Here is a 278024-nt window from a genome sequence, read left to right as displayed (position 1 = left end):
TAATCATGTGTTGTAATTTGGTTATAATCGGAAAAACTCTAATAAATATTATTTTTAAAAAAATTAAAAAATGAAATTGTGCCTGCCACCTTGTGTCGCAGTCGTCCTCGAACTGGACGACCCCGGCCAAAAGGGTTGGAGGGTGAGCATCCTGCTCGCCTTACACGGGGAGAGGCTGACAGGGACACCTGCAGACGCAGTGCTGCTCCTCCTGGTGCTGACAAGAAGGCAGAGGCTGGAGCTGGGTCAGCTGCTGAATTTCAGTTTAGAGGTGGACTTGGGCGTGGACATGTTCAACCACCTCAGTAGAAATCTGTTGCTGTTTGGTTGCATCTTGTGTATAATAAATAGGTGAAAAATGAAAGAAGAAGAAAAACAAACTATACCATTCAGTATTCCATTATTACATCTGTCCAAACTTACTTGCACTGTTGAATTTATCTTAAAGCTGCCAACGTTTTCGAGTATACACAATTTGCCCCCATATATTCAATAAACATTTTCCAATCTTCTTTGTGTTCTTCTTGTTCTCTTATCCTCTATCTTAAGTCTGCAAGCTGCACATATTCCATCAGTTTAAGTTGCCATTCTTCTTTGGTTGGGACTCGTTTTGGGGCTAACAAAACATGAGCTACAGTAGCAGCGTACATAAATAACCTTTTTTGACACCTGGGAATTTCCATCTGAATTATCCCCCCCCCAAAAAAGGACTGTGGGGTTTTTTTTGGGGGGGGAGTACTTTTGAACATTTTTTTTTCAATTCATTATAAATTATTTCCCAAAACTCTTTTACCCTTTTACAAGTCCACCACATATGAAAGAATGTGCCCTCAACCTTATTGCATCTCCAGCACTTATCTTATACATCTTGGCAAGTCTGCTCAGAGTTAAATACCATCTGTAAATCATTTTCAGGTAGTTCTCCTTCAAGGAATAACATGCTGTAAACCTCAGATCGCTCTTCCAAAGTTTTTCCCTGAGATTCAAATCTATATTATGTCCTATATCTATCGCCCATTGTGTCATATAAGCTTTGACAAGCTCGTCTTTTGTTTCCCCATTTATGTTGTTCTTATGGATCAGATCACCACTTTTTGGTCATATATGAAACCAGTGAGAGATTTTACTTTCTTGGGCTCCATGATCACTGCAGATGGTGACAGCAGTCACGAAATTAAAAGACGCCTGCTTCTTGGGAGAAAAGCAATGCCAAACCTAGACAGCATCTTAAAAAGCAGAGACATCACCATGCCGACAAAGGTCCGTATAGTTAAAGCTATGGTTTTCCCAGTAGTAATGCATGGAAGTGAGAGCTGGACCATAAAGAAGGCTGATCACCGAAGAATTGATGCTTTTGAATTATGGTGCTGGAGGAGACTCTTGAGAGTCCCATGGACTGCAAAAAGATCAAACATATCCATCCTTAAAGAAATCAGCCCTGAAGGGCAGATCCTGAAGTTGAGGCTCCAGTACTTTGGCCACCTCATGAAAAGAGAAGACTCCCTGGAAAAGACCCTTATGTTGGGAAAGATGGAGGGCACAAGGAGAAGGGGACGACAGAGGATGAGATGGTTGGACAGTGTTCTCAAAGCGACTAGCATGAGTTTGGCCAAACTGTGGGAGGCAGTGGAGGATAGGGGTGCCTGGCGTGCTCTGGTCCATGGGGTCACGAAGAGTCGGACATGACTGAATGACTGAACAACAACAACATGAAACCAGACGGATGCAAGAATGTAAGAGGAGCCTACTGGAGCAGGCCAATGACCCACCTAGTTCAACATCCTGCTCTCACAGTGGCCAAACAGTGGAGGAATAATCATTTTAAAAATAAAATTGGAGGACCAAGTGTCTGCTTTCATGCCATCTGAAAGTTTTCTGAAGTGCCAACCTTAAAACACTTGCAACATAGCATATTTTTTTCATGGAAAAATATTACAGTGGAAATTGTGAAAAACTGCCACACATGCAAAAATAACCACTGACTTAGTCAGCAATGGCAATTTTTTTTGACAGTGTGCTGACATCCATCCAAGGTGGAGGGCTGGGGGGGACATCTGTTCACACAAAACGATCTAAGATCCCGCTATTTATGAGTTATATGCCTTTCCAAAGTATCTAAGTATATGGAGAGTGGATTTGAAAGAAACAATTGGAGGGAGTTAGTGCTTTTCTGAACTTTGTGTGTGACACTGGAGCCAATCGCAGGGAAAGGAGGTGTCGTCACTGAGAAGACTCTTGTCAGTGGCTGACACAAGGCACCCCTTTCATGAAGATTGGCTCCTGGGGATGTCTGTTGTTAGGGGTAAACAACACACAGGGAATGGAGAGCAAGTTAGGATGATGTTCAGCACAGAGGAGAGGAAGAACAGGGTGCAGTTAATGAAGAAGAGAATTTGGGGGGACCAATGAAGGTGGGAGAAGTGGAGGAGAGAGGGGTTTGGGGCAGGCAGAGATGAGGGACAGTGAACAAGAAGGTAGGAAAGGGGAGAACATTGAAGGTTGGGCTCATTCAGTAGAAAAGAGAAGAATGTCACATGCTGGTGAAGTATGAGGAGCAATACTGGGGAGATTAAGGATTGAAACTAGACAACTGGTTATATTTTATAGATAAGTTGAGAGCCTGGCACACACAGTTACTTTGAGTTCGAAGTCATGAGCAGCTGCCTGCCATCTACTGTAGTACTCCTTTTCTTCCGGGAATGTAGAAGGAATGCGAAGGCCAGGAACATACAAATCATCCAGTCCATTATTCTCAGTCCAGTATATCTGAAGGAGTGTTTCCACCCCCATCGTTCTGCCCGGACACTGAGGTCCAGTGCTGAGGGCCTTCTGGCGGTTCCCTCACTGCGAAAAGCCAAGTTACAGGGAACCAGGCAGAGGGCCTTCTCAGTAGTGGCACCCGCCCTGTGGAACACCCTCCCACCAGATGTCAAAGAGAAAACCAACTACCAGACTTTTAGGAGACATCTGAAAGCAGTCCTGTTTAGGGAAGCTTTTAATGTTTTATAGATTATTGTATTTTAACATTCTGTTGGAAGCCGCCCAGAGTGGCTGGGGAAACCCAGCCAGATGGGTGGGGTATAAATAATAAAATAATAATAATAATAATAATAATAATAATAATAATAATAATATTCACTTGTGTATGGTGAACCAGCTTTGTCAGAATGGTCAGGGAGCCAGGCAATGGAAGGAAAGACAAGGGTGAACACCCTGAAAAACCCAGGTGAGCAACTTAGAGGCAAGACTCAGAGCTGATGGAGATGCTGCGGTGCATCGTGTCTGCTGCTGTCCAAGAGTCTGAACAACTAAAGGGATGTGAGCAGTTGGGTTTTGCCTGGTAGCCTTATGCTTAGCTTAAGTTCAGGGTAATGTGCTGTTTCATGCCTTGATGGTCTTTACAGAAGCCAGTTTTGGGAACTGGGCTTCCTGCAGGCTAACTTTGCCAGGAATCCCGCAAGAATGAATTGAACACACTGGTGGGACCAACACAGTGCAGCTGGAGTGCTTAGCTTTGCCTTCTTAGTGTTAATGTTTCCTTATGACGGTATATCTGTTACTAGACTAAGCTACTTAGGCTGCATTTAGGCTTACTGTGCAATGCGTTGTTTAATAATAATGTCCTGCATATTATGTGTTCTGTAGACTAGCTGTGGAAGTTGTTTTCCTTCATTCTTGTGCATGAACAAAATGTGTGGTCTCCAAACCACAGCTGGCCTTTGGCAATGCAGGAGAGGAACCTGGTGCCGAAAGTAAGGTAAAAAAAAAAAAGAGCATTGGAGGAAGAAGCAGTGGAAGAATCTGCTCCTTCACTGCATCTTTGAATGTTTTCTCTTCTGAAGATCCAATACAGAACTTCTATACAGTGGTACCTTGGTTTACAACCATAATCCGTTCAGGAGGTCCATTTGTAAACCAAAACAGGTGGTAACCCAAGGTGCTCCTTTGCCAATGGGGCCTCCAAAAAAAATTTGTTCGTAATCCAAAAAAAGGTTGAAAACCAGGACATGCACTTCCGGGTTTGACATGTTTGTAATCCAAAACGTATGCAAACCAAGGTACCACTGTACTTTTGTAAAAAGCAGCCCCTTCAGAGATTACACGATTTGCAGTAGAAGCCTATTCAGCTCTACTCAAAGGAATACAATTGAAAGGAGTTTGGAATAGGGGTTAAGTTACACTAGCAGAATTTGCCCTCGTGATGCTGCGGTCTAAACCACAGAACCTAGGGCTTGCTGATCAGAAGGTCGGAGGTTCAAATCCCCGTGATGGGGTGAGCTCCCGTTGTTCAGTCCCAGCTCCTGCCCACCTAGCAATTCGAAAGCACGTCAAAATGCAAGTAGATAAATAGGTACCACTCCGGTGGGAAGGTAAACAGCATTTCCATGCAGTGCTCTGGTTCGCCAGAAGCGGCTTAGTCATGGTGGCCACATGACCCAGAAGCTGTCTGCGGACAAACGCTGGCTCCCTCAGCCTATAGAGCGAGATGAGCGCACAACTCCAGAGTCGTCCGTGACTGGACCTAATGGTCAGGGGTACCTTTACCTTTTATATTATGCAGCTTTCTGATATTTTGGCTTGCTCAACCTGATAACATTGCAGCTGAGGTGAGGGAAGAGTGTTTGAGGTTTCCCCCCTCTCAGTTACTTATTCCTTGAGGCTGCAAAATGCTACAGTTGTTAAAGCTTAAACAACTCTTTTCAGTTGGCAAATACACCCTGCCACACACATATAAAACTTGTGTGCATTTATAAGCCTCAAATTCAATAACACTCTATTTTATTTGTCTAAAGTTGCCTTTGCTGAAGCCAACTGAGTTTCCTCCTTTGACTCGTGTGACACCAGAATCGAATGCCACCCTTTCCTTCTCAGTTTCCTCAATATATTCTGCCGCAGCGCATTGTTCCTTTTCTTAAACAATATGTTGAGCTGGTGTATAAAATTATACAGCATGAAATTCTGTGGCATGACTGCCATGCAATCGCCTTTTGGGGGCGGGGGGGAGTATATATTCCTTTCAATACAAGGGAAAACTGCCAGCTCAGATCTTTCCTGTGATCTCCTAGAAAACTTGAGAGAAACTTTGTAAAATGAGACCTTCAATGTGGAAACTTGAAGTGTAACCATTCATGCAGAAAAGCCATTAGCTGTGATTTCACCTCATTCCAGCCAGATCTCTGCAGCTTATCGTTCACAATGGGCCAAAAACACAGGAGTGTAAAAAGAATTGGGGGAGAGGGGTCCCGCTGATTTTACGAAATGATTGCATTGTAACAATTGGAATTTTAGAGTCACGGGATTATTGGGCAGTAAAAAATTATTTGGAGGGCTGTAGCCTTCCAAAGTTGAATAGACTTTGTTAAAAAGAAGTAAAAAAAGGTAAAGGACCCCTGGATGGTTAAGTCCAGTCAAAGGCGACTATGGGCTTGTGATGCTCATCTTCCTTTCAGGCTGAGGGAGCCGGTGTTTGTCCGCAGATAGCTTTCTGGGTTATGTGGCCAGCGCAACTAAACCGCTTCTGGCACAATGGGACACCATGACAGAAACCAGAGCACACGGAACCACTGTTTACCTTCCCACCATAGCGGTACCTATTTATCTACTTGCACTGGTGTGCTTTCAACCTGCTAGGTTGGCAGGACCTGGGACAGAGCAAAGGGAGCTCACCCCATCATGGGGATTCGAACCTCCGACCTTCTGATCGGCAAGCCCAAGAGGCTCAGTGGTTTAGACCACAACGCCACCCGCGTCCATATTTACAGAGTAAATCTCTGCAAGAAGGCCAAATGCATCCCACCATAAGCACCACTTCTAAAACATGCTTTGATCTCTTCAAGACTCCAATGTAAGAAATTTCTGCCTTGAGCAAAATTTCTTCTATTTTTCCATCAGCGATGCTCCGGCTGTGTCATAGTGAGGCTTTTGAAGCACAGAAAGCCTCCCAAGGACTGTTTACTCTCATATGGTTGTGCCCTTGGAGATGGATAATTTTATGAGATCCTGGATTCTGGATTCCCTCACCTGCTGAGGTTAGGTGGATGATGACTATGGGACAGGGCTTCTCTGTGATGGCAACCCAATTTCAGACACATTCCCTGTTCTGTACACCTGCCACTCATGGCAATGTCTTCTTTATGTCTGGTGAAAACATTTATTTTCACCCAAACACTTGATGATGACGATGATGATTAGTTAATTTTATCTATGAATCACTCTAATCTCAAAGTGGTTTCAATAAAAACAGAACAGAACATTAAAAAAAAACTTCCCTAAACAGGGCTGCCTTCAGATGTCTTCTAAAGGTTGTATAGTTACTTATCTCCTTGGCTGAGGGGTTGCATAATTCCAAACCTTGCAACATTTCCCTGATGAAAATAGGGACATCCTAAGAGAAAGCAGAACATTCTGGGATCAAATCAGAAACTGGGACGGCTTATGTAAATCCAGGGCTGTCCCTGGGATATAGGGACACTTGGAGGGTCTGGTAGGCTAATATACCTAAAGGAGCGTCTCCACCCCCATCATTCAGACACTGAGGTCCAGCTCCGAGCGCCTTCTCGTGGTTCCCTCACTGTGAGAAGTGAGGTTACAGGGAACCAGACAGAGGCCTTCTCGGTAGTGGCACCCGCCCTGTGGAATGCACTACCACTAGATGTCACAGAAATAAACAACTATCTGACTTTTAGAAGACTTCTAAAGGCAGCCCTGTTTAGGTAAGTTTTTAATATTTGATGTTTTATTGTGCTTTTAATATTCTGTTGGGAGCTGCCCAGAGTGGATGGAGAAACCCAGCCAGATGGGTGGGGTATAAATAAATTATTATTATTATTATTATTATTATTATTATTATTATTATTATTATGAAGAAAGTGACTGCCCAAAATGAGCTTCATTGCCAAACCCAGGTTCTCCTTTGCCTAAAAGTGTAGATTAAATTTCTTGCAAATTGAGGTGTTATCAATTGTGGTTTTAAGTTTTGCTGATTTCTCTGGTACATATGCATAAGCAACTAAGACCAGCTTTAATTGTTGGTAACTGGTAAATCACCAGCCTTTAGTATTTGATAAATAACCATTATTGTGACCACTTTCTTAGCTGCATGTCTCAATAAGCACCTGTGCGTAAGAGTTTTCGTGTTAATAAATCCTGATTGTCACAGCAGCCCATGAATAGAAGCCCACTTCATTTGTTCTAATCCTGGGAAGTGATGAGGCCCTGCAGCCACCAACAGGCATGTCCACAAAAGGACGATTGATTCAATTACATCAGGCAATTTAACACTTCACACAAATTACTTTACTATTACCAAGTGAAGACCAGAGGCATAATGTAAACAACATATGTTCACGGATTATGATCATTCTGGCTGTAAAAACAATGCTACACCCCATTAAATGTTATTTTAAATCTTAGCTAAATGAACTTTAAAGAAACTGGAATGAATTATCAAATAGATTGTTCCTTTGAACAACAAAACCTTTCCCTTTACAGGCTATGTTGGAACTAGGTTGTGAATTTATCTAATTATACACATTTCTGCAAAACAATGTTCTCAAATAAAGTGCATTTTAAAATGTTATTTTCACTGTATTCATTGCTCAGCCAGAGAAACTGCATGGCAAAATGATGAGAACTGCAAAATTCAAAGGATGGCAGTTTTTCGGTTCACATCTAGTAACTGAAAGTGCAAAATGGGTAGGTTTGCCTTCAAGTATGAACTTGAACAATTTTCTCCCATTGCTACCTTAGTTGTCAACAGTTGCAGGAAGAAGCTTAGATGGTCCAAAACTCAGAATGAGTTTAAGTTTGCAAGAGATGAATGAATGAATGAATGAATGAATGAATGAATGAAGGTTTCTTTGGCTATGCTTGAAGCAAGAGGGAGAACAAGCAAATAGTAGGTCCTCTGCACAGAGAATATTTCAATTGGGGAGAAATGCAACCGGGGGACAGGGAAAACTGCTCAACACCTACTTTGGACTCAGCTACAATTGGCAAAGCAGTGCCCAGCCTGACGATAACAGAATAAATGATGCAAGGAGGGAGCTGAGGTGGTAAGGGAACACCTTGCTACTTTAAATGAATTCATATCTCCAGGACCTGATGAGCTGCACCCAGAGGATGTAAAGGAGCTTGCAGATGTAATCTCAGAGCCTCTGCCTATAATCTTTGAGAATTCTTGGAGAACAAGTGAGGTCTCTGTGGACTGGAGGCACAATCCTATTATTCTATCGCAATAAAGCTCTCTGTGTGTGTTTGTGTGTGTGTCTCTGTGTGTGTGTGTGTGTGTGAGAGAGAGAGAGAGAGAGAGAGATTTTATGACCAACACCTCATTTGAATGTAATTCAAACTTTTCCTTGGCAAAAACAAGATCTCTCGGGGTGGGGGGGAGTTTCTCCAAAAAGGCACATTTTTCAAATAAACATATATTTTGATACAAAGATTTCTCCCTCAGTGGACTAAAATTCAGTTGTTTCTGATAACATTGCTTTGGTGTTCCTTTACATTTTAGCCACAAATTGTTCAGTAAACACAGGCTTCAAGCAGCCATTTCCTCAGGTAGCTGATCCAGCTTCTACCATACTGTGGGTCTTGCGGATTCCAACTATGCGGGCCATGTTGAATTGCAACCTTTTGCATTAGCAGTCATAAATGAATCAGTTCCTGTTGCAAGATTTCTCCTACGTTTCAACGAGTAAAAAGCTGAGGTGGCTGCATTGAAAATTTCCTGGCACGTGTTGATTTACTAGAATACCTTAATGTAATTGTTTTCAGATATATATGTGGTATTTAACACATCCACATTTACATTTTTTTAAAAAAATGTTTAATCTGTGGAAAGTCTTTAGCACCCTCTAATGGTAAAACCTGTTATCCAAGACCGTACACAAAACCAAATAATCAAGAGAACTTCACTGTGTTCCGTCACATTTGTGGCCAAATACACAAACTAATTGACTTTCAAATGATTGTGTGTACAGAATTTGCAGACAGGGTGCAATTTATAAAATGCCTAAATGTGAGATTCAGTTGTTCAAAAGCTAGTACCATTGAAACAAAGGAGGTTTGTGGATAGTTTCAAATAAATCATCAATAGATCTGGGGCAATGGACTGAAAGAGAGAGGTGGCCATGAGTCTCCTCCTCTTTCTGAACAAAATCCCAGAAAGTAAGCTCCCTCTCTTTTTCAGAGTTTTTTTTAACATGGTCTGAACTCTCTTTCCTCCCCATTGTTTTTTGTAGAAGTCCATCTTGTGTGTGTATAGCTGAGATGCAGTAAATAAAGTTGTGCAGACTGCAAAATGAACACACACAAAGAAACACTTCATATATCAAAAGGATACCTGCCACGGGTGACGCTTGGGTCACCAACTGTCATCAGACAAACTAAGCACACGAACTGCCAAAGACAATGCCAGCTTGAAAATCTTTTAAAATACACAGCTGTTGCCCTTTGCTGTGCTAGCCAGGGTGCTGCACGGCATTATTACCAGACAGACAAAGACATTTCTAGCCTAGCATATCTCTGTGTGATATTATGAACTGGACACGTGCCCATTTACAGGCAGGTGATAAGAGGCACACAGCGAATGTTTTGTGCTAAGTTTACTGAAGCCGTGGCAAACAGAATGCTCGGCTGTCTCAATTGCTCGACTACAGAGAATTTGCCAGCCATCTAAATTACTTCTGAAAGACTGGGCACATTTAGGAAGATAATCGAAAAGAGTGGCCGGGTAACAGCTATCACCCCGTAACAAGAGATCAGGGCCATTTATGATCAGTCCAGCATCTATTAAACTTCTTTATATCCTTTTCCTTTTCCTTTTGCTCAGTAGCCATTCAAACTCGAGTTACAAGAAAGCACAGCAATAAGTGCTAACATTTCTATTTTAATTAACTGAAAATCTTAACATCTCTCTCTCTCTCTCTTTCTCTCTCTCTCTGCAGTAGCCCCTCCATCTTGAACATTTGTTGGCATACATCTATCTCGAGAGAGAATGGTATAATGCAAACCTACCTTCCAGAACATTTTAAACATTACACTGGGGAACATTTTTTTTTCCTGTTGCATGAGATTTTTCAACTGTTCTTATATGTTCTTTCAATGCTGATTTCATATCTGAAGTTGGTTTTGTTCTGTAAGCTCTAGTTTGTTTGTTTTTGCAATTCATGTTTTTCACTTTCCACCATAATCTTCGTTTTTCACAGTGCAAGAATTCAATATTTTATTAAACACATAGCCAAAGTAGAGCAATATGAGTATAAATGTAAGTGACTTATATAGCATTGCACATGACATGTACAGCATTGAAAATGACATGTATATCTATGACCAATTGGAGGTATGCAAAAAAATGTACAGTGGTGCCCCGCTAGACGAATGCCTCGCTAGACGAAAGGCATTCGCTAGCGGAAGGCTGCCCCACAAGACGAAAAAGTCAATGGGCTTGCCTCGCAAGACGAAATTTCTTTTTATCCCCCCCCCCCGGCGCGAAAACTGCTATTCTGCCTTGGTGCTTCGCAAGACGGAAAATTCGCTATACGAAGACACTCGCAGAACGAATTATATTCGTCTTGCGAGGCACCACTGTACCAGTATTCCTTGGGATACACAGTATCTGCAAGCTGTTGTTATTCAGGTAAGAATTTGTGCTTGTAGCTCTTGCGATTGTGGACTTGCACAGGGGATTCTCATTTGATGGTCCAATAGCAGTCTGACATCATAGTTTTGTCCCATCACCCTTGATAACGCTCTTCCATAGTCTTCAGGTCTTGATAGAAGTGCACTCCCTGTTCATTACTGACCGCCCCAAGGTTTTCAGGGAACTGATCTAGGTGACTGTTCAGGAAATGGAGTTTCATTTGTTGAGACATCAGTGTTACATTAGGAAGAAAAGGGGGAAAGAGGTGGAGGGGACCATGGTGAATGGGGGTGGAGTCAGGTGGCAATGTTTCTATTTTACTTAATGTATGTGTGGGGTTTTGTGTCCGCGTCTACTCTCAGCAGCCAGAAACATCATAACCAGACACTGGAGAGACCTGTCAGGAGTAAGCATGGGCCAATGGTGCCAAATAGTATGAGAAACAGCCTTAGTAGAAAAATTAACCCATAAACTTACATGGGTTCAAATAGAAGAAGACACCTTCACCCCGTTATGGCTCCCTTTTATCACATGCACAGCCCAACAAGACAATGACAAGAATCCACCAACAGCATACGAATCAATATGGCGAACCTGATCCAAAACACCCACCCACCCCCTACTAGAAACTGTATTTGAAATGGATGTCTCTGTCAATATTGACAGTTTAAGATGAGGCTAGCAGCATGACACAACAAAGGAGGGAGGAATGTTTCAGGGTCCATAAATGAGCTGCTGGTGTCCCTATGGTGTACAAACTACTCACAGAGGATATAGATGAGCATTATGAGAGGGAGGAGTAACCTGGTATGGTAATGGGCATATCTAACACAAAGGAGATTTAATTCCAAGGTAAAGAACTCAGTTTTGAGGAAGCGTTCAACCCTCTGTATATAATCCTGGATTCATGGATTAACCACATTGACTCGGGAGTGGAGAATGAAAACGGTATGTCCTGCTACAAGTAATTTCATTTATGCCTAGCCACTCAGTGGCACATTTTTTTAGTTGATACAAATTTCTCCCACTGAAGATCATCTAGGGTATGCCAAATTAGGTGCAATATAGCGCATGAGAAAGCCCGCTAGAATTCCAGCAATTAAAAGTAAATGTAACTTCACATTGATTATAATCCTTCCCCGAGATCACCCAAATTGCATACAGTTTCTTTCTAAATTAGTCTTAATTAGCATCCAATCCAAATTTAATAAGGGGAGTTATTTCATGTATATAATTGTTCATAGGCAAAACATTGTGCAATAATCATCATTAGGATGGAACACATTTGTGTTGCTCGGGATTATTTTGCAGTCTCCAGTGTGGAACTGATTGTCAGAAAGTCAGAAACTGCATGTCACTCGAAGAAAAATGAGGGTGGGAGGGAGGGTGCCTGCAGATTTCTTGAAGGAGAGTTTGACCTCCAAACAACACAACTTTCACAACCACAGCCTCTGCCCAGTCACCTTCCTGTCCCTTTTGCCCGACCTTTCCTTGTTCACTTTCCTCTTTTCAACAGGAGAGGTGAATGTTGACACTCAAGGCAGTGCCCCCAGGCTGGCTTTGAAGCTGCAGTTTCAGGGATAGCATGTGAGAATTCAGCTCCTGCACCACCCCATCACCTCACAGTCAAAGACATAATTTTACAAAATAATAACCAGCCAGATCACCGAGTAAGCCTTCTGTGTGTCTGGCATTCAGCCTGACCAGTCTTTGTTGCAAAGCCAGATCCTTCTTGGGGTGCTTCTGGATGGGGGTGGTGGTGCTTAATTTGTGAATGAGCTATTATACTGCAAGCAGGTCACTGTAAACAGGTTTGTTCAGTTGTGTGCTTACTGGGTTTCCCCCCCAGAAAGGGTTGATCTAGCTTAAATTGGAGCATTTTGATGCCAATAACGTCCTGTAGCTGCCACAAAAAGCTCAGGTGTGTGAGGAGCACTGTTCCATCATAAACACCTGTCTGGAAGCATCCCTGCACTTTTGTTCTTTGATCTAAGTAACTGAGGAGATAGGACTTACTAGAGTTTCATGCCAAGCATCACTTTGCTTCTTGGGTTCTCTGCTGTGCAGTTGGATCCCGGGAGCACATCTTTCAGAAGATTGTAATTATGATTCTGAGAAGATTGGATAAGACCCATTGCACTGCAAACAGAACAACTGGAATACCAGGAATAATTCTGTTCCATTTCCATCTTTGACAGATGCCATGTAATCTTAGTTCAGGCATTACATGGTGCCATTTTCGAAGCAGCAGATCGCCATCTTCCACAATGTTCTTAAGCAATTCATTTCAGTTTTCCAGCAGCCTAACCTAGCCCGACCTAGCTGCTTTGTGAAATACTATGTAAAATAGGATGTTACAAGAGGAGTGCCATTGTTTCAGCCCTTCAGTATTTATGCGTTGCTTCCCTGTATAAGAAACAAAATAAAAATAAAAAAATTCCTTCCAGTAGCACCTGAGAGACCAACTAAGTTTGTTCTTGGTATGAGCTTTCGTGTGCATGCACATTTCCTTGTAGATGAACAGTTTCCTTTGCTTTGTCATCCTTCAAACATATTTTATAGAATGTTTTTACTGCTGCTTTGAAGTTGGCAAATCTCCCAGAGAGATACACAACTGGGCGTTATCGGGAAATAAAAATGAAGTAAACCAAGCACCCACCTCTGTTCAGCTTTATAGCCCACAAAACGCCTTACGTTTGACAAGCAGAAATGTGCAGGCCACGAAAGTAATAACAATGGATCTTCTCTAGCAAAGTTTAGAATTCTGCTATGCTAATGTAAAGCCTTAAAGAAATCAGCCTTGAGTGCTCACTGGGAGGACAGATCCTGAAGTTGAGGCTCCAGTACTTTGGCCACCTCATGAGAAGAGAAGACTCCCTAGAAAAGCCCCTGATGTTGGGAAAGATGGAGGGCACAAGGAGAAGGGGATGACAGAGGATGAGGTGGTTGGACAGTGTTCTCAAAGCGAATAGCATGAGTTTGCCCAAACTGCGGGAGGTAGTGAAAGACAGGCGTGCTTGGCGTGCTCTGGTCCATGGGGTCACGAAGAGTCAGACATGACTGAACAACAACAATGTTAAGCCAACAATTATATCTTGGCTTAACAATATGAATGAACAGGGAAGGTGGCTGATGCCGTCATGGCGGACGAAGAAGAGGACCCTCCTTTTGAAGAAGATACTGAGGAGGCTGGAGGAGGCCCAGATGGTGGACAGGGGGGAAGGAAGAGGCTGTTCTCCAAGGAATTAAGATGTATGATGTATGGGTTTGGAGATGACCAGAATCCTTACACAAAGTCAGTGAATATTCTTGAAGACTTAGTTATAGAATTCATCACAGAAATGACCCACAAAGCAATGTCAATTGGATGGCAAAGTCGAGTACAGGTTGAAGATATTGTCTTCCTGATCCGTAAAGACCCACAGAAGTTTGCTCGTGTGAAAGACTTGTTAACAATGAATGAAGAACCGAAACGGGCCAGAAAGGCATTTGATGAAGCAACTGTTGATCTTAAGGCCTCATGTGATGCAAATGGGTGGTATGTGCAGAATGCTGAGGGAGAATGGGCCATAACAGGTGCTAACATGTTTGGATATTGCCTCTACTAGAAGACAAACCAACACTTTGCTTTGCCAAGTGTAAGAATTGTTTTGTAAATGTTAATTCACAGGGGGTAACTTTGTTAACTGGAACAATTGTTTTTTTAGGATTGTTGTTTTGCTTAATTATTGTATAGATAAACATTGTATAACTGATTCAACTTATGAATTGCTTCCCATAAATGTTATTTCATAGTAAAACAAAAAACAAAAAGAATGAGCTTCATGGTCCTACACATGGCTGCTTTGATCCTCCCTTCATGCAAGCTAGGAAGCACATTGGGAAGTCTTTGACAAAACAAAATATAAAATCAAAAAATCCTTCCAGTAGCACCTTAGAGACCAACTAAGTTTGTTCTTGGTATGAGCTTTCACTGCATGCACACGAAAGCTCATACCAAGAACAAACTTAGTTGATCTCTAAGGTGCTACTGGAAGGATTTTTTGATTTTATATTTTGTTTTGACTATGGCAGACCAACACGGCTACCTACCAGTAACTGGGAAGTCTTGGGTTAGACATAGGTATTTATTTCTGGTGTTTATTATGATTATGATTATATATTTGTCCTGCCTTTAAGGATATAGAAACCCATCTAAGGCTGCTCGCAAAGAAATTCAAAGCCCTTTAATAAAAATCACAAGGGGGAAAATGCTAAAACATTACAAATCACTCACATGAAACATTGTACTAAGCTTTCACCTAGGTGAGAATCATCTCTCAGTCTTTTTGAGCATTGGCTCTGCAGCCTTCAAGCAGGCAGACTTGCCTTATTATCGCTCCATAGCATCCCACTGCCAGAGAATTACCTCCTTCAATTGACCAGTTGCCTCCTCCAAGTGGAAGAAACCTGGGCAATGCTGAATGTCACATCCATTGCCAGGTGTGTCCTGTTGAAAATAGAAAAGGGCTTTCCCCTTGGCCTGCCTTTATATCCACTCAGTTGCCAAGGGCTTTTGTGACATCACAAGAAACCCACAGCCAATGGCAACAGCTGGGGAGGCATCATCTTCATCACTTTGAGCCTCACAATGGTGGGTGCACCTATCAGTGATTGTGTGCTTGATTATTCGGAACACTGGTGGTGCTAAACCACTGAGCCTCTTGGGCTTCCCAATCAGAAGATTGGAAGTTCAAACCCCTGCGATGGAGTGAGCTCCTTTTGCTCTGTCCCAGCTCCTACCAACCTAGCAGTTCAAAAGCACACTAGGGCAACTAGATAAATAGGTACTGCTGCAGCGGGAAGGTAAATGATGTTTCTGTGCGCTCTAGTTTCCGTCACAGTGTCCTGTTGCATCAAAAGTGGTTTAGTCATGCTGGCCACATGACCCGGAAATCTGTCTGTGGACAAATGGCGGCTCCCTTGGCATGAAAGCGAGATGAGCACCGCAACCCCATAGTCACCTTTGACTTGACTTAACTGTCCAGGGGTCCTTTACCTTTTACCTACTTCCCAGTAGTCATTGGACATCCTCATCTACTTTGACATCTATCAGCTTCCAGCCCATTTCCTGACTTTCTTTGGGTCTTTGAGGATTGCAAGAGAATCTATAAAGGTTCTTCAGTTCACTGGCTGCAAGGGTCACAGCCATGAGGTGTAGCCCTTCTTAGGCCCAGTAACAATGTGAGCCATGCCAAAAGTCTTGCAGGGAATAAGCAGTGGGCAGCCTGTTGCCATCAGAGACAGCTTCTGCACAACAACAATAGCTTGGGGAACAATCCATCAAAGGTGGGTCTAGGGGAGCACGGCCAGTTTGGTCACACCGGGTATAGAGGCACCAAAACTTCCAGCAGAAGGCGAGAGGTGGGTGGGTGCCAGATTTTGGCATCACACAGAGCACCACTGAAATCTGAGATGTCAAGATCTGCTACTGGATCCATGTCCCCTTCTCAACATAAACTAAAGTATCTTCATAGATCTAAGGCGGAACCACGCAGGATGGGATGCTCTTCATGGGCTCTCTCACTACAAAGCCACTAAACCAGGGGTAGGCAACCTAAGGCCCATGGGCCGGATGCGGCCCAATCGCCTTCTCAATCCGGCCCGCGGACAGTCCAGGAATCAGCGTGTTTTTACATGAGTAGAAAGTGTGCTTTTATTTAAAATGCATCTCTGGATTATTTGTGGGGCATAGGAATTGGTTCATCTACCCCCCCCAAAAAAAAAAATAGTCCAGCCCACCACATGGTCTGAGGGACGGTGGACCAGCCCATAGCTGGAAAAGGTTGCTGACCCCTGCCCTAAACCATGGGTAGGCAAACTAAGGCCCGGGGGCCGGATCTGGCCCAATCGCTTTCTAAATCCGGCCCACCGACAGTCCAGGAATCAGCGTGTTTTTACATGAGTAGAATGTGTGCTTTTATTTAAAATGCATCTCTGGGTTATCTGTGGGGCATAGGAATTAGTTCATTATTTTTCCCCCAAAATATAGTCTGGCCCCCCACAAGGTCTGAGGGACAGTGGACTGGCCCCCTGCTGAAAATGTTTGCTGACCCCTGCCCTAGACTATAGGTTAATGACTTTTGAACAATTAAGCCAACTTTAAACTTTGGATATTAAGCCAACTTTAAACATTGGCTTTGTATCCCAGCTTCTTCAGAAGCCTTTCAACCATAGTTTTCTGGTTTGGACATAATGAGAAACTATAGTCAACTGAATATTTCCTGGCATGTTCATTTTCTCCCACAAGGAGTGGGATGTAGTGGCTGCATGCAGAGCCAAGAAGCTCTTTCCTATTTTGGCTTATTAAACTGAGATTATCATAGTCCCAATGTAGCCAATGTGCTGAAACTATACATTGCTGCAGTGTGTGCTTGAATTAATTGCATTATTGAATGCAATGAATCTATTTGGATAGGCAAAAAGAAAGTATTGTTCCTAGGATATTATGGCATTGCTGCTTAATGCATATTAGAATAATTTCCATCTCTACCAGCAGCAAACCAAATGCAAGACTATTGTTTGCACTGGTTTTTCCCAATTTTCTCTCCCAACAGCATCTCCCATCCTATATCTTCCCCTTGAGGGTCCTTTTCTGACCTTGAGCTTGTGCTTCTGCACCATCTTCACTGCCCTGGATACAACACAGTCGATAAATTACTCAGCTATTGCATTATAATAGGGAAGAAACAGCACGACTTCATTTGGAGTTTGATTCCGCCTGCATTGAAGATGTGAAACATTTTGAAAGCATGGCAGAGAAAATTACTTGAACTCAATTGGAGATGCCACCCGCTGGTACCATGATAAAGGATGGCAGGCTGAGAGGAAACAGAAAGCCAGCGGCTTCGCTCCTCAAAGCACACTGCACCTGGAAGGGTGTTGATGGTGACAACTACATTCCCAACACTGGCTTGGTGCCAGAATGAGGCACGCTTAAAGAATATTGAAATCTAGCTCTAGCTGGACTCAGGCAATTGCGCAAAAACATGAAGGGTTAAACCAGAGGTGGGGACAGAGGTGTACACGAAAGCCACAGTCCAACATTATTATTATTATTATTATTATTATTATTATTATTATTATTATTATTATTCCCACCTTTTTTCCGGACAGAAACTCACCATCTCCTTCCCTCCTTGAATGCTCATGCCACCTACCAGCATCTATACCAGTAAAGTTCAGTTTTGATCCTAGGTGCAGGCAATTTGGGGTGGCAAGATGGTGAGGGTTTGTCCTTCTTGGGCATGGGGACAAACAAACCCTCACCATCTTGCCACCCCAAAATGGCAACCCCACTGGTGGCAGGCCGTCCCCGCAGCAGCCTGGTATAATGAGCACTCACACTTTATATGTGGGTGCCCTTTGCAGGATCGCGCGCAGGGCTACAGTTCCCAGGGAACTTACTAGAAATAGGGGGCTGGCTGACATCTCAGTGCTATTATTCAGAGGTTCACACCCAGCCTCAGTAATCAAGTTTCTTGCTGGGAGGTGGGGCGAGCCCCAGTTTAAATAGGGGGTGGAGCCGACAACAGCCAGGCAGTCGGCTTTGGAGATTCACCCTCCCTACCCTCCCTTAGTTTAATGTTTCCTTCTTTGCAGGTTAACTTTTCCTTCCTGTTTAGCGGGTGCTGCTATGGTCTTTGACTGGTTGCTGTTGAAGGACCGGGGAGAAATTTCCCTGCATTGGCAGGTTTTGTCTTCCCCGTAGCAGGTCGTTACAACTTTGGTGGTTATGGCCTTGGGTGGAATCCTTTAGTCTTTTCTTCCCTATATGGGGGGGGGGGCTGAAGTGGTGATTCACCCCCCCCCATGGCGGCAATGACCAGTTGAGACCAGCTCCTTATATGTGGATGGTGCTGTTTTGACGGCATCAGGATTCTGGAAAACAGGTTTGCTGTCAGTATATAGGATGTTGATTAGAGCTGAAATATTTATTAACGTGTTTTCTAAATACATTGCTGTCGTTAGGTGTGTGTGGGTGTTTGCGTACCGTGAGCTGCTTTGACTACATTTGTGTCTGGGAAAGTGCTACACACAAATTAAAATTTAATCTAAAACAATATAATTCAGCCTTCCCCCAATGGACACTTCCAGTCAACCCCGGTCAGCATTACTAGTGGTTGGGGATTGTGAGAGTTCTGGTGGAAAATATCTGAAGGGCATCCGTTTGGGGAAGGCTAACATTGCTGGAGTAGAGAAGAGGCATTTCTAATATGGAGGGACATCTGCCTTCAGTGAATCTGACTAGAATCTGAAACAAAAGGCATTCACAATGTTGTTCCTCCAGACCTGTATTTGGAGTCTGGGGGCTGAACCAACAGCAGTACTTGCAACTCTGGCAATCATGGATTTGTTCACATCTATTTGTCCTGTGCTGTCAGCAGCTCCTGGCTGGTTGCCCAGGAAAGTATAAAGACAAGGAGAAGTTTCTTACAGTCCTTTTTCATTTCAAACTTTACAGAGAGAGGCTATAGAACCCAGCCTCTTGGAAAATGGTGTTGTCCCGAGTGAATCTCCACCCCACTCCCGTCTCTCCCACTTCCTCGTTCGTCATTCTCATTGTCTCCTCTACGGGTGCTGCTACATGCCCTCTGTCTTTGAGCTCTTTGCTCTCCTACTTTTAAGGCTCGATGGGTTCTGGGAGATGGAGGGTCTGGAATGCTTTCCAGTGACAACGTGTCAGCCGGGTGTTGTTCTGGCTCTCCCATGATTTTCCAACTTTTTCCCTCATCTGCCTCTGAGCTGTGACCTCCCACATACCCCTGTTGTAAATCTATACTGTCTTCCTCCATTGCCCCTCTGCCCAGTCCCTGACATATACCTAGAAATCACAGGTCTGGGTGGTTTTCTGCTTGTCCTGCGACTTTCCCCAGGAAAATCCACTCTTTGGTGCTGAATTGAAGCAAACACCAATCCACAGAAGACCCAATTGATGTCTGCTAAAGAGCGGGATTTCCAGGGGGTGGGGAAGCGGTGGGACAAGTGGAAGTCAGGATGAGCCCCTTGTCATGGCTGAGGAAGGGTCTCTCACCACCTCATTTAAGAATGTGGTGATACTTGGCCTAGAAGGTCTAAGGCCATCATCTTGACATTCTAAAAGAGGTTAGCTTATTCACAAAGTCACTGGCACATTCATTTTGGAGAAAACTGTGACAGGCACATCCATAACTCATTCCTGTTCCTGCGGAGAGCTCGAGAGGAAAGCAATGATAAAAACAAAGCTGAAATTGAAAGCAAAGGGGGCAAATATTGCACTCGTCATTGTGTCAAATGTTGCGGTTTGGTCAAATTCAAGTGTTTTGCTCTGGCAGGATATCATATTGGATGTGCTCCCATTACAGAAGAAAATGAAACTACTGACAGTCTGTTTGCTTTCATAGCTTTGGTATTTGTTGTTGTGAAATGATTGCTCTGTGTATCATCCTGAGAAGTTTCGACCCAGCAACTGTTCTCCGCAGCATGATCTCAGGAGGAGCTAATGGATAGATACACAAAAGTTTCCTAAAACTAATCTTCATTTCGAGGCAGCTTTCCAAAAGGTGGCCTTTCTTGTAGGTAGCAAGAGAATGGTGGGATGGAGAAAACGTTTGGGTTTTGGCACGAAGGACTGAAAATATCTCCATCCACAGATAGGGGAATCGTCCCTCTGCCCATGTCAGCTTCCACAGTAAGGATTGTGGTAAACTGGTATCTTACCAAGAAATGGGTGACAGATGGCATAGCTTCTCCATCCCATTCCATTCCTGGCTGGAGCCTGGTAAAGGTTACATGAGCTTCAGCTGGCTACTTGCACAATACACTTCTGGAAAGTGGCTGTGAGCCCAGTCCAGTGACATGGGTAGTTTTATATATACCTTTAAAAGACGCCTGCTTGCAGATGAATGCATCAGCTCACAGTGAACTCCCAGATGATGCAAAATTCAGCCTCTTAAATCAGAAATTAAAAAAAAAGAAAGGGCCACTTGGCTTTGCTTCTTTGTGATTATTACTTTTGCCGGCCAACCCTCCCACCACAACCACCACCCATTAAAAATACGTGCAGGTGCTCTTCTATTCTGTTGCCATCACAGAGTAAAAGACACAATAGACTACCAATATTTTCAAGATGCAACAAAGCTCGTAAAACACTGGTGGTCCTGTATAAAGAATGTAATCAAGAGCAAAGCCACAGGGCAAGAGTTCTATCCGAAAAGCACCCATAGTGACATCCACAAATCTCATGGCACAGATCGCTACAGACGTGCCTTATGTTGTCCTCGTAGGTTGTGGCAGAAGAAGCAGTGGTGTGACCACAGCAGATGAACAAGAGGACCACGCTCCAGGGAACCTATTGGCTGCATTCGCTGCCATGAGTGTGTTAGTCAATATTCTAGAGTTCAGATTAAGAAGATGGCTGCTGCCCTTATTTACTAAGCCAGTGGGACACAGATTAGGGACCAGATTCAACTAGCCCATTCTGCTAGCAGGAGGCAGTGGAAGGACCCCAGTTAGGGCAGAAGGGTCTCCTCCTGCTCTCCTCCTCTGGAGGAGATCTTCTCTCCAATGAGAGCTTTTAGAATAAAGTCTGGTATGCATTTGAACACCACCACATTGGCTGTTCTGACCATGTTTACTTCTGGGTGCCAGGCAGCATGGCTTCCAAAGTAGGGGTACATCTCAACTTAGAAGAAAGCTGCAGGGCCGTGTATATGCTCTCCCAGGTTCTTTCTTCAGGATGTAAGAGTGTGTACACACTGCATTCTTAAAGTGTGTTGAAGACGTTTCTCCCTGTGTGTTCCACAGCTCACTGGGCTTTGCTTCATTTCTGTTTGGGTACACACCAGGGGACATTTACAGGCTGGGAGTGTCTTTTGTTCGTTGTTGTTGTGTTGTTCAGTCGTTCAGTCGTGTCCGACTCTTTGTGACCCCATGGACCAGAGCACGCCAGGCATGCCTGTTCTCCACTGCCTCCCGCAGTTTGGTCAGACTCATGTTAGTAGCTTCGAGAACACTGTCCAACTATCTCATCCTCTGTCATCCCCTTCTCCTTGTGCCCTCCATCTTTCACAACATCAGGGTCTTTTCCAGGGAGTCTTCTCTTCTCATGAGGTGGCCAAAGTACTGGAGCCTCAACTTCAGGATCTGTCCTTCTAGTGAGCACTCAGAGCCGATTTCCTTGAGAATGGAGTGTCTTTACCCAAAGCAAAGATGCTCACAGCTTGGCTAGAGATAAATTAGGAGCTGCTTAAGTGTTCCAACAACACATAAAATGGTAGTATCTTATGACAAAGCACAGGACACGTTTCCATTTTGGATAACGGTTGTGTGAATGCAGATTTATAACCCAGCACTGGAAACACAGTGAGTTCACAGTAAATGGGAGTGAGAAAACTGCCACAGTAAGGAAGGCCTCCAGACACAGGGGAAGTGAATTTGAAACAGTTTTCAGCACTTTAAACGCCGGTGGTGTTTGAAAAGGCTACACTTGAATCCGCCTCAGCGATGCACTTTTACTCTTCTTGAAAATGTCTTATCAATACCTTGACAAAAGATCTTTCTGTACAAGAGGCCTCTCGGATACTCTTTTCACTGCAAAAAGGGAAGGTCACAAAACCAGATCTCTAAGGAAGGGTGACATTCTTGTATGACAGGCTTACCTTTAAAAGTATGAGACAGACCGGAACATAATTCATTCTGAACTTCGGCACCTGACTAACTGTGCAGGCAAACTAAGCAACTATTGGGGGGGGGGGCAGAATCCCAGAAGCATCTGCTTAGCCTGCCTATGAAAATGCTTACCAGTTGGAGAGAAGTTGTTGCTTGCAAATACGGAGGTGGTGCAGGTAAGGGAAAAGGTGTAGCGCTCATCCCGGAAAGCTGCATGTGGACAAACGCCGGCTCCCTTGGTCTGAAAGCGAGATGAGCGCTGCAACCCCATAGTCGCCTTTGACTGGACTTAACCTCTACCTTTTTTACCTATATCCTAAAGACACCGCAGGGACGCAGGTGGTACTGTGGTCTAAACCAGTGTTTTTCAACCTTTTTTGGGCAAAGGCACACTTGTTTCATGAAAAAAATCACGAGGCACACCACCATTAGAAAATGTTAAAAAAATTAACTCTGTGCCTATATTGACTATATATAAAGTAATTCTCTTGAATTTTTCAATTTTTCCCACGGCACACCAGGCAACATCTCGCGGCACACTAGTGTGCCACGGAACAGTGGTTGAAAAACACTGGTCTAAACCACTGAGCCTAGGGTTTGCCGATCAGAAGGTCAGCGGTTCGAATCCCCATGACGGGGTGAGCTCCCGTTGTTCGGTCCCAGCTCCTGCCAACCTAGCAGTTCGAAAGCACGTCAGAGTGCAAGTAGATAAGTAGGTACCACTATGGCGGGAAGGTAAACGGTGTTTCCGTGTGCTGCTCTGGTTCCGCCAGAAGCAGCTTATGCTGGCCACATGACCCGGAAAAACTGTCTGCGGACAAACGCCGGCTCCTTCGGCCTGGAAAGTGAGATGAGCACCACAACCCCAGAGTCGTTCGAGACTGGACGTAACTGTCAAGGGTCCTCTACCGCTACCTTTTTAAAGACACCGCAGGCTCTGCTTACCTTTGCTCCAAGGAAACCAGACTCTAGGTAAGCTCTGGAACCCCTGGCGCTCAGAGATTGGGGTGCATGCAACCGTATAAACAGAACATAAGAATATGCAACAGATGGAGACATTGCCCTTCCAATATAACCATTCTGCAGATCTTAAGTCACAAGTTCTCAGCTTTATTTTCTTCCTCTTTTCTGCTTTCTGCTTAGTAAGCAAAGTTTTTATTGTTTTTAAATTAACACAAGCCTTGGCACCAGCTTCCTCTGCCCTGCCTCTCTCCCTCAACTGGCCTCTTGAGCTCAATATCAAAGGCGAGGAAGAAATAAGTGATTTAGAAATGCCACACCGAAAGCCAACCCTTTTAATCTTTGCAATAAATATTCTGTCCAATATCAAGCCCTTCATAAACGTTCAAGGATTTAATGGACCTTTATCTCTTTGCCCCCACCCCCCTCCACCCCTGCCAGCCTTTTGTATGTCGGTAGAGAGTGGGTGTTCTTTATAGTTTCATAAAAGTTGGGAAATATATTTGTTTTCAAATCAACACGGATGTAAATCTGGAGCGAACTGGATTTTATTGGTGGAATGAAAATGGCTTCCAGCTTGCACTCATCTGACAAACTTTTTAATCTGAAATCTCAGCGTCAAAATTGAAAAATAGGCAGAGACAGTATGTGGGGCCTTCCATACATCCTTCTTATTGTACATTCATGATTATTTGGGCTCATGTTGCTCCTGTGGCAGTCCCACATAAGCCAAATTTCAACAGTGTATGGGGTTTTGGAGTAGTCACACTGCTTCATTTCCAGTTAGTGGAAATCCTTTTTTATATGTGTGTGGAGAGGGGGGTATTTTATGCTGTACATGACAGATAGATAGATGATTGATTGATTGATTGATTGAGATATAGAGATAATATAAACAGAACAATTTTTCCCCTTTTCTGATCTTTTCTCCTCAAGCAATATTCCATTTTAAAAATGATTATTCCCCCCTCCCGCCCGCGTACAGAATTAGATAATTTGCAGCTTCTGAATGCGAAACTCAAAAGAGCATGTCACTGAACTCTACAGATGCCACGCGAGTAAACACGGCACATCTCCGTAAGAAATTGGAACTGAGAGTTCATTATTCAAATGCAAATATGCCGAAGTGCTATTTAATATTTCAGAGTCCCATTAAGAATGGAAAGGGCACCAACTGGAAGGCAGGAAGATATTTCAATTACTCTGATGGAACCAGGGACCATCGTGCCTCCTTGTTTTAAAAAACGCATACCCCACTTTTCAAACAAGTTCCAAAGCTGCACACTTAAAATACGTATGTTTCGAGAATCAAAATGCAGAGTCAGCAAAACAGAAAACTCAGCTCAGCCGTCAAAGGCTTTTAAAAAAGGAGAATCCCCCCTGCCTCCAAACAGCCTCTTCCTCACAGTGGCCAACCAAAAAGCAAAGGAAAGCCGACATGCTGGACATGATGAGCCAATATGCTTCTTGTCTTAATATTCCCCCATAACTACACTAAAATCCTGAATATCTTGTGGGTTTTTTTTCCCCAGTGGAGCCACAATCACTTCTCCAAAACGAATGAGTAGGTCTCCAAGGGTATGAGAAACAGACAAATTCACAGGAATCCTCAAAACCAACTAAAATGGTATAAAAACCTATTTATAAGTTTTTTTTAAATTTTATTTTATTTATGATTTTCAGTTTTATACATTTCAATATTTTTACAATCATTTTAACATTTCAAAACTCACCTTCCTTCCCCCTCCTTCTTTGTTGTTGTTCAGTCGTTCAGTCGTGTCCGACTCTTCGTGACCCCATGGACCAGAGCACGCCAGGCACGCCTATCCTTCACTGCCTCCCGCAGTTTGGCCAAACTCATGTTAGTAGCTTCGAGAACACTGTCCAACCATCTCATCCTCTGTCGTCCCCTTCTCCTTGTGCCCTCCATCTTTCCCAACATCAGGGTCTTTTCTAGGGAGTCTTCTCTTCTCATGAGGTGGCCAAAGTACTGGAGCCTCAACTTCAGGATCTGTCCTTCTACCCCTCCTTCTACGGTTCCTTAAATTTATTTTTAATATATTCTGCATATCCAAATTAACTTAATTGGCTCATTTATTCATCTGCTTTAAATATATACTCTTCTAAAACTGCAAGTTATTACAATAATCCTGCCAATGTTCTTATCTGTTTACAGTTTATCTGTAAATACTCAATAAACCATTTCCATTCTTTTGTAAAAAAATGTCATCTTGATTTTTTATTCATCCAATAAGTTTCGCCATTTCTGCATATTCCGTAAGTTTTTGTATCCATTCTTCTTTCGCTGGTACTTCTTCTGCTTTCCATTTTTGGTCAAGTCACAATCTTGACACTGTAGTCGCATACATGAATAAATTTCTATACATTTTGGGTAGTTCTGTCCCTGTAAGTCCCAAAAGGGAGGCTTCTGGCGAGTCTTTTTTTAAAACAAACGTTTATAAGTAGACAAAACAAACTTGCATGTAAAATGTAGTCTGGGTGCTCCCTTGTGCCCTTAATAATAATAATAATAATAATAATAATAATAATAATAATAATATTTGTATCCCGCCCATCTGGCTGAGTTTCCCCAGCCACTCTGAGCGGTTCCCAAACAAATGTTAAAACAATACAGCATTAAATATTAAAAACTTCCCTAACCAGGGCTGCCTTCAGCTGTCTCTTAAAGATAGGATAGCTGCTTATTTCCTTGACATCTGATGGAAGGGTGTTCCACAGGGTGGGCGCCACTACCGAGAAGGCCCTCTGCCTGGTTCCCTGTAACCTCACCTCTCGCAATGCGGGAACTGCCAGAAGGCGCTCGGCTCTGGATCTCAGTGTCCGGGCTGAACGATGGAGGTGGAGACGCTCCTTCAGGTATACAGGACCGAGGCCATTTAGGGCTTTAAAGGTTAGGAATATGATATGCCACCATTGTAGCCTCGTGGGAAGAGGAGGAGGACTGTGGGAGAATGAAGAGGAGGAGGAGCCTAAGTGCAACCCAGGCTGGATCTACACATGGGAGGAAACACTATAAATATGTCATAAATTAAATCATTATAACAAAAGGAGGGAGAACTACCGGTATGTAAAAATTGCATAGACAAAGTTTTTGCTCTACAGCACCATCTGGTGTCTCAGGTTTGTAACGCAGTTAAAGCGATATAATGAACTGTGTGTAGCTGAGTCCCCAGAGTGGCTCATCTGCCAAGTCTTATCTGGAGTTTGAGTTCTTTCTAGTGTGATTTTTGCACCCCATCCTGAGCATGCACCCCAGCGGGGAATCCCTGCAACAGGGTGAGCTCCTGTTGCTCTGTCCCAGTTTCTGCCAACCTAGCAGTTCAAAATCATACCAGTGCAAGTAGATAAATAGGTACTGCTGTGGCGGGAAGGTAAATGGCGTTTCCATGCGCTCTGGTTTCCGTCACAGAGTTCTGTTGTGCCGGAAGCGGTTCCGTCCTGCTGGCCACATGAGCCGGGAAGCTGTCTGTGGACAAACACCGGCTCCCTTGGCCTGAAAGCAAGATAAGTGCGGCAACCCCATAGTGCACTTTGACTGCACTTAACCACCCAGGGGACCTTTACCCTTACCTTCACCCTTCATCTGCTTGCTGCAGTCTGAGATGAACTCTCCAGATAATGTTTTCACCAACATCTGCCAGCTTCTCTTAGGTCCATCAATGAGACGTCCGCCAGCTTCCAACCACGGATACCAGCAGCCTTCAAGCAAGCAAACTTGCCTTATTATCGCTCCCTAGCATCCCATTGCCAGAGGATTGCCTCCTTCCATTCACCAGTTTGCCTCCTCCAAGTGGAAGAAAGCTGGGCAGTGCTGAATGTCACATCCATTGCCAGGTGTGTCCTGCTGGAAACAGAAAAGGGCTTTCCCCTTGGCCTGCCTTCATATCCACTCAGTTGCCAAGTGCTTTTGTGACATCACAAGAAACCCACAGCCAATGGCAACAGCTGGGGAGGCATCATCTTCATTGCTTTCAGCCTCACAATGGCGGGTGAACCTATCAGTGATTGTGTGCTTGTTTATTCGGGGCGCACGTGGTGCTGTGGTCTAAACCACTGAGCCTCTTGGGCTTGCCAATCAGAAGGTCAGCAGTTCGAATCCGCACAACAAGGTGAGCTCCCGTTGGTTTGTCCCAGCCCCTGCCAACCTAGCAGTTCGAAAGCACACCAGGGCAACTACTGTAGTTAAAGAGGTAAGGTAAATGGCATTTCCGTGTGCTCTGGTTTCCATCACGTTGCACCAAAAGCGGTTTAGTCATGCTGGCCACGTGACCCGGAAAGCTGTCTGTGGACAAACACCGGCTCCCTCGGCCTGAAAGTGAGATCGCCTTTGACTGGACTTAACTGTCCAGGGGTCCTTTACCTTTACCTTTTTTACTGTTGTGTAACTATTACAGAAATTTCTCCAAATATCTCAAATTATATTACTATCATCATCATCATCATTATTACATACTCTCAAGCATTTTCCTGATAAAAATAGGGATGTTCTATTCTAAAATAATACGGTAATTTTACTATTTATACCCCACCCATCTGACTGGGTTGCCCCAGTCACTCTGGGCAGCTTCCAAATAATAATAATAATCAATAATAAATATTTTTAAACCTACCCTATACAGGGCTGCCTTCAGATAGCTCAGGGGGTCAGATTATGCCATAATCTCCAACATTTCTCCGACGAAAATAGGGACATCCTACCATACCTTTTCAACATTGCTCCAATGAAAATAGGAATGTAGGAATGTCCCAAGGAAAAGCAGGACATTCTGGGATCAAATCAGAAACTGGGACGGCTTCTGTAAATCCAGGACTGTCCCTGGAAAATAGGGGCACTCAGAGGGTCTGTTATTATTAGATATCCGTTTCATGCCTCATGATGCACTACAGCTCAGCCTAAAGTGGGTCACCCCTGACAGTTAAGTCCAATCGCAGACAACTCTGAGGTTGCAGTGCTCATCTCGCTTTACAGGCCGAGGGAGCCGGCGTTTGTCCGCAGTTTTTCCAGGTCATGTGGCCAGCATGACTAAGCCGCTTCTGGCGAAACCAGAGCAGTGCATGGAAATGCCATTTACCTTCCTGCCGGAGTGGTACCTATTTATCTACTTTAGCTTTTTGGTGTGCTTTCGAACTGCTAGGTGGGCAGGAGCTGGAACCGAGCAACGGGAGCTTACCCTGTTGCAGGGATTCGAACCGCTGACCTTCTGATCAGCAAGCCTAAGAGGCTCAGTGGTTTAGACCACAGCATCAGCCGCGTCCTTATGACAGATCTAAAGTGGTGCAAAATGCTGGTCCGTAATAGGTTTACCCAGCTAAACAATTATGATAGCAAGACAAATCTGCACGATCCAACCCCAGGGGTTCTATCAGCATAGCTGTCAAGTTTCGGATTTGAAAATAAGGGATCAGCAGTCTCACCTATCCCAGGGACAGTCACATGTCAGTGGTGGGCGGAGCCAGAAGCAAAAGTGGGCGGAGCAGCAATGTAAACTCCAAGCGGGCTCGGGCTTGGAGCGGAGCAAAGAGGAGGGCAGCCAGCAAAGAGGAGGGCAGCCATGTGCTCTACACGATGGAGCCCCATTGTCTTCTTGTCTGATCCCATCAAAACAGGACAGGAAGCAGCAGCTGCTCAAAGGCAGCCAGGCTCCGCCCGCCAGCTAACCCTATTGGCCGGCTGAGGGGCTCGGCGGCAACGGATAGGAGCTGATGCAGGGGGAGGAATACACCCCCCTGTAAGCACGGGAAACGGCTCCCACTTGCTTTGAGGGCTGAGGCTTTTCTCTCCAAGTAGGCGAGGTCTTCCCACCCAGTCCCTGGCCAGCAGGGGAGGAGCTGCTTCCATTAAAAATGGGAAATTTAAGGGAAATAAAAAATAAGGGAGAGCAGCGGGAAACTGCTTGAAATAAGGGAGAATCCCGGGGAAAACGGGATACTGGACATCACTGTCTATCAGCTCCTTCCAAGAGGTTAAAATATAACTTGGTCTACACTCTCAGTTCAAAACCCCATGGCTTATAGGCATTCCAGGGTTGATTTATCCCGAAGCTGTATCCATGGACCTCAAAATAAAGAATTAAATGCTTCCCCATTGCCCTAGTCTGTTGCCTGGTCCAAAGCTTGCAATCCCTGCTGTGACATCTGAGCAGCTGAATCAACAGCAGTCGGCTGCAATACTTGCATCCCTATTTGAAAAGCTTAAATTGGAGGTAGCCTTGTTAAGTGCAGCAGAAGCAGATAACTGCCTCATATAAGGGCCAAAGGTTATGGTGACATCAAAGCGACTTAGCTAATGGCATTAAGAAACAGGGAAAGGAAGAGGATGGAAGCTGAGATAGCTGTACTTAATTGCCTTTATTTTCCCCTGGCCAAATCTGTGAATTTTTATGGTTTAGCTTGGTATGATGAAGACAGGCAGGCACAGAAGTATAATGCGTATTTGGAGAAGCAAAGCCTTTTGAACCCAGGACAGAAGAAGAGACACAAAGAATGCCCTATGATTGCTTTGCAAATGATTTTTTTAATAATAATAATAATAATAATAATAATAATAATATGTGCTGTTCTCCACTCGTAACCTTTCTATGTATTTTGACAAAATTCAACATTTTGAATTGATTGTGATATATTAAATACATGGTGAAAAACAATTTGAATGTATGGCAGAAGACAACAGGAATCCACTAAAAATGACTTTTAATGCGTAACGTGTTTAGAGAACTAAAAGTGCGCAAACCGCTTTACAGGCATCTATTTTATGTATTTACCGGTATTTCAAGAATTTATAAACTACCCCCTATTCAAACACATTGTGATGAAAATACAAAACACACACGCACACACACACAAATGTGAGCTGTAATCCTTCCAACAATTCTGTAAAATAAATCCATATTATTATCTCTATGTTAGAGCTGTGGCTGGGGGAGGAACTTGCCTAGGTTCCCCCTAATGAGTTTGTGAAAGAGCAGGATTTGAACCAGGGTCTTCTCAATGCATTGCTCAGGCTGCAATGCTATACAGTACTGACTTACCTGAGAGTAAGCCCCATTAAACTCAGTGGCACGTGCTTCTGAGTAGGGACATCCAATTGCGCTGTCAGTCATTTAGCCACTATGCTGCACCAACTTTCTAGTCTTTCGAAACAGGATCTGTTTTCCTTTTAGTTAAGATAGCTGAGAATTCACCAGCTACCGGCAAATACTTAAAAAAAAAAAAAAAAACAATACTCCCAGATGCACAGAAATCCAATATCTTTCCCCACCTTTTAAAATAAACACACACACATATCCTTCATAAGTTATGATGTGTTGCATCCGTGGTAAAAGCTGTATAACAATGCCAGCTAGTGGCCAGTTGACTGCAAGACACAGTCATTCAGAGGAAGCTGTTTCAAAAGCTTTTCCTGCAGCAGTTAGAAATAATCCCATTCTTAAACTTCTATGCAAAGCAGCCATTTCAGATGCACATGCTAATATTTAGATACATTTATTGCACTTGAGTTTAGTTTTTCATTTCAAGTACGCTAGTATATTGCAAACCATAAAAGTCACCTAACTGGCAGAAAGTAGGAAATTTTATTACCCTTGGATCAGCATTAGCCCCATTCTTCAATGGTAAATATAGTCTGGAATGTCAGGATTACTACTGCTAGTTCTTCTACTGGGGGGGGGGGCAGGAATATTGCATGCCATCGTTTTAATGACCTCAGCAAAGACATTATACATGTTTTGCATGCAGAAGGTCCTTGGCATCTTCAGCTAAAGCAGAATTGGGGGACCTGTGGCCCTGCAGAGGTTGTTAGCCAACTATTCCCATTCATACCTGACCATTGGTCATGCTGGCTGGGAGTGGGACTGATACAAGTTAGGGTTTGCTGGGCCCAGCCAGGGACAACCCAAGACGTTTTGGAACCTGAGGCGAAGCTCAAAACGGCACTCCCCGCCTCCGGGGAAGAAGGGTTGAGTGAAGATCTACATCAGGAGCAAGCGGGCTGTTAGAAGTGGGCCTTGAGACCCTCAAAATAAAATCTGAACAAAATTGGTGAAGCAGCAAAGGGTTTGTTGATTACAGAACGTTCTTGCAAGAGCGGGTGTCCAAAATTTTGTTGTCGTTTAGTCGTGTCCAACTCTTCGTGACCCCATGGACCAGAGCACACCAGGCACTCATGTCTTCCACTGCCTCCCGCAGTTTGGTCAGACTCATGTTGGTAGCTTCGAGAACACTGTCCAACCATCTTGTCCTCTGTCGTCCCCTTCTCCTTGTGCCCTCCATCTTTCCCAACATCAGGGTCTTTTCCAGGGAGTCTTTTCTTCTCATGAGGTGGCCAAAGTATTGGAGTCTCAGCTTCAGGATCTGTCCTTCCAGTGAGCACTCAGGCCTGATTTCCTTAAGAATGGATAGGTTTGATCTTCTTGCAGTCCATGGGCAGGGCCGCCGTGTCCATTTAGGCGAACTAGGCAATTACCTAGGGTGCCAAAATGGAGGGGGCACTGGCCAGGCTTGGGCGGGGCGGGCTAGCAGCAGCTTCTCCGCTGTGGCGGAGAGGCGCTGTTTGCCCCCTAAACCACCCCCCGGCTCCCGCTAAAGCAGGCTTTGGCAGGGGGTGGGGCGGGGCGGGCGAGCAGCAGCTTCTCCACTACAGCAGAGAAACTGCTGCTTGCCTCTCCACCACCCCCACCTCCCACTAAAGCAGGCTTTGGTGTGTGGGGGTGGGGTGCCAGAAGGTGGTCTCGCCTAGGGCACAATAAGCCCTAGCACCGGTCCTGTCCATGGGACTCTCAAGAGTCTCCTCCAGCACCATAATTCAAAAGCATCAATTCTTTGGCGATCAGCCTTCTTTATGGTTCAGCTCTCACTTCCATACATTACTACTGGGGAAACCATAGCTTTAACTATATGGACCTTTGTCGGCAAGGTGATGTCTCTGCTTTTTAAGATGCTGTCTAGGTTGGTCATTGCTTTTCTCCCAAGAAGCAGGCATCTTCTAATTTCATGACTGCTGTCACCATCTACATTGATCATGGAACCCAAGAAAGTAAAATCTCTCACTGCCTCCATTTCTTCCCCTTCTATTTGCCAGGAGGTGATGGCACACCCAAAATTGACAAAGCACAAGTTTATTTCCTCAACCCGGCCACATGGTTCCTCCCTCTTTCCTCCATTGGCTCAGAAGTTTACAGCCTATCCTGAATGCTTTATTATCTTATTCGTTATTTAATCAATGTTCCTTTGAATTTAGATACTGATGCAGGCGACAGAGTCACATCCTGTCCACTAGTTGTCCCAGTTACAGGTGTAAGCGAGTTCTATACCTGCTGAAACCTACGAATAAACCATATTCCTAACCACAAGCTGTTCTAACTATGAGTGTAAGCAAGTCTGGGCTATCTGAGGTTGTCTAGCAGTTGCAGCATGGGGGAAATAAAGATCTACATCAGAATCTGCTGATCCTGTGGGTCTTGCTGTCTGAGGCCAATGAAAAAGACCCTGGAGAACGGACAATATTGAGGCTGAATACCTTTTTAAAGCACATTGCTTTCTTCAAAGAATACCCCCCTCACACAGAGAGACAGCTACAATTCCCATCATAAACTACAGTTCCCGGGATTTGGGCAAGGAGACGCATGTTTTAAATATGCTTTACATTTGAGGTAGCTATTAATGATAAATTAAGATGGGGAATATGCAGAAATGATTTTGAGGAGATGTGGAAGGTGTTTGTAGAATTTGTACTGTTAAAACAGAAAGGCGTCAAACCATCGCAAGGGGTGTTGGCATTTTGGGAGGTTGGATAGTTACAATGGAATGGTCTCGGGGGGTGGGGTGCACATGTTTATTCTTATTCATTATTATTTCTTTGTCAAAATAAAAAATAAAATAAAATTATATTTTTTAAAAAACGTTATAAATGTGTGGTGTGCAAGCAGCCCGGGTGTGAACATTCTTCATGAATTCAGGACAAGTTATGAAAAGCAACTCTATTTACGCTGAGGTCTACCAGAATCCTACCTGATCAGATCGGGCATGTGGAGAGACTGACCTCAGAAGTAAAATTACAGAAGGGGAAGGACGGAACAGGTTGCATTCACCTAGTGTTCTGGCTTAGTTTTATCAGCACAGTAATTTCTTCTTGGGCCACAGAATGTGCTCGCCCTCTCCTCCCCCTGCATTTTGCTTAAATCTGTTTGGAGGATTCCCTCAACCCTCTGGAACAAATCTGGGGATGGCGCCGGCAGGTTTGGCAGGGAGAGGAGGCAGGAAATTGCCTTGCACTTAGTGCTACTCCCTACACCAGTACAAAAAGTTAGCTGAATCATGCCCAGTAAATTTTTACCTCAGAAAGTGGCTGAGGAGAAGTTTCTTCTAACTGTGGGTGCCAAAATAAAATCAAAAGTAGACATACACATAAACTCTCTTATTGTTTACTACCACCCTCATTATTATAGCGCAGTTGGTTCAAATAGCGTTGTATATATTTGGCAGTATCCCAGTTGGAAAGCATTTGGCCCCCACAAGAATTACAGAGACCCTGATTTATTGATTCTTTAGCTTAAAAAGCCAGAAGCAATGTGATTAGGATTTCGGACCGGCATGCAAGGCTTAAGTTTTGTACCTAGTTCCTTCGAGCAGAATTACACCAAGTTAATAAGTGCGGGTGGCGCTGTGGTCTAAACCACAGAGCCTAGGGCTTGCCGATCAGTAGGCTGGCGGTTCAAATCCCCACGACGGGGTGGACTTCCGGCGAGGTCGCCATCACAGGCGGTCGCTGGGTTGCCTCGGCAGCGAGGCGACCCAGTCCAGCCCGGGGGTTGGAGCCCCGCCACCGCTACGCGGGGCTCCGGTGAGGCGCGGGAAGAGCGTCCCGCGCCTCGGGCTCCCCGGCGGGCCCGCTAGGCTACGCACCCTTCCCTCGTTCCCCCTGTAAAGGGGGAGTGGGGGTGAAGGGAGCGCGGAGCCAGGCCATTAGGGGAAATGCCCCAACCGGGCGGAAAAGCGGCGAGTACTGGCCGTGACGAGCGACGACGTTCTCCCTGAGAGATGAAAGGAAAAGAAGCCCGGAGGTCGTGAGTACTTAATTGGATTAACTGCTGAGCTTAAAGACTTAACGATCCGGGAGGCTTTAGATAAAGGAAGTCTGCCTGTCTCTCTTCGGTGGCAAGAAAATAACGGACTGTGATACTGTTGCTACTGGATGGCTACATTGTTAAGATTTTTCTATGAGTGAGACTTTATAGATCTCCCTTTGGGGAGGAAGAGGATGGAGAATATTCCTTTTGAAAGTTTTGGTCTTTGCGCCCCGGTTTCAGAGAAAATGGCTGCGAAAACTCTGAACCGAAGTGGAAAATTACAGCTATAAGACGGATAACATTGAAATAGAAACTGAAATTTGATACCTATGCCCGTCCTCACCATGTTGGGCTTTGTTTTTGAAATTGTTTTGAACTCTGGACTAACTGATGAAGAAAGGATTATTATATTGAAACTGGAACTGCTTAATCAGAAATTGAAGGTTTTGAGTGGGGATATGAAGAAAAATCTACTTCCCACAGAGGAGACCTTTCAGATATTCGATACTATGGAAGAAAGTCTTGGCAAAGAGCTGAAGGAGATGGTTGAAAAATTGAGAGAGACGGCATGGCGATTCCCGGAAAAAGAAACGTCCTTCGGTGGTGGCAGCCCGGGGACGGCGAGGAATGTTATATCCAGCCCCCGAGGTGAGAGCTCGGGAGCGAAGGGCAAGAAATTAAGATATTTACAAATAGAAGAAGAATGCAGCATTGAATGGGAGAAGCCGAAAGAAGGTGAACAGTGTATCCTGATGCTCGATGCAAGGACTGTTGGGGACTGTATCTGGTTCTGTGGACGTACAAGAAAAGAGGACAATTTGAGGAGTGGTTCCGGTGAAAGATGGAGAAGGACATTGGACAGAGGGGGGATAGGGTGAAGTGTGTCAAGTACAGAATATTAATGTTTTGTTATGGTAATCTGAAATCGGAGGGTTAAGGCATTAAGTTTTATTTTAATTTTTTAACAAGAAAAGGGATATTTTGAAATTTTTGTTATTAGCAGCAGTTTAAGGGAAAGAAGAATAGTTTAGATTTGATATAAGAATAATTTGTTAAGATATAAAGTTATGTTATTAAATATTATGGATTAAGATGATTTTTTTTCATTCAAGATGATTGTTTAGATTTGAATTTCTTTTTGAAACGAATTCAATTTTTTGAGAGATGAAGTTATTAAAATAGAATTTGGTTTGGGAACCGAAGGAGAGAAGGCAGGGGATGTCAAATGTAAAGATTCGAAACAAGAATTTATTTTCTGTATGTGTGTAAAAAGAAGAAGAATCGTGGTTATGTCTGTTTTTGTTTTGTATAAATGTGGGTGGGTGATGGTATTATTTGTTATGGAAAATACCAATAAATTCTTTATATAAAAAAACAAATCCCCACGACGGGGTGAGCTCCCATTGCTCGGTCACAGCTCCTGCCTACCTAGCAGTTTGAAAGCACACCAGTGCAAGTAGATAAATAGGTACCGCTCTGGCGGGAAGGTAAATGGCATTTCCATGTGCTGCTCTGGTTCACCAGAAGCGGCTTAGTCATGCTGGCCACATGACCCGGAAACTGTACACCGGCTTCCTCGGCCAGTAAAGCGAGATGAGCACTGCAACCCTAGAGTAGTCCGCGACTGGACCTAACGGTCGGGGGTCCCTTTACCTTTACCTTAATAAATGAATATTTTTTATGAGGCCCATCAATCCATTTTTTCTTGACAGCATTTTTGGGTTTATTTGCCAGATTTCCACCCTCCTCTGTGGAATACAGGAAAACATGAGGCCGTACATAACTGAAATATTCAGAAGGACAATGCATGTTAGATTGATGCAGATTATGGCCTACACTAAACCCACAGCAGCCGTAAAGGGAGACCTGGATAAAGTCGAACAGATACAGAACAGAGCCAAGCAGGACTCGTCCAAAATAGCACAAGCTATTGTCACCCTTATTGATCATCAACTACGGCCCTAGCGGATAACATCCTTTGCTTCTGTCAAACGCCAATCACAATACACTATATTATGTGTTATGGTTCTCAGCTTTACCTGCCAGAATGGTTTGGTCCACATCCATATATAAAGGCATGTTTTTGCAGGCACAGTAGTCATGGCCATATCTTGTATCAATGGAAACAATGTACCATGGGACCCATCAACAGACAGGTCTCAAATGAGACATCTTCTGAAGTCTGATGTGCATTATGAAGCCCCAGATTTCAGCCAATTGTGAGCTACCATCTCATCTTACATTCCTCGCACAAACCCAGGAATTCTTGCAGGCCGCACATGCAAAACCTGGCTCTCAGCCGGAAGATTACAGCAGAAATAATTAAGGGCCTTTAGATCCAAGCAATTAGACAAAGCACAACATGGAACACATTCCGGCCTTTGGTTATATATGGCTACCCATTCGTCATCATTTAAGAAAAGGCATTGTGAGTGCAAGCCAAGATAGCGCAACACAAAATTAATCTTCATGAAATTCAAGGAGGCAAGCTGGAGAAATAAGAATTCAACGATGTAGGTCAAGCTATCAGCGCACCATGAATTGCAATCAACACACATTTGAAGTTTAGCTTTTTCTTTGTAATTTCCCCTTCCCGCTCCTTACACCTACTTTCTATGGGGCTTTTTCATAGCAAAACAAGTCTTGGGGGAATTGGCCTGCAGTGTTGAAACATAAGCCATTGTTATGCAGATAAACAGATCTGCTGCCTTAAGTGTGTTGTGTTTCTTCAAAGAAAAAAGGAATCCTCAGATGCTAATGCTCACAGCTCATGTTTTAACTTAATACTTGAAGGTCAGCGCCTGAGGCAAAGTCAGACTTAACAACATGTTAGGTATTGTAGATTGATGTACGACTTCACTTCGGATTTTCTCCTATGACTACTTCTCCGTAATAACAGAAATGTTACAATCCTTTACAGAGACACTGACAACCTAACACACCCCGGAGATTTCGCTGTGAGCATTTCAAGGAAGAGAATGCAACAGTCTGGATTTTCGGATATTTTAACCCCTAAAGCAAGCTTCCTTCAAAGCTGCACCTAGTATGGGAGCCGGTTCTGCAACTCATTAAGGCTGCAGTCTTCTTCAAACCCCAACCACTTGAGCCTTTGGCAGCACAAAAGCTTGAAAAATAAAAGGGCCCTGCAACCTTGTACACTCGGTTTTTTTGACTTCGTATCTCCACCCAGAATGTAACTGCAGGGTACTGCTTCACATTTTAACATGCATGTCTTAGAAATATTAGCTGGTTTTGATAAGAAGCGTCACAGAGGAAATACTTCTTGCAACAGGAAACCACCATTGACGTACCTAGGAATCCATTTATTGAATTGCTAAATGCTAAACATGCAGCTGTTTACTGAAATCTTCACAAAAAGTATTTCACACACACACACACACACACACACACGTACACCAGGTAACAACCCTAATTTAAATTGCTCAGAGACACTTGATAGGCACTTAGTGATCAAAGTAGGAAAACTAAAAGGGGGTCATTTTAGGAGCAACCCTTTATCAACAAATCATCTGCCAGGTTAAAATAGAATTAACCAGTTCTGCTTTCTTGAGAGAAAATTTATCCATCAAAGCAGAAGGAACATGGTGCATCATGTCAACGCTTTATGAGAAAAATATGTGAGATCGGATTGATTTTATCTTAAGAAAGTTCACAGAATGAAAGTTTCTTGTGTCCTGCTTCCAGCAGACACCAGTCATATCCCCAAACACTTCACTGGAGCGTTGGGAGGGGGCGTCTGCACAATGTAGGAGGGGGGCAAGGAAAATCGTCCCAAATCAAGCTACATGGAAAAATAACCAGAGCCCAATCACCACTATATACCCAAACCAGTATGTAGTTAAAATATTGGAGTTAAAAATATTGTTTGGCATTAACTTAAAAGCAGTAGAATTCAGTTACAGGTAGGTAGCCGTGTTGGTCTGCAATAGTCAAAACAAAATAAACTAAAAAATTCCTTCCAATAGCACCTTAGAGACCAACTAAGTTTGTTCTTGGTATGAGCTTTCATGTGCATGCACACTTCTTCAGATACAATTCAGTAGAATTGTAGGCAATTGAAAATAAGCCTTTAATGCAGATATTGATACTTGTTGTCAGTTTGGTGTCACTATCTGATTTGTCTATTGTTCTGGAAAACTCAATAAACACATCGTTAAGAAAAAGAAAGTAAAATTATTTCTAAAGCTGTTTGAACTTTTAATCATAGGAGCAAAATGGATCCATAGGAAAATGCATCATACTAAATCTACTCTGCATTAAATAAAGGTAAAAAGGTAAAGGACCCCTGGACGGTTAAGTCCAGTCAAAGGGGACTATGGGGTGAGACGCTCATCTCTACTTTCAGGCCGAGGGAGCCGGCATTTGTCCACAGGCAGCTTTCCGAGTCATGTGGCCAGCAGGACTAAACCGCTTCTGGCACAACAGAATACCATGACGGAATCCAGAGAGTATGGAAATGCCATTTACCTTTCTGCCACAGTGGTACCTATTTATCTACTTGCACTGGCAAGCTTTCAAACTGCTAGGTTGGCAGGAACTGGAACAGAGCAATGGGAGCTCACCCCGTTGCGGAGATTCGAAACGCTGACCTTCCGATCAGCTAGCCCAAGAGGCTCAGTGGTTTAGACCACAGCGCCACCCACATCCCATTTACCTCTATATTAGTTCCCAACTGAAGCACTTAGCAATCTCCATTTCTCTCAGCATAAAGCATCTCCTGTTTTTGGAGTGTGGCTCCAGGATAGCCTTCCAGCTTCTTTCTTCAGATTTCAACTGTCTTCCTTCAGCAAACCCATTATAAGCTTTTGTTTTTTGCTTGGCACAGAAGCTGGGATGTGCTCTGCAGCAGATGAAGATGATGAGCTTGTTTTTTGAGGAAAATCTCTTTAGCTCATCTCTAAATACCTTGTGGCACCAGGTGAAGATTTTTGTTTTTCAAGGCTTTTAAACTCTTAGTTGCCTGTAGAATTGTTGTAACTGTTGTTTTTATTCCATTCATTGTTGTATTTACTTCTTATGTGGTTTGATTTTTGGAAATTTATTTTGAATTGAAAGACTGGATATAAGCTCAGAGTAAAGCAGAGCCACAATGACAATCATACAGCTTCTTTGGATTAATCATACTGGTAAAGGTAAAGGAGCCCTGGACAGTTAAATCCAGTCAAAGGGGACTATGGGGTGTGGTGCTCATCTCTGCTTTCAGGCCGAAGGAGCCGGTGTTTGTCCACAGACAGCTTTCCGGGTCACGTGGCCAGCATGACTAAACCGCTTCTGGCACAACGGAACACTGTGACAAGTGCCAGAGCGCATGGAAACACTGTTTACCTTCCCGTCTTAGTGGTACCCATTCATCTACTTGTACTGGTGTGCTTTCGAACTGCTAGGTTGGCAGGAGCTGGGACAGAGCAATAACTCACCCGGCTTCGCAGATTCGAACCACTGACCCAAGAAGCTCAGTGGTTTAGACCACAGCACCACCCATGTCCCTAATCATCCTGGTAGATTGTTTTATTGAATGCTATCCCTCCAGCCTCAAAGCACCTTGCTGTAGCTTATATAGAGTATGCCCTTTTCCAAAAGGCACTGATATTCAGCTACGCAAAGCTTAGAGCAAGGTACCCTATATGCAGTTTTCCTCTGGCAACTGTAGACTGTCTTGTGTGTGTGCTGTACCAAGGAAACACAGTATCTGGGTCTAAGGCATCAGCAGTGAAAATGATGGGACAAAGGCATTTCTGGCTTCATACATATTCAGAGCCGTCTCATCCATAGAAGCCGGTGGCGCGGTGCGCCAGGGCGCTGGGCGCCCCCGCGAGCCCGCCGGCATACCGGGCTCCTCCTCCCCAACCCGCCCCCGCCCCCACGGGCAGGCGGGCACTCGCGCGCCGGCGGGCGGGCTGTAAGCCGCCCGCCCTCACCTCCCAGAGCCCCAGCTGGAGCGCTGGAGCGGCGCGGGGCTTTGCGCGACCTTCCAGCACTCCAGCTGGGGCTCTGGGAGGCGAGGGCGGCCGGCTCGCGCTCGCCTCCCAGAGCCCCAGCTGGAGTGCTGGAAGGTCGCGCAAAGTATTCCCATCACCCGAATCCCTCAGAAACACAGATTTGGGATCCTGTTCCATCTACGCTGTGTTTATACGTCCCAAGCGTAAACCGATTCTCCGTGAAAACGGATCTCTCCGTTTTCGCCTCCCCCACTCCATTTGGCTTCAATTCTACAAGGCGGTCCTATCCTGCCACCCTATAGATCCATCTAGGAAGAAGCAAAACCTGACACCGTGATGGTTCCTGTGGTTGATTAAAGCTTTAAATCAAAGCTTCGCGGTTGATGGCTAATATCAGGCTTAGCACAGGATAGTTAGTCCCTAGGAAAACTCAAGGAATATGCAGAGCAAGTATCAACGGGCTAACTATATCGACTTGCAAATAAAGTCGTAGATCAGCCTGCAGAATCCTATACGAAGCCCTCTCTCAGCTGACAACCGCCCTAAACTGTTGCTGATTTTCAATTTGCTTTCAGTCACATTTCGCATTGTTTTGAAAACTCTTTCTTTCTCTTCCTCTTCTTTCCCCCGCTTGCCAAATCCTGGTGGGGGGGGGAGGCGGGGGGTGAGGGGCGTGGCGCTGGAGCGGCGCGGGGCTCTGCGCGCCCTTCCAGCGCTTCCGGGATGGGAGGCGAGGGCGGCCGGCTCGCGCTCCCGCGTGCAGCCGGCCGCCCGCCCGATGCAGCGCGAGCTGCCCAGCAGCGCCGCGCCGTCCAGCTGCGCGCGGAGCGCGAGCTGCGCGGGAGCGCGAGCCGGCCGCCCTCGCCTCCCATCCCGGAAGCGCTGGAAGGGCGCGCAGAGCCCCGCGCCGCTCCAGCGCCACGCCCCTCACCCCCCGCTCGCCCACCCCCCTCCCAAGGGGCGGCAAGCGCGGGAGGGAGGCGGCGGAGAGGCGGCATGGCGGGGGCGCCGGAGGGATAGCCGCGCCAGGGCGGCAGATCCCCTTAAGACGGCTCTGTACATATTGAGAGTTGCCAACTGAGCTTTAGACATGGAGAAGCATCAGCACTGGGATGCAAATCACCAAATGAACTCTGAGCTAGTTTAGCCACAAGATAATCAAAGCGAGAGGAAGAATGCTTGTGAAATGCGGCAACATAGTAACTTGTATTCCCTACTTCTTCAGTTTGCACTTAGGGCCAGGGAAACAGTGAGCAGTTCCAGGCACTGGGGTACTACTACTTCTTATACCTCACTTATGCTGAGAGACCTACACAATATTGTTTTCATCTTGGGAAAGCTCACTGACAGCTCTGAGATCCTGTTTACCTGATACTAGTTATTCTGAACAAAAGTGTGAAGGGAAGGGAACAATTGTTACTAGCAAAGCAGTTGTGAAATTTGTACGTGTGCAATGAGTAAGGAGTGCAAGGATTTACATTTCTGAGGTTTGGCAAAAGAAGAAGATGATGAAGAGTTTGGATTTGATATCCTGCTTTATCACTACCCGAAGGAGTCTCAGAGCGGTTAACATTCTCCTTTCCCTTCCTTCCCCACAACAAACACTCTCTGAGTGAGTGGGGCTGAGAGACTTCAAAGAAGTGTGACTAGCCCAAGGTCACCCAGCAGATGCATGTGGAGGAGCGGGGACGTGAACCCAGTTCCCCAGATTACAAGTCTACCGCTCTTAACCACTATACCACACTGGTGTATGTTATCAATGCCATCATTTAGATTACTGGATATGCAGCCAGGGTAGGGGTGTAGGGAGAAAAGAAGTTCAGAGTTAAGATGATAATAAATTAGTATTATTTATTACTTACACCTGCCCATCTGGCTGGGTTTCCCCAGACTGATATGCAGTAACACATTAGCCAAGAATGTGCTACAAATAATTCAAACTCAGCTTCGGTATTGGAAGAAAATATATATGGAATAAAAATAAAACCACGCTTGTAGTATGTATATAGCATAGGTTGCAAATTTATTATGCATTAGGAAGCTTTTTAACTTAAAAACCAAACTGCATAGTACAAAAGGTTTGTTATCTTTGCTTAAGGCGGAACAAGTTTCAAAATATATATATATATATATTTATTTTGTTCAGTCATTACACAATCCTTTATAAAAGCTGTATATCCATCACCATCATTACATTTATAAATACAAGATTTACACAGTACCTTATCTGGAAAAAGTAAAACTTCTTACAAATATCTACATATATTCAATACATATAAAACATTCTTAAAGAGTACTTGGTTAGTTTTTGTGTGTGTAATGGTCCATTTCCACTGCCGCAAAATACATAGAAATCTGTGCAATTTAATAAAATGTCTCTAAAAATTATAGCATGATACTCTGTAGAAACTAAACCATCTTTAGGGCCTCTTTTGGAGAGGCATTTCATAATTATAACCCATTAAATTCTTCCGAAGTTTGATATGAAGGCTAAATAAGAGTTGGTAACAAATGCACACTAAGTAGCAGTTAAGGCAGGAGTGAAATTAACAGGAGAGGGAGTGCTTCATACGGCAGATAAAAAGTGATAGATGATGCAGTAAATACACACAAGTATTGCCTCAGCATCCAGTTAATTTGCCTCTATGTCAAAACTGGCCACACTGGTAGTGCCACCTAGTTCAGTGAGCATTATTAACCATCAATGAAAGTACATGTGCCCTTTTAAGGTTTCCAAAGGAGCTCCTGGCATACGGGTTAAGAGTCCTTGGGAATGAGGGTTGAAGACTTCCAAAAGAAACCAAAACCCAAATCTATATTCAACGGCTGAAATTCTCTTGCAACACTTCTAAGTAGTTACACAATATTCAATTTACCAGACAGCCTATTAATTAGAAATGTAGGAACATAATGGCGAAGGGTTTTTGTTATCTTTAACCATAAGTAGAAGTAATTGGCAGGGGCTGTGGTCTGCTCACAGTGAATCTGTGTACTCAGTAAGTTCCATTTTGTTCGAAGATTTTCCAAGATACCGTGTGTATTCCATATTCTGCCCAGTGCGGGGCTTGATAGCATTTCCAAATCAGATACAGAAAAATAACTGCGTTGAATTCTTATTTTTTTAAAAAAAGGAAAAGAAAAAAAAGTGTTTAAATCCGTCCCGACGGGACATCTATGGGCACCAACACAGCGTACCTTAGGTGAGTGAAATGTGCAAAGCTTCTGACAAATCAAAAGCTCACTCCAGTTAAGTCCTGCTCTGGATTCAGAGCTCAGTGCATGGGTTTTGCTTGCTTGCAGACTACATGAACATTAGGAAAATCTAGCTCTCACACGCTGCTGTCCTGCAGCAATGGCTCAACGTCCTCGTCGCTGCCTCGGTCGGGGTTGTTGCTCTGTATGCTGCTGATGCTGTTGGTGTGCTTTCTGGTACTGCTGGCTTTACTGTGCTCGGGGATGAATAAGGCAACCAGAAAAGCTAGGAGGACTGCACATGCTCCAAACAGGAATGGCGGGCCGGGAATAATCAAACTCTGCAGAGAGAAAGAAAGGAGCCACCATGAACAGGCTTATGGAAAATAACTCAGGCTGTGCAAAGCGGGGTCCAAGCATTCCTATTTGCCTACAGATATTAAGTTTTTAGTCAGATTGCTGAACTGATTTACCAATGAAGCTGAAGTAGGAGATCAGAGTAACGTAAGGCTCATGGCTGCAGACGATGCGGAGGAAATCCAAGCTCAAGGACACAAGGGTGCTCTGGTTGGGTAAGGAACAAAGCTTGGGTGACACCTGCTTACACCTTAGTAAGGCTAGGAGACCGGCGATTTTGGCTGGCCTCGGCATCTACTCAAATATTTGTGTCATCCACTGCCCCGCATTCTTCCTGACTCAGAAGAGGGCCAAGATCTCTTCTCTGTTGTCATGTGGAGTGGCGGCAGCACTTGCAAGTGGGGTTTCAAATACCATCCAAAGTTAATCAGAAAACAACCCACGTTTGTGTCTCACCTTGGCTTGCAGGAGGCCTGAGAAGAGCCTGCTCAAGGAAGCAGCTGAAACATGCAAGATTGCCTGTCCAGAACCTGCAAGGGAGAAGCTGGTCCACAATTGAGAATGGCTGTCTGAACCACGGGATTAAACTCAAGCATGCCTGCCTGCCCAATTGCTCAACTTGGCTGGACTTACTTTTGAGTAGACATGTCCACTACTGCAGTGTAAAAGGATTACACCTGTATCAGTCCTGATGAAGAATATGAAACTCAGGAACTTGTAAAATGTTTCACTCGAGAGCCTTTGTTGCAGGCTTCAGCAGTGCATACAGCACAAAACCCAAATTATAAAAAATACAGGACTATCAACAGAGGTGCTGAATCGGCCATAACCTTGTTGAAATTCTGACAACCCTGTTACAAAGCACCCCAAGCACACAAGCAAAGAGCAAACTACATAAATATACCGTATTTTTCGCTCCATAGGGCACACCGGACCATAGGGCGCACCTCGTTTTTAGAGGAGGAAACAAGAAATGTGACTGGCTGATTAGATTATCTGTCTGGAAACAGTAGAAACTGCTCCCTTTCCTTAAGATTTTTCAGAAATGTGAGTTGAACCCCATAAAAATGGGGCTTTTCCTCTTTGCTTTTCCCCCTTTGCAAAAGGAGCTTTGCTTTTCCCCCTTTGCAAAAAAAAAGCTGCAAAACTTTTAGATGATCCTCAAAAAACCCCAGGGCTTTTCCCTTTGCAAAAAAGCTGCAAAACATTTAGCTGATCCTCAAAAAAGCCAGGGCTTTACCCTTTGCAAAAAAGCTGCAAAACTTTTAGCTGATCCTCAAAAAAGCCAGGGCTTTACCCTTTGCAAAAAAAGCTGCAAAACCGTTAGCTGATCCTAAAAAAAAACCCAGGGCTTTACCCTTTGCAAAAAAGCTGCAAAACTTTTAGCTGATCCTCAAAAAAGCCAGGGCTTTTAGAGGAGGAAAACCGGAAAAATATTCTTTTCCTTGTTTCCTCCTCTAAAAATGAGGTGCGCCCTATGGTCCAGTGCGTCCTATGGAGCGAAAAATACGATAGTGCCATTCACCACTCTAAGAGATACCTTTGACAAAAAACTCAGCCACCCTTGCTGTTACTTCCATGTACATAAGGAAGTTCTAATGCCTACAGGCATTTTTTTCAAAAAGCAAGGCAACCTTCACAATAATTTCAGGAGTGACTGAACAAAATAGAGCAACGCCAGAGCAACTTTTTGCAGGGTGGAGGAAGAAGTTCCATCGCATGAACAGATGTTGTTCTGCTGTGTGCAATTCATGGGGGATAATCATTTAACTGGCTCCAGTAGTTTGTTCTTCAAGGTGCTGTGTATTTTAAGCAGAGGTTCTCATTTACAGTTGTAAAAACCAAGCGTTTACAACCAGAATGGATTGTATGTTCAACTGGCATTATTTTAAAGAGATTTCAAAACCTAGGTTTTTAAATAGAAGAGGTTGTAACAGAATTGTTCTGTTAAGTGATGGAAGAGGAAAAATTCATGATGTGTAACTTGCCACAGCTGTACAACACTGCAAGGAAATCATATCCAACTACTGGCAGAACCATCTAGTGATATTCCAAGTTGTAGATTTACTCCACTTTTCACCCTCAAAGCAGCCATGAAGCCTAGAAATGGCTATCTTGTATATAGCTGGATGCCAGAAGATTTCATTATGTGAAATGTTATGTAGACTTTTACTCGGTACCTAAAATACAGCAAGAAAAGCATATGTAACATGAGGTTCACCTATGGGGAGGGCAGGTTGCTTTGCTTACTTGTTATGTACTGTATATTCTGGCGTATAAGACTACTTTTTAATCCAGGAAAATCTTCTCAAAAGTCGGGGGTCGTCTTAAACGCCGGGTGGAGAATCTGCCGTCGAGTATATCTCAAACTCTATATTTTAACTGGGAAAGTTGGGGGTCGTCTTATACGCCCAGTCATCTTATACGCCAGAAAATACGGTATGTGTTTCTGTGTGGATGTATCAATGTTATGATGTTATTTAAAAATTAAAAAGTTACAATTTACAATAATTTACCTCATCGCTTGGATCCTGCATTGCTTTTTTATCAGGATCTGGGACAGGCTCCAACTCAGTAAGCTCCACATGGAACAGAAAGAATATGAAGCCAAAGAGAGCAGGACCAAGACCATTGCAAAGACCTCTGATTCCAGTTATTATCCCCTGGACAACACCTGTAAAAGAGCAAGAGAACAGGAGAAATAATTTCCATGAGCTTGACTCCCGTTCTAAAATGATGCAAAAACTGGAAAGCTTGCTGTTTAATTACTGTGACTTTCAGGCTATCATGCAGTTAACAGGCTGGCCTTATTTCAAACTGATCAGTTTCAATAAAACAGTTTGAGGGTAAGCTGAACTTCAAAATAATAGCACAAAATAGAACTTTCCTTGTTCCAAAATGACTGAATTAGTCTACTTGTTTCAATGAAGGAAGAGGAAAGTTCTGATCCAGGGGTTCTCGAATTTTCTGGCCCCCAGGGCCCACTTAAGGTAACTGAAAACTACTGAAGCCCACCAGTGACAAAATGGCAATGCAAGAGATGAATGAACTGCAAAATGGCGGTCGATGGAAGCGGAGTTTGGCATAATCAGCTGGCTGGCATCACTTTCTATTGCCCACATTTAATCTTTGGAAAACATAAAATTCTTTGCCACAGCATTTTCCTTGTGGCAATGTCCTCCATACCTCGAGCTAAAGTTTTCCTCAGGCTAAATTCAGACACTTGCTTGGTCAGTCTTGTCACTTAGCTGCCTCGTTTTAGGCAGAATTTGCTGGTGCAGAGGCTTCCCCCTTCCCATCTCTACATGCTGCTCAAAAGTATTCACACCCATCTCCTGTCATTCCTTCTCCCAGTCTCCTTTAACATTCAACTTGTAGCTTTCCCACCCACAGTTGCTGCCCAAGACCTCACCATTTCTTGAATCCCTCCTCTCTGGGTCCTTTCACAATCACTTCTTCCTACTATAACTGCTTTTGTTTCTTATCCCTTTCATTTCTACTCCCGCTTTATTTCTGAATAATTATAGTATTTATCTTTTATCTATATCTTATTTCCTTCAACACCTCCTCCAGCCATCGCTGCTCAAGACAGAGTTTCCTTCCATCCCCCTTCCCTAAGCCTCTCTGTCTCCTGACCGCCTTTACTTAGCGTGAAATGAGTTGCTGGAGTCAGCACTGGTCCGACCAAAAGGCTGTGCCATGGCTAGCAGATGGGGCAGGCAAGTGTGGAGACACTGAGCAAACTGTACCACAGAGGCCCACCAAAAAGTGGCCTAAGGCTCTCTGGTGGGTCCTGATCCACTGTTTCAGAAACACTAACCTGTCACATGTTCAAATCACCACTAGAGGGTGTTAACATCAACTTCCTAACAGCTAAAAATACTTCAAAGGATTCTTAATTGAAAAAAAGATGAAGAACTTTGGGATTTCCTCGGCTGTAAGTCAAATTACTTTTAAAGGGTCATGTTTTCTCATGCTAATGCCAACAAATTTAGCCCCATTCTGGGCAAATCAGTAAAAACTGTAGATATCCCGCAGGAAAGGGAACCAAATCTGTATGTCCTGTTCAGATAATCTCTCACAAAGAGCCTGAAACTGGGCCAGGAAAGAGGCTGGGATAACCAACTGCAAGATTGTCACATTCCTGCTGGCCCTGTGAGACCAAACTTGCAAAGAGTATATTTTAATTAGTCACCACTAATACTGAACGGTTCCGGAAACAAGTCTGAGCTATGGTCAAAGTACTTTTGGAAGAGAAAAATAATCAACCACAATCAACCTTCCATGGAAATTGTACTGAAGACTGTGTACGATTATACTTATTATTATTGCTTGTCCTTCAGCGGCAGGTCCTCAGAACAGATTATAAAATTATTAACAGTTAAAATGAATTAGTGTTACAGGAATTAAGCCGGTCCTGTAAACATGTGTCTCAGGTGTAAAAAACCAGGGGATAATTGTGTGTCATGTGGCCAGCAGGACTAAACCGCTTCTGGCATAAAAAAGAATCACCGTTTGTGAAGAACAGTAATATCATCACTTACTTTGCCTAGAGTACTGTGAACATTCAAAAGCAAATTGTTTTCTGAAGCACAGGTAAATGTTTGCATGCTGGTGTTGAAAAGAAAATAGCTCTATGGAAGATGCTTCACAGAACATGGTTTCCTAGAACATAAGAGCGTGGGGCTGATAATGCCAAGGTCGCAGGTTGATCCCCTTATGGGACCACTGCATATTTCTGCATTCCAGGTGGTTGGACTAGATCAGGGGTAGGCAACCTAAGGCCCAGAGGCCGGATGTGGCCCAATCGCCTTCTCAATCTGGCCTGAAGACAGTCCGGGAATCAGCGTGTTTTTACATGAGCAGAATGTGTCCTTTTATTTAAAATGCATCTCTGGGTTATTTGTGGGGCCTGCGTGGTGTTTTTACATGAGCAGAATGTGTGATTTTATTTAAAATGCATCTCTGGGTTATCTGTGGGGCATAGGAATTCGTTCTTTTCCCCCCTTCAAAATATAGTCCAGCCCCCCACAAGGTCTGAGGGACGGTGGACTAGCCCACGGCTGGAAAAGTTTGCTGACCCCTGGACTAGATGAGTCCCTTCCAACTCTACAATTCTATGAAAAACAAAGTCACTGTACTCACCTTGTTGGTCTGAGTCTGCATTTCGTGACACAAGAGCGCTGATTGCCGGGAACGTAATACTTGACATGGATGCTACGGCCCCAGCTGCCCACATCATCCTGAGAGCAAGACACAAAGCAAAGCCGTTACATCATTTGTATAAACAAAAACTAGCTTTCCGGCTACTGGGGTACCTTGTTGGAAGCATTAGAATGGTAGTCAGACTACAGAGTACAGTTGCCCTTGAGGGTTTGCAACATTCCAGGGGAAGTTTATTATCCCACTAGCTGTCATTTTTAGCAGCACTGAAAGGGATCAGGACCATCAGTTAGCATGTTTCCCCACACCACTAGCAGCTGCTAGTGGAGCCCATAATACTCAGAAGGCGGTTCTCATTTCACACAATAACTGTGGCTAAGTACCGTATTTTTCCGTGTATAAGACTAGGGGTTTTTTTGCCAAAAAATTAGGTTTGAAATTCAGGTTCGTCTTATACACAGGTAGTGGTGAGGGGTGTTTTCTTAATTTGGAGTCCCCCAACATGGGGGCATCTTCTACACGGAAAAATGCGGTAAATAATTGCTATAGCCGGTGAGTATAACATATTCTACAGGAATGCCAATGCCCATGGTAACATAACATGTATAAAGAACCTCATCATGTCCAAGCAAGAGCTTTTAGGTAAAAATACAGCATAGCAAGGCAAAACTGGACAGTAGTTGTACATTATCTGAAGTTAAAACACTCACAAAGAAGTGTGGCAACAAAGTGAACTTGCAAGTTAGGTGGAAATCAGTATAATGGCTAAAGGTTAGGTGGAAATCAGTATAATGAGTACCAAGAGACTGTGATCTACTCACAGAGTTAAAAACTGGCAGTGATCTGCCCCCTTTTGGTGGGTTTGGGTCAAAGTTGTTGAGTTTTTACAGGGAGGTAAAATGTTGAGCTTTTGGGGGGGAGCTACATTTGTTCAGCTTCTTTGGGGGAAGCCAATGATCCACCAGTGATCTACTGGTAGGTCACGGTCTACCTGTTGGACATGCCTGGGCTAAAGGAACAGAAATATTTATCCATTAGTCCAGGGGTCTGCAACCTTTAAGACCAAAAGAGCCACTTGGACCCGTTTCCGAAGGAAAAAAAAAAACTGGGAGCCGCAAAACCATTGCGACATTTAAAACAAATATAACACCGCATTTTATTTTTAAAAATCCAATTTAAATTTTAAAAAATCCGATTTAAATAAAAAAAATCATTCATTTTTATCCACCCTGGGGACCACTACCAGGTCACAGCCTGATCCAAGGTGGGTTGCAACAGCATACAAATATTGGATTTGTTGTTTTTTTATTAAAAAAAATGAGTCCTCAACTGCACACTTGTGTTAAATGTTTGTCCCATGTCTTATTGAAGACTGCTGGCTTTTACAATAATCTTAGTGTCTTTTACCCTTAATATTCCAGACCAGAGGCTATGTTCACCTCTTCCAACCTCCTCTCTTGCTAAATAAAGCACAGAATTGCACCAGAGAAGCCTGTGATGTTTGTGCTGACTTGCATACAGGTGGCTGTAGTAGTTCGTAGTGTTCAAACCTTTTTAGGGGAGTTCCCTGCCCCCTTAATGACAATGGCGATAGATTTTGCACATGAACACAGATCCAAGTTAGGACTCCTCTCTTCCACACCAACAGGTGCTTTGTCAAGGCTCCCCTAACACACACTCAGGACAGAGGAAAAACTGCAAAACGTCCCGGCCTTGCTCCGGGGCGGAGGGAGACGCGCGCCCGCGAGAGCGCGGTCTGAGGCTGCGAGCGGAACCAGGAGCGAAGGAGGCAACAGCAGGGAAACAGGCGCCGCTTCCTCGACCATTTTTAAAAAGAGGGCTTCCCCCCTCGCCCGCCACCCGTCGCCCCTGGCCCAGCCCGCAGCTGCCTACCTCGTTGTCGCCTTGACGCAGCAGCCAGCAGCCTTCCGAGAGGAACTGCGGCCAGCCCTCCCCCGCAGTCCCACGACCCAGCCGAGGAGTCCTGGCCTCCAGTGCCCGTGCAGGAACGCGTCTGAAGGCCCCCTTCCTGCCCCCATCCCGTCCCGCCTCCTGGATGCCGCGGGGTCCCACATACCCGCCGACCCCGGAGCTCCCCTGTCCGCCCCAAGGCCGCCTCCCACGTTAGGAAGACTCCTGGAGCTGGGCAGGGTTGGTCCCGCCAGGCATGCTCGGGGGGCGGCCTCTCCCATGGGCGCCTGCTTCGGAGGCGGAAGCGGGGTCTTCAAAGTTCCCCCTCCCGCTCGCCCAGCTCCATCTCTTCCCGAAGGAGCGTGCGCGCCTCAGGCGCGCTCCCCACCAGAGCCCTCGGCTGAGCTGCACCACCTCTACTGCGTCCCCACTGCCTCCAAGCCCCGCTGCCCCGCTGTTCAAGGCCAGGTGATCCTGGGTACGCCCCTGAGCAGCGCCCTCAGCCTCCGGAGGGTGGGCCGCCGGCCAGCTGGAGGGCGGTCGCTGCCAGCTGGAGAAGTGGGCGGGCGTATCCGCCCCGGAGCCCCGGAGCCGCGTAAAAGAGCCGCATGCGGCTCCGGAGCCGCAGGTTGCTGACCCCCGCATTAGTCTTAACACAATGCTTTTCAGTGTGTGGCTTGGGACCCCCACTAATTGCAGCCAGACCAAAAGAGGGCCACAAGAGCTCTACCACCATACAAATATAGGGGATGGTATCCAATGAAGTAGATCTGTTAGTATCACACCCTGCGTGTCCACTAAATCTGTTCTGGGTTTTTCTCCAACCTTCCAGAGCAGATCTGGGGAGGGAGTGGAAGGAATCTAGGGAGAGGACAGGAAAGGAAGGGGAAGTTCCAACTGCACAGCCAGAAGTTATTGAGCTAATGGAATTACTTACAGGATACTGCCCTACGAAAAGATTTAAGAAGTAGGTTGACAAATGCACATGGAGACTAAGGATTTTCAGATCTGAAAAGGCTGAGGAATACTAGTCTAGAAAGTTCAGATTAGCACTGGGGGGGGGGGAGGCTCAAGATTTTTTTTTATTAATCAAAATATTTCTACATTGCCATTACCGATCCCACTGCCAGCCCAAACAGGCACCCAAGGTGACTTGCGGCAATTTGAAAGATAAAAGTACACCCAAGAGTAAAAGAATTACAGTACAAAGAGCATTGAAGCAAGCAGGCAGAGACATGGCTATTCTGCAATTACTACACTTACCAAGGTTGGGAACCAAATCCATACCAAGCCAGCTGGAACATCTGAAAGCCAAGGCCAAGGAGCACGGTATTTTTGTTTCCTATAGACCTCATTAGGATACTGAGAAAAACAGTCTACAAAAAAGATATTAAATAATTTAGGGAAAAGCTTTAAAATTGGTGAGTTCTCTGTATATTTATAATAAAAAACATTTAATCACCAATACATATATTTTTAAAAAAGATCTGATCTGTGTTGTTAGAAGCACAATGCTTCAAATCAATCACTTACAGTGGTGTTGTATGAATATCTACTCAACAAAATTAAGGGCTTTAATTCCACCCAATGAAACCACAGCCGAGGCAAAATTTGAACTAGGGATTTCCTACTCAGAAATGCATGCTCTTAACTGTCACCATAGCTCAGGGGTGCCCTGAAGGCCAATCGTGACTCAGAGGTCAGCAAACATTTTCAGCCGGGGGCCGTTCCACTGTCCTTCAGACCTTTTGGGGGCCGGACTATATTTTGGGTGGGTGGGGGGGAAATGAACAAATTCCTATGCCCCACAAATAACACAAAGATGCATTTTAAATAAAAGGACACATTCTACTCATGTAAAAACACCTGATTCCTGGACCGTCCACGGGCTGGGCTGAGATGGCGATTGGGCCGGATGCGGCCCCCGGGCCTTAGTTTGCCTACCCATGAGCTAAGGGATCCAATTTGGGCTGTGGATCCATTTTCCCCGCAACGTAAGCTGACTGGCAGGAAGACAGGGTTAAATCCAGCACTGGCTGCTTATCCTGCTCTCAGTAAAGGATTGGCTCCCACAGCCAAGATAGTAAGATTTTATATTCTCTCATTAGCCGATGAGTGGGGGTTACAACCTGCACAGTTCTTTGCAATAGACCGCAGAGGTTGTCTGAAAGCAGATGATGGGGTGGAGGGATGGCTGGAAAAACCCTTTGCCTTTAAAATCACTCGCTTGTTGTGACTGCTGGGACTTCAAAGCACATCACCTGACGTCATAGTGATTATCAAGGGATTGACAGGTGGCTGGCCCTGAGCTCCTATCAAATTTGGCCCAATGGGAAGATAAGTATCCAGGGCCCACTGGCAGCAAAATGTTCCCCGCCCCTTCCCTAGCGCTTCCTCCAATAGTTAATCGGAAAAATGATTTCATCAGTATTCATGTGCCTCCTTCCTTTCTGGCACTACCAACCACTGAAATTTCACACCCCCCCCCCATCCAGTTTTAATGGCCGCATTTTCTTCAGTTCTGGACTGCTAATCCCTAACTATGCAGGGTATTTAGGGAAGGGCACGCTCTTAAGGTAGCCTCACATCAAACAGATGTCAAATCGCGTGCACGGCTCTCGGCCCTAAATGAATCTTACTACCCAAGGCAGACATTTGATAATACAAGGTCTGCTTAGCAACTCTCATGAAAAGGAGAAGGAGAGGACTTCTGAGTAGCAGAACTCCAGCTTAAAAATGTTCTCCAGGAAACCAGTCCCCGCACCAGGCCAAACACCATTTTATTATCCCAGGATTGTTAGCACTTGTAAACTTTTTAATATGGACCCTAGGCGTGCCTGGCGTGCTCTGGTCCATGGGGTCACGAAGAGTCGGACACGACTGAACGACTGAACAACAACAACAAAAAAGTGTATCAATGTTGTTCAGGCCTGGAGTAAAAATGTTCTCCCTGTCTGCATCAAACTTTAAACAAACACACCATTCTATCGTAGCTAGAAGTTCTTGCACGTTGAAAAGGTGCTGGAAATGTAACAACCTCAACAGAAACCTGGCAGGAACAGCTTTATGCATAAAGATCCTTCTTTTCTTTTCTTTTTTTAAAGGAAGATAGCATTAGGCAGCAAATCATACAGCTCATCTACGTTGATTGTATATTACATATTAAAAAGTTACAGGCTTGGTTGAATGTTCAAGAACTGTAAAAGGGTAACATGCATACATTCATAATGTATCTGGTGGTAAAATTAGCATAAATCTGATGGTAAACATCTTTATCAGATGTTTCATGGACCAAGTTTTGTTCCTCCCAAAGAACGTCAAGACTGTTTTTAATCAGTCTGTGGTCTGCAAGAAGGCCACAAGAATTCAGTCACAATTTGCGCACCTCTATTTCAGCCTTCCCACAAAATACATTATGTACACTTATCACCCTGATCGTTAATATTTGCCTTTTATTATGAGCTGCCACCTAAGATGCTTACCTGCGCAACTATAGACAGAATTCCTATCACAGCTATGAATGCTGCAATGCTGGCATACTCGAATTTTATCACCTGCAGGTAACACAAAAACAGTAAGTGAAGAACAATTACATTTATAGGCAGCTTACAAAACTAAAGCAACCCAGAACAGTGTATTTTCATAAGGACAAATTTGGAAGACTGGAAGGTAAAGTGATTTCAGAGGTGGAAATAGGAGTCGGAGTGGGGAAAGGAAGACGGCAGCCAAGATTAGGTAAAAATATTCTATCAACATCCAGTCACATATAGGTCATGACATTAAGGTCATATTTAGTATAAGACTATAAATTGAACTAACTTATGGGAAATAAAAAGAACCACCAACCTATGTATTATGCTTCCATATTTAAGTCATGCATTTTCCTTCGTACTCACTGAACTACACTTTGGGGTGTGCTTGCAATGTCAGGAATGCCCAGGTGTATACAAGATCACAGCCTTACAGCAAACATGCAGGAAAATACACTGTCATGGGCCAATTCTAATTTGACAAAAGGCAATCTAACTTTTCCATTGGTGTACTTTCTATTTTCTACCCAGTTACATGAGCTAATCCCCTGTATCTTGAACAAGCTACTGGATATGTCTATCAGCAGTTGCTGCTTAGGTCTACTTTTTAACCTGCAATCAAACATTTATGTCTACATATGCAACCTAAGATGCTATGTGTATCTCCCATCCTCTTGGTATCCCTTTATCATTTTCTGGTCCTTAATTTTATTATACTAATAAAGTATGCCCCCACGGCTCTGCTAGTTTGGAGCAAACGTATCAACATGAAGTTAAATGCATTGTTGTCACATATGCAATTCTCTGCATTTGGATCAATATTCATGCATATTAAGCTATTTTCTTCTATCCAAAAGAGGGTTTTTATTTATTTTTATTCAAACAACTTATATACTGCTTAATTGAAATCTTCTCTTAGTGATGTTCAAGGAAGGTGTGAGTGTTCTGTTCATTTGCTTCGCCTACCAGGAACAGAAAGCCTTGGGCCTTTATTTTTGCCTAACGATAATATTGGAGATTGTTTTATTTTACAAATGCATAAACATGCCAATTCAGAGCAGGTTCCATGTGTTTTCAAATAGCTTGGGGGGAAACCAAATGGTTTGGATCCTAACTCTTTGTCAACAGAAGAGCCATGCTCATGGAAGGGATCCTTTCATAAGAAAAATAAAAAAGTTGGGATCCATCCTATATAAGTTTCAGAACAAAACCCATACAATATGGGATATGTCAATAATGCCTATGACCACATCCCGAAAACCCCTTGTTATCTCAAGTCCCAGCTTGAAACTTTGTAGCAGTTCCACATACGGAATCAGAAATTACAATTATTAGTCATGCAATCTGGATTCTTGCCACTGTGCTATTTAATCAGCTTTGCATTTTTACCAATGAATGGCATTTTGAATAAACTCTTCTAGATTACGCTATTGAATTTCATTCAACTGCTGTAACTGTATGGCACAACTGGTTTATAGTTTTATGAATTTGCTTTCATTGTATTTTTAGTGATTTTACTACTGTGTGAACTTCTTTGCTGTTTTCTTCAGGAAAAAAAAGTGTTACATATTTTTAATAAATGCAATGGCTATGTACTATGTACATCTTTGATACTTTCAAGGCTTCATTTGTTCCCTGCATGCATTCTTAATTTATCTATCAAGAACAACTTGTCCAATACTCAAAAAATACCTTAAATTACTTACTTGTCTCAAATACAGGAAAAAGCTAGAATATTGGCCAGCCTCAGGCAGGTAAGAAAGAAAGACAGTGATGCAAGTCAGCAAAATTGTAGTATCTTTTCCAACTCTTCTCAAAGACTGTCAAAAAAAGTAAAGCAAGTCAAAATGAAACATCTGAAAAGGATTATTACATTTTGAGCAGGTCATTTTGTTTTCACTAATGAGTGCATTTGTCAGAATATATTCCATCTGTGGTTTGCTTCAAAAAAACCTGTGAACAGATTTTGTTCCAAGACCATTGTTTCTCCTGTTTTTGAGTTTCCATGATAATTTCCTAATGCTGAATTTAGATGGAACTCTGTCCGAATTCATAAAATTCTTTTGTTGACTAAAATTGGAACGATAATGAGATTCTGATTTGGTCAATGAATGAAAACACTTTGCTCAGTCATGGCCAAATTTGGCCCTCCAAATGTTTTGGGACTACAACTCTCATCATCCCTAGCTAACAGGACCAGTGGTCAGGGAAGATGGGAATCTTAGTCTCAAAACAGCTGGAGGGCCAAGTTTGGCCATGCCTGAAAGACGCATGGGGCCATGAAGCATCTTCAACTCACCAAAAGTATTATAATTATAGTAGTTGAATGGGACTTTGGAGATCCTATGCTTAAATAGCCCTAGTAAGCGAGGTCCCACCGCTTCCTGAGGCAGTCTCATCTGCTACTGAACAGATCTTACCATTAGGAAGTATCTCCTAATGTTTAGTTGCAACTTCCTTCTCTGCATTTTCTACTGCCTGGGGCTAGTCTTGGCACCTGGTGCAACAGAGAAAATGTCAACCATAGCTTCTCCTGATGAGGCCTAACTAGAACATAATGGAACAGAACTATTACCTCCTATATCAGGACACTATGCTTCTGTTTCTGGAGACTGCATTAGATTTAGCACCAATATCACACTGCTGACTAATAAAGGAGAATGAACAAAAAAAAAACCAGTAACTTACTGCAAATGGGTCTGCTTGTTCCCATGATATAAGGGCTCCCCATGAAGGTGGCCTCATTTTTTCAGGTAGAGATTCTGGTACAGCGAGTAGAATGAAACATATATCTACAACAGCCACCACTGTAGCAATTAATACAACCAAGTTATCTCCATATAAAGTAGACAGGTGTGCTCCAATGGCAGGACTAGTTACCAAACTGGCTGCGAATGTTGCAGATACCTAAAAAGAAGACATTGGGTTTTACTGCTTAGTTATGACCTCATGTGCAAGTTAACATTCCTCACCAGCTGAAACCTGAACTATCTCCCAAATCCCGATTCCTGCAACAGACTACCAGAAGAGTGGTATTCAGTGTAGCAGTTTTGTTAGCGCAAAAGGTTTCTGTTTGCTCAATGGAACATTCCTCTTGCTCTGCTCCGGCATGGCTTCCCAAATCTTCTCCAGAGGGCTGGAGGAACACCCAGAAGAGATTTATGGGGAAGGAGAGGGGGGGATGTTCCACTGTGCAGCCAAAGTCTTTGTGCTAAGAGAACTACATTTTGTGTACTGCCCATAGCCTTTTCTGTCACCATGCATTTTTGACAGAACTATCCACCTACTAAGGTGAGCTGCTGAAATTATGACATTAACAATAGCTACACTGAAGACTCTTGAGCAGTGTTTCCCAAACTTGGCTCTCCATCTGTTTTTCGGACTACAATTCCCATCATTCCTGACCATTGGTCCTCTTAGCATGGGATGATGGGAGTTGTAGTCCCAAAACAGCTGGAGATCCAAGTTTGGGAAACCCTGATCTTGAGGATAGGCATGAAGCTTTGCCAGGCTTGATGCTCTACAGAAGCATTAAGAAGGACCATCCCAAACATTTCTTTCCATGGGATACATGAGTGCAGCACAGCTAAACTGAGCTGGAAAACCAACATTTGGGTGTGTGCGTGTACATATCTATTAGATTCCACCTTTAAGACCTATTGGCAATTGGAGGAAGACAAAAATTGTATCCCAGAAGCCTAAAGGCATTAAAACTTTTCAATTATTCTACTTACACATTGGGGGTGCAATTTTCAAGCTGCTTTATAACTACCGGTATGCTCATTTTGATTTTAAACTGTTGGGGGTAGTTGCAAAGAGTATTTTCCACTCTAACCTCAGCTCTTTGGCTTTCTCTGAAAAGCCAGGGGACTGAGTAGAAAGGCGGGGGACCAGTTTTAAAAATACATAATAAATCTAGCAGCCCTAAGCAACTAGACTGCAACATCTCAGAGCATTTATAGAACAATTTATCCCCCTTCTGTCTCTTGGTAGTATCACTATTTCCTATTCGCATGTGTGTTTAAGATTGTTAAGCCACTGACAAATGCTTGTATTTTATTCTTTATACTGTGCTCAGTAGAGTTTTATGCCCTTAATAATAATGATGGTAATAACTTAGGTGTCAAATCTGATCCATCTTTTTCAGATTCAATCCTCTACCCTAGAGTTGGCACTTTTCATTCTTTTATATTTTTGAAATTCTCACTATGGCTTCATCATTCTTAAATTGGATTATTGCAATGCTCATCTTTATGGCCTTTTCAGCTGTTTTAAGGTATCTTCTATTCATAATTCTGCCACCTGCCTCATTTGCTCTGCACACAGCTTCAATCACATCTTCCACTTTTCTGTTTTATATTGGATTAGTCTTTCATTTCACATTTCACTTCTTGCCTTTAAACGTCTCTACTCTTGTACTTAGCTCTATATTTTTTCCCTAGTCTCTTTCCCTCACTCCCTTTATGCCTTTAACGTAAATTTTGTCAGGACTAGAATTTATCCTTGCTCCTCAACACCATCCCTTTCGCCCAGCTATATGATGCTGCTAGGAACTATTATTTCCTACAGTGGTTTAATTGAACATAGCTATTCAGGGATGTAAATGCATTTTCTGGGCCCAATATGCTACATGAAGTTTGGACACCCTTCACCATACCTAGTCAGCACATGGGTTGAAGATAACTCGGGGACCCAATTTTATTGCATATTGAGTTTCAGGATGATCATATACTTAATAAATTAGTTTAAAATCTCTGTGTGTTTTCATTATACGGATCAGCTTTCCCATAACTGGTATGCTCCAAGTGTTTTAGACAACATACGAGCCCGTCAGTACAGCCAATGCTCAGAGATGGTGGGAGTTTAAGCATATGACCTTGAAATCCTACAAGTCTACCAATATGTTATATTAGCATCACTGAGTTCAATAGGATATATTCCCACCTAGATAAGTGTGCACAGGCTTCCAACCTGATCAAACCATTTCCATTTTATCTAATTTTTATGCTAAAGAGGCTACACAATATTGCACTAGTTTTAAAAGGAAGACTTAAATAAGCAAGGCTAGGATTAAATTAATTTTATCTTGTGGTTCATCCTTGTACTTTATTCTTCCCACCCCACTTTCCTGCCATCCTTCCTTCCATTATCTAACCCATTTCCCTTCCTTTCCCTTCCCCTTCCCCTTCCCCTCCCCACACACTGACACACACCCTCTCTATCCGATCCATGGGCAGCAGTGTTCGGATCCAAAAGAAGCAGGTACACACATTTGCACAGTGCAGCAAATGTGCTATCACTAAGGTCATGAAATCCCTCCTCCCTTTTATCTATCTCCTGTATGCACACACTGTCATGTTCATCCGCATGCCTAACTCCAGGTCTTCTACATCAATATCTGCCACTTGGTGGCCATGTTTTAAATCTAGAGGAAAGCTGGCAATGAGATCAAGTTGCATTTGAACTACAGTACAACTATTTTCTATTTTCTTGAACTGTTGAGACAGTAGCTTTTTAGCACTAGTGGAGGTTGGGGGTCAAAGAGGTGTACATTTAGCCCAAGGTTTCCCAAACTTGGGTCTCCAGCTTTTGTTGGACTACAACTCCCATAATCTCTCACTAGCAGGACCAGCTGTCAGGGATGATGGGAATCGTAGTCCAAAAACAGGTGGAGACCCAAGCTTGGGAAACCCTGGTTTAGCCAGTGTGACCCAACTTTATCTGCTAAACGCAGAGACTCAGATAGTTAATGACTGGGAGGATGCTGGCACCCGAGGCTAAACGAATGGCTTGGTAAACCAAGAAACATCAAACAACAATCCTGAGAATGTACCTTAACAGTACACATCCTTATTTTAAAAGAAATCAAGAACTATTTTTATGCCACAAAACATGTCTGTTCAACAACAGCAAAACTGTCAGTCAAAGCTTACACAGAATATTATTCTAAACTTATTAATTTAGTTACTATTTTTATTTGAAACCATCACTAAATGGTTCCAGGGTGGGTTTCAAACACACCACAATTAGGCTCAGTGTATAAATTAAATTCACATAAGAAAACCACAGGTCTAAAAGTCACAAAAAGAAATTGTCTAACAGATGCCTTCCTCCTTCATCACCACTTCAGCTCAACACTTCAAAAATGTTTTTAGCAAGGTGTAAGATATGTAAGCACTCTATTTTTCAGGGGTTGCCATGGTACTTCTGTACTAATGAAGCAGCAGAGGAAATGACTTCATAGAAGACAGCATCCAAAGAACGTTACAGTATCTTGGCAATTCAAGGTTGCATCTAACACAGAGGTCCCCAAACTAAGGCCCGGGGGCCGGATGCAGCCCAATCGCCTTCTAAATCAGGCCCGCTGACAGTCCAGGAATCAGCATGTTTTTACATGAGTAGAATGTGTCCTTTTATTTAAAATGCATCTCTAGGTTATTTGTGGGGCATAGGAATTCATTCATTTTTTTTCTTTCCAAAATATAGTCCGGCCACCCACAAGGTCTGAGGGACAGTGGACCGGCCCCCTGCTGAAAAAGTTTGCTGGCCCCTGATCTAACACAATCACAAGGGGACTTCCTCTCTGTCTCCTTACAACCCCACCACAATTTTTTCTAGGTGTTCAACCAGCACACAACAAGAGAGGATGCACATGATGAGAAGACATCTTGCTGCTCAAGTGGAAGTCTTGTACTTTTGGGATGGCTTCACTGGATGCAAAGAAGATTGTTCACATGAAACTGTCATCTCATAGTAACTCACCTATCATTAATCAGTACATACTGCTAGGGGGAAGCTGGGCACTGGTAATACCTGCGTTGCTCTTACGAAAAACTATGGAAATTCACCTACTATTCCTTTTTTTTTTAATTCAGAGAGACACACATTCTAAAAATCACGCTTTCACTCAGTGAGTGCAAAAAGGAATATAAGCACAAGCGCTGAATTACAAGGAATAGCCCAGCTTTAACCCTTGGTAGCCCCTGCTAGTATAGCCTATCAGGGAAGGAAACACCAAGTCACCTGTTGGGCTGAAACTGGAGATTCTCAGTAGAGGGAATTATGACTTAAGTCAATTGGCATTGATATTCCACTATTGGTTGAGATTTTAACAAAATGTTCAGATGCGCCTTTATCATTACTCAAAGCCATTCCTGCATTGCGGGGGGTCGGGCAAGAGATATTCAGGATCCCTCCCAAGTCTACAATTCTGTGATTCTATGATTCTGGGATTAGATGCTTATTAGGGGTCAGTTGCTGCCTATCCCAGGTAGGCAGGAAAAGAAGAAGCCTCCCTTTGTTAGTGAAAACCTACACTGAAAACGTTATTGGAGGCACAACCTAAGAAAGAGATGACTGCCCATACTGCCTTTACATCCAGGAAGAAAGCAGAATACTGAAAGGTACTTTCAAAGAAATGTTAACTAGCATATGTCAGATTAACAAACTGTGTGAATGTCATCCTTCCTTCCTAAGCTGCCATGCTGAGCAACACTCAGCAATTAGTAATGAACCAGACTCCTGCTATGCCTTACCAAGAGAATCAGAGCTCAAACAATCCATTAAGTAACCTGGTCCAGCTACGTCTTTTGATACAGGATACCTACAATTAACACAGGTGACTGCTCAACCTTCTACCTGTGCAGGATACGGTTTCTCGGCTGAGTGTCTAGGAATAAAGAAATCTAAGACTCTGTTCTCCCCCCTCCAACACATCATCTTTTCTTGACTTTGTCACCGCTACAAGATAAGCCTATCTTCTCAACCCCCAAAATAAGCAGATATGCCTTATTCAAACATAGTGAGTGTAGTATCTTTAAAATGAGAGACTACCAATAAATACGATTGTCGAAGCATCAGAAATATTTTCAGAAATCGTCTTACCAGTCCGTATGCAGTGCTCCTTTCATGCTCTTGTGTTATGTCAGCTACATAAGCAAATATCACAGAGAATGTAACAGCAAAAATCCCAGAAACCGAAATCATAGCAAAATACCACCTGCAAAGGAGAAAGGTGTAATGTAACTATGCAAGGATTATTTGATAGTTGTAAAACTGTATAAGTATCATCACTCTACAACCTTTATTTAAGCATTCCATTTTGAAGAACCCAATTAAAAGAACAGACTTGACACACTTGGACCCTGCAGCAGTAATTGAACCCTAACTTGCGATAATTGACTAGAGAAAAGTGATTTATCTCTTCTAGTTTCCTTCATACACCAAAAACACCTACTGTCATTTGTACCACTTACCATGGACTTATCTTCATTAACGGAATTGGGACACAAGTGAAGAAAACTGTAACAAGGAGGAAAGACTTTCTTCCCCAGACATCAGACAAAGCACCGATCAGTGGAGCACTCAGGAAGGATAAAAACCCCTAAGAATGAAACAGAAGTGCTTTTAGTGCATTTTTGGTCCTCCTTTTATCTTTAATCTACAATTTATTCTAAGGAACACAGTAATAAGCAAATTAGCTATACATGCTGGGATGTGCCTTCTTATACAGCACAATTTAAAAGAGCCAAAGAGAACAATCAGGAACATAGGTAGAATTTTTTTAAAAAATATATAAAGCATATACAGTACAGGGTAGGCATGCCAACTATATTGCACTAAAGACTTGTGCAATCTCACCAACAGTTAGATAAGACTGTTTCCAAGGCAAAGGTGAAGATGCTAAGCGAGTGCTGGTGAACTGTTTAGTGGACAGATGTACTGATCCTCAGCAGAATGAGAAATGCAATTTCTCCCAACTAGAAATGGCATTTTAGAGCTTCATAAAGGTCACAATAGCCACAGATTGCTACATGCATAAAACAAAATTCACTTTATACAAAGGACAAAAAGGCTGCCAAAAATGAGGATAAATTGTAACTGGAGATGGGAGACCCCCCCCCTTCTGATTTGCAAATAATCAATTAAAAACTCATGGGTGCCAACCACAAGGTCCAAATTTAAAAGTATGTGCAGGGATTAGATTTTCATAGCCCCAATGCAGCCAAGAATATACTGTAAAATTGCTTAATATATTAGTTCTACTATATCACAACACCTAAATTTAACACTAATAATGGGTCAACTCCAAATCTACTTTTATCCCTTAATATTTTCCAAATTTCTTCTCAAACCACCCTATCAAAAATGACAGCTATAGCTGCTGGGCTGCATTTTTTGTTTGAAGACGAAGAGTGAACCATTTCCCTTTAGTGCAAAACGGATGAATGTCAATATGAAAAATACATTCAGCACAGAACAACAACCTAAATTATCCTGGGAGACAAAGCAGCTATTCATCTGCTTACATTCTGGAGCACAAAGTAGCATGAGAGAAATTGTCAGACTTCTAAAGCATAAAGTCTGCCAAATCCATTCCACATTGCTGCAATTCCAGATTATTGTTAATTGTCTGGCAGGAAATCCACACAAGTCTTAGTTAAGTAGCATACCAGTCTCAAAGTTTCACTAAGTCAACCTTCCCCAACCTTCCAGATGTTTTAGACTCCCGATTCCCAATTGTTTCTGCTCTCTAACCACTTTCCTTACAGTGTCTGAACTCTGAACCATTTTGCAAAGTTTGAATTTTCTCTATTCAAAATACCCCTCACAAGAAATGCTTTTTCCATAGGCAAAAAATATTGAACTAGGTAATTATGCTGCTAAATGACTAAACAACAACAACAATTACGCTGTCAACAATTAACATATACCCACAATATTTACAAATTGGCACTTCCAGTAGGTAACTTTCATCCATGCTGAAATTTTTACAATTTCAGCAGCCACCATTCTACATAACTTCATCGTAATTTAATTTGTATTTCATCTTTCCATAGTTAAAACTGTGCTCAAGGCAGCTCACAGCATGAAAAGATTTACCTAATTACAAACATAACAAAAGTAGTCATAAAGAATAAATAAAACACATCAAAAAGTACACAACCAAAATTGAACAATTCCAACAATTCCCATATAAACCACTGTAAGATCTAAAAATAAATATACAAAAAAATAATGTCAACAGCAGCAACAAAAAACCCCGATACCCCCTAAAAAAATCTCAGCCCAAGAGTCTGCTATGCTAAATGTGACAATTTGCCAAAAGAAAGTGCACATGTCTTCTGCAAACTGCTTTCACTGGTATTATCCCTTTAATATATTTAGAACAATATTTGAAATACACAAAAGATAAGGTAAGTCGTTCAGTTTTTAATGCATTCTATTCTCCCAAAGGACATCATTGCAGAGATTTTTATGTTACATTGTTGAAGCAAATGTCTCAAGACTGAAGGCTATGATTTTATCCGTAATAGCATGAGGTTGCAGGGTGCACCAGAAATTTGCACATGCAAACAGAAGTAGAGAAACGTTTTTTAAATGAACTATTGCTAGGAAGGTAGCCAAATGTTAGACTAGAAATGAACTGCAAACACAAGCTAATGGAAATATAAAACTGTGCTTAACAGATACCAGCCAGACTGAAGCTGACTTATGATGGTTTCATATCTCTGATGAATTAGGCATGTTTTCCACAAAGGGGTGAGGTTAGTGGAGGACAGCCTTATTTATATGTTTGTTTGTTTGTTTGTTTGTTTGTTTGTTTCAGGTGCACTGTAGATAACACTGCTTCCCCAAAGAATTTGAGCATGGATTACTAAATAAATTTTACAGGTTTTATCAATATCTGGACACAAGTCAGTTGGAAAGCTGGAATCACTCAAGTCAAAGTCATTACTATTACCAGCAGGATTAAAGATAGCATTTACAAACACAAGTGTGCTGATCCCAAAAAAAGCCTCACTACCAAGGTGGACAAATTCCATCTCTTCAGACAGATCTGAGTAATCAAGGAATCAACAAGAAAAGTGGGTTTCAAATAACATCTCCTCCAGACAGGGAAGGTTACCACAGTGCTAACCTTCTTACCTTGTCATGACACTCATTACTATACAAAGCTTCTTTTCCTGTCCTCAGGTGTATTTCTGAAGATCAAGCTATGGTACCAATCGTCAGTTTTTTAACTATAGTCAGAAAACCCTATAATAAAACTTCTTTTTACAGCACACATTGATATAAGCTTACATTCAGAGTAGCCTTCCCACAAATGAAATGGCTCTTTCCATTCAGAGGGGGCCATGACCAGTATTCAAAATTCACCAGGTGCCAGACGCATTTTGCACCTGGCTATTGGTCACTTGCGACCAACTGAAGATGCCCAGGAGCCAGGATAGTGCCTGATGTCTCCACCATCTGGAGGAGCATGCCTGGGATCCTGGGATCTTGACTGTTTTCATGTCCTAGCAACACAATTTTATCAGTTTTATTTTCACAATCAGAGTGAATTTCAGGAACCAAAAAGTCATATTGAAAAATGTGACTTTCGAGCCGTCTGCCCCCCAAAGGGCAACTAGACATTCCATTTTGGTGACTGTAACCCTGGTTTAAGGAGTCACTGGGCATCAAGCTTATACAGTATATCTGAGTTTCTAACACAGACCATGACCCAGCAGAAGAGGGAGGGCAGCAATTTTTGCAGATTCTCCCTGCAGACCTCACCTCCCACTGTCTTCTGACCCTCTAGAGAAGGGCTTCAGAATGTTCAGAAACCAGGCAAAGTCAATCACCTTCCACAAGCAGGAGTGTTCCATGAAAATAAGTCCACTCAGGGGATCTCTGGAATCAGCAGCTATTTATATGGTATTATCAGATTTAGAATTTGACATGAGTCCCAGATTTCACATTTTTTGCCCTTGCATGAAAGGTTTATTCATTGCGGTTCTTAAGTTACAGATATTTGTGACACCTTAAGTGCCCACTCAGATACAATAAGTCAAAATATGCAGCGTTCTTAATCAATGGAGGAGGGTCACATTGTATTATCTTCTTAGTGCCATAAACAGCAATAGAGAAAATTATCCCCTAAACTTAGATGAAACAATAATATACCTTATCACGCTAGACGAGATTTCATATGCACTGCTGCTGCACTGACATCCCCCAAATTCTGTCCCTTTAGTGTAATATTAATTATTCCATCTCATAACATGTTGAAAAGTCTTAATCAAAGTCTCAATGTTCAATTATGACTTTGGATGCCTGCTTCATACCCCATGTAATTACCAGTTTGAACTGAACTGGTTCCAACATATCGCAAATTTGACATTGGTCAGTTGTCCAAGACTGAATGTGTTCTTACACCTCCTTTTGTTTCCACATCATTGCAATTATATAAATGTCTACTCAGAAGGCAGCCCAAATTAAGATTAATTTGACTTAATGTCAACTAAACTGCAGCCTCATGGTGGTAATCCAATGTGTTAGTTCGGTTAGCACAACGACTTCTGGCTGTACAATGGAAATTCCTCTTCCTGTGAACCCCATGTTCTGGGGGATCCCCAGCCCTCCAAAGCATATACTGGAAGAAAAGGAGAGGGGCGGGAGTTCTATTATGTAGCCGGAAGTGTTTGTGCTAGTGGAACTACATTGCTGGACACTACTCAACAAGCAGCTAAACATTTTTGTGACTTTTAAAATTCAAAACATGAGCATTTCATTCTCACAGCTGCATCAATGGTGTTTGTCTCATACAAATGATAAGTTCCGCAATGCCAATGTATCAGAAACATTATGCTATTATTAGGTTCAAGAATGGTTATGATTAACCGGCTTTTTTTAATTACCTTAACTCCTTGAATGAGGCCATTCATTAAAAATGTATGTTGAGGAAATGTTTCACGTAAGACCTAAAGAGAAGAAATTGTTATTCAAAGTAACCTTCCATTAAAGAAGATATATTAAACTACTTTAAAACATAAAAACTTAGCCATTACTGACCCATCTAGAATGCCATGACTTCCGTTTCAGAACTCATCACAGTCAAATATATTTCATTCTTCCCCATCTTATCCAAAGCCACACGGCAGCATAGTTTTAACAGCTGCCAAACCTGGCTTTCAGTATTTTTAACAGAACTGTCACTTCCCCAGTCAAGAAGCACACAATAAATACAGATTTATTCTCCCCACATTCCCCTTTCTCTAGAAACAGAACTGTAATGATACCATGATGAACACAATGTTAACAAGCAGCTGGCTCTCACTAAAAAAATTAAGAATAAGTTTATCAACAGAACCTAGAAGCTGTTTATGTGTTTTTAAAAAGCTGAGATGTGTCTGTATGTTCAAGCTTTAACACACTACCCCAGTTATACTTCCAACTATTTAAAGCTACTAAAAAAAATTGGGGAGGGGGCCCGGCAGTATTCATATTATGTACGCCGGCTCCCTTGGCCAGTAAAGCGAGATGAGCGCCGCAACCCCAGAATCGTCCACGACTGGACCTAATGGTCAGGGGTCCCCTAAAGCAATGGCAAAAAGTATGTACTGTTGCCTTAAAAAAAAAGTTCTATTCAATGCCACGTTTAGTTTGCAATGTTCCACATGCATACCTGAGAGTAAGTACCACTGAACTCAATGAGGTCTAACTCTGAGTAGGAATTCTATTCATTTCTTCATTATATGTATATGACTGTACTATAGCAAATGTTTATTAAGCTTAGGAAGTTGCAAGTCGCCTTCTGTTGTACCAGAAGTTGCACATAACCAACCATATGGCGATGCTAAATTCAAGACTGGACCAAGTTAGACTGGACCAGCAAAGATGTCTTCCAATTTAGAAGTTCTACCAATAGCAAAAATTCAAGAAGTATGAAAATCAGGATTTATAGATGGTGAAGGTGCAGGGGTGTGTGTTTATCTATATCTATATATATGCATGAGCTCTAGGGAAGGGTAGGGAACCCCTGGCCTGCAGGCCAATGTGATCAGTGGGAGGAAGGGAGGCGGGGCACAATAATAATGATAACTTTAATAATAATAATAATAATAATAATAATAATAATAATAATAATAATAATAATAATAATAATTGAATTTATATATTGCCCTATACCCCGAAGTCTCAGGGTCCCACCTGCTTACAGGAGGAGAAGAACAAAGCACCATTTCAAACAGCCTCCCCTCCCCATAAATAGTGGGATGTTGCTTCAGATGGCATTTTGCAACTTTTAGACAGTCCCTGTGTTCCTAGCAGAAGCAAAGAGGCAGCCCTAAAATCACTTGGTGTGGTTCCTTTTTTCATGCGTGGTGCACCTGCAATACACTGCAAAAGAAAGAGGGGTGGATTTTTGACAACTTCTCCTCCATCAAGGGCCGGGAATTTAAGCCCAGAGGCCTTTGCAAGTCCCCCCACTTTTGTATGATCTGATTTCAGAGGCTCTGCTCACCTGACGAATTTGGTACGTGAGACAGATCCTGATAAGGATCTGGTGCGTGAAGCCAAAAAGGTTCCCTACCCCTGCTCCAGATTAATTAAACAAAAACAGAAGATAGTGTACACTTCTGAAATATGCCTGCTAGATTCATATTTAAACCACGAGGAATGTGATTCATTTTTTCCACCAAGAGAGGTACAATTGGTGTATGAGATTAAAATGGTTGTGCCCAGTGAAGTAGAAAGGTGCAACACTGTACTAGGGATTTGGCATGGCAAGGGAACCTGCCAATCTTTCAGCATTTGACCCGATTGCCATCAGCAAATTTAGCAAAATGTGCATTGTGCTCTATTTAAAAGTCAATGTTTTATTGATTTTCACAGCAAATAGCTAATTTAATCCCCTGAAAAGTGGAAGCCTGAAAAGGGTGGGTCAAACAGAGCACCGAGCAACACTTTTCAAGCCATATTGTAGTTCAAGCTCATTGATGAATTTTAGTCTGCTACTTTTGAGTGGGGAGGCAACTCAAAACGTTCCCTAGATTCTTGCCAATCATATCAATTTACTACTGATTTGCTTTATTTATGCAACATGTTTCTGCACTCAAGGTGGATCATAATTTAAAATGATGGCTTACAAATTAATCAATAAAAGGCAAAAGACAGGAAAGAGAAACTAAGCAGATTCAGATACCAGCTCTTACATAATGAGTAAGTCATGGGTAGGCAAACAGCTTCTAGGCTTTTGCAGATTAGAATATACATACTGTTGTACCTCGTTTTGCAGCTGGGATCCGTTCCGGAGCCCCGGCCACTAGCCGAAAAGGACGCAGGGCAAAGTGCTGCGTCTGTGCGCACATGCGGAACGGTTTGCGCTTCTGCACATGTGGGAGCGGCAAACCTGGAAGTAAGCCATTCCAGTACTTCTGGGTTTGCCGCGGACGTTTGCTGGAATAGACGCAAACAAGGCGGACGTTCGCAGAGGTATTACTGTACAAATAAGAAGTATCTCCATTGCTCTAAATAAGTTCAGCAATTCAAAACGTAACACTGAACAAGTAATTGTTAGTAATTGACTAACAGACATTACAGTGACTAACAGACAGACACTACCAACTGCAGACTCACAGAATGACATACATTAATGACAGATATAGTCGTGGCACTGGGCTGTTTACCAAAGCAAGTGGGCTTGGCTAACCTTGCACCTGCGACCAGCTCATCCATGGGGTGATTTACACTCATGATGGAAATTAAACCTTTCTGGTGTCCAGTCCACAGATGTTGATGAACTACAACTCCCAGCAGCCCCAGCCAGCACAGTCAACGGCCAGAGATGGTGGAAGTTCCTAGTTCACCAATATCTGCAGGGTCACACATTAGCCACCTTTAGCCTATGCCAACTTAATGGAGAGGGTCTGCTGGTGTAATCAGAGCTGAAGGAGGCAGTTATGGAAGAAGATGAGCAGAGTAACAGCAGGACTCTAACCTCCAAGTATAGTACCAGAAATTAGAAATAAAAACTATTGTTGTGTAGACCATTATTATTATAGGCAAACACATATAATTCTGAAGGTACTTATTAATACTACACAGATCTGAGCAAAAACACCCAGGTTAGGAAACTTACTGTGAGCATGGGAGTCGTAAGCAGTCCCCAAGCAAAGAATTCCAGGAAGATGACAATAACTGCATGGTACACACTTGGTCGACCAATACCTTGCTGTTAAAGGGGAAAAAATGTAATATTAATACAGCACAACTCTTAGAAACTTGCTTCTGATAACATTTTAACTGGTATAAGGCGTTCTATTTTAATTTAAACATACGGCCAGTGGGGGTTTTGTCAAATCAATTGGAGTTAAGAGCTCGCATTAAACTAGAATACTGCTGTGGGGTACATGCCAATTAATGAAGCAGTAGTACATCAATTCTATGTTTCTCTTGAAATTATTTCTAATTAAGTCTATCCTGCGAGTTCAAGGCAGGTTAACAGTTTTTAAACATAGGTTAGACAAATCCTTAAAGATATAAAAGCTTACTTACTAAACTAGGGTATTAAAATCCAACTGAAATAAAAGCTGTGTACTGTCTGAAAATGGCCCGAATGACAAATCCACAGAGAAAGAGGAAGAATGTGAAAAGAAAGGGTTTCCTTTTTGCAGAGGGTTTGCTCCCACACATAACGAGACCTTGTCTGTGTAAACTGGGAGATTATTTTAAAATATTCAGGCTGTAATACAGTACTTGACACACTTACTAGAGTTCCACTGAATTGTTTCCTTCATCCCAGAGTATGCAGTTTAATCAAGTGAGTTATTAATTTAACTGGGAGCTAGAGTGCTGAAGCAGGTATAAGTGGTAAACAAGGAGCATGGAGACTCAGGCTTAAATCCCCATCTGCCATTAACATCACCAGGTGACCCCAGAGTCCCTTGACCTACCCAACCTCACAGTGTATTGCAATAATATAATGGAGAGGCTGGGCGGGGGGGAAGGGGGAGAGAGAGAGCCTGTCTGAAATCTTTTTAGAAAAGGTGGACTATATATGTAACAAATAACAGAAAATAAATTAATGGATACTTGTACATTTACTATGTACAACTCTACTCTTCGAAATAGCACCAACTAAAGTTTCCCCCCCTAACCACCTATGAAACAGGAATATAGATTTGCCCATGAACTTCAACTGTTTTCACAATGTTTCCCTTCATTCGTGACGTTTCCTGTTACTCAACAATATTAAATGGAATTGTTTTAATAATCTCCTGTGAGAACACAGAATGCTGGAGTCAGCAAAAATGACAAAATGCTATGCTGTGGACTTACTAACCACCTATATGGTTTCTTTTTACAAAATTAAATGGTTCAGCTTATATAACTCATTTTTGGTATGTGTGCCAATGGCGGACATTTTTATGTGCAATTATTCAATCAATTCAATTAACTAAGCTTTCAGTTTATTTAAGCTGGTACTGAAACACCAGAGTGGTGACAGGAAAAGAAATTGCTGCCAATTATAAAGGAAAACAAATTCCTTTCTACTAACACTTCCTTGTCCCTTTTACTCTCCCTTCCCCCATACATTTTGCTCAAATCCCCCCTCCTAATACTGAATGGTGAAAAATAAATGCACCCAAGACTAGAACATCCCTTTTTAAAATAAAATAAAAATACTACACTATCTCTAAATAGTCAGACAAAAGAAGTTCGTGCCAAAAGTTAGTAGTGATGACAAATCCCTTTCCTCTCTAAAATCAGGTCTTATGAGGAATGGTTGAAGGATCTGGGAACGTTTAGCCTGGAAAAGAAGAGATATGATAGCCATCTTCAAATATCTTAAGGGCTGCCACATGTAAGAGGGAACACGCTTGTTTTCTCCTGCTCTACAGGGTAGGAACTGAACCAATGGCTTCACTTTACAAGAAAGGAAATTCTGACTAAACATCTAGAAAAACTTTCTGACAGTAAGAGCTGTTCAGCAGTGGAACGGACTCCCACAAGAGGTGGTGGACTCTCCTTCCTTGGAGGTTTCAAAGCGGATGTTGGATGGCCATCAGTCCTGGATGCTTTAGCTGAGATTCCTGCAATGCAGGGGTTGGACTAGCTGACCCCTGGGTCCCTTCCAACTCTAAGATTCTATGAATTCTATATAGAAAGTGGGTGGGAGAGAAGAAAAGGGGCCCAATTTCAGCTGGCTGACATTTGTCTTGCTGGTTTCTTTTCAATTAACCTGTCACACTCCCTATGTCACTTAAAAATAGTCACTAGAGACTGTTAGCTAAGACAGTGTTTTTCAACCTTTTTTGGGCAAAGGCACACTTGTTTCATGAAAAAAATCACGAGGCACACCACCATTAGAAAATGTTAAAAAAATTAACTCTGTGCCTATATTGACTATATATAAAGTAATTTTTCAATTTTTCCCACGGCACACCAGGCAACATCTCGCGGCACACTAGTGTGCCGCGGAACAGTGGTTGAAAAACACTGAGCTAAGAAATAGGAACTCTATAGTTAGATTTCACATGGACATTCATTGGGGAAATGACAGGATGAGATTTTGCACTTTGTGCTTCCGATGGATATAAGATGCAAATAGAAGGTTTTGATCAAATGTCAGACATTTTTTATACCAGTGGGGACAGACTGCTCTTGAATACTTATTAGTGTAAACAAGAAAAACTTTTTTTTTTTACCAGTTTGCTTGAAACATAGAAGTTGCATGTTTCCTCACCTACTACAGTGGTATCTCTGGATGCAAACAGGATCCGTTCCGGAGCCCCGTTCGCATCCTGAGCAGCCCGCATCTGCGTATGCTCGCCACACGATTTGGAGCTTCTGTGCATGATGTCATTTGACGCAACTGCGCATGCGCGAACTGCCGAACCTGGAAGTAACCCGTTCCTTCTGGGTTCGGTGGGTTCGTAACCCGTGATGAACGCAACACACAGCGTTCGTAACACGAGGTACGACTGTAGTTTATTTTCCCATGCATTACATTTTCAATTCCACTCTCTCTACTGATTGCCTTTTTTATTACATTGAAAAGCAGCATCAAAATATTTAAGAAAAACCACTCTGGACCTTATTTTCAATGTTAATAAACACTCTGGAGCTCAATCCTTTGATGTCCCAAGCTCGTAGCTCATTTGTGCTTATGGATAACATTTTCTCACCAGAATTTGGGTGAATGAAATAATGTTGTAACAACAGATTGCTGGATACTTTGTAACAGAAAATTTTGCCTGCCCCTTAATTATGCTAGCCGGTGCTCAAGAGGGCCATTGGTCCACAAACTCCTGCCCCAAAACTCCTATCAAAGAACGCAAGGGAAGCATTCCCCTAGGATTTTAAAAAAATATTACCTAGAGGTTTTCACACCCTGAATTTGAGATCAGAAAATTTGACTGCCACTGTCTAAAATACATAAAACAAGTTTTGCACAGCTGTTTTACTAGAAAAATCACAAACAAAAGTTTTTACAAGCTGCTGTAATTTATATACTTGGGAGCCCTGTGCACCTAAACTACTGTACTTTGGAAGTACCGTAACCATTGCAGCCAAGGAACAATTCATTCTACATGAGCAGGTTCCAAGACTCAAACAGGGAACCTGTAACAACTTTAAAGGGCTGTGATGTACCCTGTACTACTTATTTCACTCCAATAAACCATGTACAAAGTACAACCACTCTAACGGAAATATTAAACCAGTTATACTGATTTGGCTGCTGTCACAAACCTTACTTGAACATGGTGACTGATGGGAAATATTTATGTATTGCCATACAGCAGGCACGTCCAACAGGTAAATCGTGATCTACCGGTAGATCACAGGATGTCTGTGGTAGATCACTGGTTCCCCCAAAGAAGCTCAACAAGTTTGGCTCCTCTAAGAAAGTTTTTAACTCTGTGAGTAGATCGCAGTCTCTCGGGAGTTGGCCACCCCTGCCGTACAGGATGTGGTAGAATATGGTGTGTTTACAGCTAGAGGCAGCCCCATCCCACAGATGATCACCATGACTGGGTTAGCTTGCTGTCACTTAGGCAAGTCTGGTCCTAGATTGCCTGTAATCGACAGCCTGTACAGCAAGTGCAGACTTTTGAGTATCTTGTGTTTGTCTGTACAGTAGTCCACTTCATGAGTTTGGTGCAAAATTTATTCCTATTATACAATGTAAGTCTGCATGCACAGATCTGATCAAAGCCACCTGCATGCATACTATGTGGTGAAAGGGCACCAATTGCTACAAGTTTTCCCATAAATAAGGAAGATTAACCAATGCTAATCCTATACAATGGTACCTCTGATTATGAACGGAATCCGTTCCGGAGGTCCATTCGTAACTGGAAACCGCTCATAACATGAGGCGCCCTTAGTGAAAGCTTTCTCCCACTGCGCGTGCATTATTTCTGCTCACATCCCGGGGCAAAGTTCACAACTGGGAGTGGCTACTTCCGGGTTACCGGAGCTCGTAACCTGCAGCGTGTGCAACCAGAGGCGTTCGCAATTACTATTAGTTTAAGCAGCTGAATCAATAGTTCTGTGGGTTACTGAATGGCTTTTATTGCAACATATTGCTCTTTCTGAACTTACGTTAAGCTTCATAATAATACATTTATTATCTTTTTTTTTTTTAAAGACACCTAGAGGCTTATGTAACAAATTACTAATAAATTGCAAAAACCAAATAATAAACTGAATACATCATCATAATCACCAGTGCCTGCTATGAGATATGCACAGCACTAGAATGACATGCCAGATCTTTGTGCCAAGTCTTGCAGTATACCCAAACACAAACATCATGTCACACTGCGTGTAAGCAGTTATGCACACACTCTTTTTGTGCACTCTACATTACCCAAGTGATACTTGAATTAGCTGCAGTAGGCACTTCATTCAATGTTTACTAGCAATGTGTGCAGGGAGACAGCTTAACTCCTAAATTTCAAATGGATTTTTGCATGCCCACTCCTAGATAACATCAATGTATTACCTTCAGAAGATATGAACAGCATCTAGCATATAACTGAGAACACAAAATATGTAAGGTGCCATTACTTAAATAAAAAATTACAGATTGGACAAACTGTGAAAGACTAGCATAATTTGCAAGCTGTAGCAGTGGATTGTCCATGGCCTGAGATTTAAGGGAGTAATCCAGCTCACTCCGTGCATAAGTTTTAAGCAGCAAATAGTACAATGAATCACATAAGAGTTGCAAAATCTGAAAAAGGCCTTTTCTCACGTCTGCGTGAAAAACTTCGGTAGGTACCCAACCCCTATAGAGTAAACACAAGAACTCACTTAGCCTGTATCAAGGGTGAGGCCTGGAGAGCCCAAGACAAGTACACATTGAAAGAAAGAAAGAAAGAAAGAAAGAAAGAAAAACACTCTGCAGAGATCAACAATATTTTAGAGCCTTGTGGTATGAATTTTCAAGGGGAAATGATATATAATGAAATGAAAAAGATGTTTAAAATAACATTTGGGGGGGGGGGAAACCAGAAGCTTTTATTTTGGGAAATATAGGGACAGAACTACCTAAACTATATAGAAATTTATTCATATATGCAACTACCAGTGGCAAGAATTTTACTCGCCCCCAAAATGGAAAGGTCCCAGCAAAGCAAGAATGGATACAAAAACTTATTCAATATGCAAAAATAGCGAAACTTACTCGATGAATAATAAATCAAGATGACTATTATTTTTTACAAATGAATGGAAATGATTTATTCAATATTTACAGATAAACTGTAAAGAGATAAGAACATTGGCAGGATTATTGTAATACCTGCAGTTTCATAAGAGTATATATTTAAAGTAGAGAAATAAATGAGCAAATTAAGTTAATTTGGATATGAAGAAGATACTAAAAATAAATTTAAGAAACTGCAGAAAAAGGGGGAAGGAAGCCAATTTTTGAAATATTAGTATGATTGTTAAATTGGTGAAATGTATAAACCTGAAAAGTTTTTGGGTTTTTCTGCGTGCACTTCATCCCTCGCACCCAAGCTGGGGAAACCTATGCCCTTTTTAAATGTGACTCTTTTGGGGGGTTATTTTTATTTTATATATTGCAATCTTTTCTGTGAACTGCCCCGAGACCTCCGGGTATAGGGCAGCATATAAATTCAATAAATAAAAACAATAAATCAATTTCAAATAAGTTCAGTCAAAGTGAGCCTTAACAAAGAACATGGGTGCGACAGGGAGGTTGAAGGAAGAAAATGAGTGAAAAAGAGAGTGGGGATGAAAGGGGAGTGACCCTACCCCAACATCTACAGTGGTACCTCTGGATGTGAACGGGATCCGTTCTGGAGCCCTGTTCGCATCCTGAGCAGAACACCACCCACAGCACCGCTTCTGCGCATGCGCAAACCGCCGAACCCGGAAGTAACCCGTTCCGGTACTTCCGGGTTTGGCACGTTTGTAACCCGCGCCGTTCGCAACCCGCAGCGATCGTATCTAGAGGTATGACTGTAATGTCTTTTGAGTTACGAGAAATGTGGCTCTTTTGGGGGTGAGGTGTGTTATTGGGTTATTGTTTTTATTTTTATTTTATATTTTGTAATCTTTTCTATGAACCGCCCCGAGACCTCCGGGTATAGGGTGGCATATAAATTCAATCAATCAATCAAATAATAATAATGAAAATGAGTGAAGAAAGGAGTGGGGATGAAAGGGGGCCTACCCCCAACATCTAATGTCTTTTGAACTACAAGAAATGTGGCACTTTGGGGGGCAAGGGGGTGTTATTGGGTTACTGTTTTTATTTTGAGTTTATACATTGCAATCTTTTGTGTGAACCGCCCTGAGACCTCCGGGTATAGGGCGGTATATAAATTCAACCAATCAATCAATTAATCAATCAATCAATCAATCAATTGAAACAACTCTCCCCGTTTCCCTAATAATAATAATAATAATAATAATAATAACTCCGCCGTGTTTCCCTGGCCTGACCTTCACCACGGAGCCCAACCAGGACCCACAGAACGGGGAGGCACAAAAAAATAAATAAATGAGGACGAGCGAGGAGGACGGAGGCGGCCATCCGACCTCCACCCCGCGGGCTACGAAGGAAGATGCCTCGAGCCTCTCCCGGCGCTTAACGGACCCGCAGCGCGCCCGCTTCCCGGGGCCGGGACCCCCGAGGCGTCCTCCGCCGCTTCGAGGGAGGGCGAAGAGGCGCGAAGTGGCAGAAAAGGGGCCCTTTTCCCCGGGACACTCACCGCGGCGGCGCCTCCGCCCGGCTTGAGGCCGACTCTCCTCACCAGCATGATTCGGCTCCCCCACTGCTTCCCTCCGCCGGCTCCTGCCGCCGCCGCCGCTTCTCCGTCCACCACGGCCGCCACAGTCAAGGCCACCACCTCCGCTTCCCGGGCCGGAGGAGGAGGAGGAGGCGGCGGCGGCTCCGGCTCGGGGCTCATTCCGCTCCCATCTTGCCGCCCCGGAGGAGGAGGCGGCGGCGGCGAGGCAGGGGCACCGGGAGGCCTCCCGCCGGCTCCCTCATCTGCTGCCACCGTCGCGAGGGGCCAGGCAGAGGGAGGGACGGAAGCCGGGAGGGAGGAAGGAAGGCGCGCCGGGGAAAAGCTTGGAGCCGCTGCCGCTGCCGCCGCTTTCCCTCTTCGCTCCGCCTCGCTTCTCCCCTCACAGAAAACCTCCCGGCCCGCACGTGACACAGCCTCCCTCCCCTTCCCAGGGACCTCCCACCGGAAATCGCGTCACACAAGGAGGGCGGGGCACACGGAAGCCGTCGCTGAGGGGTGGGCGTGGCATCTGCGCTACATTTCCTTCGCGCGGCCCCCCTGGCGCAGTTCCCGCCGCCGTTCGAGCGTCCGTGGTCACGTGACTCGGAGCGGGCGTTCGGGCCGTTGCTATGGTTTCCTTCCTCCGGAGGGGATGCTGGTGGCGGGGGGATAGAAGGCCTTAAAATGCCAGGGCGTTGCTTCGGATCATTTTTATCCATTTTTAAAATCCATTTTTATCCGGGGATTTTTTTAAATCCAAGATAGGCCTTCCATTTCTTGCACCCTTTTTCTTTCAATAGGCCTAAGAACTCAGTGCTGGAGTTAATAATTTGTTAAAACTGCTGGTTGTAATACTGTATTCCAATCTTCGCTAGCGGTATTGGGGGGGGGGGGAGAACACCGATATTAAGTTAGGCATTGGATTTGAAAAGGATCCCAGAGTTGGAAAGAAGATAAAAGTCCCGACCAGAGAAGAATGGCAGATGAAGTTGAGGGATTATGCTGAAATGGCTAAAATGACTGGAAGAATCATAAATTGGGAAGATTTTAATAAGTAATGGGGGGGAATTACCATGGTTTTTAAGATAAATTATCAACGCAGCTAAAATCCTTAGTAGGATTCGAATAACACGTTTAGTCTAATGGTCAATTTTGGACATAAGGGAGATGTAAAAGATTTGGAGTATCATAAAATGAGGAGGAAATGAGGAGGACCTACAAAGGGGGAGGAGGGAAGTCCAAGAGATTCTTTGGAATCATGGTTTTTATGTTGGATATATTAGTTGTAAAACTTTAATCTGAAAAAACCAAATAAATTTATAAATAAAAATGAAAAGGATCAACTGCCTTCCCGGAAACATCGAATCTGGAGTCCAGGGATGTTCTGAAACCCAAGCCTCTGTCAAAGCAGAAAGCAGGAGGAGAAGATGAACAGAATGGCATTGTGTAGTTAACACGCAAAAGGTTTCCATGTGACTGTCATCTTCCAAAGTCAACAAAGGTCAAGAAGTAGAGCAACAAGGTTCTCGTGGAGAAATGGACCCATTGGGTCTGTGCCATGACTGAAAATGTGAATTCTGGGTCTGAATGGTCACATTTTGAAAACCTAGTAACTTGACTGAGGGTGCGATGCATAACACATGCATGTCCTGCTATCTGCCCTCATATTAAAATTCGGTTATCCAAATGAGAATTATTCCCAAACCTTGCTATACACACCACAGATTCAGACACCCTCCTAGCATCTTACCTGCTTGGGTGCTGCTACTCAGCGGCAGCCAATTTTCGGCAGAAACCATGGAAGAAGGGAGCAAGATCAGACAAATCAGGGAGCAGGAGACCATGATGGCACAAATCAGTTCACCTATCCTTTTGCTGGTTGGCTGCAGCCATTTGAGGAAGAGACTATGGAGGGAGATTGGACAAATTGCAGATTATAAATGTTCTCACAGGAATCAATAGAAATGTTGAACTTGTCATAAGAATGTTTGCCTAAGCAACAATCTCCAAAGAGGAACTGCAAGGTAAATTAAAAGACATTTGTACTACCTGGTTTCAGGTAGCTCAGGCTAGTTCTTTTGCACTTCGTTTGGAGTGCAGGGAAGAGGAGCCTATGCACACTTACCTTGTTTAAATCAGTATGCTTCAGGCCAGCACATAATCTGAAAGGTGCTGCATCCCTAATATACAGCAGTCTTAGATCATGAAGCAGGGGGTGCCAGAGGCCTTTGAATTGCATGGGAATCAGATTTAGGCCACCTAATAGAATATAACAAATGGGAGGGTATCTGGACCACTCCCCTCCCCCCAAAAAACCCATCTCTGCTGCCTTATAGGAGGCATTACTCAAGATCATGCTCCGATCGTACTGAACTCTGGCAAAAATTTATCTCTCCCTCTCCCCTTTATGTAGGAAGGGCTATGGAAGGCTTAGTTTAATTACAGGTAGGTAGCCACGTTGGTCTGCCATAGTCGAAACAAAATAATAAATAATAAAAATTCTTTCCAGTAGCACCTTAGAGACCAACTAAGTTTGTTCTTGGTTTGAGCTTTCATGTGCATGCACACTTCTTCAGATACTGAAGATACCTGGAAGGAATTTTTTTTATTTTGTTTTAGTTTAATTAGTCATGTTTGGTGGGAATGCCCCCATGTTAAAAACTTTTGGAATAGAGCCTTCTCCATTATATCCACAATTACAAGCTAACCCCTTTCTCCAGTTTTTAGCCCTACTATCTTTGGTTAGAGTCTTGGGCTCCACCCTGCACCACAGAGAACTGGTAGGCTTCATACTGACCGCAGCACGATTAGCAATAGCTCAGCAATAGAAGAACCAGACTGAAATACCCCTAAACATATGGGGAAATAAGATCTGGGATACAGCAATGTCTTAGTGTTTCACCAGACACAGGAGGGCAAATAAAGCCATAAAAATTAGAGACACCTTCCAAGAAACATGGACCCCTTTCTTTAACTACTTTAATGACCCAAATCAAGACCTTGCTATACCAACCGCTCAATATTTCATTGAAGAGTTTACATTAAGTATTATGTTTGAATATTGAATGTGCAAGTGTGTGTCTAGAGACAATGGATAAAACAAAGACAATTAGATGTACTGCTGGTTAAGTATTCTGTGGTATTAGTATTTGTTTACAAACCAATAAAAAATTGGTTAGTTTTTTTTTTTAATGGCTCTTTGTAAAGAGGGTGCAAGAGGCCTGATAGAATAAGTAGCCGAAGTACAGTAGTTAAATGGGTCACTTTGAGATACACAAGAAGAGGAGTGGGTCTTTAGGAAGCAAGCATGGTTGATGCAGTAACTACAGTTTTGGGAGGTGTAGCCGGCTTGGCAGCAGCAACAATTGCTGTCCCGGCAGCACTGGGAGCAATGGGTTTCACTGCAGCTGGAATTGCACCTGGCTCTCTGGCGGCTGGCTGCAAAAATGATATCAGCAGCAGCCATCGCCAATGGTGAAGGAGTAGCAGCTAAGAGCGCTGTTGCCGTGCTTCAGTCAGTCGGTGCTGTTGGGCTGTCCGTTGCTACCAAAGCTCCAGTGACAGCTGGTGGAGCAGTGCTGACTGCCGCCTTACGTTAAGAAGAAGACACACATGCACAGAGCCCATAGCCACTTGGAAGAGCAGTACTTGGAAAATTATGCTTTGCCGTCAACGGCATAACTCACTTGACTTACCTTAAGCAAAATGTGATTTTAATCAATGCTACGTTATTCCTACTGGCCAAAATGTGCAAAAACAAATAAAGGTTAGAGAATTCAACAACAACTAATAATAATATAATGGTCACTTGGATGGAGATTATGTCCCAACTCACATGCACAGGGCTTCACTTTTCACAATTCAATGTGTGATGGAAAAAATAATTGCAGTAGTCAGGAGAGCAGCCCATTTTTCCAATCTAGAGCTAATCAAACTAGCTGAAGAGTGATGTTAACACCACCTGTCTCCACAAAAAGAAAACCACATCCTGGCCCGCCAGGAAATGCATTGCTTCAGTAAGAGAGAAGTACATTGTTCGTACTTAGATCTAATCAGACTAGCTGGAAAGTGAATATGACCACCTGTCTCCACAAAAGAACATCCCATCTTCTTGACCACACAACTCAAATTTGGTCACCTCTTTCATCACTCCCTTGATCCAATCAATTCTGGATTTTCCTTTGCGGCTTTTGTCCAGAAGGGTATAAAAACTGGACTCCTAGACCCATTTCCTGTTCTGATTCCCCAGATCCGCACTATATATTTAAAGCTTGTTCCATGCACATTTAAACCACATGACTTCCCTCAAAGAATCCTGGGAATTGGGAGTTCCTACCTCGCAGGGGTATCATTTCCAGCACCTTTAGCAAAGTACTGTTGCTACTGTGGCTTTTATGGCAGCCTGCCATGCAGAGATGTAACAGGTGGTTCCTGTCCTGGAGATAAAATGACGTGAGTTTTGTACATTGTGTGGCCGGAATATACAGTATGGGAAGGCTCTGTTTAAGTTGCCATGGCTCCAGGTAACCCGGAAATAATGCGGAATCAGAAAGGCAACTGTGAGGTGTGTGTTTCTTCTTTCTGTGTACCACAGTGTCATAGCAACTGATATCAAGCAAGGCAGAGAGCTAGATAAAGCTGTGAATAAAGCAGACTAGAAATTAATATCTGGCGGCATACATAGAACTTGCAGATACCTATTTCCGGTGCTCCTGATAAAAGATTAAGGAACCACAGGTGAGTGGAATATGGGGAGAAGAAAGGAAGTCAGTTCTTATTCATGCTTTGTAATGACTTGAACTTTTTTTTCCTCCCAAGCAACAGCCAATTAGCAGAACTGCTAGGCTCTTTACAGACTGAAATCCATAGGGACTTCTGCAAATGCAACTGTGTTACCCAGATTCCCTTTCTTATTGCAGACCTTCCATGCAACCTGCGTATTCATCCTGATTTGCTTGCACAAAGTTAACATGTATATTAGACTATATACAGACGTTCTTTACTGAGTCTTCATTCTGATTTGCTTGCAATAGGACATTAAACATCCTTCCTGCATCCTTCCCGAGTTGCTTTCAGAGTGTTTAAACTCTTCCTGTTAGTCATTTGTCCACCCCACAGTTTTCAATGCATTTCCCACTCACTTTCCAAACTACAATAAGTCAGATTGTGGGATGTTTTTAAAGTGGATTTGTTGCACTAGATTGACAGAGTTCTTTAATCCACTTTAAGTACGCAAACTTAAAATTCCAGTTTATGCATGAATTCCACAAAATAGTGGCAGGCTGGAGGCACCCCTAAAAAGTGGGGTGTGCTTTTTAACCTACTATACTCTCAAGACAATTCATACCTCTTTTTCTGAATACGGTTTTTTTCAGTAGTTCCAAGATGGCATTAGCAAGTGGACACTGGATTACAAAAGAAGTGATTGGGGATGCTCCAAGTCCGAGGTATGGGATAATGGTAAAACTGGTATCATAATGAAATAGTTGCAATTTTTGTGTAAAGAACATCAGTTATTATTTGCATTTATTGTGTTGAATTGGCTTGTGATACTGCTTAATATTAAATAGTAATAGGATAAATTCCAGATGAGATACACACAATAAATTCTGAGCATTTATTGTGAATATAACAATCTGATATGTGCATAGTTAAATTAAGGAGGCTGTTAATGGTCCATAGCAAAACTTTTGAGATAGTAAACCGTGATGTCTAGATTTTCTTGGTCAGTTTTACCATTTTCTTCTTTTGTTTTTAATCACATCAAATATTTGCCGAACATTGTTTTAAAAAGCACACCATGAAAGGCAGCAGCTGTCATGCATAATATGTAGGTTGTGTGTGTTCTGCAACACCTTTGAAATGGTAAAACACATGGGCATAACCAGGATTGGGGGGGGAGGGGGCAGGACCGACATAGTTAAGTATTTCTATTGTTTCACTTGGTCTGGAGGGCAGTATTGTGACACAATATTATTTTGAACAGGAGGCAATTTCAGTATTTATAGAGTGCCCTCACCATTAAGGTTTACAAATAACAGACAAAAAATAACAGACAAAAATAACAGACAAAAAAAAAATAACAGACAAAAAAAGCCACACAGTATGCCAACATCTTCATGGCAGATTTAGAACAACGTTTCCTAAACTCCTACCCACTCAAACCTCTCTTGTACCTGCGTTACATTGATGATATTTTTATTATCTGGACACATGGTCAACAGACCCTGGACACCTTCCACAAGACATTCAATGACTTTCACCCCACCATCAACCTAACCATGAACCAATCTATGCAAGAAATACACTTTTTGGACACTACTATAAAAATACAGGATGGACACATAGACACCACCTTATACCGTAAACCAACTGACCGACAAACATATCTACATGCTTCTAGCTACCATCCCAAACATACCAAACAATCCATTGTATATAGCCAGGCCCTACGTTACAGCCGCATCTGTTCCAACTCTACAGACAGAGACTCTCACCTAAGAGATCTACAGCAAACCTTTTTAGAACTAAAATATCCACCTGATGAAGTTAAACAACAGATCGACAGAGCCAGACTGATACCCAGAGAGAACTTGCTGCAAGACAGACCCAAAAAAGAAAATAACAGAACACCACTAGTCATCACATACAGCTCCCAAGTTAAAACAGTACAACGCATCATCAGAGATCTACAACCTCTCCTAGACAATGACAGTTCTCTTTCTCAAGCTCTGGGAGGAAGACCCTTCATCGCATACAAACAGCCACCCAATCTCAAACAGCTCCTCACCCACAATAATACAAAAACAGGACTCAACATGGACACTGGTACCAGAGCCTGCAATAAACCCAGATGCCAACTTTGCTGCCACATAAACCCGGATAACACCATTACTGGTCCCAACAACATCAAACACACCATCTCAGGACTATTTAATTGCTCATCTTCCAACATTGTGTATGCAATCAAATGCCAACAGTGCCCTTCAGCTCTCTATATTGGACAAACAGGCCAAACCCTACGCCAAAGGATAAATGGACATAAATCTGATATCAGGAATCACAAGACAGAGAAACCAGTAGGAGAACACTTCAATCTCCCAGGACATTCTATAAAAGATCTCAAAGTAGCTGTCTTAATACAAAGGAATTTCAGAAATAGACTGGAAAGAGAAGTGGCTGAATTGCAACTAATCACCAATCTTAAAACCATGAACAAAGACATTGGATTCTTATCTCATTATACATAACAAAGCCATCTTTAGCCATCTCACCCCTTGCCTTTCCCTGCAAGACTAATTGCAGCCGTTTAGAGTCGTCAACTGGTTTTCCACACTTATCAGCCTATCACCCATTCCCACCACCCTTCTGAGTAATACCCCTCCCCACTCCCCCACTATATTTAAGGATCTGGTGACTTCTGTTTCAGTGTATCTGAAGAAGTGTGCATGCACACGAAAGCTCATACCAGGAACAAACTCAGTTGGTCTCTAAGGTGCTACTAGAAAGAATTTTCGATTTTGTTTAGACAAAAAAGAGTAACATTGGGTTGGATCCACACTTAGCCATACTTTGAGTAGGCCAATTAAAATCAATGAGACATCTAGGGATGATGGGAGGTGAAGCTCATTTGCTGAAACGTTACGGTGCACATAAATTGAGAAATGCTGTTTCATATATACAAATCCCAAAAGATAAACCATCACAAACATGGGATTAATAGGAAGACGAGAAAAAAAAAATGGCATTGGTCGTCTTTGTCAAAAGAAAACTGGTAAATCTAAATTGGATAAATAAGTCTTTGACTACAGGCTTGCACCCAAGGGAGGTCAGTTTAGTCTGACTTCACCTCCATTGTTTCTCAAGACAAATGGGTGTCACCACCAGCAGGTGTGGGAGAGATGACAGATGAAATTAATAAAAGGGACTTCAGCATTAAACCCTACTGGTGTTTCTCCCATACTTCTGTTGTTTGTAACTCGAGGTACCACTCTCTCTCTCTGTGTGTGTGTGTGTGTGTGTGTGTGTGTGCGCGCGCACACACACACACACACACACTACATATATGGCAAAGCGGTGGCGCTGTGTCTCAACCACAGAACCTAGGGCTTGCTGATTAGAAGGTCAGTGGTTCGAATCCCCACGACGGGGTGAGCTCCCGCTGTTTGGTCCCAGCTCCTACCAACCTAGCAGTTCGAAAGCACATCAAAGTGCAAGTAGATAAATAGGTACCACTCCGGCGAGAAGGTAAACGGTGTTTCCGTGCACTGCTCTGGTTCGCCAGAAGCGGCTTAGTCATGCTGGCCACATGACCCGGAAGCTATCTGAGGACAAATGCCGCAGATTCATCCGTGACTGGACCTAACGGTGATTGCAGCTCAGAAGCAGTCATCATCCCTGTTGCAATAATGACATCAAAGTGCAAAACTACAGATAATCCCTCTACATATTTCACAGAACCAGTTTCTTTTCCCACCCTTTTCTTTTTTTCTAACAGATTTTGTGGATAAGCTTAGTTTGTCCCAGGCTGCGTCGGCTTCAGGTCATGAGAAACTGCTAACTTGCTCTCTCATATTATACCCTGAGTAAAGAGCTGTATGAATAGTAGTAGTAGTAGTAGTAATAATAATAATAATAATAATAATAATAATAATAATAATAATAATTTATTATTTGTACCCCGCCCATCTGGCTGGGTCTCCCCAGCCACTCTGGGCGGCTTCCACCAAACATTAAAATACATTTAAAATATCACAGTTTAAAAACTTCCCTAAACAGGGCTGCCTTCAGGTATTTTCTGAATGTCAGGTAGTTGTTTATTCCCTTGACCTGTGATGGGAGGGTGTTCCACATGGCGGGCGCCACTACCAAGAAGGCCCTCTGCCTGGTTCCCTGTAGTTTTGCTTCTCGCAGTGAGGTAGTTTTGCTTCTCCCACAGTAAGGCTGGCCTCTCTTCTGACTGAGGGGGGAAAGATTCACTGTTATTGCTGCATCCAAATTCATTTACCATTGTTTCATGTTGCTCTTCAGACACGGACATGCATTGGCAATCGCGGGCAATATAGCATTTGTATTTGGAGGCTGTTCCTTTAATGATACGTCTGTAAGTACCACAAGTTGATGTTTGCTGTCCTTTGTTAATTTCATTACCTTTTGACATTTTGCTGTTGTTGGGAGTATAATAAATGGCACGCCTCATGTACTCTTGCTGTTTGCTTTAAATCTTCTCTATTTCCCACTGTACACAAGTGCTTACTGAAGAATCACTGCATTCCAGTCATTGTCTACTAATGTGCATTGTGGAGACATGCCTGCCGATTCTCTCCGGGTAACTGTTTAGCTGTTATTTCTACTGGTAGTCACTTGAGATAGCTTAAACCTGAATGTAATTTTAAAAGCGTTCCTTATCTACATGACAGTATTGATGCCCTGTAAATAAAGATATCAACTTCAATCTCTCGTTCTCTTTCTCTCCTAGGATGATCAGCCAGCATATTTCAATGACTTCTACATGTTGACAAGTGAGATACTATTAATCTTTTCTAGCAGGCAGCTTTTTCGTGGGTTTATTCCTCCCTTTGGAGTGGCACATATTTCACTATAATAGACCAGTCATTTGTAATGCAAAAAAAGGCTTATCACTATAAAATTGTGGAAGTGTACTGCAAACAATGATATTAGAATGGATTAAGGTTCCCCCTCCCAGGCTAGTTTGAACAGCTGTACAACAACAAAGTTATCTTTCCCACTGGTATGAATGCACTTACTGCGGTCCATTTTTATTTTTTATTTTTTGGTCAATAAGGCATAGGCAGAACTGTTAGGTGCAAGTGTGATCACTCACTCGCAGGTTTTGTGATTTTCATAAAAACACCTTTTTATTGATTGAGCCACATATGTAGGCCTACTCTACATATTCACATTATTTCCTATAGAAATAGTCATTCTGCTGGCCTTACATCTCATCTCCAAGTTTAGCTTTCAGCAATTCAGTCTGGATTTCTGCTTAAAAGACAGTTAAGAAGCAACATAAGAAATGCATTAGACATCTTGAATATTTGAATCATCACAACGAAAAGCAAGCTGCTCTGATTTTTTTGGATGCAGAAAAGGCCTTTGACAACCTGAACTGGGTTTTTGTTTTGTTTTGTTTGAAGTTTTGCAAGAAATGAACTTTGGAAATAATGTTATCAAACGGGTGAAATCTATACATCACAGACAGCACAGATAGTGGTTAGTGGAGACTTAATCCTGTGATATACAGAAGAGGACATGGCAAGGATCTCCTGTTACTTTTCAGCCTGGTCTTAGAAGTATTGCTTAGAGGTATTAGACAAGATGAGAGAATTATGGGAATAAAGATTTAAAAAGAGACGTATAAACTTGAGAGCAATTGCTGACGTTTTGATGTTAACTTTAGAAAACCTGCAACAGGGAGTAGTTCTAATGTATAAGATCCAAGTTTAAAGGTAAAGGTACTCCTGTCCGTTCAGTCCAGTTGCGGACGAATCTAGGGTTGTGGTGCTCTATAGGCCGAGGGAGCTGGCGTTTGTCCACAGACAGCTTCCGTGTCATGTGACCAGCATGACTAAGCCGCTTCTGGCGAACCAATGTAGCGCACAAAAATGACAGTACCTATTTATCTACTTGCACTTTGACAGTGTTTTCAAACTGCTAGGTTGGCAGGAGCTGGGACCAAACAATGGGATCTCACCCCATCACGGGTTCTGTGGTTTAGACCAGCCTTTCTCAACCTTGGGTCCCCAGATGTTGTTGGACTACAACTCCCATCATCCCTGACCACTAGTCTTGCTAGCTAGGGTTCATGGGAGTTGCAGGCCAAAAACATCTGGGGACCCAAGGTTGAGAACCACTGGTTTAGACCACAGCACCACCTGCGTCCCAAGATTCAAGTTTTGGTTTAAGCAATTCAAAGCACTGCCATCAGATGCAGTGCAGCTACCTGGGGCAACCTGTCCCATTTTACGACCTGAGGCAAAATGGGAATGGTCTCCTCTTGTTGTCATCTCTGCCACTGCCACCTCAACACCCTCAAAATAATGGTAGGAATAACAAATTGCCTGCACATTAAAATAGATGCTTGTAGAATCACAGAATTGTAGAGGCTGGATTTGGAATCTTGCCCACAGCCATCCCTGGGCGAACTCGAACCACCAACCTTCTGGTTAACATTTGTAGCTTTAGCCACTACAGTGGTACCTCGGATTACAAATGCTTCGGGTTACAAACAATTCAGGTTACAGACTCCGCTAAGCCGGAAGTAGTACCTCGGGTTAAGAACTTTACCTCAGGATGAGAACAGAAATCGCACGCTGGCAGCGTGGCGGAGGCCCCATTAGCTAAAGTGGTACCTCAGGTTAAGAACAGTTTCAGGTTAAGAATGGACCTCCAGAATGAATTAAGTTCTTAACCAGAGGTACCACTGTATGTTATGAAACCAAAACACTGTATGGATGTATAGATATATGTTTGTGTAGGTGTGTAAACGTACCGATCATCTGAAATTCATTCATTTTCAGTTACTTCCACTGATTTGACATGGGAAAAGATACCACATGATGGGCAAATTCCTTGTCCAAGAGAAGGTCATTCACTTTGGTAAGCAAACAATTCAGCAAAATAAACGCTGGTTATTTCTATTACTTTTATGTCGATCGCTGAAATGACAAGAAGGTGGGCCTATTCTCTGACCTATGCGCACGTATGTGGATGGAAATATATTGGAATTAGGAGCCTGCTGTCCATGTAAACGTGCATCTGATTGAAACACAAATACTTACAGTGATTAATCACTTTGCACAGCCATAAGAAAACTCAACCACCACCAAGCATATATTATTATTAATTTGTGAGCATCTGAGAATTGTCAAATCTGAGAGAAAACCAATGACAAAAATCCAGAGCTTTGTGTTTAGCAGTTATGAGGATGAAAATGCTCAATCAGTGTTAGCCATGCACTTCATGTAACAGACAAAGCTGTATATCTAGCATGCACAGAGTCAAGCAGTACAATAAAATCTGTAAACATGGTGCTCATATTTTTGTTTTAATTTTATAACAAAAGAAAGCCTATGGCTACGTTTTTGGTAGTGAGAAATGTATTTAGAGAGCACATTTACCGGCGTGGTGCTAGTCTTCTCTGGTCGGATTTTTGCTGTTTGCTTTACTCCTCACTTGGTTTCCCGATTTCCATTTTCTAGTAGCCCTAGAGGTGCTATTTCTTTCACCTGTATCCTGTTTCAGATAAGCTTGGCAGTGATTGCTTTAATCCTCTCAGTCCCTTTGCTGTGCTTCCCTAGTGGATGCCTTTGGGGTATTGTTAAATGCACTCCAGCTATGTCCTCACTGTGGCATTAATACAGATGTGTTTCCATGTTTGGGTTTGTGCTCTCACAAGCAGTTTCAATGCCAATGCCTCCAGAAACTATGCAGATGTTTTCCATCCACACGGGTGGGCAGTGCTTGGTGGAATGTATTAACACGGTTTATTGTTTTCTGCTATCCTCAGTTAGTACCTTCCTACCTTCCATGAGTTCTGGAAGCCTGAAAAAACCTCGAGGGCATTTGCAGGTAATTGGTTTGCCTGTGCCTGCCTGCCCTTTTTTTTTTAATTGCACAACGGCAAACTTATCCCAAAGCAAATTTTCAAAAATGCCTTTTTTAAAAACCCCTGAGTCGTTGTTCTCTGATTTGCACAAAATTGCAGGTTAAGAAAAAAATTTAAAAAGTGTTTTGAAGGCTGTGTTGCACCCCATCACAGCAAGGAATACGCAGGCCCCGATAAATCACAACTCTACAATTCTATGACTCCCTCTCATGAGAGGCAACTGGTACACCATCTGAATCGGAGTCCTCCTAAAGCCAACACTGGGACAACTTTCTCTAAATAACAATGAAGCTTTTCCCCTCTCTCAAATGTCTACTACGGATAGATGCCAACACAATTTATATTTTTAAAAAGTCTTTTATGGGGTGGCCTGGAAAAGATTTCACCAGTGCTTTTTTCTGGGGGTACGCAGGGGTATGCATACCCCTAAACATTTTGTGAATCTAAGTTTGGCCTCATTGAGGGGCAGTCTTTCAATACAAGTAGGAAAATGAGAGTACCACTAAACATTTTTTTAGAAGAAGAAAAAAACACTGCATTTCACTTTTAGAATAGTGTGCAAATATTTTCCCTTGGGTTTTTTTTTAAGCTTCTCTTTTGAGGGTTTTTTTTTAAATGTTCACAAATAAAATGCATATCTCTGCCAACTTTCGCATGGCACTAGCAAAAATGTGCCAAAGGTCTCCAAACATTTGTGAGCCAACAGCTGTCAAAGCTACTTGGGGCATTTCACTCCTCCTCCCACAAATATGTCAGCTAGCTTGAAAAAACTGTGGATTTTTCTTTCAAGAAATGTATGGGTTTGTATTTCTAACTAGATAGTTTATTTGAATATATATATATATATATATATATATATATATATATATATATATATCACACTATGTCCAATATGCACAAAAGGACTTCTTAGAGGGAGCTCCTTTTGGATCACACATCTGCGTGTGTGTTTATGAGTGTGTGTGTGTGTGTGTGTGTGGGAGAGAGAGAGAAAGAGAGTTTTGTGGGTGGGTGTCGTTTCCTTGTTTACTACCAATCTTACTGTACGCTTGTGAAACGTGGACCACTTATAAACGCCATCTCCAACTCCTCGAAAGATTCCATCAACGGTGTCTCCGAAAAAATTTACACATCACTTGGGAAGACAGGCGAACTAATGTCAGTGTACTGGAAGAAATAAAGATCACCAGTGTCTTCAACATCAACTTCGTTGAACTGGTCATGTTGGGATGCCTGATTATCATCTTCCAAAGCAGCTACTCTATTCCCAAGTTAAGAATGGTAAGCGTAATACCCATGGACAACAAAAGAGGTTTAAAGTCACTCTCAAGGCAAAAAAAAGTTATATAAGCACTGACAACTGGGAATCACTGGCCTGCAAGCGCTCCAATTGGATAATAGCCTGTACCAAAGACACCATGGACTTGGAAGAAGCAAAAACTCAGGACAAAAGGGAGAAACATGCTGAGAGAAAAGCACAGTTGGCAAATCCTCACCATGATCAACTCCCACCTGGAAACCTATGTCCCCACTGTGGAAGGACATGTGGATCCAGAATTGGCCTCCACAGTCACTTGCGGATTCACTGTTAAGACCGTGTTCATGGAAGACAGTCTTACTTGGCTATGACTGGTCGCCAAAGAAGAAGCATGTATGCTTTGGGGTTTGTGTCTATGTACCTCTGGCATGGAGCCCTCGACAACATTCCCTTGAGAAAATGTCCAAATGGTTTTGTGCAGTGCCACACTGTTTAATGTGCAATTGAAATCCTTTCCCTATCCCGCTGTAATAAATGGATCCTCTGCTATTTCAACCTAAATTCTTGTGGGTGTGAGTCCTTGGACTCTGAACTGTTTAGGTGCATTCTCAGGGCGGTACATGACCGACCTCCCACAAAAGCTTACTCTACCTCACAAGCATGTTTAAGGGTCTTAGAGACACGTGAACACCCCCCTCTCCATACCACCAATACTTTTTTTCAGCCCAGCTGTCACTGAAATCCCTCATCCAAGTTAGCATTCACAAAGCATGCCAGTTTGTCCACCAGCAGCCCAGCCACTTCATTAGTTAGGTAAAGGTAAAGGGGCCCCTGACCATTAGGTCCAGTCATGTCCAACTCTGGGGTTGTGGTGCTCATCTCGCGTTACTGGCCGAGGGAGCCGGTGTACAGCTTCCGAGTCATGTGGCCAGCATGACTAAGCCGCTTCTGGCGAACCAGAGCAGCGCACGGAAACGCCATTTACCTTCCCGCCAGAGTGGTACCTATTTATCTACTTGCACTTTGACGTGCTTTCGAACTGCTAGGTGGGCAGGAGCTGGGACCAAGCAATGGGAGCTCACCCCATCGCGGGGATTCAAACCGCCAACCTTCTGATCAGCAAGCCCTAGGCTCTGTGGTTTAACCCACAGTGCCACCCGCGTCCCACTTCATTAGTTAGGTAGTGCTATATTCTGCCACTTACATCTTTCCTCGCTGGAATTGCTCACCTTTTGGTTTCCTGTAACTTTTCCACAGAGCAATCTGTTTACAAATGTATACACTGAATCAGCCCATTGCCAAACGTGAAACAAGCAGTTTTACAGCTATAGGTTATGAGCCGGCCAAAAGTAAAATCTGCCCAGAATGTAGATTATAGATACAACTGTACTGCCAAAGGATAAAAGAACTTGGTAATGTCCACTGTGACCATAAGTGTATATTTTCTATACAAAATTCTAGCCATGGGGGAGATGGTTTATGGCCGACTGTAAAATTTCTCAACTTTGCTTTACAGTGTAGTAAAAGGCAAGATATATTTATTTGGAGGTTGTTCAAGCATGAATGCTGAGCGTTGCCTTCCAGGAGTCTACACCTTTGATCTTGGTGAGTAAAAACATGGAATTAGATTGCCAGGGATTTATAGTTCATTTAGTTAATGGCAAGTCAAAGAGCCTTTTGCTCTTGTTGAATAAAAAGCATTTATTAATTTATTATTGTTTGGGGGCGACAGTGGCAGCTTGCATCTACGAATTTTGATGATCCCACCCTTCCCCCCAAACTTCTCTTTCTGATGTACCGTAACTTGGTCGTGATGGTGGGATCGGGGAGGAACAAACCAGCTTTGCTGAAAAGCTAATCATTTTAAAACCGCAAGCTTTGAAAGATATAAACAGAAACCCAACTGGGTATCCCGACTTGTTCCTAACTTATTATTTCCCTCCGGTAAGTTTATTTATTATTTCTATTCATGGCAAACCGGAGCTCATTTTGCACAAATATATCTCAGAGTGGTCGAACAAATGAAAGATGAATGCCATTCAATTAGGTCTATTGCCATGGAGCTCTGAGGCTGCCTTTCCCATGGCACCTAGAGAACGGAAAGGAATGTAGCTCATTTCAAGCTCCTTTTAAGATATATCTTCCCTTTGCTCAGTGAAGGTGATTTGGCTCTTGGGTTAGGTTCCCTGCTGAGAATGTTCCAAATCAAAGGCTCCCTCATTACTGAATACCAATTCATAATGTACCATATATTAAAACCCACTTTAGACTGATTAGTTCCAGAAGGGGAAATACTGTAACACGCTGGGTGTTTAGCCAGGGGAGTTTAGCCTGGAGCTACAACCCAACCCCAATTTTGGCTGGGAATTTTTAAAGAAATTGCAATGAAAACAAACGCTGACTCCTTTCTGGAAAGCAAAAATGTACGTTTCCCCAGATCTGCTGCACAAGATTACATGAATGGATGGTTCGGGGTGCAGTTTCGGCACTCCTGGACAGCAGCAGCTCATGCAGTTTTTCACTGGAGAGTCTTACAAATTTCACTTCCACTGAGTGTCTCTGCGTGGGAGAACAAAACTGGCACCTTTACAATAGAGTAGGGTGGTGCAACATGCGGCCCTCAATGCCTTTTGGGGTGGCCCACGCCAACATTTGAGGGGCCCCCTTCCTGCAGCCCTCACAATCTTGGTGAGCGAGGTACAGTACTGAGCTTTGGGAAGGAGACATGAGGATTCTGGCAGGGTCCTAGAGTCCTCCCCAAAACCTAGTTCCGTTTGGAAAGGAGGTAGGAGGTCTCTGGGACCCTGCCAGAGCTTCGTGCCTCTTTCCCAAAGCCCGGTACCTCGCTTAGCTGGCTTTGGGAAGGCAGTATGAGGACTGGGGGGCATGCCAAATTCTGACCTCGCTCCCCACTCCTACAATGTCCTCCACGTGGGGCTACCTTTGAAGGTGACCTGGAAATTACAACTAAAGAATGAGGCAGCTAGACTGGTGACTGGGAGTGGCCGCTGAAACCATATAACACTGGTCCTGAAGTGACGAACCATGCATTGGCATTCTGTCCAAAAAAGACCATTTTTGTAGGTGTAGTAGAAACATGAGCAAACACACAATTTTTTGTTTGTTTGTTTTTGACTTCCAATATATATATATATATACTTTTCAAACTTATACATTTCACTATTTTTACAATCTTTTTGACATTTCAAAACTTTACCTCCTTCCCCCTCTTTCTGCAGTTCCTTCAATGTACCTTCTGCATATCCAAATGAACTTAATTTGCTCATTTATTCCTCTTCTTTATATATACACTCTTAAAAAACTGCAGGTTATTACAATAATCCTGCCAATGTTTTTATCTGTTTATAATTTATCTGTAAATATTCAGTAAACCATTTCTATTCTTTTGTTTAAAAAAATTGTTACCTTGATCTCTTATTCTTCTGGTAAGTTTTGCCATTTCTGCACATTCCATAAGTTTTTGTATCCATTCTTCCTTTGCTGGGACATCTACTTCTTTCCATTTGTGGACGAGTAACATTCTTGCCACTGTAGTAGCATACATGAATAAGTTTCTATGCATTTTAGGTAGTTCTGTCCCTAAATTCCCAATAGAAAAGCTTCTGGGTTTGTTTGTTTTTTACAAACATTATTTTAAACATCCTTTTTATTTCATTATATATCATTTCCTAGTAAGCTTTACCTTGACTACAAGACCACCACATACTACAACACACACCTTTTGGCATCTGATTGCACATCTGAGTATATGTTTTATGGTACTGAAAGCCAATACCCAAGTTGTGAGCTATTTCACTGAAATATGCATGCGAGATGTAGTGGAATAGATGTCGTAATTTCATTGCAAAACAGATAATAATTTCTCAGATGTTTTAGCACAATACAGAAGCAGAAAAAACTATTTTTAAAAAAAAAAAACACACACACACAAAGAGACAGTTGTTGTTGTTTTAAAAGAACCAGTTTAGATAAAATAGCCATTTAAAAACCTAAAGCCTTCCTGAAAAGGCAAGGTTTGCGCTAACTTTTGAAAGGGGCCACACAGCTAGCCTCTCTTAGTCAGGTTTCTGTATTTTGTGTAACAAGCAGAATGAGAAAGTGAATTCCTCCCTCCCCCAGCCCACTCAAGGATAAGAGACTAATTTACTGTTATTTCCTTATCTTAAGGTTCCTTAAAGTGGCAGAAAGTTGCAGCCACTGGCATCGCACCTCAGACTCTCAATCACAGTTCAGCTGCAGTTGGAGAAAACATCTATGTATATGGGGGTACACTATGCGGAAAAGCTGTTGATGACCTGCATGTCTTCAACATGGGTGAGTAGAACTAAATCTCCTTTAAGAATTTTGGTTTCGTATGCGGTCAATCAATCCACAATTATGCAATAGTGCAGACTATAGCCGTAAGCGCGAATAGAACTTACTTGTTTCTAGGGTTCTTTCTTGCTCTTCAGCATAAAGCTCTAGGTCAGGTTAAAATAATATAAAGATGTATTTCTAAAAATCAGTTAAGATAATTTACATCAAAAATAGGGAAGGTCCTAAAAATTTAAGTATCTCTGGTGTCAAAGGTCGGGGTTAAGAGGTGTATTGTCAGTATAATATAGAGAAGTTCTCCTTGATTTCTATTTGTTGTTATTTGCTACATAGCTTATCATCTTTGATAGGAGTGGCTGAGCCTCATTATTTGTTCCTACTTTTTATATTTCTGTATTTTCGCTTCCAGGCTTTTAAAAGGTTGGTTTTAGTTTTGTACTGTTTATGTAGTGAACCATGAGAGCAGGCGTGGGGAACCCGTGATCCTCCGGGTATTGCTAGATTTAAGGAGTAGCAGTACTCCTAACAGCAGTACAGTGGTATCTTGGTTCTCAAACTTAATCTTTTTCCGGAAGTCCGTTCCAAAACCAAAGCATTCCAAAACCAAGGCTCGCTTTCCCATAGAAAGTAATGCAAAATGGATTAATCCATTCCAGACTTTTGAAAACAACCCCTAAAAAATCAATTTAACATGAATTTTACTATCTAACAATACCATTGATCCATAAAGTTTCTGTGCACTCTGGCTTACGTCACAGTGGTCTGATGCACCAGAAGCAGTTTAGTCCTGCTGGCTATATGAGCTGGAAAGCTGTCTGTGGACAAACGCCATCTCCCTCGGCCTGAAAACGAGATGAGCGCCGCAACCCCATAGTCGCTTTTGACTTTTTACCTTTTACTCTGCAGTAAGAATATACTGACACTCCAAGGATCCTCTGGGGGTGAGAGGGGGCAGAATAACATAGAGAAAGGTGCTACTGGAAGGAATTTTTTATTTTATTTTATAGAGAAAGGAATTCATGATAGCACTATGACAGCCATCACATCAGTACAAGCATTTCAGCTCAGCAGGTGGAACAATCTCCTCTTCTCCTGCATGTTGTTTTGATGGTTCTCCCACCCACCCCTGAGCCAATTTTAGGGTGGAGGTGGGGGGGGGGAGAGGGTGATGAAAGCTTTGTTGCAGAAGTCATTGTGTGGGCTTCCACTAGTGGTGGTCATTAGTTGCATTCAGTCTTGAGTGTACATTACATTGCTGAACTTTAAAGCCCTAAACGACCTCGTCCCGGTATACCTGAAGGAGCATCTCCACCCCCATCGTTCAGCTTGGACACTGAGGTCCAGCTCTGAGGGCCTTCTGGTGGTTCCCTCACTGAAAGGTTACAGGGAACCAGGCAGAGGGCCTTCTTGGTAGTGGCACCCGCCCTGTGGAATGCCCTCCCACCAGATGTCAAGGAAATAAACAACTATCTGACTTTTAGAAGACATCTGAAGGCAGCCCTGTATAGGGACGTTTTTAATGTTTGATATTTGATTATGCTTTTTAATATCCTGATGGAACCCACTCAGAGTGGCTGGGGCAACCCAGTCAGATGGGTAGGGCATAAGTAATAAATTGTAGTTAGACTACAACTCCCATCATTCCTAGCCATTGGCCATGCTAATGGGAATCGGAACTACGCCTGAAGGATACCACTTTCCCCACCCTGTCCCAGAGAAGACACTCTTTTCAGGGTGTTTTTTTAATTATCATTTATTTGGTTTTTCAAATTAAAATTTTAGAGGGAGATATTCAACATAAATCATAAAACAAGATTCCAAGAAATCTCCTGGACTTCCCTCCTCCCCTTTGTGGGTCCTATTATTAATCATTTCCTCCATCTTTTATGATGATCCAAATCTTTTACATCTCCATCACCCTTAAACTACAAGTGATATTCCAATCCTACTAGCGATTTTAACTGTTTACAGTGGTCTAAGATAAGTCATAAATTTCCCCCGTTCCTTATTAAAATTTTGGTCTTCCCCATTTATGATTCTCCCGGTCATTTTAGCCATTTCAGCATGGCCCATCAACTTGATCTGCCATTTTTCTCTGGTAGGAACTTTATCTTCTTTCCACCTCTGGGACAGTAACATCCGTGCATCCGTGGTCGTATTCTGCTCCCTTGGGATTTCAGGACCTAGAGAAAGCACTCTTTTTGAGGACACACATCTTTTTATGCCAGTAACTGTGGATTAAAAAGTACATAGACTCGCCTTCACTCATATGGTTCCCTGTTTTGATAGAAAAATAATAATAATATTAAATTGCAGAGGTAGCCAGGTGTGTTTGAGTTCCAATTTCCATTAGCCGCAGTCAGCAAGGCCAATGGCCAGGAATGATGCGATTTGGAGTCCAGAATACCTGAGGGGCACTATTTTTGCCTCCCACACATTGTTATATGGAATGCAATTCTGTCACTTTTGTTACATTTTTTGTCATAACACCCTGAGGTACCCTTTGCTATTGTGACAGTTTATGTTATCTTTCAGTGTCCCAAAGCTGGACCCCAGTCAAAACCTCTGGTTCTGCCCCTGGTGCCAGGTTAGTTGCTGGTTTTTTAAAATATATTTTTAATTTTTAGGTTAGTTACTTGTTAACACTAGAGTTGAACCGGAATAAGAAAAGCACAAGTAAAAGATAGTTTAGTCATGTTCCCCGCCAGAGAAACTGCTGATGAAGGTGGAATAATATTTGAAGTGTAAGGACCATTTCTCAGAGCCGAGCTAGACCCCTCCACTGTTTGTGTGACCTTGCCATTCATATACACCAGGGGTCTCCAAACTAAGGCCCAGATGCGGCCCAATCGCCTTCTAAATCCGGCCCGCAGATGGTCCGGGAATCAGCGTGTTTTTACATGAGTAGAATGTGTCCTTTTTAAAAAAATGCATCTTTGGGTTATTTGTGGGGCATGCCTGGTGTTTTTACATGAGTAGAATGTGTGCTTTTATTGCATCTCTTGGTTATTTGTGGGGCATAGGAATTCGCTCTAATTTTTTTCAAAATATAGTCCGGCCAACCTAGCAGTTCAAAAGCACCCCAAAAAGTGCAAGTACAGTGGTACCTTGGGTTGTGGACACGTTCCGTTCCTGGGTGCCGTTTGCACCCCGAAAAGTCCGCAACCCGAGCGGCATAATCGCTCGTGCCACGTTCGTAACCCACGTTGTTCGCAACCCCAGTGAACGCAACATGAGGTATGACTGTAGATAAATAGCTACCGCTCCGGCGGGAAGGTGAACGGCATTTCCGTGCGCTGCTCTGGTTCTCCAGAAGCGGTTTAGTCATGCTGGCCACATGACCCGGAAGCTGTACGCCGACTCCCTCAGCCAATAAAGCGAGATAAACACTGCAACCCCAGAGTCGTCTGCGACTGGACCTAATGGTCAGGGGTCCCTTTACCTTTAATAGTGTATTATTTCCTTTGATTCCTGGCCATCTATGCATCTATACGGGGTCCTTCTGAGGATAAAATGGGAAGGGGAAGAAACCAAATATGCCACTTTGAGGCCCTTGGAGGAAAGTTGGGTTTAAAATGTAATAATAAGTAAATAATAAACTTTGAGACCTCCGGGTATAGGGTGGTATATACCGTAAATTCAATCAATCAATAAATAAGAATGAAATGAAATGAAATGAAATGGCACATTTTGCTCCTCAAGTGCAGGGCCAAGAATAATTGCTGCTCACCTCAGATGCTTGCTTAACTATATTAAAGGAGTCTTGTTCCCAATATGTGTCTCCCCCCCCCTTCACTGGATCCATTCTCTCTTCCACTAGTACCACCATAACTGGAAGAGCTAAGATCGGCTTATGAAAATGTTGACATTATCCTTTGCTCACTCAGAGCGCAGCGAGGAGCGCTTTGTTCATTAATAGCGCTCTGGAGAATGCCCAGGAACCTGAACGTGACAAATTGCCGCCAACCTAAAATCATTAGGCAACACAATGCACTAGCGCAAAACACAAGCATGACAAATTAGTGGCGGTTTTTCCGCAGCCTGCACGAATTCTGATATGCATGCCAGGCAGGCAAAAGGAACTTGCAGGCGCATAGCAGTCTGAGGAGCTGCCGTCTGTCACTGAGAAACACTAGAAGTGCAGGAGTCTCCATTTCTCCGGCCATCTTTATGTGCGCTGTTTTGTAAAGAAGCAGATTTTTTTAAATGCATCAATAGCTCCTTATGCATGAAAAGCACCAGGTGCAGATCTGATCTGGCAAGGCTGTGGTCCTATACCCAATTTCCTGGAAGTAAGCCGCATTGAACTTCACAGGGCTGACTTCTGAGTAGATAAGACCAGCATCTTTGGGAAACCTTTTTCAGACCCCCGGCTTCTTCCACTCTGGGCAACATTGAGGGGGCCAAATTCCTGTGGTGGGTGGGAACAGAAAGAAAAGTAGGAGGAGCAAATAATGTAGATATTACCTTTGTGCAGCAGGTGAGCTTCTACACGCACAAAGAACCACAGAAGTACTGTTTGGGGGGGACAGGGGGCAGGTGGGTATGGAGGACTCCGTGGTCCTGAATGGGGTAACTGTGCCTCTGAAGGACCAGGTGCACAGCCTGGGAGTCATTTTGTTTTTGTTTTTTTTTATAAAGATTTTATTATTTTCTATTAAAACAAAGAGAAACATAGCATAAACATAAACATAAACACCATAAAAACACAATACATAAACACAATAAAAACAATAACAATATAAACAAACATAAAGAAAAACATATACTAACCTTAACCACCACTTATCTTTGTAATTTTCTTGTTACAGTCTTCTCTATTCAGGGGACTTCCCCTGTTCCCTCCACTGTCTTCAAAATCGTATATATGTTATAGGTAGCTTTATATCTTATTCCATTAACATTTACCATATTTCTTGATGCACTTAGCTTTACTTAATCAAATATAAATCATAACTTAAACATAAAAATCTTAAAATCATTCATACAAAAAATTTCTTCTAAACAGTTTTAACTAACATAACCCTGCTAAAGCCAATCTTCTGCTTAATTCTGCTCAAATATTCAATTTTACAGATATAACTAAATAGTCTTTAACTTTTTTCCAATCCTGCGACACCTTCTCCTCCCTCTGGTCTCGGATTCTAGCGGTCAGTTCTGCGAGTTCCATATAGTCCATTAACTTCATCTGCCATTCTTCCACTGTTGGAATCTCTTCACCTTTCCAGGTTCTTGCCAATAAAATTCTAGCCGCTGTTGTGGCATACATAAAAAATACTCTGTCCTGACTGGGTATCTCTTCATTGGTCATGCTCAAGAGAAATGCCTCTGGTTTCTTACCAAAGGTAGTTTTCATTACCTTTTTAAGCTCATTATAAATCTTGTCCCAGAAAGCATTTACCCCTGGACATGACCACCACATATGAAAAAAGGTACCTTTCGCAACTTTACATTTCCAACACACATCTGACATTTTAGAATTCATCTTAGCTATCTTGACTGGTGTCAGATACCATCTGTATATCATTTTCATTATGTTTTCTCTTAAACTGTTACAAGCAGTAAAATTGATACCTTTCTGCCACAATCTCTCCCAGTCATCCATCATGATGTTATGTCCCACATCCTTCGCCCAATCTATCATTGTCGATTTAACTAGTTCATCTTTCGTATGCCACTCTAGCAACAAATTATACATCTTGGAAAGGTTTTTAGAGTTCGATTCGATCAGTTCTGTTTCCAGTTTTGATTTTTCCACTTGAAAACCAATTTTTTTGTCTAATTTAAATGTTTCATGTACCTGGTGATATTGCAGCCAGTCGGGGACTTGACTTTTGACTTGATCATAGCTTTTCAGCTTAAATGAGTCCCCTTCCTGCTGCAATATGTCCATATATCGTAACCAACTTGCAGACATATTCGGTCTCTTGTAGGCCTTGGCCTCCACTGGTGAAATCCATCTAGGAGTCTTTCTCTCCAATAAGTCTTTATATCTTATCCAAACCTGATACAGGGATTTTCTAACTATGTGGTTCTTAAAAGTTCTGTGGATTTTAACTTTGTCATACCAAAGGTATGCATGCCAACCAAACATATTATCATGTCCTTCCAAGTCCAACACATCTACGTTCTCTAATTTAAACCAATCCTTCAACCAGCAAAAGGCCGCTGCTTCAAAATAAAGTCTTAAATCCGGCAGGGCAAAGCCTCCTCTCTCTTTAGAGTCTGTCAAAATCTTAAACTTGATTCTAGGCTTTTTACCCTGCCATATAAACTTCGATAGGTCCCTTTGCCATCTCTTAAAACAATCCAATTTATCCAAAATTGGTATGGCTTGGAATAAAAACAGCATCCTTGGTAGGACATTCATTTTAACCGCTGCTATTCTTCCCATTAACGACAGTTTTAATCTCGTCCATATCTCCAAATCTTTCTTTATCTCTGTCCACAGTTTTTCATAATTATCCTTGTACAGGTTCAAATTTTTTGCTGTGAGATTGATACCTAGATATTTTACAGTTTTAACAAAGTTAAGACCAGTGCCATCTTGTAGTCTTTGTATCTGTTCTGCACTCATATTTTTACTTAAAACTTTGGTTTTCTGTTTATTTAATTTGAAGCCAGCTACACGTCCAAATTGTTCAATTAATTCCAGGGCTTTGGGGACACTGCTTTCCGGTTCCTGTAGGGATAGCATCAAATCATCTGCAAAGGCGCGTAGTTTATATTCTTTCTCTCCCACCCTAATTCCTTTTATCTGTTTGTTTTTTCGTAGCATATTTAGGAGGACTTCCAGGACCGTAATGAATAATAAGGGGGAGATAGGGCACCCTTGTCTTGTTCCTTTCTCAACTTCAATTTCCTCCGATATCACACTGTTTACTATTACTTTTGCTCTTTGTTCTGTATAAATGGCCTTAATGCCATTTAAAAATCTTTTGGAGAAAGCCTGGGAGTCATTTTGGACTCACAGCTGCCCATGGAGGCACAGGTTAATTCTGTGTCCAGGGCAGCAGTCTACCAGCTCCATCTGGTATGCAGGCTGAGACCCTACCTGCCCGCAGACTGTCTCGCCAGAGTGGTGCATGCTCTAGCTATCTCCCGCTTGGACTCTTGCAACGCGCTCTACATGGGGCTACCTTTGAAGGTGACCCGGAAACTACAACTAATCCAGAATGCAGCAGCTACACTGGTGACTTGGAGTGGCCGCCGAGACCATATAACACCGGTCCTGAAAGACCTACATTGACTCCCAGTACGTTTCCGGGCAGAATTCAAAGTGTTGGTGCTGACCTTTAAAGCTCTAAATGGCCTTGGCCCAGGATACCTGAAGGAGCGTCTCCACCCCCATCGTTCAGCCCGGACACTAAGGTCCAGCTCTGAGGGCCTTCTGGTGGTTCCCTTCCTGTGAGAAGCGAAGTTACAGGGCCTTCTCAGTAGTGGCGCCTGCCCTGTGGAATGCCCTCCCACTAGACATCAAAGAAATAAACAACTATCTGAATTTTAGAAGACATCTAAAGGCAGACCTGTTTAGGGAAACTTTTAATATTTGATGAATTATTGTATTTTAATATTTTGCTGGAAGCAGCCCAGAGTGGCTGGGGAAACCCAGCCAGATGGTCGGGGTATACCGGTAAATGAATCATCAACATCATCATCTCTGTCCTGCAGCCAGACAAGCAAAAGGCATTATCAGAGTTGAGGGACGCATTCCAGCCAGCCAAAACACGCAAGGAGGGTGCAAAGCATTGAGGATGTGGTATAGAGTTTGGGGGCCAGATAGAGTGACTTGGAGGGCCACATTTAAACCCACCCCCCGGCCTGAGATTCCCTGGCCCTGGTGTACGGCATTGGTGTAAGACCTTTGAATGAAATTCCAGTTAAACAAGAGTTCAAGCTAACCAGCATAGTGTTACTTTGTCTATCAGCGAGTGACAAAAGTCTCATCACTGTCATGATTCATGAAAAAACAAAATTATAATTATAAATTTTATAAAATTCCTTCCAGTAGCACCTTAGAGACCAACTAAGTTTGTTCTTGGTATGAGCTTTCATGTGCATGCACACTTCTTCAGATTCGTGAAGTTGGGCTATCGATACAAATGCCGATGCGTCAGATTTCAGACACTGTGACTCATGCTAGATATTGATACGACTGCTACCAGAATGCTTCATAGCAGAAATCTTTGGGCTGCGTTTGTAAATAAATGACAACTAGTAGCTTTGGATGAAATTCTGTGTTGGCATAAGCTTGCGCAAACACATTATTATGCCTTGCCTTTGCCAAGATTGATTTTGTATTTTTTTCCTGTTACTAAACTACTGTAATAAACATAATAAGTTTAAGGAATTGACAAATGTAGCTCCCAGCATAAAAATAATGGGTATTGTTCCAGTTGTATAATCACATTCCTTATGAGCTAGGCAACGAAACAATTATTGTGATGGAACAAATTATTCAGTATATTTGTATTTACTACAAGGAAAGCAATAATTTGATCACGGGAGGAAGTGTTGCCTTTTGCTCAGACAAGATTCCTTGCCTCCCCTCACACACATACATTTTTACCAATTCCCTGTTCCTACTTCAACTCACCCCACATCCCATCCCATCCCAACTGTTTTTGTTTTTATTAGGAATTTTGTGGTTTTATATCTTGATTTTATTCTGTGAACAATAATAACCTTATTACACATCAGCTCACTTGCGTTAGGAGACTTGGTGCTCATTCTTCAAAATGCAATTGTTATTTATTTACAGTAAGGGAACTTGTATACACATTCAGGTCTTTGATTGTGATGGCCTGGGAGTCAGACTCTGATGCTGAACCTGAGGGATCCCAGCCTGCACAGGATTCCCCGCCTCCAGAACCAGCTGAGCCGGGGCCAGGGCTTGAGCCTGAGGGATCCCCACCTGTGCTGGATCCCCAGGTGCAGGCATCAGCAGAGTCTGCTCTGGCTCCTGATGGGAGGGAGGACCCATTGCCTGCAGGTGCTCCACTCCCAGCCTCTTCAGAGGAAGCTGAGGCAGCCCCTGGATCCAGTAACCCACCAGCCTCTCCTGAGCTACAGAGGCTCAGGGCAGAGAGGCGAAGGGAGTTAAGTGCCTACAAGAGGAGTGCTCGCCTCCTGGCCTGGAGGAGAGGCGAGTCTCCGGAGAATCGGGGCCACCCTAAGCATAGGGCCAGATAAAAGCCAGCCAGACCCAGCCCAAGTTGCATGAGCAACTTAGTTGCAAGCGTGTGCTCAACCTGCAACCTTGTGCCTGAACCTGCCTTGGACCTCGACCTGCTCCCTGCCTTGCTCCCCGCCAGACTGACCTCCTTCGGACCCCTAGACCTAGGACTGGACTTGGACCTCGCTTCACGGACAAACCCTTGGGGCCAGCACAGTGATATTTGAAAATGTGGCATTAACAATGCAATCCTATACAGGTCTGCTCATACGTAAGTCCCACTAAGTCCCATGAGGGCAACTTTCAGATTTGTCTGTATAGGATTGCATTCAAAATAGGCTTTCTGCAGAACATTAATGTCTCCTTACGTGTGGCAATGGAACCAGGAAGCAAGCAAGATCTACAACCTCTCCGAGACAATGACAGTTGTCTTTCTCAAGCTCTGGGAGGAAGACCCTTCATCGCCTACAGGCAGCCACCCAATCTCAAACAGCTCCTCACCTACAATAATACAACAACAGGACTCAACATGGACACTGGTACCAGAGCCTGCAATAAACCCAGATGCCAACTTTGCTGCCACATAAACCCGGACAACACCATTACTGGCCCCAACAACATCAAACATACCTATCTCAGGACTTTTTAATTGCTCATCTTCCAACATTGTGTATGCCATCAAATGCCAACAGTGCCCTTCAGCTCTCTATATTGGACAAATAGGCCAAACCCTACGCCAAAGGATAAATGGACATAAATCTGATATCAGGAATCACAAGATAGAGAAACCAGTAGGAGAACACTTCAATCTCCCAGGACATTCTATAGAAGATCTCAAAGTAGCTGTCTTAATACAAAGGAATTTCAGAAATAGACTGGAAAGAGAAGTGGCTGTTAATTGCAACTAATCACCAAACTTAAAACCATGGAGAAACCTGGTCGGAACAAAGACATTGGATTCTTATCTCATTATACATGACAAAGCTATCTTTAGCCATCTCACCCCTTGCCTTTCCCTGTAAGACCCTGTAAATATTGCAGTAGTCATCAACAGGTTTTCCACACCTATCAGCTGATCACCCATTCCCACCACCCTTCTGAGTAATACCCCTCCCCACTCTCTCACTATATTTAAGGGTCTGGTGACTTCCGTTTCAGTGTATCTGAAGAAGTGTGCATGCACACGAAAGCTCATACCAAGAACAAACTTAGTTGGTCTCTAAGGTGCTACTGGAAGGAAATTTTTGTTTTGTTTTGTTTTGACTATGGCAGACCAACACGGCTACCTACCTGTAACAGGAAGCAAGATGTTACTGGCACCTCAAATAGCTATTTGACAGGTGTATCATATAATAAGTTTCATTGTTCCCATTGCTGTTCATGGCACTATTCAGTGGTGGGGATTGGCATAGCAGGTGGGCACAGTCATGGATTGTTGGCGCTGCATTTAATGTGAATTAGTGGGGCTCAGAGGCCAACTACAGCAGAGCTGGCTAACCTGGGGCATTTCAGATGTTGTTGTTGTTTAGTCGTGTCCGACTCTTCATGACCCCATGAACCAGAGTATGCCAGGCACTTCTGTCTTCCACTGCCTCCCGTAGTTTCATCAAATTCATGTTAGTGGCTTTGAGAACACTGTCCAACCATCTTGTCCTCTGTCATCCCCTTCTCCTTGTGCCCTCAATCTTTCCCAGCATCAGGGTCTTTTCCAGGGAGTCTTCTCTTCTCATGAGGTGGTATTGGAGCCTCAGCTTCAGGATCTGTCCTTCCAGTGAGCACTCAGGGCTGATTTCCTTCAGAATGGATAGGTTTGATCTTCTTGCAGTCCATGGGACTCTCAAGAGTCTCCTCCAGCACCATAATTCAAAAGCATCAATTCTTCGGTGATCAGCCTTTTTTATGGTCCAGCTCTCACTTCCATACATCACTACTGGGAAAACCATAGCTTTAACTATACGGACCTTTGTCGGCAAGGAGATGTCTCTGCTTTTTAAAATGCTGTCTAGGTTTGTCAGATGTTATTGGACTACAAATCCCTGAGCATTGGCCGTGTTGGCTGAGCTTCAGAGGTGGTGGTGCTGGGACAGGAGAGAGAAGGTTGAGCTGTGAAACACAAACAGGGAATGAGACAGGGAAGTTGCAGCAAGGGAGAGGAGAAAGAGGCAGAAGGTATTTGGGAGGAAAGGACTGAGCATATACAGTGGTACCTTGCTTCTCAAACGCCTTGGTACTCAAACAACTTGGAACCCAAACACTGCAAACCCAGAAGTAAATGTTCTGGTTTGTGAACTTCTTTCGGAAGTTGAACATGCTCCATTTTGAATGTTACGCTTCCGATTTGAGTGCCACACTTCTGTTTTGAGTGCCACACTTCTGTTTTGAGTGTTATGCTGAGGTCTGTCTGTTTTTGCTATTTATTTTGTGTTTTTGTGGCTCTTTTTGTTTTGTTTTTGTGACTGTGTGGAGCCCAGTTCAGCTACTGATTGATTGATTGATTGATTGATTGATTGTGTGACTGCAGTACATTGTTTATTACTTTCATCTTATGGATCACTGGTCTCATTAGATAGTAAAATTCATGTTAAATTGCTGTTTTAGGGGTTGCTTTTGAAAGTCTGGAACGGATCAATCCATTTTGTGTTACTATCTATGGGAAAGTGCGCCATGGTTTTGGAACGCTTTGGTTTTGGAACGGACTTCCGGAACGGATAAAGTTTGAGAACCAAGGTGCCACTGTATTTGGGGGGAAAGGACTGAGCATACCTGTATAGTGAATAGACTGGGAAGGGGACAGTTCAGGAACATGATGTGTTGCCAAAACGCAGGGAATGCATCACTGGAAAAGAGGACAGAAGAAGGCACCGATTTGCAGAAAATCCTGCGTCGGTTTTGATGCATAGATGCAGATTTAGAAATCATTCCGATTTAGTGAAGGGGGAAGATGGCCAGTAAGAAACAGAAGAGGAGACATGGCTGAGGGTAAGCCAGTGTGACGCATGGCTACCTTAGTAAGGAAACAAGGGCCTACTGACAATCCACATAAACTCCTGGTCTCGGGCTTCTCACTCAACTCCTTAGCAGGTACTTGATATACCGTAGTTGCTGTGCACTTGAAAACCCTTAGAGTTAATTCAGAGGGTCTGGATGGCAGAGAGCAGAAGGGATCAGCAAATGGTAGGAAAGAGAGCACTTGACCTCTGCAGACCTGCCGCCGGAGGAGATGACAGTGGTGAGCTTTGATAGCAGTTATTTCATGAAAAGCACACTTGCTGCTGCGTAGACGCAACTCTCAGGGCTTCCTAGAGAGAAGGTCTAGAGGAGTGGCTAAGTGACTAAGCCTCTGATTGCCGCTCAGGAAGAACGGCGGGAGAGCACTGTTGCGCTCATATTCTGCTGCCCAGCTTGTAGCTTTTGACTCCAGCTTCTAGCTCACATAACTCAACTCTCAACGCTGACCTTGTGTCTTTCTAACCGACAGGTAGTTGGGGAAGGGAAGCCTACCCATTTGACGTATGGCACAGAGCCACTCCCTTTGTTCCCTTAATGACCCATTTTTAGTGAGCTATTACCAGGCTAGTCTGGCTATTCCAGCAATTCAATCCATGCCTGATCCAGGAATGGGGGGGGGGATTAAGCATACAGCCCACCCCCCACCCCCCAAAGAAAATGCTCATGACAGTATGTATCACTTCTTCTTTCAAAGGGGAAGAACCTTCACATTGCTTGAGCTTATGTTTGTTTCCTAATGTTTGCTTATTAGGGCTCCTCCAGACATCTTCCTTATTGTGCAATGATATTATTTGTGCTCTTGACTGCATCAGGGCAGTTATACATGATCCCAGGGCCGGATTTAGGTTTGATGAGGCCCTAAGCTACTGAAGGTAACAGGGCCCTTTATATGTCCAACTGTCCTTTGTCAACAACGAATTGTCATTGTTTTTTGTGTTGAATAGATGCTATATGGCAATTTATGGACCTGATAGATATCTAAAGCCATTTGCACATGTTGCCGTGCAACCAGTCCATGCAGAATGTAGGCACCCTATATATAGAAATGAGCAAACCAGTGATATTTTAGGGAGCAGGCTAGCAGGTGGGGCACATTACTTACATCATAGAAGCCTACACAACACAAAACACTGTTGCTGTATGTAGGTTTTATTTTATTTGGGTTTTTTTATCTTATATTTTGGAAATGTACATCATTTTTTTCCCTTTAAATTTTTGGGGAGCCCCCAAGAGAGTGGGGCCCTAAGATATATAGCTAGTTTAGCTTATACGTAAATCTGTCGCTGCGCGATCCCGGTTTCAATACCGTTCACACCTGCAAAGGTTTTCAGGGCTCATATACTGCTTCAGTTCCAGTCAGTGCAATCCTTGTCACTTCGTGCTGAAATCCTATAACTTTTCATACAAACGAATGTTCCGGTTTGTCTTCTGTCCCACTTTTGTCATGCTGTGGTAAAAGGGTGCCTCCCCAGGTGGCAATGATGTGGCAGTATTAGGGATGCATCACGGAACAACTAATAAAGATCCAGCGTACATCTGCCACTAATGCACTGTAATGGCAGCAATGGCATCTTGCAGAATACACCTGCCCCCCCCCAAAAAAAGAGAACAGTCGGGGGTGTGTGTGTAACCTTATATACTTTTGATTTCCATTGCATTTCTATTTCTGTCTGAGTGAGCTGCGAGGCACACTGTTAAATACAAATGATGTTTTAACTTTTCAGATCAGGCCATGCTTTTGCAACGATCGGAGAAATCATCTATATGTTTGGAGGCTGTTCCGGCGAAGATGAATATTGCACTGATCTGTTTGCGCTGGACACAGGTGTCTTTCATTATTACAGATCGTTTCCCTCACTGTATGAATAACTGGGGTGTTGGGGGGGGGGGTTACAAATAGATGAAAGGCAATGCAACAGCACTTTTGTTTGTACCTCAGTACAAACTTCTGAGAAAATCAGAGCCAGACTTCAGATGCATCCTCACTCATGAAAATCAGCTTTGATGAACACACTATAAACTGGGGGGGGGGGGGAGGCACAATTTATGGAGATTTAAGTAAAAGCATTCATTCTTTCTCATTATTCAGTAAGAAGTTTGCCTGCTCCCAGATTCCACTTTTATGCAAAGACACTTGGATAACTGATAAGCACTGGGGCATTTGACACTTAATTGTATCAAAATTGGATTTTACAATTAATACAATTAAAACTGTATTAAAAATTTAGTGCATCCTGGCCAAATTAATTACACTTCTGTAAAAAGTTAGTTATGGCTAGCCTGTCCTGTTGATTATACTGGGAACTAAGTATGTTTAACTTGGTTTAGATCCATTAAGAATTCAAGAGTTCTGGTACCATGTTGCCAGGAAAGATTCCAAAAACTAGTCCTTTTTTCAGTTTGCCTAAAAATAGCTCTGAAATCTCCAGGCTGACGGTTGCTTCCCAAGTCCTCAGTCTCTGATCAATTACTTCAAAAGTTGTGGGCGTAAAATTAGATAATGCAACTTAAGAGGGCAACGAGAGATGCAATGAGACTGAGGGTACATTCTATCATATGTGGTGAACCTGTAAAAGGGTAAAAGAGTATTGGAAATAAGTCATAATGAATAGAAATAAATGTTGAAAAGTGCTCCCCCCCCAAAAAAAAACCAAAAACCAAAAAAGAGTCCTTTTTGTTGGGGATAATTCAGACAGAAATTCCCAGGTGGCAAAAAATGTTATTTCTGTATGCCACTACTGCAGCCCGTGTTTTGTTAGTCCAAAAAATGGAAAATGAGCGAGGTCCCTAAGTTGATGGAATATGTGAAGCTTGCAGATTTAACATATAGAACAAGAAGAACGTACATGTAAAGAAGATTGGGAAATGTTTATTGAATATATGGAGGAAAATTGTGTATATTTGAAAACGTGGGCAGCGTTAAGAAAGATTCAACAGTGTAAATAAGTTTCGATGGATGTAACAATGGAATACTGAATGGCTTAGTTTATATAAAAAATGCAGGAATTTATGTTATGCAGCATGAACCATGGAAAGAGTAGAAGGGAAGTCACTGATATTTTAAGGTTGTTCAAATGAATATTCTAAAATGTAAAACAGAAAATTTAATAAAAATTAAACAACAAAAAAGTGCTGTTAGGAATGCTTAGAATTCCCTAAACTATTTACAGGTAGGTAGCCGTGTTGGTCTGCCATAGTCAAAACAAAATTAAAAAATAAAAAAATTCCTTCCAGTAGCACCTTAGAGACCAACTACCAGTAAGAATTGATGCCGAAGAATTGATGCTTTTGAATTATGGTGCTGGAGGAGACTCTTGAGAGTCCCATGGACTGCAAGAAGATAAAACCTATCCATTCTGAAGGAAATCAGCCCTGAGTGCTCACTGGAAGGACAGATCCTGAAGTTGAGGCTCCAGTACTTTGGCCACCTCATGAGAAGAGAAGACTCCCTGGAAAAGACCCTGATGTTGGGAAAGATGGAGGGCACAAGGAGAAGGGGGCGACAGAGGATGAGATGGTTGGACAGCAACAACAACAACAACCTGTAAGTTTGTTCTTGGTATGAGCTTTTGTGTGCATGCATTCAGGTATCTGAAGAAGTGTGCATACACACGAAAGCTCATACCAAGAACAACCTTAGTTGGTCTCTAAGGTGCTACTGGAAGGATTTTTTTATTTTTTATTTTTTTATTTTTTATTTTGTTTTGACTAAACTATTTAGTTATTGGGCTGCCCAATAAGTTCCAGTTTGGGACGATGAGAGGTTAGCTCTGTTTTTATAAGAATAAATGGATGAAAATATCAAAGGCCATGAACTACATTCCCTGATGGAGAAAACCCCAGGATGCAATGCAGGTTGCATTTGCTCGTTTTCTTCTCTCCTCTTCCCAAGTATTGTTAACGTGGCAGAAGTGCGACGTCAAGGGAGAAAAGCCAATCGGAAGGACGCAGCACACTTTTACAGCGCACCATGATAAGGTAAAACCCTGTCAGTTTCAATCTTCTGTTTCAAATGATGCTGCTTTCAATTTCATTGAATTTGAAAGAAGAGTGGGGAATCCTCCCAGTGGGAACCCCCCCTTTAAAAAGGGGGGGGTTGCCTGTTTTGTTTGGGGTTGTGTACAGGTGTTTTGTCTGGATTTATTTTGGGGGGGGGGGTTGTGAGCAATGCAGCCAGTTTTTGCTCTGTGAAATGGCTGTGTGTGGTGATCCCAACAATTTTCCTGGTAGACCCCTGGCCTATAGCGCTGAAGATAAAGGAAAGGTAGCTGTGATGAATGATAAGAAAAATTTTAAAATCCGTAGCAGCGCTTCTACTTTATTATAGGAGTGTAGAGGGCAGAAAATACCGCTGTTCTGAAGACAGTTTCAAACATGGAGCTTTGGGAACGATGGGGAGAGTTGAAAGCTGCAACGTTAAGGAATGAAATTCTGAATTCTCCCCTTCTTCCGTATGGTTCAGATAAAAAAGCAGCAGAGTGCTGTTCCCTTTCCCTTACCTCTTAATAATAATTTTATTATTTAGACCCCGCCCATCTGGCTGGGTTTCCCCACTCTGGGTGGCTTACAGCACATAAAAAAATGTACATAGCTGTCATATACAGGTGACTGGGATTATTGATCTCTGTTATATAGATATGCAGTGGTACCTCAGGTTACAAACACTTCGGGTTACAGACTCCGCTAACCCGGAAGTAGTACCTCGGGTTAAGAACTTTACCTCAGGATGAGAACAGAAATCGCACCGCGTCAGCTGCAGGCCCCATTAGCTAAAGTGGTACCTCAGGTTAAGAACGGTTTCAGGTTAAGAACGGACCTCCGGAACAAATTAAGTTTGTAACCAGAGGTACCACTGTAAATATAAATACAGGGCTCATCCACACTTCTGCATGTGCTGTGCCTAGAACGCACAAGTCCTGGCTGTTTCGTGCTTGACCCATGCTTTCTAAGCATGGGTCCAAGAAGTTTTCCCCTTGCCCCACTCCTTTCTAAAGAAAAACCTGCTCTTTAGTGATATATCAGAACAAATGGTAATCTAGGGTAAACCCAAATTCCTGTTAGTTCCGATTGAGCACTAAAGAGCAGTTGTTCTTGTTGTTTTCTTCCATCCCCCATCCTTCCTCATTGCGCTTCGAATTTCACCGGTGCTTAGTTATGTGGAATATCGCCATGTCTATGCGGAAAAGTCTCCCAATTGGTTTGCCAGGCCACACCTGTCATTGGGAGTCCTCTGAAATGCAAGGCAAGACAAGTTGGCCGCAGTCCAATCAATCCCAGAGTGTTTTAGCAGATTGTTAATTAGCAGAAGCCGGCCATTTCCAAGGCAACCAGCAGTAATGGTCCGCATGTGTCCCCAGAGGTTTCGTTGAGGTGTGTAGGGCAAGACAAAGGATTACAGCAGACTTCCAGACATCAACAATGAGAAGGGATCAAGTGATCCTCCAGGCCTACTTTGTAGGATGGAAGTTGTTCATAGCAATCTGCCTTTTCTAATGGTAACTCAGATTAGCAGAGAGCTGCTTCTCTGCCCCCAGCAAAAGTGGGCAAATAATGTTTTTGGGAATTATAGGGACAGAGCTACCTAAATTGTATAGAAATTTATTTATGTATGCAGCGAGAATGCTACTTGTCCAAAAGTGGAAAGAATCAGAAGTCCTAGCAAAGGAAGAATAAAAACAAAATTTTAAGGAATATGCAAAAATGGCAAAATTTGCCAGAAGAATAAGAAATCAAGATAACAAACTTTTTATAAAAGAATGGAAGTGGTTTATTGAATATTTACAGATAAATTGCAAACCGATAAAAGCATTGGCAGGATTATTGTAATAACCTGCAGTTTCATAAGAGTATATATTTAAAGTAGATAATTAAATGAGCAAATTTAATGAATTTGGATATGCAGAAGATTTTTTTATTTAAAAATGTATATTAAGTAACCGCAGAAAGAGGGAGAAGGAAGTCAAATTTTGAAATGTTAAATTGATTGTGAAACTAATGAAATGTATAAACTTGAAAAGTATAAATCAAAACTTTTTTTTAAAAAAGTGGACAAATAATGTTACCAATAAAGTTCAGCATAGGTATTAATGCCAAGCCTCTGCAAGACATTTGGCAGGAACAGTTTACTGTTATTAAAAAATTGACTTTCTGACTATTCATTCAAAGGCGGCCTTTAATGAGACGTGTAAAAAAAACCAACTCCAGTAACTATATTTTTGTGTGGACGTTGCCGTAGAGAAGGACAAAGCAAAGATAACGCTGAGTTATTTCTTACTTTTGCTACAGTTTCTTTTGTTTTTCCTTTCAGGACATTTATTTGTTTGGAGGAACTTCCAAGTCTGAAGATGGGAGTCAAATACCAAGGAATGATATTATGAAATTAAGTTTAGGTGAGATGGGGGAGCAGTGGAGGAACGGGTGGATTAGATAAAGTTGTCCATCGATGCCTGTTTGAAAGTTACTGATTTTGAGGTGCATTTTTGCTATTCGATTTGAAAACTGCCTTTATCTCTACGCTTCAAAACACACCGAGTTCTTTCCATTTCGGCTGATCCATTTGTCTGTTGGTTATCCCTTATAATATTTTTTTCTTCTTCTTTGAATCTGCGCTTCTTTGTTCCCACTTCTGAAAAAGTAGTTCCTCCAGCTAAATTTGCTGTGCATTTATAACTTCTGGGTAGTTTCTGATTATTGTTCTTAATTTATCATGTCTCGGGGGAAGATGGGAGAACAATTCAAGAGTCTTGTGGCACCTTAAAGACTAACATATTTCTTGTGACAGAAGTTTTCTGGACAGAAAGTGCTTAGCAACCGAAATGGTCAAAGGCCTGGAAACGATGCCTTATGAGGAACAGCTTAGGGAGCTGGGTATGTTTAGCCTGGAGAAGAGAAGGTTAAGGGGTGATATGATAGCCATGTTCAAATATATAAAAGGATGTCATATAGAGGAGGGTGAAAGGTTGTTTTCTGCTGCTCCAGAGAAGCGGACACGGGGCAATGGATTCAAACTACAAGAAAGAAGATTCCACCTAAACATTAGGAAGAACTTCCTGACAGTGAGAGCTGTTCGGCAGTGGAATTTGCTACCAAGGAGTGTGGTGGAGTCTCCTTCTTTGGAGGTCTTTAAGCAGAGGCTTGACAGCCATCTGTCAGGAATGCTTTGATGGTGTTTCCTGCTTGGCAGGGGGTTGGACTGGATGGCCCTTGTGGTCTCTTCCAACTCTATGATTCTATGATTCTAAGTGCTTACATGTTACTGCTGAAAATTCTCTCTCTCTCTCTCTCTCTCTCTCTCTCTCTCTCTCTCTTTGTGAGAGAGGGATAGACCTGGTTCACATAATCAGATAATTGGTATCTGAAGAAGCTCATACCAAGAACAAACTTAGTTGGTCTCTAAGGTGCTACTGGAAGGAATTTTTTATTTTATTTTGTTTTCACATAATCAGAGTCAGCCTTAGTATTATGCAGAATGAGGCAGCCACCTGTGACAGCTGTATCTAGAAGTTATTTAATCCACCATTGTTCCACTTTTTTTACTGCCAGAGAGCACTTACGGGAGTTACTGCCTTTGGCACCACAATAACTTGGGAAAACAAAAAGATCGACACAAGAACAACAGAGAAAACAGTTGTTTCTCTCAAAAAGTGCCAGATTTATTTATTGGTACCAGATGCGTTTCGGAAACAATTCTTCCCTTCTTCAGGGACTGACCTAAGAACTATGATGCATATGCTTTACAGGTTGTGTCGTTAACCTGCCACTTTAAAAATGACTGGCGAACAAAGAACGCAAATTCTCAAACATATCTTTTTTAGGATAATTATTTCATCCACGTTTGAACTCCGAACATCCGTTTCACACATCGGAATGAAAACAATTTTTTTGCCGTCAAAACCGCATACTGCAGCAAAAAGGCTCCAAGGAGTCTAAACCACAAGGACCTCTCAAGTTTAAAAGGAAAAAGACTTCTTCACTTAGGAACTCCTCCTGTCAACACTAGAATGTACTCCCAAACCTTCCTTGTATTTGCATGAACAAGACACAAGGGTAAACAGAAGGGGAGCGAATTACTGGCTGGTCAGCCTGGACAGCTCAGTTGGTTAGAGCGTGGCGCTATTAATGCCAAGGTTGCAGGTTTGATTCCAGTATGGGGCAGCTGCATAGTCCTGGATTTTTAGGGGGTTGGACTAGATCAGGCACATCCAACTCTCTAGAGCAGGGATCAGCTACCTTTTTCAGCCGTGAGCCACTCCACCGTCCCTCAGACCATTTGGTGGGCTGGACTATATTTTGAAGGGGGGGGGATGAACAAATTCCTATGCCCCACAAATAACCCAGAGATGCATTTTAAATAAAAGCACACATTCTACTCATGTAAAATCACGCTGATTCCTGGACTGTCCGCAGGCCGGATTGAGAAGGCGATTGGGCCGCATCCGGCCCACGGGCCTTAGGTTGCCTACCCCTGCTCTAGAGACTACAATCTACTCCCAGTATAATGGCAGTGATCTGTCCATTGTCATTGCCCATAGTTGTTGAGCTTTTTTTTTAAAGGAAGGATTGGCCAGAGTTGTTGAGCTTCTTTTAGGAAGCTCGCCCAACAGTCCACTGGCCTCCCTCCTCCCCCTACTCTGTCGCAGACGCAGGGAATAAAACCTTTCACAACAGAGCTGGCAGCGGCAATGGGACATAGCGCCCAGGGCGGGACGTGTCGCAATCGCTCAAGAGTAACTGGGCGATCACTTCTTTAACTACCGCGATCGACCGGGAGCACCATGGGGATCAGACGCGATCTACCTGTCGATCGCGGTTGGGCGGTTGGACATTGCTGATCTTCAGGGTCTCTTTCAACTCTACAGTTCTATGATTCTTGGTCTCACATACTCCTTCCTGGTGGATGGGCTTGGCTAGCTGGCTTCCAAAGCTGGTAGAGCCGTGCATCCTACTTTCAGGACCTTGGAGGCAAGATGGGATAGAAATGTAATAACTAGCTAAATAAATGCGAAAGACAATATAAAGTCTTGGAAGGGAATGTTGGTCTGGGTTTCTCTCCTAAGAATCAATCACAATTAGGAGGTCCCACCTCCCAATAAAGTGTTGTTGTTTTTTAACTCAGAAGACCTTGTGATCTATCCATAAAGTCATAAGTGATTAAGCCAGGCATCCCTAACCTTTGGCCCTCCAGATGTTTTGGCCTACAACTCCCATGATCCCTAGCTAACAGGACCAGTGGTCAGGGATGATGGGAATTGTAGTCCAAAACATCTGGAGGACGGAAGGTTGGGGATGCCTGGATTAAGCAGTTTCTACTTCTCCTGTCTGGGCTCTGTATCATATATGTACACAACTTTCGCCAAATAAACCTGGGAACTGTAGTTTGTTAAGGGTGCTGGGAATTACAGCTCTGTGAAGGATAAGTTAGAGCTTCCAGCATTCTTGGGGTGATCTCTTGTGCTTTCAGTGTGTATCGTGTCTCTCCGGGCAAGCCAAGTTTTAGACATTTTCAACAAAATAAAAGCTTTCCTAGGGTTTTAACTGATTTTATATCTATTATTGAGGTGTGTTTTTTTTACTGTGGCTATGATAATTGCTTTTGTTTCTGATGTTTTCGATCTGTTTTATATTTGTTTTATGGTTCTCTTTTGTAGACTATCTTGAAAATCTAGATTAATAATTTTTTTTTAAATCTAAGTGTATCGTGAGTATGCAGCCCTATTCTAAATGATCAGTGACTTAGATCAAGGGGTCAAAATAATGTACTATGTGATTCTTGTTCACAGCACTCATAAAGCATTTTGAGAGAACTGACAAATGCAAGCTAGTTTAAATAATAATAATAATAATAATAATAATAATAATAGTTTATATAGCTGTCAGGTTTATTATAGTATAGTTGGCTTTCCCCCTTCTATTCCTGAATCTAGCCTATTTAGATTGAAGTTGTGGCTGGCTTTAGTAATTTTGAATTCAGTAACTGCACTCTGTTAAAAAAAAGAGGCAATAATCTCTCTCCTAGGATCTTTCTTTTTCTTTTCCCACTACCCAAGTGCAAATGGAGGATTAACTCATTTTTGTTACAGATCCCTTGTAGCTTTTCTTACTCCTTTTTTCCCCCCCTCTGGCATGTCTTACAACAATTACACAAAGCTCAGGCATTCAGAGGTTTCTCAGTACTGTATTTTTAGTACTGAGAGCACCTCCGGCATAATCCACGGGAAAGAATCATTGTTAGGATTATTGTCAGCGAGTTTGCTTTCATTATTATTATTATTATTTTCCTTTTGTGTCGTTCAGCACGGATGAAATGGAAGATGCCACTCTACGTGGGAATCCCCCCTGCTTGCAGACGGAACCATGTGGCGTTTATTCTTCATAGCCATGTAAGTGAAAATCATTTTGAAGCCAGGAGCCTGCTATTCTTCGAATCCTACTGCATTTCAGCCTCTCTCAGTGGACGGATTCATAGAGCTTTTCCGTGTTTCGAAAGAATGCTGAATACAAGAGAGCGTCTAATAATATGCTGAGCTTTGAAATGGAGACAGGTAACGGGGGCTACTGGATCACTTTCAGAAAGTGAGACTGGGGGTATCATATGAGTTGAGTGATTAAGGCTGCAACCCAAATCCCACCTACCTGGGAGTAAGCCCCATTGAATTCAATACCCCGTCATCTTTTCAAAGAATCAGCCATGGGGGATGGGAGCGATCAAGATCAGGACCATGGAGGGTGGGAATGAGGGAAGGTGACATGTGCCCAGGGCCGGATTTAGGTTTGATGAGGCCCCAAGCTACTGAAGGTAATGGGGCCTTTTATATGTCCAGCTTGTCGCTGTTTTTTGTGTTGAATATATACTATGTGGTAATTTATGGATTTAATAGGTATCTAAAGCATCTATGAATTATGGTGCTGGAGGAGACTCTTGAGAGTCCCATGGACTGCAAAAAGATCAAACCTATCCATTCTTAAAGAAATCAGCCCTGAGTGCTCACTAGAAGGACAGATCCTGAAGTTGAGGCTCCAGTACTTTGGCCACCTCATGAGAAGAGAAGACTCCCTAGAAAAGACCCTGATGTTGGGAAAGATGGAGGGCACAAGGAGAAGGGGACGACAGAGGATGAGATGGTTGGACAGTGTTCTCGAAGCTACTAACATGAGTTTGGCCAAACTGCGAGAGGCAGTGAAGGATAGGTGTGCCTGGCGTGCTCTGGGCCATGGGGTCACAAAGAGTCGGACACGACTGAATGACTGAACAACAACAACAACAACAACAAAGCATCTACATGCAGAATGTAGGGACCCTATATATAGAAATGAGCAAACCAGTGATATTTTAGGGATTGGGTTAGCAGGCGGGGCCCATAACTTACATCATAGGAGCCTATACAACACAAAACACCGTTGCTGTATGTAGGTTTTATTTTATTTGTGTTTTATCTTATATTTTGGAAATGTACATCCAGGTTTCTTTTTCTTTAAATTTTTTTGGGGCCCCCAAGAGAGTGGGGCCCTAAGCTATAGCTTGTTTAGCTTATACGTAAATCCGGCACTGCATGTGCCCTGGGCGGCAGGTTAGGAGGGCACAAACGGGTGCAACGTGGAAGAAAGAATAGAAAAGAAATTAATGGGACAGAATTCCTAATTCACCCTAACCTCCCCCTGTATTGCAGTCCCGATCTGACTTCCACCCCCATTTTGTTTAAAACAAAATGATACTTGGAATTCCAATAATGCCATCCATAGATAGCAATTATTGAACGTTAGCTATATTTTTATATGTGTTCTGATCATTTGGGAGTATTTAGCCAGGTGCTTTCACTGTTTGCCGTTTCCTGTCATCTGTTTGCTTTGGGAGAGTCACTGGCAAGGTCTGTTGGTTACTGGGATGGCAGAGGGAATTCCTAATATCGAGAACTGAATATTGGGAGTGTGAGGGATGCCTGGATCCTGGCCTGAGCACTGCAGTCAAAGCCAGATCCATTAAAAAGGCACCCGTGGCCGAGAGAGGAAGATATACAGTGGAACGGAGGAGAGGGCAAAGAGCACCCTAACAACAGCACAGGACTCTGGGAGCGACTACTGGATTTCCTCTTCACAACAGCACCAGTGATGGCTCTCTCTCTCCGCGCTCCCTCCCTGAATGGGTGCCACCATTCTCCAGCAGACACCATGCCGGCCCTCAGACCCCTCATCAAGCCTAAGATCGTCAAGAAGAGGACGAAGAAGTTCATCCGCCATCAATCTGACTGCTATGTCAAAATTAAGTCTAACTGGTGGAAGCCCAGCTGTATTGACAACAGAGTTCTCAGAAGGTTCAAGGGCCAAATACTGATGCCCAACGTTGGGTACGGTAGCAGTAAGAAGGTAAAGCACATGTTGCCTTCAGCTTTCAGAAAGTTCCTTGTCCACGTCAAAGAGCTGGAAGTGCCGATGAGGGGCAACAAGTCCTGTTGTGCAGAGATTGCAAAAGGCCATTGATAGATGTATGTTCCATGAATCTGCCAAATCAGTTTTTAAGGCATCTAAGTTGATAAAACAGAATAAGGTATTTGCAGAATTACAAACAGGGTTATTGATGGAACAGGTCAAAGTTTCCACACTGCAGCCATTCCCAGGGGTACAGAAGTGGCTGTGAAAGATACGGGGATCCTGCTCGACAAGAAAGTTACCTTCAGGAGAAGCAATTAAAATTGCTTCTCTCTCATGAAATCCTCCAATCTGCTTCCATTTCCTGCTTTAGATTCGTTTTCAGGAGATTTACCTGGTAGTTTCTATCTTTGCTGCCCACTGTTATGATGTCTCAGGAAATGGGGGAAGAGTTTTTGAACTGCTGGGGTGAACTTCTGCCCATTTCCAAATTAAGCCATCGTTTTCTCATTCCGAGGGCCCCGACTTTCCTTCTGGCAAGCGTCAAGCGGAAGTTTGCAACTTAGAAAAGGCATTTCCTGTTTGAAAGGATAATCGGACTGCTGTGACATGCATTTGTGCATAATATGTTGTTTGGGCTTGAGGGGCCCAAAAACCCAACACATCCTATGCCCTTTTAAAATGTTGCTCTTTTGGGGGGAGGTGTTATTGGGTGGTTTTTTTTTATTTTGATTATATATATTGTGGTTTTTAAGTTGATCTTTTCTGTGAACTGCCCTGAGACCTCCGGGTATAGGGCGGTATATAAATTCTAATAATAGTAATAATACAGTGGTACCTCGACTTACGAGCTCCTCGACGTACGACGTTTTCGACTTCCGAATGAGTTCTGGAAGGAAAACAATGGCCGCTGCTTCCAAATTTTTCAACTTACGAAGGGAAAGTGGCGGCGCGATACCTCGACTTACGAGTTTTTTAATGTGGTTTTTGCGACTTACGGAATTTTTTTCCCTTCGGAGATAGCGCCTTTCAACCTATGAGGGCACGTTCGGAACGCATTATTGTAAGTCGAGGTACCACTGTAACAACAACAACAACAACAACAACAACAACAACAATAACTTTTACACCAGCCTTCTCTAACCTGATTCCTTTCCCCAGGTATTTTAGCCTAAAAGCGCAGAAGCCCCAAACCAAGATGGCCAATGGGCAGGGATGATGGTTATTGTTTGTAACCCCAAATTTATGAAGGGTATTGGGTTGGGGAAGACTTATCTTACCCTATAATATTTCTGAAAGGTTTAAGAGTTGCTGCTGCTGTTTTTGTTCTTCATAAAGCAATAAACAGGCAAAGCCCTTCCCCATTAGATAATGCCGGGATTTGGAGGGAAAGAAAATAACTTACAGGGCCCAAGCAAGGATAGCAAAATTTATAAGCTCCATGAGTTTCCCAGTGCTTGTTAGTCATACCTAACAGGCCCGGTTTGGGAGGAAAGACTGTTAATTGGTGATATGTCAACCCTCTTCGGCTCTTGGATGAAACACACTATGCAAGTCTAGGGCAAATGACAGCAAAATTTGACCATTGTCTGCTCTAATTTCAGAGTGCAGATTTCAGAGTGGGAGTTTGCTTACAGTTTATACCTGAGGCCAGTGGAGATCCCTGGCATCCTGACCTTGTGGGATAAAACCTCCACAATGACAATTTCCAAAGAGACAATTGTGAAATTAAGAAATTGTGTGTGTGTGTGTGCGCCCTAGACCAAAAGCTTCCATAAATGTGATTTGTGTTCCCATTCTTTGAATGCATGTTAAGCTAATATGTTACTGCGCATTCTTATTTCTGTGTATTCACAGCTTTATATCCTTGGCGGCACAAATGAAAAAGAATTAAATGATCTCATGGGAATGAAACTGATAAATCCTTCTGACAGACAGCCTAGTAAGTTCCGTTAAGTATTTGATGACACGCCATTAAATTTGAACCCGTTCCCATCACTCAATTCCGCACCACCCTCATCATTGTGAAGAGGCAACTAGAAAGTTCTAGGTTTCCAAAATCATTTATTCTTCACAGAACCAACCAGTTATTTAACACACACCTCTAACGTTAGTTTTGTGTGCTGGATATTCACATAAAGTGTTGCTGTCCAGCTTTTTTGTTTTTTTAAAAAAAATCAAACTCAAAGTGCATAACTTTCTCGCTCGCCTGATTTCATTGCTGAAAATGCTCCATTAGTTTGTCTCATGAATCAGTATAACAGAATGAGTTAAGCCTCATAAAACTGATTTCACCAAAGGTAAATTTCTATACACTACAAATCTTAGTTAACCATATTTGGAGGAATAATGTGATTTGGTTGCAGCTGCAGTGGAAGGCTGTAGCTCAGTGGAAAAGCATCTGCTTTGCATGCAGGAGGAACCAGATTCAGTCCCTGACATCCCCAAGTTGCGTTAGCGGAGGCTGCTGTGCGAAGCCATGGAAACCCGCCACATTCCTGCATTGCAGGGGGTTGGACTGGATGGCCCTTGGGGTCCCTTCCAGCTCTACAATGGTATGATTATATGATCTAGCCAGAGTAGACAGTGCGGAGCTAAATGGGGCTGGTGATCTGACTCCGTAAAAGGCAGCAGCTTCTCAATTTCTTGTGTAATTATGGTTACATTTCAATCTGGATTGCCTATTAGATATGGAATCCACCTTCCTCCAAATTTGTACTGAAAAAGACTGAACTATGGCAGTAACTGAGCAAATGTTTGAGGGAGACCTTCTGGGGCACCCCTCTTCTACTCTGGTTTTGCTGGGCTGGTTATTATTTCTTTTTGCTGCCGTTTCAATGCTATTGCTTGTTTTTTATGGTTTTGTGTCAATTTGCAAGTGGAAAGGACATCTCTGTGCGGCAAAACTTCCCTTTCTCTCCCCCCACATGCCCCCTATCTGTGGTCTGGAGAGTGGGGGGACCTTATACAGCAATTCCTCAGGCTGCTTTCTGAAAAGCACTTGTTTGTTTGTTACATTTATATACCACCTCTCTTCCCCCACCCCCGATCTCAAGGCGTTGTGCATGCTTCTCCTCTTCCCCATTTCATCCTCACGACAGCCCTGTGAGGCAGGTTAGGCTAAGAGATGGTGACTGGTGCAAGGTCGCCCAGTGAGATTCATGGCTGAGTGGGGATTCGAACCCTGGTCTCCCAGGTCCTAGTCCAATGCTCTAACCATTACACCACACTTCTCTCTTATGACCTTATGCAGAATGGTCGAAATGTTGCTATAAGTGTTTGTTCCCTTCTTGAAGAGGTTTTAATTGCTGTGATTAAACAGTATTTAATGGTTGTTTGTGTTTTCTAGCTGTGGTTTGAGTGCTTCATTGTTTATTGTTATCATTAGGTTTATTACCCACTAGGGCTGGTCAGAGCAATACGAAGTACAATGTTAAAACCATGTAAATCAATTACTGTTCTTGTCAAACTGTCTCTTTTCATTGTAACATTATTGGGCAATAGCCAATTAAGTTATACTCAAGAGTAGATCCACTGAAATCAATAGACTTCGGTTTCTTTGCCCATTTTAATGTTATTTTAGCTTCTAATTTCTGAGAGACTACAATCGTGTTTCTCTGTTAGAAGAGTGGGCTTGGATATCACTCATTGTTTTAATTTATTTGTTAGCCACATTGAGCTCATTAAGGAAAGACAATATGTAAATGCTTTAAATCAATCGATGATCCAAAAATATAAAAGGGTTTTAAACACAGAAGGAGAACAAATTACAGTTCACTGGACAACCTGCCACTTCTCCTTGACTGATAAATGATCACAGAATTATCACAGAAAGGGGATTGATAAGATTATTGCTGACTTAACAATGGCTGAAAAGTACTTTGAACATTAAAACTGCTGTAGAAATGATTGATATTTGAAATCCATTTCAAAAGTTCTTCCAAGTAGTCAACTACATTTTGTACATCAAAGGCTCGAGAGGTCTGTATATGCTACCAATTTTATTTTGCTGTGAGCATTGGAACATTATTTAAAAACAAGAAACAAATCCTCCTAGATCTCTCCCTGTAAATTATGACAAATAAAAACTGTGAACACCATAATGTTAGCATTGCGGATACTGTATAATGGAAGTACTATACATTGACTTGACCCTTGCCATTGTGCAGAAGCAATGATAATTTGTGGCTTTATTGAAAGCTATTGAACACTCATATGTTCCTGAAGAATAAATGTGACTATTCCACCCCATAGAACAGAGTAAGAAATTAGTGCCTGGGTTACTGCATATCAGCTGTTGGTGCTGTTGCAACCAAAGCTGTGGGGGCATATGCAGTTCTCTGTTCAGGGATGTGGGTGGCGCTGTGGTCTAAACCACTGAGCCTCTTGGGCTTGCTGATCAGAAGGTCAGCGGTTCAAATCCCCATGACGGAGTGAGCTCCCGTTGCTCTGTCCCAGCTCCTGCCTCCCTAGCAGTTCAAAAGCACATCAGGGCAAGTAGATAAATAGGTACCGCTGCGGCAGGAAGGTAAATGTCATTTCCGTGCGCTCTGGCTTACGTCACAGTGTTCCATTACACCAGTAGCTACTGTTAGGTCCGTCTTGAGACATCCGCCAGCTTCCAACCACAGATACAAGCAGCCTTCAAGCAAACAAGCTTGCCTTATTATCGCTCCATAGCACCCCACTGTCAGAGGATTGCCTCCTTCCATTCACCACTTTGCCTCCTCCAAGTGGAAGAAAGCTGGGCAGTGCTGAATGTCACATCCATTGCCAGGTGTGTCCTGCTGGAAACAGAAAAGGACTTTCCCCTTAGCCTGCCTTCATATCCACTCAGTTGCCAAGTGCTTTTGTGACATCACAAGAAACCCACAGCCAATGGCAACAGCTGGGGAGGCATCATCTTCATTGCCTTGAGCCTCACAACGGCGGGTGGACCTATCAGTGATTGTGTGCTTGTTTATTCAGGAAGCAGGTGGCACTGTGGTCTAAACCACTGAGCCTCTTGGGCTTCCCAATCAGAAGGTCAGCAGTTCGAATCCCCTCGATGGGGTGAGATCCCGTTGCTCTGTCCCAGCTCCTGCCACTCTAGCAGTTCAAAAGTATGCCAGTACAAGTAGATAAATAGGTACTGCTGCGGTGGGAAGGTAAACGGTGTTTCCGTGTGCTCTGGTTTCCATCATGGTGTCCCGTTGCGCCAGAAGCCGTTTAGTCCTGCTGGCCTCGTGACGGGTTGAAGCAAACACAAGATCAAGTTTCATCAGGAAATACAGCAGTGAATTCAGCAATAGAAAAATTACAAGCTGATATAAAAGCTGACATTAAAAATTCTACGCAGACCCTAGAAAAATCCATTGGACAAATTGAGGAGAACGTAAGGAAGAACAGAGAAGAGATTAATAGGATTGGGCAAGAGGTGACCACCTTGAAAAAGGACTCAGAGGAAATTAAAGTGGTCAAGGAAAAAATAAAAAAGGTGGAGGAAAAATTGGACAATTTAGATTTGGAACAGATAGAGAGTATTGGATCACGACAGAGGTCTGTTGAAGAGTCTCTCGCGTTTCTGCAACTACATCAAAGAGAGGGCAACATCCGCCTAAGAAATCTTCCAGAACTGGAAGGGGAAGACCTAAAAGACTACATAGTGAAGTTATTCTCAGGATTTTGGGAGATAGAAGAAATCAACGTCTCAGCGCGCATAGTGAAGGCCTTCAGATTTGGCCCAAGAGGCTCCAGAGGAAAGAAAAGCAGCAAAACAGTCAGTGACTGTTTGATTGTGCTACACGATCGACACGACAGAGACTATTTTCTGGACTTGCATTATAGAAACAACCTGGTGGTTGAGCAGAATAAAGTAATTTTTTATAAGGATATCCCCAGATTTTTCCTTGACAAAAGAGTTCCCTACAACGATTTGGCAACTGAGCTTAGAAAAAGGAAAATCCCCTTCAGTTGGGAATTTCCAGAAGGCCTGGCATTTACGTTTGAAGGAAAAAAGATAAGAATAAGGTCCCTGGCGGAGAAGCAGAAGTTTTTGGACAAGCACCTGGAACAATTTAAAGGCACACCACTTGACCCAGCACAATTCTACAGGTTTCCAGAGGTATTCCCACCACCGCCGGGACCACCACCAAGCCTACCCAGTCCAGGCAAGGATCCAGAGGAAGACAAGAAAGGAGAAGCAACTGGAGGAGAAGACTAGAGAAAGGAAAATGGCGCTCAAGTTAATGACATGGAATGTCCGGGGATTGAATCAGAGACCAAAGAGACGCAGAGTGTTCTACAGCATAGAAAAGAAGAATTTGGATATAATATGCTTACAGGAAACCCACATAGCCCGACGTCACAGAAGATTACTACAGAACAAAAAACTAGGCCAAGAGTTTATATCATCGGATAAGGCCAAGAAGAGAGGAGTAGTGATATACGCAAAGGAGAAATATAGCCCAAGACAGCTTTTTAAAGATGAAGAAGGGAGATACATCGCAATTGAAATTAACATACAAGGCGAAAAATTCTTGATTCTGGGACTCTATGCACCAAATGATGGAAAGTCAATTTTTTATAAGAAAATACATGATTTGCTGTTGGATTATTTGGATTACAAATTAGTTTGCCTTGGAGATTTTAATGGTGCAGTTTCCACATTAATGGACAGATCTCAAAGAACTAAATTAACGAACGATGGGAAACTCCCAAAGACTTTTTTTGAAATGGTGGATAATCTGAATTTGGTGGACTCTTGGAGATTAAAAAATCCCACAGATACAGAGGCAACATATTTCAGCGAACCTCAGCAGTCATGGTCGAGGATAGATTATATTTGGATTTCGAATGAATTGGCTCCAAAAATACAAAAGGCAGAAATTGGCCCCAAAACTCTTTCAGACCATAATCCTGTACAGTTAAATTTAAAAATGATTTCCAAGGACTCTTTTAGATGGAGAATGGATGACGCTTTGATGAGAGACACCAAGCTAGTGGAAAGAGCGGCGAAAAAGATGAAAGAATATTTTCAGATAAATTGGAGCTCCGAAGTGGAGAAAAGAATTGCTTGGGATGCAAGTAAAGCTGTAATGAGAGGATTTCTCATTAGTGAAAAAGCAAAAAAGAAGAGACAACAAAATGCAGAGATGGAGAGATTGTTGAAATCAATCAAAGAAAAGGAAAAAGAATTAAGAGGACATCCTAGATGTGTTAAAATCCAAAAAGAAATTAAATACTTGCAATCCCAATATGCTAATATAATGAATCAGGACATCGAATGGAAAGTGAAAATGATGAAGCAAAGAACATTTGAATCGGCTAATAAATGTGGAAAATTACTAGCTTGGCAATTGAAGAAAAGACAAAAGGTAAATGTCATCAATACCTTGGTAGTAAACGGAAAAAACGTGGAGAAACCTGAGGAAATCAGATGGTGTTTTCAAAGATTTTACAAGCAACTGTACAAGGAGGAGAAGATAGATGAAGCAGAAATTGACCGATTTCTGGAAAAGAATGGATTGCAAAAGGTCCCAGAGGAAAAACTAGTTACTCTCAACCACCCAATAACGACACAGGAGATAGAAGATGCAATAAACAACATGCAATTGGGGAAGGCTCCAGGACCGGACGGACTAACAGCAAAATATTATAAGACATTGAAAGACTGGCTATCGCAGCCACTAAGAGAAGTATGCAACAAGATACTAGAAGGAGATAGGGCACCAGAGACGTGGAAGGAAGCCTTTATCACACTGATTCCAAAACCAGATACTGATAAGACTCAAATGAAAAATTATCGCCCAATATCCCTTTTGAATGTGGATTATAAAATTTTTGCAAATATATTGGCTACAAGGCTGAAAAGAGTGTTGAAAGACTATATACATAGAGACCAAGCAGGTTTCTTGCCAGGAAGACAAATTAGTAATAATACGAGAATTATTGTGGACATTTTAGAAAAACTGGAGAGAAACATAAATACAGATGCGGCACTATTGTTTGTTGACGCAGAGAAAGCATTTGATAAAGTCTCTTGGACATTTATGAAAAAGAATTTGGAAAGGATGGGAGTTGGTCAAAAATTTTTGAATGGCATTAATGCCATCTACACAGAGCAAAGAGCTAAAGTAATAGTAAACAGTGTGATATCGGAGGAGTTTGAAGTTGAAAAGGGAACAAGACAAGGGTGCCCTATCTCCCCTTTACTTTTTATTACGGTCCTGGAAGTCCTCCTAAATATGATACGAAAGGACAAACAGATAAAAGGAATTCGTGTGGGAGAGAAGGAATACAAACTACGCGCCTTCGCAGACGATCTGATGTTATCCCTGCAAGAACCGGAAAGCAGTGTCCCCAGAGCTTTGGGAATAATCGAACAATTTGGACTTGTAGCTGGTTTCAAATTAAACAAGCAGAAAACCAAAGTTTTAGGAAAAAATATGAGTGCAGAACAAATTCAAAGAATACAGGAAGGCACTGGCCTCAATTTTGTTAAAACAGTAAAATATCTAGGTATCAATCTCACAACCAAGAATTTGAACCTGTATAAGGATAATTACGAAAAACTGTGGATGGAAATAAAGAAAGACATGGAAATATGGACAAGATTGAAACTGTCGTTAATGGGAAGAATTGCCGTGATAAAAATGAATGTCCTACCAAGGATGCTGTTTTTATTCCAAGCCATACCAATTTTGGACAAACTGGATTGCTTTAAGAAATGGCAAAAGGACTTATCAAAGTTCATATGGCAGGGCAAAAAGCCAAGAATTAAGTTTAAGATCTTAACAGACTCTAAAGAGAGAGGAGGCTTTGCCCTGCCGGACTTAAGACTTTACTTCGAAGCAGCGGCCTTTTGCTGGTTAAAGGACTGGTTTAAACTAGAGAATGTTGATGTATTGGACTTGGAAGGGTATGATAATATGTTTGGTTGGCATGCATACCTTTGGTATGACAAGGCTAAGATCCACAGAACTTTTAAGTCTCATATAGTTAGAAAATCCCTATACCAGGTTTGGTCTAGATATAAAGACTTGTTAGAGAGAAAGACCCCTAGATGGATCTCTCCAGTGGAGGCCAAGGCCTACAAGAGACCGAACATGTCTGCAAACTGGTTAAGATATATGGACATATTGCAGCAGGAAGGGGACTCTTTTAAGCTAAAAAGCTACGATCAAGTGAAAAGTCAGGTCCCCGACTGGCTGCATTATCATCAGGTATATGAAACTTTTAAAATGGACAAAAAAGTTGGTTTTCAAGTAGAAAAATCAAAACTGGAAACAGAACTGATAGAATCGAACTTTAAAAACCTTTCCAAAATGTATAATCTTTTGCTAGAGTGGCATACGAAAGATGAATTGGTTAAATCGTCAATGATAAATTGGGCGAAAGATATAGGACACAATATTATGATGGATGACTGGGAGGGATTGTGGCAAAAAGGTATTAAATTTACTGCTTGTCATAGTTTAAGAGAAAACATAATGAAAATGGTTTATAGATGGTATTTGACACCAGTTAAGATAGCCAGGATGAATACCAAAATGTCAGATGTATGTTGGAAATGTAAACATGCGAAAGGTACCTTTTTTCATATGTGGTGGTTGTGCCCAGCGGTAAATGCTTTCTGGGATAAGATTTATAACGAACTCAAGAAGGTAATGAAGGTTACCTTTTGTAAGAAACCAGAGGCATTTCTCCTGAGCATAACCAATGAAGAGATACCCAGTCAGGATAGAGTGTTTTTTATGTATGCCACAACAGCAGCTAGAATCTTATTGGCAAGAACATGGAAAGGCGAAGAGATACCAACGGTGGAAGAATGGCAGATGAAGATGATGGAATATATGGAACTCGCAGAACTGACCGCCAGAATCCGGGACCAGAGGGAGGAGAAGGTGTCAAGGGATTGGAAGAAATTTAAGGATTATTTAGTTAAAACAGTAAAATTGAATATTTGAGCAGAATTAAATAGAATAGCGGCTTTAGTAGATATATGTTAGATAAAATTGTTAGTAAGATATTTTTGTGTGAAAAATTTAATTGTTAGGAATTGTGTTAAGATTTGGTGTTTAAGTTAAGATATGATTAAGCAAAGTAAAGTGTATTAAAAATTGAGTTAATGTGAATAGAACAAGATACAAAGCTACCTTGAAGATATATATGATTTTGAAGACAGTGGAGGGAATGGGGGAAGTCTCTCAAAATAGAGAAGATAGCAACAAGAAAAGTAAGAGGATAAATGTTAGTTTAAAGGTTTGTATATGTTTCTTTTTATTGTGATTGTTTGATTATGTTTTTGTGTTGTGTTTACGTATTGTATTTTGTATTTTTATATTGTGAATGTTGTTGTTTATGTTATGTTTTCCCTTTGTCTTAATAGAAAATAATAAAATCTTATAAAAAAAAAAAAAGGAAAGCTGTCTGTGGACAAACTCCGGCTCCCTCAGCCTTAAAGCGAGATGAGTGCCACAACCCCATAGTTGCCTTTGCCTGGACTTAACCATCCAAGGGTCCTTTGCTTTTTATCTTTGCACCTCCCATTTCACCGCTTTGGGTAAAATGGGAAGTACCACATGGCCACCACCATGTTGGCTGCTCACCCAATCCCACCAACATCCGCATCGGTTTTGAGCTCCACAAAATCTCACATGATTTCAGCATGATCTCGCCCCACATCAGCACGAATGCTGCCAACAGGGCAGGCAAGGAGCTGGCTTTGGCACTGCCTGAGGCAGAGTGGACCTAATACCTGGGCCGGCTCCGTCTCTGTTACATTTAGCAGAACATCACAGCATTCTGCATTTTTCCTCCCACACTCCACATCATTGGCAGCCGCATGGGATGGAGAGGTAAATGTGAAATTTCAGGTATCATGGAATGTATTACGTTCTGTTCAGTTGTTACAAAGAGGGGGGTAGAATTTAAATTTTTTGACAGCTGGATGTTCGGCAGCGCATCGATTATTAGTGCTTAGATGCCACTCTCTCACACTAAATTGTGTCGGCAAATAAATAAAAAATGACTATACTTTTAGACTTATTTATCTATTGTATTATGTACTGCCTTTCTTCCAAGGCACCCAAGGTGGCTATAGTATTGTAAAAATAAATAGGTAAAGGCACCCCTGACCATTAGGTCCAGTCGCGGACGACTCTGGGGTTCATCTCACATTACTGGCCGAGGGAGCCGGCGTACAGCTTCCAGGTCATGTGGCCAGCATGCCTAAGCCGCTTCTGGCGAACCAGAGCAGCGCACGGAAACGTCGTTTACCTTCCCGCCAGAGCGGTACCTATTTATCTACTTGCACTTTTGACATGCTTTCGAACTGCTAGGTGGGCAGGAGCTGGGACCGAGCAACGGGAGTGCACCCCAGCGTGGGGATTCGAAACACCAACCTTCTGATCAGCAAGCCCTAGGCTCTGTGGTTTAACCCACAGCGCCACCCGCGTCCCTCGTAAAAATAAATATTGAAAGATATAAAGTGCTGCTGATGTGAACATACCCTCAATATTTTGGAGGAAGAAAGCCATAACATTTATGCAAGCCTCATTTGTCACCTCCAGAAGCTACCAAGCAAGCCTTGTATATGCATAATTGTAATTACGTTTGCCTTGGACAAAACAGACTTCATGGGTTTTTTTCTTAATGCTCAAATGGTAACCTGTTGATTTCTTTTGAATTGAAACCTAGTGCCGAGCCAATGGATATTTCTGTCTCTTTTCAGTTATGAAGGAGATTCTTTCAGAAATGGGAATCCAGGGAATAAGCAGCAGGTATTATGTCTGTCCTCCTTCTTTTCCTCTTGTACATTCTCAGAGGGAAAGGGGCCGGAAACACCAATTATTCTTGTAATAATGGTAATTTGTATGTAAGGAAATAGTAAGGAAAACCTCTCCCCTATATCTATATCTTTATCTATATATCTATATCTAGATAGATAGATAGATAGATAGATAGATAGATAGAGATACGGTTTTTCAAATTAAAGTTTTATAATCACATATCCAACATGCAACATAAAAACAAGATTCCAAGGAATCTCCTGGATTTCCCTCCTCCCCTTTGTGGGTCCTATTGTTAGTCATTTCCTCCTGCATCTTTTTTGATGATCCACATCTTTTACCTCTCCATTGTGTCCAAAATTCACCAATTATTCCAATCCTACTAACAATTTTAACTGTTTACAATGGTTTTTAAGATAAATTATAAATTCCCCCCATTCCTTACCAACATTTTGGTCTTCCTGATTTCTGATCCTTCCAGGCATTCTTGCCCTTTCGTCATAATCCAACAACTTAATTTGCCATTCTTTCCCCCCCCCCCCGTATATATCAACACAATGAGTTTGGGATTGTTCCCGCAGCTTTTAGGCTGCAACCTATATCCACTTCCTTGTGATTGAGCCCCATTGAACTCAGTGGGACTTAACTTGGAGCAGACATGTATTGAGTTGTCTTGTTAGGCCACATGCTTATACACCAGAGGTTGGGACTCCCAACTTTTAATGGCCCCAGCAAACAAGGCCACTGGTCAGGGATGATCGGAGTTGTGGCTCAGTAGCATCAGCTGGGTTTACTTCTGCCCAGGCATGTATAAGATTGTGTTTTCCCTGCCATTTTCCCAAATATATTTCTGCAGCCATTCCTTTAGTCACCATATATGCCATTTTCCACTTTTAAAAAGCACTACGGGGCAGCGCACTGTATAAATCTAAAACATGGGTAGGCAAACTAAGGCCCGGGGGCCGAATCCGGCCCAATCGCCTTCTAAATTCGGCCCACGGATGGTCTGGGAATCAGTGTGTTTTTACATGAGTAGAATGTGTCCTTTTGTTTAAAATGCATCTCTGGGTTATTTGTGGGGCATAGGAATTCGTTCTTTTTCCAAAATCTGGTCCGGGCCCCCCCACAAGGTCTGAGGGACAGTGAACCGTTCCCCTCCTGAAAAAAGTTTGCTTATCCCTGATCTAAAACAAGCAAACAAAAAGCGGAATGAAAGAAAAACCAACTGTTATGTACTGAGCTTGGATCCTAGAACAATAGGCAGGTAGGATCCTAGAAGGTAGCAACCTGATTGCTCTGCAGGAACAGCCCAATCAGGCTCCAGGAGGCGTGTTGAATCAGCCAATCACGTGGGACCCATTTTGTAAAGAATGTATATATAGCAAGATGGGGTTTTTTTGGGGGGGGGACACACTCACTCATTCACTGTTTACCATGAGCTGAAATAAAGAACATGAAATTAACGCTCAACTCCAAGTATATTTCACCAACCATGAGAAAAACTATTCCATTATGATCATGTGAAATTAGTATAATCCTAAAATAAATCTTTTTCATAATTAAAAAAAAACACCTCATGTTTGGATGTGCAGGTTTACTCCCACCAAAACCCCCAAAGTGAAATATGAATTGACAGAATCTCCTTTGCTAACTGGATCCGTTTCTCCACCGCCTCCTGTTCTGGTAAGTGCCTTATTTCCATTTTGCCCGATCAAGAAATCTTTACAATTTCTCAGTGCTGAGTGTGAGAGGCTCCTTTGCCTTGCGGCTGAGTGCCTGTGGATTCGCAGGATATCTTTCGCAGAGTGACATTACACCTTAGGTGTGCTTCACGTATCTGAGGGGATCCGTGTATGTATCTGCCAACTCACCCACCTCCCAACGAGGAACGAGATCTTTTGCTGAAAAGGCAACAGGCCAGAGCCGCCTTTCCTATACAGCTTAGTTGTGCGACGCACCAGCCTCTCGGGGCGCCCCAATGAGTGGGGGAGCTGCACAGCTTTGCCGACGGCTTCCCCTTTCCCTCCTGCATGCCCACCAGGTGTGCCCCGTCAACCATATGGCTGGTGGGCATGCAGCTTCCTTCCTAAGCCTCCGCGGGGATTGCTCTCTCGCAGCAGCATGGAGAATTGTGCACCCCCCCCATGGCTGGCAGTGTGCATCTTCGGCCCCCCCCCCAATATCTGTGGTAATTTGGGGGCACTGATTGGATATTTGCACCCCAGCACCGCATCTGCTAAAGACGGCCCTGCAACAGGCGCTGCTCTAAGTGTGCCTTAAGTGAGGTGTGACCCAAGAACATGCACATTGCACACAGACCAGGTTTTGGAAAAGGAAAACTTCATTTATTGAAACTGAAGAATAAAAGGAGCATTACCACCCCCCATCATTCAGCCCGGACAGCTCCAAGGACCTTCTGGCAGTTCCCTCACTGCGAGAAGGAAGGTTGCAGGGAACCAGGCAGAGGGCCTTCTCGGTGGTGGTGCCTGCCCTGTGGAACGCCCTCCCACCAGATGTCAAGGAGATAAACAACTATCTGACTTTTAGAAGACATCTGTTTAAGGAAGCTTTTAATGTTTGGTGTTTTACAATGTTTTTATAGTTACAGGTGGGTAGCCGTGTTGGTCTGCCATAGTCAAAATAAAATAAAAAATTCCTTCCAGTAGCACCTTAGAGACCAACTAAGTTTGTTCTTGGTATGAGCTTTCGTGTGCATGCACACTTCTTCAGATACACTGAAACAGAAGTCACCAGATCCTTAAATATAGTGAGGGAGTGGGGAGGGGTATTTACTCAGAAGGGTGGTGGGAATGGGTGATCAGCTGATAGGTGTGGAAAACCTGTTGACGACTCTTAACAGCTGCAATTAGTCTTGCAGGGAAAGGCAAGGGGTGAGATGGCTAAGGATAGCTTTGTCATGTATAATGAGATAAGAATCCAATGTCTTTGTTCAGACCAGGTTTCTCCATGGTTTTAAGTTTCGTGATTAGTTGTAATTCAGCCACTTCTCTTTCCAGTCTATTTCTGAAATTTCTTTGTATTAAGACAGCTACTTTGAGATCTTTTATAGAATGTCCTGGGAGATTGAAGTGTTCTCCTACTGGTTTCTCTGTCTTGTGATGCCTGATATCAGATTTATGTCCATTTATCCTTTGGCGTAGCTTTTGGCCTGTTTGTCCAATATAGACAATATGGTTTTTATAGCCACCCAGAGTGTTTTTATAGCCGCCCAGAGTGGCTGGGGCAGCCCAGCCAGATGCGCAGGGTATAAATAATAAAATTAAAATTAATGTTGTTGTTATTAAAAGCATATAAAGAACAGTGCGGTTTTAGGACTAATTTAAGTGTGGCAACACGGGCATCTAATTGCAATTATAGGTGCATTTGATTATAGTCCTGACACGTTGATAACTCTTAAGCGAAACAATTTAAGATATTCCATGCTAGGAGAAGGAAAATGGGGAGGGTTGGAACTATGGCGGAAGTTCATACAAATTTGCAGAAATAGGCAGAGATTGCCAAGTTATGCTTTTTTCCGGCTCCAACTGAGCCGCTACTTGTCAGCAGAGGGATAGAAATGTGGGGGGGACGGGGACGGATGGACCTCTTAATCAGAATCAGGAATGGGGTGCCTTAGGCTTGCAAGGCCTCTCGCTCTCGCTCTCCGTTCCAAACCTGAGGCATCCAACCTTCTCTGCAAAGCTTCATGGCCTAAAATGAAATGAAAGCTGTCTTTGCGAGGGCAGAGCAAAAGTGACACGGCGGAGCTAAAAATGGCCAATAAACGTTAAAAAAACAAAACCTGCCTAAATGCACTTTTCCCTCTCATAGTTGTATTATATGAGGGGGAGGCTGTTAGTGAGATCCAAATGAAAGGTGACCCATAGTGAGAATGTTTCCTTACTCTCCTCAGAAAATGGTAAGGGGGCATTAAAGGTAAAGGTAAAGGGACCCCTGACCGTTAGGTCCAGTCGTGTCCGACTCTGGGGTTGCGGTGCTCATCTCATTCTACTGGGACCAACCAAGATGTTACAAAAACGTAGCAAGCTTTCAAGTTCTCTAGAACTCTCCACCAATCAGGATGTTACAGAGGGTCGTGTGTGAGGGGAAAACAACGCATTTTTCAAAAGCTAGGTTAGTGCTGTAGCCAAGAGATCGACTTGTAGACTTAATTCGATTTTCAAAATTGAAAAATTGAATTATCTTTTTCTCCTGTGAGCTCTCCACGTTAACACGGTGTGCATGATGCAGCTGAAAGCCCATATCTAACTCAGGGTGGATCTACACACAGGAGGAAAACGCTATAAATAAGTCAGAAATTACAGTAAATCTTTATGACGAAAGGGGGAAAAACGCTATGTAAAATTGCAAAGATTTTTTTTTACTCTGCAGCGCCATCTGGTGTTTCATGTTTATAACACATTCAAAGCGCTGTTTTTTGACTAATGTAGCTGAGTCCGAAATATTATATTATTCTGAACTGTCCTGCAGTCGATTTTAGAGTGGTGTTTGCAAATTTTAAACAAACGGATCCAAGGGCACAGTTGATTTCATGCACACATATTAGGTGTGCTGAGATATTCCTTGAAATGCTGTGTGAAGGCCCGCTGCTAAATTCTGCAGGCTGCTGTTGTGTAGGCATGGAGGCCCATGCGCTGGTGCAACAGGAACCGTTTTGCCCACATGCCTGCCCCAGAGGACCAAACAGCAGGCTTTAAAATTTAAGAAATATAAATAAATGAACTATTTTTCTTTTGCCATTTTTGTTGTGTAAGGGAGCCTTTAAAAACCCTTCAGGTCTCTTTTTTGTACTTCTTCCAGTACTGCAAGAGAAAGTACCGGTATTTGCCTCTCTACGATCTACATATATTGTCTCCTGCAGATGTGAATTGAAAAGCATTGCTCAGATGCTATTTCAAAATAAACTATTTGCTGGAGGGACCCATTTAAACGATCCTTGAATCATTTGCTTATATACATTTCCCGGATTGCCCCATTATCACCATTGCTTAGCAGATTAATTACTCCGTACTTAATTTGCTTAGCAATTAAACCACCAATTAAATATTTGTCTACATAACATACTCCTTGGCAAATGAATTAATTAGTAGTGAACGTTGAGAAATGACTTGTTAAGCAGGAGGGCATTGTGTTTAAAAGAATAGGTTTGGTTACATTGTGCTACGACTTATTAATAATAGCTTTATTAATTAAATGAATGCCGAGGATTTGCCCTAATCCCTTTAGGTGCTGGGACATAAGATAGGATAATCATATGTAAAATCAGAGGAAGATCTCCTAATACGTTGCAGAGGGGGTTCGACAGTAGGATGAATGAGAGAACAAGATCATAGACCACTTTAATTCTGGATCAATATTGTAACAACAGTATTCATCTCTCCCTTTTCACTGCCACCAAGGAGGAAATAATTGTGCCAGAAAGGGGACTCCGCTTCATAGTAGAGAAGTTATTTTTAAGAAAAGAGGAGGCCGGTGTGTGTGTGTTAATCCTTATTTATAGTAGCTCATATTAACTAATACTTAATGGCTTTCCACTCAGACACCTCAGCTGCAGGATTTACATTCTGCGCGTAACCAGGCAATGGACATGATTACAAAGGCCTTTACTTTGCTGGACTCCGAGTTTCAAAAGCTCAGCACGTAGGTATTGTTTGGCATCAATGGAAAATGTTGTTTCTTCTTCTTCTTCTTCTTCTTCTGGATCCTTCACTCTCTTTCTTATTTTTTCATTCGTTTTTGTCTTTAACAATTATCACCACAAATAAATCATAATCATATACACATAGGATTCTCTGAATCCCCAGACTTCCCTCCACGGTTTCCAGCGTTATTGTTTTCCTTTTTATAAAAGTATGTTTATTAATGTACGTGAATTTTAACATACATTGTATAGTCTCCGTCAAGTATTAAATTTCCCGTACAATTTCACCAGCCATTAGTGGGCCAGCTGTTGTTGACGACCCGGCTGATGGCAACGAGGTATCTCCTGCATATGGAACCAGGGCAAGCTCAGGACCCAGACTTGGCTCAGCTGATGTCCGAGACAGAGGATCCGGTGCAGGCTGAGACTCCCCCGGTTCCGAGTCTGAGCCCGAGTCCTAGGCCATCACAATGTTTGACAAAAAGTTATAGAAGAGGGATGCAGGTGGCGCTGTGGTCTAAACCACAGAGCCTAGGGCTTGCCAATCAGAAGGTTGGTGGTTCGAATCCCCAGCTCCTGCCCACCTAGCAGTTCGAAAGCATGTCAAAGTGCAAGTAGATAAATAGGTATCGCTCCGGCGGGAAGGTAAACGCCGTTTTCGTGCACTGCTGTGGTTTGCCAGAAGCGGCTTAGTCATGCTGGCCACATGACCCGGAAGCTGTACGCCAGCTCCATCACCCAGTAAAGCGATGATGAGCGCCGCAACCCCAGAGCCATCCCGTTACCTTTTAAATTATAAAGGTAAAGGTAAAGGGACCCCTGACCATTTGGTCCAGTCGCGGACGACTCTGGGGTTGCAGCGCTCATCTCGCTTTATTGGCCGAGGGAGCCGGCGTACAGCTTCTGGGTCATGTGGCCAGCATGACTAAGCCGCTTCTGGCGAACCAGAGCAGTGCAGGGAAACGTTTTTAAGTTATAGAAAGTTTATTGCTGTGAAAATGCTGGATGATGGTTCTCATTACTTTAAGGCATAGGAAAACCTCACTGCAATTTAATTTGGATTTCTCCAATCTGTGGGGAATGTGGTAAGGTGGGGGAGGGGGAGAATCCAATATAACATCGCATTTTACCCAACCTTGTGTGGGTGTCATTTTACTGGGTGCCATCTGTCACCACTCTGCACCCTGTGTACGTTGGTGAGCTGCTCGTTGGTGGGACCGGGCACGACATACATGTATTCCCCTGTCCCAGTTTTTAACCCACTGTTTGGTATATCAGAAAGCTTGTATCTTAAATATTTTACAAAGTGGTAGTCCTTGGCATAGGTCAACAAAAACTTGAGGACATGCCCACAGTGGATCTCAGGTTTCCAGATCTCGGGGAGGGTGGGGAAGTACCAATTGAGGAGAGGGGACAACACAGTGTGAATATATCACATCAGTACATCCCACTGGTGTGGACAGGAAACACTGAGAACTCATGTGTTATAAGAAAGAAAGAAAAACCCTGCTCCTTTTCCCTTATAGGGTATCCAAGAGCCTGAGATTCAGCTCAGTACATAACAGACTCCTTAAGTGGGTTCCCTATCGGTAGGAGAAAATAACAGCCCAACCAAAGAATATTGAGAAGCAAAGCAGCTAGTAAGCCTGATCTTATATAGACCTTTGAAATTGCTCAAGACCACCTCCCAAAACATCATACTGTACATACATCACAGAAAGAGGCGGTCTACAGCGGAAATACATCACAGGAGGCTGTCTACAGCAGAACTCCTGTTTGCCAGGATATCTGTTAATGGTCACTGATTGCTTTACCTGGGCAGCCTGGCCACTCTTTTGTGATGGTAAATACTTTTAATTCCTGAATCCAGGTCACAGGCTCACCCTATTCATACACAAATATGCCCTTAAGACAGGTAAGCGAAAGACAATGGAGAGCTTTCCCATTTCCTTCCTCCTTGCAGGGAAATAGTTGAGGTCAATTTGGGAGAGTCAGAATGGTTTGGGAGAGTCAAAATGGGTTCAGGATTACACTCCGGTACTATTTCAGACACGTGGTTTATATACTTAACGTATGTGTTTGCCTTGTACATTATTTTACATTTGGGACCTTAGAATGCTTATAACACAGGTTTTGTCCAAACCTGAGTTCAAAAGCGCACATAATAAAATTTGCACTCTAGTGTGTACACAGCTTAGGAGGCCTATCCTGGAAGGATTACACACTCCTCTTTCCTCTGAATCTAGCATGCTCCCACTGCTGGTTTGTGAAGCTGTAAACTCAGACTTTAGCCACAATCCACATCTGTTCCTGTAGTTTCTTGAAAGATACTGCATTTTGATATGTCCCCTGAAAAACCTGCAGATTAGATCCAATTTGAAAGTGCAAATGGGGTGGGGTGCACATTTTTATTATTAATTTATTATGACTTTGTTAAAATAAACTGGAGTGGGGGGTGGGGAGAAAATGTAAGCCACATGAAGACATCCATACCCCCTTTGTGCCTCCTCGTGTGGACAAACCGTGGTTGACTTGGAAACACATCAAGCTATGCTGATGTGCACAATGACATACAAATGGGATTTGAAACACAGCAGGGGTGCTGGTGGAAATAGCTCCCTGGTTTCCAGCCCAAAGTCTCCTCTGAGCAAACAGGCAGGCTTGTCAAAGGAAATGCAGAAAGCGCAGGGCCACTTTCCAGCTCTCCGAAACGCCAAGCCGGCGTGCCACCCGGGAAGCCGCAGTTGGGGGAAGGATAAAAATATCCCTGGAGGGAAACCACGGCAAACTGAAAAGTTGCATGAAAACAACAAGGAGAGAAAAAAGTCAGCTCCCGGCCAAATTCACCAGCTACGTTCTGGTTGGTTCCCTCCGGTTACATCCCTGAATAACTTTCCCCCTCATTAAAAATTAGTCCTCTCTCGATTAAGGTCTTATACCAAGATTCTAGGTCAGGGGTCCCCAAACTAAGGCCCGGGGGCCGGATGGAGCACAATCGCCTTCTAAATGCGGCCCGCGGACGGTCCGGGAATCAGCGTGTTTTTACATGAGTACGATGTAACCGGAGGTGCATCTCTGGGTTATTTGTGGGGCCTGCCTGGTGTTTTTACATGAGTAGAATGTGTGCTTTAATTTAAAATGCATCTCTGGGTTATTTGTGGGGCATAGGAATTGGTTCATTTCCCCCCCCCAAAATATAGTCCGTCCCCCCACAAGGTCTGAGGGACAGTGGACCGGCCCCCTGCTGAAAAAGTTTGTTGACCCCTGTTCTAGGTCTTCTTCATTCCCCTTCCTTTAATTCTATCCCTGAGTCCTATCCCTGAGTCCTATCAAAACTACATCATACTTCCAGCCCAAGCCAGAGAAAAAGAGCATTGCAAGCATTTGTCTCTCTCTGAAAGAGATACTTTACTCCCTGACACACTTTTCTCAGCCTAAGTGCCCAGACCAAAAGCTTCTGTCTCTAAATGGGGGACGGGGGGAGTTGTCTAAGGGAAATACAATATTTCTTTTTAACAAACGTGGTGCCAACCTCACCAAAATAATTCACAGATGAATGAAGCTCTGCTTTCTACTCTTCCGTGCCCTGAAATTAAATCTTCTGGACCTCTATTAGCTTAACTTTTAACTATGAATTACTTAAAAGTGATCTATGAATCTCTACCCTTGAGTCTAACATAAAAGCACACATTTGAGTAATTACCAGTCAACAGGCAAAATGATCACTCACCTGCCTTGACCTTGACGTGTCCAGTTCATATTTTTAAATCCCTGCCCTTTCATCCTATCTTCTATAGTAATTGGGGTGCTTTTCTAGGAACTACTGCTTCCCAGTTTAACCAAACAGAAACATAGGTAATTCTTAACCCTGAGCAGGAAACTTGCACAGAGATTGTTATAAATAAAAACCTGCTCCTTTTCCCTTATGGGGTATCCAAGAGCCCGTATAGAGTCCTTAAGTGCAGGGCCGTCTCATCCATTTTGGCTGGTGGCGCGGTGCACCAGGACGCCGGGCCCCCAGGGGTGCCCCCACGAGCCCGCTGGCATACCGGGCGCCCCCTCCTCAACCCGACCCCACAGGCAGGTGGGCGGGCGGGCGCTCTCGCGCCGGCGGCACAGCCCCTTCTTTGAGCACAGCGAGCGGGGGGGAGCCGCGCGGCCCCACCGGCAGCTTCCTCCCGCCCCCATGGACGGCCGGGTGCTTGCGCCGCCCACACTCTCCACCGGACGCCCCGGACGCATGGGGGCGCCGGAAGGATCGAGCCCACCGGCATACCGGCCGCCCCCCTCCCCAACCCGCCCCTAAGGGCGGGCTGGCAGCCGGGCGCTCGTGCGCCAGCGGTGCAGCCGCTGCTGCCCATGCTGGTCCCGGGCGGGCTGCGAACGGCCGCCCTCGCCTCCCATCCCGGAAGTAGTGGAACGGCGCGCAGAGCCCCGCACCGCTCCAGCACCACGTCCCTCATCCCCTGCTCGCCCACCCCCCCTCCCGAGGGGCGGCAAGCGCGAGAGGGAGGCGGCGGAGAGGCGGTACGCCGGGGGCGCCGGAGGGATCGCTGCGCCACAGCGGCCGATCTCCTTAAGACGGCCCTGCTTAAGTGGTTTCCCTATCAATAGCAAAAAATAACAGAGGCCAAACAGAGAATACTGAAAAGCAAAGCAGCTAGTAAGCCTGGTCTTTATTAACTGCTGCAACACATTCAGGAGGGAGGAGGAATCCCGAAAAATGGTGCGCAAGCCCTTATATAGACTTTTGAAATTGCCCACCCTGTAGACTTCCGGCGAGGTCGCCATCACGGGCGGTCGTGGGTTGCCTCGGCAGCGAGGCGACCCAGTCCAGCCCGGGGGTTGGAGCCCCGCTACCGCTAAGCGGGGCTCCGGTGAGGCGTGGGAAGAGCGTCCTGCGCCTCGGGCTCCCCGGCGGGCCCGCTAGGCTCCGTACCCTTCCCTCGTTCCCCCTGTAAAGGGGGAGTGGGGGTGAAGGGAGCACGGAGCTGGGCCATTAGGGGATATGCCCCAACCGGGCGGAAAAGCGGCGAGTACTGGCCATGACGAGCGACGACGTTCTCCCTGCAGAAGATGAGGAAACGAAGCCCGGTGGTCGTGAGTACTTGATTGGATTAATTTGTGGACTTAACGACTTAACGATCCGGGAGGTTTTAGGGAAAGGAAGTCTGCCTCCCTCCCTTCGGCGGCAAGAAAATAACAGTCTATGATACTGTTGCTACCAAGATGGTTACAATGTTTGGATTTTTTTTACAAGTGAGACTATATAGATCTCCCTTTGGGGAGGAAGAGGATGGAGAATATCCCTTTTGAAAGTTATGGTCTTTGCGCCCTGGTTTCAGGGAAAATGGCTGCGAAAAGTCTGAGCCGAAGTGGAAAACTACTGGTATAAGATGGAAAACATGGAAATAGAAACTGAAATTTGACACCTATGCCCGTTCTTACCATGTTGGGCTTTGTTTTTGAACTTGTTTTGAACTCTGGACTAACTGATGAACAAAGGATTATTATTTTGAAACTGGAACTGCTTAATCAGAAATTGAAGGTTTTGAGTGGGGATATGAAGAAAAATTTACTTCCCACAGAGGAGACCTTCCAGGTATTCGACACTATGGAAGAGAGCCTTGGCAAAGAGCTGAAGGGGATGATTGAAGAACTGAGAGAGATGGCTTGGCGACTCCCGGAAAAAGAAACGTCCTTCGGCGGTGGCAGCCCTGGGACGGTGAAGAATGTTATATCCAGCCCCCGAGGTGAGAGCTCGGGAGCGAAGGGCAAGAAATTAAGATATCTACAAATAGAAGAATGCAGCATTGAATGGGAGAAGCCGAAAGAAGATGAACAGCGTACCCTGATGTTCGATGCAAGGACTGTTGGGGACTGTGTCTGGCTCTGTGGACGCACAAGAAAAGAGGACAATTTGAGGAGTGGTTCCGGTGTAAGATGGAGAAGGACAATGGATAGAGGGGGGATAGGGTGAAGTGTATTAAGTGCAGAATATAAATGGTTTGTTATGGTAATCTGAAATCGGAGGGTTAAGACATTAAGTTTTATTTTATTTTCTAACAAGAAAAGGGATATTTTGAATTTTTTTGTTATTAGCAGCAGTTTAAGGGATAGAAGAAGTTAGCTTAGATTTGATATAAGAATAATTTGTTAAGATATAAAGTTATGTTATTAACTATTATGGATTAAGATGATTGTTTAGATTTGAATTTTCTTTAAATGAATTCAATTTCTTAGAGAGATGAAGTTATTAAAGTAGAATCTGGATTTGGAACCGAAGGAGAGAAGGCAGGGGAAGTCAACTGTAAAGATTCGAAACTAGAAATTTTTTTTTATGTGTGTAAACAAGAAGAAGAATCGTGGTTATGTTTGTTTTTGTTTTGTATAAATGTGGGTGGGTGATGGTATTCTTTGTTATGAAAAACACCAATAAATTCTTTATAAAAAAAAAGAAATTGCCCACCCTGTAACCCAAGACCCACCTCAAAAAAAACACCCCAAAAATCATACATATATCACAGAAGGAGGTGGTCTTCAGCAGAAATCCTGCCTGCCAGGACACCCGATAATGGTCTCTGATTACATTACCTGGGCGGCCTGGTCATTCTTTTGAGATGGTTAATACTTTAGTTCCTGAGTCCAGGTCACAGGCTCACCCTATTCCTACACAAATACACCCTTAAGACAGGATTTGTAAGCGAAAAGTCAATGGGGAGCCTTCCCCCAGTTGCCTTCCTTACTGCAGAGGAATACTTGAAGTCATTGGGAGAGATATAATGGCTTCAGGATTGCTCTCCCATACTATTTCGGACATGCGGTTTTTATACTTATGTATGTGTTTGCCTTGTACATTTTTGAACATTTAATTTATTTGAGACCTTAGAATTCTTATAGCAAGATGAAATCCCCCCCTGTTTTTAATTAAAATAGGGGGTAACCAGGATTCACTTCCCTAGGGTTCCCTCAAGAGCTATCAACCATCAAAGGAAGATGTAGAGACTAATGCTGTTTTTATCTCAACGTCTATATGGTAGGAAGAATGATCCCTGTATTCAAGGATGCTCTCCTGCTCCTCCAGTCTTAATGATCATTGTGGCTTCTTGAATCCAAACATTTAAACTTTTTATTTTCTCCTATGATCGTCTTTTCAGTGCAAAAGCTGAACTGGTCCAGGAAACGCTGACTTTTCAACGTGAAAAAGAGCAGTTCAACAAACATTTTAAAAATCAACAGAAGGTAAGTTTCTGCTCCTCCATGAAATACTGGGCCTAGTACTCCTACATCTTCTTAGGTAGCTTTCACATGTGACAATTGTTTGGTACTCTGATGAGTAAATGGTTAATAATAATAATAATAATTTATTATTTGTACCCCGCATTTTTCGTGTGCATTTCATCTGAAGAAGTGTGCATGCACACGAAAGCTCATACCAAGAACAAACTTAGTTGGTCTCTAAGGTGCTACTGGAAGGATTTTTTTATTTTTTATTTTTTATATTGTTTTATACTTTTTGGTCCTGTTCTGCTACTTCTGCTTTCACTCCTGGCTGTGCGATGAAAATAGCTTGTGGAGCTGTGCCAGCTCTTCCGCTCCTTTCACTGTTACGTTGGATCTCATCCTATAACTTTAAATGTGTGACTGAAAAACACTTAAAACCTTTACGAGCGTGGATTTTATTTTATTTGCAATATATATATAGGAGCTCCAAGAGATGCTGGAGAAACACAAAGCTCAAAATGAAGCATGGCTCCAAGCCAGAGCAGAAGAGAATGACAAAGAAAGAAAAGAGCTCTACAAACTGAGGGTAAATATTACAAGTTAGGGCTTTCCCTAATGCCCTGTCCCTAAGTCTTGCTTTCCATGCTATTCGTGGAACATTTATTTAGAACTGCACACTGCTGTTGCAAGAACTGTACTTTCAGCATTGAGGGGCTCCACCTTTAGTTCTGCCAGCCATAAAACTTGTTAGTTAATCTGTTTCATACCTTATATTTAAGGCAATCTTATACCACAGTTATAAGGAGACACGGGTGGCGCCGTGGGTTAAACCACAGAGCCTAGGGCTTGCCAATCAGAAGGTCGGTGGTTCGAATCCCTGTGACAGGGTTTGCTCCCGTTGCTCGGTCCCTGCTCCTGCCAACCTAGCAGTCCAAAAGCATGTCAAAGTGCAAGTAGATAAATAGGTACCACTCTGGCAGGAAGGTAAACAGCATTTCTGTGTGCTGCTCTGGTTTGTCAGAAGCGGCTTTGTCATGTTGGCCACATGACCCGGAAGTTGTACGCCGCCTCCCTCGGCCAGTAAAGTGAAATGAGCGCCGCAACCCCAGAGTCGTCCGCAACTGGACCTAACGGTCAGGGGTCCCTTTACCTTTATACCACTTTAACATGCATGGCTTCCCCCCAAATAATCTTGGGAACTGTAGTTTGTCAAGGGTGATGGGAGTTGTCAGGAGAAACCTTATCTCCCCCCCCCCAGAGCTACGGTTCCCAGTGTAGTTTAACAGTCACAGGGAACTGCGGGAATTGCAACTCGGGGAGGAGAATAGGGTTCACCTAGCAACTCTCAGAACCCTTTAATGAACTAGGATTCTTTAGAGGAAGCCACAACTGGTACAGTGGTACCTTGGTTCTCAAACTTAATCCATTCTGGAAGTCCATTCCAAAACCAAAGCGTTCCAAAACCAAGGTGCACTTTCCCATGGAAAGTAATGCAAAATGGATTAATCCGTTCCAGACTTTTTAAAACAACCCCTAAAACAGCAATTTAACATGAATTTTACTATCTAACGAGACCATTGATCCATAAAATGAAAGCAATAATCAATGTACTGTACTATAAAAATAAATAAGACAGTATTGTAGTTGATAAAAATTAAAATTATTTTTTTTTCTTACCTGCAATGTTTGGATGGGGTTTTTTATCCATTTCCACAATCACACCATCAATCAATCAATCAATCAATCAATCAGTAGCTGAACTGTGTTCCACACAGCCACAAAAACAGATTAACTGAAAAAGCCTCAGAAACAAAAACACAAAATAAACAGCAAAAACAAAAGCGCCAAACTTAATTCATTCCGGAATTCAATTTGACTTCTGAAATGTTTGAAAACCAAGTCGCAGCTTCTGATTGGTGCAGGCGCCCGGAAACAATAGCCGACAGCTGCATCGGACATTCGGCTTCTGAAAAACGTTCGAAAACCGGAATGCTTACTTCCAGGTTTTTGGCGTTTGGGGACCAAGGCGTTTGAGGACCAAGGTATAATATTACCTTAAATGCATGGTGTGGATTTTGTTGTTTCTGTCTAGCAGTGCCTATGGGATGGGCCATTTCCAACCTGTTTTTTCTCTAGTTTAAACTCATCAGCTCACTTCCAGAGTTTATTTCGGTATACCCAAAGGACGTATTGGGAAACCAAATCTACAGAATATGTTCCCTGACCAAATAGATGGAATCATGCCACATATGCTCCCTTTGGGACATAGAAAATCAGCCCCTTCCACTGAAGACCTGCCGAAGACCCAGCATCCTTTTCTGTTGCCCAGAATGCGTGTGCAGAGGTGGGGCATGGAGGATCAACAGAATCCACCCTGTGTTGGGTTTCTATTCCTCTCACTGTGCAGATATTGTGTAGGATTGGTTTATCACATGTCTGTGTTATGCATTCCAGCACTGTTTGTTGGAATCACAGGAGCGGATGTTTACTGTACTCTGTTTCCATTTGTTGTAGGGGCGTTTTTCGGACTTCTCTCCAGAGAGAGGAGACATGTTTTCTATTGTTCCGCCTTATACTTAATAAAGTAGCTTAGTGAATACAACCTCAGCCTAGCTCAGTCTGCGTTTATCTCTGCTGGACTCTGAATATGTGCTCGGTGTCTCCAAGACATGAGTCGTTATAAATCATTGGGGAAAGCTGTTGGAATTCCCTAGAGCTGCAAGCTGAATGCTAATGGGAGAGACGGGCTGGAAATGTTCCTGTTGTATGCCTGGGGGTTGTCCTAGCCCCCAGCCAACCCGACACCCTGCCAGGGCAGCTCTCGCCACCAACGCCGCCAGCTGTGCACTCCTGGGGTACAGATGACTCCCGGAACTCACATGTCAGCTCAGCCGTGGCCACTGGAGCCAAGCATGGCTGCCTTGCAACCTTGCCCGCCCATGCAGGGACAAGTCCGGACACCCAGTGCAGCCCTTGATGGGCAAATACCCCATCCCAACACTGGGCAGCCGCCCATTCAGCAAGGGGGCAAGGGACGTGGTAGTAAGGCCAGGCTCCGGGGCCAAGAGACCCCCCACACCAAGCCCCAGTGTTGGAACACATACTGAACTTTACAATAATGTCAATAGTCCCATCCATTAATTTTTGCTGTCCCTGTGGCTCTCTTGCCCAAGGAAGATGCCATTAATCATGAATTGCTTTTCTGAATTATATAGGGGGATTGGTTGCCAAAGCAGTGGTTTGCGAATTTGTTGTTTAGTCGTTTAGTCATGTCCGACTCTTCGTGACCCCATGGACCAGAGCACGCCAGGCACTCCTGTCTTCCACTGCCTCCCGCAGTTTGGTCAGACTCATGTTGGTAGCCTCGAGAACACTGTCCAACCATCTCGTCCTCTGTCGTCCCCTTCTCCTTGTGCCCTCCATCTTTCCCAGCATCAGGGTCTTTTCTAGGGAGTCTTCTTATGAGGTGGCCAAAGTATTGGAGCCTCAGTTTCAAGATCTGTCTTTAAAATTCAGGGGAGATGAAAGAAAGGACTTTTTCACCCAGAGCATAGATAAACTATGGAACTCACTCTCATCGGAGATAGTGATGGCCTGCCCACCTAATTTGGTTTAAAAGAGGAAGGGACAAATTCAGGGAGTAGAGGCCTATTGAAAGCTACTAGACATTATGGCTCCATAGCTGGAGGAAATTATTTCATTTCATTTCATTTTCGTTTCACTTTTAATTTGTATACTGCCTTTCTATATTACTATACACAGGGTGGTTTACAAGCTGAAGAAACAACAATGGTTGCACACCTCATAGCAACCTGATCCAATACAAAAATGCCATAATAAAAACATAACTTTAAAATAAACAACTTATGCCAAATAAAGTCACATCCAATAATCCATTAGAATATTGTTGTTGTTGTTATTCAGTCGTTCAGTCGTGTCCGACTCTTCGTGACCCCATGGACCAGAGCACGCCAGGCACCCCTATCCTCCACTGCCTCCCACAGTTTGGCCAAACCCATTCCAGTCACCTCGAGAACACTGTCCAACCATCTCATCCTCTACCATCCCCTTCTCCTTGTGCCTTCCATCTTTCCCAACATCAGGGTCTTTTCCAGGGAGTCTTCTCTTCTCATGAGGTGACCAAAGTACTGGAGCCTCAACTTCAGGATCTGCCCTTCCAGGGAGCACTCTAGAATATAATAGTACATAATAAAATTAGATATCAGCAAATAATAATTAAACAGAAATTCACTCTTAACAATTAGGTAAATTAATTTCTAAACTATAATCAATAAAAATAACAGCAAGTCACAATAACACAATACCAGCTGAGAAGCAAAGACACACAACTTATAGATTTATTTTTAAAAAATATCCCTGAACTGCTCTTCTTTCTTCCCAGCTGCTTCTGCTGTTCCTAAATACCAGTTGCTCAGGTCCTGCTCACTGGTTTCCCACTGTGAGAACAGGATTCTGGACTAGATGGGCCATTGGCCTGATCCAACAGGCTCTTGTTACGTTCTTATGCTATCTGGGTGTTTTCTCATGCTACTAAATTTCCAGTCTTTCTTGGCCACACTGCAATTTGGGGAGAGCAGCAATAATTTTCCGATGCAAGTTTGGCCTTATATGGAGTTAGCTCACTTGCCATGTGCCTGGTGAAAGGACCAAAAGTTATGTTTTTTCACAAAGACAGTACATATTCCAAGATTAAAGGGATCAGCAGCAAGCTCTCTTTGACTGCAAAAGCAGAAATAGTACAGTTTAACGGATGGGCCTTGTTTTCCTTTGCCTTTACACAAGGAAGTGACCCAAACAGAAATGCAGTGATGACTCACATATTGCTCGTTCTGACTCACAGCATTAAATACATTCGGAGAGTGCAATTTGCTATAGCCTGCAGTTCCTTGGTGTGTGAGTGTGTGCAGAGACTTTTCTACAGTCAGTGTTTCAGGGATACCATGTTGGTGGGGCCATAAACATCGTTTGTTCCCATTCAGACCTATATTCATCACTGATTTTAGAGAATTCCTGTGCTGAGGGTTCGGTTTTAAAAACAAAACCATACCTCTTGCTCTGTCTACTGTTTATATTGTTTAAACAAAACAGTAAATGAAACAAGTGGTTTATTTATTTTTTGCTTTGTGCGTGTGAAATATCATACCCTCCAACATTTCTCCAACGAAAATAGGGACGTCCCATTCCACAATGATAATTTTACTATTTATACCCCACAAACCTTACTGGGTTGCCCCAGCCACTGTGCGCAGCTTCCAACATATATACTGTAAAAACATAGTAAAACATTGAACATTTTTTTAAAAACTTCCCTATATTGGACTGCCTTCAGGCGGCTCAGGGACTGGATAACGCCATATCCTCCCAACATTTTTCCAATGAAAATAGGGACATCTTAAGGAAAGGGGGGATCAAATCAGAAACTGGGATGGCTTCTCTAAATCAAGGACGTCCCTGGAAAATAGGGGCACTATCTAAAAAGAAACAGATAAAGCTACCAAGTACGTTTTTCTCTCTTGTAGAAACATTAAATTTAGAAGACGCATGGAGGATCCAACACCCGCTGAAAAAGGAATTTACATACTTTTCCTATCCAAATAACACAGCGGGTAGAATTGACGCCATTTGGACATCTAAAGAGTTAACACCTAAAATTTACAAGACAGATATTTATCCTAAAACAATATCGGACCATAGCGCGGTTATGGTATGGTTAAAAGGAGAAAGAAAAAAAATAACAAGATGGAGGCTCAACGAAACCCTTCTTAGAGATGAAAAAATTGTAGAGAAGGCTAAGGCAACCTTAAAAGAGTATTTTGAGTTGAATTCAAAAGATGAAATGGATCCTAATACAGTATGGGATGCTGGAAAAGCAGTGATAAGGGGGTTTTTTATCCAGCAAAATGCCTACCAAAAGAAAAAGAAGGAGAAAAAAGTTCAAGGCCTAATTGAAGAACTTAGGAAAAAAGAAAAAGAACTATACCAAAAGCCAGATGATGAAGAAATAAAAAGAGACATCAAAATACTACAGTCGCAATACTCGATGGTGATTAGTGAAGAAGTAGAGTGGAAATTGAAATATATGAGGCAGAAAAATTTCGAGCATGCTAATAAGCCAGGAAAACTTCTGGCATGGCAATTAAAGAAAAGGGAAGGAGAAAAAATAATTAATAAGATAAAGTCAGGTGACCAAATTATAACAGACCCTAAGGAAATCCAAAGAAATTTTGTCGATTTTTATAAACAACTGTACAGAGAAGGAGAGGAAAAAGCAGAAGATATAAGAGATTATCTTAATCAAACCAGCATACCAAAGATATCAGATGAACAAAGAGATCTATTAAATGGACCGATCACGTCATGTGAAATTCAGAACGCAATTAAAAACGCAAAGAGCGGGAAATCGCCAGGCCCGGATGGCCTCACGGCTTGTTACTATAAAAAACTAGAGGACATAGTGGCGACTCCCCTTATACATATTATGAACAACATTCTGAAGGGAGGCAACATCCCCGAGACCTGGAAGGAAAGTTATATATCCTTAATTCCAAAGCAGGGTACGGATCTCCTAAATGTAGCAAATTTTAGGCCAATATCGCTCCTCAATAATGATTATAAGCTATTTGCTTATATTTTGGCGGAAAGAACTAAAAAGGTGCTTCAAAAAGTCATCCATAAAGATCAGGCAGGATTTCTCCCTGGAAGGCAAATCCAAAATAATATGAGAATTATAATAAACTTATTAGAATATTTGGACACCAGAATAGATAAACCAGCTGCATTTATGGCAGTGGATGCTGAAAAAGCATTTGATAACGTATCATGGAAGTTTATGATTCATACAATCCAGCAATTGGCAATGGGGGAAAAATACAGTAACGGAATAAACGCTATCTATCAGAAGCAAAAAGCCAAAATTATTATAAATGGAGATATCTCTCAGGAGTGTGAAATTAATAAAGGGACAAGACAGGGGTGTCCGTTATCCCCTTTGATTTTTATTTTGACTATGGAAGTATTAAATAACCAACTAAGGAAAGATAGCAACATAAAAGGTATCCGGCTAGGGGAGAACTGCTATAAACTGAAGGCCTTTGCGGACGATTTAATGATAATGACAGAAGATCCAACGAAAAGCCTTGTAAAGGCATTAGAAGTCATCCAGGAATTTGGTAAAGTCTCTGGTTTAAGATTGAATTATAACAAAACTAAATTATTAGTTAAAAATATATCAGTAAAAGATAAAGAGAAGATTGAGGAGGTGACGAGATTAAAAACTTATGCAAAAATTAAATACCTGGGCATATGGATATCGGATAAAAATATAAATCTCTTTGATGACAATTATAAGAGATGCTGGGAAGAGATTAAAAAAGATCTCTTACTCTGGAACAAGTTAAAACTTTCACTTCTTGGACGAATAGCGACAATTAAATCAAATATATTACCAAAATTGCTTTTCTTATACCAAACTATTCCAATAATAGGGAAAACCTCATGTATAGAAGAATGGAGGAAGGAGATAATGAAATTCATTTGGGCGGGTAAGAGACCAAGAATTAAATATAAAATACTTATAGACAAAAAAGAAAGGGGCGGATTTGGCCTCCCCGATCTTAAAATATATTACGAAGCCGTCTGCTTAGTTTGGCTGAAGGAGTGGCTCTTACTTAGTGATAACAAATTACTGGACCTAGAAGGATTTGACTTAAGATACGGTTGGCATGCCTACCTACAGTATGGTAAATATACAGTGCATAAAGGTTTTACTAACCACATAATCAGGAACGCGCTATATAGAACATGGGAAAAATACAAAAGAATATTAGAGCCAAAAATTCCAATGTGGATATCTCCCATAGAGGCTAAAGCGATAAAGAGAGGAAATATGAGATCCAACTGGCCTACCTATAACACCTTATTGGTAGACGAAAATGGAGAACTCAAGTTAAGAAAGTACGAAGAAATAAAAGACCAATTGGGGGGGTGGTTGGATTACCACCAACTGCATGGAGTATTCCAACAGGATAAAAAGATAGGGTTCTCCAAGGTAATAACAAGACTGGAGGCTGAGATAATAAACAACAATAAAAAAGTAATCTCAAAAGCTTATCAATTATTATTGGAATGGGAGGTTATGGAGGAGACAGTGAAGCCATCTATGGTGAGATGGGCACAAGACATCGGGCGGCCAATAATGATGGAGGAATGGGAACATCTGTGGAGGGTCACCATGAATTTTACAAACTCAAGTAGGATAAAAGAAAATATGATGAAAGCGCAACATAGATGGTACCTTACTCCTTCAAGACTGGCGAAAATCTACAAAGGTTCTAGTAGTGTGTGTTGGAGATGTGGGGGTGACAATGGAGATTTATATCATATGTGGTGGGTCTGCCAAAAAATTAAAAAGTTTTGGGGTTCGATATATGAAGAGATAAAAAAAATGCTCGGAATTACTTTTCCAAAAAAACCTGAATCCTTCCTACTGAGTATTGTGAATACTGGAATTCCTGTGAAACTGAGAGAGGTGTTTCTCTATGCTACGGCGGCCGCAAGAATCCAAATCGCTAAAAAATGGAAAGAGCAAGAACCACCTTTAGTGAGTGAATGGCAAAGCGAGTTACAAGAACTCGCCGAAATGGCTCAGCTGACCAATAACCTGAGAGGGGGATCTAGGCAAAAGTTCCAAGAAAAATGGGGTACTTACATTAAGTATGTACAAAAATATACTAGAGGACAAATAGCTATGCTAGCCTTTCAATAGTCTTGGAAGATAAATAGAGGAAATCAACAGAATAACAAGGTACCGGTAGATATTATAGCGAAATGATGATGAAATGAGGACATGCAGACCTGTCGACTTACGCTTATAAGTAAGACCTGATTATATGTTTGGGTGGACAGGAAGTCAATGGGGGTGGTGGTGGGGTTTTCTTTTTTCCCTTTATTTTTTTCCTCTTTCTTTTGTATATAAGTTTTTTGTTTTGTTTTGTTTTGTTTTGTTTTTTTTGTTCTGTTTTTTCCTTCGGATTTGTGCGCAGATACAAATCTAAAGAGTAAGGAGAATTTGAATAAATAACTTAATAAGATGTTAACAAAACACGACAACAGCCTTATGTTTAAAATCTTTATTTTTATTTGCATCTGGAATGATGTATCTTATTTGTATTTTGAATATTTACTGTATATATTTGTAAAATATTGTATAAGTAATTAATAAATGATTTTTATTATTAAAAAAAAAAAAAAAAAAAAAAGGAAAATAGGGGCACTTGGAGGTTCTGAAATATGCTTTTCAGATCGTTTTTGTGGTTCCCTTTAAACCAAGCACATAATTCTGCTCTTCAGAAAGATATGGGCCTATTACTAAAGCAGTGTTACTTTTTATGTCGTTTTAAATCTTTCTTAAAATCCATACGTATCTTGAAATGTTTAAGAGAACTCTTTGCTCACTTTTTTGGAAATAAGTTATCCTGAAGTCATACAGGTCGGGGTGCGCAGCTACCAATCTAAGTCGGAATCATTCCTTTTTCTGTGTTGAGAGCACATCCAAGTATGTTCCAGGCATCTTCAGAAACGGTTAAAACAGAACTGTGCTATAATTCTCCCTCCAGGACTGTGATAACTATGGCATAATTAGATCAATTTCAGCACTTTTTCTTTTTGGCAACACTGAGCCATAGCCTAACAACAGTCCTCTCCACAGTCCTTTTTAAATCTTTTCCTAGTGCAGTTGGAGTTTTTGAGAAAGTACCATAAGAACCAGTCCCAAAATGACCGCTGTGGGGACATGACATAGAAGAAAATGGCTGCCAAAAGAGCAGAAGGAGAGATGGGGCCACAAAATGGTGTGGGCATGCGCCCAATCAGTGGGGGAAAGGCTGTCGGAACCGTGGGGTGGAAAGCCAGCTGGCTTGGCCCCAGCCGGAGCGTCTCCCTTCTCAGCCTTGCCGCTGCGGAGATCCATCAGTCATCCTCTTCCAATGTGCATCCACGACTCATGCAAGAGCACACATTACTCAGCAGAGTAAACACACAACAGATCAGGCTCGAGGCATGGATACTATACTAAACTACGCATTTATTATACATAAATCAGGACAAAGGAATACATGGCCTCTCTCCTTGTCATTCTTCTCGGAAAGAGAGAAAAACAAAAGCAATACAGAGCGGATGTTCCGCTCACGGGACTCCAGCAATCTGTGCTGGAATGTAAACAGATGTGACATGTAACAATCCCACATATCTGCAACAAAAGGTGGAATGGAATCTACCAACAAATGCACCTACATCAGCCAGTGCTGCACTTAACTCTCAGAGAGAATCTCTTCAGACTGATGCTTTGCAGAGGTCCATTTTTCCATGTCTCTGCCTTTTTGACATTTCCATGTAGAACCCTCAAACAAAACTATAGCCTCAAGGTTGGAAGAACGTAAGAAGCCATGCATTCTAACCTTCGCCTCCCAAGAAGGATCCTCCCCACACTTTAACGTTTCTGGGCACAATTCAGAGTGTTGGTGCTGGCCTTTAAAGCCCTAAACGGCCTCGACCCAATATACCTGAAGGAGCGTCTCCACCCCCATCGTTCAGCCCGGACACGGAGGTCCAGCTCCGAGGGCCTTCTGGTGCTTCCCTCACTGCGAGAAGTGAGGTTACAGGGAACCAGGCAGAGGGCCTTCCCGGTAGCGGCGCCCGCCCCGTGGAACGTCCTCCCACCAGATGTCAAGAAAATAAACAATTATCTGACTTTTCGAAGATTTCTGAAGGCAGCCCTGTTTAGGGAAGCTTTTAACATTTGATGAATTCTTGTATTTTAATATTTTGCTGGAAGCCGCCCAGAGTGACTAGGGAAACCCAGCCAGATGGGTGGGGTATAAATAATAAATTATTATTATTACTAGTGGGTATTATGCCCGTTAAATTAACGGGCGCTAGGACACTACGTCACGCTCGGCTGCACGATCTCGAGCTGCGGGCGGGGCTGCGAGAAGCGAGCGGCGCTGTTGCTGGGGAGGGGGAAGCGACGTCAACGCTCTCAGCTTGGTCTCTTCCGCGCGTGCGCCCAGCCTTGCAGACACACCCCCTCGCTCTTGTCCCCGCCCCCGCCCCTTCCCGCTCTCACATCCGGGCATTCCCTGGCTGGCTTGCCGCCGCCTCGCTTACTGACAGCCAGCCGGCCCCGCCCTTCCTCCCTCCCTCCCTCCCTCCCACCCACCTTCTCCTCGCGCCGACCTTTCCCGAAGTGTCTCTGCGTTCCAAGTCCCAACGGCTGTCCGTGGGGCACATGCGCAATAGAGCAATCCCACAGACACAGGGACTGGACGCAGAGACACTTGCACTTTATTATTGTAGATTATTATTATTATTATTATTATTATTATTATTATCTCATGTAACCCATGCTGCGGTACACCGGCACTGCAAACAAGGTGCACCTCTTCAAGATTGTCTGGATTCAGGGTGCCTCTCTGCACATCACATGTCTTTGTGATGTTGAATTGAATCACAGTTGGTACCTCTGATGGCAGACTCCCAGCTTGGTCTACACATCTACTCAGAGGCTCCGTTGAATTCAGTTGGGCATATTCCTGTACGTGGGTATCGGATTGCAGCTTAAAACAACTGCTTCATTGAAAGCCCACTTGAACCTGAGCTGAAAATGTTAGTTAGGTAAAGCTTATAAGCCAGTTGGCCTATCTAAGGTCTCTGTGAGTTTGGGTTTTTTAATAATAATTTTTATTGGTTTTCAGTTACAGTAATCCAATAATAGCCTCATTATAACAATGGCAAGTTATAATACAATTACTAATAACAATCCTTCAGGTGCCAAATTATACAATTTAGGTGGCCTCCTGCATGCTAGAATTGATGGTTTGATGATTTACTTTATTTCTGCATTCCAAAATCTTATTAATTTCAACTACACTCCCTTATACAACAGCTGCAATACTAATGATTTCCATTTGTATTGACGCATTAAATGATTTATAAATCTACAGGTGAAGCATTCAAGCTATATCCTTGTTCTTCCTGTGTGTGGTGATTATTCTGTCCGTGATGTTTCTTCCTGTCCTTGTAAAATATTATGTCAACTGTTTCCCAGTTGTTGCTGTTCTCCATCATGCCTTGGGCGGAGCTAATATCCCACTGTTGTTTCAGAAGTTCTCCATTGCTCCGTCCCGTGCCCATTGTTTTGCAACCTTAGCAGCAGCTGCAAAAATCATACTGTCCGACTCCCAATAAATATCCTGTTTTCACCATTTTTCTCTAAGCCTGGGAAGGAGAGTGATCTGTCGAGCTTCAAATACAGTCGTGCCTTGGATCCCGAACGCCTCGGTACTCAGACGTTTTGGCTCCCGAATGCCGCAACCCCAGAAGTGAGTGTTCCGGTTTGCGAACATTCTTTGGAACCCAAACGTCCGACGGGGCTTCCGCAGCTTCCGATTGGCTGCAGGAGCTTCCTGCAGCCAATCAGAAGCTGCGCTTTGGTTTCTGAAGGTTTTGGAAGATGAGCAGACTTCCAGAACGGATTCCGTTCGACTTCCAAGGTACGACTGTAACTCAGCAATGAATAAACTCTCTATGAGTTGGCCCATTGAGAAACCAACAGAGCCTCATTTGGTCCACTCTGGAGTTGGATTTTGCCGCCAAGTATTTAAATTCTTTTTGGATTCTTTCAACTCAACTTAATCCTCCATAGCATGTGTATCTGAAGAAGTGTGCATGCACACAAAAGCTCATACCAAGAACAAACTTAGTTGGTCTCTAAGGTGCTACTGGAAGGAATTATTTATTTATTTTTATTTTTTGTTTTGACTATGGCAAACCAACACGGCTACCTACCTGTAACTCCGTAGCATGAATTGGGAATCTGTGATTTCCCCAGATGTCACGGGACTACAGGTCCCAGCATCCCTGGACATTGGCCCACTCCCCCCTCTGGCATGTACTGCAATGTACCAATGCAACCTGAAGCACAGCAGGATGGCGGGTTGACCTCACTGTGTTCTAAGCAGCTAATGTGTTCATGGCCTGAGACAGAGGGTTGTCTCCAACCGCGCTGTTCTGCTTGTATAGCAGGCTTCCTGTTGCCCGACATAACTTCTCTTCCCTGCTGCCACCCATGCACCTCTCAAAATCAGCGCCAGGAGACCTAGAGCAGATTTGGATGATGGGGAGGGGAGAGTAACAGGAAGTCTTGCTGCACAATCAAGTTAACCACAACCCAGAGACTTGTTGATTATTATTTTTTTTGCAAGAAACATGGATAGGTTGTAAAACACACGCTCAAATTATAGCATTGCAGAGCAGGAGATGTCCTATCTTGCAGTTCATTCCTTTGGCTCAAAAAAAATAATCTAAAACCTGGTTTTCTTGTTTTGTCGCAGGAAGAGATTCTCAATGATCAGGAAAGATTGAGAGATGAAGAGCAAAGCGTTTATCAGCGCAATCAGCAGCTCCTTTCTATAATGCAGCAGTTCAAAGGAATGTGAAGCGTTTACTGAATAAAGCCTGGTCACATGCTCTAGATCATAGCAGCTACACAGCGCCACTTGAACAACCGAGCTCTTATGTAACAAAGATCCCGTTACCATACAAACTGAAGTTTGATCTCGATAACTTCCCACCCAGCCCCAGGACGATGGTTCAATTAAATTCCCACCCACTTTGGGAAATATTCTGAGTTTTTGATTCAGTATTTTATATGTATATATATATATATCTCAGGTGCTTTGTATGTGCTGACATGGCATTTTTAAATGGACAGAAGGAATAGAATGCTATATTCGTAACTTAGGAAATTTGTTCTTGTTAAGAAAGATTAATGGATTTGCAAAGCTAGGAAACGGAGAAAGTTAATGATCAGAAAGCAGCTTTGATTCCCTCTCCCTTTCTTCAGACTTTGGAATGGGATACTCTAGGAGACCACGAATTCTGCTCCAATCCTTTACCTGGTAGAAGTTACTATCTGAAATGACAGTACTGAGGGCTACTGAGAACATATGACTTTAAGAGGAAAGGACTGGTGGAGGACGGGCGAAATGTAAATTCATTTTTTCCTCCTTGTCAAAAATTTGGGCATGTTAGATCTGTGCACATTAACTCTTAACTTTTTGTGTCATAGCTACAGTGTTCTGTGAGTTTCCAATAAGAGATTTGTGTGTGTGTGTGTGTGTGTGTGAATGCATCTTGATTTGGGAGGATTGGTAGAACAATCATGCTGGAATCAGAGATAGGCCGCTACTATGCCGGTGGAAGAGTCTGAAAAACATACCGTACCATTGATGTAATTATTTGAAAATCACTTTCCTGCAGGTGGTTTGAGGATCAGAAAGCACCTTGTGCCATACAGTGAGAGAAAGAAAATGAGAGTTTTTATCTGAATAAAGTTTGTGCTCATAATATTCATTTATTTAGTGCCTTAAAACATCACATTAATCATCAACTTAAGCATGGCAACACAGAAATAAGTTCAGTAAAACTTTCCCTGGGAAGTTAAGCAGTCTTAATACACAAAGCGCTTTACAATTGCTGGTCCATGGGGTCACGAAGAATTGCTGGTCCATGGGGTCACGAAGAGTCGGACACGACTGAACAACTGAACAACAACAAAGCAATACAACTGGAGTCTGCAGTGCCTTGCATGTAGCCACTGTGTGGTTTTCAACCTTTCTGAGTCAACAGCTCCCTTGACCAACTGCATTCTTTCTGCGGCACCCCTGAGGGACTCAGGAGCCCAGTTATGTCACCCCTTGTCTGCAGAGCGGGCAGCCTCCCTTTTTCAGACACCCTCCCTTGTGAAATGTTCCCTCCTCTCCTCTCCCCTCTCCTTGGGAGTCCTCTGAGCAGCTGCTGCTGCCGCCCCTGCCCCAAAGAGAAGGTGCCTCCTCACACTGCCCCACAGGGGCCTGGGAAGCACCCCATGGCCAACCCCAGAGGCACCATACGCCTGGGGAGCTTGTAGCCAGGGCTGTTGCAACAAACTTCGGGAGGCAGAGACGTGAGAGGACGTAAGAGGAGGGAGGGAAGGAAAGAGGGACAGAGGCCAGGCTTTTCCACAGCACCCCTGACCACCATTCAAGGCACCCCAGGGTGCCACTGCACACTGGTTGGAAACCACTGCCTTAAGGACTTGTCTTCCTGCCAGCAAAGCCTCTGAAGACACCACTGCTCCACCATTCCTTGTCCCATTTCCCATAAGGTGGGAAATATAATAATAATATATAATAGTTATATTCAAAAGTATAGGGAACGTCCTCTTTAAGCTCTGTGTGCTCTTCAAGGCTCAGATCAGCACCAAGCTGAAAGAGAAACTGGGAAGAACAATGTTCTTTCTCGCTTGCTTTTTCAGTTCTGTGTTCTTCTCTAGGCTCATATCAGCAGCTGAACAGAAAGCAAGGTGGCCAATGTTGTAGAAGGGTGAAAATTGTAGGAAGGAGGAAAATTGAGTGACCAGGGAAAAGTAGGGAGAGAAAGCAAATTGTTGCAGGAATTGGGAGAGAACGGAGTGCCACTAGAGCCACTAAAATGGATTCTCTTCAAGTGACATTTTTTTGTGGGTTTGCATCCCCCATGACCATCAAATCACACATCACATCTGTCTCCATTAACTGAACCATAAAGCCATGGATGCTGTACTTTCCATCACTGCCATTGTACAAAAAATATGTCTCCAAGCCACAGATCCTTGTGGATTCACATAATTTTTAGCAGAGATCTCAAATCAGAAGTTACCTCTGTATCTACAGATGCGTTCTGTGATTTGATATTGATGTCATTCTGTTTTTGTTTTGTTTTAAGAGGAAAATCCATTAGGACCCCTGCTTTGGATCATTGTCTTTGTGGTGCTGGCAAGTACTGGATCTATATTTATTTATTTTTTACTAGAGCTGTGCAGCTGTTTCATCCAATTCCCAAATACTGAGGTGAAGCAGACTTATTCAGCCCGGACCCGAGATCTTCCATGGGGAGCTCCCTCCCCAAAAGTGATTCAAAGTGAATAGACACCTGATCCAAAGTGATGGGGGCGGATCTCACACAGCCCTAGTTTTTGCTAGGCAGTCCACCGATGTAAGCTTTAATTTGACTGTGTTTGGCAGGGCTGAAAGCATAGTAATGCAAATTCAAGAGGACCCATTCCAGTTCAGATCCAGCTCTCACCCAGACACAATGGGAAGACAAAGAGCCCTTGTATGTGTGTGCGCACACATGTGCACAGGGAGGGACATGGGTGGCACTGCAGTCTAAACCACAGAGCCTCTTGGGCTTGCCGATCAGAAGGTCGACGGTTCGAATCCCCACGACGGGGTGAGCTCCCGATGCTCTGCCCCAGCTCCTGCCAACCTAGCAGTTTGGAAGCACGCCAGTGGGTTTGAGCCCCACATTTAGCAAGAGATTCCTTTATTGTAAGGGGTTGAGCTAGATGACTCTCATGGTCCCTCCCAAACTCGATTCTCAGATTCCATGAAACCAATATCCCCCATCCCATGGATACCTTTCACACATCACATTCGTGCACATGCAAACACCATTCTGCCTCAACCACATTTGAAACCTCCCATGTACTCACACAAAAATATGTCAGCCAACATCCAAAAACCTGACATCCATTCACATTCGTGCCCTGGCTGCAATCCACAAATATCCACTGGCTTCTGTTGACTGTCTTCCAAAGGTGAACTTCCATCAGCCGACATCCACAAACATCAGTCTGCTTTAGCCTTGTAGTCTCCACCAACTTCCGAATCCAAAAGCCACTGGCTTCCATCCACCAACATCTTCCAGCTTCTCTTAGGTCCATCATGAGATGTCCACCAGCTTCCAACCACGGATACCAGCAGCCTTCAAGCAAGCAAACTTGCCTTATTATCGCTCTCTGGCATCCCACTGCCAGAGGATTGCCTTTGACTTAAGTTCTTATGTCATGTAGATGGTTTTAAAATTATATTCTGGGTGGTAGAGTAGACCATCCAGACTGAAGTGATTTATGGCCAGGCCTAAAGAGGCTTTGCACAGTAGGACATTTGTTACCTAGAATTTATTGAGAACCATTTGCTATGAAGTTATCTTGCTAACTTTGGTAGAGGTACTCTGGATGGCTTTGAGGGTTGTCGCACACACACAATCACGTCAAAACTGATAGTGGGGGAAAAAGAAAAGCTTAGCTTTCTCGATGGATGTTGCCTTTGTCCTTGAAAGCATTTTAAATAATAGAGAGTTGTTTTAAGGGGCATTTGACTCCAAGCAGATCATTCTTCAAGAATTCAAGATCGATGACTTATTCTCCCATCCCCCAACATCAACAAGAAGACATTTCCAAGAATTTAGTATGTCACCTCATCGGTATTCTATGGTGAGCCCTTAAAGCTATATATCTTGAAGCACTTTCCTCGGATATGTATGAATGCTAAAGTTCCAACTAGCATGAAAAACGGTTGCTATAGCGTTTAGCCCCCTCCCCAATCGAAGAGGCTTCTATTCAGCTTCAGTTAGCATCATGCTGTTCAAATCCTGGGAAATCTCAAAATGAAGTCTGCCAAATACATAGGTACTTATTGATACATTTTTTGGTGTCTTCCAGGTGCAGCTACACTCTAGCAAGGCTTCTATTAGGTCAAAAATTGTAATGGTTGAAAAGCCTTGGTCTCTGTCTCGGGAGGTACTGAGCCTTCTCTCCCATGTTTCTAAACACACTTTGAAAGTACGAAAATGAAGCAATCACGTGTTCTAGTGGTTTTCCAGCCTTCCAATTCTTTTTCTGTGCTTGAAACGGCAACCAATGGATTAGGAGCTGTCCCACTTCCCTTATTCAGTAGATTGGTTGGGTGCTGCTTCTTTGAAAAACATACAGCATGCATTTCCACAGGTTTTCAATAGAGCTCATGCACCTATAGAGGGACACGGGTGGCACTGCGGTCTAAACCACTGAGCCTCTTGGGCTTGCCGATCAGAAGGTGGGCGGTTCGAATCCCCTCGATGGAGTGAGCTCCTGTTGCTGTGTCCCAGCTCCTGCCAACCTAGCAATTTGAAAGCACACCAGTGCAAGTAGATAAATAAGTACCACTGAGGCAGGAAGGAAAACAGCATTTCCGTACACTCTGCTTTCTGTCACAGAGTCCCATTGTGCCAGAAGCTACTGTTAAGTCAATCATGAGGCATCCGCCAGCTTCCAATCACCGATACCAGCAGCCTTCACACAAGCAAACTTGCCTTATTATCGCACCCTAGCATCCCACTGCCAGAGGATTGCCTCATTCCATTCACCACTTTGCCTCCTCCAAGCAGAAGAAACCTGGGCAGTGCTGAATGTCACATCCATTGCCAGGTGTGTCCTGCTGGAAATAAAAAGGGGTTTTCCCCTTGGCCTGCCTTCATATCCAATCAGTTGCCAAGTGCTTTTGTGACATCACAAGAAACCCACAGCCAATGGCAACAGCTGGGGAGGCATCATCTTCATTGCTTTGAGCCTCACAATGGCAGGTGGACCTAGCAGTGATTGTGTGCTTGTTTATTCGGGACAAACCACCAAGCCTCTTGGGCTTCCCAGTCAGAAGATTGGCAGTTTGAATCCCCATGATGGAGTGAACTCCCGTTGCTCTGTCCCAGCTCCTGCCAACCTAGCAGTTTGAAAGCACGCCAGTGTAAGTAGATAAATGGGTACCACTGCGATGGGAAGGTAAATGCCATTTCCATGCACTCTGGCTTCCGTCACGGTGTCCCATTGCACCAGAAGCGGTTTAGTCATGCTGGCCACGTGACCCAGAAAGCTGTCTGTGGACAAACGCCGGCTCCCACAGGCTGCAAGCGAGATGAGCTCTGCAACCCCATAGTCACCTTTGACTGGACTTAACTTCCAGTGGTCCTTTACCTTTTTTATGCACCTATAACTCTGCATAGGATCTCAGGACGACAATAATCAACCTTGATTAGGGTTCATCCTATTTGTGATCTTACTCCATTAAACAGAACCAATTTCACCCTACTGAACCCAGAGGGAAAAATTGATATAAATACAGTGGTGCCCCGCTAGACGAATGCCTCGCTAGACGAAAAACTCGCTAGACAAAAGGCATTCGCTAGCGGAAGGCTGTCTCGCAAGACGAATTTTTCAATGGGCTTGCCTCGCAAGACGAAAAAATTTCCGTTCCCCCCCCCCATTGGTGCTTCGCAAGATGAAATTTTTGCTATACGACAGCACTCGCAGAACGAATTAATTTCGTCTTGCGAGGCACCACTGTAAAGTATTATAATTCACATTAGGGTGATATCTTTATTAGGGAAGGCAAAACATTACAAAATAGCATGCAAGTTTTTGAGTTCTTTCGGACTCTTAATCAAACGAGATGGTAAACCATTGTGTGAATTATAGACAGAAGGGAGGGAATCAGCTGCTCTTTGATCCATGGATAGAGCCTGCATTGAGTTACACACTTCGGAAGGAAAGTGCAAAGAGGCAGCCGACACTCATATGACCGACACTCTTTCGTGCTTTGCAGGTTTCAGGTTCCATGTAAGGCTGATGGGAACAAGAAACATACAAAGCTTGAGTATTCTTTTGAAAATTCAAAATCCAGGTGTTTCCCACATCTGTCTCCTTCTCACAGGGAAAACACACAGGAAGAAAATGAATGTGGAAAAACTAAGTGGTTTTTTTTTTAAAAAAAGGAAAAAAGCTGGAGATTAATTTTAGGTAGTCTGCTAGGTAAGAAAAGGCCATTCAGACCTAGAGGTTTGTCAGCGATGGGCCTGAGGAGTGGGGGAATGTGTGGGCAGAGGAAGCAGATGGAGGGGAAGGTGCAGGATGGGAAAGAGGAAATATCTTAGTTTACAGAAAGGTTGGCACACGTAAAACAGTTCATTCAGGGCACTAAGCAGCCTCCAACATTTGTTTTTATTATTACAAATCTACTTAGAATCATAAATCATAGAGTTGGAAGAGGCCACAAGGGCCATCCAGTCCAACCCCCTGCCAAGCAGGAGACACCATCAAAGCATTCCTGACAGATGGCTGTCAAGCCTCCGCTTAAAAACCTCCAAAGCAGGAGACTCCACCACACTCCTTGGCAGCAAATTCCACTGTCGAACAGCTCTTATTTGAGGAGCAAACCGAAAGAGGGTTGTGGCAATAGAGGTCACCCCTTTAAATGTCAACAAACATCCTGCCCCCCACCCCCAAGTGCCAAGGAACTCTCACGGCAACACGGACTGCAGATGTATAACAGGCCAGCTTATTTTAATTTTTCATGGTAAGGAAACGTCCAGATTAAAGGAACAAAAAGTATAGGCTGGCATTATGAGCAGCGCCAAATCTTCAATAAACTGGCCAAGTCAAAACCATACTCCCATTTGGCTTAGCACTGTCTACATAGATTAGCAGCAGCTCTCTAGGGACTCAGACAGAAACCTGGACATAGCAAGGGTTGAATCTAGGCCCTTTGCATGCAAAATGTGTACTTTGAAACTAAGCAGTGGTGCTTCCCAACTGCATTTGATTAGATGATAAAAGGATCAAGGGGGAAATATTTTGTGCTTCCAAGAGTTGAATTGGAGGGCATGTTTGCCTTCTGCCTTAAATCTTCATGTTGTTTGAGCAGGGAATAGGAGGCTCATGGCGCAGTTGTTTTAATGAGCTGTTGCCCCATTCCTCCGAGAGCCATATTTCACTTATTTCAGTCCCCGGTTTGTTGAAGAAACGACAGCAAAGTGAATCCTGCTGAAAATGTGGACTACCCATTCACCTGGGTATGTCAGTTGCTATGTAAATCAATTTTCCATGAAAAATAAACACTTAAAACAGACTTGCAGAACTAATAAGGAAGAGGAAGAGGAAGAAGAAGAAGAAGAAGAAGAAGAAGAAGAAGAAGAAGAAGAAGAAGAAGAGAAGAGTTTTGATTTGATATCCCGCTTTTCACTACCCGGAGTCTCAAAGCGGCTAACATTCTCCTTTCCCTTCCTCCCCCACAACAAACACTCTGTGAGGTGAGTGGGGCTGAGAGACTTCAGAGAAGTGTGACTAGCCCAAGGTCACCCAGCAGCTGCATGTGGAGGAGCAGAGACGCGAACCCGGTTCACCAGATTACGAGTTTACCGCTCTTAACCTCTACAAAACACTGGCTCCCAGTTTGGAGGGGGGATAAAACATGATTAACTACAATTTAAAAATATTGTTATAGGATTGGTGGGTTGGTCTGGATATCATATTTGGGTTCCGCCCAAGACTCCACACTTTATTAACAAACTTAGGTAAAGCCATTAAGTATATCTTCACATGGCTAACGTGTACAGGTGAGCAATTGCCACAGAAACTAAGTCGGAGATGCTACAGGAAGGCAGGTCTTTCGCTCCACCCCTGGATGAAACCAGAGTCCTTTCTGTTGGGGATAATTCAGACTGAAATTCCCAGGTGTCAAAAAAAGGTCATTTATGTATACTACTACTACTGTGACCCATGTTTTGTTAGCCCAAAAATGGAAAACGAGCGAGGCCCAACCAAAGAAGAGTGGCAACTTAAGTTGACAGAACATGCACAACTTGCAGAGTTAACAAATAGAATAAGACAGGCATGTCCAACAGGTAGATCATGATCTACCAGTAGATCACTGGATGTCTGTGGTAGATCACTGATAGAATCATTGGCTCCCCCCAAAGAAGCTGAACAACTGTGGCTCCCCTAAAAAAATCTCGACATTTTACCTCCTCCCTGAAAAAACTCAACAACTTTGACCCGAAGCCCCCCCAAAATGGGCCTTCCTCCTTCCTATAAAAAGCTCAGCAACTTTGACCTGAACCCCAAAAAAGGGGGTAGATCACTGCCACTTTTTAACTCTGTGAGTAGATCGCAGTCTCTTGAGAGTTGGCCACCCCTGGAATAAGAGAACAAGAAGAACATACGTTTAGAGAAGACAGGGAAATGTTTATTGAATATATGGGAAATAATTTTGTGCAGCTGCCAACGCTGGCAGCATTAAGATAAATTCAACAGTGTCAACAAGTTTTGATGGATGTAATAATGGAATACTGAATGGCATAGCTTTTGTAAAATATGCAGGGATTTGTGATATGTAAAATGAACCATGGAAAGAAGTTCCAGTTACAGGTGGGTAGCCGTGTTGGTCTGCCATAGTCAAAACAAAATAGAAAATTCTTTCCAGTAGCACCTTAGAGACCAACTGAGTTTGTTCTTGGTATGAGCTTTCGTGTGAAGACTTTCTCTCTGTGCTGATCCAAATCGATGACTTGAAGGGCTCCTCTAGAAACCAAACTGAGCAGCAAGCTCTGTTGGGGTGTGAATGCTCTATGCTACTGGTTCCCAATTGGTGGTCTTTGGACAAAAACCACCCAGGGAGTTTGCGGCACCACTCACAATGAAAACTACCATAGGCATAGCTGTCAACCTTTCCCTTTTTTGTGGGAAATTCCCTTATTATAGCATTGGGAAACAGCAGGGAGGGTTGACAGCTATGCCATAGAGACACCAAATTTTTCAAAAGTAGGGGGTCCATGGTTTGGCTTTTGAAAAACAGGTTCCGCAGCTAATTGGAAACCAATGCTCTAAGCTCTTCCAGCTTATGCTCAACTTCTGTATATGTCTAAACAAAGACCATAAACAGTACAACTGTGTCTTGCATGAGGGCTGTGTTCCAGGAATGGTGAATGCATACAAAAGCATATATACTCGAACCACACCCTTGGAACAGCCCCTGTTTGAGCATCCTTACTTTTCAGGAGTTGTGCACTGAGAGTGGGTCTTGCCCAATATGTATATTGGGCAAGACCCACAGTGATTATCTTCAAACCTCCACTAAAATGTTGCTTGATTTCCATGAGGACTTTTTTTTCTTAAATCACAAAGTTGGCAAACTGAGCTTGATGTTGGGGGGGGGAGAGAGACTTTCAAAAACAGAGAGTGATAGATTTGCCATTCCTGAGACTGAGATATGTTGCCTGACAGAGATCTCAGGCAAGGTTTTCCACTATGTGGGAGCCCACAGTGCAAGAGGATCTGTCCCATATCCTAACAGATCTAATTTTTTGTCATGCAGGGAGGCATCACGAGGCAACAGATCTAAAAGGATGAATGTTCCCTGAGTGAAAGATTCAAGAAAACATTTTCATATAGCACCATCAGACTACTTACTAGAGGATGAGAGACAAAATTTCCACAAACTTAAAATCTTTTGTTCCTTGTTTCACCAGCCATTTCTGCTTCTTCTTTCTATTCCTTGACTGCCGAAAAATTCCCCTTTTTATGTTGCTTGGGGGTGTCCAAAAGTAGAACTGTGGTTTTATAACTCAGGAGGCAAAACCACAGTCTAGTTCAGCAAACCTGACAATTATGTTGTTTGGGCTTGGGGCCCCAAAAACCCAACAGATCCTATGGCCTTTTAAAATGTTGCTCTTTGGGGGGGGGGTGTTATTGGGTTGTTGTTTTTATTTTGATTATATATATTGTGGTTTTTAAGTTGACCTCTTCTGTGAACCGCCCTGAGACCTCCGGGTATAGGGCAGTATATAAATTCACATTAATAATAATAATAATAATAATAATAATAATAATAATAATAATAATAATTACTGACTGACTGCTAAGCATGCTAAGATGTCAAACAGCCTTTCCCAGCAACACAGAAAACTCCATTTTGTTTCCTTCCAGACTTCTAAAAAGTCTCTGCTCTGGGTTTTTTTATTTTATTTTAAAAATTACTTCCTTTTTTCTTGGTACTCTTGACTGCGGCAGGAAAAGTAGATGATTTATCTTCAAACGTAGCCTTTTTAATGTACTGGAAACATGCATTAGTAACAAATATACTAAGAAAAGGGAGAAATTATGTGGGAGATGGAGGCTGCCATGGCAATGGAGGGGGGGGGGATACAGCTTAGTTTCTGAATAGCCGAATATCGTACTATAGAAATGTGATGCAGCTGAATCACTTCTGAACATTCCCAGACACGATACCTCCACAACAATCTGAGAGAACTCAAGTCTGGTTTTTAAACTGTGTCATCTCATGCCAAAGTGTAATATATATGGTTGTGTAACACACGGAACACAAGAGACTACAGTGGTACCTCTGGTTAAGAACTTAATTCATTCCAGAGGTCCGTTCTTAACCTGAAACTGTTCTTAACCTGAAGCACCACTTTAGCTAATGGGACATCACGCTGCCGCTGCGCCACCAGAGCACGATTTCTGTTCTCATCCTGAAGCGTTATTTCTGGGTTAGCGGAGTATGTATCCTGAAGCGTATGTAACCTGAGGTACCAATGTACCTCAGACCTGCTGATGGCACTGTGTTCTACACCACTGGGCCTCTTGGGCTTGCCAATCAGAAGGTCAGCAGTTCGAATCCCCGCCAGCTCCTGCCAACCTAGCAGTGTGAAAGCACACCAGTGCAATTAGATAAAAAGGTACGGCTGCTGCGGCGGGAAGGTAAACGGTGTTTCTGTGCGCTCTGGTTTCCGTCACGGTGTTCTGTTGCACCAGAAGCGGTTTAGTCCTGCTGGCCACATGACCCGGAAAGCTGTCTGCGGACGAACGCCGGCTCCCTTGGCCTGAAAGCAAGTTGAGTGCTGTTCCCCATAGTTGCCTTTGACTAGACTTAACTGCCCAGGGGTCTTTTTACCTTTACCTTTACCCTTCATCTGCTTGCTGCAGTATGAGATGAGCTCTCCAAATAATGTTTTCTGCCAGCTTCTCTTAGGCCCATCATGAGATGTCCGCCAGCTTCCAACCATGGATACCAGCAGCCTTCAAGCAAGCAAACTTGCCTTATTATCACTCCTTAGCATCCCACTCCCAGAGGATTGCCTCCTTCCATTCACCAGTTTGCCTCCTCCAAGTGAAAGAAACCTGGGCAATGCTGAAGGTCACATCCATTGCCAGGTGTGTCCAGCTGGAAACAGAAAAGGGCTTTCCCCTTGGCCTGCCTTTATATCCACTCAGTTGCCAAGTGCTTTTGTGACATCACAAGAAATCCACAGCCAATGGCAACAGCTGGGGAGGCATCATCTTCATTGCTTTGAGCCTCACAATGGCAAATGGACCAATCACTGATTGTGTGCTTGTTTATTCGGGACGCATGTGGAGGCAGCTGTGGTCTAAACCACTGAGCCTCTTGGGCTTCCTGATCAGAAGATTGGCATTTCAAGTGAGCTCCCATTGCTCTGTCCTAGCTCCTGCCATCCTAGCAGTTCGAAAAGAACCCAAAACTTGCCAAGAACAGGATATCCAATTTATTCGGGGCAGTTGAAGGGTTTGATATGCTATTAGCAGGTAGGACCAGAGGATGCATTTCAGAAATCCAGGAGAGCACCAGGAAAGGCCAAGTAGGGGTGTCATTTGTGGAGGGTCCCAAGGGCTGAGTAGAAGGCCTGAGGAGCCCCATATTTTGCCTCAGGCCCTAGGCTCCCTTTGCAAAGATGTAATGGGGACGCGGGTGGCGCTGTGGGTTAAACCACTGAGCCTAGGGCTTGCCAATCAGAAGGTTGGCGGTTCGAATCCCCACGACGGGGTGAGCTCCCGTTGCTCGGTCCCTGCTCCTGCCCACCTAGCAGTTCGAAAGCCCGTCAAAGTGCATGTAGATAAATAGGTATCGCTCTGGCGGGAAGGTAAACGGCGTTTCCGTGTGCTGTTCTGGTTCGCCAGAAGCGGCTTAGTCATGCTGGCCACATGACCCGGAAGCTGTACGCCGGCTCCCTCGGCCAGTAATGCGAGATGAGCGCTGCAACCCCAGAGTCGTTCGCGACTGGACCTACCTTTATTATCTACACAGGATAGAATTCCCTAACCTAAAACTTGAATTTAAGGATTTGACATGGAAAGGTGCTATCTTCTCCCATTTTCTGGAACCTCCTACATGTGTTTCAATGCAATTGTGTTGTATTATGAGAGTGAGCTGCATACAAATGTTTTGGGGGTTCTTTTTAACTATTACAGCTGTGATAACTTACTATTATTTTGCTTTATTCGAGGAGAGCCGAACTCACTTTCAGTTTCTGGGTTTCAAATGTTTATGCAAGTTGGCCATAAAAATCTCAGCTGTTCCTCATCACCCACAACTTCCTTCATTTTTCACTGTTATTTTTTTTCATTCCAATTTTCCCAAACCTACAATTGGGGGGGGGGGAGAGAACCAAGAATTTTCCTGTGATGATACAATTTGCAGACATCTGAGGTGTTGACTTTAAAATGCTTCAAAACAAAAATGCCAGTATTATGAATCATGGAAGAACTCACCCTTTCAACAAGAAAACCCTTTCATGGAAGGAAAATGTATTTGGTTACATAACCCCCCCCCCCCCGTACACACCAAACTCAAGACTAATTCAAACCAAGTTTATTTGGGAGAGATGCAAACTGAAACTCCGAAATTAAAAGTCCTGCTTCTGTCTATTGCGTTGGGGGAGGGGGCAGTCTACATACCGGTAATTGCTACCAGGTTTTTATTAAAACAGGTGAAGTAAACGAAGTAGAGAATTACTACAACTACTTAGGGACAGGGCTGCATATAAATACTAAGTGTTCCAGGAGTTTGACATATGTTACCTTTTGGGATTGCTGTTAAGGCCTTCTAAATTAAGACAGTAGTCTAGTGAAAGGAGCCGTGTGTGAGAGAGAAAGGTGATAACTTGCTAAAGGCCAACCTGTGAGTTTGTGGTTGGGATTCGGCTACATTAGTCAAAAAACAGTGTTTTGAATGCATTATGAACATGAAGCACCAGATGGCACTGGAGAGCAAAAAATAAATTATTTGCGATTTTCCATAGTGGTTTTGTTGTTGTTATAATGATTTAATTTCTTATTTATAGTGTGTGTGTGTGTTATTTTCCTGTGTGTAGATCCACCCCGAGTGCTTCCTAACTTCTAGTTTCAACTACTGCTACACCACATCATAAATAGAGCTAAGACCTGGAGACACTGGCAAAGCACATGCTGAGCATGAAGAAGGCCTGAGATGCACTCCTTCGCAATAAGAATATTGGGAGATGGGAAGAAGAAGAGGAGTTTGGATTTGATATCCCGCTTTTCACTACCCGAAGGAGTCTCAAAGCGGCTCACATTCTCCTTTCCCTTCCTCCCCCACAACAAACACTCTGTGAGCTGAGTGGGGCTGAGAGACTTCAAAGAAGTGTGACTAGCCCAAGGTCACCCAGCAGCTGCATGTGGAGGAGCGGAGACGCGAACCCAGTTCCCCAGATAACGAGTCTACCGCTCTTAACCACTACACCACACTGGCTCTCCACACTGGGAAAGACTCCTCTCTGCCCAAGACCCTGGAGGGCAGCCACTAGTCAGAGCAGACAACACTGTGGGCTAGATGGACAAATATGCTAAATATAAGTTAGTATAAGCCCTGTGTTCCACACTCTGCTGACACTTGTCTTTGAAAAATCTCAATTCAATGATTTAAAAAGCCTTGTTTGATCAGAGCTAAGGCCTTCTCGTGTTAGCTCAAGCTCCACAAAGCCAAGAAATTAGAAGTTAAGGTATTAACAGACATGTCTCACCATCAGCAACAATGTTGTCAAAGGCAGGGGCGTAGCAAGGGTGGGCATCTGTAAAAGAAGTTTTGACTGAAACGAAGTTCACTATAAAACCACTAAACCTTATCCTACATTGAGTGCTTGCTAATTAAATTCCAGTTTTGTTTTCATCATGCCTCCTCTTAAATTTATTCCCAGTTCAAGGAATAAGTGGTCCCAGGAACCCTACAACAATAAGAGTCCTTGTTGTGGAATTACAAGAAATGCTACCACACACATAGAATCTCTGAATTCAAAGTTGTTTCTGACAGGGAGCATCAGAAGTTTAAGTTTAAATCACCCAGACATTACTTCACTCCCATTTTTATTGAGGGAGTTTGCCACATGTTCCTCCCGGTGGGCCTCGGGAAAGCAATAAGCTCCTCCGCTGAGGGAAGGTCCTGTGTGAGTGTCTGCAGGCGGTTGGAGGATGGATGGCGGCTAACAGATTGAGGTTGAATCCTGACAAGACAGAAGTACTGTTTTGGGGGGACAGGAGGCAGGCAGGTGTGGAGGACTCCCTGGTCCTGAATGGGGTAACTGTGCCCCTGAAGGACCAGGTGCACAGCCTGGGAGTCATTTTGGACTTGCAGCTGTCCATGGAGGCGCAGGTTAATTCTGTGTCCAGGGCAGCTGTCTACCAGCTCCATCTGTTACGCAGGCTGAGACCCTACCTGCTCACAGACTGTCTCGCCAGAGTGGTGTATGCTCTAGTTATCTCTCACTTGGACTACTGCAATGCACTCTATGTGGGGCTACTTTTGAAGGTGACCCGGAAACTACAACTACAAGTAGAAAAAATATCAACATTTACAGGGCCCATCTGGGTATGGGAGAAGTGGAGAAAAGAGCTTTTTCCTGACCTCTCTCCTCTTACAAAAATGTGGTATTATGATAAATTGGCCCCGTTAAGGGAGCTCATCCCAAAAGAAGTAGGGGATAAATTAAAGGTGATCTCAATTCCGGATATGGAAAAAAGCTGGGAAACAGAAGGTATGATGGAAGAGGAAAGTGGAATTTGGAATAAGGTTAATTGGTTACAAAAAACCCCAACAAATCTCCTCCTTGTTGAAGGAAGAAGAAGTTAAAAGATGTGGTAAAAGAATAATTACCCCCTTTGAAGAATTAATGACTGTAATAAAGAATACTACTACTACTACTACTACTACTACTATAGAATTGTACATATGGTTGATTTCAATATGTTTCATTGTTTTCCACCTTTTGTTTGTGGTACTGGGCTCCAGGTGTTAATTTTTTAACAACCATAGCTCACTGGAAAAATGAATCCATTTTTTAAATGAATCCAAAAAATGTTTAAAAGTACTTTTTAAAAAAACCAATAAGAGTCTTTTTTGTTGGAGATAATTCAGATGGAAATTCCCAAGTGTCAAAAAAAATTAATTATGTATGCCACTACTGTGGCTCGTGTTTTGCTAGCCCAAAATAGGAAAACGAGCAACTTAAACTGATGGAATATGCAAAGCTTGCGGACCTAAAATATAGAACAAGAGAACAAGAAGAACATACATTTAAAGAAGATTGGAAAATGTTTATTGAATATATGGAGGGAAATTGTGTTTATTTGAAAATGTGGCCAGCATTAAGATAAATTCAACCGTGTAAATAAGTTTTGATGCATGTAATAATGGAATACTGAATTGTTTATATAAAATATGCAGGGGTTTATGTTATACATTCCGTAGTAATGTACGGAAGTGAGAGCTGGACCATCAAGAAGGCTGATCGCCGAAGAATTGATGCTTTTGAATTATGGTGCTGGAGGAAAAACAAAATCGAAAATTCTTTCTAGTAGCACCTTAGAGACCAACTGAGTTTGTTCCTGGTATGAGCTTTCGTGTGCATGCACACTTCTTCAGATACACTGGAGGAGTGCTGGAGGAGACTCTTGAGAGTCCCATGGACTGCAAGAAGATCAAACCTATCCATTCTCAAAGAAATCAGCCCTGAGTGCTCACTAGAAGGACAGATCCTGAAGTTGAGGCTCCAGTACTTTGGCCACCTCATGAGAAGAGAAGACTCCCTAGAAAAGACCCTGATGCTGGGAAAGATGGAGGGCACAAGGAGAAGGGGATGGCAGAGGATGAGATGGTTGGACAGTGTTCTCGAAGCGACTGGCATGAGTTTGGCCAAACTGCGGGAGGCAGTGGAGGATAGGCGTACCTGGCGTGCTCTGGTCCATGGGGTCACGAAGAGTCGGACACGACTGAACGACTGAACAACATGTTATGCAAAATGAACCATGGAAAGTGAAGGGAAGTCATTGATATTTTAAGGGTGTTTAAGTGAATATTCTAAAATGTAAACAGAAAATTTTATAAAAATTATAGGAAAAAGAAAAATGAATCCAGAACAAAGGAGTCCAGCTACCAACTGGAGCAAATCTGTAGACCAAAGTTTATTGCACAACAGGTTCAAAGTGGAATTTTTGAACCCTGAGAGCGGGGCGACAAGAACTTTTTAAAACTTCCCACCACTTCCCAGGATACAGTTCGCACATCATCATTGATACATCATGTTTACATCACTGACATGTGACAAAATGGGAGGGGTAGACAGGGGTTACTCTAGTTTAACCTTGGCAAACATGTCCAGACAAGTCCTTGGTTCCATATTAGCATAAACAGACATGTCAGGGCAAGACCCAGGTATAAAATTAGCATAGGCAAACACATCTGAAGTCCCACCACCCAAAGTACAATTGAACTTCCTTTGCATGTCTCGGACCCCTTGGCAAGTCTGGTGATGGGATTAGGCTTTCCTTGACCAACAATCAGATCAGCAATTGTCACCTCTGGGCACTTCCTGGAGTCCCCTTTTCAAGGGCAAAATAGCGTTGGAATGGAGGAGACTGGCAAAGGAGTTGATTTTATATGATTTTTAAAGCTAGGCAACTTCCCTGAGCTGTCAAGTCAAAAGGATACATTTATGCATAATATTTGTAACATTTAACAACTTTGAAGATGTGCCCCCCCTGTAATTTCCATAACAACTGTAAGATTGAAGCGGATTTTCACCTTTTATGTGTGTATAGCATAACCTCCAATCATCTCTACGGTCTATTTCATATATACATTAAAAAAAACCCATTCTAATTTATGAATGGCTTCAAAAATGATAAAATTCTTCGAAATATAAAAATAAAACATTGTCAGAAATTTATAAAATATAACAAAAACTAATCCGTAGCATACTACATTCCTCTGACAAAACAAAATTAAAAATTAAAATAAGAAATTCCTTCCAGTAGCACCTTAGAGACCAAGTAAGTCTGTTCTTGGTATGAGCTTTCGTGTGCATGCACACTTCTTCAGATACACTGAAACAGAAGTCACCAGACCCTTACATATAGTGAGAGAGTGAGGAGGGGTATTACTCAGATGGGTGGTGTGAATGGGTGATTGGCTGATAGGTGTGGGAAACCTGTTGACGACTGTTAACAACTGCAATTAGACTTACATTCCTCTAAGTTGCACACTCTAGCTGGCCTAATGATAGCACTGGCCCTGAAAAGATAATAAATGTGAATAAATGAGCCACTGCAGATTTTTCAAAGCCTTTTTTGCAGACTGATCTTATGTACAGTACATTTACTCGGAAAAAAACCCTCAGCATCCCCTTAAGTAAGGTACAGAGGATTGCCACAATTGTATCACTTCGGCAAACACCCTAATTCTGCAGCAACTTGCTCCGGGAATGACCTTGATCAGTTTGTTACAGTTCCATGTAATGGCAAACTACCGAAAACAAACAATAGCGGGCATCTAATTGGTTTATTATCTCCTATATTTGAGTTTCTGCCAAGAGCATCCCAGACAGGGCCTCCTTTGCACAGCTATTTTGACAATGATTACAGAAGCACTGCCACAATGCCTTTGCTGTTATTCACTCCTGTTAACGGAGTTTATATTTATAGTATGGCACCGTAAGAAAGATTAAGACCGGTTAAAACGTCCACAAACACGAAAGCAATGTGACAATAAAAGTCAAGTAAGAGTAGATAAAAACGTAATTAAAAGGATGAGTGCATATTAAACCACAGAGCAGCAAACAAACAAAAATTGGCCCAGTAGATCAAAAAACGTATTTAAATAAATAGAGTTTTATCTGTTGGCAGAAGGCCATCAATGAAGTGGCTAGTTCGGCTTCCCTACTTAGGGAATTCAAAAATCTGGGCACTAAGAATTCTTAAGATTTAGTGTCAGGAAATAACGTAGTCCTGGACACAGCAGAGTTAACCGCAGGTTTTCTTGAAGCTTCTGGCTGTAGAGCATTAACTGGACAGCACAATGCAGGAACTCAGCAACTCACTTGGATAACTATATACAGTATTTATTGAAGCAACTAGTATCCATAAGTTACCATGTACACACTTTACAAATAAAAGAAACAAAACATAAAATCTCTCCTCTCTGTCTCTCTCTCTCAACCTTCAGTACACCACTAACAACCAACCACACAGCTCTCACACAGAGCTCATTCTTTAGGAACTCATTGACCAATCACATGTCATTGCTAAGGGTCTGGAGAGAGAGCAGATCTAGGCTTTCTGCCAACTGGTAATTGCTGCAGAGGTGATAAGCTGACTTTCTGCACGTAAGCACTTTGAAATCTCTAACAAGAACGTCTCTATTTCCATGTCAAGCGTTGTCAGGACAGAGAAATGGGCATCTCTGGATGATCTCAGTACAAGGATCAAATTATGGGAGAAAGGAATCTTTCAGGTGGCCTGGACTTTGATGGAGTTGGTGTATTCTCATCATAGGAACACAACCAAATTTCCAGAGCAATTTGTGGATGCAGGAGGCATCTGCAGCAAATATGAATGTCTGCATAAGAAACTCAGGTTAATCCCTGTTCGGCTACAAAGCTTAGCAACTTGCTTCCTGGACAGGCTGCTATCTCTCCATCTACATTATTTTTGTGAGGTTACAATGTTTCTTCAAGGGGTAAATAAATGTGACAAAAACAACTGACAGCAGCTGAACCTTGAGAATAAAATAAATTAAAAATGCATTGACCACCTGGCAAAAAGGAGAACACTAGAAAGTTGCGCTACATTCCCCTGTAATTGTGTACTTGCATCCCAGATATAGGGCAAGATTCTGTGACATTTCAAAAGATGGCGATGATTTTGTTCACAGAGAGTAGAAAGGAAGTGCATCATTCTGGAGATAGCAACAGAAAAAGGATGGTTTAATAAGGGAAAGTGAGGTAGAACAAGCAGAGAGATCAGAGGCCCAGAAGGGTATTACAAAAATGAGTGATTATTTAATTTTAAGTAATGGCCTTTGGGGTTGCTTTTAAATCTGAGAAGTGTAATACGAAACTCTGAAGGGGATGGCGTTGACCACACTCTGCCATGAGATATTAAGGAGCGCTTAGCTTGTTCTTCATCAAGTCAGCCATTCTGGAAAACATGGAATATATTCTGTATTTAGTATTTTTGTGAAGGACAAGAGCACACCTTGTTTTTTTTCTGTAGAGGTCCCTCCTGGGCGGCAATGAAAAATTTCTGCAGAATGGTAGTTGAAATGAGTCTCTCGGGTAGCCTATCTTGCACATGGGTATTCAGAAATCAGCACCACTTCATTCAGTAATGCTTACTTTCAAGCAATGTACAGAGCAGGGATGGCAAACATGGAGTTCAGCCACATCTGGAGGACTACAACTCATTATTATTGTTGTTATTAATTATTATTATTATTATTATTATTATTATTAGAATTTATATACCACCCTATACCCGGAGGTCTCAGGGAGGTTCACAAAAAAGATCACAATATATAAAATCAAAATAAAAACAATAACCCAATAACACCCTCCAAAAAAGAGCCACATTTTAAAAGGGTATAGGACAGTGGTGGCGAACCTTTTGGAGACTGAGTGCCCAAACTGCAACCCAAAACCTATTAATTTATTGCAAAGTGCCAACACGGCAATTTAATATGGGATAATAATTAATATACCATAATAAAATGAGTGGGGGGCTGCCCTGAGTTGTTGAGGGGAGGGGGCTTGGAACACAGTTGCTTTTTTGGGGGGGAGAGAAACACTCACACGCCTTATAAACGCTTCCTATGGCACACGGAGCAGAAACAACGCATAGAGTTTTGGGGGAAATTGCCAGAGTTTTTTGGGGGGGGAGGTGGATCACAGTAGTTTTTTTGGTGGGGAGAAAAACACTTACACGCATTACAAACACGGAGCAGAAACAACACATAGAGCTTGGGGGGGCATTGCCCAGAGTTTTTTTGGGGGGTTGCCAAGACTAGCAGAGCTTTGGGGGGGGGCTTGGATCACAGTTGTTTTTTGGCGGAGGAGAAGAACACTCACACGAATTATAAACGCTTCCTATGGCACAAGGAGCAGAAACAACACATAGTCTCAAGGATCGCAGGCAGCAACCAATCAACGAAAACCCTTGACAAAGCCACCAATCATGCAAACTACAGCCTGCTGGCTGTAAAAAAATCCCACCAATGGCGGGGGCGGGGGGCGGGGAGGCAGGAATATAGCTGCTTTGGGGAGATAAACTGCCTCTAAGCTGCTGCCGGCCGGGTGGGAGCAGTTTACTCATAAGGAGGTGTGGGGGGAAGCTGCTGGCCAATTTGAAAACCCCAAACAACGGCACTGCTGGCGTGATGGCGCGTGCCAACAGAGAGGGCTCTGTGTGCCCACTCTGGCACCCGTGCCATAGGTTCGCCACCACTGGTATAGGATGTCAGTCAGGTCAACCAAAGGCTTTGTTTTTTTGTTGTTGTTTTTTGGCAGTAGCCCTTTGAATTTTATTTTATTTTTATTTTTAAAAATATTTTTATTAAAGATTTTCAAAGGTAGTACAATGTCTCTCTCATATTTTTCCATATAACATTTTTACAAAACCACAGGCTTTGTTAAAAAGGAACCTTTTCGCAAACTTCCCTGGGGAGAGCATTCCACAGACAGGGAGCTTCCTGCTGCCAATCGGAAACCGTGCCTTGGTTTTCGAACGTTTTGGAAGTTGAACGGACTTCCGGAATGGGTTCCATTTGACTTCCGAGGTACCACTGTAATAGGTACCACGTTGTCCACAGTTAAGGCGGCACACTGTTGAGAACTCATGTTCACTCAGGGACAACTGCTTGTTACTCACCTGCCTTCAGGATGAATCTCTGGACTCTTTCATCATTGAGAACCAGTGTGGTGTAGTGGTTAAGAGCGGTAGTCCTGTAATCTGGTGAACCGGGTTCGCGTCTCCGCTCCTCCACATGCAGCTGCTGGGTGACCTTGGGCTAGTCTCTCAGCCCCACGCACCTCACAGAGTGATTGTTGTGGGGGAGGAAGGGAAAGGAGAATGTTAGCCGCTTTGAGACTCCTTAGGGTAGTGATAAAGTGGGCTATCAAATCCAAACTCTTCTTCTTCATCATCTGCCAGATATTGCCTCCTTTTATCACTTGAGAGCTGTCAAAGGAAAGCAGGGCAGGGTCCGAGAACTCACAACGCCCTGTTGGTGTGATAAGCAAAGGATTTTGTTCAGTGTACAGTGGAGGAGCTGAAGTTGATAATTTGTGATTAGTAATTAGTAATAACATAAAAAGCAGAGACATCACCTTGCCGACAAAGGTCTGTATAGTTAAAGCTATGGTTTTCCCAGTAGTAATGTATGGAAGTGAGAACTGGACCATAAAGAAGACTGATCGCTGAAGAATCGATGCTTTTGAATTATGGTGTTGGAGGAGACTCTTGAGAGTCCTATGGACTGCAAAAAGATCAAACTTATCCATCCTTAAAGAAATCAGCCCTGAGTGCTCCCTGGAAGGACAGATCCTGAAGTTGAGGCTCCAGTATTTTGGCCACCTCATGAGAAGAGAAGACTCCCTGGAAAAGACCCTGATGTTGGGAAAGATGGAGGACACAAGGAGAAGTGGACCACAGAGGATGAGATGGTTGGACAGTGTTCTCGAAGCAACTAGCATGAGTTTGGCCAAACTGCAGGAGGCAGTGAAATATAGGCGTGCCTGGTGTGCTCTGGTCCATGGGGTCACGAAGAGTCGGACACAACTGAACAACAACAACATTGCAAGATCTGCCTGCTTACTATTACCTTCAGCTTCCTGTTCTTTAACCAGTTACTGTACTTACCGTATCTAAGGGATGATGACTTCTCTAATCCAGAGAATGTCATGAAGCAGGACTTTTCCTTGCAGGATCATTCCAAGTCTTCCTTAGCAAAGCTTGTTCTTCTTTAAGCTTATAATTCTGTTCTCTGTTTAATCATGCTTTCTACTAACTTACTCAGAGCAGTTGCTAGTAGCCTTGATCCCTTTTGGGGGGCAAGGGGGAAATCAGCATTACACTGGTTAATTTTCACTTACAGTATGTCCCGCCAAGGGGCAGGGTTCTTTTGGGGTCTGGATCCAATGAACACACCAATGGAAGAACAACAAATATGCTTTTATTTCTAGATACAATCAGCAGCAGACAAATGAAGCATACCTGATAAAAGCCCAAGCACAATCTCCCCTTCTGCCGCCCGGGGCCCCAAAGGAGCAAGAGAGACCCCCCCCCCACGCCAGGAAACCCACAGCACCCAGTACCTGGTCTGTGGTGAAGCCCAATCGGTCCCCTCCATTCCTTCGTTTATATAGTTAACTTAATAGGTTTGATTGATTCCACCTGGCTATCAGGTACCATTCCCAACTGGTCAGGCACCTGGGTGTGGCTTGGCTAAGATCATTGGCAGCTGAAGGTGTTCACAACTAATTGTATCTTCCTCACCAGCAACTTATTACAGCTGGACATCTTCCTTTCGGCATGTACCATAGAGAAGCATTACTTTGTTAATTTCAAGACTGAGGATGGAAAAGGGAGGAGGATATGCCACCTGACTCCTCGTGATTACAAAGATCTTCCACGAGTTTCCACTACACAGTAAGAATGCCAGTTTTAGTGACAAGTTGTGTTTATTTATTTTTGACAGGTCAATAGTTTAATATTTGATTTATTTATGAACACTTGGGATTATGCCATTGGGAACTTGATTTTCTCTCTCTTCAGTTTAGAGGATTATATATTGACGTCTCTGTTTGGTTTAGGATCTAAATATCCTCTTTCCCCTTTCACTCATTGAAAAAGAAAACGGGAATGGATGACTTTTAAAAAATACAGATATTTTAGACCTCGAGGGTCATGGTAAAAGATTTGGGTGGCATGCATATTTATGGTACAAAAAGACCAAAGTGCATAAAGGATTCTTGAACCATTTGGTAAGAAAAGCTATTTATGGTATATGGGGAAAATATAAAACCTTGTTAGAACAGAAAACACCATGGTGGCTTTCCCCAATAGAAGTGATATCCTTTAAAAAGGTTAATGTGAAACATATGTGGACAACATATAAAGTGATGCTCACTGAAGGAGAACAACAATTGAAATTAAAAAGCATTGAAGATATAATACAGACACAGATTGGCTGCAATATCATCAAGTAAATGATGTGTTTAAAGCAGATTAGAAAAAAGGATTTAGTATAGAAATTTCAAAGTCTGAAAAGGAATTACTGGAAAATAATGAGAAATTATTATCTAGAATGTATAAATTGTTGCTAGAGTGGCATACGAAGGATGAAGAAGTCAAATCAGTAATGATAAAATGGGCACATAGTATTGGGCATAATATTCAATCTATGTCTTGGGGGAAATTATGGAAGGAAGACTTAAAATTTACAGTGTGCTGTGCATTGAAGGAAAACTATATGAAAATGATGTATAGATGGTATTTAACACCAGTAAAATTAGCAAAGCTGTATAGACTGCTTCTAATGTTTGCTGGAAATGTAAAGAGAAAGAAGGCACATGTGGTGGACGTGCAAGATAACTAAAGCATTCTGAGAAATGATTTATAATGAATTGAAGAAAATGTTCAAAATAATATTTGTGGGGGGAAAACAGATGCTTTTTTGTTAAGCATTTTAGGTACAAAGATTCCAAGAGAGCAGAAAAGACTTTTCATGTATGTGACGACAGCAGCCAGGATCATAGCTGTCAACTTTTCCCTTTTCTTGGGAGGAATCCTATTTGGAATAAGTGAATTTCCCTTTAAAAAAAGGAAAAAGTTGACAGCTATGGCCAGGATACTACTGGCCGAAAGATGAAAAGAAGACAAAGTTTCAGCCAAAGAAGAATGGCTGATGAAGATGATGGATTATGCCGAAATGGCAAAATTGACTGGAAAAATCAAAGACCAGGAAGAGAAGAATTTCAAGAAGGAATGGGAGAAATTTATAATATATTTAAGAGAACGCTGTAAACAACTAAAAATCTTGGCAGGATTAGAGTAGTGCTTGTAAAGTACAAAATACAATGGAAAAATGGATCATAATATTTCCAACAATTAGAAAAAATAAGATAAGCTCAAAGAAAAAGGGATTCATAATTGAAACCAGGGAAGGGGGTGGGAAGTCAAGGGATTCTGAGAATCCTAAAAAGTGATGATGAATTCTGAAGGTGAATTCTGGTCTGAACAAAGACAATGGATTCTTATCTCATTTTACATGACAAAGCTATCTTTAGCCATCTCACCCCTTGCTTTTTCCTTTAGGACTAATTGCAGTCGTTAACAGTCATCAACAGGTTTTCCACACCCATCAGCCTATCACCCATTCCCACCACCCTTCTGAGTAATACCCCTCCTCACTCTCTCACTATATATAAGGGTCTAGTGACTTCTATTTCAGTGTATCTGAAGAAGTGTGCATGCACACGAAAGCTCATACCAAGAACAAACTTAGTTGGTCTCTAAGCTGCTACTGGAATGATCTTTTTATTTTGTTGTGAAGGTGAATGATAAGTTTGAATTTAAATTTGTTATGTAAAATCACACACACACACACACACACACAGAGAGAGAGAGAGTGAGAGAGAACCAGTGTGGTGTAGTGGTTAAGAGCGGTAGACTCGTAATCTGGGGAACCGGGTTCGTGTCTCCACTCCTCCACATGCAGCTGCTGGGTGACCTTGGGCAAGTCACACTTCTTTGAAGTCTCTCAGCCTCACTCACCTCACAGAGTGTTTGTTGTGGGGGAGGAAGGGAAAGGAGAATGTTAGCCGCTTTGAGACTCCTTTGGGTAGTAAAAAGCGGGATATCAAATCCAAACACTTATTCTTCTTCTCTTTCCCTCCCACCCATGCTCAAAGGAAGTTCAGGTGTGAATGATGGGGAATAATAATAATAATAATAATAATAATAATAATAATAATAATAATAATAATATATTCCCTGGTTTTATTCTACCCAAAACCAGGACTCAAGGCAGCTTATAAATATTAAAACTAAACACATCAACTTAGTAAGAACACAATATATGAAAAACATAGGAAGGTCCATGGAACCATCTAGCCCAGAATCGTCTGTTCTGACCACTAACAGCTGACTAGGGTTGGTAGTAGACATTCAGATAAGGCTCTTTAGGTGCTATGCAATTATCAGGTAGCATCAAGCCATGGTTTGCTGGGAACATGAAGCATAACCATGGTTAATACCCCACTTTGGGAAATATAAGAACTGGAAACACTCAGGTCCCCTGAAAGGTGGGAAAATGGGAATCAAGGGAAGTGAGACAATTTATTAACAATGGTGGAAGTTAGTTTTAGGAGATGTGCAAGGCAAAAAGTGAATGGAAGCTGAACAGAACAGCTTTAGTTTGTAGTTCAAAGGATTGCTCCCTGAGAGAATGAAGTCCCATCTTCAGGTGGTGTGAAATGTCTAGATAGCATTTTCATTTATTTTTAATATATTTCTGAAATGTATAGATTCCTTCCAATAAATACCTTCCTGCTAAAATACAAAATTGGATATGGAATTTTGAGGGGCCCATTTCAGTTGTGATTTTTAACAGTTCTGCTTGACTCATCCTTGCCCAAACCGAGCAAACAGCCTCAACAACAGACTGTGATGCCAACTATATAAATTGAAAATCAAATATAAAAATTGGGGGGACGGGACCCTCCGTCTCCCTATACTGTATATTCAAGTAACTCCAGCATAGCAGGCAGCACCAGCAATATAGAAACTGAGGCAGATGTATATTTCAATGTTCCGTTTTGTAACAAACTTGAAAGTGCCTGTTGTTTAACAAAAAAAGCTCTAGCAAAGGACAACAAAAACAAAAGCTTCAGAGAGATTTGAGGGAAGTGGCTGACTTTGTGCCACATTTGCAATTGAATCCCTCCATCTTGGGCTTAATAAGAACAGGAATCCTTACTATAGAAACTGTATGTGGCACCAAAACAGCCAACCAACCAACCAACCCACTGAGAATACCCATGCATCTATCTGTTGCAGTTGGCTTGACATAAAGTTTATGTATTTATAAGTTGTGTTAGGCTTTAAATTACTGCATCACTCATTAAGGTTTTTGCTGCAACATATTAGTATAGCTATGGTACCTCTTTAGACATCTATGGACTCAGCTGCAAATAAAACGTTTTACGTGTGTGAGCTATGCAAAATTCAATGTGTTTTCCAAAACTTTTTTTCCTAAAAAGCATTTTCACAGCGTTTCTTTTGGCGCTGTGGTCTAAACCACAGAGCCTAGGGCTTGCCGATCAGAAGGTCAATGGTTCAAATCCCTGCGACGGGGTGAGCTCCAGTTGCTCGGTCCCTGCTCCTGCCAACCCAGCAGTTCGCAAGCACGTCAAGTGCAAGTAGATAAATAGGTACCGCTCCGACGGGAAGGCAAACGGCGTTTCCGTGCGCTGCTCTGGTTCACCAGAAGTGGCTTAGTCATGCTAGCCACATGACCTGGAAGGCAGGTTTAGACCACATTCTAGTCAACTGGGTGAGAAAGGACAATTGGGAAGCAGGACAGAAGGGACGTTCGCTTGGGCCCATCCAAAGGTGGAGTTGTCTGGGACAGAAGACCTGTTACTCTTTCTGCAGCAGGACTCCCGTCTCCAGTGTCCTCTTTTATATATATATATATAATTTTTATTATTTTTACACTATACTACTACAACATTAAATCTAACATTTTCGTACATTTTCCATTTTGGCTTACAAAGCCGTGACTTCCCTCAATCCCTCCACATGGCTTACAGAATTATATCTTGATATTATATTTCTTAAATTAACCATTGCTTACATTATCGTAAAATTCCTTCTTACTTTTACTATCATACTTACAATAATAATTCTACACATTAACTACAAAACTTGTCTTTTAACTACAAAAAATTGTCTTTTAAATAAACTTTATTCGTAAACTTTAACCAGTCTTTGATGAATTTGTGGTCCCGCTGTTCCCGGATTCTTCCCGTCATTTTATCCAATTCTGCATATTCAGTCAATTTGACTGTCCATTCTTCCGTCTCCAGTGTCCTCAAGCTGCCCTATCAGCACGAACGGAGATCTTTTTTTTTGCCACTGAGAAGAAGTCTTCTCACCCTTTGGGTTGACTAGAGTCTACTGAAAGGAGATGAGTCAGACACAGAGGATTACCGGTAGCTGCTAGTCACTCTGGAGAAAGATGTTGTTGTTGTTCAGTTGTTCAGTCGTGTCCGACTCTTCGTGACCCCATGGACCAGAGCACACCAGATGTACTATGCTCCAAAGCTAAGCATTTAGGGACACTGAAAACACAAGCTGCTTTGGTTTCAAGAGAATTACGTGCAAGTGGAACTTCAAGGAACACCCAACTTAAGTTACTCTGAAAGAGGCTTGAGCACTCCAAATCCTTTGCCCATGCACACGTACAGAAAACAGTAGCTCTGCAACACGAGATCTGCCTTGATTGCTGCAATACATCCTCAATTATTATTATTGCATACTTGTTAAGCTTCTTGTATAATTTTAGATGGCATGACTGCGGGTATCATGAACGGACCTTGTTCCAGCACTTCTGGGCTCACCCATGGGCTGTGCGGATATGGTTTTATTATTTATTAAATTTATATGCAGAGTTATATACCTGGAGGTCTCAGAGCGGTTCACAGAAAAGATCAGCAAAACCCCCACAATATATATATATCTCTATAATCAAAATAAAAACAACAACCCATTATTGAGACCCATTGCCAAATGGTTCCGTTGAAAGGCCAGGTGTGAATGTTCAAATGAAATCCATGCATGGATATCTATGCTTTGTCACACATGGAGAAATACATGTTTGATGGATGTAACAATGGAATACTGAATGGTTTAGTTTATATAAAATATGCAGGGATTTATGTTATGCAAAAGAAACCATGGAAAGGGAAGAAGGGAAGTTTTTGTTATTTTACGGTTGTTTAAATGAATATTCTAAATTGTAAAACAGAAAATTTAATAAAAAATTATAAAAAGTAAAGTACAGTCGTACCTCGTGTTGCGTTCACTGCGGGTTGTGAACGCGACAAACCAGGGAAGTGTTTACTTCCGGGTTTCGCTGCTTGCACTTGCGCAGAAGCGTTCTGCGCAGGTCGCGCGATATCATGCTTCCGTGCGTGCTCAATATCACTGCTCGGGTTGCGGACTTTTTGGGGTGCGAATGGCACCCTGGAACGGATCGTGTCCGCAACCCGAGGTACCACTGTAACAGAAAAAGAAGAGAGAAATACATGTGCCAGCTTTGCAAGTTAACTTTCACACGTCAGAAGGCACCTTTTATCATATGTGGTGGATATGTAAAGTAGTAAAAAGAATTTTGGGGAATGATTTATAATGAATTGAAAAAAATGTTTAAAATAACTTTTTCTAAAAACACTGAAGGTGTCAAAATCTCAAGGGACCAGAAAAGACGATTTATGTAGCGACCACAGCTGTGTGGATGTTATTAGCCCAGAGATGGAAAGAAGATAAAGTCCCTACCAGAGAAGAATGGCAGATTAAATTGATGGATTATGCTGAATTGGCAAAAAAATGACCAAAGAATAAGAAATCCGGAAGAGCGAAATTTTAATAAGGAATAGGTAAAATTTATAATCTATCTTAAAAACCATTGTAAACAGATAAAACCATTAGCGGGATTGGAATAACACTTGTAGTTTAGTGGTGAATTTTGGACATACTGTAATCGAGATGTAAAAGATTTGGATTGTCATAAAAGATGCAGGAGGAAATGATTAACAATAGGACCCACAAGGGAAGTCCAGGTTCTTTTGAGTCTTGTTTTTATGTTGTATGTTGGAATATGTGATTGTAAAACTTAGATCTGAAAACCAAATAATAATAATAAAACTTTCACATGTTAAAAACGTGTAAATTTGTTTGCGCAGGTAAGATGCGCTGTAGGGGTCTGCATGCAGCCTTCCTTGCAGAAAACAGCAGAGTTTGTTCTCTTCATAAAAACTGAGAGCGTAGTGTTGCTTTTTTAAAAAAAAAACCTGGAAGATTTTGGAGTAGCAGCAGAGAAAAAGCGAAGCCCCTGCTCATCCACGGGCAAGTGAGCCAGCGCATGCGCACTCCGGCTTCCCGGAGAGAGAGGGAGAGGGAGCCGAGCGCGCTCTCGCGCCGGGCCAGACAGACGGCCGAGGCCCCGGCTCTCCTGTCGCAGTTCAGCGGGCGCAGTGCGCCTGCGCGGCCGCCGCAGCAGGACGGCGGGAGGCGGGGCCACGCGTTTCGGAGCGGCTCACTATTTGGCAGGAAGGCGCGGAGGCCTCTCTCCTGGCAGCGGCGGCCGCGCAAGGCTGAGGGGGAGGCTCCCAATGTGGCAAGGGAGAGGAGGAGGAGGAGGAGGGCTGAGCAGCAGCGGCGGCGGCGGCGGCGGGGGCCGAGCGAGACAAGGGGAGCCGCCGCAGCAGCAACCGCCGCCGCCGAGGAGCTGAGCGGCCTGGCCGGGCGAGCGGGGGGTTGGCGGAGCCTCTGCAGCACTGGCACCCCCGCCGACGCCGCACCCCCGCCGGGCACCTCGCGCCCGCCCGGGTGCAGGCGGAGGCGGCGGAGGAGGAGACGAGGGCGGACAAGGAGGCTCGGGCAGCAGCAGGTGAGGGAGCGGCGGCGGTAAGCGGAGAGCGGGGGGGGGAGGGGAAAGGGAGCGGGAAAAGGAGCCGCCGCCGCCGCCGCGCCGCCCTTGGCCCGGCCGGGCAGTACCGGCCACCGCCGGTGGGAGTCGCTGTGGGGGAGCCGCTCCCTTGGCCTGGCCCCTCCCGCCCCGCGTCCCTCGGGGCTGGCGTTATTTATTATTCATCCGAGGAGGGGGCGCGCGCTCCTCCTCCTCCTCCTCACCCCCCCCCCCGCTCGCTCGCGCCAGGCTTTTTTTTCTCCTTCTATCCCTCTTCCCCCCCCCCCCGGAAGCTGTTGCTAGGAAGAAACGAGGGGGGAGGAAAGCGAGGCCACAGGGGGCAGCCCGGTGTGGGACCCTCTTTCCCTCCTCCTGTGGGGTGGAAGGAGCGAGTGGGAGACGCTTGTGGTCTTCAACTAACCCCCCCCCCTCCAAAAAAAAAATCTTCCTTATACACGCACTGCTTCCTCCCCCGCTTTTGTGTGTGTGTCGGGGCTGGGGCCTTTCTCCTCAACCCGCAAAAATATATATATCCCCTTATCGGAAACGATGAGCCACGAGGGAGTGAGGGGCGGGGGGGTAGGTGAGGGGAAAGTGTGTGTGTGTGTGTGAATGAATGGGGGGGGGGAGAGTGATGGGTCTGTTGTTGCTAGTGGTGCCCCATGAGAATGTGGCAAAGCCTTTTCTCTCTCTCACGCAGACTCTTGCACACACACAATCACACACAATCTCAGACGGACACACACACAGGGGCACACAATCTCACACACTCACAATCAATCAATCACACAAGGCACACTCACACAGGCACACAATCTCACACACTCACACAGGCACACACTCAATCACACACAACCACACACTCATAATCTCATACAGACCCTCTTAACACACACACATACGCACCCTCCAGAAACTTCCCACTAGGTAACAAAATGGCCAAGGAGAGAGGCAAACAAAGCTGCCCCCAGTGCCTGCCACAGCAGTTTGCTCCCTCTCTCTCTCTCTCTCTCTCTCTCTCTGTGTGTGTGTGTCTTGTCAGGCTTTGCTGGGTTCCTTTGTCTGCTGTTGCTGCCTGTCTCTCCTCCCTTCTCTCCTTTCTTTCTGCTTTTCTCCCCTTCTCCTTCTCCTCGCCCTCTCTCCCTCCTCCCCCTCCTTTTTTCTCTTTTTCCTCTTGCCTTTCCCTCTCCCTCCCTCTCCTCCTCCTCCTCCCTCTCTCCCTCCCTTCTTCCTTCACAGACTCCAAGAGCTGCTGCAGCTGCAGGTTTGTAAATACTGGACTCACACACACACACACACACACAAGCAAAACATGGCTGACGCTCTGCTCCCCCCCCCCTTGTAAGGCTCATTTTCTCTCTGCTTCTTGGTCTTTCATACACTTGTGCTTCGCCTCCCCCTCTTTTATTTCCCCAACCCACCCGAAAAGGAAGGAAATTGCATTGTGTGTGTGTGTGTGAGAGAGAGAGAGAGAGAGACTTTGAAGGGATATAAAGGGAAGGGTCTTTGCTCTGGAGCTTTTTTTTCTTTTCTTTTTTGTACAGTATGGTAGACGAAAAGTCCAAAAAAATCTTGCGAGCTTAGGGATGTGGGGGGGAGGGGGGGAGTGGTGCGACCTCTGCTGAGAGGCTTGACTGGAATGTGCATATCTGTCTTCCTAGGCATGGGGGGAAGGGAGGCTGATGCACCAAAAAAATGTTGGCGGTGATTAAGGTTATTAAATAGGTGTTACATTAGCAGGATGCTCAGGGCCATTCCTTTTATTTTGGGATATGCCTCATTACCTGGAATCATACAGTATGTTAGCTCCGAACACAGGGTGGCGATTCCCCACCCCACCCCCAGTCTGATTCATCCTTTTTTCTTAGTGCTTGTGCCGTTCCAGCATCTGAAGTAATTGTTGAGCTGCGAGAGTTAAAACATGCATATGGTGATGGTAGTTCAGTTTTGTACAATAACTTTTCTTCATAACAACAAGATAAGTGCATACAAGGAAGGGTTGCACCTCATTCTTTAGGGTTTCAGTGACTACACAGACCTAAGATTCCTCACTATCCCGTGTTGCTCATCAAGAGCATCCAAGACTTTTCAACCCCCACCCCCCAAGATCTTGGCCAGCTGCCAGCACCTCCTTCTGGCTTCGACAAAACTTCATAAAACAGTTTTGAACTACACACACACTTCTTTAGTTGACAAGGCCCCCCACCCATTGTGCAGTTTCTTCTCAGGTAAAATGACCTTGGGTATAATTGCATTCTTTTCTTTAAAGGAGGATCTTGCACAAGAGTTTTCTTTGGTTCTGTGCTGCCTGTGGGTGACTGGTTGCTAACAAGAGAGATCCCCCCCCCCCATTGTGCATTTTTACTTCTGAGGATGTTACTAATGTTTAGAATGCTGGCTTTGTGCTACTGTTCTTTTGTCCACACAATAATTTTGTGGCCTTTGCATAATTTATCACCAGCAAAGTTAGTAGTATCTTTCAAAAATACATAATGTAACCAATTGGAACTTAAATGCTTGGTGGTGATTGGTAAAATTGATTTTGAAATTGCAGAGCAGATGGGTGGAATAATGGAATATTTAGTCAAGCTTTGGGAATTGGAACTCTTGGATTAGCTGCCACATTACAGAATTATATAAATGCATAGTTGGGAGCCTTTGTTTGAAATATTTATGTTAAGTGGTACAGATATAGATTGTATAACTGAAAATAATTCTAAGTGGCTTACAAGAAAGAATACTGTGCAATAATAAAAGTACAAAGCTAACATATTGCCTATTATGTATACATTATCAAATATGTTCAGTATTCCTGAATGAAGAATTGTACCTGTACTGAAATGAAGCTTTGGTTAGTCTCTCTGCCCACCAAGGAAAATCTGTTGCAGCCCAGGTTTTACAATTGGGAACCCTTTGTTCAGTTTTTGTTGGGCTTTGCATGCAGCATTCTTGTTACAGTAGACTTGTTGATCAGCAAACGATGCCCTGCATCCTGTCCTCAGAGCAGTTAATAGGGCAGTCTCCATGGTGGCACACCACTATAGAGTGAAAGCATATAAATATTTAGCCATACTGTATTTGTATTGACTTGTTTTTCTAAACTTTGCTAGGTCTAGATGCAGAGGAAACAAGAGTCAAAGAATGTTCATGAGGGGTAGTTTCTGAGAAGACTGTAGAACCTGAACTCTTTAGGACTTTAGAGAAAAGACTCTCCTCAAAGCAGGATAAAAAGACATTTAAATGAAAATTCTGATGTAGGAACCTTATCAACCCCTACAGACAAAGAATAATGGAAATTCAAAGGGTTCTGGAGTGGGTTGTGAGGTTATGAGCTCAAACACATGTGAGGGAACTGAGTTAAGGCCTTTAGGATCATCCTCTTATAGGGACTGCTTTCTGCAATGTGGCAGTTTGAGGAATCTGTGTCTTCTAACTTGATTACATGTTGATAGTGATTAATTGTAAGTTGGTCTGCCAGGGGAGGGAGTAGAAGTATGAACAGAAAATAAACAGAGCAAGTTTCGGCAGGAAGGTACTGGTTCTCTGGCCAGGGCTGTTCAGTTCCATAGGGAAGGGCTGAAGCAGAAAGCTGAACTGTGCTTAATGGCTATTGCTTTGCTGTTTGTAAGGGGTAGGAGTAACAGAGAAGTGGGGCTTCAGTGGTACCTCTGGCTACAAACCTAATTCGTTCCGGAGGTCCGTTCTTAACCTGAAACCGTTCCTAACCTGAGGTACCACTTTAGCTAATGGGGCCTCCCGCTGCCGCCACTGCACAATTTCTTAAACCGAGGTACTACTTCTGGGTTAGCGGAGTCTGTAACCCAAGGTGTTTGTAACCCGAGGTACCACTGTATATGCAGTTGGTATGCTGTAGGTGATTAGGCATACAGATGAGGCTTTTTGCAAATTGAAATTCCCTTTGCCAGTCCAAGTCAAACTTTATGTTGAACCAGTGAGACCCTTGGATAACCTGGTGCTGTTTATTCCATCTGAAACAATTTGAATCTGTACTTCGGAATAATGCGAACAACTTCCAAGACTTCCCGTTGGAACTCATACAGTGGACATATGACTCATTTATTGCTACACTCGTCCTTCACCACTGCACCTGAGTGTCACCTGAAATGATCTTGCTGTGCACTCACCCAGCCTGTTATGCATTGTGCCACAGTATTGAGACACAGATGTGCAGGGTTCTCAGTTTTTGCTGTGGCCTCAGCATGCTTCGGTTAAGTCATACCTCAGGCAAGCAGTCATTCATTTAGAGCAGGATTCCTCAACTTTTTGCCCTGCATGTATTTTGGACTACAACTCCCATCAGTGCCAGCACGGCTGGTGGTCAGGGATACTAAGGAGTTGCAGTCCAACAACATTGAAGTGTGCCATGTTGCGGAAGGCTGATTTAGAGGGAGTGGAAATTTTGATAGTTGATAATTGCAATGACTTTGCTGTTTAGACCTGAATAAGGAAGGCAGGGGAGGTTGAGTCATGTTAACTTGACAGCTTCCATAGCTGCTAGAACTTTAACTCATGGAAAGGTTTTGTATTAAATATGCCAGGTTTGCATCTCCAGCTGTATTCTAAATCAGAGCTAAAAAGTTGTATCTAGTTGGCATATTTCAATCGGACACAAGCTCAAGACCATTCCTAAGTTAATCCTTGTCACTTGGTAGGTTTATTTCACAAAACTTAGCCAAGTAATTTCCCAGGATATTTCTGGTTATCAGTAAATAGGAGGAGCAGAACAGTGGCTGGATAGCCCTTCTGCAGAGCAATTCCTCAGACCCGAGGTGGCCATTGTGGCACTTGTTAGGCACCCTTGGGATCTAAATTTCATGCTCACAAGGTGAACTCCCTTGCAATGATGACAAAGAGGTGGGGCTCCTTTTTCTCCCAGAGAACAAATAAGAGAATAGGAGGGAGAAAGGAGATCTGGGTGGTTAGAGGGAAGAAAATGTAGTTGTTGGGGTGCAGGGAGAAGGATGTGAAGGCAATCTGGCTGTGACATCTATCACTCCATTGATCGGCATGGAAGGAGATGGGGTGCTACAGGAGTCAGGAGAGAATGAAGTACCAGGTACAGAGAAGGCTTGCATGTGCTTGCACATGCACACTAGATCGTATGAAATGAATGCTATTCAAAATGCATGATTTTTTTCACAGCTTCCCTCTCCCCCCAAATCAACATCAATTTGCAGATCATTTCTTTCTCCATTGACTAAATAATAAAAATAATTGTTTCAGTGTGCTCTAGCACTGCCCAGGTGCATAATCATGGATCTAAGGCAGGGGTCCTTATTTATCGTAAGTTTTACAAGGGATCATCTCAAAACTGCTATCAAACCATAACAGGTTAGCTCTGTGTACACTGATGTATTAATGTTATTTGTTTTTTGTCCTATGAGGAGGATTGCTGCCTTGGATCAATGTTTTTGTTGTGCTGGCACAACAGATTTACATTTTTTTTTTACTGTGCAGTTTAATACTTTCATTTGATAGTGGGTTGGTGTTTTTTTTAAAAAAACCTTGCATGTGCAAAAGAATCTGTTAAGTCTGCTGGAACTGACTTTTACCCAGGTTCCATTGAAAGTGTGTGCACATGCTTTCTGTCTAGTGAGATGCCAACCTGGAGAAAGGAACAACCCAAGTTAGTAGTGCCCATGGCACTCACTGTAAATTCTGAATGGACCAACAAAGGTTGGCTATTTATCTAATGGGGGAGCCTGTAAGGCCATCTCAGTCTGGCCAGTTGATAAAAAATAATAATCTGTTCTTTGAAATTTTGCTGTGACATCCTTTTCCTTGTTCTCCCAAGTATATCTTCCATCTTTTCTATTCTTGTCAACCCATTATCTACATTTTTCTTGTCTTGGTTGTTAAGCATTATAATCTACCTTCATTTGTGACTTGTCAATTTATGTAAATTATCACTTGCTGGAAACACCCCACCACCACCACTTAGTTGTAATTTTTATTGATGTTATTCAAAATATCAGTAAAGTTTGTTAAAACTCTAATTTTTGGTACTCTGTGGGCCAGTAATGTAGTGAGGAAAGGAGCAAAATGATTGTTTGGGATGTCTACTTGATTCTAATGGCGAGGCTAAAGCCACTTAAATCAACAGCAGAGGTGTAAAATATTTTTATGATAGAAAACAATCAGAATGAATGTCAGATAGCTTTTGTCCTTTGGAACAAACAGAAAACTCATTTCACTGTTCAATGTATTATGTGAGATTGGTGAGGCATCAAACTGCTTTAATCTTGTGAAGTGGAAGCGACCAGGTAAAATATTTGTATTCGGACCAATCTAAGTCATATGGGCAAGGGTGGCAGATGAGCCAAGGAGACAAACTTACAAGAGAGTAACTCATACTGCATTTTTAATAATACACTATCCTGGTGCTGGATAGCTAGAAAACAGGGATATGCTCTAATTTGGAAGGGAAGAAAGAGACTCTATAAATGCATGCCTTTGTCTCATTATAGCATGTTTGCTAGTAGCTACCCATCTCCTGTTTCATTCTTACAATTAGTTCCTTCCACTTTTCATTCTGACCATATATGCCTACATACATGTCATCCAGAGAATTTTCCTGAAGAATTGTGTGGGTTAAAAGTGCCTTGGGTCAAATAGGTGCTGCTACTCTTCCTTCAAACCCATTTTTGGCTTAGAGCTCTTTTACAGGGTTCTTGAGTAGAGAGCATGCAGGGGGGAAGCAGAAATATGAATTAAGCCTCACACCTGTTTTTTTTGGCTGCTCATTATAACCCATGAAAGGGCTCTTATATTCTGATATGCTTTTAGATTCATAATTACAATATTTTGTGTCTTATGCAGAAATCATTTTAGTACAGTACTAAGATATATTTATGTACTTTATAAATGTTAAATAATAATACTTGTTCATGTTAGACTTATCAACACATGATCAGAGTTGCATGGTGAGAAGGCTACTCAAGCCTATAGCTTATGTTCTAAGGACGCGGGAGGTGCTGTGGCCTAAACCACCGAGCCTCTTGGGCTTGCAGATCGGCAAATCAGCAGTTCAAATCCGTGTGACAGGGTGAGCTCCCATTGCTTTGTTCAGCTCCTGCCAACCTAGCAGTTTGAAAGCATACCAGCACAAGTAGATAAATAGGTACTGCTTTGGTGGGAAGGTAAACGGCATTTCCGTTCACTCTGGTTTCCACCACAGTGTTCTGTGTGCCAGAGGCGGTTTAGTCATGCTGGCCACATGACCCGAAAAGCTGTCTGCAGACAAACGCCAGCTCCCTTGGCCTGAAAGTGGAGATGAGCGCTGCACCCCATAGTTGAATTCAACTGGACTTAACCGCCCTGGGGTCCTTTACCTTTCTAAGTACATTCTCTAGCCTGAGAAATTAGTAATAGGGTTATTATAACATGCTTATAGCCCATTTTGCCATGTATAATAACACTAAAGTATATTATTTTTGAATGTCAACATTTATTTATTTTTTAAAAAATGGCAAGACAACAGATAAAAATAATTTTTAAAAATCATTCTTCGGGTAACTGGCAATATAGCTTTAGCCTGACAAGCAAAAGTTTGCAAGCAAAGTCTTGGCTAGCAAAGGTTTGTGCAACTCAAACCTCTCTAGGCCATTGCATAGCCTAGGAACTACCACAAAGTGGCTTTCCCTTGTCCCCACTAGACACTTCAACTACTGATGGAATGCAGAGAAAAGCCCCTCTGCTGGATTTTATGAACAAGAAGACTCAGGGCTTTAAAGGCAAAAAACAAACAGGTGGTTGTTGTTTTAATTGTCCCCATAAACAGACCAGAAGCCAGTGTAGCTGTTGTAATAGCATACTCCCAAGAAATTATTCCAGTCAATACTCAAGTTGCTGCATTCTAGACCAGCTGAAGTTCCTGGACATTTTAGAGGCAGCTCTATGGAGACGGCATTGCAGTAATTCCCTCTAGGTGGTAATTAAGGCATGTTATCTTGGCCAGATATGATCTCTCTAGGAATGGATGGAGCTGGCACACCGATTGAAACTGTGCAAAAGCATTCTTGGCAACAGCTGCTCCCCAAGAACCCAGGAGGAAAACTGGATCTGGAAATGTGAGCCTGAGTTTTCACAGGGAGTTCTGCCTGTCTTGAGTGGCTGATTTCCAATACCATCAATTAACCCTAGTTCAATTTCTCTGCTGTCTGCATAAGATCTCATAAAAAGTGGTATTGGGTTATTATTTCTATTTTATATATTGTGATCTTTTCTATGAACCGCCCCAAGACCTCCAGGTATAGGGCGGTATATAAATTGAATAAATAACAACTACTGCTACTACTCATTCATTTATCCAGGGACTTTCATGTGCACTCCTGAATTTAGAAAACAAACCCGAAACAATTTTGTATGGTACCGAGTGCTCTCTTACTTGAATGCATAGAGCAGTGTTTCTCAAACTTGGGTCCTCAACAACTCCCAACAATCACTGGTCCTGCTAGCTAGGGCTGATGGGAGTTTTAGTCCAACATTAGCTGGGAACCCAAGTTCGAGAAACACTTAACATAGAGCCTGTTGTACAGTGGTCATCTAAACCAACCCTACCTAGTAACCTTCTAGTTGTATGTACATCAGTGTTGGACAGTGTTTCATATTATTTAGTAGTACTGACTTTGTCATTTCTTCCCAAGTTCTTCGGAATGTTTCTATTTTATATTAACAGCTTACATTGGATATTGTGCTCAACTACAGTAAATTGGCAAGCTCAACAATCCTTTGGTCACAGTGAATCCGCCAAACCAGTATGAGGGTTGAGGCAACTGGATAATCCCAGTCAATTTCTTCACAGAATTGTACTGCCACTCTATATTGCAAACTTTTAATTCCTACAGTACTGACTAACTTGAAACTTTAGCACTTTCTTCATTTCTATGAAGATACAATGCAGAGAGCTTTGGGTCATTTTCTCTAGAGCAGCTGACTTTGCTATGTGGGATTTTTAATAAGTCTATACAAAAATAGTATTGGGACTCTCTTCAGAAATAGCTTGTTACTTTACCTACAGGTGAAACTCGAAAAATTAGAATATCGTGGAAAGGTTCGTTTCTTTCAGTAATTCAACTTAAAAGGTGAAACTAATATACGAGATAGACTCATGACATGCAAAGCGAGATATGTCAAGCATTATTTGTTATAATTGTGATGATTATGGTGTACAGCTGATGAGAACCCCAAATTAACAATTTCAACTTTGGGTTTTCATCAGCTGTATGCCACAATCATCACAATCATAACAAATAAAGGCTTGACATATCTCTCTTTGCATGTCATGAGTCTATCTCGTATATTAAACTCCAGTAGCTAATGAAAACAATTGTTTACATAAATGGACTTTTCCACGATACTCTTTAAGTTTTCAAGTTTCACCTTTATAGTTATAAAGAAACCTGTGTGTCTCCTACATGTTGTGAGTTCAAAACCTCAGAATTTTTTTTACCCAAACTTGATGATTTGGATACAGGATAAAGTAAAGATGTTTACTGACGAGAACATTTGCCATGCCTGATCATGCATAATAAGGTGAGCCAAATTGGCTACTTCTGATAGGTCAGTGAAGTAGCTATTACTTAGTGGTAGATTGTGCAAAAACAAATCATTTGGCTTGATGAGCAGGACTTCACATTTCCAGGATGGAATTCATAAGTGGGGCATTTCTCAGATGGAGAGGGATATTCTTTTTAATTAATAAATAATGAAATTTTAGCACGTTTTGAAAACAGTTGCCAATCTAAAATGAGTTAGGCAAATAAGCATTTTCAAGTTTCTCTCTCTTGTGTGTGCTACTCGAATAGGCAGATCATAGAGTCAGACTGAATTGCATTGTAAATCCTATGGCAGGAATTATGCTAATGTGAAAGTTACATCAGTGCAAGCAGTTCAGCTTGCCTGATGTTCTCCCTTCTATTCCTTGTGTTGTGTTCTGGGGGTTCTCCTGACCGCCCCCCATCCTGCGAACCAATTGCGGGAACACACAGGGAGGCAACACTCTGGCACTGGGGAAAGTCTTTCCATAGGCTTGTACTAGTGGGATTAATTCATTGAATCTGGTCTTAAGTGTACAGAACGATGATTTGTTCCCATTGTATCTTGCATGTATGAATGGTAGATAAGTATATCACATAACTTGTCATGAAGTAGTGATCCTGTGAGCAAGTATCACTGGGTGGGGCCCCTCAGGCAGGTGGTAACAATTAGTCCCCAAAGTGGGAGCATGTGATGGGGCTGGCTGCTTGCCAGCATTCCCCAGCCCATATAAATATGAGTTAACCTGCCGGGGGGGGGGCAGAGAACCTGCCGTGTTTTAGACTTGCTGTTTGATGTTCTGTAGCTGGTGCCAGAAAATAAACCAATAAAGCCTTGTAACCCATTCGGTGCCTTCATGTGATTGATTAGCAGCTTGCAGGGAGGACTCAGGAAAGCCACCCCCTCCTTGACATTTCCATTCCAAAACAAGTCTCAAGATACTAAAGTCTACAACTTCTGCAATTTGAGATGGAAAATGGTTACAGTATTCTCATTCTTGCAGGGCTATCCAAGCTTGTGAATACACCCTACAGTTCTGTCTGGTAGTGTTACCTCAAGACTTTTAAAAAATAAATCTAGATCAGACATCTCCAAACTAAGGCCCGCCTGTGCGAACCAGTTGTGCAGCCCCCAACAACCCTGCTGCCACTCGCTCTTACCGGCACGCGGCGGTGCAGTTGCCCATTTCCGGGTTGGCGCAGTGATGGAAATAGCTTTTGCGCATGTGCAAAATGTGATTTCCGCCGTACTTTCGGGTCTGCGGAGGCTCATGCGCACACGCACAAGCTATTTCTGGTGCCACGCCGATCCGGAAGTGCACCAGAAAAAGCGAGTGGGCACATGCTCCTCCGCGCGATCGATGCCGGAGGAACCGGCCCAAGGCCGGGTAAGTTTGGGGACCCCTGATCTAGATAGTCCTATCATCAGCTCTACCCTTTATTAGATGTATCCAGGTTTTCCCCTCTATTCTTCCTAGAAGCACCAAACTTCCTATAGGTTACGAGATCTTCAACAGCCATGGTAGGGTGTGATATCATAACTTGAGTATATAAATAACTTCCTAGGCTAAGGTTACCAGATGTCCCCATTTCCCGGGGACAGTCCCTGGATTTACAAATCAGTCCCCATACAAAATGCATTGAAGTTGAAAAGTGTCCCCGGATTCATTGGAAAAAATCTGGTAACCTTATCCTAAGCTGTACACAGGCTGCTTACATTCCAATGCCCTCAAGGAGATTTAAGTAGCCTGTGTTCAGAATTGGAAAATAATTAGTAACTACATGCTAGAAGGAAATGCACCCTACTAAGATCTGGCAGGATGGGTGACACCTGGCTTGAGAGCAGTACATGTGAAAAGGATCTAGGAGTCTTGGTAGACCACAAACTTGACATGAGTCAACAGTGTGATGCAGCAGCTAAAAAAGCCAATGCAATTCTGGGCTGCATCAATAGGAGTATAGCATCTATATCAAGGGAAGTAATAGTACCACTGTATTCTGCTCTGGTCAGACCTCACCTGGAGTACTATGTCCAGTTCTGGCCACCACAGTTCAAGAAGGATACTGACAAGCTGGAACGTGTCCAGAGGAGGGCAACCAAAATGGTCAAAGGCCTGGAAACGATGCCTTATGAGGAACGGCTTAGGGAGCTGGGTATGTTTAGCCTGGAGAAGAGAAGGTTAAGGGGTGATATGATAGCCATGTTCAAATATATAAAAGGATGTCTCATAGAGGAGGGAGAAAGGTTGTTTTCTGCTGCTCCAGAGATGCGGACACGGAGCAATCGATTCAAACTACAAGAAAGAAGATTCCAACTAAACATTAGGAAGGACTTCCTGACAGTAAGAGCTGTTCGACAGTGGAATTTGCTGCCAAGGAGTGTGGTGGAGTCTCCTTCTTTGGAGGTCTTTAAGCAGAGGCTTGACAGCCATCTGTCAGGAATGCTTTGATGGTGTTTCCTGCTTGGCAGGGGGTTGGACTGGATGGCTCTTGTGGTCTCTTCCAACTCTATGATTCTCTGACCTTCTGGCACCCTTAGTGAGCAGCATTAGCCATTTTACTCTCACAAAAATGTGTTCCTGGCTTGTTTGTGTAACAAAAGATAAAATCTCATCTCTGCTAAAGGTGCTAAATGTCCCCGCAGGCTAGACTTTGGTGTGTATAACAAAATTTGTATGCTGTTCACTTGTCTTTATCTCCCGGACATCATAGGATCAGCACCAGTGATAGATAGTTGCTGAGTGAACAAGTATATGTTGTTGCTGTGCCAGCACATAGGAAATTGGAAGTAGTAATAGTAATATTTAGGATTACCACTTCAAGATGACGATGATGATAAAACAAAATTTCCAAATGTAGTAAATAAACAGAAATACTTTTGAATTATGGTGCTGGAGGAGACTCTTGAGAGTCCCATGGACTGTGAAAAGATCAAACTTATCCATCCTTAAAGAAATCAGCCCTGAGTGCTCACTGGAAGGACAGATCCTGAAGTTGAGGCTCCGGTACTTTGGGCACCTCATGAGAAGAGAAAACTCCCTGGAAAAGACCCTGATGTTGGGAAAGATGGAGGGCACAAGGAGAAGGGGACAACAGAGGATGAGATGGTTGGACAGTGTTCTCAAAGCGACTAGCATGAGTTTGGCCAAACTGCGGGAGGCAGTGAAGGATAGGGTTGCCTGGCATGTTCTGGTCCATGGGGTCATGAAGAGTCAGACACGACAACTTCATACTAACAGTCATAAAAGAGCACCATCAGATATAGTCCATGGTGGGATGCAATGTTCATGTTTATACAGAGTAAACATTTGCCAGATATAATCATATTTTAGTAGGAATGTGCCAACCATGATATGATTTGGTTATATAAATAACAAACCACCCCCATATTACAAGTCTAAGGGCTCTGCAACCTCTCCGGCGGCACATATATGGGGTCGGTTTTTCAGAGATGGCAGCAAATGTGTCTCTTTAAAACCATAAGACCAAAGAGTAACAAGATGACTTCTTCCATGCTTGACAGATAACCAAACAAGCAGTGACCAGCAGATATAAAATTCGTTGTTGACTAATAATATCAGCATTATCCTCCCGAATGTTAGCAGACATGGACCTAAAGTGGGTGAGTGGACCAGATCTTAAGCCATTGAGAATACTTCAGTTCGCCTGTAAGGTCCATCTCCCACATTGATTTCAAAGTAGCATGCGAAGAGAACTGGGATTGTAACAGTAACAGGTACTGTATATCAATGAGAGACCCTGCTTTTTGGACCACTTGCCACATCCAGTTGTTCATAACATTGTTTTGTGGCTAGACAATGCACCACAGGATCTTTCAAGATGATGTTAATCTTGTGGATGTGTAGCCAGTCTAAGCCTGATCTTTCAAACTTTCCAAGAGTTGTAATTCTGTAAGTGGCACATTATAAAGTGGTGAATTCCCCCTTTATAAAGAATAATAGATTTATATTGGGCCTGAACTTGTGCTATACAGGGAAGTGGGATTAAGGTTGAGGGTGTGGAGGCTAGTTTCTCATGCCATCTATTCCACACCTCAATAGTACAGTGTGTTGAAAGGATTAGAAAGAGACTTTCTTGTCAACCTCATCTGGGGCAAAATCGGAGGTCACAGTTAAGAGCAGGTATCCCCAAACTTGGCCCTCCAGATGTTTTGAGACTACAACTCACATCATCCCTAGCTATCAGGGCCAGTGGTCAGGGGTAATGAGATTTGTAGTCCCAAAACATCTGGAGAGCCGAGTTTGGGGATGCCTGGTTAAGAGGGAGAAAAGGGGAGTCTCATGACCCAGGGTGTTACTAGATCTAAAATCATAGGAATGATTGCTGAAGTTGGAAGACATTTTGTTTTTGCACCCATGACCCAGGTTCCAGGAGCCTTTTGGCAAATAGTTTCTAACACTGCATTAGAGGTGTCTAAAATGTATATTTTACAAAGCAGAAGTGGATAGAGATAGGCCTTTGCCCTCTCATATTATGCTAGAACTTAGGGTTATCCAATTAAGCTGAAACATGGGAGATTCAGTACAGAAAAAAAAGGAAGTGCTGCTTTACATAGTTAAACTACAGAATTAACTCACGAATTTAAAAAGAAGTTAGATTGATTCCTGGGGGATAAAGCAATCAAATCTTGATGGTTATATACTCCTTGCAGGATCAGAGGCATGTGTCTTTGAATATCAGTTGCTGAGGAACAACAGCTGGAGAGGGCTAATTCCTTCATGTCTTGCTTGTAGGCTTCCCATAGGCATCTGGTCCCACGGGTGGTGGAATGGAATGCAGAACTAGATGAGCTTTTGGTCTAATCCAGCAGAGCTCTTTTTATGTTCTTCTTATTCATGGCAATTGTCAATCCGTGAAGTTTTTCCATCCTAGGAGAGGTTCTATTTCTACCTCCCTCTAACATTTGGATGTAGATTTTAAAAGAGTCCACATCTTAACTGTTCTTCCTTCCATGACACTTAAGATACGATTCAGAAGGTCTGGGGTGGAGTGTAGACTTGCCTAGGTGGACTTTCAGCTACGGCTTGGATTCGGTTATATGTATTTGTAATGGTATGAAAAAAAGCTGGTTAGCATGAAGCTCTTGCACAGGCTATCGACGTTCTCATACACAGGTCTTTGTGTTGTTGGAGTCGGCTGAAGACATTTTGGCACCTGGGGCGAACCACACAATGGTGTTTCCTCCGACACCCACACCTACACCAGGGAAGAAAGAGTGAGTGAAGATTTACATCAGGAACAAGATGGGGAGATCAAATCAACCCCATCGGATGGCTAAAGTGGGAATCAAAGCCACCTCACCTTGCCCTATGGGCGGGCCAGCCCTGTATGGAGTGGTTATGGCTGGAAAGTCATACAAGTAGATACGACTGTCACTGCAGTCAGCAAAAAGAGCTTCCCAGATTTGCTCATTGTGAATTTGGCCTACTTTCACTGTGGCCCAAAAAACGGCTGTGCCACTGGTTTCTGGTTAACTGGCAGGCGTGCATGAGAAACCATGAAGCAAAAGCTGCTCCTTTTTTGTAATTGTGAAGAAAATGTTTCCTTTGATTAACGTGAAAGCTGGCCTTTGGATATGGGCTACTTCTTAGCAATTGGATATGATGTCATTGGGTTAAGGTGTTATCTAGGTTTACTGTGCTTTAAGATCAGGGAGGCAGCCTGCTAATTGGGAAGTAAGTAGCTTCAGCTGTGGGGAAGTGCAGGGCCGAAGAACCAGAAAGCTCTAACTTCAAAACCTTCTGATTAGTTCTGGGGAGTCACCCTACTTACTATCCTTTTCACGATAAAGCTAAGCTTACTCCTGTTCCTTTTGGTCTCCTTTTATTACGTTGTCTCTTTGCATCACCTGCGAGATCTTACCTTTCCTGTAACGGATTATAACTGGTAGATGCCAATGCCTTGCAATTTGTACAGGGCTGGGAGAAATTAGCTTTGTTATTTTAATTGGGTTTATAATTTCTAACCACTTTGTGAATTTGATTTTCTAATGGTAGTTTTTATGTTGGGTCCCATTTTATGCTGCTGTCTTTAGTTTTGCTATTTACCTTGTTTAAAAATATTAATTATTATTTAGTAGGTGTCTCTCTACTTGGTACTAAATCCAGTTCCTAACTTCCTTGTTCACTTACTACCAAATAAGTTTGCGACCCTGAGACTCGGGGAGCAGAAAGCCTTATTTTTTGGCTCTTGTTTCTCTGGAATCTTACTGGTGTCTAGTAATGTCTGAGAGCCTCCTGACACAGGCTGTTTGGACAGAAGGAGTGGTAGCAGTGTAAGTTGCAGGGTTGGTGTTGCAGGACCAAGTGGCTGAATCGCCAAGATCTGGATTCTGGGTTTGGGGAACTGGACTTGACAGTAATCAATTGCATAATCTGAGAAGAGTATTTATTCATAAAAGGAAAGTATATGGGGTTTTCTTTTGGTGAGGGGCAGGTGATTTGAAATCAATGATTCACAAGATTTTGGAGAGGGTTTTTTATTTAAAAAATAACTGTTTATGGTGCTGAATGGGGACCACTAGAAAGGGACACAGTGAATTCAAAGTTGTTTGTGCAGATCGGTATCAGGAAGGTCTGACTGCATTGGTGCTTGAACATAGAACAGCTACATGAGAAATACAGGTCAATTGTGGCTTAAAGGGGTACTAGGGGCTCTTGTGCAGCTCAGTGGTATCTCTTGAACAAGTTAAGAAAGCGAAAAGAAGTAGAATGGAGCACACATGTGAAAATGGTGAACTTTTAGGTAACAATCTGCTTCCTCCCAGCCACAACAAAGGTGTAAAGAGCCTTGGAGAGGAATGGCCGGCTCAGAGAATGCTTGCCAAAGGTGGTAAGGAAAACTCACCATGCAGAAAGGTGAAGTGGCTGGAAGGACTAAAATGGTTAAGTTAGGATATCTGTAGAGTCTGCCACAAGAGGGTGTTAAAGTGCTTATTTCCTAAAGGTACCAGTTGCATCAAGCATACTTGCTGTGTGTAGAACCTATGATTTATACTAATCCTTTTGAGGAAACTTTAAATTGGCTCCAACTACCAAAATCATTAGTGGGGAAGAGAAGGTACTTGTAAATAGGGTTTGAGGGCGCTTTGACTCCACTGTCACAGACAGATCACTATCACAGTCCCTATTGTAAATGTCTAGTCCATTAGCTGATTTCCGTGGTCATAGAATTTTAACACTTACTACTACTAACTTGAGAGCTGAGCAACGTTCGCCAAAAGTGGTATTCAGGTACTAGTCAGAACTTTGTATGTTAATATACTTAATACAAATCAATACATCAAAGCTGTTAAAAATGAAACAATTGGAACAAACATAATAAGATTTAAGTGTATAAGATCAATAGAAAGTTTCTGAACATTTTTTTAAAAATAGGAAGTAAATAAGAACTGCTTTAAGACCAGAAGAGGCAATGGGGCTTGGCAGAGTTGTCAGAAGGGAATTCAAGTATGAGACACCACTGAAAAGACCCCCCCCCCATCTTTGGTACCTGTCAATGGACTAGACATTTACAATAGGGACTGTGATAGTGATCTGTCTGTGACAGTGGAGTCAAAGCGCCCTCAAACAGTATTTACAAGTACCTTCTCTTCCCCACTCCTCCCCTTGGCCTTCATGATCAGAACAGAAAACCCAAGTCGATTGCATGTCTTGCCACATGTTTTGTACTAGATATCGGTGGCAACAGGCCCATGGTTGCCATAGAGGCCATGAATTCCTGGGCAGCCCCAGGCAGAAAGGCTTCAGCATGGAAGTACCGGTATTTGAAGATGACCAACTTAGAAGAACTCAGGACCACTGTAAGACCATCTCAGCCTGATCATGCAGAGAGACTGTTAGGCAGTGGTACATTAACAGAATCCCAATTAGGTCTGGAGAGCCCAGTACCAGATACAGTTTTGAAACTGAGAGACTTCTGTGTTTTTTTTTTAAAAAAAATAATCTTTATTGAACATACAACACGAACTTACACAACAATACACCATTTTAAAAATTGTACAAACTACATACACATACTTTACAAATAAGGAAAAGGGAGAAGATAAAAGTTAAAAGATAAAGGATGAAAACAAAATAAAATAAAATAAACTTCCGATTGTTCTCTTACTATATCTCATTTTGTTCTTTTATGCACAGTATCTTATTATTAGTAGTATTTATTTTCCCGATTCTTTTCAAAAAATTCTATTATTTATCACCTAAGAGTCAAGGTCTGCCAGGAGGTTTTTGCTATCACAATAATTTTTCAAATACTCTTTAAGTACAATCCATTCTTTATTCACCTGTGAAATTGAGAGACTTCTGAGTGGGATATTTGGACAGAAGAAATGTATCCTTGTAGACAACAATAGCCACTTCTCATTCATAGATCACCCAGTTGATTTAAGAATTACTCTGTTTTTAAGCATATTTAACTGAGAGGAGATTTTGTGCCTTGGAGGCACCCAGCCAAATGAGGGAAATGAAAATACTCTGTTGCTGACTTGGATACCGAGAAAGAGGGAGAGGTACTGCCTTTTTCTCCAGGTAAGTATGTAAGAGATGGTAATGTAACTTTAGCCCAAACAGAAGTGAGGAAATGAGGCAACAATATGACAGTAATGCTAGAATTGGGACATGGGAGAAAAAAGTGGGTGGGAGGTTGTCATGGTAAGGAGAGAGAATGCAAGATAGGAAGAAGCCCTTCACTGGCTAAACTGGGTGCATAGAGTTTCTGGACATGGTTGTTCACATTGCTCATTAGCAGTCCTTAAAATCTCGCTATCTTTTTCTCTTGCAGAGTATTATAATTGAAGGAGCATCTGTTACACTTGTGGGAAAACATACTTCATATTTGGATTGTTGTAGTTACTGTTTCAAGACGGAGGAGGACTTCAAAACACTACCGAGAACTGGATTTTCACCCTAGTTCAGCAGCTTTGCTGCTCACTTAAATACAGATGAATGAAGACCCCATTTGGAAAGGCACCAGGTCAGCGGTCCAGAGCTGATCCAGGTAAGTAATGCCTCTACACATCCCACAGGTGGATAAGAAATCTTGGTGACTGCAGGTCCCCCCCTTTTTTTAATCCCACTCCTTTGGCGTATCAGTCACACCTCTTTTGGAATTCCATGTGCATAGAAGCCTGTACAACCTGCACAGGATTGGTACATCCACATATTTGGTCTACAGGCACCAGGCCATTATGTGCTTGTGCCATCCAGCTTGTGGATATTGGGCATTCTGATTGGGATGGGGGTCAGTTGATGGAATTGCAATTGCAAGTCCACTTACCACCAGGCATAGGTAATAATATTTCTGTAATACTAGATAATACTGGTAATACATCTGTTTTCAATGTTTCTGCTACTCTCCAAACTGAACTACTCTGGTATGGCAAGTCTGATATTTATTATGCAGTGCCTCAAATGTGCTTTTCATAGATGAGAGCACGACGGGGCTTGCCCACAGTGGTCTAGGTAAAAATAAATAAAAGTACACTTGGTTGTATTCAGTGCTGACCGTGCATGAGCAAAGTGGACTTTGCTCATGCAACAGGAATCCAGTTTCCTCTTCTCCCCTCTGTGTGCCTCAGAATTGCTCCAGAGGGTTGAAGGAGCCTCTGGAGCAGGTTTTTGGGACGTGCAGGGTCACAGGGGGGAAGTGGAGGAAAGCAAAGTCTGTTACCGCTTTCACAACATTACATTCTGCCCAGTATTCTAAACTCTGTGAAGGCTGCATATTTGCATTAGTAGTGGACAAGGTATATAAGAATCAATGATTTTTAAAAAGTTATTTAAAAAATCAGATTTTTAAAAAAATTTAAATTGGATTTTTAAAATAAAATGTTTTTCGAGGAAATTTTTTCTAAAGGTTTTCTATTTAAGTTACATTATAGGCCAAAGGCTATTAATCAGGAAATAAGGATTTGTTTAAAGTTTTTCATGTGTGCTAAAACTCAGTCTGGTGTGTTGTTGTTGTTTTTTTAAAAAATGTTTAACCACATCAGTTAACAAACATGGATACATATGCTATAATGTTATTGTTTTAGTTAAATAAATTGTTAAAATTGTTATTAAGGAAATGATTATTTTTCTCCTTCCGATAATTACAGCAGAAAAGTTGTCCAAATATAACTTATTAAACCTCACCATAATTCTGTCAATGTATTTCTAATAGTATAACCAAATCAGTATTTTTTGATATAACTGTAAAAACTACTCTGAAAATTTATTATTCCAAAAATGAAACCTTCTCTGGTTGTCAATATTAAGATGATACCAGCAAGAATGAGTCTTTCTGTAAAAAATGATTTAAATCAAGTCTTACTGACTAGTGGTTTAAATCGTGATTTAAATCAAATCCACCCTGGTAGTGGAACATACCAGGCTAGCTTCTTCATCTATCAAAAAACTGGTCCCGCATTAATTTAGGCTAACTCAAGTGCTTTGGCAGTAAATCTGCTGTTTAGTTTTGGTTGTAGCTGACATGAAACATTCCTAATAACTGAATCAGAGTACTGTACTGCTTTATGCAGAATTAAAGTAGTAATTCCAAAATTCACTATATTTGTTGAGCTAAGGCAAATATACAGTATTGCTTTGCCTTTAGATACCAAGTTTAAGTTAGGGAAGTTGCACACATACCAAAGGAGCTTTTAGTGCTGTGCTGGCATTTAAAATGTGTGTTTCGGGGGTGGGTGGGTTGTGAACTGGGAGGAGTGAATGTATGCTTGGGTATTCTCATTTTCCAGAAACTACTTAATATGAAAATGCTTCTGCTAAAGCTTCTATCAAAGTAGAACTGAAATAGGCCTAGGTATATGTGAGGACGATCATTGCTTTAACTTGGTTCCGTCAGTTTATATTGGGGTATGTCCCAATTATTTGGACCCTTTCAAAATATAGTGAAGAGAAGCCCTTTGTGCGCCATTTGTTGCCAAACAAATTTAATTGCAACAGTGGAAATCCCTCCTACATGAATAAGATATCCTCATCTATATGTAATTTAACATCTTGCTATCTTGTGCATTAATTCAGCTGCTAGTCTTCCGTTCTAATAAGTCAACAGGAAAAACAGCTTGCTGATTCTCAAGGTTGGAAATCTGTGAGTTGATATCCACTCCTACTCCACAACCTAGGGTGAGCTCTCTAGTCTGAAACTTTTCCATCCGTAAAGCATAGATAAGTGTCTTGTCTTGAAAAGAATACTGTGAGAATTTAATGTCAAGGCATCTGTTTGCACAGATCATGAGTGTCATCGGCACTTTTCTAGAAGTTCTGGGTCCTTCACAACACTAGCCTCGATGCTGTTGCATGCTTCGTTAATACTGAAAAGCTATTACAAGTCTGAGATATACCTAAGATTTCTACTCCATCTGGTGCACAGAACTAATTAACTTGTTCAGATGAAGATTTGTGATCACCCTCTTTGTAATAGGATCTTCAGTTTTTAACTAAAATAATCTTTCTCTGGGTTTTACCACAAATATGTTTTGATGCCGCTATATCCCTGCAGGGTATTATTTCTACTCTCAAGTAAGAATAACTTTGGGGTAAAGGTCTTAACACAGTGTACTCAGGGTGCAGGTCTGTTACTCTCCCACTCTCACAAAGTCTTCAAACTTATTTATTTTCTGGGTTCATCTTAAAATTATCATTCATCATTTATTTATTAATGCCTTCAGGTGCCGATGATTGGCTTTATCTGCAGTTTTTAGTTTATTGAAGATTGGAGAATGACTTTTTTAAAAAATTAAAATATTCTTACTATCCTTGGGTGCTGTGTGCAAAAAGTAGGGAAGTTGATATAATAAATACTAAAGACTACTTGCATATCAAAACATATGCATATCATCTTGCAGAACTGCAGTAGTTCAGCATATGAGGATTTCCCTCGCTCTAAAAAACAAAACAGACAAAAAACAACAAGTTAGCAGTTACAGTCATACCTCACGTTACGTCTGCTTCAGGTTGCGTGTTTCTGTCCTGCGTCCCGCGGCAACCCGGAAGTACCAGAATGGGTTACTTCCAGGTTTTGCCGCTCACGCATGTGCAGAAGCGCTAAAAGGGGCTATGCGCAGAAGCGCCAAATCGCGTCTGCGCAGACGCAGCGCTTTGAGTTGCGGGCTTTTCACGTTGCGGACGGGCCTCCGGAACGGATCCTGTCCGTAACACGAGGTACCACTGTATAAAAAAAAGAAGCCAAAATTAGAAAATTTTACACTGGCAGGCTGTGTGTCAGTTCCCCAAAAAACCCTAAGGTACTAGGCAAAAAGTCAGTATTCCCTTATTGATTTCACACTGTTGGCCTCGGGGCAGGTGTGGTTCCAGCCAGTGAAAAAGTTTAACTTTGAAGCTGCCTCTTCGAGGGCGTTAATTTTTAATGGAAATAGAGAATATGCAGCTATTGGGTTGCAGATATTTCTATTTAGTCAGGCACTTATCACAATGGTACACATTGGATAGATGGAAAGTGTACTGGTCTTGAGAGATGATGGGTGTAATCCATCTCTCGAGGTTGGTTTCCTTGAATATGCACATATGTCCGTCTTGAAGCTAATTTTTATAGCTAGGCCTGATCTTACAAAGATCAGGGGCTTTTCCAGTGTCTATGATACAAGTTGTGCCTCATCTCTGGACATCCATGTGTGTAGCCTTTGATAGCTTGCAAAAACTGGGAAACGGTGTAAAAGCTACTGCGCAAGAAAGGCACCTTGTCGAGAGTCTGCTAGGGTACTAGTTCTGAGTATGCTTGAAGTTCCAAAGCATATTGATGGTCTCAATAAATTGGACAGAAGCAAGGCCTGATGCACACTTTCTTTGCACACTAATAATTGGGTGACATATGATCTATATCTGGGGTTTTTCGGTTCTTATCTCAGTGGCCAGATGAATGTGGAACTGTGATAAACAAGGTTTGGCATTTTTCTCTGTATCGTGCGGTGTATGAAAGAGATGGTGCATTTTAACTGTTTTAAATTTTGATTTTTATGTTGTTGTAACCTGCCCTGGGACCTGCTGATGAAGGATGGGTAATAAATCTGATAAGAATGGTCTGTACCACACTCAGCATCTCTCTTCTGCTTCTGCACCCCAGGCCAGCCTAACTCAGTAATTGAACACCTAAGGCAGGGGTTGTCAAACTGGTCCCTACTGCCCACTAGTGCGTGTTTCAGGATTCTAGGTGGGTGGTAGGGGGTTCTATGGCACAAGCTGAATCCTCCTTCCATCAAGAACCGGTGAGCGGTAAGGAAATTACCATCAAGAAAGATGCATTAGTGGGCGGTAGGTATAAAAAGGTTGACTACCCCTGACCTAAGGTGCCTGAGCTTGGTTTTGGTGGAATTACCTATGACGACTTAAAGTGGGCAGAGAAGCAGTTTTGGCTGGAGGGCTGCACACCGTTCCATCAGCTGACTTCTCATGGTGTCATGTGAATCCAGTCCTGGCTGAAGCGCTGCTGCTTAAATTTGGCACCAAATGCAAGCTGCGCTTGGATCTACTCAGCAAGTGGATAAAAAGCCCTGGCAGAAAAGCAGCACAGCTTGCATTTGATGCCAAATATAAGTAGTGCTTGCAAAAGATGTGGTGTGGTTTGCAAGCACAGTGTGCATTCAGGGCTATTTAAATTTGGCACCAAATGCTGGTCGCACTGCTTTCTGCCAGGGTCATATCCACTCAGGAGCTTTTGAGTGGATACAAGTGCAGCTTGCTTGCCTTCTCTGCCAAATTTGCACAGCACTGAATGCGAGCTCCTGATTCTTCCTTTGCAGCTGTGGCTTTACCTGTCCCATCCCTGATGTCATCACATCAGATGAGCGACAGGTTGTTGTCATTATTTATTGGTAAACCGCACCCCTCTTCATCCTAAGGTCCCAGATTGGGATGCAAAATAAAAATACAGTGGTGCCCCGCAAGACGAAAATAATTCGTTCTACGAATTTTTTCGTATTGTGGTTTTTTCTTCTAGCGAAGCGGCAATGACAGCCGCGCTCCGCTAAACGGAAAAAAAGACTAACATTTTTCGTCTTGCGAAGCAGCCCCATAGACTTTTTCGTCTTGCGGGGCAACTTCCGCTAGACGAATGCCGTTCGTCTAGCGAGTTTTTCGTCTAGCAAGGCACCACTGTACAGCATTAAAAATAGTTTCGAACAATTTGCAATCCTAAAAATAAGGTGGGCATTATCAGGGGAAAATGGGCTTCTGGGCCAGATTTAAGAGGCATGGCAGGTCTGATTTGTCCTGGAGGCTTCCCATCTGTGGCATGAAGCTTGGTTGAACAGGGTGAATACAATTCATTTCTGTTAGCGTTTTTAATAGATTTGGTCCGGGTGCTGTGTTAAAGTGAATGTCAATACAGTAAACAAATGTTGCATGAAATAACCATTAAGCCTGTGAGGTTAAAACTTCAGACACCTGTTCCTGGTGACTTAGTCACTGTTGACATCTTTTTGTAGGGCATGCAGGTGTGTCTGCCAGCGTGATGAAGAAGAGAGCTTCCCACAAGTAAGTGGCTTGGTAATTCTTAAAATCCCACATTTGGCAGCTATCTGTGAGGACTGTATTTTTGTGTCCACTTTACAAAGGCATTTTGTTACATAAGCTGTGTGAATTTTCTGTCCCAGAAGTTCTAGTGAAGGTCAATGGGGTTTGCAGCCCCAACATGTGCAGCACTCAGTAACCGTTTCTGTACAAAGTCAGAGGTCTTGAAAGTAACAAATGGAATTTCAGAAACCAAGGACACCTGTAGAACTTCCCTTGGGCTCCAGAACCAAAAATTATCTGATACCAGCTGATAACAGTGCATCTGCTTGAGCTTGCAGATTCCTCACTCAAAGGAGATGTTGCCATTCATGCGACATCTATGAAATACCAAATCTAGACGCTGTAAACTGCAGTATCCTAAGATGTGCTTCAAGCCTCGGAACACAAATGTTCCACAGCCAAGATTTCGGATCCTTTTTTGGCACCACTATTATGTTTCACTTGTGAAAATACACACCAGTGAGAGCGGGTGGTCCTGGACCAGATCCAGGTGCTGCTGGAGGAAACCCATTTTCTAGATCCATTTCAGTCTGGGTTTTGGCCCAGAAACTGCTTTGGTCACCCTGCATGTTGAGTTCTGTTGGGAAAGAGACAGAGGGCCCTGTTTAAAGATGTGAAGGCCCGGGGGGGAAACAGAAAAATTAGGGGGGGAAACGGTCCCCCCCCCAGTTTTTTCCTGAAGCCTTTTTTGTTTTTTTCTGAAAAATTGGGGGGAAATAAAAAATAGATTATGGAATGTTTTATTTTAACATGATGGATAAAATATTTTAAGATAAGGGGTTCAAATGTTTTATAAATCATTTCTAAAAAATATGTATGGTATATCAGATTATTCTAATTTCTGTGAGGACAAGCAAGTCCTAGGTTACAAACTGAACTCTCCAATGCAAGAACAAGATACATTTCTTCCTTTAGGAGGTGCTGTTGTCACCAGAAAAGAAAAAGGTTTCAGTTTTGTTTTTGCATGTGTGTGGTATGCATTGGTTCTTTTCCTCTTCACTAGGCCTCAAAGCACGGGAAGAAAATATAGAGAGCAACAAAAAGGGCCTGGAAGTATATACTTAATTACAGCTCAGAAAATGATTCTGATTAAATTTCATGCCTATTCATTGAAACTTAGTCCCACTTCCTTCTTCAGTTCTTTTTATGAGAATGTTTTTTTTTAAAAAATACTGTGGAGAGGAAATATGAATAATTGTTACTTCTGGATTTTTAAAAATTGTTTTGTGGAGTTTTTTGTTGTTGTTGTTCCACATAAACTAGTAAACAGTTCAGGAGATTGTTGCTCCATTTGTTACAAATACAAATAAATATTACTTTTAAAGTAAATTCTGTTTGTAATACCGGGTAATTGTTTGGATACACTATATTTTTAATATGCTAGTTGTGATAATTTTATGCCCATTAAAATTGTCCATAGTTCTATTTTATGTTTCTAAAGTAACAGAATGACTTTCAATCAGGAAAAGAAAAAAGAAGTGCTAATGTAGCATTTTTTTAGCTTTTCCGAAATTTTCCGTTTTAAACCAGAAAAAAACCGGGGGGTTTTCCGAGCTTCAAAATTTCCAGAAATTTTACATCTCTGGCCCTGTTAATTCTCATTTACAGCTTCTGTTGTCTATGCTCTGGTAACCTCTAGGTTAGTTTACTGCAAAGTATTATATGTGGGGCTGTCTCTGACAATGGTTCGGGAACCTCAGCTGGTGTAGAATTCGTCAGCCAGGATGCTTACCAGGGCAGGACAGTTTAAGCGTATAGCACCAATCCTGACCTGACTGCACTGGTTGCAAATTAGTTTCTGAGCCCAATTCAAAGTGCTGGTTTTGACCTCTAAAGCCGTAAACAGCTCAGGACCGCAGTACCTCAAGGACAATCCAGGTCACAGTTAGCTTCTACAGGTCTCAGTGAAAAGATGGGTCTTAAAAGTATTGAGGAGTGGTGATCAAATTCCACATTTGTGGCGCCTCTGCCCTGGTTTCTTTGGCCAAACTATAGCTCTTAGTTAGAACGGAAGTATTCATGGATTGCACCCAGATCTACTGTTGCTGCTGTGGGTTCTGGACCAATTCTGGAAATAGGAAACGTGGCTGTATCTGGAAACATCAGGTAGGGGAGGGGGCAGCAATACCATTCGCTTAGGATGCCACAATTCTGCAGGGGAGGTCAAGCATGCCTGGGCACGTCCTGAAAATAAGCTTGCATATGACTTGGTTTAAATCTACTCTTAATTTGAGGTGCTTCATTCTGTAAACTATTTAATGCCTTAATAGTTATGCTTGTGTATCTATAAACACAGAAAGCATCGAAACAACGTGGGACCAAGCAAACCAATGTCGCAACCTAGAAGAAATATTGTAGGCTGCAGAATACAGCATGGATGGAAAGAAGGGAGTGGACCCGTGACACAATGGAAAGGCACTGTCCTAGACCAGGTTCCTGTAAATCCCTCCCTCTACCTTATCAAATATGATGGATTTGATTGTGTCTATGGACTAGAACTGCACAAAGATGAAAGGGTTTCAGCACTCGAAGTCCTTCCAGATAGAGTTGGTAAGTGTCTCGATGGGGCTGAATTTATGTGTGTTATTTAAGTCCCATATACCCCCAACTTTCATTCCAATAAAAAAATTCAAGGTAGTTCACAATGAATTTAAAATGATCAATTTCAAAAATATTTAAAAACCCCCAAAGAACCATAGAGAACAGCATTACATCAGCGGATTAAAGCCAATACAGTGGACGCTTGGGTTGCAAATGCGGGAGGCGTGTTCACAACCCGCAGCGTTTGCAACCCGTGCCGCTGCATCTGTGCACGCGCGTGATGCAATTCAACGCTTCTGTGCATGTGCAAAGCGCGATTGCCGAAACCCAGAAGTAACCCGTTCCAGGTTCGGCGCGTTTGTATGCTGAAAACGCACAACCCAAGGTCAAGCTACAACCTAAAAGGAAGGTTTTGACTAATACCCAGAAGATGGTTAGCAGTGATGTGCTCTTTCCCCCCCTTCACCACCAGTAATGGCTATTTCTGTGTAATGATCTCAATTAATATAATATTTATTCAACCTTTTAAAATAATGAGTACTGGGACCAGGATCCAGTGTGGTGGTGTGGTTAGAGATAGGACCTGGGGAACCAGGGTTAAAATCCCCACTTTGCCATGAAGCTCACTGGGTGACCTTGGGCCAGTCACGACCTCTCAGCCTAACCTACCTTGCAAATAAATAAATAAAGTCCAGTGAGCCACTGTCAGTGCTCTCTAGGGCTTATGCATGCATTTTCCATTTTAATAAAATATCCATGTTGTCACATTTCTAACATTTGCCTCTCCTGGTTGGCAGTAAGTATCTTAGAACTAGGACAATGGTATCCATGTTACCCATAGTGTTAAAAATTCAGTGAAGAGACTTTGGCCACTCTCTCTTTATCTCTTAAAAAACAACAACAGAGGTCATTAGGACACCTTAAAGATTATCAATTTTATTATGACTAGAGACCACTTCATAAAAAGCATGAAAAACAGAGGCTTATTCAGTGCATGGTGCCTGAGTTTACGTTGGTGTGTCTAATTAGAATTGTGTCCTTTAGCTTCCAAAGGATAATGGTTGAAATAGGGGGACATATGGATGCCATGGTTAGAAATTGTTCAGTATGTAGCCATGGATATGGAAAAAAAAACTACCCGGTATACCTCAGTGTGGATTAAACCAGAAGAATGATGTAGCTTTGAATTCAGGGCAATACCTTTAGTCTTGCATTAGGCACACTATTTTCCTGGCCTCCTTTAAGATGTAGTAGCCATGCTTCTACCGAAATGTTAATCAGATGTTGGTGTTTCTCTTCCAGCTTCGTCTCGAATCAGTGATGCCCACCTGGCAGACACAATGATTGGCAAAGCAGTGGAGCATATGTTTGAAACCGAAGATGGTTCAAAAGATGAGTGGAGGGGAATGGTCTTGGCTCGGGCACCAATAATGAACACATGGTTTTATATTACCTATGAGAAGGATCCTGTCTTGTACATGTACCAGCTCTTAGATGACTATAAAGAAGGTGATCTCCGTATTATGCCTGACTCCAGTAAGTTGACAAGTATTTGATCCTATATGTAAAGAAAGAAAATACGTTTAAAATGTCTGACGTTGAGCATTGAGAGTTTGTAGAAGAATTGGAGCACTGTTTACCACTTGTTGTTTGAAGTGAGACAAACCAAGAAAAAACTTCAGCTACATGAGGATCTGGTCACTCACCTGTCATGATTTCTTATAACTACAAATTGTGGTTCAGGATTTGATCGTGAGCTGTTGGGTTTGACCCTCAGTTCTATGGAGCCACTGACATACAGTATGTCTGAAGTGGTATTCTGCAGGCTTCTGGGGAGTATTTTGTGGTGCCTAATTTGCAGTGTGATCGTCCAACTTGGAAGAGGTGATGGAAAAGGCACCCTTCCCTATTTTTGCTTTTAAAGGGTTATTTATAAAGCGATCTCCTTTGTTGTGGAGCATAAGGCCAAAAGAAGTACTATTTGAGATAATTTGAGGTTTGGAGGAGAGCCCAGAAATTCTAGGCTTACCATACTAACTTTTTCCCTTAATTGACTGTTTGGAATCTAGGAAGATAAGGTTTTGAGGGAGTTCTTCTAACTGATAACCACAGTGCTCGAGAGCACCAACTACAAACTTTTTTGTACTTGGAACATTTAGTAGAGCAAATATAAATGAACAGGCAAAGAAACTTCAGCATGGCTTTCACATTCCAACTTAGACTTGCTTTTAATTCAGGTTAAATGTGCAGCTTAACTACTCATCTGAACAGGTTGATATGTAGTCAAATCAGTAGTATAGCCAACAGCTGATAAACCTCCAGGAATTAAGTTATGCAACAGTCATTCTGTTTGTCCTTACCATAATCTGTATTTAAGATGTTTACTGCGAAATGGAGACAAATTGGGTAAGAGGAATATCAGATATGTATATCCAGTTGTTTATTTTCCCTGGGTTAGAAGACAAAACCATTGTGGTCAGAAATACGTTGCCATGAACATTTAATTGTTGAAGCACTTAGTAAACTATTACTCGTTGAGCTGACTATGAGCATCTGTTCTATAAAATTCTGCTGCATTTTAACTCAAACGTCGTGTTCACAGATGATTCACCTCCAGCAGAACGGGAGCCTGGCGAAGTTGTGGACAGCCTAGTGGGGAAACAAGTGGAATATGCCAAAGAAGATGGCTCAAAAAGGACTGGCATGGTCATTCATCAGGTGGAAGCCAAACCCTCGGTCTATTTCATCAAGTTTGACGATGATTTCCATATTTATGTCTATGATTTGGTGAAGACATCTTAGACACCACCATGCAAACTTTTGCCAAACTTGTGGAACTTCAATGTAAAATTTGTAGACACAAAGACTTTAAGTGCTTTCCAGTTTATTTGAAAGCTTAAATGTCCCTGCGAGCCCACAATCTCTGCCAGGAAAACTATTCCATTGTGAACTATACAAATAGACTTTTATGTGAACATGACACATTTTGTGTAAGGGAACTCCCTTTCTTGGAGGAAGTCTTCTGGTGGGTATGTGGATGAAGTTAGAGAAAACGGCAGCTGCAAATTCAAGCTGTGTAAAATGGATCTAGCAACATAATCATTAATCTGATTTCCCCCCACCCACCCCCCAAATATAACTTTCCCTCACCGTCTCACATAACTACTCAACTGCCACATGCAAGTCTAGCTTGATATTATTACTTTCATGTATGTATTAAGTTTTCTTGTCTGGCAGTCCTTGTTTTCACAGGGTTTGGGCAAAGATGACTATAATATGTTTAAAGCAGTGTTAAGGAGTGCCTAACCCAATTTAACATCGGTGTACTGTGTTCAGGTTAACTGTTGAGCTACTATCACATGAGAATTTTGTACATTTTAGTTGCAGGAAAATAGAACGTGGCATACATGTAATGCAGCTGAATGCAGAGTAAGAGCCCATATTTGCAACTGTAGGACCTGGTCAAAACATTCAAAGCAAGGATGCCTTCAGTTCTCAATGTCGTAGGGTTTTTTTTGGTTAACTTTTAGCAGAATCCAGGTGCTTGGTGCCCTAGGAGTCTAGAACTTCATGTTAATGTTAAATACTCCCCAGCAACTACTGGGTGTCTCCGTATCAACACTAGCGACCTAGATTCTTGTGTGTGGACTTAAATCTGTTGCGTGTAAAGACAAACCTCACAAGAGAAGAGTCCTCATTAAAGGCTTGTGTTGCAGAGAAGGAGAATCATTTGTTGCCTTCTGCTTTGATCTGCTGCATTCCTTCTCATTTCACTGTGTTTTGTTCAAGAAGGCACCTACCTTCCCCCCCCCTTTTTCTGGCCTTTCTTCTTGGGGTTTACCCAGACAAGACATTATACAAACTCAAACCTGTTGTCGCCTTTTGTGCTGTACATTGTATTTTGCTTGAAGTAAGCTGTTTTAACGTGAACTTCGATAAAAGGACACTGGGGTTCTGCATGCTAGTGGGGTATACTGCCTAACGAAAGCTAGGCAGTGTCCGTGGTCCAGTCATCTGCAGCAGATTGTGGATGTAAATATAAGCAGCCCACAGCCACAAAAATTGCTTCTTCTTCTTCTTCTTCTCTCTCTCCCCCCATTCTTTCTTTTTTCTTTTTTTAATTTGTAAGGTAGTAGATTGGTGTGGCAGCTTTTTTAAGTAATCAGTGGAAAAATATCAAACAACAGCAAAGCTGAAGCAGGGCATTGCAGTCTGCTTTGCACATGTAAATGAGAAGCAAGCACCATTGTTTATATATAGCTAGGAGGTAAACAAAAAAACGAGCGTTGCTGATCCGCCTTCTGAAGTCCAAATTACCTCTGGTGTGGGTATACATATTAAACTCCATGTGGTTTAAACTTCCTTTTTTAATTTTGCCTGATTTCATATTGTAGCCTTAAGGCTTGTGCCTCATTAATGCTCTTTAATGGTAATAAATACCGTATAAATACAGTATCTTAAACTTTTCCTGTCCCATCGCTGCTGTTGCATTGTGTACAGTATTTCATCATGGGCAACCCCAAGGCAGGCTGTAGACTTTTCCATGAAGAGCTTCTCAAATGCAGTCCTTAAGCCCTAAGTACCCGAGTCATAAATGTTCCTGTGTTCTTGAACCAAGTGAGCAGATTTGCAACCCAGTGGTTTTGTTTTGTTTTTGTTTCCTCCTTCATTCTGCAGATCTGTATGTTTTCTATTGACTCTTTAGAGTCCTGCATGTAAATCTCAAAGCTGAGCCTGGCTCCATGAGCCCAAGTTGATATTTGTGGCACAAGAATGTGTGAGTGTATTGAACCACACACAAGATACACAAAGCATAGTACTTTGAATTGTGGGCTACAGTTAACAGTGAATCCAAGGTGTGCCTAGAGGATTGCTGAGGATTAGGTAGACCGAAGATGTTGCATTCAAAGAGCTTGCAATTGGAGGTTTTCTGCAATACACCACATTCTGCCAGTTGAGAGTGATCTATATTCTGTATAAATTTTATGGTTTTCAAAGTGTCCACATTGTCTGCTTTTTTGATAGCTTAAACCACCTTTCTGTTTTTTGAGGCTTGAGACTTGATTCTACTCCCTGCCAATCTGCTTTGGGCTTTGTTTTAGGCTCACGTTTCAGATCTGCATGCAGTGCTTGTTACCCTGGTAACTAAATGTTGGTTCCTTTTCTTAGGGGTTCAACATGATTTTCCGAGTTATCACGGGGCTTGTGGTGGCACAAGCTATGGATCTGTGTATAAAAGTTACTGGCCTTTCTCTCCATTTACCTGCTGTAGTATTGTATATTGTGTGTTTCGCGTGATGTCAGGCTGCCCTGTAAAATTTTAAAAGACAAAACTTAAAATGCAGACCACCCCTTTTTTGCATGCTTAGAAGGTAGAATGTTCAATGTAACAAACTTAAAAGTTGCATGTTTAAAAAATGTTTAGGTTTTTAGTTTCGGTTTTTTTTTAATTTTGTGTTCTTTGTGAATTTGCTTATTGTGCTGTTTTTAATGGTGGTTAGTAGGATAAATGCACTGGTGAGGCAAACATAGTGCCAACAGGAGGTAACTTTCCAGTTGTATGTGTCATGCAGCGTTTGAAGGGACCATGTACTTTGCTCAAAATGAAATAAAAAACCAGTAAAATTCAACAGTATGCTTTTTTGTGCCAAATCCTAAATTAAGTTGGAAGTAGAATCATATTACGACACTCCCCTCCCCCAAACAATGATGGAAAAAGCCTTTTTTTCACTGAATAAATTTCTTAGCCTTCTTAAATTGGTACATTTGAAAAATAAAGGCTTCTCCAGAGATACATTAATTGCAACCATTTCAGAGAACCCAAAAGAGAGAGAAAAAGCTTCGATGATTTGTGGTTCCTTGGAAATGCTGTGCTTTTTTGTATTTTACATCATTAGTGCAATTTGGATGGTTCTTGGTATGTGTATAGTTCAAAGGTCTTCGTGTTCACATTTTAAAATTAGGTAAATGACTTCATCTCTAGAGCTTGGTTTCATTTTTTTATTTTTTTTAACAATGTAGACAGTTCCCTGTTCTCTGCATTTAGAAGTATAAACACTTTAAATCTGTTACTTAATTCTGTAAGTAATTTTTATAATTATGATGTAACTCTATCCTTAAAACATTTAAAATAAACCCTTTATGTGTAAATTACGACTGTAAATCTTGTTCTCATAAGGCAAATGTAGTGATGTGTTTAAAACTTGAATAGGATTTCCCCCCATTTTTTTATAATTAAATTATTTTAACAATGAGCATTTATGCTGATAAATACCGTACTTGCCTAAGCAGCTATGCTTATTGGGCAATACTTTTGGCCAAGAATTGTAACTTTAAAATCATCCATTTAAAATGGATAGAATTCTTTGGCATTGAAACAGCTTTATTGTATTTTTAACCCCAAAAAACCAAAAGGACAACATCTAAGGAAGTAAGGTAAGTAGGTGAAGCAGCCCCCAAGACATTTCGGTATATTGTCCCCTGTGTATACACTTTATCTGGAATTTAGAAGTAGTGGCCTTGGAAAGCAAATTTCAGAAATTACAATATTTGCTTTGAATGCCTGATAAAAGTGTTGATATGAAAACTGTTGAATATGGTGATGACTGATAGCATACAACTTTCATGTATCAATCATGGTCCTTCAAAAACATCAACATTTCAAAATATATCCAATTTTGCCTTTTAAAACTTCTTGAGTGGCAGGGGTAAGGCAAAGTATCTGTAAAGAATCAAAAATACAAGCTGATTTCAGTAGAATTTACATACAAGTAATTCGAGTTTGATAGTTGGCTGTCACTTACCAGTAAGCTAGGATTTAGTCCCACTGTTCTAAGTTGATATACTAGATTCCTTCAGAAAGCTTTTGGAGAAAATGAAAGTCCCTCTTTCTGCCAATTTGACATGTAGCATGTGCCGGCAAAGACAACAGTTATGCATGTAATGGGCTTCCAGTACAGAACTTAACATTTCCCTACCCATTGAAACATGCTCTCCCTCCCTCATTAATGTGACACTTTTATTTTCAAAAAAATAAATACTTATATCTTACCTTTTCCACCAGTGATGCATAAGGCAATCATGACAAACTTCTTGGGGGGGGGGAAGTAACAAAAGAAACGAAATACAGGTGATACTCAAAAAATTAGAATATTGTGGAAAAGTCCATTTATTTCAGGAATTCAACTGAAAAGGTGAAACTAACATATGAGGTAGACTCGTGACATGCAAAGCGAGAGATGCCAAGCCTTTATTTGTCATAAATGTGATGATTGTGGTGTACAGCTGATGAAAACCCCAAATTCACCATCACGGAAAATTAGAATATTGTGAAAAGGTGCACTAGCTACTCAATCCATAACACCTGTAGGTAGCTGTGTTGGTCTGCCATAGTCAAAACAAAATAAAAAATAAAAAAGTTCCTTCCAGTAGCACCTTAGAGACCAACTAAGTTTGTTCCTGGTATGAGCATTGAAACATGCTCTCCCTCCCTCATTTATTTAAAAACAAAAACTTATATCTTACCTTTTCCACCAGTGATGCATAAGGCAATCACGACAAACTTCTTGGGGGGTGGGGTGGAATAACAAAAGAAACTAAATATATTTTAATCTTTTAGTAGATACATATATAAGTGTTAATTCCATTAATGTTTAATTGTTTCTTTTAAATGTTTTTAGCTGCTCTTATTAAGCCGTCTTAAGTCCCTGTCTGGGAAAAAGGCAATGGGACAGAAAAACACCAGACAGTTCTAGGTAGGGTCAGTTCCTTTTCCGACCATATTCAGGTCTACAGCTAATAGAATACCCACAGTTGTAATATTCTGACCTTCCAGCAGCAAAGGGTCTCCTTGCAGCATCCCAACACAGGCTAGGCTTTGGCCAAGAGCGAATTTGCCTCAAACACAGGTGTCTTCATAGTTTCGATTGTGCCAAGTCGCTCTCATATGCTTAACCAGTTGCAGGACGAAAACACCCCAAATTAAGAACACCTAACTTAAACCCTTTCTTGCCCTTTTCCCTCTGCAGGCACAACCCCCCTTATACATTAACACAAGATGACTCTCTAAGGAGGGCCCTCAAAGTACTTGGGGCTGAATCCACGCTGACCTTAACGTCATTAGAACAATATTGGATACATCGTTCTAAAATGTCACTGGGCATACCTGAAAATTAAAAGCATTTCTTGTTTCCCGCTTCAAAACACTTATATCCCTACTGCTGGTTGCTCTGCAGGGCCCTTTGGTGTCACATTTTAATAATGCATTATGAATGTTAAAAGCAAGATGTTACATCTGTGTTATGAAAACCATTCCTTAACCCTTAACATTACAAATCGTGTCAATCCACCCTGGGTGCGGCTGCCAAAAGTCCTTTCCCCGTGTCTCAAGTGTAACGTTACAGTATGCAGGTCTTTTCCAGAAGATGTTGAGCCCCTTTTCTGAGCTGCAAAGCAGTGGTGGATAACTGCAGGCCTGGGACCCAAACACTGCTTCCCATGCCTTTGGGACTCCACCCAAGTAACGCATCTCCATAGGCCATGGCCTCGCCAACCCTGTGGGTGAGGATGGGTGGGTAGGGCATGCAAAAACTTCAGATTGTGTAGCCAAAATATCTCTGCAAAGGTAAGAAACCACCTGGTTGCTCCACCCACCTCTGTCTCTATCCCTGCCTACTTGTATGCATGCCCCCTGGATGAAAAGGTGGGAAATAAATGCAAAATAACTAATGCTGGCATGGGGCCCTTGGAAGGATGCTCTGGATAGGTTATCCATCGCTGCTGCCAAGGTTTATAAAGGAAGGAAGAGTTCTATCTGGGCTTTTCTCTACGCCTTACTGAGGCTACGTGTTTTGAACTTGAAAGGCGAAAGGGTCCACTCTCAATGTGGCCCCCACTTGCTTCCTGCACACGCTTCCTGTTGGTGCTCGAGTCCTGTGATGATTGGCCATTTACAAGGTCAGCTCCATGGTTACACATACCGTACATTTGAAAAATTAACATGGGCTTTCGTAATCTTAACGGGTCTCTCCCTGGATGATCAGAAGTGTGAACCAGTTTCCCCTTTAAAACTATTAAAGAGCTCAGAGGCGTCACATGACCAACACAACACTAAAATTCTAAACTGCCTCTCATTTAAAGGCTGGGAGGTTTCAAGCATGATAGAGGGTATATTAAAAAGGTTGCAGCCAGTATGTCTGTGTGTGTACAAGTACCTACAACAGTCAAACTGACAAGGTCAAAACAGCTGCCCAAGATGATAGAGTGACATATCAGAAGTGCTGGGTCAGATAATCAACAGGATACGGGGTGCCTTGAAGAAACATCAGGTATGTTGTTGTGGGGAACGCGGGTGGCGCTGTGGTCTAAACCACTGAGCCTAGGGCTTGCCGATCAGAAGGTCGGCGGTTCAAATCCCCGCAACGGGGTGAGCTCCCATTGTTTGTGTCAGGGGGTTGCTCACAAGTAACGACAGAGTCCTGTACCTAAGCAAGACCTTCTCTCGAGGAAGTTCCCTGTCCCGATCCTCCCCCCTCGGAGGATCTCTTTCCCCTCTTTCCTCGTGATGAGTACTCCCGCCCTGGCTCTCCTCACGTGTTGGACCTCCGCCTGGGCTCTCCTCGCGAGAAGGCAAATCCCTGATAGTTTGGTCCCAGCTCCTGCCCACCTAGCAGTTTGAAAGCATGTCAAGTGCAAGTAGATAAATAGGTACTGCTTTGGTGGGAAGGTAAACAGCGTTTCCGTGCGCTGCTCTGGTTCGCCAAAAGCGGCTTAGTCATGCCGGCCACATGACCCGGAAGCTGTACGCCGGCTCCCTCAGCCAGTAAAGCGAGATGAGCGCCGCAACCCCAGAGTCGTCCGCGACTGGACTTAACGGTCAGGGGTCCCTTTACCCTTAGGTTGTTGTGGAGCTCAGTGAGTCACTGACATTTAAAGAAATGGCAAGAGAGGAATTGTTGATTGCTTTGATTGCTTTCAACTTGCCCCCTAAAAGGAAAATTTTCCTTTGCCCTGTCCTCCCCTGCTTTCGTATTGGTTCTGCCCTTTGAAATAAATCTGGCTCAAAACAATGAAAATGGAGATTAGGAAAATTAACAGCCTTTCAGTCACATTGTCATTATATGCAACTCTATCTTCAAGATTTTGTAAGTAGCAATTATAGAAGACCCTGTGCAAGAGGGCCAGAAACATTTTCCTTCTTATATACATAGGGTATAGGTTTGCCATATTTCAAAATCCAGACACAAAAAGACCTTTGCAGGGGGGGGGGATGCAAAGTTGTTGAGAGTGGGGGGTTTTTGTGGGTTTTTGAGATATTTTAAAGGAAAATTGCCAAAATCTAGACTTCCAACATGGGTTGCCATATCCAGATTTCCCTGGACATTTCTGCGATTTTCACCCAGACACCTTATTTCTGACTGCCATATTTCATCTATGTGAGAGAAATTCCAGACGTATGGCAGCCCTATTACACAACGTGCTACTGTTATAGTCTGATTCCCAAAAATATTACTCAGTGTGGTTTGCGGTACTTAAATACTAAATGCAAAATGCCCTAAATAAAAATTTCAACAGTATGCCAATTCTTAAGTCAAAATAGTAATTGCTATATTAAAAAAGATCACATCAGTTCTAAAATTTCTCAATAGTTTACAAAAGCGAGTTTTGCACTGCTGTACAGTATGAGTGTTCCTGTTTAAAGCTTAAGTTATTCTCCAGAGTAAATTGTGCCTTGAGCTTTTGTTGTCACCACAACAGGGATACTTAATTTCTTTCTGGCAATGCTTTCCTATACATACAGCATTTATGAAGCTTCCCCTAGCAAATTGCCCCAAAACATTTTTGTGGGAATGTTTAGGAGTGTGGATGAGTATATATTATTTTATATATATCATCCCAGCTTGTGTGAGCAAGCTCCAAACTTAGCAGAGTTACATTCCCTTTTAAAACACAGCAGAAAATGATTGCATAGGCTTGCTAAAGCCTCTATAAGAAATATAGATTCCTGGTATATTCCCCTTCTTCCCTCTTAAAAGTAAAGACACAACACAGTGCTGATTATAAAAGAGTTTACTTACAGTCATCCATGAGTTACAGTACAGGCTCAAAGAGGCAGATAAGCTTAGATAAATATATTTACATGTGGTGAAGCTGATTCCATAGGGGAACAGGCTTCACCTCTGCTTCTCTCAGCTGCAAGCTGAGAGAGAGCATCCTGCTTGTTCAAATGACGAGGCAAAAAGGAGAGTGATCTTTGGGATCTTGTTCCCAGGTAAGACCACACCTACTTCTGGTTCCTGTAACTCAGTCCAGGTAAACAGGAAGTTAAGCTTGGAGGACTGAGTTACCTTCATGTCCACTCTAGCAGTGTTGGGTTTGGCTGCTCTGTGTTTACATCCCACAATTTTGTTCCCATATACAGCATGTATATTAGATCCAATTGTACATTGTTATTATTTAGCATATCTGATACATGACTTCATAGAAGTTACCTGGTAAGTTTCTCAAAACAAAGTTTTGTTTTGTTTTTATTTATTAAATATCTATCCCACCCTTCATCCAAGGACCACAGGTCCGTTTACAATTTGGAATCAGAACTCTGGGTTCAGGGAAGAATATCTTCGGGTGTAGTCCTGTAACACTTACCTGGGAGTAAATGCTATTAGAGGAAATGCTATTAGTTCTACTAACTTACTTCTGTGTAGAAAGGCCTGGGATTGTGCTGTTGGTCTCTTCATGGATTTTCATTTGAATCTCTCTGCAATTTATTTCCTTTTTTGTCTCGCTTGGGATGCTAAGATGTTTCTGTACCATGTCACTGGGGGGAAATCCTCATATGTGGGGATCAAAGGATGTTAACAAAACCACACTTTGCATAGTGTGAGCTTTTTGAAAAACAAAAATGCTATGTTCCTTCCATCAAAGGAAATATGTAACTCCCCCTTTTGAAGAGGCTCGTGAATTGTGCCTCATGTTAATTGCATGTTCTGAAATTGCTGCTCCTACCTGGTCAACAATGGACACCTTTCTTCTAAAGGACTCCCCAAAGGAAATACGTGGCCGTCGGCACTGAATTTACAATTACTGCCATTTTCAGCTGCAATTAAAGCCATTTTCAATTTGGAAAGGCCTCAGTGTTGCATAATACAAAACGTACAATGGTTCACGAAAGCGTGATAGCGCAAACGAGCCATTAATGCAAAACATATTCATACAGGAGGAATCCAATTCGTACCAGTTGTACAGCAAGACTTGTACAGCTACTTTTCGTAGAGGATGCTCACTCGGCAGTAGAAAGGAAACACAGGCTACTGTCCTCCATTGGTCTTCCAAGTGCCCCCCCCCAATAGCAGTGGGGAAAAACATGTTTCCTGAAATGGTATATGAATTCCCTGGCGTGTGAACATCAAATGTGCTACATTTCAGTGAGTCGCATATCAGGGATGTGGGTGGCTCTGTGGTCTACACCAGGGCCGTCTTAAGCATATCCGGCACCGTGGCACGAAGATCCCTCCGGCGCCCCCCCATTTCCCACGCAAGAGGCCAGGCGCGGCGGGCAGCCGGAGGGCGCAGCGGGCAGCTGGAGGGCACGGCGCGGTGGGCGGGGATGCTGCCAGCTGTGCTCCGCCTCCTCGGCCAAAGTGGCGCTGCCATCCAGGGAGCCCAGGCTGCCGTGCCGACGGAAGGCTCGCCGATGGCCTCCCTGCAATGGCGTCCGCAGCCTGAGAAGAGGTGGGCGAGGGCGGCGCTGCCGGTGGGGCTGGAGGGCAGCTCCTCTGACAGCAGGAAGGAGGCTCTTGGCACGGTATGGCATGGCGGAGGCGCACTCCAGGTCGTGGTGCCGTGGCGCCTTGCACCAGTAGCCTCTATGGCTAAGACGCCTCTGGTCTACACCACTGAGCCTCTTGGGCTTGCCGATCAGAAGGTTGGCAGTTCGAATCGTGAGCTCCCGTTGCTCTGTCCCAGTTCTTGCCAACCTAGAGTCACATACCTACAGAAAAGCAGACTTCAGCCTGGAAATGTCTTTCATGTCGTGCCCCATTAATGCTGCTAGGAATGTGTGATTTTGAAAATGCTGAAGGGGAAGCTGATTTAATATAAAAATTCAGTTCCATAGTAACTGAGTTATTCTATTGTACCTGAGCAAGTTTTTCTCTTAGTTAATATGCTGCAGCCCAACATTTTGGACTATGTCACGGAGAGAATGGAGAGGCAAAACAAGAGTATATATTCCATATATACAAAACAGTCCCTTCATGGATCACTGCCTTGTCATGGCGAAGGGGCTTGAATTACTCAGGGAAGCTATGGACAGGTCAAGATGGACAGGTCATAGTGGAGAGTTTGGACCAAACGTGATCCACATGGAGAAGGAACTGGCAAGCCACTCCAGTATCCCTGCCAAGAAAACTCCATGGACAAAGACAACAGGCATATAAAAGTTATGATGCTGGAAGCCATGATCAATGCAGATGGTGACAGCAGTCACGAAATTAGAAGACGCCTGCTTCTTGGGAGAAAAGCAATGACAAACCTAGACAGCATCTTAAAGAGCAAAGACATCACCCTGCCGACAAAGGTCCATATAGTTAAAGCTATGGTTTTCCCAGTAGTAATGTACGGAAGTGAGAGCTGGACCATAAAGAAGGCTGATCACCGAAGAATTGATGTTTCTGAATTATGGTGCTGGAGGAGACTCTTGAGAGTCCCATGGACTGCAAGAAGATCAAACCTATCCTTTCTTAAAGAAATCAGCCCTGAGTGCTCACTAGAAGGACAGATCCTGAAGTTGAGGCTCCAGTACTTTGGCCACCTCATGAGAAGAGAAGACTCCCTAGAAAAGACCCTGATGTTGGGAAGGATGGAGGGCACAAGGAGAAGGGGACGACAGATTGAGATGGTTGGACAGTGTTCTCGAAGCTACTAACATGAGTTTGGCCAAACTGCGAGAGGCAATGAAGGATAGGCGTGCCTGGCGTGCTCTGGTCCATGGTGTCACGAAGAGTCAGACACGACTGAACAACAACAAATACAAAACAGGCCATTTCTTGACTTATCAGCAGCAGATGCTATAAGCAGCTAATGTTTGCTGGATTAACTCTTGAAGTGGGTCTACCGCAGAAAGCTTAGAAGGGAAAGAAACAAAAAAGAACTGTGCTATGAGAAATGTATTTTATTAGTCATTCGAAGTTATTCCTAAGATCATACAGAGAAGTAATAATAATAATAATTGTATTATTTATACGCTGCCTAGCTGACTGGGTTGCGTGAGCCGAACTCTGGGCAGCTTCCAACAAAATATTAAAACACAAAAAACCTCAAACATTAAAAACATCCTTGTACAGGGCTGCCTTCATTAGAAGACCTAATGAAAGATAAGCAGATATATTGAGGTGCAGCCAGGCCACATTCTAGCCATTGGAAGATATGGTCTGGGTATTAGGGCTTGTTTGCCAGGATATCCCGATGATGTAAGAGGAGACTGTATAAATGGAATTAAATCCCAGGATTTGAACTCGTTAAATTTACAGCAAAGGCAGATATATGATACGCCCTCCCAACATCATGATCTAGGGTTACACACTTTGATGACCTGCAGAGACTCGAGATCAAGGGACCAGTGAGAACAGACAGGGTAGGGAATCTTGTTTGTGTAGCTGTGTGTCAGGGATTGGACTCAAGAGGACGAGACGGAGGAGTGGTGGAGATCACACACACCCCTTCTCCTGACGCTGCAGAAGAGGAATGCAGCATTGATTTACAGCAGGGAGTTGAGCAGGTGGAGGAAGATTACAACTCAAGAGATAGACGAACAAAATAGTTGGGCAGTTTTAGAAGAAGGAAGGGGAATCACAACAGGGCAGCCAGTTGACACATTTTCACTGGAGAGTATTTCAGACCCCCCCCCCCTTCCCCCAGAATTCGGCATTCATTAAGGTTGCAAGAACAACGGGATCAGAGACTTTTGGCCCCAAGCAGGCACCGTAAAGGGAGATATTGCTGTTAGGAATGTGGGAGGTAGAGCCCAGTTTGGAGCAACGCCATTGTTAAGGCTGGATACGTTCTTTTGTCTCTCGCTATTAAGACTGAATATAAGTTCTTAAAAAGGACTTAACTTTGTTATCTCTGCTCTTGCTGCAACCAGGAAAGCAATAGCTTTCCAGAAGCCTTAATACCAGTGCTATCTTTTGTTAGCTTTGTTTCAGCAAACTTAGGAAAGTGGTTGCTTTGCGTGTTGAGTACGGAAAGTTAACCGCAAATAGTTGTGTGAGTAGGGAATGAACTGCACAGATTCTCCATTCCTGGTGCGGACAGTACTTAGCTAGGCAGACCAGTTGTTGACTTGGTACAATATGCCTATTGAAAACTGTGTTCTTCCTTTATGGGCAAATAAATGTCTTTCCTAGGATTGCGAAATAAACACACAACCGCTGTTGGAAATACAAAGAAAGACACACACGTATTCTCTAATCACGCTATAAATAGACGGTGTGTGTTTTCGTTGACTGAAAAGGCTGCCGGTTGGTAGTAGCCAAGCCATGTTTATCAGTTGTCTAATACGCAGTGCCATCTTGGTGTCAAGTTAAAGCTAATTTGCTCCCTTGACAGAAGATCAGGGACTCTGTATAAATAGAGGCATGACGACAAACCTCAGAGCACCTTACAGACAAGTAAATAAATACGTCTGAAGAAGTAAATGCACACAGGCTATGTTGCTGTGACCAAAAGAGATGTATCTCCAAAATGTAGCAACCTCTTTGACATTTTCTCTACGAACTCTTTAATAACTGTTTACACAGTGGTACCTCGGGTTACACATGCTTCAGGTTACAGATTCCGCTAACCCAGAAATAGTACCTCGGGTTAAGAACTTTGCTTCAGAATGGGAACAGAAATCGCACTCTGGCAGCAGGAGGCCCCATTAGCTAAAGTGGTGCTTCAGGTTAAGAAAGGACCTCCAGAACGAATTAAGTACTTAACCCGAGGTACCACTGTAGTTCTCTGCAAATATCATGCAGTTCTCTATGAATTGTGCATGGTTTCTGGTTGTGTCGCAGAGGCCCAACACTGGCAACAGAAAGAGAGGTTTTCACCGCAACTAGTGCACTATTGGGAAGTCTGCAAAGCGCTGACTACAAATGTACAACATTTATATGACCTTCTCTCTGTTACTGCAATGCCCATTTGTGACCTACAGCTTCCATCACCCCTGTTCAAAAATCTGTGCCACTCAAGTTGGTTACGAACTTAATTCATTCCGGAGGTCCGTTCTTAACCTGAGGTACCACTTTAGCTAATGGGGCCTCCCACTGCCGCCATGCCGCCGGTGCGCAATTTCTGTTCTCATCCTGAGGTAAAGTTCTTAACCTGAGGTACTACTTCCGGGTTAGTGGAGTTTATAACCCAAATTGTTTGTAACATGAGGTACCACTGTATTTGCTTATATCACAGTGAACTGCTATAACATTTATCAAGTATAACTTGGATGTAGCTGTTACACATTACCATCCCAGGAAGCAGGCACTGTGGTAAAATCGTCAAGTGGTAAACCCATACTGTGTCCTTAATGGAAAAGCCTGAACTGGGTTTGAAAAGCCATATAATGATTTAGAACAAAGATCTGATACAAAAAGTTGCAAGGTGGAGTCTTGCTCCTGTTCAGAAGACGCCATTCGATTCACCACCGCGAGCTATCCAGCATTCCGTGTCTACTGAGCATGCTCAGTCCTCACTGAGCTGGGTTCCCATCCCCCAATATAATTCTGTACTTCTGCAAACCTTGGGGTTCCTCTGAGCTTGCTGTCTTGCAATTCAGATGATGCTGTTTTGACTATACAAGTAATGAGGACTGCTTTTTAGCAAATAGGATACTGCTTTGAAAGTTTGACTGCAAAGCTGATTATGACCAAAAGGCATTGTGTGTTGACTGGAAAGATGGTCAAAGACTAGAGCTGCCTCGAAGTTGAAGCGCTGTGGTAACTATGGCTTTATGTAAAACGTCATTCAGGTTTACACCTGAAAGCCAGTGTGGTGTAGTGGTTAAGAGCGGTAGACTCGTTATCTGGGGAACCGGGTTCGCGTCTCCACTCCTCCACATGCAGCTGCTGGGTGACCTTGGGCTAGTCACACTTCTTTGAAGTCTCTCAGCCCCACTCACCTCACAGAGTGTTTGTTGTGGGGGAGGAAGGGAAAGGAGAATGTTAGCCGCTTTGAGACTCCTTCGGGTAGTGAAAAGCGGGATAACAAATCCAAACTCTTCTTATGCCCAGAGCTCTTGAGGCAAGCTGTCCTTTCATTCCAAGGAATAGCTCCATTTGAAGAAGTGTGCATGCACACGAAAGCTCATACCAAGAACAAACTTAGTTGGTCTCTAAGGTGCTACTGGAAGGAATTTATTATTTTTAATTTTGTTTTGCACAAAAGGAATGAGTGAAGATCTGCTTTTCCCAGTCAATCGAAGGGAGAAGCTCTTGCAGCTTTGAGCTTCACATTACAGCTCCACATCTGAAATACATCAGTGCTTCAGGATGCAAATTTGCAAGGTTATTTCTAAGCACACTTATGAGGGACTAAACCTCATTGAACACAGTAGAACTTAATTCTGAGTTAAGCATCTAACATAGTGCATATGCTTCTGCATTACCTACCGGTAACCTTCCAGGATATGTCATGAGGCCCCAGGGATTCCAAAGCATTCTCCTGTCTCTCCTCTCTTGAGCTTATATTCTCCTTACTGGCCTCAAAGAGGTAAAGGATTGTACTGGGACTGTCACTGTTAATGTTAACCGGGACTCCATTTTGATCTGGATTAGAAACCAGTTTCAAATGCTGGTTGCAAAATGTAGTTTGTCTAAAATTGAAAAATATTGATTTCTAGCATGTTTATGTTTCGGTAGCAGCCAGTGTGCTGGAAAAGAGTTTTGGATCTGGTGTTATTGCCTGAGGCGAAATGTCAAGGTGCTGCTTCACTTACTGGGGTCTCAGGAAAGTTGCGTGAGGCCTTCGAGTGGAGGTACCCCTTAGATTATGCCACCTGAGACAGCTTCCTCAGTCTGCCGTGTGGTTGGGTCGGCCCTGTGTGGCCCTGTAGCTCACCTGGATGGGGGTAGAACCACAGCCAATCTGGGATTCCTACCTGACGTACTTGCGGCTTTGAACAGCGAGGAGAGAATAGGGAATATTGGTTGGAAATAAAGAAAAGGGTTGTTGGAAGTTTCTGATTGAGGTAGTTCCTTCGGCTGTCAATCATGTAGGTTGCACTGTGTTAAAGAGAACCAGCATAAAAGCATCTGTAAATAAGTTTCAATCGTTTGAACTGCTTTTAAAAATGGAAATTAAAATAATTCTGGGCACTGCAGCTCACCCCCCATTAACCCTTCGCAAACTACAGTGCCCAGACTTCTTTGAAGAAAAGGCACTTTCAATGTGCTCCACAGGTAAACACAGCCTTTGGCTTAACGTCTAGCCTGAAGAAGAATTCTCATGAACTGTCCACGACTCTCTGCGTTATTGCGCAACTGTCTGTCGCTTGTCAGTGTAAGCTAAGGTTACCAGACGTCCCCGTTTCCCGGGGACAGTCCCCAGATTTACAAATCAGTCCCCTGACAAAACCCATCGATTTAGTAGGAAGTTGAAAAGTGTCCCCCGGACTCATTGGAAAAAAAATCTGGTAACCTTAGTGTAAGCCGCAGAGCAGGATTTTATGACTCCTTCCCCCAAATCCTCTCCTTTTTTTCCTTTCTCTTTTTGCAGGACTCTGCCAGCGATCGTGCCTTTCTCTCGCCTGCCGGCTTGATGCTCCTCCGACCTGCGCGAGGACCAGCTGAGCAGACCTGTTGCTTCGCTTCCTGCTGCGCATAGAAACCCGCCCCCTTGCGCAATCGGATCTCGGGATGCTTAGAGCTGGAGCTTTCCAACCTCGCCGGGCTCGGGAAGGCTATTTTTAGCGAGCTCATTCCATTTATATCCGTGGCAAACAAAGGTATCGACCTTAAGACGCTCCAAGGCTTGGATAACCCCGACCCCCTGCAGATCTCCCTTCTCTCGCTTGCCGCTGCCTCTCCAAAGCCACGCGCAAATTCGTTTCTCTCCCGGACGTTTGGGGTCGCGGACGGATCCAGCACGCGCTGCGCCTTCATCCCGCTTCCTCCTCCTTAGGATCTTCGGCTTCCTGGAGGGAAAAAGCCCATTCGGAAGCTCAGAAAAGTGGGGTATATTTCCCCACCCCTCTCCATTTGGTTCCTCGCTGCTGATTTCCCTCTGAAGCAGAAACATTCGCTCCATCCAAACTTTAGACAGTGCGCGCAGCGGATCGCCTGAGAAATCCAGGTCCCCTCTAGCACGTGGCTCCCCCCGGCGGCCCCCCTCAATTTGGGAGATCGGCAACCGGAGAAAAGGATCCCCAACAAAACCACCACTCCCGGATTCTCGTCGCGTCGGTGAGAAAGAATGGTGGATATTTTCAGTGGGCATTTCCTGGTGAACCGGGACGGCCAAGTCGTGGATCCCGAGCAAGCGCTGCAGAACAAGATCGTGGGCTTGTATTTCTCGGCCGCCTGGTGCTCCCTGTGCCGGGATTTCACGCCGATCCTGTGCGACTTCTACAGCGAGTTGGTGGAGGACGCGCCCTCGCCGGCTCCCTTCGAGATCGTGTTCGTCTCGTCGGACCGCAGCCGCGAAGAGATGGTGGATTACATGCAGAACATGCACGGGGACTGGCTGGCGGTGCCTTTCCACGACACCTTTAAGCAGTGAGTAGGAGAAGGGAGCAGCCTGGGGGTGGGGGTGGGGGTGGGGGTGGAACACCTGTGTGGGAATGCAGAAGCCCGCGCAGAGGAGTGGGAGGCAGAGGAAGACCTCCCTCCCTCTCCCGCGTGTGTAGATCTGCTTCCCCTCCGCCCACTCCGTGGTTAAACCCCGCCTCCTAATTCCAGGTGTGTACAGGAATGAAGGAGGGCATTCTCCGGAGCTGCCAGGTAGGGGCAAAGCTCTGTTTAGCATTTATAGAGGTGCCTATGGTCCTTTACAGGTTTTATGTCATAAAATTTGTACACCCTTGATTGTAAAAAATAAATAAAGCAAAAACTCACAAAACACACACACACACAGAGCTACAACAATAAAATTAACAAGAACAATAAGAAGTTCAAAAAGTTGAAATAGCAATAAACAAAAAACGGATTGTATCAACTTTCTAAATATCTGGGGAGGCAAAAATGTTTTTAACAGGTGCAGAAAAGAGTACAGCAAAGGCTTCTTCTTCTTTGGCGATCACTTGTAGCTGAGTAAGATTGTCTTCCATGAACACTATCTTAACAGTGAGTCCGCAAGTGACTGTGGAGGCCAGTTCTGGATCCACACGTCCTTCCACAGTGTGGACATAGGTTTCCAGGCAGGAGTTGATCACGGTGAGGGTTTGCCAAGTGTGCCTTCCTCTTAACTCGTTTCTCCCTTTTGTCCTGAGTTTGAGTGTCTTCAAAGCCCAGGACACCTTTGGTCAAGGCTGTTCTCCAACTGGAGCGCTCGCAGGCCAGTGTTTCCCATTTGTCGGTGCTTATACTACATTTTTTTAGATTTGCCTTGAGAGAGTCTTTGAACCTCTTTTGTAGACCACCAGCATTATGCTTTCCATTTTTAAGTTCGGAATAGAGTAGTTGCTTTGGAAGATGATAATCAGGCATCCGCACAACATGACCAGTCCAACAAAGTTGATGTTGAAGAATCACTGCTTCGACACTGGCAATCTTTGCTTCTTCCAATACACTGGCATTAGTTCGCCTGTCTTCCCAAGTGATGTGTGGGAATAATACAGGATGTGCCTGTGCACATCGCAGCGTAGTGTGCTTCAACTCTCCACTAAGCTGGTAAGTTGGCATGCCATGCTGCAGGTGCAGTAGGGCAGAAAGTTCGACCGTTCCACATCTCTGACAAGCACAATATAGTATGACCCTGGGTTCATACACAATATCCTAAGATTAATATGTGTTGCCAACATCACAGGCTTACTATGATTAAGTATGTTATACAGAAAAGATCACAAGCATAACATGAGGATGAAACGCACTGCTTAAGAACAAAGGGCTGCTGACATTAGGGCATGATAAAGCTTTGCTAATATAGTTGCTAATGTAGTTGATTAATCACTTAATTATTATTGAAGTACACAATGTTCATTGGCTAGTAGTTTATGCATATGTATAAGGATGCTTTATGATTATTGGTTAATCACTTTTCTTTATGTATGAGTTTGTCACCAATAAATATGGGAGGTACCGAGGGCCCCATTGCTCTCGTCCCTCGACCGATATTTGGCACATATGGTCTTCCTTCTCCCCCACGGTAGCCCACCTATGCAGTAGCCTTTTAGCCTCTTAGCAACATCGGCTTACTGCTGCAGTGATGTGTAAAAATTTTCGCGCCAATATGCAGGGAGTTCCGAAGTTTAAGTGCTGCCACAATGAAAGATTAAAGGTAAAGGGACCCCTGACCTTTAGGTCCAGTCATGTCCGGCTCTGGGGTTGCGGCGCTCATCTCGCGTTACTGGCCAAGGGAGCCGGCGTACAGCTTCCAGGTCATGTGGCCAGCATGACAAAGCCACTTCTGGCGAACCAGAGCAGCGCACAGAAATGTCGTTTACCTTCCCGCTGGAGCGTACCTATTTATCTACTTGCACTTTGACGTGCTTTCGAACTGCTCAGTGGGCAGGAGCAGCAAGCCCTAGGCTCTGTGGTTTAACCTACAGTGCCACCTGCATCCGCAGGTGAAATGAAAGATTAAGTCCTTATAAATTTGGAAGGGGTGTTCTGTTTGTCTGCTTACCTGCAACACCTGAACCCATCCTTCCTCGAAGTAGCAGCATACAAGGGGCTGTCTCCTTTTACTGTCACAACAGTCCCTTGAAGTATTTCAAGAGAAACTGCTCTCATGTGAATCATAGAATCCTAGAGTTAGAAGGGACCCAAGGGTAATCTAGTCCAACCCCCTGCAATGCCGGAATCTCAGCTAAAGCATCCATTGCAGATGGCCTTCCAACCTCTGCTTAAAAACCTCCAAGGAAGGAGAGTCCACCACCTCTCGTGGGAAACTGTCCCACAGCCAAACAGCTCTTGCTGTCAGAAAGTTTTTCTGAATGTTTAGTCGCAGTCTCATTTCTTGTAACTTGAAGCCATTGAATCGAGTCCTACTCTCCAAAGCAGGAGAAAACAAGCTTGTTCTCTCTTCCATGTGAGAGCCCTTAAGGTATTTGAAGATGGCTATCACATCTCCTCTCACTCTCCTCTTTTCCGGGCTAAACATACCCAGCTCCTTCAAGTGCTCCTCATAAGGCTTAGTTTCCAGACCCTTGATCATCTTGGTTGCCCTCCTCTGCACACGTTCCAGCTTGTCAACATCCTTCTTAAATTGTGGTGCCCACAACTGGATACAGTATTCCAGGTGTGGTGCTATTACTTCCCTTGATCTGGACCCTAGACTTCTTTTTGACTTGCCCAGTGAGCTGAATGCCTAAGCAAGGATTTGAACTAAGTCCTCACTGGTACATCCTATTCTGTCCCCCATGCACCCCTACCCCCCAGAGGGGATTCACATCAAAGCAAGCACATCAGATTCGTTTATTAAAAATAAAACCCCAAACCAGGCTAATTATGCTATTTAGATGAGATAGCCTTGCTTTTAGGAGGAATCGGTGTGCTGAAGGATTGGGGTCGGGAAAGTTGTCACTTAGAATCATAGAATTGTACAGTTGGAAGGAACAACGGGGGTGAACTAGCCCAACCCCCCCCCCCGCAACGCAGGAATTGGAGGAACAACCAATGATGAGGAACAACCAACTAATGAGTAAATTTACCTGTTACCTGGTGTGACCACATAACTGCACCACTGGTTGTTAGATTAACTAATATTGGCATAAGGATTTAAAGGTTAATACATCGCTGTATGGAAAGGAGCCATTTTTCTTACAGCTATAGCAGAGAGCTTGAAGTCTGGATGATTAACTTGGCCCTTGCACAAGGTCTTACCAGAGATAATGATAATGATAGTGTTCACAGGTTAGGTGGTTCCCATGCCTGGAAGACAGACCGGTTATCTGTTCTGGACGGGGTTGCATTGCATCTTAAGGAGCAGGTATGTATCCTCAGGGTACTCCTGGATACAAGGATGTGGTTGGCACTGTGGTCTAAATCACTGAGCCTCTTGGGCTTGCTGATCAGAAGGTCAGCGGTTCGAATCCCCGTGACGGGGTGAGCTCCCGTTGCTCTATCTTAGCTCTTGCCAACCTAGCAGTTCAGAAGCACACCAGTAGGTTTGAGCCCCACATTTGGCAAAAGATTCCTACACTGTAAGGGGTTGGGCTAGAGGACCCTCATGGTCCCTCCCAAACTAGATTATCTGATTCTATTAAACCAATATCCCCATCCCATTGGTTCCATCTATTCATGAATAGCTACCTTCCACACACCATATTCGTGCACATGCAAACACCATTCTGCCTCAACCACATTTGAAAACTCCCATGTACTCACACAAATATATACCAGCTGACATCCAAAAACATGACATCCATTCACGTTCGTGCCCTGGCTTCAACCCACAAATATCCACTGGCTTCTATTGACTGTCTTCCAAAGGTGACTTTCCATCAGGCAACATCCACAAATATCAGTCTGCTTTACCCTTGTAGCCTCCACCAACTTCCGAATCCAAAAGCCACTGGCTTCCATCCACCAACACCTGCCAGCTTCTCTTAGGTCCATCATGAGACGTCCACCAGCTTCCAACCATGAATACCAGCAGCCTTCAAGCAAGCAAACTTGCCTTATTATCGCTCCATAGCATCCCATTGCCTCCTTCCATTCACTACTTTGCCTCCTCCAAGTGGAAGAAACCTGGGCAGTGCTGAATGTCACATCCATTGCCAGGTGTGTCCCTCTGGAAACAGAAAAGGGCTTTCCCCTTGGCCTGCCTTTATATCCACTCAGTTGCCAAGGGCTTTTGTGACATCACAAGAAACCCACAGCCAATGGCAACAGCTGGGGAGGCATCATCTTCATTGCTTTGAGCCTCACAATGGCGGGTGGACCTATCAGTGATTATGTGCTTCTTTATTCAGGAAGCGGGTGGTGCTGTGGTCTAAAACCACCGAGCCTTTTGGGCTTCCCAATAAGAAGGTTGGTGGTTCGAATCCCCGCGACGGGGTGAACTCCTGTTGCTCTGTCCCAGCTCCTGCCAACCTAGAAGTTCGAAAGCAGCCAGTGCAAGTAGATAAATAGGTACCTCTGCAGCAGGAAGGTAAATGGCATTTCCGTGTGCTCTGGCTTCCGCCACAGTGTCCCATTGTGCCAGAAATTACTGTTAGGTCTATCATTGGATGTCCGCCAGTTTCCAATTACAAATACCGGCAGCCTTCAAACAAGCAAACTTGGCTTATTGTTGCTCCATAGCAGGGGTCAGCAAACTTTTTCAACAGGGGCCGGTCCACTGTCCCTCAGACCTTGTGGGGGGGGGCAGGACTATATTTGGGGGGGGGGGAATAAACAAATTCCTATGCCCCACAAATAACCCAGAGATGCATTTTTAATAAAAGCACACATTCTACTCATGTAAAAACACATTGATTCCCGAACTGTCCGTGGGCCCGATTTAGAATGCCACTGGGCCGGATCCGGGCCCCGGGCCTTAGTTTGCCTACCCATGCTCTATAGCACCCCACTGCCAGAGGATTGCCTCCTTCCATTCCCCACTTTGCCTCCTGCAAGTGGAAGAAACCTGGGCAGTGCTGAAGGTCACATCCATTGCCAGGTGTGTCCTGCTGGAAACAGAAAAGGGCTTTCCCCTTGGCCTGCCTTTATATCCACTCAGTTGCCAAGTGCCTTTGTGACATCACAAGAAACCCACAGCCAATGGCAACAGCTGGGGAGGCATTGTCTTCATTGCTTTGAGCCTCACAATGGCAGGTGGACCTATCAGTGATTGTGTGCTTGTTTATTTGGGACGTGGGTGGTGCTGTGATCTAAACCAGTGAGCCTATTGGGCTTCCCAATAAGAAGGTGGTGTGAATCCCCGTGTTGGGGTGAACTCCCATTGTTCTGTCCCAGCTCCTGCGAACCTAGCAGTTCAAAAGTACGCCAGTGCAAGTAGATAAATAGGACCACTGCAATGGGAAGGTAAACAGCATTTCCGTATGCTCTGGTTTCCATCTGAAGCGGTTTAGTCCTGCTGGCCACATAACCCGGAAAGCTGTCTGTTGACAAACGCCGACTCCCTCGGCCTGAAAGTGAGATGAGCATCGCAACCCCATAGTTGCCTTTGACTGGACTTAACCGGCCAGGGGTCCTTTACCTTTACCTCACCTGGATACCCCATGTGCATTAGAAACCCAAGTGACCTTGGTGGTTAGGAGTGCTTTTTACCAGCTTCATCTGGTACATCAGCCATGTCCGTATCTGGATGAGGATAACTTGGACACTGTATTCCATGGATTAGGAACCTCAAAACTGATTATTGCAACACACTTTATGCGGGTTGGTGTGTCCTGTAGCACCAGCTGCTAGACTCCTGGTGGGGCCAGATGGCCAATGGCATGTGATACCTCTGCTAAAACAGCAGCATTGGCTGCCCAAATGCCACACAAGGCTCTTGTGTTGATATACCGTATTTCTGCTCCATAAGACGCACTTTTCTCCTCCTAAAAAGTAAGGGGAAATATCTGTGTGTCTTATGGAGTGAATGGTGGTCCCTGGAACTGAATTGCCCAGGGGCCAAAAGAGGATCATGCTTTTTATTTTACAAAGAGAAAAGGTGGTGTTGAAAGAACCCCGCTCAGCAGCTGATCAGCAAGAGATCCAGAGAGGCTCCCTTTCAGCCCCGCCCTCCATTGTTGAATGTGCTACAGAGGGAGGTTGTTTGTTTCCCCAGTGACATGTGACTGGTTGATTAGATTATCTGTCTGGAAACTGTAGAAAAGGCTCCCTTTCCTTTAGAAGCTGCAGAAATGTGAGTTGAACTCCATAAAAACGGGGCTTTTCCTCTTTGCTTTTCCCCCTTTGCAAATAAAGCTGCAAAACTTTTAGCTGATCCTCAAAAAACGAGGTCTTTTCCCTTTGCAAAAAAAAGCTGCAAAACCTTTAGTTGATCCTCAAAAAAACAGGGCTTTTAGAGGAGGAAAACCAGAAAAAATGTTTTTTTTTCCCTTGTTTCCACCTCTAAAAATGAGGTGCGCCCTATGGAGCGAAAAATACGGTACAAAGCCCAAAACAACTCGGGTCCATGCTACCTTAAGGAGCCATTACAGGTGAAACTCGAAAAATTAGAACATCGTGGAAAAGTCCATTTATGTAAACAATTGTTTTCATTAGCTACTGGAATTTAATATATGAGATAGACTCATGACATGTAAAGCCAGATAGGTCAAGCCTTTGCTTGTTATAATTGTGATGATTGTGGCGCACAGCTGATGAAAACCCCAAAGTTGAAATTGTTAATTTGGGGTTCTCATCAGCTGTACGCCATAATCATCACAATTATAACAAATAAAGGCTTGACATATCTCGCTTTGCATGTCATGAGTCTATCTCATATATTAGTTTCATCTTTTAAGTTGAATTACTGAAAGAAATGAACCTTTCCACGATATTCTAATTTTGTCGAATTTCACCTGTGTATCCCTGCTCAATCATTGATATCATCTGTTAGTTGTCCCTCATACAGTCTTCAAAATTCGCCTGGCTCATTTTGCACCTAGCCATCAACCACTTGTGACCAAGTGAAGATGCCTGGGTGCTAGGATGGCACCTGGCATCTCCACCATCTGGACTGTTTTCAATCACTAATATCCTATATATTTTACCAGCTATATCTTATCTATACAGTTGGAACGGATTTCAGGAACCAAAAATGCTTTTTTCTGTGCAGCCTGAGCAGGAGCAGTAACCATTAAGAAAAAGAGGCTGGAATTGAAAACATATATGTGTGGAGTGTCCATTTCGTCTTTTCTTCTTCTTTAACTTTTCTACTATAAATTCTCACAGCTCTTAACCTAGCTCAAGGTTGTCATCTGAACTAGCCACATGTTCAACTGAGAATCAACCACAGAACCAATCATTTGAAAAATAAGACTTTAGAGCTGTCTTCCCCCAAAATGGCAGCTAGGCATTCCATTTTGGTGACTGCAACCTTGGTTTAAGGAGCCATTTGGTGCCTAGTTTTTATATATCTGGGTTTCCAACACTCATGTGACATGTTGTGTAGCCCTGACTGGTCCCGACTACAAATTGGGCATTTGGTGTCACCAATCCTAGGCTGTGAAACAATCTTCCAGCAGAGATTCAGCAGGCATCCTTGGGGAGAGAGGTATATAAGTACTTCTATAAACGCAGGGGTGTCGCAGGGGGGGGGGGGGGGGGGGGGGCCCCGGGCAGCCCACTGGGCTTTTTTAAAAAAAAATTAAATATTTTTTTTAAAAAAATTTTTTTAGGTTATTTTCAGCACTGCCGGGGTGGAGCCGCAGGGGCGGCCAGCGAGGAGGGGTGTCACCCCCCCTCGCTGGCTGCCCCTGCGGCTCCGCCCCAGCAGCACCGAAAATAGCCCCCCCTTCCAGCGGCGCAGCTCGGCATGGAGGCAAGGGGCGGGCCAGCCAGGTGGCCCGTCCCTCTCCCTTCCCCGACTTGCGCTCTGCCAGGGGAGCCCGGGCGGCGGATTTGTGAGTCTTTGCAGTCCGCAAAGACTCCCGAATCCGCCGCCCGGCACCCCTTCTTGCAGCGGCTGCTCACGCAGGCATGAGCAGCCGCGGCAAGAATGGGTGCTGCCTCCGGGCGGAAGCTTCTTTGGGAGTCTTTGCAGCCTGCAAAGACTCCTGAATCTGCCGCCTGGCACCCCCCGGGGGCGGGGTGTCGCGTGCGTCATGACATCATGATGCACACACGCACCGCGATGCCCCGCCCCCAGGGGTGCCTCTTGGCTTCCCCGCCCCCGGCAGCCAAGGGGCTAAGAACGCTCCTGTATAAACGAATAAATTAAATAAGGAATTCCTGAACTTGTTTCAAATCCCCAGTTTGTCCACATAATCCAGAGGCCATCCTGAGATTGAAACAAATTCACAGCATCTCTCTCTCTCTCTCTCTCTCTCTCTCTCTCTCTCTCTCTCTCTCTCTCTCTCTCTCTCTCTCGTCTGACTCTCTGTCCTAAGATAAATGAGCATGTAAACAGCATGCAACATTATCTCTGATGGATGCAGTCCATTGTTTTGCACCACCCAATCACTCTGAAAGTCTCAATGAGATGACTTTACTGACTAACCTTGCATGACGCAGTGCATGTTTACCCAGAGGAGGAGTCTGGCTGTTTTCAAAACAATAATACGTAAATCATTTCTCACACTCCATACACATGTAATTGGGTTGGAAAACTGCATGGGTGGAATCTAAATTATTCTAAGCTTGAAAACCCAACACCCCAAAAGCCCCTAATTTAGGGGGGGGATATGCTCTTAAAAGCTCAGTCATACAAGCTTAATCATGCTCCAAAAAGCATGGAAATTTTTAGTTAAGGCTTCTGCAGTCATTTTGGTTTCAATGCTGTGCACCTGGCAACAAGCGCTGCCAAATGCGGTGGAAGTGAGTTCTGTATAAGTATTCATGGGAGTGTGTTATTAATGTAACATCTCGTTCTGGTTTGAAGAGTGCTTAAAATTTTTCATAATACTGTCTCTCTGTGTTATAGAAAGCACTTATGTTTGTTGAATTAGCACTTTAAACCAGAGGATTTTTAAAGAGACTTACAATAAATTGTGTGTGTGTGCTTTTTTTTTTTTTTTACAAAAATAACAACTCTATTATAATTCTTTTAACCAACTTTAAATAAAAATATATATTTAATCATGCTTAATCCACTCTATTTTCCTGTGCATTTTTACACCAGTGTGTCCCTCTTTTCCCACCCCCTGTTTTTCTATGCAGTGAGCTGAAGAAGAGATACAACATCACAGCCATTCCTAAACTTGTGATTGTTAAACAAACTGGAGAAGTCATCACTGATAAAGGAAGGAAACAGATAAGGGAACGGGGACTGAACTGCTTCCGAAACTGGCTGGAAGGGGCGGACATCTTTCAGAATTTCTGCAGCTGAATCAGTGGGATTTGCAGACAAAGATAGCTTAGCTAAACCCTTTGTATAATCAGAATTCCCACCTTCACAACTAGGCCAAGCAGAGAAAAGGCTTTTTCTTCGGATGGCATCTAACCAAGTCATATCCAGGGCAGACCCATTGAAATGAATGGATGTGACTAATTGTGGTCCATTGCTTTCAATGGATCTACTCGTGAGTACAACTTAGCTGGATACACTCCTTTGTTTGAATGTCGTTTCGCTTTATTTAAAATTCTGTGTGACTGGAAGAGTTAAGCGTAGCTGGGTCCAATGCACTCTTCCACCTGTTTTGTATTATTTATGCTTTTATTACATAGAATATAACCAAAGCTGAAGAATTTGGTAAAGGCTAGCTTTATATAGGAAAGAGGATTTTGGCAGTTCGAAAGAGTGCCCTCTCAAATCTATGCAAGCCTGTTATTTTTTTTACAAAGGTAAAAACTCTACAGGGAAAACTATATTTCTTGGCAAGAAGAGTTTTTTTGGAGTATTGGTTTATAATTTATATTACTAAAATAAGAGAGTATTTGCTTGAATAAATCCGTTTATAGCTTACTTGACTCCTTTACTGAAAACGAAAACTAGATGGCCTGTTATCTAATGTTTCTCTTGCTGTTAGTTCATGCTTTTTCTCTATGAATATATTTCCCTCTGGAGTTTTTTGGGTGGTTTCTTATTCCACCCTGGTCTCTTCACTGCTAACAGGTGTTCGCCATGCAAATGCTATACAACTTGTGAATCACCGAGCCAATCAAAGCCCACCCACCAGTCATGGATGGGAGCCTATCATGAGCTTGATAAACCTCTTTATTTTTGCTCAGTTGTGTGGACTGAGAAGGAGATGCAACCTCTGTGCTTGTAGAGCAGGCTTCCTCAACCACGGCCCTCCAGGTGTTTTGAGACTACAATTCCCATCATCCCTGACCACTGGTCCTGATAGCTAGGGATCATGGGAGTTGTAGGCCAAAAACATCTGGAGGGCCGAGGCTGAGGAAGCCTGTTGTAGAGTCTTCACATCCACCGGGGACAAGAGAGAGCGCCACTTTGGCCAAGCTAAGAGATCAGGGAGATGAATGTGGAAGAGACACTCATTACGGACCATGGTTGATGGTCTAGGGCAGGGTTATCCAACCTTACAGATGTTGTTGAACTGCAGTTCCCAGCAGCCCCAGACAGCATGGCTGATGGAGAGAGACGGTGGAAGCTGTACTGTGGCAACATCTGGAGGGTGTGACATTGGCCACCCCTAGTCAGGTGAGTTGATTCTTGCTCTGTGTGAGAGAGGTTCTGGATTAAATTCCCGGACAAGCCCAGGGAAACGAGGGGCTACAGCTTTAGGGTTGAGGGGGGCATAGTTCAGTGATTTTGCCTGCCAAAGGTCTCAGATTCAATCCCAGTTACAAGGATAAAGGAGCAATGGACACAAAAGACGCTTGCCGGAGACCCAGGAGAGTCACTTCCAATCCAAGTAGACTATACAGTCGTACCTCATGTTGTGTTCGCTGCGGGTTGTGAACGGCACGGGTTATGAACGCGCCGAACCTGGAAGTAACGGAATGGATTACTTCCGGGTTCAGCAGATCGTGCATGCGCAGACACGTCACGCGCATGCTCAGACGTGCCGAATCGCGACCCGCACGTGCGTAGAAGCGGCACTACAGGTTGAAGACTGCTCAGGATGCAAACAGGGCTCCGGAACGGATCCGGTTTGCATCTAGAGGTACCACTGTATTGGGCTGGATCTATTCCTGGAGATTGTGATGGGGCTATCAAGCTAGAATATAGACGAGCCTGGTCATTAGAAGATGTGTGTATGACAGGGATGGGACATCTGTGGCCCCTCAATTTTATGTGGCCGTCAACCTCATTTCAAAAGCCCTCTGCAAGTGATAAGTTCAGACTTCTGCCAACACCATCTCTCCCTCTCCAGCAGCCTACAGACTGGGGAAGAAGAGTGGGAGATGCTGAGAAAAGGGGTAGCCTTGCCCACTTTGGATTCTGCCTCACCTGCCAACCAGTATAGAATAGAATAGAATCATAGAGTTGGAAGAAACCACAAGGGCCATCCAGTCCAACCCCCTGCCAAGCAGGAAACACCATCAAAGCATTCCTGACAGATGGCTGTCAAGCCTCCACTTAAAGACCTCCAAAGGAGGAGACTCCACCACACCCCTTGGCAGCAAATTCCACTGTTGAACAGCTCTGTCAGGAAGTTCTTCCTAATGTTTAGGTGGAATCTTCTTTCTTGTAGTTTGAATCCATTGCCCCGTGTCCGCTTCTCTGGAGCAGCAGAAAACAATCTTTCTCCCTCCACTATATGACATCCTTTGATATATTTAAACCTGGCTATCATATCACCCCTTAACCTTCTCTTCTCCAGGCTAAACATACTCCCTAAAGCTGTTCCTCATAAGGCATCGTTTCCAGGCCTTTGACCATTTTGGTTGCCCTCCTCTGGACACGTTCCAGCTTGTCAGTATCCTTCTTGAATTATTATTATTATTATTATTTTGTTGAATTTATATACTGCCCTATACCCGGGAGTCTCAGGGCACTTCACAGAATAAAATCAAGATATAAAATCACAAAAAATAATAAAAACAGAAACAACAACCCAATAGCTCCCCCCCCCCCCGCAATTTTTTTTTTTTAAATAGGGCATAGGATGTAAATCTGATCAACCAAAGACCTGGTTAAAAAGTAACATTTTTGTCTGGGGCCTAAAGGTGTATAATGAAGGTGCCAGGAGAACTTCCCTGGAGAGGACATTCCACAGACCGGGAGCCACTGCAGGGAAGGCAACGTTCTTGTGTTGCCACCTTCCGGGCCTCTTGAGGAGGAGGCACATGAAGAAGGGCTTCATCCTTTCCAGCATTTGGCACATGGCATTCAACATTATCCGAAAGCGACCCACAGAAAACAGGGTGCCCACCCAGTCGTGCAGAATAACATGCAGAGTGGATGGAAAGAGGCCACCTGGAAACAACATCAATGTTAGAACTCTCTGTGATGTTTCCAAAGCCTACAATTAAGCTTGTTGTTGTTTAGTCGTTTACTCATGTCCGACTCTTTGTGACCCCATGGACCAGAGCACGCCAGGCACTCCTGTCTTCCACTGATTCCCACAGTTTGGCCAAACGCATGCTAGTCGCTTCGAGAACACTATCCAACCATCTCGTCCTCTGTCGTCCCCTTCTTCTTGTGCCCTCCATCTTTCCCAACATCAGGGTCTTTTCCAGGGAGTCTTCTCTTCTCATGAGGTGACCAAAGTACTGGAGCCTCAACTTCAGGATCTGTCCTTCCAGTGAGCACTCAGGGCTGATTTCCTTCAGAATGGATAGGTTTGATCTTCTTGCAGTCCATAGGACTCTCAAGGGTCTCCTCCAGCACCATAATTCAAAAGCATCAATTCTTCGGCGATCAGCCTTCTTTATGGTTCAGCTCTCACTTCCATACATCACTGCTGGAAAACCATAGCTTTAACTATATGGACCTTTGTTGATGATGTCTCTGCTTTTTAATATGCTGTCTAGGTTTGTCATTGCTTTTCTCCCAAGAAGCAGGCGCCTTTTAATTTCGTGACTGCTGTCACCATGCTGCAGTGATCATGGAGCCCAAGAAAGTAAAATCTCTCACTGCCTCCATTGCCTCTACTGCCTCAATTAAGCTAGAGCTCTATACTTTTTTCTCCCCCTTCTGTCTTTCTTCAAGGGCAATGTGAATTTGATATTGTGGAGTAAGGAATGGCCTGCCCATCTTCACCACCTTGATTTCTTTACAACTGTTTGTCCAAGAAGCAGCTCACATTTTACAACCTGCAAGCTGTGCATTTGATAAGTAAAATGCCTTTAAGAGGCTGCCTCCTTTGTGCAGATATGAACCTCTGGAGGCTTAATTGATAGGGATGCGGCTTCTGGTTAGCAACAGCCATCTGTGCTGTGGGAACAAAAGGCTCATATTTCTCTTGTAAAGTTCAACTCTGACCTTGTTGTTGATCAGAGGTATTACAACCAGATATTCGGCGTAACCAATAAGATACCGTTCTGCAAAGAAGGATGTGCCTAGCTTTCAGGGCACCTCCAGATTGGTGGTGTTGTTTCCGTGGGTGTATTCTTCACCATAACAGTGCACTAGTGGTGAATGTTTACTAGATCATCCACATATCAATTTTCTTTATTAACTGTTCTCCAGTGTTACTGCATCATCACCAGATGGAGGGGCACTCCTGTGCTACAATGCAAGAAAAAGGACAAAACCCAAAACCAAAACACCCAAGAACAGATTTTTTAAAATGTACTGTATTTTTATTAAAGATTTTCTTGGTTTACAAAAGTATGCGCATTCTCTCTCTCTCTCTCTCTCTCTCTTTCCCTTCCTCCCCCACAACAAACACTCTGTGAGGTGAGTGGGGCTGAGAGACTTCCAAGAAGTGTGACTAGCCCAAGGTCACCCAGCAGCTGCATGTGGAGGAGCGGGGACGCGAACCCGGTTCCCCAGATTACGAGTCTACCGCTCTTAACCACTACACCACCACACTGGCTGATAGCAAGGAAGCAGAGCTATAGAACCAGGAGACTCCAAAGAGAATGGCAGTGGCAGGATAAATCATGGCTGCATGAACACCATACATTTAAAGCACACGAGTTTCCCCAAAGAATCCAAGGAGCTGTACAGTATTTTATTAAGAGTGCTGGCAATTGTATATCTCTGAGGGATAAACTGCAGTTCCCAAGAGTCTTTTTTGGGGGAGGGGGAGATGACATCTGATACTTTGAGTGTATGTTGCGCACACAACCAGGACAAAATAAAGTTTACTACACATTACAGAGGTGGTCCTGTGTACTGTGGCTTCCTGGTGTTTGCAATAATGTGCATTTCTGTCTCCAGCTTTTGGAAGAAAACCGTTTTTAAATATTAGTGGTGGTGATGGCAGGAACAGTAAGAGTAGAGTTTCTAGAACTGACTTGTGTCAAGGCACTCAATCTGAGAAGAAAATACTCTTGGCTCTCTGCTGGGTTTTGAAAAAAATATATTATTATTTGCAATCATTGCAGCTTCAGCTTGTTCATATTGCTTTTATACTTATCAAACCTTTATTAGGTATTTACATGTAAAATCGCGAGAGCAAGATTCACGGATATTGCTTTTATTAATTTGCAGGTTGGCATTAAAAAAGGTGAGTTCAGACAGATGTTTGTACTGAGCAGGTTCAAGTCGAGGCTTTCCCGTAGTTTGGGGGTGTGTGGGTGGCTGCAGATTCTCTGCTGTCAAGACAAATCTACAGATCATCGAATCCTCCTCACAGAAGGATTTATTGTAGTCATCTTTCTCCTTGTGTTACTATGCAGTATATTTAACATAAGCGTCTCAGACATAAAACATGCTTTATGATTGGTTTTTTTTGGCTTTCGGAAACGAGGGGTGTATTTTAGAACTCTAAAATCCAGAGTGAAGAGGTTGCTATGGAAAACAACCCCATCCCAGAAGGCGAAACACAGCAGGCTCTTTCTGTGTCATAGAAATGTTAAATTATTTCAGACAGGTAGCCAAGCTTTGGTCTGAAGCAAAGTCAAACTGAAGTCCCGGAGCCCCTTAAGAGACTAGCATTTTTATTGTGTGGCATATAGCACAATAAAATTGCTGGTCTTGAAAGTTGCTGTTATTTTTGTTCTTAAATGATGGCATTCATATGCGCAGAGGTGTGTAAATAGGTGCTAGGAGAGGGTATATTTTTAAGATGTTATCTTTCCTTCTGCACGTTTGTGAGCTCAGCTGAGTACATCCATTGCAGCTTAAAAGGGAAGCTTGTGTAGGTTAGTTTTAGCCTTTTAATTTAAGTAATCCAGGGTGCTTTAAGGCAGACTGGATTTTCCTGGTATTTCCCCCTTTCTTCCCACTCTAAACAATAATCACACAAACAGTCTTGTAAAGGTAAAAATAACATTTGCTCATCTCAGAGTTTAAAATGGTAATTCCTTTACAAAGACATGCTTAAGGCTAGCTTAAGAGGGTGTCTGAACAATGGAGCTCAGACGGTGCAGATTGTTCTCACGTTTCTGGCTTGGCAATGAGATGAAGAAGAGTGAAGAGAGCCCAGGCAGGTAAGGAGAATATATACATGGCTATGTGCTCTCCCCGTCAGGGCACAGTGGGAGTGACTCTCACAGAGTTCTAGCAAACTTACAGGAAAACGCTGGGAGCTTCACCTCCTATCATGTGCCCATCTAGCAAACAATGAATCATTGGTTTGACTGCCCTTTGACTACCCCACACTATGTGAGCCCTCCAATGGTTGCCAGTTCATTTCTGGGTCTAATTTAAGGTGCTCATGCTAGTGTTTAAAGAACTATGGGCTTTGAAGATGCTCAAACTCAGGACAAAAGGGAGAAACGTGCTAAGAGGAAGGCACGGTTGGCAAACCCTCGCCGTGATCTACTCCCGCCCGGAAACCTATGTCTCCTCTGTGGAAGGACGTGTGGATCCAGAATTGGCTTCCAGAGTCACTTATGGACTCACTGTCAAAACTGTGTTTATGGAAGCAGAGACATTACCTTGCCAACAAAGGTCCGTATAGTTAAAGCTATGGTTTTCCCAGTAGTAATGTATGGAAGTGAGAGCTGGACCATAAAGAAGGCCGAAGAATTGATGCTTTTGAATTATGGTGCTGGAGGAGACTCTTGAGAGTCCCATGGACTGCAAGAAGATCAAACCTATCCATTCTTAAGGAAATCAGCCCTGAGTGCTCACTGGAAGGACTGATCCTGAAGCTGAGGCTCCAATACTTTGGCCACCTCATGAGAAGAGAAGACTCCCTGGAAAAGACCCTGATGTTGGGAAAGATGGAGGGCACAAGGAGAAGGGGATGACAGAGGACGAGATGGTTGGACGGTGTTCTTGAGGCTACCAACATGAGTTTGGCCAAACTGCGGGAGGCAGTGGAGGACAGGTGTGCCTGGTGTGCTCTGGTCCATGGGGTCACGAAGAGTTGGACACGACTGAACAACAACAAGTTACAGGTGGGTAGCCGTGTTGGTCTGCCATAGTCAAAACAAAATCGAAAATTCTTTCTAGTAGCACCTTAGAGACCAACTGAGTTTGTTCCTGGTATGAGCTTTCGTGTGCATGCACACTTCTTCTTCGTGTATCTGAAGAAGTGTGCATGCACACGAAAGCTCATACCAGGAACAAACTCAGTTGGTCTCTAAGGTGCTACTAGAAAGAATTTTCGATTTTGTTTGAACAACAACAATACACTTGAGAAGAGAGTGGGGACCAGTGTGCTATCTCTCCCCTCCTTGCCCTCCTTTGGGGACCACCGGGAAGACTGCTCTACTTGTTTCCTGTATTGCAGGGGGTTGGACTAGATAGCCCTTAGGTTCTCTTCCAACTCTACGATTCTATGATTTGAAGTAGGTTCTGTGCATACTGTAAAAGCCCCAAGGTGAGGCATCCTTCTTCGCTGGGCAGTATCTGCTGGAAGTGGGAGCACAGAGAAAGTTACTCAGTATGGCATTCCAGTGAGGCAGACTGCGTTCATCGCAACAATACCTTTCCTGGAGTCTCCTGGAGTGCAGGAATTCAGAGATTCAAGAACAGACTTACAATGGAGAAGAGCAAAAACGCAGAAGCATTGTATCTATCAGCATCGCAGCTCACAGAATCCCATCTGCAAAGATGCGACCCAGGCGTCCGAGACAGTTATAGCCTTAGAAAGTGCAAAAGAATGCCGTGATCCTGGAATGGCAATTTCCGGGTGCACAAAAGAAGACGTTTCTCTTTTCAGCTAGGATTCTCTATGCACAAAAATGGAAGCAAAAGTACCCAGCAAAGCAGAATAGATAAGTAAGGTGATGGATTATGCAGAATTGGTAAGGTTAGCAGCTCAAATAAGAGAAACTAATGCCGAAGGTTTGGGGAAGAATTTTCAGATTATTTGAAGAAACATTATTATATGAACACCTGAGTAGGATTTGAACAATGAGCAACAGAGGGGATTAAAGATTACTGTAGTTCTGTTAAGGCGGAAGAGATCGAAGACAGGCTGCAGCAGACGTAGAGAAATAGAATCACCATGGAAAAGGGAGTGGGAAGTCAGACGTTATTATGTATTGAAGTGTAAGTGTGAATTTTTGGACAACTTAAGAAGAAAACTTCTGAAGGAAAAGATGCTCCTCTTTTCTACTTAACAGTTTCACAAAAGAGAGTGGGGTGGGGTTTCCGAGTCATACTTAAAGTACTTCTTGTAAAATGCACTCAAAAACTCAGAGCTCTTCACAGTCAACAATATGGTGTTGCTTCAGAGCCGGAGAAAGATGGAGCCTTAATGATTTCAGGAGGTCAACACCAGTGCATACAATTCAAAGTGCTGGTTTTGGCCTATAAAGCCTTAAACGGCTCAGGACCGCAATGCCTCAAGGACCGCCTCTTTCCATATGAACCTACCCAGACCCTGAGATCATCTTCTGAGGTTCTACTTCATGTGCCTCCTCCTCGAAAGGTCTGGAAGGTGGCAACACGAAAAAGGGCCTTCTCTGCAGTGGCTCCCCGTCTGTGGGGTGCTCTCCCCAGGGAAGTTCGCCTGGCGCCTTCATTATACACCTTTAGGCACCAGGCTAAACATTTTAATAGGGAGTTTCAGTGGGAACCTTCAAGTGTGTCTTGTCCCAATCTGCTCCATTTCTCCCGCCTTCCTTTCCAGACAAAATGGAGATTGTTGGGCTAAGGCAAAGTATAAGGGTACATAAAATAGTGGCAGAATACTGCTCTCTGGCCGCGGGTCTTGAATAATGACTTCAGAAAGTGAATGGATATGCATTTTCTAAGTGTCTTTGAAATATATGGAGGAGCAATTACCTTTCAAACGCTAACACTTCCTTCCTGTATCTTCCATATAATTAACTTGAGGGAGAAAACCACTTCAAAAAGAGGGAAATTGAGGAAATGGCTATATTTCAAGTCCCCTTTTTATTGTAGCCCCCACCCCACCCTTGAATAATAAACAAATTTTGGAAGATGCCACTGTTTGGACTGAAAACGGCAAAGTGAGAGCTAAGAAGACTTGTGGCACTTTTGAAGAAGAAGAAGAAGAAGAAGAAGAAGAAGAAGAAGAAGAAGAAGAAGAAGAAGAAGAAGAAGAAAAAGAAGAAGAAGAAGAAGAAGAAGAATTTGGATTTGATATCCCGCTTTATCACTACCCGAAGGAGTCTCAAAACAGCTAACATTCTCACAAACACTCAGTGAGGTGAGTGAGGCTGAGAAACTTCAGCCTCACTCAAGGTCACCCAGCAGCTGCATGTGGAGGAGTGGGGACGCGAACCTGGTTCACCAGATTAAGAGTCCACCGCTCTTAACCACTACACCACACTGGCTCTCTTTTGCACAAAGAATATTTTGCACAAAGAATCAACATTAAAATAAATTGCCTTTCTCTTTTAATACAACAGAGGAGAGAGACCTGAAAGGCAATTTCCACTTGTCTGAGAAAACAGCTTCATAGAAGACTAGGCACCAAGCTGTATTTGAAGGACTACTGATCTATCTAATGAAAACAAAATAGGAGAGCCCCCTTTAAATCAATCCATAGCTTTGGAGATATTTCCTGGCTTTAAGTTGATGCCAATGTTGGGAATTTAAACTGAGGATGCTTGCAGTGCTGAAAATTTCTCTGTTTTCCCCACCAACTATCCTCCATCCATTAATATCACAACTGGAGAGAGACCTATTCAAATGAACTGTTGGGGGGGACACCAAAGTTGTTGAGTTTCTTTGGGGGAAGCCTACCAGTGATCTACCGCAGACGTCCAGTGATCTACTGGTAGATCACGATCTACCTGTTGGGCGTACCTGGTATATATATGTTGTGAAGAGGAGTTGTTGACAACGTTAGAATGTTCTCCCTGTTTGCTTCTGATCGTGTTTTTCCACAGATGCAGATTTCCATGTATTAATTACCGATGTTTCTAGGTAACAAATTTCCATATCCAATTACAGTCTCCAGTTGGACAATTCTGCATGCTCAAATTAGTAATTGCCTCACAGTTCCCCCCTCCCCCCAGGTTAATTAGCAGGACATCTGGAAATAATAATCTGTTACCCCTAGAACATTTACCTTCAAAGAAATGATGCCAACTTTGAACTTCAAAGGCTTCTGTGGACTGTTTCAGCTGTGTGCCCATTGGTGGGCTCTTTTCGATCTCACAAACCTGTCTGTGACAGCTGTGTTTCACTTTCTTATCCTCTCTGGAAATTCAAAGGTGTGTTTTTGGCGGGCGGGTGGGTGGAATGAGGTGTATTTTGATGGATTTCAAAGTAAGAGCCCCCCCCCCCAACAGATGGGGAGATCCAGAGGCTTGCAGATAGCTGTGATTTGAAGAGATGGCACCAAGGGCTGGCATGTTTGCGCTGTTGCCAAGACTCCAAACCCAAAGGCCAGAATATCCCCTCTGTTATTGTACCTGTAATCCTCTGCAGTGATGGGGATCCTCCCCCCCCCCCGGTATTATTTTCACAGAATTGCCTGTCACGGTAGCACCCTAACCCTTTGCCCAGTGATCTAAAGTAAGTTTCTGTGCTGGCAAAGGTTGTACAAGCTTGAAGGGACTGGCACTATGGCAAGGCTTAAAAGAAAAGCAAATACTGAGAAGTATCCGGGGGGGGGGTGGGGGGGGAGAGAGACTTGTTGATGATTGCTGACCCCAGTGAAACTCTATACATTCGCTGAAGAGAATCGTTTGCTGTTTAAAGAGCCTGCCTCCCGAGATTAAAATCATCTGTTTTGTGATCCTCGAAGAAACAGAGTCTCAAGTGAATACTCCTCAATAACTAACAGAGCCTTGCGTATTCCCTCAACAGTTAAATCAGCTCACACAACAAGAGAGAGTAGTCCTCCAGCCGGAATTCTCTCTGCAATATTTACAGTTTGCATATTTATTGTAATGATGTATTTTTTTATATAAAAAAAACAACAACCCAAAAAACTTGCTTCTTGGGGGAGAAATGCTGATTTCTTTGTAAGACTCTCCGTTGCCTGAAGTTACCCCAATGCTGTTCTGTGTAGGTTTGTGAACTTTTCATAAACAATGTTGTAGGATTTCAGAAACAGACTTGAAAGAGAAGTTGCTGAATTACAACTTATCACGAAACTGAAAACTATGGAGAGACCTGGTCTGAACAGAGATATTGGATTCCTGTCTCATTACATATGCTAATCATCTGCATAGTATCCCTTGCTTTTTCCTGTAGGACTAATTGCAGTCGCTAACAGTCGTTAACAGGTTTACCATACCCATTGAGTCAATCACCCATCTCCTGCTACCCTCCTGAGAAAAACTCCATCCCACCCTCCCACTATATACTGTATAAGGGTCTGGTGACTTCTGTTTCAGTGTATCTGAAGAAGTGTGCATGCACACGAATGCTTACACCCAGAACAAACTTAGTTGGTCTCTAAGGTGCTACTGGACAATTTTTTTATATATATTTCAATGTTGTAGGATGAACAGGAAATGCAGAAATCAGACAGGCAACATTATCTCAAATGTGTTCCCGAAGATCCACAGCTCTCTACAACTGATCTCTTTTAATCTTCTGGCAGCACTACCTTGTACACGGCGACAGGTCAAGGTCAAGGGCTGAGCTAACCCAGGAAGTTTATATAATTCCCCAAGCCATTCAGCTCAGAAGGCTGAGCTGAGAACCAATCACATTATTAGTATTTAGTTAGTTTAATTTATTTATTTGGTTTTTCAGATTAAAAAATTACAGTCATATATCAAACATAAATATAAAAACAAGATTCCAGGGGATCTCCTAGACTTCCATCCTCCCCTTTGTGGGTCCTATTACGAATCATTTCCTCTCCTGCATCTTTTATGATAATCCAAATCTTTCTCATCTCCATTGTGTCCACCATTAAACTACAAGTGATATTCTAGTCCAGGCATAGGCAAACCCTGGCCCTTCAGATGTTTGGGACTTCAATTCCCATCATCCCTTACCACTGGTCCTGTTAGCTAGGGATGATGGGAATTGTAGTCCCAAACATCTGGAGGGCCGGAGTTTGCCTATGCCTGTTCTAGTCCTACTAACGATTTTAACTGTTTACAATGGTCTTTAAGATAAGTTATAAATTTTCCCCATTCCTTATTCAAATTTTGGTCTTCCTGATTTCTGATTCTTCCGCTCATTTTAGCCATTTCGGCATGGTCCATCCATTTCATCTGCCATTCTTCTCTGGTAGGGACTTTATCTTCTTTCCATCTCTGGGCCAATAACATTCACACAGCAGTGGCCGCATACATAAATAGTCTTTTCGGCTCCCTTGGGATTTCAGCACCTATTTTTGCTTGTTTGCTTGTTTGTGTTTACTTACCCTCCACCAGCAGGTCTGAGGGTGGGTGGCTTACAGCAATTTAAAATTCAAGTTAAAACAAATTACAGTCACGGGAATGGGGCTGGTCCTGCTAACACGTATCTCAAAGGCCAAGGTAGAAGTGCATCTTCAGTACACATCAGGAACTTTTCATGAACGTTCCAGAAGCATTTCTGTGTGGTGGGAATTCCAATACGTAGGGGCTGCCTCAGAGGATGCCCTCTCCTAGGCCACCACCCCTGAGCTTCTGAAGTTGATGGAGCTGCAAAGAGTGCCCCCTCTGTCCTTGAGGAAAGATTGTGTTATTAGAGATATTTGGGGACCTCAATCATATCTTTTTCTTTCTTTCTTTCTTTCTTTCTTTCTTTCTTTCTTTCTTCTTCTTCTTCTTCTTCTTCTCCGATCACTCAGAGCTGTGTAAGATTTGTTGTTGTTTAGTCGTTTAGTCAAAAGCATCAATTCTTCGGCGATCAGCCTTCTTCGGCGATCAGACCCAAGCGTATTAATTTAATCCAAAAACTGAAAGCTTGAATAACCCCGTAAGAATTCTAGAAAATAATCAGCCACAGCATGTCTACTTGTACATTAGTACAGTGGTACCTCGGGTTAAGAACTTAATTTGTTCTGGAGGTCCATTCTTAACCTGTAACTGTTCTTAACCTGAGGTACCACTTTAGCTAATGGGGCCTCCCGCTGCTGCCGCGCCACCACCACGCAATTTCTGTCCTCATCCTGAAGCAAAGTTCTTAACCCGAGGTACTATTTTTGGGTTAGCGGAGTCTGTAACCTGAAGCATTTGAAGAAGAAGAGTTTGGATTTGATATCCCGCTTTATCACTACCCGAAGGAGTCTCAAAGCGGCTAACATTCTCCTTTCCCTTCCTCCCCCACAACAAACACTCTGTGAGGTGAGTGGGGCTGAGAGACTTCAGAGAAGTGTGACTAGCCCAAGGTCACCCAGCAGCTGCAGGTGGAGGAGCAGAGACGCGAACCCGGTTCCCCAGATTACAAGTATACCGCTCTTAACCACTACACCATACTGGCTCTTTGAAATTTGTAACCCAAGGTACCACCGTACTGTAAAACTGATGAGCCAGCATCTGTATGAGCCTTCTCGCCATCCCGAGACAGGAAAGATGCTTCCGCGTGACATGATTTAGTGTTTTCTGACATCTCTTGATTATCTCTTTGTGCCAGCAACTGGCAGCTGCCTCTCGCAGGCCTCAGAGTGGATACAAAATTCATTTACTGTAGTCCTTATGATACACAACCACATATTTTCAGTCTCACATGCGGCATGCAGCAGTCAAGCACAACTCTTCACCTGGAGAAGTGACTCTGCTGATGGCCATCTTGTATCCAGTCTGGTAGGCTCACCCAATCCTATATTATTATTATTATTATTATTATTATTATTATTATTATTATTATTATACCACCCTATGCCTGGGGGGTCTCAGGGCGGTTCACAGAATACAATCAAGTTATAAAACCACAAAATACGTATTGAAAATAAAAGTAACAACTCAATAACATCCCTCAAAAAAACAAAAACCCACATTTTAAAAAGGCATAGGATGTCAATCAAATCAACCAAAGGCCTGGTTAAAAAGGAACATTTTTGCCTGGCGCCTAAAGGTGTATCATGAAGGCACCAGGCGAACCTCCCTGGGGAGAGCGTTCCACGGACGGGGAGCCACTGCAGAGAAGGCCCTGTTCTCGTGTTGCTACCCTCTGGACCTCTTGAGGAGGGGGCACACGAAGGAACACCTCAGAAGATGATCTCAGGGTCTGGGTAGGTTTATATGGAAAGAGGCGGTCCTTGAGGTATTGCAGTCCTGATCCGGAGGACTGACAATTTTTCAGTTCTTTTACTCTGTCAAAACTGCCGTTCTACCGCTCAGGATCCGAATATCCTGCTTCTGTGTCCGCGAGTTAGCAAGCCTGTTTTGCACTTTATGCAATGTTCTTTGGGGAGCTTCATTCCAGATTTTTTCCTTGTGTTTCACAAAACCATTGCCATATGTTACAGTTTGGTTCTGCTGTACCCTGCCCAGTGTTGTTCTCGGTTAAAAAGCTTTCAAAATACACCACAGACCATTTGGGAGGGAGGATCTGTTTGGTGCTACCCATTTCTGGTTGTGTGAGACGGTGAGTTGGTTTGTGTCCTTGCTTAAAAATAATCTATATAAATAAAAATGTAACTGTCAGTTTGTTCGTAGCCAGTAATCTCCAAAAGCACGGCACCGATCGCTTTGAAATTCTGACACAACGTTGCTTTCGAATATGGGAGTGTTTATATGTAACTACATTATATAGATGTCACACCAGCGACATATTAAAAGGAAAAAAACATACTTTTTTAGATCCTAACCAATCGCACAGTGAGCAGCATGACATCACAACACTACATAGCCACATAGCTGACACCATTGTCAATGTGGTGACATCACTGCTGTGATACAGGCTATACAGAGAGCCTGTTCAGAGAGCCCAGGAGGAGAGAGGAGAGGAAGGGGGAAGCGGGAGATAGAGAAATGGAGAAACAGAAACGGGAGGTGACGGGGGAGTCTCGGGGTGCGCAGGGAGAGAGTGGGGGAAATAATGCCACGCAGAAGATCAAACATAGGCCGTCGTACTCCGCGGAAGGCGGAAAAATGGAAGGAGCCGTTTCTGAGGGAGGAAGAAAGTGGGAGCGGGATGGTCTGAGGGGGGACCTTGGAGGGGAAGGTGGGGAAGGAGCATCTCCGCTGGGAGAGGAGGCAGGCGGGAGTTCAACGGGAGAAGCTGTGGGGAGGCAGGCGAAAACAGGGGTCTCCTTCCAGTACGGGGGGGGGGGGGAGGATATATTCGAGGGAAATGTCGGGGGGAGGAGGGAGGGAATGGGCCCCTCCCTCAGGAACCCCCCAACTCTGAATATGACAGGGAAGCATGCCTGCATCCACTTAACCACTCTGAGCTACAGCAACGCGTGGCTGGGTACAAATCATCATCATCATCATCATCATCATCACATCAGTTTTAGAAAGTCAAAAAGAAACTTTTCTCTCCCCAGTTCTTCCAATATCCTTCTCATTTTTCTTTTGGATCTCCTCTCCTGAGTGAAAATGTGTTTCCTTTTAGGAAGGTTTCAGCTTGCCAAGCCTCAGAGGAATTATATTTATTTGCTATCCGAACTCACTGTAAACAAACCAGGAGGGCCGATCCCAGAAGATGCCAAGGTGCCACATATTTTGTGAGAGATGCACAGACCAAAAGTTTTCAGGGAGGTTTTTGGATGTCTTTATGAGGCAGAGTTGATATGTGACTGGCCGCTCCTCAGCTGTGAATGAAAGGCCCATTGCAATATTATATAGTGCTTTCCAATTCCTACTTCAATGTGTAACCACTAGAGGGCACTGTCATTCTTAAATTCGGCATTTACAGTACTATGGCGTGTAACATGAAATACACCACAAGTCTCCAGTATCTTTCAAACTGCAGCACTGGCTAACTATTAGTACTTCTGCCTTCATGACCAAATATTCTATTTTATAATTATTAGTGATATTTTGGTAGGTGTCAGGGTCAGGAGAACATTCAATTTAGCTTAAGAAGGGTGAAGGTGGAGAATACAGTGGTACCATGGTAATCAAACTTAATCCGTTCTGGAAGTCTATTCCAAAACCAAAGCGTTCCAAAACTAAGGCACACTTTCCCATAGAAAGTAATGCAAAACTAATTAATCCGTTCCAGACTTTTAAAAACAACCCCTAAAACAGCAATTTAACAAGAATTTTACTATCTAACGAGACCATTGATCCATAAAATGAAAGCAATAATCAATGTACTGTACCATAAAATAAATAAAACGGTACCGAGGTACCCCTGGTTGCAAACGGGATCCGTTCCGGAGCCCCATTCGCAACCTGAACAGTGCGTATCCTGAAGCGCTGTGTCTGTGCATGTGCGCGACGCGATTTCGTGCTTCTGCACATGCACAAAGTGCGATTCTGCGCTTCTGTGCATGTGTGAACTGCCGATCCCAGAAGTAACCTATTCCAGTACTTCTGGGTTCGGCACGTTCAAATCCTGTGATGAATGCAACCCGCAGCGATCGTAACCAGAGGTATGACTGTATTGTAGATGATAAAAATAAAAATTATTTTTCTTTTCTAACCTACACTGATGATAGTCATTGTTTGGATGGGGGGCTTTTATCCATTTCCGCAGTCACACAATCAATCAATCAATCAATCAATCAGTAGCTGAACTGGGATCCACGCAGTCACAAAAACAAATTAACTGAAAAAGCCTTAAAAGAAAAAATGCAAAACAAATAGAAAAAACAAAAGCACCAAATATAAGCTCCAAACATCAGTTCAGAACACTGCAATCGGAAACGGAAGGCTTGAATTACAATGGGGGCCAGGTAGATAAATAGGTACTGCTGCAGCGGGAAGGTAAACGGCATTTCTGTGTGCCCTGGTTTCCGTCATGGTGTCCTGTTGCGCCAGAAGCTTCTGTTAGGTCCATCATCAGACGTCTGCCAGCTTCTAATCACAAATACCAGCAGCCTTCAAGCAAGCAAACTTACCTTATTATCAGGGCCGTCTTAAGTACTGTATATGGTTGAGAACCGTAACAGGGCACCCTCCAGGCCACGGCGCCCTGGTGCCTTGCACCAGTAGGCTTAATGGTTAAGACGCCTCTGCTTATTATCGCTCCCTAGCATCCCACTGCCAGAGGATTGCCTCCTTCCATTCACCAGTTTGCCTCCTCCAAGTGAAAGAAACCTGGGCAGTGCTGAATGTCACATCCATTGCCAGGTGTGTCTTGCTGGATATAGAAAAGGGCTTTCCCCCTGGCCTGCCTTTATATCCACTCAGTTGCCAAGGGCTTTTGTGACATCACAAGAAACCCACAGCCAATGGCAACAGCTGGGGAGGCATCATCTTCATTGCTCTGAGCCTCACAATGGCGGGTGGACCTATCAGTGATTGTGTGCTTGTTTGTTTGTTCGGGACACAGGTGTTGCTGTGGTCTAAAACCACTGAGCCTCTTGCACATCCTGATCAGAAGGTTGGTGGTTCGAATCCCCGTGACGAGGTGAGCTCCTGTTACTCTGTCCCAGCTCCTGCCCACCTAGCAGTTCGAAAGCACGTCAAACTGCAAGTAGATAAATAGGTACCACTCCAGCGGGAAGGTAAACGGCATTTCTGTGTGCTGCTCTGGTTCGCCAGAAGTGGCTTAGTCATTCTGGCCACATGACCCGGAAGCTGTACACCGGCTCCCTTGGCCAGTAACGTGAGATGAGCGCCGCAACCCCAGAGTCGTCCACGATTGGACCTAATGGTCAGGGGTCCCTTTACCTTTACCTTTATATGCTAAGTTGCATAGCTAATTACTTGATCATTTGCATAACTCTCATCCAGGAATGCCATATGCTTACCACTGCTGCCTTCAGACATGCCAGTATGGTGTAGTGGTTAAGAGTGGTAGACTCATAATCTGGGGAACCGGGTTCGCGTCTCCGCTCCTCCACATGCAGCTGCTGGGTGACCTTGGGCTAGTCACACTTCTTTGAAGTCTCTCAGCCCCACTCACCTCACAGAGTGTTTGTTGTGGGGTAGTGAAAAGCGGGATATCAAATCCAAACGCTTCTTCTTCTTCTATTTAGCAGCTACACAAAATAGGTTGTTTAGCTATCTTTTCATGCTGTAGATATTTGTTTAAAGATGCTGCTAGCTTTGATATTTTTGTCTGGGCATGTGTGTTACGTTATTTGTTTGGTTTGCCTCACATAAACGCTCATGGGGCCTGAACTGTCGGTGACTGACCAGGAGTGAGACCTCGAGGCCGTAGCGGACAGCTCAAATGAAGATGTCAACACAGCATGCGCTGGCTGTGAAAAAGGCAAATTCCATGCTAGGGATCATTGGGAAAGCAGCTGAAAACTAAAGCGCTGGTATCATACCGCTGTTATACAAATCTATGGCGCGACCACATTTGGAACCCGCTTTTCAACACCGCCATTGTCTGGGCCTGAGCAAGAGGCTGGGGAATAAACAAACAAATTGCAATGGTGAAAAGAGGAGCAGATCCAGGGGGCTGTGGCCAGGGGGCCCATTACTGGGCTATGGGCTCTCAACAGATGCCCAGCCAACCCTTGGCTGCAGCACTTCATCAGAAAGCACCCAACCATTCACAAATAAAGCTATTCTTAGGAAAAGGTAAAAGGTAAAGGACCCCTGGACGATTAAGTCCAGTCAAAGGTGACTATGGGGTTGTGGCACTCATCTCGCTTTCAGGCCGAGGGAGCCGGTGTTTGTCCGCAGACAGCTTTCCAGTTCATGTGGCCAACAGGACTAAACCACTTCTGGTGCAATGGAACACTGTGACAGAAACCAGAGCGCATGGAAATGCCATTTACCTTCCTGCCGCAGTGGTACCTATTTATCTACTTGCACTTTGACCGAGCAACGGGAGCTCACTCTGTCACGGGGATTCGAACCCCTGACCTTCTGATCAGCAAGCCCTAGACTCTGTGGTTTAACCCACAGTGCCGCCCGCGTCCCTTCCAACTTAGCATATACCGGTGTATGTATGTGTGTGTGTGGTAGCTCGCTCATTCTTTTCGTTATTAGTCTCTTTGATGCTTACAGTTAACCAGCATAGTATATTAAAAGCCACCTTCTTCACGCATGATAATTTCATGATGGGACTAAACATCTGTTAGTTCTTTCCATCCTTCTGTTGTCTCTCTGAATATGCAATATATTCCCCTCTCCTTTGCTCTCCCCTCCTTTTTCTCTCTAGTTTTTCCCGCAGAGCCACAGAAGTGCTTTTATTGAAGAAGATGACCTTTTAACAAGAATCTGGCAATTGATGCAATTTCAAAATAAAGCTTACTTTTGGCTCATAATTGCTTCCTCTGGAGTCTCTGTATTCATGCAAAATACAGTTGCTGCCCATCAGAGATGAAGGGTGAAAGACTGTAATTTGAAGTGGAACGACTGGGTTTGTTTGACTTGATCCAATATTCTGACACATTATGTTAGAAGAGTGTTTCGAGCAAAATAATGGTTTGGATCCAGAGTTAGCCTATCAAGTTTAGAGAGGACCCCTTAAAAATGAATGGCACATAAGCAAGCCATGACTATCAGCACAATCCCATGTATGTTTACTTGAAAATAAGTCCCACTGTGCTTCAGGGTGTTTAGGATTGCAGGCTATGTCTGGATCCAGCTCAATATGTTTAGCCTATTTATAACTCCTAGAAAGGAGAGTTGTTTGTGTGTTACAGGTATAAATGCATAGGTCACTGGTATATGGGAAATATTATTAAGATTTCCCCAGAGGCAAAGAGCCATTGATTTATTTTTAAAATGGAAAAACACACACATGCATTTCAAGTCAAGGACACGAAGAATGAATTTTTTGGTATCTGTTTGAAAGACAAGGAGAATGCAAGAGGAAGAAAGAGTTCGTAGCAAAATACTTTGTAATCTCTTCCTCCCAAACTGAAATGCAGACCTGCCGAACCAGCCAAAGATAGGCAGTGCGGTGTTGTAACTAGACTGAGTGTTGGATTGGGATGGGAACAAAAAGATCTGCAGCAAATCACCATAAGGTCACAACATAAAACATACTGAAGGCCTTGAGTAAGCTTGCTAGAGGGCCTTCTTGGTAGTGGCACCCACCCTGTGGAACACCCTCTCATCAGATGTCAAGGAAATAAACAACTATCTGACTTTTAGAAGACATCTGAAGGCAACCTTGTTTAGGGAAATGTTTAATGTTTTATGTTTTACAGTGGTACCTTGCAAGATGAATGCCTCGCTAGATGAAAAACTCACTAGACGAAAGGCATTCGCTAACGAAAGGGTGACTCGCAAGATGAATTTTCCTATGGCCATGACTTGCAAAACGGAAACGTTTTGCGGTGGGGTTTTTTCTCGTAAAACCGCGCTTCCTCCGACCGTGCTTCGCAAGACGAAATTTCCGCTATACAACAACACTCACAGAACGAATTAATTTCGTCTCGTGAGGCACCACTGTATCATGTTTTTAATATTCTGTTGGGAGCTGCCCAGAGTGGCTGGGGAAACCCAGCCAGATGGGTGGGGTAAAATAAATAAATTATTATTAAATTATTATTAATCCAGGGACCGTCAAAGTGGTTCCCTCCTAACATTGGACTGCAACTCCCATCAGCGCCAGCCAACATGGCCAATGTTCAGGGCTGATGGGAGTTTCAATCCAGCAATATCTGGGCTGAACCACTGTGGCTACCCATTCGTTAGTCTGATCACATTGACAGCACACCAGGAAGAAGAGCCCAGACAACCAAATGTGGACAAATGGGTTATATTTATTAAACAGAACAACTTGATATTAAAACAAACTAAATCAGATTCAACCAATGTAAAAAAAATTGGGTGCAATGGCCCTCAGGTCATAACAATCTCCCCTAGGGGGATACCACCTCTCCTATTCTTCCAGGTGAGGAGGGGTTTGGCAAATTATCCCCCAACAAATAATGGGGGGTATGGCATTGTTGCTGCAAGGATAAAATAGGAGGAAATCCCATCTCTACTGCCTTAAGCAGTTTGAAGGAGCAGCGATACAAATGTAAGCTGGGTATGTTTAGCCTGGAGAAGAGAAGGTTAGGGGTGATATGATAGCCATGTTCAAATATATAAAAGGATGTCATATAGAGGAGGGTGAAAGGTTGTTTTCTGCTGCTCCAGAGAAGCGGACACGGAGCAATGGATTCAAACTACAAGAAAGAAGATTCCAACTAAACATTAGGAAGGACTTCCTGACAGTAAGAGCTGTTCGACAGTGGAATTTGCTACCAAGGAGTGTGGTGGAGTCTCCTTCTTTGGAGGTCTTTAAGCAGAGGCTTGACAGCCATCTGTCAGGAATGCTTTGATGGTGTTTCCTGCTTGGCAGGGGGTTGGACTGGATGGCCCTTGTGGTCTCTTCCAGCTCTGTGATTCTATGATTCTAGCAAACAAGTTAATTACTCATAATAATGCCTATATACACTATCTCCAGAATCGTGGCTTCCCATGGGCATCTTACTAGCCGGTTTGGGGGGGGCAAGTGGTCAAGTGATATTGTACGGCTTTACTTCTGCCCCTCAACCCAGAATGAAATCCAGTCCTCTCTCTTTGTTTCCTGCTTGTGCACATAACTTTGCAATTGCGCCATGCAAAACTGCATAATTACACCTCCAGCTTTGGGTGAGACGTGGATGTCAGGAACAGGCGCAAGGACTAGCATGTCAGTTGCAAAATAACACAGCAGGTATTGCAGTGGGGACAGAGCTTTGAAAACAGGACTGAAGCATTAGCACTATCGTTCGGGAAAACTAACACGATATTCCCCACATGTCAGTGCACCCTGAGTCTAAACCACACCAGTAAATTATCAGAAGGGAAACCAGACTGTTCCATGTAAAAAGCGACAACCCTAAAGGTGCATTCTGTATAGCACAGCATGAAAGTCAAGCTCACATAAAGTCAATGTATCCTGTAATGCACTGGCGGAGGAAGAGGGGTGCGGGGGGAGTGCGCCGCCCCTGGCAGCACGGTCCTCGTGGGGTGCCATCGCGGCTGCCCCCCTGCCTGTGCAGGGTGCCACGCCCCCGCAGACGGCACGCCATGCCCCTGAGATGCACGTCACGCCCCTGTGGGCAGTGTGCCACACCCCCAGGACGTGCACCACACCCCTGGGGTGTGCGCCAGCCGTGCCCCCACCTGCTCTCCGCCCCCCGGTGCCGGAGCATGAAGCTCCGCCACTGCTGTAATGTAGCTGCTCTGCTGTTTGGAACCCATAAAACCCCACACTTGGGAAAAACCAGAGTCCTATCTATTCAGTCTTACCAGTACCAAAGCTTCAGACGTTTTGCTCTAAGGAATTCTGAAGATAGTTAGATCTCTGGCCCACTATCTGAGTGAAGGTAGTTAGATCTCTCGCCCACTATCTGAGTGATCTGATGGATCCTACGCTGAGAAGGGCCTTTACACTGGCTCGATTTCATGCCATTCCCACAGCATTCTTACAGGGTGTATTTTCCAATACCCCTCTGGATCTTCGACTCTGCCCATGCAACAATGGAAAGATAGAGGACTTTATTCACTTCTTCCTCTACTGCCCACTATATGCCTCAATAAGATCCAGGCTTCTCTCTCTAATCCCGACTATCGCCAGGGACGATGACCGCATGAAATATCTACTGGTGGATGCCAACCCCTTGGTTTCACGTGGAGTGGCCATCTACATATTACAGGCCCTGAAACTCAGGACCACCTTTTTGGCCAACTTCCCTTAGCCTTAGTCTTATGTGTATTCCCAACATGGACACTGTCATCACGCCCGCTAGTGCTTTTTATTTTATTTGTTTTATCCTGTACGATTTTACTTCCAATTGTTTTAACTGTATCTGTTGTATTCTTTGCATAATCGTGTCAGGCTACTGCCTGGTCTGTTACTATGTGCTATGGCCATAGGGCTAATGCAATAAATAAATTGATGGATTGATAAGAAATAGGACGGTATTATTTTTGCCATCATCATAGTCACTGGAAGAACGGCAAGGCAGCCCCACAGAGACAGGTGCAAGATGGCAAGGAAGAGGTTGGTGTCGTAACAGCTCAAAGGAAATGCAGTCCAGCCAGTTTGAATTCTTCGGACCGTCTCTGCACGTTGGACAAAACCATGAGAATCTGTTTTATTTATTCCACCACAATCAACAAATAGCCAGTGCTCAAACGCATACCAAAGTTTTCTTTCCAAAAATGTAGTTGACTGCAGTGAACCTTGAGCAGTCAAGGGCACAGATCCTGTGGGTGGAATGATTTCCAGCACGAGATGATAAAGGCTTTTGCCAGCAAAACCAGACATTGCGGGGGTTTCTATTTTTACAGCTCACCGATGCATTGCAGCCCTTCAAGTGCCCCACTTGTCATCACTGTGTAATATACAGGCTTGCTAGTGTTAAAATATCGCATCCTGGCCAGCTCCCAACTGCATTGCATGTTGCATAGGTATGTAAGTGTACACAATCTGTCATCTTTCCTGAAATGTGTGCCAGTATGTGGGAAATGTGCAAGGACCAAATTAGGTTTAAATCACAAGAGGTTGTGTGTGTGTGTGTGTGTGTGTGTGTGTGATTGAGAACATATTGCAGGCTAATACGGCTTATGACGACATTCTGGGAAACGGTCCAAACTGTGCAACGATGTGGTGCCGGGTTCTCCCCCATCCCCAGCTTCTGCAGTTGAAAGCCAGAAAGTGTCTGTCCTAAAGAAATAAACGAAGCTGCTGAGAAAGCACAAACGAGGAGCCATGGAAATAAGGCACCCATGTGCGACTCACTCTGGCACCAGCCTCTGCCCAGAAAAGGGGAGCTGCTGCTGACCCTTTGAGCAAACAGGCAGACATTTCTGGATCCAGTCCTGCAAGACAAGAAGTCAAAAGAGCAAAGGCTGTGGCAGCGGAACTTTTCTAAAGGGATCAGGCAAAGATGTCGAGCTTTTTTGGGAGACGTCGGCAAAACTTCCTTAGCTGGCGTTTTGAGGGGCGGACAGGTGCTCCACTGCCCTCCAGCTCCCCTGCCACCCTATAGCCCCCCCCCCCATGGCAGCCAGAGCGCCCTGCCTTCCCCTTCCTTTGCTACTGGGCTGTGGCCAAACATCCACCCTTTGCCAATGCATTCTAAGCAGTGCCGGATTTACGTATAAGCTAAACAAGCTATAGCTTAGGGCCCCACTCTCTTTTGGCCCCCCCCAAAAAAAATTAAAGGGGAAAATACTGGATGTACATTTCCAAAATATAAGATAAAAACAAATAAAATTAAAATAAAACAGTGTTTTGTGTTGTGTAGGCTCCTATGATGTAAGTAATGGGCCCCACCTGCTAGCCTGCTCCCTAAAATATCACTGGTTTGCTCATTTCTAGATATGGGGTGCCTACATTCTGCATGTGCAAATGGCTTTAGATACCTTTTAGGTCCATAAATTACCATATAGCAGTGGGGGCAAACCTTTTAGAGACCGAGTGCCCAAACTGCAGACCAAAACCCACTTATTTATCACAAAGTGCCCAGATTTGTTGAGCTTTTTTGGCGTAGCTGCTGACCAAAGTTTTGGAGTTTTTTGGGGTGTGTGTGCAAAAGTTGCTTTGCTTTTTGGGGGGGACACCCCAAAGCTGCTGAGCTTTTTGGGGGGAAGGTGCTGACCAAAGTTTTGGAGCTTTTGGGGGGGACGCCCCAAAGCTGCTGAGCTTTTTTGGGGGGGAACAGAAATAAATGACGAATAATATCTTGGCTGGAACTAACACGCAGCACCAACATGAACATCTGCCAAAGAGCCAAAAAAAGCACAGAAAGGGTTGAAAAACGACTGCTGTTACACCCAATCAGAAACAGCCACTGACACAGCAAGTTTTCAAGTTTATACATTTCATTAGTTTTACAATCAATTTAACATTTCAGAGTTTGACTTCCTTCCCCCTCTTTCTGCGGTTCCTTAAATTTATTTTTTAATATCTTCTGCATATCCAAATTCATTTAATTTACTCATTTAATCATCTACTTTAAATATGAAACTGTTTTATGATACTGCAGGTTATTACAACAATCCTGCCAGTGTTTCTCTCTGTTTGCAATTTGTCTGTAAATATTCAATAAACCATTTCATTCTTTTATTAAAAAAAAGTTTGTTATCTTGATTTCTTATTCTTCCGTTAAGTTTCGCCATTTCAGCATATTCCATAGGTTTTTGTATCCATTCTTCCTTTACTGGGACTGCTTCTTTCCACTTTTGGGCAAGTAACATTCTTGCTGCTGTAGTAGCATAGATCAGTGTTTTTCAACCTTTTTTGGGCAAAGGCACACTTGTTTCATGAAAAAAATCACGAGGCACACCACCATTAGAAAATGTTAAGAAAATTAACTCTGTGCCTATATTGACTATATATAAAGTAATTTTCCCACGGCACACCAGGCAACATCTCGCGGCACACTAGTGTGCCACGGAACAGTGGTTGAAAAACACTGGCATAGATGAATAAGTTTCTATACAATTTAGGTAGTTCTGTCCCTATAATTCCCAAAAGAAAAGCTTCTGGGTTGTTGTTTTTACAAAAGTCATTTTGAACATCCTTTTCAATTCATTGTATATCATTTCCTATGATCCATCTAGTGTAGACAGTACTGAGCTAGAGGGAAATGATCCATCTAGCTCAGTACTTTCTTCACTGACTGGCAGCAGCTGTCCAGGATTTCAGATGGGGTGTCTCCCAGCCCTACCAGGAGATGCTGTGGATTGAGTCAGGGACCTCCTACATGCAAAGTAGCCGCTCTATCGCTGCTCTATGGTCTCTTGATTCCGAAATCACTAGATAAGGGGGCTGCTTGATGCCCAAAATCTGTAACACCCTATTAGCAAATGGGGTTAATTCAAAGTAAATGGTAGCAGATGGGCATTGGTTAGAAGTAAGAAATTATTGGATTACTCAAAAGCTAATACTAAGGAATGATCTTGAATTGAATTATGTATTTTGAACCCAGCGGGCGAAGAGATGAGCGAATTTTGGGTCAATATGCAATCTCAAGTAGCTTTGCACAGGCAAATGCATCTGTTTGCTATTAACTTTTCTTGAGATAAGTAAAGGTCAGGGGTTTTCCTGTGGTTTAATTTGAGAAGCAATTTGGATTTCCTGCCCTCAGCTGGAGACGTTGTTAGTATGAGACCAAAAATGGTCTCAGCCATCCAATAAAGGCTTGTATTTCACAAAGGAAAACACCTACGGAAATTTCTGTGGGCTATCAAAAGAATGATGTAAGGAGGGTTTTGGGGGGAAAGAAATGCTTGTCACTCCTTCGGAATAATTGTTAAAGAGGGTGAAAATTCAATCAAGAACTAATGCATTCTCTCCCCCCTCCCCTCCTTCACAAAAGAATCTGACACTAGAAAGATGATATTTCCCAAAAGTTCAGTTTACATGATCAAAAATGCTATTTGTTCAGGTGCTGAAGATTTTTTTTTTGATAGGATCAGCTGCTTAGTTCAGAAAGCAAAGCTGTCTGATTCGGCCCCCTAGTCTTGAGATAACAGTGATGGAGATGGAGTCCCAGTCCTGACATGTCAAAAATGCAGCCGTGTCACAAGGCGAGACCTGGCCTGCCCCGATGCAATAACTCAGGCACCCCCAAACTTGGCCCTCCAGATGTTTTGGGACTACAATTCCCACCATCCCTGACCACTGTTCCTGTTAGCTAGGGATGATGGGAGTTGTAGTCCCAAAACGGCCGAGTTTCGGGATGCCTGCAAAAATTCCTTCCCCAAGCACTGTAAGGCACTGCTGGGTGAAGGTAGCATCATTGAACTTGGATAATCTCTTCCCATTTTGCATGGCATCCCAGAAGGCCTTTCTGGCATTTATTTATTTATTATTTCAGATATTTTTGTACTGCTTCACAGGGGCATAGCAAGGGGGGGTGTAGGGGGTGGACCGCCCCAGGTTCTATAATGGGGGGTGACAAATTATCAAGGAACAATTACTGCCCTTCTAGGGCGGTTCATAAAAAAAACTTTTTTTTTAAAATGCCTGCTCCAAAGGTATTATCTTACTATACTAGGGATTATATAGCTATATATGAAATTTCATGCATATCAGTTAATATCTTGACCCTCCTCCACCAAAATAGCTGTTTACTTGGCTGTTTTCCTATGTCGTGAAGGCTGAAATTTCAGTTCAGAGAACACTTACTGTTCCCAACCCTAACCCTGTGGAAAGCCATCTAATTAGACTTCAATTTGATTTTGAGATGTTTTTAGGAGGTAATTTAATTATTGTTTGATTTTATACCAACGTTATGTATCTGATGTTAGCCACCCTGAGCTCGACTTCGGCCGGGGAGGGCGGGATATAAATAAAAGTTTTTTATTACGATTACTTGTCATTATCCCTTTGTAAGAAAATATGAAATAACATAAAACAATTTTTGCGGGGGGGGGGATCAATGGGGGGGTGACAAGAAATTTTCTGCACCGGGTACCACCTGACCTTCCTACGCCTCTGCTGCTTCATCTCCAGCACAGGTGGCCTGCATTTGCAGCATGGAGGCAAGGCAGAGCGGAGGAGCAGCTTCTAAACCTTGCCCAGTTTGGCCGGCCATGGAGCTTGGCCTGGAAGCAGGAGGAGGAGAAGGAAGGGGAGCAGCTGTAAGGGAGGCAGAAGAGGCAACAGCCCCAGAAGCCATCATCCTGGAGGACTTGTTCTCTGAGACGTGCAGCCTCTGGTCTGGGCAGATCCTTTCACTGCAAGCCCAGGAGGTCCTGCACCAATAGGTGTCACCCGTCCAGAAGATCATGGTCTTCAGGAGTGTCTTCAGGAATGTCTTGGTCCTTGGTGGCATCACCCAGTGCACAGAAAGGGTTGAGTTTTCATACCAGGAAATGGTTGCTAACCTTCCCTTGTGCAGTCACCCAAACCCAGAGAAAGTGCTCATTACTGGGGGCGGCAATGGAGGAGTCTTGCGGGAAGTGGTCAAACACCCTCTGTGGAGTCTGTAATATAGTGCAAAATTGATGAGGATCTGATCCAAGCATCTAAGAAGTACCTCCCAAAGATGGCCATGGGATATTCCAGCCCGAAACTCTCCTTGCATGTGGCCGACGGCTTTGGATTCATGAAGCAGAATAAGAAATCAAGATAACAAACTTTTTATTTAAAAAAATGGAAATGGTTTATTGAATATTTGCAGATAGAAGAAGAGTTTGGATTTGATATCCCGCTTTATCACTACCCGAAGGAGTCTCAAAGCGGCTAACATTCTCCTTTCCCTTCCTCCCCAACAACAAACACTCTGTGAGGTGAGCGGGGCTGAGAGACTTCAAAGAAGTGTGACTAGCCCAAGGTCACCCGGCAGCTGCATGTGGAGGAGCGGAGACGCGAACCCGGTTCTCCAGATTACGAGTCTACCACTCTTAACCACTACACCACACTGGTGGTGTATAAATTGTAAACAGTTAAGAACGTTGGCAGGATCATTGTAATAACCTCCAGTTTTTATAAGAGTATACATTCAAAGTAGATGAATAAATGAGCAAATTAAGTTAATTTGGATATGCAGAAGATATTAAAAATAAATTTAAGGAACCGCAGAAAGAGGGGGATGAAAGTCAAGTTTTGAAAAGTTAAAAAATGATTGTAAAATTAGTGAAATGTATAAACCGAAAAAACATAATTAAAAAAAAACCAAATCCATGAAGCAGAACTAAGAGGCTTAATCTCTGAAGGTTCTAAGCAGGGCACAATGGATGAAATCAATGAAAATTAATTGATTTAAATTGGGAGCTATGGAAGGCAAAGGACAGCTAAGGGGAACATTGGGCTTTGTGGGGAAATGATGCAAATCTTGTTGTTGAAGGATTGTTCTGCATCATAGAACAGCTTTTGGTAGATTAATGATAGGTCATTCCTCCAATCCCAGCCATTGCGAGACTGTCACAAATCATGGCAGCGCAACAGCGTAATGGAGGAGGAAGAACCTTAAAAAGCCAAGCTCTCAGAAGAGGAATCTGGCAACTTGATGAAGGAAGGATGGAAGGAAGGATGCTAGCAACAACGAAGGAAAAGAAGCTAAAACAGAGTTTGTGCCAAGAAAGCACTTTGAACAATATGATGAAAGTCCATTAAGTCTCAATATCACCATGCGGAACTGACAAATGGTCTTCTAGAGAAGATCTGCAGTGCCAACAAAATATGTTCTTTTATCTTGTCCATTGTGTACGTTCCTCTTCACAGTCTAGGGATGGATAAGAAATTTGATTCTGTTTGCACTTAAAGGCAAACCTAACTAATTTGTACTGTCCGAAACAATAAACAAACGAAAGCACAGCCACCCTTTGAAATTCACACTTCTCCAAATTTTGCAATGTAATTCTCCAGCTAAGGTGTATATATTAGGGCAAAGTGTACATAAAAGTGCATATATTATCAGAAATAATACAAAAATTGGATTATGGGAAATTGGATTGGATTATGGGAAATTGTTTTTCGAAAATGTATATATTAGGAGAAAATCACGTTAAAATGCTGGTGAATTGTTCTGAATTTTTTTTTAATTGAAAACTGATATGGAAATGTGAAGAACTGAAGACTCCAAAAATCAGAAACTGGGAGAAAAGTGAAATTTACAAATTTGCCCATCCCCACTTAAGGGTTAGCAAACAATCTCTTTTGATGGTTAGTCCTGCATCTCCTCATTCCAGGGCCGGATTTAGGTTTGATGAGGCCCTAAGCTACTGAAGGCAATGGGGTCCTTTATATGTCCAGCTGTCCTTTGTCAATAACAAATTGTTGCTGTTTTTGTGTTGAATATATGCTATATGGTAATTTATGGACCTAATAGGTATCTAAAGCCATTTGCACATAACAAAATATGTATTTTATCAAAGTAATTGTTGAACTGGAATACAATTAAAGGTAAAGGGACTCCTGACTGTTAGGTCCAGCCACAGACAACTCTGGGGTTGCAGTGCTCATCTCGCTCTATAGGCCGAGGGAGCCGGCAATTGTCCACATAACTAAGCCTCTTCTGGCGAACCAGAGCAGCGCATGGAAACGTCATTTACCTTCCTGCCGGAGTGGTACCTACTTATCTACTTGCACTTTGAGGTGCTTTTGAACTGCTAGGTTGGCAGGAGCAGGGACCGAGCAACGGGAGCTCACCCCGTCGCGGGGATTCGAACCGCCGACCTTCTGATTGGCAAGCCCTAGGCTCAGTGGTTTAGACCACAGCGCCACCCACAATTAAGAAGAAGTATATTAATAGTGAAATACAATTAAGAATAAGTATATTGGGGGGGGGCAAGACAGTGGGGCCCTAAGCTATAGCTTGTTTAGCTTTACGTAAATCCGGCACTGCCTCATTCAGATGAAGGGTGGGGGAGCCATATTCAAGTGTTGAAAACCACAGAGTTGCAGCCATATAAAGGGGAGAGTGAGACCATGCTAGCTGGGTCCCAGACCCACATCGTTCATGCACTGGGGAAATAGGGAGGCCTGCCAGAGGCATGTGAGCCCTCCTCATAACCTGGAACTCTGGATAAATGAAAGCTGTATTTGGCAAGGCCTTACGGCAGAGATTTGATGCACTGCATTTTGGGTTATGACCGGAGTTCTTTGGCACTTTCGAGTCCCAAGCTGGACTATTGTAGTCCAGCGAAACGTGCTTGGTCTTGCCCTCTCGTTTCATGTACATCACCTCACCACAATGGCGGCGTCCGTTAAGAGTCTCTGATTCAGGTGAACGAAGGGACAGATTAAGGTTCCACTACAGTGGAAAACATGAACTTGTTCAACTTATTATCGCTTGACCGTGTTAGACGGATCAAACCCTTCTGCTTCGCTGGATGCCAAGACGCCGAGTCCAGCACCAAGAAGCCATTATTCAGGCTGACATTTCAAACATTCTGCTCATCAGCAGGGGGCCCTGAAACCGCCATGGTGACATTTTAATGAGTGCGTAACAAAACCGAAGTCCTGGATTTGTGTAAACCTACTGGAGTAATTTACTTGCACGTCCAAAAGGATGACAATATTTATACACAATTTAGTGTCGCAGTAAAAAGGACAGCTCAGAAACGAGTCTTCATAAATAAAGGGCAACGAAGCCATGTACTCTGGCGCCTGCATATTTCAGTTTCCTTGGCCTGAAATTGTGCTCTCTCATAACCTCATGTGGATGCTCCTTTGAGCCTGTATAAATTTCACAACTTCTTTTTGAAAACAATACTATTGGGTGCTTTAAAGACGGACTTGGAAATAGACACAGTAGTGTCCAGGTTGTAAGCTGGCAGCAAATGGGCTCAAAACATACAAATTCAGCTAAGGTCAGGCTCTCAAATGAGGGGTCCTGACCTCTGGGATTGGTGTTTTATCAAAAAATAATAATTCTGGAAGCGTGGAAATGAACCCAAAGATTTCCCCCTCCCCAAAGATTTCAGCGTACATTGGACATTTGCCAGGCTATTAAGTCTTCATATGGTGGTGGACAGGCCCCCTCATCTCTGCTATGTATATTTAAGCAGTGTGGTGCAGTGGGTAGAGTGCTGGTCTTGGTTGGACTTCAGACTAGAGCAGGGGTTCCCAACCTTTTTTTGGCCATGCCCCACCTAAGCATCTTTAAAATCCTGGTGCCACATCCCTGACATACAATACTTATTATTCAAAAAGTGAACTCCTATTCACGTGGAGGAAGCCTAAAGCATGGAAGTCACAAGAAAGTGTCATACATTCCCTCGTTGATAAATCACAAATTTCCCAAGGCATCAGAATTCCCGCCAATAGGTTGGCAGGAGCTGGGACTGAGTAACAGGAGCTCACTCCATCGCGGGGATTTGAACCGCCGACCTTCTGATCGGCAAGTCCTAGGCACTTGGAACATTCTGGAAGGCCCCTGCTCCCTCACTTGCATGCTACAGAGGCAACATGGGGCTGAGGGACAACGCTTTGAAAAACTTTTTGCTCATAGGCTCCCACGAAAACTGAAGCCAGCTTTGCACGACTGAGTCAATCTAGTCTTCAAACTTTCAAATTGGCGTAAAATGTAAAGATTAGGCAGAGTAAGAGCAGATGAATGAACAGCTCGTCTCAGGATTTATGCAGCAAAACACAAACACCACTCTTTGGTTGCCAGAAACTTCAGGAAGTACAAAGTTATTCCATAAAAGGTATTTCCAGAAGTCATTTTCCTTCCATCAACAAATCCACAAAGTGTCTGACATCTGAGATAGTTTGCATCAGTGCTTTTTTCTTAAAAAAAACCCACAAACATCTAGGGGTACTGTACTCTCATTTTCCTACTCATATTGAAATACTGCCCCTCAATGAGGCCCAACTTAGATTCACAACTTGTTTAGGTATCTATCTATCTGAAGAAGTGTGCATGCACACGAAAGCTCATACCAAGAACAAACTTAGTTGGTCTCTAAGATGCTACTGGAAGGAATTTTTTATTTTATTTTGTTTTGACTATGGCAGACCAACACGACTACCTACCTGCAACTGGAACATGTTTAGGGGTATGCGTACCCCTGCATCCCCCCAGAAAAAGCACTGGTTTGCATTATCTGTAGGTTTTTTCCCCCTGCCTATCCTTACCCAAACCCTCCTCCCCTCTCCCAAATAATTACAAGTGATTCCATCTTCCAACAAGGAACCTTTTCTCCCCCGCTCCCCTTCTGTATGTTTTTCTAAATATCGCATGGCCCTTAGACCATGGTGCCCAACAGGGCCTCTCTAAACATTTCTTCCCCTGCATTGTACGAAGGAACAATTGTTTTCCAAATGAATTAAGGCAATGCTGCTTCAGGATTCCTGAGGTTGGACCGCATGCTGTTTCATTCAGCCGCCTTTGATAACAGGAATGCGGCCTCGGGGGCAACTTACTTGCTTCACTCATTGTGTCCTCCTCAATGGATATGAAAGAGCTGCATTGAGCCTTGACTTCGTTTGCCACTTCAGAGCATCACATCTGACATATATTCTATTTTTCTATTTGCCAGAGAACAAAAAGGGGGAGGGCAGGAAGCTGTTCAAAAATCGCCATTTCACAATTTTCATCGTGAATAGACAAAGGATCAATTCTCTGTATGCCAAACAGCTGCCACTGGAGTACGTTCTGGGTGAGAAATTGCTTTATTTATTCAGCCAAGAGACAACTTCTTTCCTACCTCCAAACTATTGTTCTTTCCGCCAACCAAAGCAGTTAAATAAACAAGAGCTCTGCCCCCCAAACCCTACCTCACACTGGTCATGCTCACTGGTATTTATGGCCCATGTGATAGTGTTACGCCTGTATGCCTTGACCCAATAAGACCAGAAGAAAGATTCAGGCAGCAAAGTTTCCAAAAGCAAAGTCTCTTTATTGCAATAAGGTGCATTCAGTAAGCAAAAGGCAAATGCACACCCCACCTCCTGTGGGGCAGGCTTAAGTACTCTCTATGACATAGTAAAGCTCCTCCTAAATCCCTCCTCCTGGCCTATCAGAACTAATATTATAATACTGCGTTAGCAAATCAGAACATTTCCTTTGTCCGGCTGCCTTTGTCTGTTTCAAGCTGCTTTAGCCGCCAGGAGGTGCTATATGCTATTATTACAGTGCCTAAATGCCTAGCCGTTGACCCCCAACTGCACCTGGGACCTTATTTTGGCTTCTGCTGATGTTCACAGGAAATGGCTTGGTCACAGGATGAGTTGTGGTTAGCTACCCAGACAGAGTGTGGAAAAAGAGGAAGTCTGTGGTCGGCCGTTTACTGGCATTCTGCTGAACTGCTGAACTGCTGAAACTGCTGATATGTCTAAGTTTATCTAAGAAGCTGCAATGTAAGGATTTT

General features: G+C 43.1%; 5 protein-coding genes across 8 annotated transcripts; 4 read left to right on the top strand and 1 right to left on the bottom strand.

Annotated features, from left to right (window-relative positions):
- The first annotated feature begins 13762 nt into the window (after positions 1–13762).
- LOC117054969 (transcription initiation factor TFIID subunit 13-like) lies at positions 13763–14335 on the top strand. Its single transcript, XM_033164240.1, has one exon. The coding sequence runs from the start codon at positions 13783–13785 to the stop codon at positions 14248–14250; it is 468 nt and encodes a 155-aa protein (XP_033020131.1). The 5' UTR covers positions 13763–13782; the 3' UTR covers positions 14251–14335.
- Positions 14336–42329: 27994 nt separating this feature from the next.
- On the bottom strand, positions 42330–77855 carry LOC117054801 (hippocampus abundant transcript-like protein 1). 2 transcript variants are annotated; one of them, XM_033163919.1, is made up of 12 exons: positions 77506–77855; positions 70392–70484; positions 67171–67233; positions 62743–62870; positions 62372–62486; positions 57176–57394; positions 56194–56307; positions 54440–54511; positions 52221–52333; positions 49029–49126; positions 46400–46557; positions 42330–43867 (listed from the first exon to the last, which is right to left on the bottom strand). In XM_033163919.1, exons 1-12 carry the CDS (start codon positions 77701–77703, stop codon positions 43664–43666), a joined length of 1575 nt encoding a protein of 524 aa, XP_033019810.1. In that variant the 5' UTR covers positions 77704–77855; the 3' UTR covers positions 42330–43663. The 2 variants fall into 2 exon arrangements, with proteins under 2 accessions (XP_033019810.1, XP_033019811.1); XM_033163920.1 differs by lacking the exon at positions 70392–70484.
- A 4252-nt stretch (positions 77856–82107) lies between these two features.
- LOC117055208 (acyl-CoA-binding domain-containing protein 6-like) lies at positions 82108–158653 on the top strand. Its single transcript, XM_033164611.1, has 19 exons — positions 82108–82260; positions 82899–82970; positions 86554–86626; positions 87002–87044; positions 89064–89142; positions 92926–93014; positions 95598–95744; positions 98280–98331; positions 109653–109753; positions 111821–111906; positions 114236–114317; positions 118222–118307; positions 122149–122233; positions 132005–132053; positions 133655–133745; positions 137623–137723; positions 144882–144966; positions 145430–145534; positions 158358–158653. Exons 2-19 carry the CDS (start codon positions 82909–82911, stop codon positions 158460–158462), a joined length of 1521 nt encoding a protein of 506 aa, XP_033020502.1. The 5' UTR covers positions 82108–82260; positions 82899–82908; the 3' UTR covers positions 158463–158653.
- Positions 158654–206830: 48177 nt separating this feature from the next.
- SPIN1 (spindlin 1) lies at positions 206831–221264 on the top strand. 3 transcript variants are annotated; one of them, XM_033164440.1, is made up of 6 exons: positions 206831–207046; positions 209071–209172; positions 212490–212538; positions 214874–215127; positions 216421–216654; positions 217721–221264. In XM_033164440.1, the coding sequence occupies exons 3-6, from the start codon at positions 212516–212518 to the stop codon at positions 217918–217920; spliced, it is 711 nt and encodes a 236-aa protein (XP_033020331.1). In that variant the 5' UTR covers positions 206831–207046; positions 209071–209172; positions 212490–212515; the 3' UTR covers positions 217921–221264. The 3 variants fall into 3 exon arrangements, with proteins under 3 accessions (XP_033020331.1, XP_033020329.1, XP_033020332.1); XM_033164438.1 differs by lacking the exon at positions 209071–209172 and having other exon boundaries at positions 217721–218801; XM_033164441.1 differs by lacking the exon at positions 209071–209172 and having other exon boundaries at positions 206972–207046; positions 212467–212538.
- Positions 221265–234548: 13284 nt separating this feature from the next.
- Positions 234549–244238, top strand: NXNL2 (nucleoredoxin like 2). Its single transcript, XM_033164747.1, has 2 exons — positions 234549–234866; positions 244068–244238. The coding sequence occupies exons 1-2, from the start codon at positions 234565–234567 to the stop codon at positions 244234–244236; spliced, it is 471 nt and encodes a 156-aa protein (XP_033020638.1). The 5' UTR covers positions 234549–234564; the 3' UTR covers positions 244237–244238.
- The last annotated feature ends 33786 nt before the right edge of the window (positions 244239–278024 follow it).

Source organism: Lacerta agilis, chromosome 11 (genome assembly GCF_009819535.1).
Source record: "Lacerta agilis isolate rLacAgi1 chromosome 11, rLacAgi1.pri, whole genome shotgun sequence".
Classification (NCBI taxonomy): Eukaryota; Metazoa; Chordata; class Lepidosauria; order Squamata; family Lacertidae; genus Lacerta; species Lacerta agilis.
Note: the sequence above shows the minus strand (reverse complement) of the source record. Positions and strands in the feature narration are given on the sequence as shown.

Excerpts from the sequence above, each read along its gene's own strand:
- LOC117054969 (XM_033164240.1), top strand. The coding sequence starts at position 13,783 with ATGGCGGACGAAGAAGAGGACCCTCCTTTTGAAGAAGATACTGAGGAG.
- LOC117054801 (XM_033163919.1), bottom strand. The coding sequence starts at position 77,703 with ATGAGCCCCGAGCCGGAGCCGCCGCCGCCTCCTCCTCCTCCTCCGGCC. Across the intron at positions 57,395-62,371 it reads GGAGCACTGCATACGGACTG|GTATCTGCAACATTCGCAGC; the intron begins GTAAGACGATTT and ends TCTTCTTTTTAG. Across the intron at positions 54,512-56,193 it reads TTTTCCTGTATTTGAGACAA|GTGATAAAATTCGAGTATGC; the intron begins GTAAGTAATTTA and ends TGTTACCTGCAG.
- LOC117055208 (XM_033164611.1), top strand. The coding sequence starts at position 82,909 with ATGGCATTAGCAAGTGGACACTGGATTACAAAAGAAGTGATTGGGGAT. Across the intron at positions 114,318-118,221 it reads TATTATGAAATTAAGTTTAG|CACGGATGAAATGGAAGATG; the intron begins GTGAGATGGGGG and ends TGTGTCGTTCAG. Across the intron at positions 137,724-144,881 it reads GAGTTTCAAAAGCTCAGCAC|TGCAAAAGCTGAACTGGTCC; the intron begins GTAGGTATTGTT and ends TCGTCTTTTCAG.
- SPIN1 (XM_033164438.1), top strand. The coding sequence starts at position 206,995 with ATGAAGACCCCATTTGGAAAGGCACCAGGTCAGCGGTCCAGAGCTGAT. Across the intron at positions 212,539-214,873 it reads AAGAAGAGAGCTTCCCACAA|AAAGCATCGAAACAACGTGG; the intron begins GTAAGTGGCTTG and ends CTATAAACACAG. Across the intron at positions 215,128-216,420 it reads AGTCCTTCCAGATAGAGTTG|CTTCGTCTCGAATCAGTGAT; the intron begins GTAAGTGTCTCG and ends TTTCTCTTCCAG.
- NXNL2 (XM_033164747.1), top strand. The coding sequence starts at position 234,565 with ATGGTGGATATTTTCAGTGGGCATTTCCTGGTGAACCGGGACGGCCAA. Across the intron at positions 234,867-244,067 it reads TTCCACGACACCTTTAAGCA|TGAGCTGAAGAAGAGATACA; the intron begins GTGAGTAGGAGA and ends TTTTCTATGCAG.